At 46.0% G+C, this 288,358-nt stretch overlaps 2 protein-coding genes across 4 annotated transcripts; one reads left to right on the forward strand and one right to left on the reverse strand.

The window, feature by feature from the left end:
* Positions 1-5,469: 5,469 nt before the first annotated feature.
* On the forward strand, positions 5,470-38,342 carry ZRANB1 (zinc finger RANBP2-type containing 1). 3 transcript variants are annotated; one of them, XM_084290265.1, is made up of 11 exons: positions 5,470-5,560; positions 16,084-16,181; positions 16,952-17,802; positions 25,015-25,202; positions 26,800-26,953; positions 28,363-28,434; positions 29,008-29,206; positions 31,884-32,004; positions 32,817-32,946; positions 35,740-35,969; positions 36,887-38,342. In XM_084290265.1, exons 3-11 carry the CDS (start codon positions 16,989-16,991, stop codon positions 37,103-37,105), a joined length of 2,127 nt encoding a protein of 708 aa, XP_084146391.1. In that variant the 5' UTR covers positions 5,470-5,560; positions 16,084-16,181; positions 16,952-16,988; the 3' UTR covers positions 37,106-38,342. The 3 variants fall into 3 exon arrangements, with proteins under 3 accessions (XP_084146391.1, XP_084146390.1, XP_084146392.1); XM_084290264.1 differs by lacking the exon at positions 5,470-5,560 and adding an exon at positions 5,913-6,076; XM_084290266.1 differs by lacking the exon at positions 5,470-5,560 and adding an exon at positions 14,532-14,550.
* A 2,866-nt stretch (positions 38,343-41,208) lies between these two features.
* Positions 41,209-157,003, reverse strand: CTBP2 (C-terminal binding protein 2). Its single transcript, XM_084290484.1, has 10 exons — positions 156,807-157,003; positions 89,776-89,935; positions 49,658-49,812; positions 48,755-48,899; positions 46,623-46,829; positions 45,864-46,078; positions 45,402-45,532; positions 44,766-44,893; positions 44,043-44,160; positions 41,209-42,737 (listed from the first exon to the last, which is right to left on the reverse strand). Exons 2-10 carry the CDS (start codon positions 89,831-89,833, stop codon positions 42,557-42,559), a joined length of 1,338 nt encoding a protein of 445 aa, XP_084146610.1. The 5' UTR covers positions 89,834-89,935; positions 156,807-157,003; the 3' UTR covers positions 41,209-42,556.
* Positions 157,004-288,358: the final 131,355 nt, after the last annotated feature.

Raw genomic sequence — 288,358 nt, forward strand, 5'->3', positions numbered from 1 at the left:
TCCTCACAAATCCCTCGCTGATAGCATTACTCTACCCCTGGTGGTGCCGATATTCTCTCAGTGTGGTGCTGAACGGGTCGTGGGGCACCACCCTGCTGCTGTTAGCTGCCCCCCCAAAGCCTTTTACCTGTGTGGTTTCCCGGTGATTTTTGGACATGTGTTTAATCTGACTCTTTCTTATTAAAAAGAAGGAAAGAAAGAAACGCCTCGATGAGTATTTAAGGGAGAGGCTTTTGAATTGCAGGAGGAACATATTCAGAACCCGCAGCAAGCCTGGCAGTGGATTACGTCAACCTGAAGATGGATTTTGCTCCCTCTGTCTCATCAAATAATCTGATTAGCTGGCAGTGATTACGCCTGGCATGATACACGGCATTCTGTGAGCTGCGGCTGTTCCCGGTTGCCTTTTGCGTTGCTGCGCTGCCTTCTTTCACAACAAATCCCCTTTTCATTCTCACCAAGCGCCGGTGACTGCTCATCTTGGCTCTGTTAATGCTAACGCATTAGTGCTTCGCAGTGACAGTGGCTTGCTACACAGCGGCATGCTCACCCGGAGCAGAGAAATGCCCAGGTTCTTGCATCTAAACTTCCCAGCCAAACCTAGACCCAGTCAGCAGTGTCAGAGCCCTGCCCCACAGCCCTGTCAACGCTTTTCTTCTCCTGGCAGGAGCATTTCGTGGTGTTCTGGGTGTTTGGTAGTGGTTCCACGTGTGGTGCTTGGGGATGAGAGAGATGCTGGCCATTGCACAAGGGAATCCAGCCTCTTCGGGCCTGACATTTCCAGGCAGCAACTAGTCGGTGGATTATTTTAATCCTTTTTTTTTTTTTTTTCTCATGAATTTTTGTCTGAAGTCTTCACAAATGTCTTGCATTCCCCTACAGGGACTGGGGCCGCTGCTTCCTTTTATATCTGCATTGTTACTTCTCATTGTCTTCCCCGATGACTTTCTTCAAGAGCTCATTCAAAGAGCTTTTTTTTTTTTTTTTTCTTTTTTCTTTTTCCTTTTCTTTTCTCTTTGTTTTTAATACACTGCTCCACATTTTAATTCTCTCCCTCTTTTTCTCCTCTTCCCTTTGCCCCCCTCCACTGCATCCTCGTGCCGTGCCCAGGTGACCAGGTGGCTCAAATCCTTCATCAGGGAAGCTCTGGCACAAGAGCTTCACTCCATCACCCCCTTCCTCTACTCCCTGCAGAACCACACGGAAATCAAGAAAAAATGGTGTGTGCTGTAGCTGTCCATGCAAGCACTCCCCACTCCTAACCTCTTTTTCTTGCTGCTACTGAAGCACGTCAGAGCGACAGAGGAGCTACCAACTCAGCACACACTTCTGGCGTATTTCTGCAGAGTTGCTCCTAGATGTAAAGCTGTAATTGTTTAGTTTCTACCTTTCCAAGCTTTTTTTTGGGGGAGAGTGGCAGCCTGTCACAGCACCCAACAGCTGTAGCAAGCAAGAACGGTCAGGATATCGTGCCTCCTCTGTGTAGGGGATCCAGTGATCTAGCTGCAGCTGAATATTTTTGTGTTTCAAGCTGAAATGAGAAAAAAGAGCCACAAGCCTGAGATTTACTGGGTGTGAAGGCTGGGGCTGACTCAGAGAGAGGGTGGAAAAACGGTAACAAATCGGTCAACCACTTAAAATATCCTTTTTTAGCTTCAAAAACTGTGCTGCTTTTTCATTTTTTTTTTTTTTTTTTCTGCACTTCTATTCCTTACCCTTTAGCTAAGCGTTTCAGAGCAGTCGCAAGTCTTCCTGGATCACGGAGAGCCTGAAAGCACTGAACGAGGCAACGGCAAGAGGAGGATTCGAGGAGCTGGTGTGAGCAGGGAGTTCTGCAGACTCACAGTTCAGCTCGTGAAGAAACAACCATCTGGTGAGCATGTGCATCCCTGCTCCCAGGGACGCCCAGCAGGAATTGCCTAATGGGAGCCCGCGCTCTGCCCGGGAGCGAGGAGTTACCGGGGGAAAGAGAATTGCATAAGAGAGAGATCTGCACTTATCCATCACTAACTGGAGGTAATCTTTACACTCAGAGCGAGAAAATTCTGCTGCAGCACAAAAAGAACCCGTGCCAGCGCAAAATAATTTGGCATTTGGCTTTTTGGCTACCTGAAGCATGATTTTGCTGAACCGAATCCCCCAGCTATTGTATGCAACAGCTAGAGAAATGCTACCGTGAAATGTTTCAGTGCTTCGGTTCTAATTATAGCTTTTGCTATCATTTGCTGGGTTCTGAGCAGGGTGAATCAGAAGAGAAATGTCAGGGAGAGTTGAGGGAAGGAACCTTGCTAACAACGAGCATCAGGACAAAAGAAACGGGGCGTCTTGGAAGGCAGCGTGCTGCAGGGTGTTTAATAGGAGGCAAAGACAATTTGCAAGTCTTGGTTGTTCTGAAAAATCCTAAATTTATAAATTCTTTGCGGGAAAGGAAGGGAACTTCCAAGCCATCTGCCTAGCTGGCTGCCGGCAAGGCTCACACCTCAGAGGCACAAAGGGTTCCTGCTTTGGGGGCTGGCTGCCACACCGGTGCTGCTGCTGCAGCTCCAAAATCTGTTATCAATTCTTTTCTGAGTGGTGCCAGAGCCAAGAAGCAGCTCCTTCTCGTTCCGGAGGAGCTGGGAGGAAAGAAAGGAAATTGGAGAGCTGAGGAAGGTGGGGAGAAAGCAGCAGGCATCACAGCAACATGGATTAAGGATATTTGAACAAATCCTGGTAGAAATACATACACAAGTTACGTTTTTCCTTGTGAATGGAGGCATAGAGTTTTGCTAAGGGCTTTTTCTGAGCTAGAGGGCAGCTCCGGTTCTTATGCAGCTGGTTAATGAAGGCGCATAATCTCCAAGGTATGAGTGGATTCAATTCTGCAAAGCTCCCAAAATAACATATTTAAAAAAAAACACTCCCCAAAGTTCCCAAAATAACATATTAAGCTGTCAAGCTGGTATGAATGTTCCAAACTCACTACTAGAGAGTTAAAATCTGCCCTTAAATTGGCGGAATAAGATTAAAATTTGGGGTGGAATATAGGAAATTAGTACCTACTTACAATTTCTGCTACCTCTAACAAATATAGAATTGTCTTTCTGACATTTATAAAAGAAAAAGGTGGTCAGATACCAAACCTATTGAGCACTGGGTTATCAAGTCATGTAGATTTTGATTCTTCTCAAAATCAGAAGCCTGAAAGGTGTGATTGGATGAAATGTGCATGTAAATATCAATGTTCTAAACCACTGAGCAGTCATTCCTATTGTATTTTATTGTTCAAGTCTAGAAGAAATGGTGAATTCCTGCAAAGAAAACCTGCTGGAACATGCCAGCAATTTTTGAGATAAAGCCAGAGACCTGGTCTTAGGAATAACACTGCTGACATTAAAAATGCCCTGTGGTTTGGAGATACCACTAAGATTCACTTTGGAAATGAACCATTCTGGTAACTTTTTCAAATCCAATTCTACCACGTGTGTTTGCTTTCCTATAATACAGGGTCACCTATTTCATGACTTGGAGTGTCTCAGCTCTGCAGAGTAACTATGCAGATACAAAAATCATTTGAATTCTCTCGAATTCTTGGATATCTTTCAGTTGACCATAAGTTTTTCTTACCCACGCAACAGAAGTTTTTGAAGTGATACAAGCCTAGGTTCATGGGAGGTCTTTTCTGTGCTGTGAAAGTATATCACATGCTCCTAACGTGCTGCAATGCGCTGTGTTTTGTTTAAAGTTTCTTTTCATGATCATCCAATGCTTTCCTGACACCTCACGAAATATTCTGGAAGAATCTGAACTGACACATTCTCCAAAGCTATTTATCCTATTTTCTCATCTCTTTGCGGTCTGATCTATAACCGCTATTTCTGCAAATTTCCCATTGTTGTACTTCTGGAGCATCTTTGACAATTTACCTCACCATTTGTTGTTGCCTGAGATGACTGCTTTTCCATCGCCTTGCCTAGATGCCGAGAGCAAGGGATACATTTTCTGAATTATTTTTAAGCCCAGAGATGGCATGATTTCTGAAGCACTCCTTTTACATGACTTCTCCGAGCTCATCTGGATCTTCTATGTGGGTGTGTGAAAGAAAATAAGTTGTCCCGATCCTTTCTGTCGCTAAATATATGTAATTGTTGGTATATTTCCCAAAATGCAGACCAGGGCCCAACTTGTTCAGTGGAGACAGAAAGAGATTTTAGTAAATAACAAATCTGGGAGAGATGAATCATGTTATCCCCACCCCGCACCCCCCGACAGTTTTGTGATGTGTACAGGGAACTGATTTAATTGTAAATGGAGACAAATTTCTATTTCTGTCTCCATAAATAATTACATTTTACTCATCCTGACTCCAGCTGTAGATGTTTGTCTGCTGGACAAAGACATTTTCTCTAGCATGAGGCATCGCCGGTCTGCTAGAACACAGTGGGTGTTTTTCCTTTACGCTGCTTTTTGTTCCTTTACTTTTGTTGAACAAAAAGGAATGGATCTGGCTGGTCAGAAGGGATGAGTTTCCCCGTGAAAACTGGAGCCTGAGGGATTAGCGATTAGCTAGGTAATGGGGTCCTCTTGATTGCCTTGGCTGGGAATAGGGCATTGCACGCAACCATGGAAATAAAAGTGGTGAAAGTATGTGGAAGAGTGAAATACACAGGAGGAACTGGGGTGGAAAAGCAGTTAGGTAGCAAGTGATGCAAGACCCAAGAGCTGAGATGTGGGCAAGTAAGGCGGTTTTGTTCTGTCAGAGACATTGCAATAGCGACCCGAGGAAGACTGAGAGTGAGCAGAAAGTGAGGGAATATGAGCAGAAAGTGAGGGAATATGACAAATGGGCGGCTTGGGGCCTGACGAAGCAGCCATGGGGCGCGGGGTGCCCTTTCTTCCCCATGCTGGGGGTGAGGAGCCATTTCTCCTCAGGACGAGGCGTTGGGACGGGTTGCCCAGGGAGGTGGTGGCGGCACCGTCCCTGGGGGTGTTCAGGGAGGGGTTGGACGTGGTGCTTGGGGACACGGCTCAGTGGGGACACTGGTGTAGGGGCTGGTGACTTTGTGGGGCTTTTTTTAACACTGCGGCCGCCGCTGCCACGTCCCAGGACCCCCCCCCCCCCCCACCTCCCCCTCAGGCGCCATGAGGGGGCTGCGGAGGGGGGCGGGGCTGTGGGAGGGGGGCGGGGCTTCCCCCCCACACTGCCCGCCCGCCCTGGAGGCGGCCCCAGCGGCGGGGATGACATCACCCGTTCTCCCCAAAGAGCCGCGCGCCGATTGGCGGAGGGGCCGGGCGGCGCGGCGCGGCGCACCAATGAGCGCGGGGCTCGGCGGGCAGGCCGGGCTGACGCGCTGGGCCGCAGGGGGGGGTTATTTTGCTCCGGGCCGCCGCCATTAGAGGAGGCCCGGCGGGGGCTGCCCCCCCCCCCCCCTTTCACCCCCCCCCTTATTCGTTCCGTCCTTTTCCCACCTTTCCCCCCCCCCTCTCCCCGGAGTGGCACCGCCCGCCGCCGCGGCCGCCCGCCGCGCTGGGAGAGACCATGGCGTGAGCGGGGGGGGGGCGGCGGGGGCGGCGGGGCGAGGTGAGGCTGAGGGGCGCTGAGGCGAGGGGAAAGGGAGGGAGGGGAGGGGACGGGAGGGGGCTGCGGCCGGGCCGGCCCCGCGGAGCCCCCCCTGAGGCTCGGGGAGGGGGCCCGGGGGCTGTGCAGCCGCAGGCCGGGGCTGTTTCCATCCCCCGGGGGGGCTTTTTGCTGTTTTATTTAAAATTTTGCTGTTTTTTGGTGATTTCTAGTGGGTGGGGGGCGCCTCCCCCCCTCCCCCCCCCCCCCCCCCCCCCCGGGTGCCTGTGGCGGCGGCGCGGGCTGCCTCAGAGCGGGATTTTATTTTATTTAATTTATTCTCGCTGCGCGAGTTGCCTCAGAATATTTTATTTTTATTTTATTTTATTCTTTTCTGCTGAGCCCCAGCCGTTTTTTCCCCCTCTCTCGTTGAAGAAAGTTCAGGGAGCGAGAAGGAGGGGGGGGGGGGGGGGGGGCCTGACCCGCGCCTCAGCGCCCCGCCGCCACCGCCACGGCCTGCGCCGGGACACGGCCCCTGAGGTGAGCCCCTGAGGGGGATTTTGGGGGGATTTGGGGGGTTGTGGGGGGGGGCACACGGAGCTTCCCGGCCTCACAATGGGGAAAAGTTCCCCTGGAATGGCCGGGGGGGGGCCCAGGGGCTGGGGCAGGCTCCGTGTGCCCCGCTGGGGGGGCTGTGTGTGAGTGTGGGGTGAGGGCAGGGGGGGATCTGCAGCGTGGGTGGGGGAAATGTGTGCTGTGCGCTGCCCTCACCTCCTCTCCCAGGCTTTCAGTCTTCAAAGTGTGTGTTGTTGCCAGCAGAACGCCCTAACGGGAGTTTAGAAGGGATCTGTCTCGCTTGAGGAGCAAAACCAGAAGCAAAATCCGGTGTTTTTGTCCTTGGTGACTGCAGGATAGATTTGTGATGGCAATTGTTGTTTCCCAAAGTGGTTAACTAGGGAGGAGAACACAGGTAAGCAGCAGGAAGCGTTCAGGAAGTCTCTTATTTGCCTCCTTCCTAAGCCTGTCCCGCACTGGTGTCTCAGCACACATCCATATGTAAAGATCACCTCTGACTGCAGCCTGTCAGAGCATTGAAACTTCCTTCTGGATGCATTGCACGTTGTAGGATTTGGGAAACCCGAGCTCTGTGGTGTATTCCTCTTGAAGAAGAAAGAAGTTGTTGCCTTTATTTTTTATTTTTTTTAGGCTGCTTAAAGGAAGGCAGGCGGATGGAGATGACTGATGAGGCCGTAATCTGTTGTTGTGGAGTTGTATCCATTAGCATTTTCTCAGAAGTATAATTAAAAGTATTAATTAAATTGGAATGCTGAGCGGCATAGAAGCATCAGTGGGATTCATCGCAGAGGCATGGCTTAAATTGGAGACTAGTTAAAATTGGTCAAGGCATTTTTAGTTGTATTTAGGCTCGTGTGTGGCCATTTTAATATTACGTCATTTAACGTGTAAATTCCTGGGGGGTGGGAAATACCATCCGTGTTTGGTGTGCTTTGCAGGGTAGATCCACAAATAAGTCAGAAATGGAAGTAGAAAATACTTTGCTGATTGCATGGGAAGCTGTTTTAATGCATTTGGTCAAATAAATGTGTGTTTGGGCACCCCAGTGTGCTGCCTCCTTCACGTGGCAGTGACTTTGGTGGCGAGGTTTCCCTTTGCAGTGTCAGGGATGAGATTATGTGGGACTTGAGATCAGTGCATCCCTCACCACGACGTGCCATCTTCTGTGGAGATTGGGTTAGTTTGAGCTGGTCAACGTTTGTGTCAGTGAGTAATCCTCATTTTGACTGTAAGAATTACAATTCCAGTTTCTGTTACTAAAATGGAACTAAACTTCACTTTGGCAGCTGGAAATGGCTGGCTGGACCGTAACACAGTTCTTAATTTAATTTTTTTTTTTAAAGTAGTACTACAGATGAATAGGGGAATGAGGAAGAGTTGGAAAGAGATCTATTTATTTTTTTTAAACACAGCTCATGAAGAGCTTACTGCTTCCCCTGTCAGATGGCATAGCTCGGTAACATCAGTCCAGGAACAGGTCATTGCAGCTCCGCAGTGTCAGTTGAATGGAATTTGCTATACCGTAAGAAGAAAATGTCTCAGATCTTAATCAGAAGATAGAAGCTGTTTGTAATTCAGGTATTTTCCTGGACTGTGAGACTTGTCAACTTGGGGGGGGTTTATTTGTGTTTGGGTCATCAGCTGCTGAAGCACAGGCTCTGTACGTGTGTAAGTTGATTCTTCTGGAACTTTGTTGAAATGCGAGGTTAATAATAGGACTCACCCCTTTGGTGTCTAACAGCAAATACTTCAGAGCAACAATTAGTGTGTAATAATTTGAATTATTTCCTTTTTCCTTCTTCTGTGGCACAGGCAGGTGGAAGCTCTGTAGTCAAACTGCAATTTTAATCTACCCACCACTTTTCAACCCCCTTTTTTTGTTCTTTTGTGTGCCGCTGTCCCATTTGGCAAAAACTTGTTTTGGTGCAGACCAGAGAGGAAGAGGTCTGGAGGGAGTGGAGTAGGGGATGAGTGAAGTTTAAAGAACCCTCTTCAAGAGGGGTTGACCTTGGCTCGAGAAGGAAGAAGCAGTTGTAGGTTTTATTTATTTTTAATCAAAGAACATGGGAAGTGTAATGTGCTGGGAAGAGTGGAGGAGTTCCTGGTGTGTGCAGAGCATCTTGTCTACAAAACAGACAAGTTTGCAGCTCTCTGCTTCTTCTTCTATGCAGCAGGCATAAATAAGCTGGCTTTTTTTTTTCTTTGGTTATTTGAGTGTAAACTGACATATCTGCCCTGCTTGTTGGGACAAGGATAACAAAAGCTGGTACTTCTGAGACAAATGCTGGGGAAGGCACAGAATTTACATCTGTCTTTAGGGCTTAACTCAAAACTGAGCCGAAAACCCTTGGAAGAAATGAGGGCTGGGTACAGACTGGGTACCGGGTGTGAAACTCCAGTTTCAGGGGGCTGCAGGGCTGGGCCTGGTGTGAGCGAGAAGAGCAGTGCTTCCTGAAACCAGCACTTGGGAGTGAAGAGGCCAGAACTCCCCCTGCGATGCTAGCAGGCAGCGTGCAGTGACATTTATGTGGGTTGTGCTTGCCATTGTTTTGTCAGCGAATCCTAAGGCTTAGGAATCCTATCTTCTGGTTCTTTGGTTCGATTTAACATCTGTTCTTGAGTGGCTTTTAATGAAACAGAAAGGTCTGAGTTGATGGGGAGCTCAGAGATTTTGAGAAACCTTGAAGTCTTGTTGGTGCTTCGCCAGTTTCTTTTCAAGATCTAGAACATGAAAACTGTCCCAGCCATGGTTTACGTGACTCTGGAAAGAAAAACAAGCGTGAGTGCTCTGTTTTGTTTTCAGTAGCTTAGAACTACTGCCATCGAGTAGTCATCTAGTAGCTTTGTGAAGTTGCACGTACTTTTTTTAGGTACATTCATTTGAAAACCGTGAACCTTTTGGGCCGTGGTCGGTTGGGTTCTGGGGAGAGAAATGACTCATAGGTCTGATAAGTGTGAATAATTCTAAAAAACAAAAACCGGTGAGGGTGATTGTGGGTTTATGAGAGAATCTCTTGTGGTTAGAAGGACCGTAAGTGCGTTAATGCTGACTTCTTCCAGACGGATGGGCTTGGAAGTATTTCTCATCTCCATTCTTCTCCCTGTTTTCCAAGGGTGGAGAGTGTCTGTGCGGGGAGCTGGGGCCTGGGTGTTTTTCTGGAGCAGCTTCCACCTGCAGGTCTGGGTCGTGTGTGATTTCACGGGCTGGGGAGTATCGATGGGCTCGTTGTCATGCCAGCCCTCCAGGTTTTATTTCAGACTGCTGAGGGAATCAGGGTTGGTGTGTAGAGGTGTCTCAGCAGCATCTGGTTGTCATTTAGGTGCCTGCTGCCAGATGGGCCTGGGGGCTTTGGTTTTGGCTACGGAGGCTTCCCCTTCCCCTGTGGTCATCAAGAAGCTGACTTGTATCACGCTGAAGCACTGGGAAGGCCCCCTGGGCTGTTTACCTATTTTTGACCTCTGCAGCTTGGCAGGGATAAAAATAATTGTCACCTTGCGGGCTGTGAAGGATTTACTTGGGGAAGGCTGCTGAGAATTATCTCCGGCAGCGAGTTACTCCCACCCTCACCTCCCACTCCCCGAAAGCAGGGGGCTTTGGGGCTCTGCCTCTGAAATTTTGCAGCAGCTGAATATCTTGCTTGATTTGTTTGAGCAAAAAACAGGATTGCTAATGCTTAATAACAACATCTGACTTCCTTTTAAAGTTTGATGCGTGCTGTGATGTTAGAACTCTTTGGTCTTCCTCTGACACCTTGCAGTCTAGCCAATATCTTAAGAGGAGCTGGATAAAACAGCGAGCGTGGCTTGTGTGCTTTTTTGTGCTAGAACTTGAAGCCTTAAAAAATAGCCCAATTGCAAATGCGTGTACCAAAGACAGTCCCTAGCTGAATGTGAGAGTGGCTTGCCGTTAATTAGGAGGAAGCTACACAATGGCCGATGCTGAGAGCGCGTTTCCTTCTCTCATTTGGAGGCAGATGGTTTTTCTCCGCCAAATGGTGAATGTCTGCATCTAGCCATGATCTAATTTATGGTCAGCCACTATTAGGGAGGTCCAGAGGATAATTACTAGAACTGAATGTCAGAAGTACAAATTTTAATAGAGTATTCCTCGGTTGCTGGACAGGTTTAAGTGTCTTTGAGTTTTGATGTCTGACTCCGCAGCGTGTTTTTGTTCGGAGCGTGACATCTGCTTTTCCTCATCTTGTGCAGGGGTGGCTGAGATCTAAACAAAAAAACGAGCCTCATGTTTTAGGCGTATAGTCTAAACACAGATAAACCAGCTTTCTGTATTCGACCTCACTTTTTAGAAAGAAGCCTCTTGTTCAGCTTGTGCGTCGTCAGATGCAAGCGTTGTAAAGCAACAATTTTTAAGACTGCCTTCTTTTTTATCACGGATATTTGTTGTATTTGTACATCTTGGGTCCATATTCAGCTGCCGCCTGTTCGCGGTGATGGGATGCTTTAAATGCCGACGGCTGGATTTCTGTGAGTTTTCTGTTGGAGCTCATTATTTTGAGTCTGCTTGCTTGGTTTTGATTAGTGTGCCGGGGGAGATGCCGTGTGTTATGTAACCGTTGAGCTGCTTACTCGCCTTTCACCAAATGGTATTGGTTTCTGAGTAAGAGTTGTATTTAGTCCCTCCTAATGTGTGGCAACATCTCATTTAAAAGGTTGTTAACTGAGATTTAAAAAAAAAAGAAACCAGAAATGCACGCGTGCATTGCCCCAAACCACCACCAAAACCAAGCAAAGCAAGATGTAACTCCTGGAACGTGAGAGCGCTGAGTTGAGGCACTGCTCCTGTCTCTTAGAGCTTGTTTTCAGCAGTGAGTGCTTTCCTAGCATTTAGTCACAAATTTATCAGAGGGATGCCTGCTCTGACCCACTGGAGTTCAGTAACAAATGCAATGGGAACATTTACTCTGTAAACCCTACAGCAGGGTTAACTGCACAGCCCGGGAGCACAAAGTGCTTTGGGGGTAAACCTCGATAAAAAAGCAAGAAGAGCGAGTGCATGGCGTTGTCACACATCTGTTAGGGCTGGCACAGCGTTCCTGTGCCTGCAGAAGAGCCTGTGTGTAGCTGGGTTTACATCTGAACCTAAAGTTCCCTTTCCCCTTCTGTGTTTCAGCAGCCTCTGCAGATGGGTAATTTCCCAGCTGCCTGACTTCTTACTGCATTTGCAGGAGGAGGCGTAACCTCACGCTAAATTCTCTTGCTTACAGGGAGTTGGGCTTCAAGGTTTATTTGAAATGGCAAGAGTTGGATGGGAAGTGTGCCTAGAATACTGAAAAGATACAGCGAAGTTGGAGTGATTTTTTTCTGAATACGGTAAATGTCTAATAAAGTAGGCTTAAGATATTTTGCAATGAGACATGAATCTGACCAAACACTGCCTTTGTTTTGATGTAGCTGTAAGTGAAGCTTGTCAGCATTCACTTGGTGAACAGACCTAAACGTTTTCATGAAGTCACAGCGTTTCAGAACTTGTTTTGGTCAAAAGAGCTGCGTTTCTGGTAGCAGGTTTGTTTGCATAAGGTCGCGTCTTCTGCATTGCAACCGCGTGCTTATAGGAGCAGATGAAAAGGGGTGAGGCTGAGGTCATAGCTCAGGTCTGCAGCTCAGAATATTTGGTGACAGCATTGTCTATAAAAACTGAAGAAAAACGAGTTTTAATATGCTAAATTGTAAATAGTTACTCAGTTATAACCCAAGCATTTTCTTTTTTCCCCCCCCACTGATGTGCTTTACAGATGGCATCACTTAAGTGGCGAGGATTTGGTGTTGCTCAACAGAAGTGAGGTTTGTGCCCGTTTTGCCTCGCTGATGCCTCTGAAGACAGCAGCGTTCCTCCTCCTCCGGGGGCGACCGAGTAGCTCCAGTGCTTGGAGAGCCGGGGCTGTCCCTGCGTGCTCCCAAAGCGGTGCCCTCGTGGGGACGAGGATGGGAGCAGTCTGTAGGGTGCTGTGAGCCCCTGCCTCGTGCTTTGCGGCTGGCATCGTGCTGGGGGAGCTGCAGGCCAGGTCCTGCTGCCTGTGCCATGGATGGCCACTGCGTGTTCTGTGCAAGGCTTTTTTTTTTTCCTTGTAGCTGATCTGTTTGGGACAATGTCCTTTCTTTTTTTAAAGAGCTGCCCTAACAACCAGAACAAACCATGCTTACCTGTTGCAGTCCTTGTTCCGAGCATATCCAGCCTGATACAGAAAATGCTTCTGCATTTGTGACTTTGCAGTAATTCTTTTGTTCTTCGGTATAATATATAGTCATTGCCTTGATTGCTGAGCTTCCAGGTTCAATACTGATCTCATTTGGTTAGCCTGTTGACAAGGTCATTTTTTTTTTTTAAATGTAATTTTGCAGGGACTACAACGGCACCTGTTGTTCCTTCCTTTAAGCTATAGAAGCTCAGGCAGGTTCAAAGGTTTTTTTCTTTCTAATATAGTGATCTGTTGAGCTTCAATTTACATGTTTGAAAAAGGAACAAATTGTCTTCTTGATTGAAGCTTATGTACAGATGTGTTTAATCCTCCAGACCTTCCTCCTGGCTGCATTTTAAAAAAATTGGCAAGTTTTTTTTGTTTGAAGAGGCCTTTGGTACAGGTTGCTGCGGGCTTTGAGAAGATTCCCCTGCTGGAGCGCGCAGCGGAGCAGCAGTGTTTGTGAATGTCCTGTTGTAAGTCAGAACCACCGGGTCCTTTCCCCTTGTGAGCTTCTGGCTCAAATTCGTCGTGTGCCCCTCGGTGTGCTCTGTGGCTGTCCACGACAAAGCCAGGCACAGCTGTCGGAGTTCAGACCGACACGTTTTGTCACAACCACGTGTGATGATGGCCCAGGTATTTGGCTTTAGCATGTTTGCCCTCGACAGCTTTAACCGGATTTATACACAGATAAGATCTCAACTTCAGCTTTCTAGGAACTATGACAATTCTTTTTTTTTTACAGGTAACTGAAAAAGAACTTGAGGCAGTGACGTAGAAGGGGGAGTGTTTGTGTAAGTGTGTCAGACTGTGCGGTGTTAATCACAGGCAATTCTTCTGAGGGCTTTGTCCATCCCCTGTGAGCACATATTTATGTACAAACTTCACAGCAACATTATCCAGCTGTTAGTCAACAACGACAGCTGTCAGTGAGGCTCTTTCTCAGCAGACCTGCATTCAAACGCCACGTTTCAGAGCGCACGAAGAATCCTGTCAGCGAAAGTGCCCTTTGATCTCTTGCTTAGACTTGCAGCCCTGCTTCTGCCCGCTCCTTCTTGTGGTTGATGTGTGGAAGGTGTTACATCTGCACTCGTAAGCTGTTGAGTTACTAGATTCGGCGTTGGATTGGAGGAGTGGTGTGTGTGTGTGTGAGTGTGGTTTCCCAAACAAGTTGCTTCACGGAGCTCTGAAACCAAAATAAACGCAGGTTTGCTTTTAGGAGTGTAACGGCAGCTCCGTTGGCGTGGGGCTGCTCGGTGCGTTTTACCTGTAAGTGCAGAGCAAGGCTAGCTTTCTGTGGAAGTCATCACCAGGAGCAAAACGAGCTCAGGTGGGAGCACTGATCTGTTGGTACGGTCACACAGGGCTTCTGCCAGCAGCGCTGGGCTCTGACGAGCCCCCCAGCGAGGAGCCCGTGGTGCAGGCAGGGCTCACGGGGCCAGCTGGTGGGCAGGGGCTCTGTCATCTGTGGCACGGGGTCCTGCTTCGGTCCCTGTCTGAGCCAGAGGAGAATTTACTTCTGGATGCCATGAATAGTTGACTTATGTCATGGAGATACAGGTCCATCCTGCCTTAATGGGTTTTTAAGACTTGACATTTTTTTTTCCAGTTCCTGCATGCCACTTTGTGTTGTCCCATACACTTAAAACAGGAGTGTTCTTGAAACAAAGCAAAATTCTCCGATTGTTTCTTAAAAGTGACCTTTTCTGACTGGCCTTATTTAATAAAAAGGCAGTCTGTCAGTGCTGTGAGTTTTTTGTTTGCCATTTGATTTAATAATAATTTAATGTTGTCCTCTTTAATGTACTGAACTATTCCAGTAGTCTGTCCAGAATGTATTTAGCACGCTTCCTATATACTGATCAATTGGTACTCGCTCGGAGTTCCGCAGGTTTTAATTTCTTGCCTGCTTGTGCTTTTTGGACATCGAGGCACGCACCTGCGCCTCTCGGCCACTGCTGCACTCCCTCTCTGCCAGAGGAGGTGCTGCATGATTCGACTTCTCCTCTGTGCAGAATCCAAAGCAGCGAGTTTACTTGAAGACAGAGTGGTGAAGAAGTCATTCTGAAAAAATGTGCCAGTGTTGGAACCGCGTGGTGACTGCCGGCCATGAGTAACAGGAATAAATCCGATGGCGCTGGTGGTCTTGGCATGGGCGTGCTGCCGGGGCTCACCCAGATGGAAACCCAAAAAACTGCTGCATGGAAGTGCTGTGTCTTTCTTCAAAGTGCTCTAGTGCAGGTGCACCGACAGCATGCTGCTTCATACTCGTTTCTGAAAAGCGCCTTCAGCTGTCTTTAGAACCATAAAACATTCCTGTCTCTGAGCTTTGTTGCTCATACAGACATTAAACTTACTTAAGAAACGTTAAAGTCATTAACAAGTGTGTTCCACGAACGGTGGTGGTGGGGAAACCCTTGACCAAGTGGATTAGGTAAATCTGTCATTAAGCACGCTCACGTTTTGGAACTGCTTTGGCAAAGCCTTAATTTCTTTTCTAGAACAGAGAAACACACATTTATTTTTCCTACAAGTTTCTGAGAAGTCTTTTAAGGCATTGACCTCGTGTTCTCGTTACATGACTCTTACCCTTGTACAGATATGGGGACCCCAATATGACCTTGCTCCTCCTTTTTTTTCCATTTTTCTTTTCCCCTCTTAGAGTGGGCCTGAATTTTTCTGAGCAAGTCACGGAGGGGAAGCAGTAGGAAGCCGAGCAGCCTTCGCAGCACATTCCCTAGCCTGACACAGTTTTATAATGTATGGGTGGGAGGGGAGTGCTCTGCAGGCAGCTCAAACAAGTCATGGTAGAGCCCAAGCTTTCTGGAAAAAGCTCTGTGGGTTCCTGACTGCTCGCCTGCCTTCCTGCGCCAGAAATATGGGTTGAGAAAAGGCTCGGCCTGTCCTCTCCTGGCCACGCGACGCCACCTGATCTGGTGCACAGAGCAGGGCTGAGCTGCTGGAAAAAACTGCTGTCTGCTGGGATCCACAGAAGGGAGGCAGCGAGAAGAATAGTTGGGGGGAAAAGGGCACCCCTGTGGCTTTCCATGGCAGCCTGAGGCTGATAAATCAGAGCGGTCATTTAAGGTCAGGGTGTTGGTGAAGGCATCGCCGTGAAGACTGGGCTCACGTGTAAAGCATCTCCTAATGGGAGAAAGGTGTAAACTGGGGTTTAGTCTGTCCAGGTCAGGATTTGATCCTGATTTGCAGCTTCTGTTAAGGTTTTGTGGTACTGGATTCTGGGTGTTTTTATTAACCCAGAGAGTTTGGGTGTGATGAACGTGAGAGCTGTCAGTCAGCTGATAAGACAAGCTTTTTTTTTTTTTTTGAACACCTCTGTGTGCATCATAATAAGATATAAATGAGGGCTGTATGTCGGGAAACAATGCTATAATGAGAGGAGCTAGACCATGTACTTTTTTTCTACTTATCCTTTATCTGCCTGCCTTAGTCTTTACCCCATTTGACCTCTATACCAACTGGCAGCGATTGAGAATTTTTTCCTTCCCATCCTCAGTTTCGGTTTCCACTGAGTGCTCAGGGATGTTTTGGGGTGACTTTGATGTTGCTTGCATTGAGTTCTCAACTGATTGCTTGTGTTCTTTTCAAACATTGATTTATTTTAGCCGGTCTGTATGTTAGTATTAGCAGGCCATGGCTGAGTTTAAACACGTAAATTGTGATCAGAGTAGGTGTGGCATTTAATAATTAAGTTTCTGGTTACTCAGGTCCAGGAGGAAACCTATAATGAGTCTGTTTTCATTTTGTTTACAGGAATAGTTATCTGCTTAGTGTCATCCTTCGTCTTTGGCAATCTGAGGAAAAGGTCTGAGCCAGCATGAAGACGGACTCTCCTCTTCATTAGAGAAAAAGTGAGTTGGAATGGGATTGAAATCTGGATTGTAGAATGGGAGCACTGCGTTGGCTGCTCAGCACACACAGCTCGAGCTTGCTTGTGAGTGTTCCTTTAACCTCATATCTGCTGTGAGTGGTGTGGAATCAAGGCCTGGTCTTGGTTAAGCCTGTGTTTAAAAAAAAGTCAAGCGTGTGCCTTTTTTGTAAACTCCTACAGCTTGCTGATCCAAAAGAACTGCTTAGTGGTATAACAGCCTACCTGGTACTCTTCCTTCCAGTCCTGTGATGACTTGCTGTGAGCATCTTAGCCTTTGTGTCATTTTTTCCTGTATTGCTGCATTTATATCGAGTTTTATTTCAGTAGTTTAATGCTTGTGACCTGTTTCTGCAGCCTTACTGGCCTCTGTTCCACTATTAATATCTCTTTAATATCTAATTAATGTCCACGCTTAATATCTCTTTTCTGAATATTTCTGGAAGCCTCTGTCCAAACTTATCAAATTCCTGAAATGAGGGACTGAATTTTCTTTCCCACAGTAGGAAATCCCAAATTTGGCATCTAAGTGGCTCGAGCATTAGTCATTTAGCTCAAGTTTTGCCCTTCTCACAGCCCCTACACAGCGTCCTAATACTCTCAAGAAGATCAGGGTTGTCCCCTCGCCCGGCTTAACTTTCATGCTTTTTGGTGCAGCCCACATCAAGTGGGTTACACCTCATCTTTTGAGATTGTTTTTGGAAGCCGAGCTCGTGTGCAATTAGGTACTAACGATGCCTTCTGATCGTTTAGCTTTCTGCCTGACGCAGTTCATTTCAAGAAGTGCACGATGACAGAGCGTGGAATTAAATGGGCTTGTGAGTATTGTACGTACGAAAATTGGCCATCTGCAATCAAATGCACCATGTGTCGTGCTCAGAGACCTAGTGGAACAATTATCACGGAAGATCCATTTAAAAGTGGCTCGAGTGATATTGGTCGAGACTGGGACCCTACAAGCACCGAAGGAGGGAGTAGCCCTTTGATATGTCCAGATTCTAGTGCAAGACCGAGGGTTAAATCATCGTACAGTATGGAAAGTGCAAATAAATGGTCGTGCCACATGTGCACGTACTTGAACTGGCCCAGAGCGATCAGATGTACTCAGTGCTTGTCTCAACGTAGGACCAGGAGTCCCACGGAGTCCCCTCAGTCTTCAGGGTCTGGTTCAAGACCGGTTCCTTTTTCTGTTGACCCGTGCGAGGAGTATAATGACAGGAATAAACTGAACACAAGGGCTCAGCACTGGACTTGTTCTGTTTGTACATACGAAAACTGGGCGAAGGCCAGGAAATGCGTTGTGTGTGATCATCCCAGACCTAACAACATCGAAGCAATAGAACTGGCAGACACCGACGAGGCTTCTTCAATCATAAACGAGCAAGACAGAGCTCGGTGGAGGGGGAGCTGTAGTAGTGGGAATAGCCAAAGAAGATCTCCACCTACAACCAAACGCGAATCCGACGTGAAAATGGACTTCCAAAGAATCGAACTGGCTGGAGCTGTTGGCAGCAAGGAAGAGCTTGAAGTTGACTTCAAAAAGCTAAAGCAAATAAAAAATAGAATGAAAAAGACTGACTGGCTGTTTCTAAACGCTTGCGTGGGTAAGTTGTTCGTTGCTACCTTCTGCTGTTAGCCTAGCGGTTGGGTGTTTGGGGAGAGTGAGGATTTAAGAGTAAACTTGGCATTGGGTTTTGAAACAGTTTTGTTAATATCTGCCTTTTAATTTTTAAGAGTAAACCTGAAATAACACGGGCTGGTGGAGGGTGCAGAGTTCATCCAGAAGCTGAGCAGGGTTAGATGTTTTGCAGCTATGTGTGGGCGGTTTTGCCCTTTTGTTGGAATAAATATCCTCGTAACAAAATGCTGTTGTTCTGCTGTGTAGTCCAAAAGTAGAGAAAACTACAAAACCAATCTAGAGAACGCTGTAGTACATACAGTATTGTATTTAAAAGGGAAAAAAGCCTTTACTGGGTATTTGAAATCACTCTTCTCTTTGCAAGCTACGCTAGTAGAAGCAGCAGCTGCAGCTTGGGAGTATTTGTAAACAGTGTAGAGCTCACAACAGTACAAGATGCTCTGTCAGATGTTAAAAATAACACCAAAATATGTAGCTCCAAGAAACTGCATGTGTAATACTGACCTTGACAGTAATAATGTTGTGTTAATACAGATACTGTGGTGTAAATGTTTACAGGCTTTCTGAAAGTATTTTTCTAGGCAACTGCTTCAAAAAAATTCAAATGCAATTTTGTTTTATGTTGTAGTGCGTTCCTAAGGAGATTCTGGATAATTCTCCCAGTGCTGTTAAAGAGCAGAGAGATGTGAGAGCAGGGTTTTCTCCAGTTATTGACCTTGTGAGTTAACTTTTGTGCTGTAACTTCCCAGAAGCAGGTACCTCTTGCCCCAGCATACCCGCGGATTAAACACTTGAAATCCGCCACTATTTTTAGTGTAAAACTCTTCATTTGGAACTGCAGCATTGCTGGTATGTCTCGTGCTGTTCCGCAGGGTTTCATGAAGTCACTTCATAGCTTTTTGGTTTTTTTTTTGGTTGCGTAAGTAGCTTCAGACACTTCATTTGGGGAAAATAGCGAGGTTTCCTGGTACCTGAAGCTTCTGACATGTTAGCAGACACCCAGAGCCTTTTTCTTCTGAAATGAAGCAACTGAAATTCTGTGTGACACTTTAGAAGTTACTAAATACCCGAGATCAATTGGTGGAGGTCATTCCTGTGGCTGCCAAGCACCTCTCTTGAATTCTAATAGCAGTTGTATTACATATCAGGGCTTTTTTCCCCTCTGCTTCTTCAATAGTGATTTTTTTTGGATATTCCAGTGTTAACTGAAAATATCTTGCCTTTTCAGACTTAATGTGGCCATGGTGGTAATCCTCTATTTCAGAATGGGAACCTATCTGTGTTTAAAGTTGCTTGTGCTGATCAGTTTGCACGTGAAATTTAAAACTGTACAGATCCTGTAAGGCACTGGTGAGTTGGTTCTCCTCAAATGAAAGTAGTTTGAAGGTATCTCAGAGGTGTCCTGGTAACTTGGTGAGAAAGCTGTGGTTCAGGTGGAGCTGTGTGTGCTGAATCTCACGACTGTTCTGCTGGAAGAGTTCATGGATTCCTCTCTGTAACTTAAATTTACTCTACTTTAAGTTAGAAAAGGAAAGAAAAAGGCAACCAAAGCTGTTAATAACGAGTCCTTAATTTCAGAATTTCATTTTGCTGGCAGCAGGAGTTACCTTAGGAAGGACCACTTAAAGCTTCGCAGCATCTTGTGTGCTGGGCTCTCCGGATGCTTTGCGGAGCACATCTGTGTGGGAGGGGTGCACCAGCTCAGTAATTCGAAGAGCAGCGAGCCACAGTCGTGCTGGTTGTTTTGTTGTCTTGGTCCGATGTGTTTAAAACAACTCGAATCTTGCTTGGACAGTTTGGCCTGAAGCACATGTTCCTACCAGCCAAATCAACCGAGTTATTGTGGCTTAATAACTTATTGTTTGCCAGCCAGCTGGGGAGCTGCTGTGAATTTTGAGCTGAGCTGAATGCTTGTCAGTTTTTAGGCAAACACAGTTGCAAAATAGTATTAGGATGGTCTCAGCCCCAATACCTGTAGAGTTTGGGGTGTGGTGCTTCAGGGCTGGCCTCGCAGTGGCGCTGGCAGAGTGTGGGTGCTGCAGGGCACTTCTGGGGGTTCTCGGGGTGCGTGGTTCACTCCTGAGCTTGAACTGTAGCTCACAGGTTGAGGGTAAGCTGTATTTCTTCTCCTTTTCCATTCTCTTCTGCTCCTGCATCTGAACTGCTGCAGAAGTGCTTTGCTTTCCCAGCTGAGGTCAGTAAGGTGGCTTCCATCGTGGGCCAGGCTTTCTGCTGCAGATGGCGTCTCCAAAATCAACGCGGCGTGCATTCCTCCTCTGTGTCTGAGAGAAACAACGAGGAGTATGTTTCCTAAACAAACCCCAAATATTTGGAGCAATCCGTAATGAATCTTGTTTTGCCGTGCGTCCTTAAAAGGACTGCGTGCACATTCCTGATATTCCAGCGTGTGCCTGCTTAGCTTTGCCTTTGTCAACTTTCTTATTTTTTCCCCATCCCTCTCTCATATTTTCGGAGGCAGTGCCAGGTGTCTTACCCAAGCATCCACCAGCCTAGTGGGGAAGGAGAGAGCAGCCTGGAGGGCCCGATGTCCCTGCTCCCAGCTGGCACTGCCACCCAGGTGGTGCTCCGAGCTGCTCCTTGCTGTCCTCTTTCCATGTGTGTTTGGTGCAGGGCGCCTGGAAAGCAGTGCTGCTGATGCAAACCGAGCTTGCTAAGTTGGACTGAGGGCTGTTTCGGTGGGGGGCGGTTCTTGGGTTGCTGGTTAGCAAACCCAGAGCAGTTTCCTCGTCCCCTGAACCCTGCTGGGGGTTTGTCAGAGCCGTAATGAGGGAGTGGGAAGCGTATGGGTGGAAACAAGTGCAGGGAAGGCCGTGTGTGACTCCTTCCTGGGGTCACTTCAGGCTCTCCTGACGTGTCTGGGGGAAGTGAGCGTGAGTCAGTCACCCACAGGTGATTAGCCAGGGCCAGCGCAGCAGGGAATTTTTCCTTTGGCCTCTTGACTCTTTCTTTTAAAGGCTCAGTGATGTTTTATGCTAAAGATACCTGAGCAATGATCAAGAATAGTTATTTGCCCTGGAAACAACCAATAGCTAACTTTAAAAATCATTCATACTTCTCCGTGCTGCCTCTGTTTAGGGTACAACTGTGCAAGCAAGTGCTCGGCCGTCGGTGCAGCTGGGGGTTGGAGACATCTGACAGGCAGGAGAGGGCACAGGGAGCTCCTCCAGCAGGTCTTCACGTGTGCTGTGCTCTGCCTTGTGATAACGTGCTGGGGACACGCTGTGTGCGTAACGTGTAGGTGCAGGGGCTGCTTGCATGGAAAGGAGGACATCAGGCACTGGTTGGCATCCAGGCTGAGGTAGCTGCCTTCTTGGAAGCTGCCTATTTTTAAGTAGATGCAAGTTGCAGAGCTTGAGGAGCTAAGAAATGCAACGGGCAGGGTTCAGTGATTCAAAAAGCTCCCGTTTTCATGTTGTTGTTCAGGTATTTTATCTGACCCCAAAGCCTTGTTCACGCTTTTCCATTAATTTAGCAGCAAAGCTGTATTTATTCAAGCAGGTATGGTGGGGATTTTCCTTGTCTTTACGTTGGTTTATTTCATTTCAGCTTAATCCTGTTCAGCCTCTTCAAAGACTGAGAGTGCCTGCGCTGTTGTGCACGCATGTGTGCCTCTTATGGGGCGGTGTTTTACAGCTTTTGGGGTCAGGAGCCTGCTTCAGCCCGTTGCTGCCTGACCCACGGTGTCTGTAAGGAAACTGACAGCAAGCGTGGTTGAAGTGGGGGTTAATATTCTCTGTCCTTGCTTGCCTTCAGTCTTTCCCTGTGAATTTAAACCTGGGGGCTGTTGGAGGAGCTGGTGGCTCCCTGTCCTGACCCTGTGTTCCAGTTTTGTCCCTCTCAGCTGCCTGTGCAAGAGTGCGTGCTCCAGAAAGGGCCAAGTAAATCAAGGCTGCTGCACGGTGTTTTCTTTGGGAGCTTTACACCTGGTGGCTTTGAAATCATGGAGACTGTGCAATTAAGGCCAACGGGATTTGGCTTTGTAGGTAGCTTGTAAGCTGTCGTGTGTTTCCAGGTTTGCTTAGCTGCACTAAACCTTGCAAATATTTACATTTTCTGAAGGATAAATGTAATAGTGTCCTAGCTGCAGTAGTTGTAGTTTTTGCAACTAGCCTAATTACGGGGTTATTAAACCCGAGCAGAGATAACAGCTGCTATCTGATGGAGATGCTGTAACGGTTCTAGCAGGAGCAGCCTTGTGCAAACAGTCGTTAGCGGGTAATTAATATTTTTTAAACTGGGAGATTAAGAAGTTTTTTGAAAAAAGGCTGTTGTCTTACGGGAACACAGGTTGTGTGTCTGCAAGAGCTCGGGCTTTACTGGTGGAAGAAAAAACCTTGGGTTGTGCAAGGGAACGCGCTTCTGGAACGCACCTTAAAAGAAAAACTCCCCTCGCTGTGGCTCAGGAGCGTCCCCGGAGGGGTAAGGATCCCTCTGGAGCTGGTGTAAACAATCCGAGCTGTGCCCCAGCCGCAGCCCTGCGCACGGGGGATGCGATGTGAACAATCTGGAGGCAAATGCCACTCTTCCTCTGACATTTCCCCGGCGCGAGGAATGCGGTGGGTGTCCGCGGGGAGCCATCCAGCTGGCACGGGCTGTGTCGGGACACGATTCAAAGGCTGCTTGTTTAGCTAATCAGGCACTCGTGGTTTAGGAAACGTAGTGAATTATGGCAGCGGTAAACACTGCAGAAATGCTGCTTGTAAATAGCGTTTTGTTGAGCTGTATTGAAATAAAGCATTGAATTGGAGGCTATCATCCATCCATCCGATAGGAATCAAAGCCCCAGGAATGTGCCTCCCCTTGTCAACAAAAACACGTTTGAAGGAGCTCAAACAGGGGAGATATTTGGGTAGGAAGAGAGAGATTTGGGCCGAAGAGGCTTGTGGTGACCACAGAAGAGGCAGTGCTGTAGCGACGCTCGGAGTATTTTGGTGCAGATGAGCACCAGGCATTACAGCATGCAGCAGGTTTGCAAACTTCTTATAAGGAGACAGAGTGTGCAAAACAAGCCCAGTATGGTTTGATTCTGTGTGCCTTGTTCATCTGCTGGGACTCTGCTACAGCAGAGCTAGGGCACACCTCACGGTGCATCCAGAAGCAAGTTTGCATCAATTTGTGGTAAAAGGGAGCTGCTTGATGCATCCTTTAGGGCACCTTCACTGTTATTTAACTCTCAGCGTTGCCAGCCCCATCCCTAAAGCACATCTACAGTCTCAATTTTAAAGATAAGGTCTAGGCAGCATGTGTTGCTTGCCCGTTTGTCACGTCTGTATTGTCATTAGCTGAAATCCCACCAGTGAGATTTGGAAACGTGCTCTTCAAATGAAAACTTACATAACTTCAGTAATTAATTCTAGGAGATGGAAGGAACTTCTGGGAATGCCAAGTACTGCAAGGCAGGGGAATAGACTGCAGGAACTGGCAGTCCCACGTGCAGCACATGTCATGGATTTAGGGCCTTGTTGCAGCTTGCAGTAAGTGCTTGAAGGCATTGCAAAACCTCTGATGCCTCCCAGCATCAGTCCCTGCTGAGGCCTGATGGTAGGAAGCTGCTGTAGCAGCTCTCCCGGGGGGGTTAAGGGGAATAATGACAAATCCCAATTGCCCGGGCGTTGTCTGAGGGCTGTCAGTGTGTGCTGTGCTGCAGTGTGTACTGGGCAGCCTGGTGCACTGCAACTGCTGGGAATTTGGGGTCTGATCTGTCACCATTTGGGATCACGTGGGATGTTTGATTCTTTTAATTTTGATGTGTTCAAAATACATGGGTACAAAGTGACTGCTAAGCTTTAGCCAGATGTTGTCCCTAAATCAGTAGAACAACACAAAGGGTGTCGTGAGGCAGCAGAGAGCCTGCTCTTCCATCAGGATTCTTCTTTCCCTGTGGTTCCTTGGCTGTTTGCTAACCGGTGATCTTGAGCCGAAGTCACGGTGTAATTCCTGGTAAGGAAATAAGTCGTGAGAAGCTGTGTGACTTCGAGATCTGTGTGGAAGTGCAATGCTGCAGGTGGCATCCTTGGGATGAGTGCGGTGTGCACTGACAGACCCGAACCTTCTCCCTGAGCATGCCTCACATCCACCCAGAAGTGGAAACGTAACGGGAGCGCGGTTGTGTTGGCCATATATCCCCTGGTGTGGTCCTCTAATTGTTTTTGGGGTCTGTGTTCTTCTGCTTGTGAGCTGCTGCAGATTGGGGTTCTTAGCGGTGAGTTGGAAGTGTTCGTTTCTTGCTCGTTAAAAATGGCTTCAAGGTTCTGCTTCTTCAGCTCGTGCCCCACAAGAAAACAACATAATGCTATCTAAAACAAGATCTTAATTTCAAAATCCCTCAACTATAAAGTCTGATACCGGAGTTGATGCTGTTAGAGACGATTCCACCACACCTTGTAGATGATGGGTCCTGATAATTGCAGCCAAGGAATGCGTTCAGCATGAATGGTCTTGATATGAGTGTGGCACACGAGTTAGATTGCTGGGGCCTGTAGAAAATTTTGGGGTTTTTTCCTTATCTTGCTTTAGAAACTACCACATTGTGTGTCTGTGGGTGTGGTTTATCTTTAATTCTCTGTTGAATTACTCTTTATATCATTACTCTCAAAGGGAAGAACTGAGTGGTAACTGTGTTACCATGAGCTGAAGAGAAACGTGTTCTGTGTCCTCTTCCAAGGCTATCCTAAACCATACTTGGAAGGGGGGAAAAAACATATTTCAAAAACCACATTAAGTGTTTGACTTCTTAGATCTGTTGGTTTGTTTTTAAGATAAGTGAGCAGGGGAAGATACAATAAAGTCACCTCTGTACTAGGAATGAACGACCTTCTGTCAGTGCTGCTGATCAAATGAAACGATAGCGAGTGTGTTCTGCTAGCTGCTTCCTGGCACAAGGGTCCTTAGCACCTCTTGATAGCCATATCTCCCAACTACTTTGGGTAGTAGAAAGAGCCTAGAAGGCAAGGTAAGTTTAAATATAGATACTTTTTTTCTCATTTCCCTTTGGGAAAAAAAGATCATTTGCAAGTTTCTTGATATTCAATTGATTTTTGTGTGTTAGGTCTGCATTAGACTATGTCGAAGCAAACTATTCCATAAGGGTTTGATCCAGAGCAGCCTGTTTGCTCTCTACAACGCATTGATTTCCAATTGTTTACTCCCCCTCCAGGAGTGGTAGAAGGTGATTTAGCTGCTGTGGAAGCTTACAAGTCGTCAGGAGGAGACATTGCCCGCCAGCTTACCGCAGATGAAGTACGCCTGCTGAATCGTCCCTCGGCTTTTGACGTGGGGTACACGCTCGTGCACCTGGCGATCCGCTTCCAGAGGCAGGACATGCTCGCCATCCTGCTCACGGAGGTGAGTTACGTGGGCTGCTGCACAGAGCAAACGGGAACCTGCTGTAACGGGGCCGTTGTGTGCAGCCAGGGACCTGGAACGTGATGTGCCAGCAGATAGACGCTGCCGTTGTTCGAGGATGTGAGCTGCTGCCTTGCGCCTTTTTGCTCTTGGATGTTTCTCCCTGAGAAGCAATTTTACTTAAAAACTGTCTGGGTCTGGTGGTCTCGAGGACGCCCAGCTCGCCTATTAAAAGGTGCAGTCGTGGCACGTGTCCTGACCTCACCGGCGTGGAAGCTGCTAGCTATTGTGTGGCTTCCTGTGCCTTGGGTGGGGGAGGGGAAATGCCCCGAAGGCAGAGCTCGGAGATCAATGGCAGCTTAATTTTTTCTGAGTTTTGTTAATGAATGAGTCTACCTGGCAATGAAGTGCTCCTTTCTTTCCTCCCTGGGATTCCTGGGAGCAAATACCTTGCTTTGCAAAATTACTCCATTTTTCCACTCTTCCCTGCTGCCTAGACTAGTTGGTTCCTCTGCCTCCTTGCTCTGGCATGTTCCAGTTCCTTGTGTTTTGTTTTTTTTTCTCTGGAGCACCTTCCTTCTGGTGATCTTAGCCCATGGTCCGCCTTTCCCTCGTAGGAGGCCCACAGCTATTGTTATGTTTCTTGGTTTCTTCATTCTCTGACTTAGTTTCTCACGTGATCAAAGACAAAAACTTTATTCTGCTGTTGCCTCTCCTTTATTCTGCCTGCTGCCCTCCCTGTTTTGATGTGTAATGCAATTCTGAAGCATGTGTTCATGAGGAAAGCAGCCTGCCTCAGAAGAAGGGCATGAGGATGGTGGAATGTGTAGAGTTGAGTAATTAAACAGAGCAGATGAAGCAAGACAAATGGACCTAAAGTCTTGATGGGCACATACTTACATGTGACTAATACCAGGACTTTTTGTGCAGCTCACATAGTTTTCTGTGTGGATAAAGTTATTTTGCTGAAAAACAAAAACAGAAAAACTTCTAAGAATATCAGCTCTTAGAAATACTTAGGAGTCTGAAAATGTCTGGCACTACTTGAGCCATAGTGATACCTCCCTTTGCTAGGGTATTAATTAGAGAAAATATCTTCTAAAGATTTCTTTAAATACCCGGTGTCACCCCGATGTCACTTGCCCTGTATCACTGTATGAGTTCCTTCTGCCTCTAGGTAGAATCCAGATAAATGTGTCTTAAACTAATAACTTTTGGGAAGCTTCTCAGTAGGAAACTGTGCTATGGTAATGAATTGTAATGTTAAATGTAGTCAGGGCTCACATAAATTTTGAGGTATACTTATTATCTGTTGCTTTTCTCGCTTTCTTATTTCTACTGGAAGAAGTCATCTGTTGATTCAGTTCATTGATTTAAAGAGATTTTTAGCCAGTTCTGCTATCAGGTACGTTCTAAATGAGACATTAATTCATTGAGAGTAACTGTATTTTATCCTTCAGAGTACTAATGTTTATACCTTCACTGCGGCACTTATTAAAAAACAAATGAACAAAAACAACTTTTCCTTGATGGAGATGACTCCAAGTCTTCACGCCTAACTAGAAACAACCTGAGTGCAGTAACTGTTGTGTTCCAGGTGTCACAGCATGCAGCGAAGTGCATTCCTGCCATGGTGTGTCCAGAGGTCACAGAACAAATCCGTCGCGAAATTGCTGCGTCTCTTCATCAGCGGAAGGGAGACTTCGCTTGCTATTTTCTGACTGACCTTGTGACGTTTACGTTACCTGCAGGTAGCTGTGAAATTATTCTTGCTGCTGGGTGGTTGGGTTTTTTGGCTGTTAGATTTGTTCCTGTAAGCTAGTTGAGAGTTGTTTTGGATGTGTATTTTGATTTCTGTACATCATTCTTTTGAAGTTGTTATCCTCTTCGGACGTGAGGAAATGGAAGAAAAGTTGAGTCATGTAAGGAAAGGCTGTGTAAAGATGGGAGCTCAGATGTTTCTGAGCTCTCATAGGATTTTTCCCATAACTATGTTAGTTTTCAGTCCTTTCCTGTAAGGCCCAGAGCCACTTCTTAGATATGTACTGATTATAGCAGTAACACTTTTTGAGTACTTGGAGGTACTCTGATATCAAGGCAGTGCTTTTCAACAGCTTGCCCATTAACAAACCAAACAAAACCAATAATTATTAGTTTTTATTTTTCTTTTAAATTTTCATTAGCAGTTTTCCTTGAATAGAAGTACTACCAGAGGTAAGAAATACATAGATGTAAATTCTACTGATCACTAGATTCATCTGTCTTTTTTTTAATAAAGCAATAGCACTGAGAACTCTGTCTGGAACCTCCTGTGGCTAAGTGGTTGCAAGCCTGGCTTATTTTTATACCCTTACCTTTTCTATGCAATATAGAGTCCCTTACACATGTCCATGTGCGTGTGCAGATACGTAACATAGTTTTGCCCTATAAAAATAAATGTGTTGGAATTTGAGCAGGTGTAATAGTGATGATTGTTTGACAAGATACAGGAATCACAAAAGTTTTTCCCATTATGCAACTTCACCTTTCTTTAATGCAGATGTATAGTTGCAGGTTCTGTTTGCAAGGCTCTTGGAGCAGTTGCTAGCACTGGTACTTCCCATGCCCCAGCTCTGTAGTTTTCTCATTTTCTGCCTTCTAACCTGCAAGCTGTGGCCTGCAGACCGTTGGGGTTATCTAAACTATTTTGCTGATGCCTACATGCAATGCCTGAAAGTTGGTCTTCTGTATGAGACCAAGTCCCCTGGCAAACAGTACCGCTGGGTGAGACCAGACAGGGGAGGACTTCCAGAAAAGGTGGAAAACTGCTACTCTGAATTGAAGCGGTCCTAAATACAGTAGGGGTGAAAATGCTCTTTTTTTCCATGTCAGCGTGGTTCCCTACTTCACTTTTGCCTTCAGAGAATTCTGTTCTTACTCCACGTGTGCTGAGACGATCCTCTCTGTGTAGGAGGTGTGACGGTCACTCTGAGATCTCCATTTTAAAATAGTGTGCTCTGTGAAGCCTGTGATCGCAAAGGACAGATCTGAAAGATGAGTTTTTACAAAAAGGCATTAGGGATGGTAGGGCAAAAGCTGTTAAATTCTCCCGAGCATCAACTGGCGACATTTCTCTTTTATGGTAACACTGAGTGACTTTTTTATTTTCCAATTTTTCCAGATATTGAAGACTTACCGCCCACAGTCCAAGAGAAGTTATTTGATGAAGTACTTGATAGAGATGTTCAGAAAGGTAAATGTTCTTGAGAACGGCTGGAATTTCTCTTTGCTTGGCAGTAGAGAAATATTTCTCTTCAATAAAATGTACGTGTATAAATAAGGCATTTTTGCCTGAAGTTGTTTTCAATAGAGATTTGATGCTTTCAAGTTAATCTCCACCCTGAAATTATTTTAACGTTCACATTCTATATAAGAGGCAGAGTGAGAATGGAGTCTTAGAAATTATTTATAATGCATCTTTGGATCTCATTGTGTGTCCTTCTGTTGTTAGCTTGCTTGTTAGCTTTACAGCTTCAAGTCACGTGCTTTTTAAAGAAAATTGAACAGTTTTCTTCTTTGGTAGCAATCCTCAAGCAATTGATGTGATGTTTCTTTAAGGCTAGCATATGTGTTTTTCCTTTTCCTGACAGCACATAGCCCAGGGAAGTTCTTGTAGCTGCAGCAGTTCATCTACATTTGTAGTATGAGGGAAAATTAATTTTATTAATGTAAATGGGTAAATCGGTGAGATTATGCCATTAATGTGCTGTTTGGATTCAGAGACTTCAAAAGCAAGCGAGATTTTTAAGACGCTGTCATATTGCAGAGCTAGAAGAGGAATCTCCCATCATTAACTGGTCGCTGGAACTGGGCACCCGCTTGGACAGCAGGTTATATGCACTTTGGAATCGGACTGCAGGGGACTGCCTGCTGGATTCAGTACTACAAGCTACTTGGGGCATTTACGACAAAGATTCAGTGCTGCGGAAAGCTCTTCACGACAGTTTACACGACTGCTCACATTGGTGAGTTTTTATGCCAGCTTGGGACAGCTTTCCACGTAGCGCAGTAGCTGATTGTGGTATGCCAACAACAAAAAAAGGCAAACTTGTTCTGGGCTCTGTGGATCAAAGGTGTTGGATCAGTGTGATTCACGTCATAATCTAGTTCTAGTTTATTTTAAACACACCGCTGGAGACTTGGGCGTCCTAACATCAGTCACGGTTTGTGATCTTCAGCAAGTAGCAAGTAAAACAAAGTAAATATTTCACGCCGTGTGCTTGTCAGGAGTGCGCTAGCAGCAGTTAGAAGTGGAATTTCCGTGTACTTTAATGCAGATCATGTACATGCTGTGTGTTGTTGCTGTCAGTGGACAGTTTGCAGAAGATTGTTGGAAGTTAGCATTTAATTCCTATATAAAGTTTTCAGTGTTTTCCTTCCATCTGCTCGGTTACAGCTTTATTCAGTACTGCTCTTTTTGTTCCTGTTCTGGCTGCTCAGATAATGGCAGTAAAGCAGAGAGCGTTGGCATTTCACTAGTGCTGTCATTTGGCTGTAGAATTAATGTATCTTTCTGAATTAACTTGTGGTGTTTTACACTGGCAACCTTCTTTACTCCAATACTGTGGTTTGCCTCTGGAAGGAGAACCTTCATAGTTGGAACCCAGCTGGTCTGCACCAACACCAAGTGAGCAATGGGACTAAGGCAGGATATTGGTGAAGGCTGACGTAAGGCAGAGGAGGTCAATTTTTTTTTTTTTGTTCTTACCATTAAGGACAGAAACCATCAGCCAGCGTGCTAGAGAGAGAGCCTGTCCCCTTTCTTAGGAAGTCAAAGAAGGTTACCTGTAGGGATACGTGTAAGTAGCTTTTGTGAGTGCTGCCCCCAGCTACTTGCTGTTTCTCCAAACACTCAGAATTAGCATCCAGAGGTGGGTGCAGTGCAGAGGTGCTTTGCTCTTCTCTTGAGATCGTGTCTCCGAATGGCTCTGTCACTGCTTTACGGTTGTTTATAGCAGAATGTGCATCTTGACCACACAGGAATGTGCCTGGCCTCACAGGCAGTTCTTCTAAGGCCAGAACAGAAATTTATGACAGGTCAGATTTTGTGCTTTATGGTAACAAAAACAAGCATGGTATGCAAAAGCGTGCAGCAGACTACTGAGCTTTAAACCAATCTTCCAAAATGTTAACGTGAGCTGTTGTTGGCTTACTCTCGTGTCAAACATTACGCTCGTTATTTACAGTGTAGTAAGTCTGGGTAAGCTTTTCAGCTCATAGTCTAGGCAGAGGTTGCATTTTATTCCAAATTCAGTATTTATTCATGTTGAAAGCACAGGGGTGTGTTTCATCTGGTTCATGCACACCTTTATAGCTGTTGGAATGCAGTGGCTCACCTTCAGCCTGCATAATGCTATGTCCTAGTTTGTCATTAGGAAAAGCAGCACACGTCTGCAGAGCTGTGTCCTTGGTAGGAACTCATCTGCCTCTAGATGGAAATTCTTCAAGAATTAACTGGCACTGGGTGGTGAAAATACATCAGACTTCAGCCAGAATTCCTTTCTGGGTTCCTAAAAACCCCCCGAGCAGGGTGCCCAGCTCCAGGTCCCAGTGGGTTTGAAGCTCTCCAGGAGGAGCCCCCAGGCCCTCTCTGGGCAGCCTGGGCCAGGGCTGCGGCACCCGCCCAGCACAGACGTGCTGCTGGGGGCCAGGGGCAGCCCCCGGGGCTCTGGCTTGAGGCTGAGGCCCCATTTGAATAGAAACAGATCCAGGTAAGTCCAGAAGATGCCCTGTACATGTATTATTGTGAGGATATATTACCCTCACAATAATTGTGTTGGCTTCACAGTCTTGGCTAAACCCCTGTTCTTAATGCGAAGCTGGGGTCTTTCGGTACTACAGTGGTTGGATGGAGTTTAAAATTTAAAAAGCCAGCGTATGCTCTTTAATACAGTTGTCATTTTGCTGTGTAGTTAAGAAAGAAAACACTGGGACTGAAGTAGCATATAAAGTGCTTATTTTAATAAAACAGAAACTAAAACCTTACGACTTACAGAGTATAAGTGGGATCAGGTTGTGTTTTCTGGTATCTAATTCTTTAATTCCAATCCATGCTGCTCTATATCTCTCCCATGTAATATTACCCTCCTCTTTGCTCCAAAAGCTGACACAAAACAGATTCTGCTTCTTAACTATAGTCTTTTTGAAGTCGATCTGCTGGCACTGTGGAGTGAATTGGCACATGAGCTGGTTAAAGAAGAGAATACCTGTATTGTTTGTGTGAGAACAGTGAGTAATTCTCTTACATGAGATGGAACGTCTTGGTTTGTTTGCCATAGGTCAACACTTCAAAAATAAATAAGGCTAAATAAGACTTCAAAAAAGCTATTACAAGACTATCAAACTAGCCAGGAGCCTGTTAGGAACCTGCATCTATTACAGCATGTTTGCTGTAGGCATGACGATCCCAAGTGATTTCTTAAATGAGGATTAGCAAATGGAATCTCATGAAGATCTTAAAAAAACAAAACAAACTATCCACAAACCTATTTTCCTGATGTATGCTGTCTTTTTTATTGTTTGTTACAGATTTGGGAGAAAGGGTTACAAGGGCTGAGTGTTGCTGTCAGACATACAGCGTGTATTTTTGTACGAGTGCATATTTTTGTCTTCACCATTCTATGCCTTCCCCCCATGTTTTAGGTTCTATACACGCTGGAAAGAATGGGAATCGTGGTATTCCCAAAGCTTTGGTTTACATTTCTCGTTGCGTGAGGAACAGTGGCAGGAAGATTGGGCATTCATACTCTCTCTTGCAAGCCAGGTAAGAAAACTTCTTCATTGCTTGCCATTGGAAAGGATATTTTAATCTGTCTGAAAAGAAATTTTAAGAACTGAGAGTGCTCTTCAGGAATAAAGGTTTTCTTTTACAAAGAAAAACATTCCTCTGAAGCCAGTGATCTTAAACTCTTACTTAGTAGGCTCTTCCAGCCAAGTTGGGAAAACTTCATTTGAAAATAATTTATTTTGATCTTACTGTTAGGCAAGACCAGATCTTACTGGTCTGCTTAATAGCCTACCTCTTGCAACTTGCATCTCCTGGAACATACCTGTAAGTCTGTAAGCTTAAACTATTGAGAATTTGGCAATTTGGTATTTACACCACCCCTCCAAAATGAGAATTACATCTCAATAAGCTTCCAACTATAGGAAAAGCTTAGCTCCTCTTCTAAAGCATATGTGCGTGGCTTTTTATTGTTGCTATTTTCCTGTCATTTGTTTTGGACGTGCTCTTTTCCCATCGTCAAATGATATTTACCCTAACCTTTCCCCAAACAAGTGAATTTATTTTTAGACTAAATATTTTGCAGAGCTTCACTACTAACTGCGGGATGAGATCTTAGATTGAATCGGGGAGATGGGACAAAGAATTACTGCAGATGATTAAGTTATTTTGCAGGCTGAAATGTTTCTTTGCTTATCTGTAACTGACATGTAATAGTCTTCTACTCCAATTTTTGTCAAACCAGATCACTCTTAAAGCATTCTGTCTCAATTTGGGGAATGTTTTTCAAATTTCAAAGTAGAGAGAGTAAGTTCCTTTTCAAATGTTCTCTTTGTTTATGTTTGGTGCAGCCTGGAGCAAGTTTGGAGCAGACACACATTTTTGTACTTGCACATATTCTTAGAAGACCAATTATAGTTTATGGAGTAAAATATTTTAAGAGTTTCCGAGGAGAAACATTAGGATATACCCGTTTTCAAGGTAAGCATCTAGTTTTTTTTCAGATTTAATATTAAAAAATGTTTAGCTATAAACTGTAAACATAAAGGCAGTTGAAAGGAGAATGACACAAGCTACTAGATGGCAGGGGGTGGAGTAGTATTTGATGTAAGCTTTCTTTTACTATTAAAAAGAACAAAAACCCCCACAAAACTTTCAGCCTTCCATTCTGTGATGGACGTGCTGCCTTGAACCACAGGGTAAAAAGTCATTTGACCTCCACGCAGCCAGCTCTTAGCCTATAATTTATTAAAGGTGCTCTGGTTTGTGTGAACTTCTCAAAAGTCGTGTGGTTTGTACTGCTGTAAGACACGGGAGGCTCAACAACTGGAATCTGAAATTCTGCATCTGAAATTCTGCTTGGTGGTAGCAGCAGCAGCTGTAAATGTTCACTTCATCTTGTATTTGGCATTTCTGGAGGGATGCTCTCCGGTGTACTTCATAAACCCGGGGGGAAGGCAGGCAAAAGGTGTTTGTATTCTTTGTAGTGGTGTAATTTCTCAAGAGTAATGTGTTTGGGTGTTTTTTCAGCACGGAGGGGTGTGCCTTGTCATCCTGCAGCACGGTAGGAGGTGAATTGTGAAGCAGCCAGTGAAAAGGAGTTGCCCTCAAAGCAAGAGGCAGGGGTATACAAGGAAAGGTAGAGAGATTAAAAAAAGGTGGAAAATGATAAAGCTGAACTTCTTTAGTACTTAATTAAGGAGGTGGCCACTCACTGGCATGGATGCCCCAGAGGCTGACAAGGAAGGGGTTCTGTTCATGTGCTCTACAGCCAGCCTGTTGTGGGAGGTACCAGATCAGGCAGATCCTGGAAGCCCCTTTTGATTATCTAAGCATAAAGTAAGCTGAGAGAGGTGGCAAACCCATAATAATTAGAAGAATTCCAGGCTGTGGTGTTACAGTCAAATGTAACTGCTTACTGAAGGCTTTCTGGAGACTGCAGTCCTCAGAAGATCTGAGAAGCTGTTGGGCTTGTAAGTTTTGGGTGGCGACCAAGTGTCCTGCGTGAGGAATGGGGAAGTGAAATTCTTTGAAGAGTGTGAAATTTGGTACCCATAGTTGCATGTTATCTGTGATTTGAGATGATAGAGGTATCGTCTGGGGAGGAACAGTCATATAGATAGCACGCTTGGGGTTTTTGTTGCTTTTTTAACTTAAAGGCTGAGCGGTTTGCAAAACAGTTTTATTTTGTAATTGGGCATCGAGGCAAGGAAGTGTGCTTCAGCCTAACCGTGCTGAAACAGTTCCCTTGCTCCGTGAACCAGGAGGTAACCGGGTGCCCGGGGCAGCCTTGTGCTAGGCCCGTTTCCAGGAATTCAGTGGGACAAATATTAATGATGTGTGCCTGCCACGAGCTGCGTCCATCCGTCCAGACACACAACACCAACAGGTGAACGCAGGAGTCCTGTCTCAAGTGACCTGAAGTTGCTTCTCTCCCCGTCCAACCACATTTTTGTGGTTAATGTGTGCTAATTAAATGCTCAGCACAGCTGAAGCCCAGTAGCTGTGCGGCGCTTGCACGCAGGGTAGCACGAGCTGCTGAGACGGGTCTCCTGGGATGGTACAAGGCAACTTCTGTGCTCATGAGCTCTGCTGAGCAAGTGCCCTCTTTTCAGCAGCTTTGAGGCGTGCTCAGGGTTTTGTGAGCCTGCTGTGAATCCCCTAAGTGTCAGACTCGTTACCTGGATGGCCACTGACTGTTAATGCTTCTTTAAATATTAAGGCTTTGGCAGCGAAAGATCTGTTTACCCAGCCTGAAGCATTCTCCTGGTCTAGCTGCGTGCACTCAGTGGCGTGAACGTACAGCTTTTAAAGAGGAGAAAAGGTGACCGAAACCATCAGCTCAGGTTTGGGAAACCGAATCCTGCGTGGATGGCTGCCAGGGTAGGCGTTAGCCCCTGCTCTTAATTTTCTGTGGCGTTTCTGTCAATCTTCACCCTCCCGACTCAATTTGTCCCATTTCCTCTTATAAATGCACATCCTGACGTGAACAGATCAGTCCCACTTCTGAGCGGGACCGGGTAGGACCTGGTGACAGCTCCTTGCAGCTGGTGGGAAGAAAGGGAAGAACGGTCACCCTAAGAAGATGCTCTATGGATTTGTCCTCAAATCCAGATTTTTGTAATAAAAACTTGTGCAGCTCTGCGTCTTTCCAACTCTTTTTAGATTTCCCTTGCTCCCCGGTTAAAGAACGGGGGGAAAGGGACAAATACTGGCGTAGCCCATACTGACTTCTGTTGTAGCAAAGCAAAATTGAGTTCTAAACTTGTGGCAAGCCTCCAAAGCCTTCCCCTGCCTCAGATTTCCATTTTCCTGCTGCCCTGCCCCGTCCACGGATGCAGGAGGAGAAGCGGAGCGCCTTGCTGAGCCGCAGCGCCTGCTCCTGACTCGCTGGCAGCAGCTGTAGTACGGGAGGTTGCTATGCTACGTGTGCACTTCAGTTTGTGCACGGCTATTTTTAAACCGTCACAAGGTGAGGCATGCTTTTGCCCAAGTTGTCTCGCAGCAGTACACACCAAGAATTGTTTACGTTCCTAGAAGAAAAGAGCTCTGGGCTTGTTATGAGGTTTATTCTGGGTTTATTGCCGCACCTCGAGCGAATTGCTGGCTTTAGAGCTAAAAAGGGTAGGGAGAAAAACGGCAATTTTTCTTAAAGCCTGTAAGTAAAATAAAATAATAATAATAATAATAATAAAAAAAAATCCGTTTAGCCAAAAGCTGTGCATGAAGATGCTTCCCGTAGCTCTGAGTCCTGCCCTTTGCTCTGCCCCGCAGGTGTGTATTTGCCTTTGTTGTGGGAACAGAGTTTCTGCTGGAAGAGTCCCATCGCTCTGGGCTACACGAGGGGCCATTTCTCCGCTCTGGTTGCCATGGAGAACGACGGGTATGGCAATCGAGGTGCTGGTGCTAACCTCAACACTGACGACGATGTCACCGTTACCTTTCTGCCCTTGGTGGACAGCGAGAGGAAACTATTGCACATTCACTTCCTTTCTGCTCAGGAGGTAAGAGCTGTTCCTGCAGCTGGTGGCCTCAGCCAGCTCTGCAGCTCCAGTGGTTTTGCAGCCCAAGTACTGCAGGGGACATAGGCTGTTCTGCTCCCTTCCCATCATCCAGGCTCATTCGGGAAGATATTTTCCCTCATCCTCGATGTTTGTTGATAGTTCTGTAAGCTGGATGTAAATACACTCTGCAAGTGTACCTTGAAAGGACCCAGAAATAAGGTTTCTGACACTAATGCCAGCTGAATGCTTTCTAATGAATGCAACAGAAGCATTGGCAGGTATTTACAGCACGGGCTACCTATTTGATTGTAATGAAACACAACTCGTTTCTTCTTTAATAGCCACAGTAATGACAGGGAACCAGCTCAGTAAAGTGCTTACATGAGGGAGGGGATGGAAACACGAAGTCACTGCAAAAGGTGGGCATCTTGTAAAGGAAGGAGAGAAAGTATCAACTTCAGAGTTTAGGGAGGGAGGTTTTTATGTTTTAGTGATGTCTTACAAGAGGAAGTGCTCTGTGTCAAGTACTGCTAGGCTGCTGAAAGCTGCTCTGTAAACAGAAAGCTCTTGTAGGACCTGTCATCCTTACGCTTTGTGCCTTCTGCAAATAATTAGCTTCTCACAACTGATTGAAATGTAGGACAGCCACGTTGCAAATACCTGTTTGGAAAATTCAGCAGAAAAATAGCTGGAGAACATTACCAGAGCTTTCAAATCCTGGTTGGAAAAGCAGCGTGCGTTGGTTTGACTTGTGGAGACTGAGATGTTGTGTTTGTTGTATGCTGATACTGATAACATGGAGGAAAAAAAAGCCTTGCTTCCCTAACGGAGGTGATTCAGAACCTCCCAGGTGGCTGCTGCAGAGCTGCTGGTCGTGTGCCAGGCCTGGTTCTCAACCTGTCTCCTCTCCCCCAAAGATAGGTAACGAGGAGCAGCAGGAGAAGCTGCTGCGGGAGTGGCTGGACTGCTGCGTGACGGAAGGAGGGGTCCTGGTGGCGATGCAGAAGAGCTCTCGGCGGCGCAACCACCCTCTGGTCACCCAGATGGTGGAGAAGTGGCTGGATCGCTACCGCCAGATCCGCCCGTGCACATCCCTTTCCGACGGCGAGGAAGACGAGGATGACGACGACGAGTGAGGGTGGGACGGGGGCGGGAAGTCACCAGCGCGTAGCGTCTGACCTGGAGTTAGGGCTGTGCTGTAGCTGTTCGTGGTGGAACGACCCAATTCTAGAAGCAACATGCTGCAAAGGATTTCTCGAACCAGCATGGGGAGAGTCTAGAAGCTCATCTGCTGCGTGGAGAGCACTAAATGGGCTGGACTACAGTTTGTATAAAAACAAAGAAAAAGAAACAAAACAGCTAATTTTATTATCAAGACAGGAGAAACAAACACTTTTTCTTTCTGATTGTAAATCTGTCTATAAATGTACCGCATGTGGTTGTGTAAGAGGTTGTGTAATAGGAAAAGTATACCAGCATCTTAATTATTGCAAAGAAAACTTTTCAAATAAGGGCACTTACGAAAGCACACGTTAGATGGATTTCTCTTCCCTCTGAGATCCTCTCCCAGTAGAACTTGGGATTCTGCATCACCTTTAGATACTCTGACACACTTCTGTGAAAGGCCCTTTGATGTGAAAGCTCACTAGTGCCCAGGTCAGATGGTCAGGTTTTTTTTGTTTGCACAAAATACCCACAGCAAGTCATCAGCAGAAATACACTCGTTATTTACTAATGCTTCAGTTACTGCTGTGCCCACAAAATAAAATCTGAACACTATGAAACAAACTGGAAGAGAAGGTAAATTTTTCATTGAGTGAAATGATTTGCTTCCTGAAAAAGTTTTTTTTTTTTTTTTTTGTCTTTTTTCTTCCTTTAATAGTTAATAGATTCCCTTTGATATACTTAAGAATATTTATTCAGAGAAGTGACCTAAAATATATGGATTTTTTTTTTCCGGTGAGCATATACTAAACCAAATTGTGTGAAATCTGACGACTCAGCCCTGATTGATAATTTTGTATCGTCCAAACTTTTGTCTTGCTGTGATACAAACTATATCTCATCGCATCATTTACTCTTTCATCACCTTAAACATTGCTGCAAATGAAAAACCATCTTTTTAAAGGGTTATTCCTTGGTCATCACATCTGATTGAGAAGAAGAAACTATGCTAAAGTTGTTTTTAAAAGCACTGTTATATATTTCTCAGTATGTAAGCCTGGGAATTTCTTGCATGTTGATTGATGTGGCCATACTTATGTAAGTTCCTAAGATTGTAAGTTCAGAGTATATTCTCCAGTAGAAATTTTATTATATTTGATAACTTTAGCCATGTAACCTGTAATGGATAAAGTTTATCTAAAAATCTCACTTAAACACTAAAGGTTAATGCCAGTTTTTACATATACAGTGCAATTCAGGTTTTCTTGAAAAGCACTTTTGATGGTGTGGTGGTTGAATAAGGAATTTTTTTGCAGTAGCTGAAATTGTTTTAATTAGAATTTGGAACGAAGCCCCATAGCACATATTTTTATGTAGTTGAGAGCTATGGAAACCCGGAGGAACTTGCTGCTTTTTTTTTTTTCTTCCAAATGCTGCTTAGATTGGTGTTGAAATGTGCACAACTCCTACAGAAACTTGGTGACGACACCAAAAGCCTAGAAATAATGAAGTACTGTATTAACTTCGCAATTTTCCCATCACAGATTTCATGGAGGTTTATTATGAGATGTCTTCACGTTTTTGGCCATTTTAGCTCCTCTGGTTGGTGCATGCGCAAACTTTCAGGTAAAAGAGTGCATGTTTAGCTGCAATAGCCGTCTGGTTTACCTGAACTAAATAGGCAAGCTGCTGATACCGAAGAGGTTTTCTGACAAGCATACGGTCCCTGTTTCGAGTTCGCTTCCTAAACTGGTATCATTTCGTCCTTTTTTTTCTTAACTTGCAAGCGAAACCCTTTTATTCCTCGTCGAGCTGATGACCTAAAGCTTTGCTGTCAGGGGAGCTGAGCGCTGGGTGAGCTGGGATGGGATTTTACGTGGCCTGAGCCAGGGTGAAGGGTGAAGGACATGGGTGAAGAAGCTCGCTGTAACTCGCATCCCAGCTCGCCCAGGGCCCAGCATTTGAGATAAGCTCCTACCTTTGGCAGGCTGCTTCAAGGGGTGTGCGAAGCGTTACCCTCCACTTCTTGCAGTAATGTTCCGTTTCGGGAAGCGAGGCTTCCTTCTGACATGGGGAGAATAACCAACTAATGTGAAAAGTACCCTGAGCCACGCTGCACAGCACGCCTTCCCTCACCTCCTGCCGCTGGACGTGGGCCCAGCGTCCCCACCGCCACCTTTCCGTGGCACGGGGACGTTCCCCACGCAGTTGCAGCTGCCCTAAAAGCATGCACCGTGCTCTCTGATGTCTGTCTGGTTCTGGTATGAGAGGACAGTCCTGGTACTCCAGAGCTCTTGGCTTTCTTAATCATTATTGTTCTGTTCTGATGTGCTGTAACATGGTATGTTCAGGTTAACGAGCTTCCCAGCTCGCTTCGGATCTGGTGAAGTTTCTCTTTTTCTTTTTTTTTTTTTTTTTTTTTTTTTCCAAAATCAAAGTAATCCAAACCTCATGTACCTGTAGATTAAAGAGATGCAAACCCCGGCTTTGTGCTAGCCCGGTAGTCAGTGTACGTTAATGGGTGCTCTCCTTCACTTGCATGCTTGGAGGTTCACAAATGGGAGATTAATTTGCAAATGTCACCTTGCAGCTGGGCAGCGAGTACATGCACAGCCCTGGTTCCCGGTGTCACTTTCCCCATGCCCAGCACACAACTTGGTGTTTCATCACTGCCTCCTTCACGCCTGCTCATTTTCCTGGTTTTATTTATGAACTCCTCGGTGACAATCCCTGTATCTCTTTGGTTTTTAAGACATTAAAATTTAACAATTCTGGGTTCTTCCAGAGCTCTGCTGCACGGCTCATGCCAAATACCCCCAGCAGTTGGTTACACCGCTAACAGGAAAAGTCTCCAAACACCCACAAACCTTTCATTTGCTGCTTTTCCCCTTTCTCCTCTCACTCAGCAGTGTCCATTCACCTTTTTTTTTGTGTGTGTGTCTGTATTTAGCGTGTTTGTCACCTTCAGGCTGCTTGTTTGAAGCTCCTCTGCCGTTCCTCCAGGCTCCCTCCGTGCCCTCCTCCAGCGTGGCTGCCAGCAGCGTACCGGGCGCAGATCTTCAGCAGCAACTGTTCGTCTCCCCTTTCCTTGCCTAATCACATCCCACTTGAAACCTGCAGCCTGGGTCCTCACCTTGCTTCTCCCTGCCCTAACTGTGGTGACACTTTCCCCTTTTTGCCTTCCCCTGGTGCCCCTTGGTGTTTGCACAAGGGGCACGTGAACCCATCGGGGGGGTACCTTAATGCTGCTGGCCATCCCTAGGGAGCTTCCTTTTGACCCTCTGCACCTTTCACTTCTCCCCCTGCTCAGCTTGTGGCCGTTCAGCAGACGCTGCCCTGGCATTGAGGCCAGGTACAGACAGACCCTGCAGCCCTTGGGGTTTTGAAATCCCTCGACTTTTGGGGCCGAGCCTGCTGCTGGCAGCGGTGGGTCCGAGACCTGGCCCCCAGGAACGTCCTTGCCCCTGCGAGCTGGCTGTTCACAAACGAACAGAGGCACCAGATTATTTTAAAACAATTCCAAACCTTAACATCAATTGGACACTTCCTTCACGTGGTGTTCCCCATGACCTCTGCACCCGACCTGTTTCGCCCTCGGTTTGTTGATAATCGGCGGCGCGCTCTGCGAGCAGTCAGGCAACCTCCTTTTTAACGTGCGTGATGCTGGTAACTAGTTTTCAGCTTAATTTAAAACAACCAAAATACAGAGTTTTGGAACCGAGAGCCTTTTTGGTTTCAGCTTTTTCCTCAGTCCCTTTCCGTGCCCGCCTGCCTGCAGGCACCCTGCGAAGGACGGGGTGGACGTGGAGCCACCCGGGCACCTTGCGGCTTTGCTCTTCAGCCCTTCGTCACCGCCTCACAGCTCCAGGAGGTACAAAAAGGAGCGCGAGGTGTAGCTGCCTGTGTAGCACGGGGACACCCTCCTCTTTTCCACTAAAACCCTCCTCTTTTCCGCTGCCCACGGTCGGGGCAGCGCTTTGGGCACGCAGCAGGCACGTCCTGCGGCAGCGACAGCTCTTGCCTTCCAGAAATTATAGAAATTTTATCACTTTTTATTGAAAACTGCACTGAACGCTAAATGTCCACCTTTACAATAAACAAATACAGGAACGGTAACACACTAAAACAAAACATCTGATAGCCATTGCTTTTTTTTTTTTTTCTTTTTTTCTTCTTTTTTTTTTTTTTCTTTTTCTGTTTGGGACAGCTTAAGGTTTTCTTGTCACAGAAACAGGAATGTACCCATACAAAGGCTCAAAATAGGCCATCGCAAAAACAAAAAGGCGATGATTCACAAAGGACTATGAATATAACATGTAACTAGTTGATACAAATCTAATAGGATTTGTTAAAATCAGTCACAGCTAATAACACGTTTTGAAGTGTTCTTGTATAAAATAGCACGTGAAGAAAAGAAGACTTTTATCCATGTCTAAAAAAGTGGGTTTTGTTCATAGACAGTCTGACAAGTTACCATAAAAAGTGTTTCCTGAGACATAAGGAAATGCAACATTATTCTTGAACCCTTTCCAGCTCAAGACTTTTCCACTTGATAAAATAGCTGCAGATTTAAAACTGAGAAAATATATTTGAGTACAAATAGTGTGTGAAACGTAATAATACTTTCTTCTTTTTTTTTTTTAATATATTTTTTTATGTTTTTTTTTTATGTTTTTTTTTTTTTCCTTGCATCATTGCAGGGCGTAGGCGGATGCACAGCTACTTTATTCAGTGTAGGGGCAGAGAAGAGCCTGGCCGTTGGGGTTTTTTTTTTTCGGGATTTTGGGGCCCTCCCGGCCGAATTCTCTCTGGAGAATTTTGGGCACGCGTCGCCGGCCCCGGGGGACCCCGAAACGGATCCGAGCTGATTTTTCTTCTGCTCCTGAGCCGGTATCGCTGCCTCCTGTTAGGAGAGGTGACCGGGTGCGAGAGTAAGGAAAGGGCTGAAGCCACATAATGGTTTCCTCTTAAATTTCTATGTTAACTCGGTAAGGATTGCTCGCTGCAATTGTTTGGAGACAGGTGCAGAAGCCCTGCTCTTCCCAAGGAATCGAGGGGAGAAAAAAATCGATTTTTATTTCGTGTGATTGATGCACAGATGAAGGAAACTGAACACACAATAACAGAAGCCGATCATTAATGTCTCACGTCCTAGGTTTCAGCGCTGCAGTAAGCGGGTGACTTCTTCGGGGCTTGACTGCTGTCGCTGGGTCCTTAACACTGGAACATCAATGATGCATCTGTCCAAAATCAACATTACAAATTCCGTATCAAATTCTTTTTTTGTTTTGTTTTGTTTTGTTTTTCAGTCCGTGTATAACTTCTTTTCCAATGTCTCTTGGTCCCAAGTTTATTGAGTGGTTTGTTTTTTTTTTTTGTTTGTTTGTTTTTGTTTTTGTTTTTTTTTTGTTTTAAATTAGCTGCTATTGCTCGTTGGGATGTTCCCTGTTGTCCCCGTGTTTCGTGGGCTGGTTCGGCGACGGAGCTTGCGAGGGGTGCGCCACGGTGGGCAGGTTGTGGGTGACGGGGATGCCGCCGGGAATGATGCCCTCCATGGCTGCTGGGATGCCTCCCGGCGCGACGCTCACCATCCCGGGGGGGTACCTGGCGGGGGGACACAGAGAGGCAGGGTTTGTCACGGCCCCGATGACCCAGCGAGCCCGGCAGAGGCCACGGAGGGCAGGGGAGCAGAGAGATGCCACCTTTCTGCCAGCATTGGCAGGGGCAGCGTTGCTATTTCTCATTTCATGCACGTGACCCAGCTTCCTGATCCTTCCCTTTGTGCAAAACTATCACCGATCGTGGCAATAAACGCTGGCACTGTCACCTACACGGCGCTACCCACGGGTAGCACAGCTGGAGGCGTGGTGCCGAAGCCCAAAAGTAGGGATTTGCAAGCAGAGGCTGCAACCAAACGCTGGTTGTGTGTGCTTTGGTTTGGTTTTAACCCCTGAGCAAGCTGCAACCAAATCCCTGGCGTGTTCGAGGGCAGGCATCACTCGCTGAGCCGATGCACTTCATGCTCTGAAAGGGGAGGGAACGGGTTTTGTTTCTGTAGATCCCTGTGACAATCCCCAAATACCCCAGTGACAGAGGGGAGACGAGGACGATGCCAGCACAGGGGATATTGCCACTAATTCCCGAGGTACTTCAATGCCGTCAGGTTGTCCCAGCCCACGTGGCATTGTTTCCCTGAACTCCACAGGCTTAATCCTAAAATTACACACCCGAGCTGTGATCTCATGGGCACGGCAATAGCTTGGTGTGGTGAACTGCACCAGGAGGCAAATATTTCTGCCAGGCAGCTGAAGGGAAAGGAACCAACAGGTACAACAACCACTTGCAGTGGGCAGCCACGCATCATTTTGCAGGGTGCTGCTGCTCTTCTGTTCTGCAAGCCCTAAAAGATGCAGCCCTGATCCTACAGCGAGTGTGGCTGAGCCCACGTCCCCTGGGCCAGAGCCAGCGCTTCCTAGAAGAGCTGAATGAACTGAAATCCTAATCCCTGAAAGGGAACTTCCTCGTCTCAGTGTTATTTAAAGGCTGTTTGAACACAAACCATGTGCTTTAAGAGCACACGGAGCTGAGAGCGCTTTTCTGGAGAAGCTGTGCTTGTTCCCCCTGAGCTGGGGCAACCTCTGGTGTCCCGGCCGTAGATGGGCACAGATTTCCTTAAATTTAACCAAGCAAACCCGGACAGAGGAGCTGATCAAAGCTGCAGTTGGTTTTTTTGGCGTGTTAGGTTAAGTCTGGCTTGGTCTGGGAGCCCTGGCACTCGTGCAGGTGCCACGCATGGGGCTGCTGTCCCACCACCAGCAGCATCAGGAAAGGTTTCCCCCCCAAAAAATGTACCCCCGTAGGGGAACCCCTGCGCCGGGCAGGCTGGGGCCGTCCTTTTCTCCATCTTACCTGTATGTGGCACCATTGAGCTCCGGATGGATTGCTTGCTGATCTATTACTGACCACGGCGCCGTCGTGACAAAGAATTCCTTGTTGACGCAGTTCCGTAGGCTTTCTGGGATGCGCCCTGCAGTGGGACGAAAGGGAAGCAAGGGTCAGGAACGTCCTGGTTTTGTCACCCTACAAGAAGCTCCGATTCTTTCATTTCACTCTCTTTGTTGGTGTGAAGGAGGAGAAAAGAATGCCAGGCCAGCCAGGCGTGGAGCTATGCCACCCACATTAATGATGGGACAATTTTTAGGGCAAGAGAAATGCTGGAGTATGGCGAGCATCATCTTGGGGCAAGCTCTGTTCTGGCAGGGTTTGGACGCAGATGGTTTCACGGCTTTGGGGTTTATGGCTGGCATGTAGCCTTACAGGGCCTGCACATCTTTCGACAGCAGCTTCTCAGGGCTTTGGGGTTAGTGCCACCGAAAGGGGCAGCAACTCCTGCACCGCTGTCCTCGTCCTCCCAGTCATGGTGGCGGCCTTTGCCGTGCTGCACGTGTGCGCCACTGATCAAAAACCCCAAAACACACACAAAAAAAGGAACAGAAACATGCCCAAGCGGCAGAAAAGTAAAGTTTGCTTTCTCAGTCTCCCACTGGGAAGAAACTCAGGGGTAGGACCCCACGGTCTGCAGGAGGGCGAAGCCCCAGCTGTGCCCCTCGGGCTCCTCCCGGGGCCGGGTACCTGTGATCGCGCGCCGGATTTCGGTGGCAGCAGCTTCCCTCATCTCTAGCGACGCCTGCTCGCTGTACCAGGCGGTGTGCGGGGTGCAGATGAGGTTCGGAGCATCTTTCAAGGGGCCTTGGGCAAAACTGTGCGCAGGGGAGGGAAAGAAAAAATTAATCGGTGTATAAAAAAGGAGAACGAAGAGTGTTAAGAGCGGAAAAAAGGTTTGAGGCCCGCCCCCGGCGTGTGCTGTGGCTGCTGGGCTGGTGGGAACCCACCGGAGGGGGATGGACTTTGTGGGGTTATCTCTTTGGGGGAGCACTTTTTATTAAAAATTGTTTCGGGAGGCACAAGGACACCACCAGCACTACCCCATCCCGAGGAGCTGCACCCCCTTACAACCAACCCCTTCTTGGCTGTCGCTGAGCAGGGAGCTGCAGCCTGCGAGCAAAAACGCCCAAGGACACGGGAGCAGTAATTGTGCTCTCAGCAGCTCGCTTCTTGTTCCAAGCTCCCCGAAACCCCAAACATCCCTCACTGTGCCAGCCCACAGCCCGTGGATGCTGCGAGGAGCTGGTGCAAGGAAGGAAGGGAAGGAAGGAAGGGAAGGAAGGAAGGGAAGGAAGAAAGGCAGGAGCACCACGAGGGCCTTACCTAAACGGTTCTGACTCGTGCACGTCGAGCGCAGCCCCTCGTATCCGTCCCTCCTTCAGGGCTTGAGTTAAGGCCTTCTCGTCCACCAGCCCCCCACGCGCCGTGTTCACCAGGAACGCGCCCTGCCGCATCTGGCGGCGCCGGGAGAGAGAGCAGTGAGATCTCTGTGCCCTGGACCTGCCCTGGGGGGCACCCCGGGGCTGTGCCCTCATCCCCTGCTCCTGCAAAACCCCTGGGGCTGCAGGCAGGGCCCCACTATGGGGCACAGGGGTTTGGTGGCAAGGCCAGCGCGGGCTGGTGGCAGCAAACACCACCCGATCCCGCAGCCACGGAGCCAGGGAACGTGCTGCACCCCATAAACCCCACGGGACACGGGGACACCAGCAGTTTTTTGGGTAGCCCACGGGCTGGGGGGGCGCAGAAACCCAGCAGCAGCGCGTGTTTTGTGCCCGCCTTCGTTACCTGCTTAATCGTGAAGTCGTTGATCAGGTGGTGGTTGTGTTCGTTCAGGTTGCAGTGCAAGGAGACGCAGTCGCTCTGGTAGAGCAGGTCCTGGAGCGTGTAGACTCGCTGCACCCCCAGGGACCTCTCGATGCCATCCTGCAGGTACGGGTCGTAAAAGATCACGTTGAAGCCAAACGCCTTGGCTCGGACTGCAACCGCCTGGGCAGTGCGACCTGTGTGCGAGGGAAGGAGAGAGCTCACTGAGCCAGCCCCGGCTGCCACGGCCCTGCTTTGGGCACTGCAGGAAGAAATGCAGCCCGCTGAGGTGCTCTGTCCACCAAAACAAGCCAAAAAAAAAAGAAGAGAAGAGTTCTTTCTTTCTTTTTTTTTTAGGCAATGTTTGGGGGTGGTTTATCTTCCAGCCTCTTGCTGAAGGATGTACACGTGGCCAAGACAGCCGGCACGGCCTGGGAGCACAGGTTCAGTATGACTGCTGTGCTGGGGCAGGCAACCCAGACATCACCACGTTGTAGTGCTGCTGGAGACCCCCTGATCCCAAAAATGATGCTCTGGGGACAGGGACTCAAACCGGTCCCTCATCCAACGCCCCTCCAGGGGCTCAGCCATGGCTTACAAGGCACAGCCCTTCCCCAAATATGACCAGAAAGCATTCCCCCTGCGTTAACCAAACCCACCCCGGTGCTTCTGGTCTCCAAAACTTTAATTCCAGCCCTTCCCATGGCACTAGAGCACCGCGGAGCCGCCCTGCCCACCTACCGAAGCCGATGAGGCCGAGCGTCTCCCCCCGGATGCGGGCGGCGCCGGAGGCCACCTCGCGGATCTGCTCCACGCTCTGCACCCGCGTGCCCTCCCGCAGCGCCTGGTACAGCCACGTGTTGCGCCGGTAGAGGTTGAGGACGTGGCACACGGTGGAGTCGGCCGTCTCCTCCACGGCGGCCGAGGGGATGTTGCAGACGGCGATGCCTGCAGGGGGACACAGCGCGGGGCACAGCCGTGGCTCAGGGGCAGCCCCGCACCTTGTTTTTTTTTTTTTTCTTTTTAATCACATTTTAAACTAAATCCTTATTCTCGGTTAGTTTTATCCACCTTCAAAGCGAATTAAATCGTGCTGGCACGAGTCAGCCCTGTTCCACAAAAGGGCTGTTCAGCTATCCTGTTATTTCGGGACCAGCTACGGCAGAGGGAGAGGAGCGCTCAGGCGTGGTGGTGCGCCCTGTCGGCACTGCAGGGCCAGCTCCAGGTGCAGCGAGGCTTTCTGGCTCAACCAGAAAGAGCCAAAATAGTTGAGTAACCACGGCTGTTCGAAGCCTCTGACATCCCCAGGGTTCACAAACGAATTGGTGAAACGTGGCCATGGAGGCGCGAGGTGCCATGGTAAGGTTTGGGGTGACCGTCACCACCACGGCACCAGCACGGCCTCGACCCTGATGCCAACACTTCTGTGGCAGCACCTGATGGCTCCCGGCAAGCAGCACAGGAGCACACACTCCTCGTGGTGCTGGGGTTTTTTTGGGAGGTCCTTCCCAGGGGACGGCCGCGCCGGCACGGCTCTCCCAGCCCGGCACCGCGGCCGCCCCCGGGCGCCGCGCTCCATAAGGGGGCTTTTGTTCCCCCGCCACAAAAGGGGCATTTTCAGCCAAAAAGGAGATAAAGAGAGATAAAGAGAGCAAATGGTTCAATTCTGGCACCGAACGCCCGTTCTGGGGGCGTTTCTCCTGTCTCCCCAGCAGCAGCCACCAGAGTATGCAGGTAGGTACGGGTCATCCATCGCCTGCACAGCTCGAGGGCCACCTCACGGAAAGCAATCCCAATTAAACTTTACGCTACATTTGTGGGCAGTCATTACATTTCCTGCTCTAAACCGCATCATTTGGCCACCCAATTTGCTACGTGTAACAAGAAGGATTGTACCGCAGCATCCCATTATTTTATTCGCTGTATTTTTCGTTTCTTGATGTTCAGAGCCTCGGAACGTCGTTATAATGGATAATAACAATAAGAGTTAAAAACAGGGGGAAACCATTACACCGAGAAGACACCGTTCTCCTCCCGGAGAAGAATAATTCACTACGCTGAGAATTGCTTTTTTAGGAATGCCTATTTGAGACTCTTATCGCCATTATCCTTGTAGAGTGGCTCACGTGCAGTGCCTGTTATTCCGAACTTCCCCAGAGATCACCCTTAATACAAGATACCCTAAACACTATCGTGGGACTTCTGGATAGATGAAGCCTTTGGATCGGATGAGCAAAAAAAAGGTTGCTACAGCTGCTAGGATCACAGATATTTATCAGTAGGTGTCTGTAAGTCGGTGGCCCCAGCAATGCACCCTGCATTTTACCCGTTCCTGGGGCATCCTTGACAAGGTGGCACGGGAAGCAGCCAAGACCTAACACGCAGTCCCTGTCCCACACGAGGCCTTCCCAGCAGTAGGGGCATGACTCAAGGAACCCGATCGGATCAAGAGACTAAGCTTGCTGGATAAAATTTAATAAAAAACCTTTCTTTCACCTTTTCTAGAGCTAAATCAATTCCCCTATGTCAATACCGGTGAGTCCGAGGGGCAAGTGGAGCTACCGGCAGCGCAGGAACAGAGGCCTCACGTGGGGCAGTTTCAGCACGATACGACTCTAAACGATGCCTTCTAAAACTGCAGCATTTTGTTTAATTCATGGTCATGTTTTCTTGTCACAACACACTCCACACGCAAAATATTTAAGCTGCACCTTTCATTTCAGGGCCGAATCCACCCCGTTCGGGAGGTCCCGCCTGAACCTCCCTTTGGTTACCGCTCCCCCAGGGGGACTGGGGGCCACCGGTGCTGCTCTGAAACACTGGGAGGGATGTGGGGATGTGGGAGGGAGCCGGGGTGCAGGACCGAGACCTACCGAGCTCCCCCGCCGCTTTGATGTCGATGTTGTCGTAGCTGCTGCCTATTCGAACGATGACCCGCAGGGCCTTGAACTTCTCCAGGTCCTCTCGGGTCAGCGTGATGGTGTGGTACATCATGGCCCCCACGGCTTCGTTTAATACCTGGAACAAAGCAGGGAGATGTCAGGAGCCACCAGGACGCTCGCAGGGGACACGTGCGGCTCCTGGAAGCCAGGGACCTTGGGGATCAGGACTATTAGACAGTAAATCCCTAGGGATTTGGGAACGAACTGGATGGGCATCTGGACATAATGATGATCCATCCGGACAGGTAGGGAGAGGAAAACAAGCACGTTGCTCACCCAGATGTTTTTCCAGGCTCCTACCTATCAGAAACCTCTGGAAACCCAAGACCCAAATTCTCCAAGAGTTGCTCATCGATCGTTGGGTGCCTCATAAAGAACCGTCCTTCCCCCAAAATGTAATATCTGAATAAATGAGGTTGGTTTTCGTTTTCTCTCCCAGCTCCTGGAATTGATTTCTGATCACTTCAGACCTCCCTGGAGCTACCTCAGCGTGCACAGAGATAACTTGGACACGAGCACTTCCAGGGGCTGAGCTCCCCAGCAGCAGGGGAGGTGCAGGGCGCCGTGTGCTGCTGCGGCACCGAGCGAGCAGGCTTCAAAAACTAGGAGAAATATTAATGGTACTGAGGTCAGAAATCCCACGCTAAGAGATACGGTGACTTTTTGCTCCTAAAATAACCCCAGGCTGAGTTTTTATCTGCAGCGCCCTGCGTCGGTGCCGGCTGCTGACCCTCTCGAGGCGCAGCTTTGCGTGTTTTGTCCTCGAGAGGCACACGGGGCAGGACGAGGAGCGTGCCCGGCCCCCGCCGCCCAGCCCAAGCAGCCCCCCGGTACCTTCTCGTGGATCTCCTGAGTTGATTGTGCGTCACAGAACGCGACGGTGGCCAGGTCCTTCAGGATGGGCATCTCCACCGTGCAGTCCCTGCCGTCCAGCAGTGCCACCAGGGGCCGGGGGTGCATGGGGCCGTTCATGATCTGAGGGCGGATACCTGCAGGCAGAAGGAGCGCAGATTTTACACCTGATCTGTTTTTTTTTTAATTTTTTTTTTTTTTTACCATTTTGACCAGAAAGACAAGCCTGAACAGACTCCCACTAAGCAAAACACCATTTATTTATTTTTTTTTTCTGTGGAAAATCACAAAAAGAGCAGGGCGCCAACGACCCCATCCATCCCTGTATCCCATGGGATGCTCTGGGACGTGCAGCTGGAGCCCCACACACGGGGACAAACCCAGCGCAGACCCCACTCAATGCTTACCAAGCCTCCCCATGGGCTGCTGCCTCGAGCAAATGTATATTCAGGTGTCTGCTCAGCTGTGCTGCTTTTTTTCCTCATTTTACAGCTCCACGTTGAGGCTGGGAACCGAATGAGAATCACCGAGGGCTGCAGGAAGCCCCACCTTTGTATCCTATTAACCGCTCAGCCGGGGATTAACAAGTTCATTTTTGGACAAGTCACTTTGACATTTTTGGGCCTCCTTTTACCGCTCAGGAAGGCCATTCGTTACGTTAGGATTGTAGGAACAGCTCAACTGTTTGGTGGTCATAGTTTTGGGGAAAAGCAGTAGTTTTGGGCACAACGGGTTTTACTTCTGCAGCCACAGCGTGAGCAGACCTGGCCTCAAGGGCTTGAGATTGGAAACCCCTCGCACACAGCACCACCCTCCTTAGCAAAACACACAAGAACTTTGCAGACTACTGGAAAAAAAACTCTCTTTTTTTAAGCATAAAGGTGAAAATCCCGTGTTGTAGCTCGGCGTGCCGTCCTACACAGCGGAAGCAATAAATGACTTGAGCACATCGGGGCGAGGTTGCTCTCCCTCCATGCCACACCACCAAAGTCCCGATTTACCCCCTGTTGCAGTAAAATTGTTCATGATGTTGTTTGGGCAGGGAACCCAGGGAGTTGTTTCCCCTATAGACAACCTCGCTGCTCCTTCCGAAACCAGAGACCCGTCATTAGCCAAAGAGGGTTTCTGGTCCGGGGCTGGGGTTTCTGGGGCGGGTTGGACGTCTCACAGGGAGCACTGCAGAACAAATGCTATTGTCTGCGGCGCTACGTGGGGCTGTTGGACTGAGGGAGGACGAGGCCGGGAGCGGGAGGCTCCTCTGGGGAAGCTGCCAGGGGCTGGGGGTGCTCGGCTCCCCGCAGAGCACCGCAGCCTCCTGCCGAGCCCCGGCACAGCCCCACGTGCCCCGGGCATGACAGCAAGGGAAGGGAACTGATGAGAACAGCATGGAGCTGCTGCTTTTTTATTATTATTATTATTATTTATTTTTATTTTTAAGGGAAAGTTAAGTGTGCCTTTTTGTCCAGGATGCTGCTGGTGAAGAGAAGCCTCCGGAGCGTGCCAGCATCAAGAGCATCGCCCCGGGGCCACACGGGGTGGGAAGGAGCCACGAGGGGAAAAAACAACCCTGTAGGAACAGAGGGGTTCAGAGGGGTGAGCTTCACAGCCCCACGTTCCTCTTGTACCGAACCAGTGTAAGAATAAAGAGCAGACCCACCCGGCAGAGCCAGGGGGGAAGATTTCCAGCGTCACGCATGAGCGTTTTTGGAGCGGGTCCCTCTCTCCGCCCTCCCCAGCGAGCTCCCCATCAGCACGCACTGGGAGCGATGCGTCGTGTTTGCACGCCTTTCAGCCAGATGGGACTGCAGCCGTGTCAGCGGGCAGGGTGCAGCGCCGAGATGGTTTGGGTAACCGCGAGGAGCTCGCCGTAAGCAGATCAGCCAGAATAAAAAGCACGCAGAGGGCTTACACAACCCGAAGCGAAGCGCTGCGCCCCGGTGGATTGTTTTCTCCGTTTAACAAGGAGGTGAATTATAACCCTGGCTTCAACACCTGCTAAAGGCAACGGTCTCCAGGACGTGGAGCATCACCTATCCGCCTCACGCTGAGATTATTCCAAAAAAAAAAGGGACAAGGTGGTGCTCTGGCAAGGTGCTGTGGTGGTGCCAGCCCCCAAAATAAGGTTTTTTTTTTTGCTGCCATTGCATGAGCTCCTCTGGAAGTGGACCGACACACACAGCTTTTCTTTTTTGAAGCAGCATCTGTGCCTTGGCTGCCCTCGCTCCTCTTCCTCACCGGGGCCGCTCGCTCCAGCTCGGCGGGGAAAGTTTGGGAAGGGAATGGCTGCGAGAAGGAGCGCACCACGCACGGCAAAACCACGTTTTAATTAAGACCACCGACAGGTTTGCAGCCTGGATCCCCCAATGTGGGGCTCCCGGCCCTACCCACAGCCTTCTCCCGTGTGTGCTTCCCACAAAACCAGGCGAAACTTGCCCGCTTCTCCTCCCGCTCTGCGCCCGCTTCATTAACAACGAGGTATGCCTGGACCAGAAAGTAATTAAGCAGCCGGGCGCTCCCTCGCGATAAGGCAACGGGGCTGTTAACCCCTTGGGAGCCTGTCCATGGAGCTGCTCAGCCCCTCCTGGGGCTGGGACATACTGCCCTGGCCATGTGGCCCCAAATTCGGCTGCTTCCCTGCCACCCCTGGCTGCCCGTGAAGCCCGAGGTCGCCGCGAAGTTGCCGCCAGGGTTGCTCGATCCGCCTCTTCCCAGCGTTTTTGGCTCCCCGTGGACTCTCGCCAGCGTTTTCGGCGGAGAGCTTTTTAAGGGAGAGGAGGAAGGGTTCATGGAAAAAAAAAAAAAAAACAAAACAACAAAAAAAAAAAGAGGAGAAGGAGAAGGAGAAGAAAGCTTTTGCAGTCACACTGGGAACTCAAACTCCACCCCGGCTCGCAGGCAGCGCCGCTTGTTGCACGCAGCCCGGCGCATAAAGTGCTTTTGTTTCATTTTTAATACACAAAGCCTGCTTGTCCTCTCCTGCCGCTCCTCCCCTTTGCCACCCACTTGTATCCGATTCCAATGGCACCCCTGCCAGCAGAATTAGGGAGTGCTCCCTGCTAAATGGCAGCCTTTGTGTGGCCGCGAGCCGGCTGGTACTATCTCACCGAAACAAAAGCAGAAGCCATTTGCCTAATTCTTATTAATCTCAGTTGCCTACGCCACGCAGCATTAAGGAAAAAGGAAATAAATTAAAAAAAAAAAAGGAAAAGCGAGCGTTAAACACGTTCCCTTGCAGTATATAAAAGTGCATCGAGAAGCGATGCCGGCCATGGGCCGAACCGCTCATTCACCACCAAGCAGCTACAGTTTTACAGGCAGCTACACACTTTATTAAACAAGCAGAAAAGAAACAGGAAATTTCCCCTTGCCTGGAAAATGTTGCCTCCACATTCTTCTTCTTATTAAAAACCACACATGGCAGTGGAGGAGGAGGGAGGGAGGAGGAGGGGGGGGACCCACACACGAGAAAATACTACCACTTTGCAGTGCGTCGACTCTCCTTGCGTCTACGAGGGGGTATCTTCAAACAGGCGGTCCCACGGCCCACAGCTGCAACATCTCAAGACAAATGTCTCTTTGAACGCGGAGGGAAAAGAAAAGGCTTTTGTCCTGAGCCACAGAAGAATGGTCTGAAATTGCTAGAGGAGTTACAGTCACCTCCGTGCGGCTCCCAACTCTTCAGAGCACTCCCTCCAGACTTTGCCGAAGCTTTTAACTAATCATCGTTCTTTCCCAGCCCTTGAATAAAATCATGTGAGTGCCAGCCAAAAAATCTTATGCTATGCACACTAAAGGGTTTGTATATGTCACAGTTTCTTTTCCCCCTTCCACTCCCCTCCTCCTATTGACTTGCACATACGTCTTTTTTTTTTTTTTTTCCCCTAGTTGTCTCGAATGGATTTAATCTGTGCCATGCTGCGTTTTATGTTTGTTTGGGTTTTATTTTTTTTTTTTTTGAAACTTAAAAATGAAACATGATTTTCCACACTGAGCGCATTGAACGAGGCTCCGGGAACAGGCTGGTAGCCTTCAGCAGCAGCAAAAAAAGGAGCACAAAGCACGGGGGGAGGCGAGCCCGTGGGGATCTCACCCAGCGCCCATGAGCGAAGGGCCAAATCCTTTTGTCCTGCGTGTGCCATCCACGGGGTAACGAGGGGTGGAAGGGCATTGACAGAGGGATCCAGGCGGCCCTTCTGTGAGCTACCTTGGATCCTGCAACCCAATTTTCAGGCACAGATCCCCAAACCCAAACCAGACAGCTGCTGGCACACTGGTGGCACCGGCTGACATGTTTCACCTGGGACACACACAGTACTTGGGGAAATCCACCAGCAAAGAGCTCCACCTGCACCCAGGTATATTTTTTCCACCCAAATCCATGGAAACCCTCCCGAAGATCCCACCAGCACAGCCCCAGCTCCTTGCGTCGGCCTCCACGAGCTCAGTCCTGAAACAGGAGGCTAGGTCGGGAGCAGGAGCAGAGCTTCCCAAAGAAAGGATGCTCATTCCTTCCCTGAACTTCCCAGTGAGTCAATAAATGCTTCTCATCACAAACACGTGAGAAAACGAAGCAAGACACAGCCTTTATCTCGCAGTCAGGGGAAAAGAGATATTTACTGCTGCTCCCAGTGGCAAGTACTCTGGAGGCACTTGGTGCTCTGCAGGCACAGCCACACAAATACGCAGCGGGTACAGAAAGTGACATCAAATTGCTCTTCCATAAACCACGCTGGGCTGGGGTTTAGGCACGCTTCAGAGAAATGTGAGGGGCAGGGTCCCCGCAGGGACCACCTCGTCCCTTTTGGGTCCCTGTTGGGTCCTTCCCTACCCTCTGTCTCCTTTTGTCTTTCCCCTTTTACCCAAATGGAAACAAACTACCTCATTAAAAAATAAACAGCTTGTTCCAGGAAACGGACAGCTTTCTTTTTTTTAAAAAAAAGAAAAAGAAAAATAAAATAAAACAGAGGAGAACGATGCTGATGCTTTCCTCTAGGTTTCTCCCCGGGTCCAAACTTGTCCCAATAAAATGTGGGTTTCTTTGTGCAAGCAGGTAGGAATTGCAGGTAGGTGTCCCCACCACAACAGCCAGCACACGGCAGGGCCCCGCTGCTGTCCCCAAAATGCAGGGTGCAAGGGAGGACGGGAGGCTGCTGGGCTTCAGAGCACCCTGAGGGATTCGGGGTGCCCTGAAAAACTCCAAAAATCCAAAAACTGGAGATGCTGCTTGTTGGATGGATCACGCCAGGCCTTATTTCTTCTCCGTGTGCACAGAAAGAGAGGGGGACGTGAAACACCTCCACGCCCAATCCCCCCAAACGCTGGGGCAGCCCATCTGCTGCCTGCGGCACGATTCGGTGTCTGCAGTTTAAAAAAAGGACCGTGCCTTCAGCAAGCACTGCGGCACAGAAAATAGCCCAGCCTGCCCGTTTTGGGGAAAAATTCCCCAAAATTCGTTCAAGTTACATCATCACGAAGAGAGAGACAAAACCAAACCGGGGTGTTCATTTACCTCATGGGACAGCGCACCAGCAAGAAACTGATGCCTTGACTCAGGTCGTTTGCAGCAAAAAGAAAAGGAAAACAACCCAGCTAGGATCTAGCCCAGGCTTTTTTTTGGGGAGAGCAACATGGGGCCTTCAGTGAGGCCCCAGCTTGATGTCGAGAGCCTCCCCTGAGCATCCTTCGGCCAATTTTCAAGTGCCTCAAGGGGCTGGCAGCAGCCTCGGCTCCCCGTGCTAACGCCACAGATGGGCCGAGGTCTGAGGCAGGGCTGGGACCACCCGGGGAGCACCCAGAGCCCTGGCCTGGGGCTGAGGGCTGGTTTCAATCCCTAACTCCATCAAAACGTCTCAGCCAAGGGAGGAGGAGTCCTCGTGAGGAAAGGGGCTCGGCCCCTTCGTTAGCAGCCTGGCCCCGATGGCCTTCTGCAGGGGAGCTGCAGGAGGCCCTCGTGCCCAAGGAGGCCGTGCAGGATGCTCGGGACACCCCACTGGGAGCCCTCCTGCTGCCGAGTGAGGCTGGCTGGCTCCCAAAGGAGAGACTTCAACACCCAGGGGTCTTGCCAAGGCCTCGTCCTCCGCGAGGCCTTATTAAAATAGCTCCTGGGCCTTTGCCAGGCGCGCGAGCCAAGCCCGAGCCGTCTGTTCGGCGACCCTGCTGCAAGGTCATCCCTTCTGGAGCCCGAAAACCATCACCGTGTGGCCTGTGCAAGAGAAATGCTTCTGCCAATTGTGCTTTCTCCCCTTCCACCACCATTCCTGGTCTCTGCTCTCCCATCCCCACCTCTCCTCTGCAGTGAAGATCAGACCAAACCTCGCGGTGGAGCCGAATGTGAACCACCGCCGTGCTCCCACCCGTCCTGCAGCACATTTCCACGCCTGGTTTTGCCTTCCTATTTTCTTGCTTTGCTGTTTTTTTTTTATTCCTTTCCCATCCCGGTTTGTGCTCCCTCCCTGCCCTGCAGCCCTGGTGCTCTCCCGTCTCTCCGTGAAGAATTTGAGAAGGATTCGGCTCAGCGCAAAGCGGGATGGCAAAATGCAAATGCATGGACCAGGGAGTAACTCTGGAAGGTCCTGGGAGGTGCTGAATGCCTGCAAATCCCACTAATTTCCCCAAGATAAACACACTCACTTCCTCGCAACGCTGGATCATGACTAAATGAGGGAAAAACCTAAATACCAGCATTCAAAAGGACTTAACTACAACCTACATGCTATTAAAGTTGATTTACTTTCACAGCTAATGCTTTACAAGTGTATCTTAGGATTTTATCATAGTTACACTGAAAAAAAAAAAAAAAAAGGAGACGTGTCAAATTCCTGTTGACATTTTCAACAGCCTAGAACCACAGAAACACAGCAAGCAGAAGTTTGGGCATGGCACCAAGCCCCAAAACCCACCTGCTCCCCACGGCTTAGCGCAGAAAACCTCAAATCCCGGGTGCCAGGCTGTCCTGCCCTGAAAGCCCCAGCTCCTGGCCCTTCTCTGTATTACGACAATATTTTTAATATTGTCGTAAAGCTCTCTCCATAGATACATCAGTAAAATAAAGAAGGGTCACAGGGAGGATTTGCTGCCTTCCCATGCCATGCTTGCAGCTGCACTCCCCAAAAAGCATCCTCTAAAGGAGCTTCCAGTGGGATTGGGGCTACCAGGGCCCGACATCTTATCTCCCTGCGAGGCTGCTCGCCCAGCTGGGAAAAACAACAGCATAAAACTCCCCCTGAGAAACCTCAATCTCTTTATCCAACCACTCTGAAAAAAAAGATTTCAGAGATGCCACACAATACAGCCCTTTTTAGCTGGTTCTGCTCTCGAGCTGTGCATTAATACAGCTGAGGCTAAGCTGGATTGAGGGAATTTGAAATCGGGGCACTGGCTGACATGGAAGGCTATCAAAAAAGGAAAAATCACTCCAAAAAGAAAAAAAAATGAAAAAGTCCACACAAAAACAGACTGCGAGCTGAAAATTTCACGTGGTCAGGGTGAACGTACGAAATCTCTCACTGGAAATGCTGCTAATAATAGCATCCCGTCTCTCGTTACAGAGAGTACACTGATTAATAAAAATACACTGATTAATAACAAGCTGCCAGATCTTAGAGTATTAGGATCCCAACTCAGTTAATCAATAGCTTTTAGACTGAGGGAAAAAAGTGGCGGCTGGGGCAGGGAACTCCTCTCCTTATTTTGGAGCCATCCTTTTTTAATCCCCTGACTTTGTGCCTCTGCAGAGCCTTGCTACCTGCTGCTCACCAGCAATTCCTGGATGTTGAGAGCATCCTGAAGGTGCAGAAGGGCACTGTAAGTAGTTCAGAAAGAAGTGAGAACATGCTCATACATTTACAGAGACTTCCCAGGTGCACAAAGGAACAGACTTTTGCGGCAGCACGTAGAAAATTTGTCTTTGTCTATACAGATGTCAGGATTTTATTGGGAAGCCTCAAGCCAGAAAACTGTTTTGTAATTCGGGGGTATTAAATCTTTCTTAAAACGTTCATATCAATTCAAACCAAATGAGATATCTCTTGCGAGCTGCTTTTGAACTCGGTTCTTTCAAACATCCATTAAACCTTTTGAAACTTCAACACATTTTATTTGTAATGTAACGTGCAACCGTGGAGATCTGAAGAAAAGTCTGTGGTCCCGAAAGCACGTATGTGTGTCTAAGTGTTCGAGTTGGCCTAATAAAAGAAATTATCTCTCCCTGCAAACCCTGTCAGTCTCCCAGGCTGAAGCAGCTTTCCAGCCGGGCTGTTCTGGAGCCCTGGACGAGCAACACGCTCTAGGAACGGGTGAGAAATGTCACCTGATGTTTTTTCTCATCCCTGGCCCCCCAAAAGTTCTCTGATTAGCGATAATCCAAGGCTGTTCATTTAACATTTCAAACTAAGGCCATGGACCAAGAGATGCCTATTAAACACTGCCACTATTTGGTACCAAAAGCAGCTCTTCACCTTGAGACACCTGATGCTTTGAGACGGCTTCGTCAGCAGAAGTGATCCCTGTCCCCATCGAGGGCTTCTGCATGGAAAAACACCTCTAGTGCTCGCAGGGTGCACTCGAGGCCGTTCAGCCAAGGCTGGATTAGACCCGCAGTGTTTTGCAAATCCCCCCTTGTACTTGTGCCATCTCCCACCTCGCCCATACTCAGCCCGGTCACTGCATGCCAGCACCTTCTGGTTTATGGAAACCGCATTCACCGTCCAAATATTGTGCAGTTCCTCGAGTAACACAGCTCGCAGCCGCCCTGATTTATCAACAGTGTTTAGAATAGTATCACAAGTAACGATAGATGGAAAATATATTTTAAAGGAGAGCTATTTAAACTGCGATAATCTGGAAGAATCTTTGCTAATCTGCTACCTCTCCGAGCAGAAGAATTGCACGCTTCCTGGCTTTCAGAGTGAAACAAAAATGAGCACTGGCAGAGCAAGCAAAACCATCTACAAATACAAATCAACCTTTTCTCCTTGTGAGCCGGAGTCGCCCAAGGGATAACTGCATGATCATGCTTCTGATGTGTTTATACAGCACATTTCATCTTCATTAATCCAGATAACACACTGGCACAGCCTTATTTTTCGAGTCCAAGAGCGACGAGCTGTTCCCCTGCTCTTGCGGGTCAGTACCCACTGCTCCCCTTGACCGGGGCTCCCCTTGCTTTTGGTGGCTGGTGGCACGTGTGCCCAATGCCGGCCCTTTCCTCCCCAATCCTGCTGCAGATGTCAGGTGCTGGCACTGCACAGGACCTGCAGTGAGAAGGGCAGCGACTGAAGCACCATCGGCTCGGATGGATGCTGCTGCGCCCTGCGCACACCAGCTGGGCTCTGAGACATGGGGGGACCTCAGAAAAAAAATATTTGTTAGAGGAGGGGAGTGAGATGATGGGATAAAGCTCCCGTATCCGTATTTTCTTTCTTTTTTTTTAATGAGATGAAGTTCTGGTAAATACTCTTAAAGTTCAAGGTTTTTTGTGCTGTTGTGCATGCACAGGATGCACTGCATCTCCCGTGGCTGCCAGGAGGCATTTCTTATGGGCATCCTCAGTGCATTGAGCAAGGAATAAAACCCGAAGCTGTACAGAAACTGACTGCTCTTGAAACACCGTTAAGCTATAATGGGCTGAAAATGTCTTCATTTTTATGTCTCTTCAATATCACGGAAAAGAAGTCAACGCTGATGTAGGTAAGCGTGGGCTATGGATTTATCTAATAATGTATATGGAAGATAGTGAAAATATTTCAGATTTGCCTGCAGTTATAAACCTGTAAATCACACTGAACATCACGGTAGTAAGCCATTTTTTTTTAAGTTTTCTGTATTTTACTGCTTCAGTAAAACCCATCACCTATCAACCTAAGAGCTGTAGTTGTATAGCCTATGGCTATTCTCAATTAAAAAAAAAAATCGAATTTTTTAATTTTAAAATTGTGACACAAACCCACCAGAAGACCAAGGCATATAGCAAAACTAACCAGATCTCATTTCTTCCTTAGGAGCATGGCAGGGAAGGGGGAAGAAAGGGAAAGTCCTGCACCAAAGCCTCAGAAAGTTGCTGAAGTTCCTCTTCTGGCAGTAGGAAGCAGTTGGCAAGGCAGATGCTGATGCATTACATCTTTTCCTACGTGGTTATACACTTCCTTACATCATACACATTATGAGAGGGCTGGAAAAACTTCCCAGGACCCTGAAAAAGAAGACCCTACAGCGACAATGTGGTGCTTGCATCCTACAGGGTCCCAAAGCCCCTCACACACTCACTGCCCCTGATGTGAAACCACCCCTTGGCTGCAGTCGAGGCATGCATACTGCATGGCAAAGAGGTGAAGCAACCCCGGCTAAACCAGCATTTAACAGTTCTGCACACAAATAAATATGTCTGTGTTTTCATGGTTCATTCCACGAATACTCAAGAGGAAGCTGTACAGCACTCGGTGTAAGCCATTCCTCTAATTAATACCTTTGCCAGTACAAGGAAAAACTCAATATTGCAAAAAAATCTGTAACACGTGGGCAGCTGATCCTTTTAAGAAATATGTAAGAATACAAGCCCCTTTTCAAGCAGTGGCACTACTTTCAGCCAGTTTTCTTGAATCCCTCTCTGGTTATAAACCCAAATGGGTCATCTTCCTTAAACTGCTGTCCTCTCTCTGCGAGCAGAAAAAATCTGTGCCTGTTTGTGTCCCTGATGGCTTCTTCCTTCAGATGGAAAAAGGAAGGTGGTTCTTCCGCAGACACTTGTTCCAAGTCCTTCACAATGGAGACAGCACGCGGAGCTCAGCCAGTGTCTGGAAATCAGTTCCCGAGGTCTCTGAAGCGAGGTGTTTTGTTGCTCCTTCCAAGACGCAGACCTTGAAAGTGGAGCATTGAAGCAGATCCCTCTTCAGGCCGTGTTCGAGGTCTAGCCAGCTGACCCCGGTGGGTTTCGGGGCTGCTGGGCCATGCAGGCAGGCAGCATTAGGTGCAGAGCACACGAAGGACTCCTCCCCGGCACGTGCTCAGATGCAAGTCTTCAGCTGACTCGAGACTGCTGCGCTGCCTCTGTCCCCGTCGGGCAATTCAACAAAAAACCAGTCGCTACTTCCCTGCCATCCACATGGGGAGCGCCTGGAGTCAATGGGTTCAGTGTGGGGATCATTCAAACCAGCTGTGGCTAGTGAAAAGAATCCGTTCCTCATTCCTGTGACCAGGCTTGCTAGAAAGTAGGGAGCAAATGTTCCACCCAAAATAGTTTTGGTCTGAGCGCAAGAGAAGCTATTGGCAACAACAGCGTTGGAAGAAGGAATGCCGTAGCATCAGGCTCAGATGCCTCGCAAATGTATCTTGTATCCTCTATCCCAAATCGTATTTCTTTCTGTCTGTAGCAGGCAAGATCCTGTAAGCGGCTCTGGCAGACAGCTCAGCGCCTTTATTTTGGCTAGCAGAGAGCTCCTTTCCACGTGGGGCTGATCTGGGACGGGAAGCAGATCCACCACGGGGCAGCTCCTCGCCTCTCTGCCCCGCACCCTGCAGGGCTGTGGGTGTCCTCCTGCACCCGGACACGGTGCACGGTCCCTGCACGATGTCCGTGTGTTACCTGCTGGCTGTGTCCTCCCGCCTGAGCTGCTCTGGGCAATTTTTGTTGCACGCTCCCATCGCTGCTCCTGGGTTTATGGTGAGGATGCTCCGGGGTTGTTGCAGCAAGCGGCGCTTTTCTAACGGGGCCGAGAGCTGCTGAAGCGCCCCGTTGGGAAGGGCTGGGTGTCTGCGGGTGATTTGTAGCCTGCCAGGAACACAAATAGCAGAAGGTGCTGGTGGAGCAGCAGACGTGATGAGCTCCCACGGGGTGAGCGCCCAGGCCTCATTCTCTGTGCTGGCGGGCACGGCGTACTCCTGACGCAGCGCATGTGTTCTGAATTTGGTGTACTTCGGGAACGAAAACGGGAAAAGAAGCCTATGTGCTTCGCGGGGAAGTATCAGAGGCGCTGAACTGTGACGCATTGCCATGGCTTTGTCTTCAGGACTTGCAGCAAACTCCAGTCCGAGCAGAGCTGCTGGCAGGCACGGGAAGAGGCGCACGGGTTCCTCCTCGCACACCCTGGTGTGGCACAGCAACGCCTGGCACCACATCCCCATCCCATCCACGCGACCATCAGTGCTCCACGAATGAAGGACAAGGCCCAGCAAGGCCAGATAACAACAAGAATTAAAAAAAAAAAGACCGACATGTTCATGTCACGATGTAAAGGAAGTGACAAACCCCTGCAAAATGAGCTTCCCATTTTGCCTAATCTCTCTGGGTGTAGCCACGCCAGCGCTGGCTGCTCCTCCGTCTCCAGCCTCTTCTCTGGGCAGGGCGAGCGATTCCCAAACCCCAGCAGCTGGCTGGAGCAACCTCCACCTCCTCCTCCTCGCTGCAGCTTTCCCTCAGAGCGTGATGACTTTTAAATCCTTCCAGGCTCGAAGCCCAGTGAGCAGTAAAGCCCGGCACAAAGTGCTATTTATTTCTCGTAACTGCTTTTTTTTTTTATTTTTTTTTTTTGTAAGAATCCAATAAAAGAATAACCTCAGCAGTATTTGCCATGGCCGGAGGTGGATTTGAGGCTGGTGGGCAGTGGGTGTGCTGCGTGGTGGAGCTAAAGGAGAGCCCTCACCATGCCCAGGCTCCTACCTCCCTTCAGTACGAGGGGACTCGAACAAAATCTTCTGGGGAGCTGGAGGCACCGGTATGGACAGAGGGCACCTGGCAACAGCCACAGTGGCTGCACAGAGGTTTAGTTAATTAGGAAGTTGGCCGTGCTCGTAAGGAGGAGGAAAACAATGCTACACAGTCAAGGCAAAGAGCAAGTGAAAACCATAGTGCACGAAGCTACAGGGGAAACAGAACTGGCTCTATCAGCTCCGAAACCACCTGAAATTACCGGGCTGAGCATCGGCACAATCCTGCTGCTGAAGTAGAGCAGCACGAGCTCGTGAATCGGCCTTGGCCTTCATTAATACATCCTGACAGGCTCCAAACATTCCCCCGGTGGTTTAAGACATTGTAAAAAAAATTGAAGGAGCTGCCGTTTTTTGACCTCAGCGTGTCAGGTAAGGAACTGCTGCCGAGCCCTGACAAGCTGTCACTCCATCCCAAGAAATCCCCCGTGAACCCGAGTGCTTCCCATCACGGGCTGCTCCATGCTCTTGGCCAACTCCATGCCCTGCCGGCACGGTGGCACCGGGGCTCTCATACCCTTCTGCCCTGCTCTGGTGGCTTGCAAACCACGGAGCCAACAGAGGAGGGCTAACAAAGAAGGATTCATTTATTTAATCAGCAGAACAAACAGTGAGATCCCGTCTTGAAAGCAGAATGAGCTCTGACAGGAGATGCTTCAGACTGTGCCCGTCTCTTCAGCCGGCGCAGGGAACATCCCGACACGAGATGGGAAACTCCAAGAGTGGTGGAAATTCAGAGGGCTGGTGCCAAACCAGCGCTCCCAGGGAGGAGGCAGCTGCGCTGTGTCCGCAGAGACACGACCCAGGGAAAGCAGGAGGAGAAAACACTTGGCTGTAGAGGAAAACCAACACGTTGATCCCTCCCCTCAGCACAAGGCTCCGGCCAAGGAGAAGCACGGGCCATGGATGGTTTCCAGGGGTGGGATGGGCTGCTACCTTGTGCGACCGAGCACACTCCGTGATGAGGAGTTAAATCTCAGATCTGGGAATCAATTTTCTTAAGAAACGCTTTTAAATGACTGTTTTTCCAAATTTGAACAGAAAAACTCCTTGCTCAGACCCCAAAGCCTCGGGGCTCACTCACCAAGCACCGCGCTGCTGCCTGTTGTGTCTGCCAGCCCTGCTGCAGAGGGCTTTGGGTGGACTGGAGTCGGAGATTTCCCGAAACTGTTCAGGCTAGGAGCTAGATGCCAACAAACAAAGCATGTAAATACATGAACTTGCGAGGAGGAGCTCACCAAAAACTCCAAACACAAACATTTTGTGAATGTTACCCACAGTGGTGCTCGCAAGCATGGAATACTTTCTTAGAAACCCTCTACCTTGAGGGCACCATCTGTCCAGCTGCAGTATTTTGGTTGGCTTGTTGTTGCTAATTCTGGTATTTGCCCTTTTCTCCTGCTCTCCTCCCTCCCTCCTTCCTCTCCCCACTTCTCCAGATGTGCTTGCAGTGGAGGAGAGCTGCTCCCTGTGCTGCTGCAGGGCAGTTTCCAGCCTGGCCTGTGCTCAGCGGTGCTCGCAGCCCGGCGGGGCCGTCCAGCATTTCTTAGCACGGACTTTGTGTGCAGCGCCGCGGTGCTTTGGCTTGGTGCCTTGTAAACAGATTAGACAAATAAATAGGTAAGAGGCATGTTAGCGTCGTGTGCCCAATAATTTCCCGGAGTGGGATTAAATGAAATCGGAGATTCCCCAGGAAGCTGCCCCGCTATGCAGAGCGCTCTCCCCGTTACAGGGGCATCGCGGTGGGAATTACACACTCCTGGCATCGGATGCAGGCAGCCCAGGACCAAACCACAACCTACGGACAGCAAGACAGCAATCGCACTGCTGCTTATCTTCCCGAGTCCAGCTGCTGCTCCGGAGCCCGAGGTCTCTGGGAGGAGCACGGGAGGCTTTTCGGAAGGAGTCCCAGCCGCGCTCTTCCTTGCTGGCACCCGACGCCTCTTCCTTCCTGCAGCAAAAGCAGCTCGTTCCCCGGGGAGGACGGGGGAGCATCTCCTCTGGCTCTGCAGCTTCCCGTGCCGTAACCGGCTGCGTAACACCAAGCTGCTCTGAGCAGCAACCTCCCGAGCACCGAGCCTCGCCGGAGCCAATGTTGTCTCTCCCAGTCCTTCTGTGAGATCTGCTTCCCATATGGCCCCGCCGCCTCGCCTGCCTCCCCGACTGCGAAAGACCAGTCTCCTCGCTGCTGATCCTACCCCTCTCTCCTGCCTGCTGGCATCACGGGCTGACACCAAGGACAGGAGAGCAGCTCCACCTCTGCACCGGTGGCACGTGGTGGGACTTCTTTTTGCAGTTCCCAGGACAGAGCCCATCTACTAACACGAAATGACTGCCAAGAGAGAAAAGCCCTTCTTCAGAACAAGCACAAGCTCAAGTCGTATTTATCCCAGACTTCCCAAATTCCCTCTTTTCCTTGTACTGCCTCAGGACAACAAGGCAGTCAAATGGATCTGCTCCGGATTCATCTCCTGCACCTCCCACAGCTGCAAATCCTTCCGAAGAAGCTTTTTGCTCCACGAGGCACCACCCGCTTGTGACCCTGAGCACCACCTTCCCTCTGACAAATACCTCTGTTTACAGCCTGGAATTTTGTAATATTGAGCCACGGGAAATTCATCATCTCCACACACTCTTGCCATGCCAATATTGTATGAATGCCATTTCTCTTTCTCCTCCTCAGCTGCTACCATGATTCATGCTGCCGTTAGCTTTCCGCAAGCGACCTGCTTTGGTTTATCGTAGCTCACGTTGTCATTCTTCTTAAAATCAACCCAAAACATAGCCAGGCAGATAAGCCTCTTCTGATGTCTTCTGCCACTTCTGGGGAAGCATGCACGGCAACCCAGTCACTCTTAATGGTTAAGAAGCCCCATTAGATTACCCATTATTTTTGTACAGCACAATCTAGAGCAGAGCATGGTGGGCACACATCTAAGAATCATTTTCACCTTGTAAGTTAATTAATTTATTTTTTTTTTCCTTGAGAGCAGCGCAGTGAACTGGGCAGGCTGGCTTGGCACTTCATTCACAGGAGCGGAGGCCAGTCTGGCACACCTGGGTTTGAGGTCGAGTAAAAACCAAAACGTGGTAAGCAGGGCAAGCGGCCTGACCGTAACGAGAACAGGAACAGCAGGATTTCATGCAAAACTGAAATATCAGAAGCCAAGAAGGGGGAAACATCCTATCACGTGCACCACGAGCGCACCTCCCAGTGGCAAGCAGCCCAACCTGAACAATAGCTCTCGGCACACCGCCAGCACCACCCGGCCCAGCCAGGCTGACCACGCAAAGGGAGATGAAAGGTGAGCAGAACAGTCCCTGGGCTTCAATAATTCAAATGCATTTAATTTTCTAGTGGTAAGAAGGGTGGAGGGTTTTTTTTTCCAAAGCACGGCCTGCATGGAGCTAGCATCTCTGTAAGGGATGGGCTAGCGGGTGGTGGGAGCACCAGGGCAAGTGGGGCCAGGAGCTGGCCGTGCGTGTCTGCAGGAGGTGGTGGGGTGGTAGAGGGAAGCTGGGGACGTGCTGCCACGCTGCAGGAGTTGTTTTAAGCTTGTGGAACCACACAACCCTGGGGGAAGCTGCGTGTCACCCCACCAAACCATGGGCATCGTGCTGGGCAAACCCGCTGGCACCAAACTCAACACTCAATCGTTAGAAATCGAGATGGAGACAGGAATCCTCCAGCCAGGACCACGTTCAGCCATTGATATTGCTGGTGTTTATTTCACACGTCGGCCCTGCTGCGGAAATTTTCAGTCGCAAACTTCCCAGGGTTAGGTGGAACTCCTTATCATGTGCTGCTTCAGCCCGTAACAGTGCCCGTGCTAATAACCCAACTCCTTAATGTACAGAGGGAAAGCAGCACTTCATGAAATATTGATACGCACTTGGAAATTTGACAATTATCTCCAGAGCTCCTCGGTAAAATCTGAAAGCAAATAAATAGCAAACATTTCCTGTACTCATTAAAATACTGAAAAACAGAGAAAGAAACCTACTCATTATCCATTTGACAAATATAACCTATTATTTTTAATAATGCACGGGCATTCAATGCACAAAATTTACAGCTTCTCTTGCTTAAAGAAACCATTGGTTTTGTAGACCTAATTTTAAGAAATGCAATAAAAGTAACTTATGTGGAGCTGATTGCTTTTGTAGGAGAGGGCAAAATCTTTCTTCTGTGGCAATCAATGGCAAAACTGCCATTTGTTCCGATGGAAGTACAACTTCACTCCCTGCCCTGTTTTGGAAAATGCTTTTCTGGAAAAAAACTCTCTCAAAAAAAATAGGGAAATGTTAGAACAAGCTCCATTGCTGCTCTCTGAGTGACATTTTCATTCCTGCTTTTTTTTTCTCACTCTGTTGCTGATAGCCAGGAACCCCAAAAAGAGCTCAGACTGTCACGAGAACAGGCTGATAATCCACACCGTCAGCAAGAGCAGTGTGTAGGAGGCAGCTCGAAACTGCCCAGGGATTTGCAGCCTTAGAACGAGCGTCAGCAAAGGTGCTGGGCTTAAGAAGACCAGCAAGGATGTCAAGGGTGCACCAGCAGGCGTCTGCAGCCCACAGTCCTGCAGCCCCTGGGCACCACCTCCACGCCATCCCAAATATTTCAATGGCACCTGTTTTTATTTTCTTCTCTCTGACTTTTTTTCCTTTGTAAGCACATCCTGAATTATTACTGATGATAGCGTGTGCTGTCTGAGCAAAGTCCCTTCTGTTTATTTACTCGCCGAGCCAGCACGTCAACCTCGGAAATAACAAACTGCTCGATAACCAAACCAAAGCACGCCTGGCGCACGCTTCTGTCTGCACACAAGTGCTGACCCAAATGGATAGTGACTAATATATTGATTATGTTTTTGACAGTTTTTCCTCCCATCTTCATTTGTGTATGTATCTGCATACATAAATAAAGCATAGAATGAGTTCTTGGCTGTTTCTGTCAGTATTTACTGAGGATCTTCACCAGCTCCAAGCATTCAGGTAAGCCCTACTGGTTTCCTTCTAACAGCGACAACAACCTGCTTATCTCTCAGGTTATAGAGCCTAAACCACCCTCCTTTGGGGGAACTATGGCACTTTTGGGAGCTGTGAGAAGACCTTTTAGTCACACACTTCTCCCAGCTGCTCCTTGACTGCCTCTGCCCTCCTATTTTCCCTTGGCCACCCCACGTTTGGGGTTGGGTCGAGGTCTTCCAGCCACCTGCAGCCTGGACCCAACGCCCTGGGGAATTGGGGTGCAGCAGCCCCATGCAGGCAGGGCTTTGGACGTGCCATGAGAGCCGCGTTTAAGCCGATTGTTGGCCTCGACACCCCTCGTGTTGGGGGAGAGGGCGGAGGGAGGCAAGCCGGGCCCTAATCCGCTCCATCTGCTCTGCAGCAGCTAATTGGATTGGGAGTGCAGAAGGCAAGGCCCCCGGACACAGCCCTGGCGGTCGTGCTGGCCATGCAGAGCCGCTCACAAACCTCCTGTTTGGTTGGATAAAGCTGCTCCAGTGCAAGGGGAGAGGGTCCTGCCTCGCTTCCAGGGCACCCCTCTTTCCAAGCCCTTCCTGGGGATGCACGTGGCTGTCGTGATGTTTGGCTGCCCAGTTTCACCCAAGAGGTGAAACTGATGCTGCATTGGGAAAACAACACGGGGAAGGGGCAGCAAGCAGCATTTCACCTCCACAAAGCACTGGGAACAGCAGGCAAGAGATTATAAACTAGCTTTCTTTACCAAAAGCCACTGGAACGCTGCTAACGTCAGGTTTTATTTAGGTGCAGGAGTCAAAGGCTCGTCTGCCAGATGCTATATATAAAGCTCACTAATCTATGTTCTACGTCTGCAACATTTATTCTAAATCAGTGACTTAATGATTTTGGTCTTCTGCTTTTTAAGGATCCAGCTCCGCACCCACTTTCGCTTTTAAAAATATCAGAGAGCTCAGCTCTGCAGCATTTTCATTAAGCTGGTCCTCAGCGTAATGCTGCGAGGAGGACAAGCAGAAGGAATATAAAAAAAAAATGTTTAATACAATAATGATCAGAAACCTTTAAATTTTTTTTTTTCCCTCTGTGAACACTAAGTTTGTAGCTATGGAAACTACTTATGAGAAAGCTAAAAAAAAAAAAGCCAGCAAATATAGTCCAAGAATGATTGGATGTATGAAAGTCCTAACGGTGACAGAGAACTCCAGGCACAGGGTGAAAGGGAAGTGTAAATTGAAGATGACAACACTTGTGTGTCTGACAACATGTTCTCCTCTGTCAGGCCAAATTCATTGTTATTGCCACGGAGCCAAAGTCAACGAATTGTACCTGGAACGAGTTTGACGCTTTTATATCGCTTTTGATAAAACCATTACAAAAAGCACATTTCAGCCTTTGGAAAAAATATTTTAAAAGTGCGTTTTCTGCAATCAGTGAATCGTGTGTGCAGGTTGGCCAAGACAGCCAATGTTTTATCAAGGTGGTTTCCAGCACCTCTCTCGCACACTGCTCTTCAGCTCTTCGCCCTTCTAACGAGAGCAGCTCTGGTAATTTGGATGCGAAGACCCACACATGACACACATCTACAGGCTCATCTGCCAGAAGGAGGCTGGTGAGGGTCTGTGCACGCACATTACACCGAGCCAGGTCTGTGTGAGCCTTTCTAAGGCTGTCCCAAACTCAGTGCGAGTTATTTCCACCTAGTGCCCGTATCACGCTGCAGATCAATGTCTCTCAAACGACGCGGTGACTGTCAGGACGGCAGACACTAGCAAGACACGTCTGCTTACTTCAATTCAATATTTTCACATGGAAGTTACAACCCCAGTTAAAACAATTAGCCCGGGGTTTTGCCAGTGCACGGCATCCAGACACACTTCACCTGGAGTAAGGCGCTAGCTGGGAATGGCTCCAAGGACTTGCTATGGTCTGTCAGGTCAATGTGCAAATTAAATCAGATTTATTCAGTACATGGAGCTCGCTTTGGTGCTGTTTCAGCCTGCATTGTTAATTGAGCTGCTTTACATGTATACATTGTGATTACATGCTACAGTCTGTATGAAAGACGTAGAGAAGAAAACCTGCAGCTGATTTCTGAACTGTCCGCTGTACGGTACATTGGGCAGGGAATAAACCAACATCAACAAATGCTCATGGAATTTACATTGTGTATGAAATATTGCTGCTATACTCTGCCCATAAAAAGCTATTACAATTTCAACATGTTACTCGAAAGAATGGGCAAATTTAACTCTTTTAACCTCCCTTGAACAACTGTCAGGACTCCTGCCCCTGCCTGTGCCCTCTCTGCTTTGGGGGTTGCCCAAAAGAAAGCTTCAGCCTGCAACTGATGCGTGGTTAACCCAATTTTTGTCTGTCACAGGGTGGAAAATGCCAATAAAAGAATCACCGTCAAGTGTTAAACAGTAGAAGCAGAGCTAAGCTAATCACGGCGAGAGGCATTTCTCGCTGGGCTCTAAGCTGATAAAACAGGAGATGAGTCCCCTTCACACCGGGGAGAATTACTTGTGCAGGGAAGGCGGCCACCCTCAGCCTGACTTTCCCTGTGCAGGAAAAGGGCAGGATTTTAACCAAATCTTACCTGGCTTGGCAGCCAAGCAGCCTTGCTTGGCTACTCCCTGACTTGATGGGGCAGCCCCGCTCCTCGCCCCTGTGCAGACACAGGCAGCATCCCTGCTCCATGATCATTTGCCTTTGTGACTTATGTAAACCAGAGGTTGAACAGCCATCCAAGACACACGTTTGCAGTAAATGATGGTTCCTTGCTGGAGCTCCCTAGCTCCAAAATCAGAAACACAAATCGGACAGGCTCCTCCTGAGGGAGAAGTGCAGGCTAGCTACAAAAGTACAGGACTTCTCATCAGCTAACTGCTTTAAGACTGAAAAATTGGGCACAAAAATACAAATTGAGTAATACAGTCAGAACACTAGCAAACATACTAGGTGGAAAATGCAACATTTTGGAGACGTGGCTCAAGCAGTCTGAGCAGTGACCATTTAACAGTTTGCACTCACCATCTCTGCTGGCCTGCACGATTTATGGCCCTGCATTACCACCTACTCCAGCAGGAGACTGGCCACGAGCCCGCCCTGGCAGCAGCCCGCCGGCTGACACGGTTTTGTCACTCCGGCTTGGCAGCAGGGTCTTTTCCTGCTCGCCCCCGAGCTGACTTGGTGTGATCGCTCCCTGCATGGCACGGCTGCAGGAGCAGCGGGCTGCGAGGGCGTTTCTCCCCCCAGGAGCCATTCCACACGGCTCCACACACAAAATCTGGACGAAGCGAGGAGCAGCAGGTATTTCAGCACTAGGTCCCCGTGGCTGATTTTCTCCTTACCTCCCCAAAACCAGCACGAGGGGCCTGTGCCCAGGCCTCGGTCCCTGCCCTTGGATGCTCGGGGCAGCAGGAGCCGTGTCCTCTGCCCAGCCCCAAGGTAAGCAGCAGCTGTGCAGAATCCACACCGAGCGCCTCGGCACAAAAAATCACAAATTGGGTGTCTAGAAACACTCATTTTTAAAAACTACAATACATAGCCCAACAAGACTTTAAAAACAAAAAAACAAAACCCCACAAAATGGTCTATTTTAATCTCCTGTTCATATACCAAGCTTCAAAGCATCGGTGGACTACAACAGACATTTTACAAGCCTCTGCTGACCGAGCAGACATCAACCTACACCGACAGAAAATATCTGCAGCCATTTAGAGACAGAGTTTAACACTGAGCTTGCTTTCACCTCGTGACTCACGTATCCACCGCAAAGGGCACAGCCTGGCTCCTAAAAATGCATCTTTTCTCCTCCCGCTGGTAAACGCGATTTTCCTGGATTGAGTCAAGTTCCTGCCATCCGCTCAATGTTTTACAAACACGCTGGCGTATTTGGAGTGCTGGTTTATCACCTCGCGTGTGAGTGTGAACACTCCTTAGCAGTGGTGTTCCTTAAAGAGTAATTCCTCAACACAGCTCCAACACCTAGAAACCGCCACGCCTTCCGCTCCTGAGCACAGCCCTTCGTCTGCAGCGGGTCTTACCTTGGCTTCTACTTCTAAAATACACTTTAACGGGAAGAAAACCTCTCGGGCTTATTTGGAAAATAAAAAGGGGAAATAAATAAAAATGAAGACAATTTTACAGGTCCTACTTCAGCTAAACCTTTCAGGGACTTCAATGAGAAGATAATCTTTCTGTGATTATGGCCAAACCCTCTCGTTGCTTAGCAACACATAATTAAGGAATATGTTTTCAGATCCGCTTTGCAAGCTGGCCATTATCAGATGAAATTACTGGAGCAACAAATGTCATCCTCATGCAAATGAGTTGGTTGTAGGGGGAAAAAAAAAAAAAAGAGGCTGGAGTAGTGAGAAAGAGCTCGGCAGCACAGAAACGCTGCCGGCTTCCTCTTGTTGCGCACCGGCAATTCTTTCCCAGAAAAATGCCCAATATCGAGGTTTTTAAGACAATAAGGTTTGCGTTTCCCTACGAGGCAAACGGCAGAGGGGTCTGGTTGCCCGACCCGAGGAGGCTGCTCCCCAGCCGTGCCTTGTGCCAGGGCGGCACCGACCGCAAACACAACCAGCTCCGTGCTCCCCACGTTACGCCACGCCGTCCTTTTTTTATTTATTTTCAGGCTTTGGGAAATTGTTTGTTTAAAAATACTGCCTGGCTGTGGATCACTTCTGCCCGTGATCCACGTCAACACAAAGCGTGCTGCCTAATATTTTTTTTTTAATTTTTTTTTTTATAAATCAGCGCGCTGCGCCAGCTGCATAAGGGATGCATAAGCATGAAAGGAACGGCACCCACCTTCTAGCTGCGTAATTATGGCGAGCCAGGGAAAGGGGTGCGCCAAACGTCTGCATTTTGACAACTTTATCATTTCCACTCACAAAATCGTTCTTTATTTAGATTCCTGTGGAATGTCATCACCGGCTTGGCACCACAGCTATGCCTATAAATGGTATACTTTTATTGAGGCTTTGTGCCTGCGCTCGTAGGTTACATTGTTTGAGGCTTGTTTGCTCGCGGGCTCGCTCCCGGGAAAAAACATTTTGAGGGCTTCTCTGCGCACTGCTCCAGCAAGGCGAGCCACAAACCATCGGATTTTCCGAATTTCCTCTTACGGAGCAGCGTGTTTGTGGCGGTTTCTGCCAGGTTTGGGGTGTTATCAGCAGGGCACATCGCCCACGAGGATGAGCTACGCCTGCCCAGGCCATCCGGCCCCGCAGCTCGGCGGCGAACGCTTCGGGAAAGGGAAGGGGAGGAGAGGAGCCACCACTCATTTTTATTGTTCCTGGGCTTAATGACAGGCTTTTAGTTTTAAGCACGGTCCTATTACTTTAACAGCTATATCGCTTCCCTTATAGGCATCTCTAGGAGGAAATCAGGGGTTTTATTTTATATGCCTGATAAAACAGCAAATTAATAATAAGAAGAAAAAGACTTAGGTAATGGCCAAAGGTAAGTCGATTCTCGAATAACACCATTAGCTATCTGATGAATTTAGTCAAAACAATGCTAACCATTTCCTCCGAGGAACACATTTGTGCCTGATAACAGTGGTAAAAAGTCAATCTGCAGCAAACCCTGTAGTCCTAATTGCTCAGCGAGCGCAGTATCTAATCTCCCGTTCTCCACAAACAACAGGAACGCCAAGATTAACGGTGGAAGCATTATCTGACATACCGCTCACTTTTAACCGAAGTTAGCTAAGCAAATAAAATACTCAGAATTTAACTGCAGAGGGAGAACCAGCATCTTTAGCTCTGCGTAGCCCTACACGAGGAGGGCTCCCCTCTCCTTGTCTAAACAGGAGAGCGCCTACTATTTTAGCACAAAACCTGAATATATTTGCCTGCGTTTCTTTTTTTTTAGGGGTTTAAGCAACAATGGGGTGGTTCTAAACTACCGTAGGGACAAAGACCCTTAGGAAATTACTTGGTTCGGGCGATGCCATCGTGGAGACGATGACGGGCGGCCCCGTGCGCCGGCTGAGCTTCGGGTACGGGGAGAGCTGAGCGGGGAACGTGGGGCCGGTGGGGGCCAGCCCGTCCCCGGGTGCTCCCGGCCGGCGGAGGAGCTGCGGGCTGCCGTGCGGGCTGGGGGCCGGTGAGGCCACCGTCCTCTCCCTCTTCATCAGCTCCATGGGCACGGTGTACGTGGTCGGGTACGCCGTTTTGGGGCTGGCGTGCGGGTTGGCCGTGGTCATCGGCGTGCCGGCAGGAGCGCTGTAGGTGGAGGCCGGCCGCGGGTGCACGTTGCAAGGCAGGGGGGTGTTGTATCCAGAACCGGGGAGGAATTGTGGCCCTTGTGGAGCACCAGCGGAGGCCGGGTAGGTGGTGGTCTCCAGCAGGTGCTGGGTCGGGGCGCTGGACGGCCTCCGGTGCATCTCCCCTGCCCTCGGGGAGGGTGGTTGAAGAGGAGGCTGTGGGGCTGTAGGGCCGTCAGCGGCCGGCCCCGAGGCGAGGGGCACCCCATAGTCACCCGCCAGCTCTCCACGGTGGCTGAAGCTGTTGGAGCGGGTCCTGGGGCGCAGCGCCCCGCTCCTGCGCTCCTGCCGCTGCAGCTGCATCTCCGCCTTGTAGTTGTGGGCGATGCGGGACAGCACGCGGGCCTGCCCCAGGTTGGGGGCCACCGACTTGATGTCGTTCTCCTCCATCATGGCGAGCAGGTTGGGCGAGTCGAAGCCCTGCTGCAGCAGGGCGGCGAAGGTGCTCTCCGAGACGCCCTCCGCACGCAGCAGCGCCACGAACTCGGGGTCGAAGCTCCTCTTCCCCTCCTGCCCGGGGAACGCGGGCGGCACCGCCGGGTGGGACGGAGCTGCCGCCACCGCCTCGTAGCTGTCGTAGGGTCCCTTGGTGCCCGTGCCCTCCCGTCCTGGTCCATAACCACTGCTGGGGTCCACCACCAGGCAGGTGGGGGCTGCCTGCCTGCCCCCCGATGTCTCAGGCGGCCGCTCTGCCCCGTCACCGTATGCCGGCCGTCCAGGGAAGGCTGGGGGCTCTGCTGCATACCGCATGCCGGGGGTCTCCACGCCATACCGCGCCGGGGAGACATCCCTGCCACGCAACCGCTGCCCGTCCAGTGCTTTGGGGTCCCTGTAGAGGCGGGCGGCTTCTGGGGGCACGGGTGGGCGACCCGAGGCCGGGTCCCAGGACAGCCGGCTGCCCGGCACCCCGTAGCCCGCCGGTGGCCGGCTCAGCGGCTGGTAGCAGCGGGGGTCTTTGGGCGATCTAGCCGCCAAGGAGGGGTCGCTGTAGTAATCCTGGGCGCCCCGGCCCGCCATGGCTGCCTGCCGGTCGCAGTAGGCGAAGTCGGGGACCGAGCCCTTCCTGAGGGGCCCCGGGGCGAAGGCGGCATCCTGGTAGGGGTACGCCTCTTGCTTCAGCTCCGCGCCGCCCTGCAAGATGATATCGTTGGCGCGGAGGCCCAGGGGCTCGTACCAGCCGCCCTCGCTGCCCACGTAGGTCAGGGAGCTCCTGCGGCCCGGCGGCCTCTGGTACTCGAAGGCGTTCTCGCCCTCCCAGGCGCCCTCGTACCAGCCGGCGGCGTCCCAGCTCTGCGAGCGGCCGATGTTGGGGTGCTTGCTGGGGATGGGCATCGCCACCGCACCGCTTGGTCCCGCTGGGATGGATGGAGAAGAGGAGGCGCCTTCCTTCTCACCGCTTCCCCGGCCAGCATCAAAACCAGACCGTGCCCGGCGGCGTGAGCCCTCCCTTCGTGGTTTTATCTTTCCGAGCGCCGCCTGAATTATTAATTCTTTGAAACTTTAGCAGGCAAAGCATACAGCAGCGCTGTAACCCGGCCTCGCTCCGGGCTGGTGGGAGGAAGGGCTCTCCGTGCAGAAGGGGGCCGCCGCGCTCAGCCCAGATGCTTTATCCTCTGCTGCCCGGGACGGCGTGCTCACATGGACAACTGGCCGAGCAGTGCCGGGGATTAGGAGCTAAATAAAACTGCTAAAGCCCCCGCTCCATGTGACATCATTTCAGACCGATGAAATCTCCTGCACCAACCCAGCCAGCAACCTCAAAGCAATTTCTCCCCGGGGAATCATTATATATATATATATATATTTATATATATTTTTTTACATGTTGTTTTTTTACACGTTTTTCATCAGTTTTGGTTGTCGCCTTCCTCCTGAGGTCACTGCTCCCATCCGCACCAGCAGCCGGCAGGAATCAGCAGTGAGATAACGAAACGTGCACGCACCCGCACGGCCCCACGCACACATACAAAAATAAAAAAGCAAGCTCCAGTGTCAGCTCAATCTTAATCCACCCTGATGAAACGCTAATCCACTGCACACAGCTAAGGACAAATTAAATGGGAGCAAGCAGGCAGGACGAAAAAAAAAAAAAAGGCCAGTGCTAGATACTGAGGAATACAAGAGCGATTAGAAATTAGTTAGGTATCTGTTTAACACTTTATGAATATTGTAATTTGCTTTGGAAATTACATTTTTTTTGTTGTAGTTTGAAATTAGCTACACTAACTGGGCTCCAAAAGGATCCTTTACATTATTATCATAATACGCAAATCCTTTCATCATCCCAGGACAGAAAATTGTGGAGGTGTAATCTGGAATGTATAATTTTAAGACCCTACCAGAGGTCACGGAAAAGGAGGGGAGGATCAAAGGATCTAAACTCTAGTCCTACAAAGGAAAAAGGAGTAGCAGACTTTTGCCTATTATCTCTGGTTTCCTTCAAAAAAAAAACAAAACATGTTTATGAGATGGAAAAACACTCAGAGACATCAGACAAAACTCAATTTGTTTCTAGCAGTCTTTCAATATTCATATGGATTAAGTTTTTTTTTTTTTTACAGTTAGAGTAGGCAAAAGGATTTAGATGGAATCACAACACAGAAAATCATTATTTGGAAACATAATAAAAATTTCCATATATAGTTACCATTTGCAGAGGAGCGATTAAAATGGCTCCCCAAAACACCTATCTAAATTATCATGAGCCGCTTACGCTCAAAGATTCCTTTTCCTAGAAGAATAGGTCAATCATTACTTATTTTGTTAATCACGGCGAGTGAAGCAACATTTTCCTTTCCCAATTAAAAAATTTAGAGGGAAACGATTTTGCCTTTCCCCGCTGTGATAATAGATTTCTGCACCTCAGACGTGCACCTTCCAGGACAGACCCAGTAAAAGGGATAACAGCCACCTCTGGTCTGTTTGCAAGACAGCTTGTGCGTTTTTCACTGCTAATCCACAATAAATGTTTAGTGCGCTAGCCATCACATGATAGACTATTGTGCTATTATGATAGCTAAATCACTAATACAGCCTAATGCTTCTACTTGCCTATCATACTAATACCTCGGGGCTATATTTCTGACCCAAATACTGACAGGATCTTTGAGTAATCCCTAAATTTCTTTATTGCAGTAAATATTATAAATCCTCTTCAAACATTTTCTCCTCCAATTCCATCCCCAAGCACCACAGTCTTTAAAATTATGTTGGATATTAGGCAGACATGCAAAACACGGGCCCCCCAAAGATTATTTATGCAATTCTCGGAGAATATCTGATTGGCATCATATTGAATTAACTAACGAACTTAAGGCGCATTGGAAAATTTCTTCTTTTGTGAGAGTCAAAATGGGAAGACACATTTGTGGCTTACAAATAAAGCAGAGAACATTTTAACAAACAAAAACATTTTATTACCACAACATTTTGGTAAAGGCTGAAATGTATTCCCAAATGGATACAGAGAGATCCGTGCCATTTGTTTGTTCTGAAGCAGCAGAAGAAAGCTACCAAAAATGTATACTCAAAAATAATAAAACGCTCGTCTATAGATCAGGGGCATCTTCCATCATTGTTTTCACAGAAATCAGTCCATGTTCAGCCCTGGTAGACAATGGGAAAAAAACATGTCAGAGAGCAATTAAACTCTGTAAGTGCTGGTCCTGAACAACTGCACGGGAAGCCAGAAGGGATCTCTGAGTATTTACTGCCTCTTAAAAAGACAAAGGCTTTGATAAACTCTTGGGTCCCTTGATGGACACGCAGAAGAGACCTCGCTCAACCCAACCCCGGTGGCCATGCCCTGCCTGGCTCAGCTCACGTGGGGCTGAGAAGGGGCAGAAGACCCATCCTGGTCTCCCTTCATCCTGGGCACGGAGCAGCTCACACACCCACTGGGACTTGGGCTTTTCCCCAAGCTATGTGGTACGGGTCCTCGTGGGAGGATGCTGCACTCCCCCTGAATCAAGAAACACTTACAAAATGACCAGAATGAAATATTTATGGATGGGCAGCCAGGATTTTTTCTTTTTCTTCCTTTCGCATTCTTAGCAGCAGCTCCTGTGCAAATGCCAGTAACTCCGCAGCTATTTCTGAATTCAGAGCCAGGCAGCGATCACCAGGAGAGGACGCGGAGGTGCAGGAGCACAACCCAACCCAACTGAGCTCATCTGCACTTCTGGGGAGAGGAGGAAAGGCGCTGGCACCAGCATTCCCAACGTGAGGGGGAGATGAAGGACCAAGGGACAGGCAGAAGATTTATTTTCCCTTTTAATTCTCGAGGTATTTAGGGGAAAAAAAAAAAAAAAGACATATGAAAGCAAAAAAAAAAAAAAAAAGCAAAAAAAAAAAAGCTGATCAAGAGATTAAGTGCTCTGGTATTTCAGATCACGTGAAAAATGCACAGTTGTGACTTAATACGCTGGGTTTCAATCTAGTGTTGGTATAATGTATGGTAAATTTTGCTATGATACAGCAGCTACAGAGATCTGCTCTGAAAACAAGTAATGACAGAGGAGCAGAAAGGTGGGCCCAGCATTTCGACACCACAGTCAAAATGCAGGGAATGAGATCTGGCTCGGGAAACCGTTCCCAGTGGATCCAAAACACTCATCTCCCCCAGTGCCAGGAAGCTCAGTTTTCTTTCAGTGAGGAGCAAACCTGTTATGTATGTAAAAACCGTGATAAGAAATCAGGATGCTAAATCTGCAACACAAATTTGTAAACAACATTTTTTGGTGTCTGCAGCACTGACTCGGGGGAGGTTGGATGTGAAATGTAATTCACATCGATGTAAAACATTTCATTTCAAATTCTGCAAGCAAGTTGCTGGAGAGATTACCCTGTGCAACAAAACAGTACACTTTTTCTTAGTTTTGCTTTTTACTATTTTAAAATACTTTCCAAGTACAAGTTTAAATATTGTTTTTTTACAAGAAACGTGATTTTTTTTTTTTTCTTGCATGCAGCAAACTGTTGACGTTTTCTCCCATATTGTTTTCTTCTGGGAGAAAGCAGAACTTAAAACAACAGAGTGAATATGCCAAATCTCATTTTGGGCAAAAACTGTAAGGTGAATCAGTATTAAAGAAAGGCTCTTTCCCTCTCCAAGGCAAAGGATTCCTACCTGTTGTAGTGACGAATCCTCCAGAGGGTAAGTACATCTCGTGTTAATGGAGAGAGCAGGTATCAGGATACCCAGGCTTTATACTTCGTTCTACCACTGCCAGCAAGCAAATTGATTAATTTCTTAGTCACAGATTCCCCTTCCATCAAGAGGGATAAGATAATATACACCTATCACAGTCAGACGGCGTTAAGATTAATCCGTGTTTGTACTGTGATTTCAGGTGACAAGGTACAGAGCACCGGAAAGCCAACGGTGGGATAAATGCCTCAGTGTCTGGGCTTTCCAGGACCGTGTGTGATTGTACCTAATGACCCCTGGTGGCTGGGGAGCCTTTTCTGGGTGTCTGCTCCTTGCAGGGTGCTGGGAGGCAGGACGGAGCTGGTGCTCAACTACACGGTGGGATGCGATGGCTGCTACGGAGCAGAGAAGGAATAGCATGAGAGTGCTGTAAATGTTGCTCACACGTGCGCGCAAACGTTAAAGAAAAAAAAAATCAGGGGAAGAAATGCAGGAGGACAATGTTCCAAATCCTTGGAAATTACTGCATTTGCTCAAATTTGGCTCTGCAAAAAATCTCTCTCGCCGCGGCAATAAGCACTCTGCATAGATGGACTTTCTAACAGTCTCCTGAAATTGGAGGCGTACAAAAGAGAAAATTAGCAGGATTGTGCAGGAATCATTTTCAATAATCAAAGGAACAGAACAGCATCTGAAAGCACTCAGTGCTTGAAGCCCTGCCACATGCTTTTACCAATTTCCAAACCAAAAGCGTGGATGCTTTGTAACTTCAACAAAACCCTCTCAAATACCAACTTGGTGCGGTACAACAAAACACTCTTAAGATCAGCCGATTATTAAACAATCACTGCCCTATGGAACTCCGTATTTTGATGACTTTGAAGCGCAAAACAAAAGCTGACATTCGCGTGCAGCTCGCCCTGGGGCTGGATGGAAGCTCAGCGTAACCACTGGCTTGCATGCGCAATGCGCTCCAGGAACGCACCGCCGCGTGCCTCGCCGTGCTGCGGGCAAAATGGGGTTTGGAAATGGGTTTGGCTGCAAACCCCACTGACTACACTCAAACAGGGCTGCTCACAGCAGCCAGTGATGTGCAGGCAACAAACGTGGGAATTTTGAGCGACGAGGCCACCTCTTCCTTTCCACTGCCAGCCAGCACCGCATCTCACATCGCCATGTGCCGATGAGTCTCCAAGCACAGGCACTTCACCCGTCTTTCGTTGAGGGGTGCACTACCTGGATTTACCTCGTAATTACTGCAGAATGAGGGTCCGAGCAGAAGCACCCCAAGGAGCACACAGGATTCATCACCTCATGCTGTCCGGCTCCCCCGGCAAAGCCCTGGTGATTTGCGGCCAGGGATCAAAATCAAGTTGTGGCTAACAAATGCAGGAGGCTAGCAGTCATCTAAAAAAAATCATGTTTAAAAACAAGAAGCCCAGCTGAAAAACATCCTTTCGGCCTTTGGAATGAGCCCTACAGGCTCTTGAAACTTCAGTGAGAAACAATTTTGCCTTCAAGTATTGGGAGAGTCCAGTAAAAGTCAGCAGAAAAAAGTATTGTGACATTCCTGGTTCAACAAAGGGATAATAAAAATATCAGATGTCTCCCTGTGCCATGAAACTACACACTGTCAAGGGCTACAGAATAAAAATCAATCTGGATGCTGAACGGCAGTCGAAAAGCCAGCAGACAAGGTTCATTGGGCACATCCCTCAACTATTTGCAAAGATCTAATCTATGAATGCTCTTAAAAATAATCCTCTGGAAATCACATCAAGCACCTTGTCTCCAAAACTGGGTATTAGACCTTGAGGTCAAAATTCATCATTTTTAATAAGAATTCAGGATCAAGATTTAAATAGCATGTGTAATGAAAAGCATGGGAATTATATCTGTCCCAGAAAGCAGTAGAGAAATCCATTGTTAAATGAATATATATTGTAATTCTGAACTCTGCCATGCATGTCTGGGCTTTGCATAAAAAATAATTAATTACTAGGTTGTAACATGGTCTTGAGGAGATAAACAGGCTGGAGTTCAGGGTGTCTTGCTGCTTTACTTTCCCTGATGATGCCAAGAGCTTGAAACATGCACGTCCCTTGCAGACTCAACACAGATTTAAGAAAAAAACAAACCAAAAGAAAACACACACAAAAACCAGGAAGGAATGTTATTTTGGCTAAAAGCCATTTGTTATTTGCTTTTCTAGAAGATTGATATATTTTATTATTGTATGGCAATAGCCAAAGTATCTGGTGGGGAGGGATCCCATTTGCTGGTACATTTTATCATGGTCCCCAAGCATCCTTGGGGACGGCTCCTCCCTGGTAGGGTGACCCCAAGGCCAAAGGTGCCAGCCCCATGACCCTTGTTTAGGTCCACTGGCTGATTCATATCCCCAAACTGCTATTACCGGCAGGCAGTGACACTATTTTCTCTCAAAAGTGGGTGCCAAGCTCTGACTCTAGGCTTTTTTTGTGAACTGAAGCTGTTTATCAATAAGTTTTGAAGTGCTAGATGGCAGTAGAGAGTGTTTAAAAAAAAAACACACTACGAAGACTATCTAAAATAAAAGACAAAACAAGTTAATAGAGTTAAGCTAATGGGCTATATAAAAGTGTCAGTAAGAAATTAGCAACGCCATTGAAGTTTAAGGCAACAAAAATGCACGACCAACTCTAGAAAACTCACTCTTTGAAGAAAGCTCTCGGATATAACACACATAATGAAAACCTTCACTGTTTTGGCACCGAGATCCCTTACATCTGTTCGTGGATACAGAAAAATATAAAAGAAAAGTTGTGTAATGCATTTCTCTGCAGCTTTATTTTAGTATAGCCAGATGTCCCGCTCCTGTCAAAATATTTACTAGTAAATATTCAGCAGAGTCGGAATCAAACCTAAAAACCTGGTCCAGATCCAGACGTTGTCAGTCCAGGAGGGATTCTAACTTAGGAGGCAGATAGGAGTTTTTGCTCATGTTTGGGAGGAAAATCCATCCCGTTCTCATCCGTCCTTGAGGACTGAGCATTTCCCATCACGTATCTGGAAGAGGCGAAGCAGCCAACTTCCAACTTCCACCCCCTGCCTTCGGCCGCGTTCCCAAACACCAGAGCTCGGGAATACGTCGACAGGGCTGCCCCGAGGCTGCTGCTCAGACAGTGCTCAGCTCCCTGTCTCCTTGCGTATTCTGGGGGTATTGTCATTTTTCTGAGTAATCTTTAAATGCGGAGGAGGATTTAGAGTAAGGAGAAAAAAAAAATAATAACAAGACACCAGACATGACAACGTGTTAATCCATAAACCAGTTAATTTAAATGGGAAATGTGGTGAGGATGAAAAATTAAGTTGATGGTATAGAAGTCATCAGCTGTAATTGTTTCTTAATTAATGACTTGAAGTTAGAAAGCTTGTTATATGGAACCTTGTCTTAAGGCTGGAGAAAATGGAAAAATACAAGGCGGAATTAAGAGTTAGATGCGTATTAAGTTACCATAAACGTGGGCTTAAATGCAAGGAGAACACAACAGAAGTATTTTTTCCTACCTCTGCGCATGTAGCACCCACGTCTCAGGAAACAGGAGCTCTACTTCTTGCAATAGCTCGAGTCACATATCTATTACAACGCGATTGCATACCAAATTCATGATTTTTTTTTATTTTCCTTTCTGTAACCTTATCTAAATGTGTCTTACTCTTTACCGGATGCCTGGGGGATTTTGTCAGGCTGGCTTCATATCTGGCTCAAGTCCTACATCTTGTCATGCATATCCCCCTGTGGCATGTCACAGGAGATACACTGCGCATAAGTGAATGTATATAAAAAAATAAATAAATCTAAACAGAACCGGAAAATTACTCGAGCACCTCTGCCTCCCTGCTGCAAGGACAACAGCGTACCTGTAGATAGGAGATACACCACACCTCTGTCCCAAAGCAGAAAATTTCTGCTTCCAAACAGAGCGAATTCTTGATTCAGCACAGCAAAAGGGTTGAAAATAAATCAGGGAATAAGGTCAGTAAGCTTGAATAATGCCTGTGAACCCACTGAGGTTGCTGGAACTCTCTTCATCCATAGGATCGTGTCCAATATTAAAAACATCTTAAAATTTTAACAAAACCTGTGAATGACTAAGAGGTAATTAAAAACAGTGCTGTGTGGCACACTTGCCACTGGCCAGATTGGTAAAACGAGGTGTAATCCAGCTTTCGTGTGAATTTGAAATGATTTCTGAAGCCTCTGTAAGTGAAATAAGATGAATCTTGGGAGCAGCCAGACAGATCTTCAGAGAAATTAAATCAGCACAGGGAGTAATGGCAGAGCATCTGACAGACTAACTTTTCCTTTTGTCTAGGCCAAGTGTGGTAAGCAACCCTTCCTTAAAAGCCTGATGGTTTATGTGCTTTGAGGTGGAAACTTAAAAAATATATGAAAAGCTTTATTGTGTGGGGGAAATCCTTGTACTGTGTTTCGTAATCACGGAACAAAGAAGCTCAAATCCACTAGGAAAAAAAAAAAAAAAAAAAGAAAAAGAAAAAAGCTCTATATTTGTTCTAAATAAGTCAGTTTTACCCAGGACAAGCAGTTTCTTCCACACTTGATATCATCTTTAACTCATTGTTTCTCATCAAATGACTAGTGGTGATAAGAATTTCCTGAGATAATAGGATTCTATTTCTAAGCAGCAAAAATAAGTATTATCAGATGCTACTTGGCATTCAAATTTGCAAGAATAGAAGAAAATTCCTCCACCCAAATATCAAACATACTAATTTTGGCCAGCATTGCATTACAGGAAGGAGCCAGCAGCAGAGGCAGCAGCTTTGCAGAGTTGCCCAGTCAGTGCCAAGCCCCTCACGCAGGCAGGGCTCCGGACACGGGGATGCTGAGCACTGGAACAATTCGTGTCATGGCATTACGTGCATGGCAGTGCCTCATAACCAGCTATTTCCTACACACTACCATGCTGACAGAACACTAGGGCCTGGAAAACCAGGCTGCCAGGATTCAGTTTGCTTGTACAACTTGCATTTTGACTGCCTGGTAGCTTTAAAATGCTTTTCCCAAACTGCTTCCACGGGCAAGGTTCCTCTATTTTTCAGCCTGAATGGACTGTGCGAGCTGAATGGGAGCCTATTCTGTTTTCTGTTGTTATTGGTGTGCGAGCCCAAACCTCAAGCACACACTGTTCAAATAGTGCTGAAAAGCCAGAACCATTACAATTCTTCAGGGGCACTTTTATGGAGGGTTGTGTTTTTTTTTTTTTTATGATAAGAAAGTGCACCACACGCAATAATTGACTGCGTGAATATTAAGCCCACTTTTACACATGAGAAACTGAAATAAAGAGCAAACAAAATGTACCCCTGACATAGATCCAAGTTTGCATTTTCCACAGGACCTGCCTTTACGTGGTATATTTATTCAGGCGTTGCTCTATATGGTCTGCAATGACTTCCACCACTGGCAGAGACGTGGAATGCAGAATTCTTGTCCAGCTTTAAAATGAATTAACCAGGACCAAGGTAACTCCGGTGATGATAAAACCATCATCAACATTTTGGGACAAATTGTTGCAGCCGAGGGCTCGGGGCCAGCTCAGAGCCACCCGTACGCAGGCTGGTGCCTCGCTCCCACTGATAAATGAGTGGCTGGGGAGGGTCAAGGCCACTTGCAGCAACCATAGTGACTGGGAGGCAAACACTTGAGGAATTCCTACAGCAAATATGGATTACGGGTAGAATCAGAGACTCCTCAGCCAAACAGGACACTAAGGTGCCGCTCAGAATATAAATCAGTGACTCAAAAAGCCAAGGGACTCGCGCATTGAGCTCTGAAAAGTCTTACGTGACCGTGCTGGCATTTATCAGCCACCAGACACACCAAAGGACCAAAGGACCTGAAAGAAAACAAAGGGCTTGTGTGGCACTTTGAACGGCTCTGCTATTTTGCAAGGTACAGACAGCTCTGGTGGCACAAACTGATGGGTAAGGACACTATTTCCCACTGGAAAATGACAAATCCCAAAGCGAGAACTCCATCAGGAAACGTCTGAGCTCACTTGGCCTTGCAATTATTTTTTCTCTTCACTTCTTGTTCATCTCAGGGCTGCCACTTTCTGGGCGTGTGTTGAAAGCTTAACTGACTCATAAATGTCAGTGCAAACTTTAACCTATAAAGCCAGGCATTAAAATTTCATGGCACTGGAGCTGCAGACAGCAGGGTAGCGCAGTTGCGAAGGTGCTGAGCAGGGGCAGTGCTTGGGATCATCAGGGAGGAATTCAGCAGGGCTGGGAAACCTGTGATTTACACAGACACAAGACATGCCACTACACATCCTGGATGTGCCACCACTACTGCCTCGTCCCTGTTAAGTGTCTACATCTGATGAGGAAAAGACAGCACAACCTTGCATGCTGCCACTGCAGCTCCTCCTCCGGCTTCCCAGCCAGGCTGTTCCCAAAAGCACCACCAGCAACGTTTGAGGGCTGCTCCTCACCACCTGTCTAGCTCCTGGTATTACTTTATATTTTTTTAACCATATTTTCAGAAGCACAGGATAAAGGACAGCTGAGCAGGCAGCAGGCTGGGCAGCAGAAGTGATGCTTTGAGTGCCTGCAGGAGCGATGGATGCCACACACCAGGGGTGCCACCGTGTGCCATCAGAGCTGGGCACTGCTGGGCACCTTCTTCTACCACAGGTCACAGAGAAAAAATGACACTTAATATCACCCTGCAGTTGATTCCTAAATGAAAATGTGAGGCAGGTGAGCTTCTGCCCTGAGGGTTATTGCTGCTGATGGTTTGCAGTCACTGTGGTGATGATGCAGAGCGAAGGCTGACCCCGGAGAGCCCAGGAAGAGCAGGAGGAAACTGCCAGGCTTACAGGACAGGCAGGAATAACACACACCTGTAGCATCATGCACCTTGAGACCACCATAAATTAAAATTAAAATCCAGGTGGTCATGAAGGAGAACAGCAAGGCCAGCTGATTTCTGGCTGTGCCTGTTTGAGGGCCAGGCGTGTGAGCTCTGCTCTCGCCTCCTGGCAAAGGCTCTGTCCTGCCCCTGTGCTCTGATTTACCCTGCTCCCACCTGTACTCACCCTGAGCCTCCAGAAGAGCTCCCCACCTCGTGCCCACCAGCCTGCAGCACGGGGAGGTGTTGCACAGCAAGCGCAGCCCTCAGCACGAGTGGCCAACGGGGTCACGCGCCAACTTCATTCCTTCAAAAGCTAAGAAATTGCCCCAAATTCAGGAACAATAACAGGCACACTCCTGACACCGCAGCAACTCAGATGCAAAATTATTTAGACCCTTTTTTTTTTTTTTTTTTTCCCCAAAGCAGAGCAGGAGGATACTGCGGCTGCCAGGCTGCAGGCTCGGGGCTCTGCTTTGTTTCAGGCACAGCAAAAACAACATTCTTCAGCATCTCCCGCTTAGACATGGCTCAACAGTTTTTGCTGGAACTTTTTTATTTATTTATTTATTTATTTTTAAATTCACCCCGAGGTAAAAACCCATCATGAAATGGAAAATTTCAGCTCAAACAGATTTAAAATGTAGCAAAATTACAAGCAAATGGGAACAGACTTGAACTAGGGGGTGCTGGACAACTCTAACTAAACACAGCACCAGCAGCTCCACCTCCAAAGCATATTTTGACTCGCTACGTAATTAGCCACGATTCCACACACAGGAATTATGTAAACCACTCCACACATGCTGTTTCCAAAAGCCCCAGCCATTCACTGGATACGTCTTTCCACCCGCAGGGATCCAATTACAGAATCGGCACCCAAACTCTCTGGGACAACCAGAAGAGAAAGAAAAGGGCAAGCCAAGACTTCGTTCTGATGGGCCTCACAAACTCATTTAATTCTTAACAGATGACTCTAAATGGCTTTATTGCAGGCTGTTGCCCTAATATTTATTTATCCCTTAAGTGTGCACCATTGTCTCACTTGTAGTGAAGTCTGTGAGTTGATGCAAAGAGCTCGCCCCTTCAAAACAGCCTCCTCAGCAGGAAAGGTAGCTCTGTCATACAAAGATATCATACCTATGTATAAAAAAAACACAGTAATGCAATGAGACTGACCTCCCTCTCCTCCTGGAAGACTCATAAACCCGTACATAAAGGCTACGGACAGGTGTTTTTAGAAGTACTACCCCCGTGTGTGGCTCGGATTCTTTTCCTGTGCCAGATGCACATTTAACACGGCAACACAAACACTACAGCTTCCTAAAACGCTCTTTTAGTACCGTGGTAGTTTGTGGCAGCTTGTAAAGCACGATGAAGACCCAGCAAGTCAGTGGTTGCAACACGTAGCGGGAAGCCTGAGGGTATCTCGTCTGCCACCACCCTGCTGCGATGAGTGGCGTCCGTTCCTAGAGAGCCCTGCCAGGGGTTGTGTAGAGGAAAAGGGATGGGACAGCACACCGACTTCGTTAAGAGCACAGAAACCCACTTACGTACTGCAGAACATCAAGCTTTCCATCAGTTAAATGTAGGCTCGCATCCTGTCCACTTGTTTAAAGAGAAGAGCAGAAGCGATTCTCAGCAAACAGCACGCTGTCAGAAGGCTTCTCCCATCAGTCTACGGAAATAGCTCCCTAATTTCCCACCGTATTTCACCAATTTCTCCATGGACCTTTCCAGACAACGCCAAGGGAAAAGCTTGTTTTTTCAACGTGTGTTTTCCCAGCAGCTGGAACACCCCTCTTCAGTGCTTCACTGTGCTATAATCCAAGAATGGGAGCCTCTAATAAAAAATAGCCATCAGAGGTGCCAGTGCCATACACTGCAGTCTTATAAGCCTAGTATTTTGCAAAATCCTATGTTCTTTGCATTTTTAAGGTAGGTTTAGCACTGTTGCTTACAGCCAGTCATAATCTGTTGCTTATAAAAACAGCACAAGTGTCTTACAACCGTGAATCCCATCCCTTCAATCAAATCACAAAACAGGTGACGACGACAAAGTATACTTTAAAAAGTTATGTCTTCTGCACATTTACAGATTAGGAAAGAATATCTTTCGACCAAGGAAGAAGAAAAAAAGCCCATATATCAGAGGAAAGTAATCTAAACTTCAATCACATCTAAAGCTCTGTCAGCAGGTTTGTCGTACGATCCTTTTGAATTTCTTGTACACTAAGCAAGTAGATCTGATAGTAAACATCAAACCAGGAAGGCAGCTTTTGAACATCCAGGCTCAGCTGACACAACTCTTTTAAGTTGAGTTCAAAGTAAATTTTGAAGATGAGATAGTGTACTACACCTGAGTGTTTATGACATTCAAAAGGAGAAATATGCAGCCCCATGCCGCAGCAGCACACTCTGGATGCCCCTTCCTAGCTCCTCGCCTTTGCTTTGCCCCCAAAAAAATCAGCTCCCCCAAAAAAATCAGTGGGGCTGCACCCCCCGCCCCAGGGACGCCACACCACTAACGTCAGTCCAGTGCGGGTTAATAAACAGAGAGGTAGAGCTGCTTCCACATCTTTTTGTGTTACGTGATTAAGCGAAGAGCTGGTTTCTCTGGTCCTGTTGGCTTTTCTTTGAGCCTGGCACCCAGTCCCCCAGAACTGCTGCCACTTTCTGAGGAATATTCGGAGTTTTCGCAGGGGCTCTGAACGCGCAGGAGAGCACGAGGATCACCCCGATGGCTCTGAAGCTGGGTAACTCATGAGAAGTGTAAAGCAATAGCAAAGGAGTTCTGCTTTGGCATGCTAGAGTAAGAAATGTATAACAAGTATTTGTGCAACACTCGCCCTGTCCTACTGTTCAGCATTTCCCTGGAAACCCCACAAACCCCACATATTTTGCTAGAGCGGACGCAGTACAACTCCCACGAGAACTCTGCATTTTCATCCAAGAGCAAAACCGATTTCACTTGGTTGGCATTCAGGTAACACAGTGAATTGTTACCCTGCAGGCCACTATTCATCTCCTTAAGAGCAGATAAAAACCCGAGCTCCTTAAAAGACACGACTGAAGACATCCTTCCTAAAATAACAATCTGCTCCGCTTTTGCTACTGATGGGAAAACTTCCCTGAGTGTCAGTTTGCATAAGAGAAGGACACCAAGAAGTCTGAGTTTTTTTGCCATCACTTAACTTCCATCATAAGCAGCTTAAACTACGTGAGCTGCAATAGGCGAAGGTTACCTACAGACTTCTGCTGCTGGAAAATGGAATAAATAGAAAGTAAGAGTCCCCTGTGCTGTGCTACTGTAACGTGAAATTAGTAAAGAACGATTTACAGCAAATCTGCCCCAAACAGTTTGCCCCAAAACTTGTGAAATACTTCAAGAGCTACTTTCAAATTTTCATGTTTTTTCTATTGTGATAGTCAATATTAAGGGAAATGGTCAAATTTTGTGTCCACTGAGTGAAGCAGCAGCTCTGAGACAGCCGAATCTCTGAGCTTCCCTGGCCACAGCCCTGGGGAAGGACAGGGGTGGCTGCATCGAGGTGGAGGACTCTGAGCTTTACCCAAATGTCCTGCATCATTCTCCCCAGCCCCACAAGCAGCCTGAAGCAGCAGCAGGGGCTCGTGCCCACAGCCTGGGATGCTGGAGCACTGAGACGGAGAGTGGCAGCAGCCTTGGCCACCCGCGTCCTGGCCCGAGGAGATCCCCAGGAAGCAGCACATTGAACAGAGCACGACCTTTTTCTCAATGCAGCACAAATTTAAGCTGTGCCTCAAACTGGGAGTGACTACAGCATTTCAGTAGAAACCAGGATGAAAGGAGAGCTGGTAATGAAGCAGTCCTGCCCGTAGGACTGCGAGGAGGAACCAGCGTATCCCTTTCTAACATTTCAACACCAATATGACCGTATTTCATGTCAACACAGAAGATGGAGAACCTGGTCATGGATCTGGATCTCATTATCTCCAAGTGCTGTACAAAACAAGGAAAAATGAGGTATTCTACCTGAATAGTCCGTCAGCTTTCACAGAACAGTGGAGCATCCTCTTACCTTCACAAATTCTGTCCAGTCGCTGTCGCTTGACTTTGTGTTTATCCACAAGTGCCATTCTTGATGGTATTTTGCAACTTTCTGATTCAAAAAGCAAGGCAGTCCCCCAGGAACTCAGGAAAACTCACGGGAGTCGGCATGCATAACGCCACTGTCGGTCCTGTTGAGACGAGAGGAGCTGGTGAGTGGGACTTCCACCACGGGAGGTGACACCCGCCCACCCCAAAAAGCCCAGCACCCTTGCTGAATCCACGCCTGGGACTTTAGCACTTCCAGCCTCAGCATCCCACCAGCTCTCACACCGCAAACCAAGCACACAGCCCCTTCATCTTCCCTGCGATCAGAAAAAAAAAAAAACAACAACCAGCATCCTACAAGAGAACTGCCGAAGCGCTGTCTGGCCTTCCGAGTTTTATTTCTGCCTTAAAAATCTATTCCTAGCAGACAAAATCCATTAAGCGATTTTGTAGGCTCACAGATACTGAAACATTATGAGTATATAAAAACGGGGAAGCAGCTTTTGCTCCTCCAGTGCTTTCACACGCACGCACGCACACAAAACCACTTCCATGTCTTAGTTAAACCTTGCCCTGTAAAAGTCATCACTGGACTTGAATTTGCAGCAAGACCTCGATACACATCCCAGCTGCCACCAGAGCCTGTCCCTTGATACTTTCTAATGTGCACATCTTTTAAATGCTGATAAAATAAAGCAATCCATATAGTGGCGTGCGTGGCGTTTGTGAGAAATGCCCTGCAGGCTCTCCATGGGACAGTAGGGAAGGACAATAGGCACGAGCAAGACGTCCTCTCCAAGGTGGCCATCTGCACCAAGCGGCGAAGTCTCGGCCCCTCTGCCTACAGTTAAGTAGAAGTCCTCAAAGAGGTGAAAAAAAATAATTCTGAAGAGCCAGGAGCCGCCACAAACCCAGCATCACTCGCTCAAACCACTCCTATCATGCCCGAACCACAAAAGCATCCACAGCAGGTGAATTTTCACACTGCATTGCCCCCAAATTTTTCACTTCAATATAAAAAAAAGCCAGGTTGATGTAACATAACGTAGGAAACAGAAGAACAAGCCACCAGGAATGGGAAAAATCCGGGCTGATGTCCACAAGCTGACGCTGGGCGACGTCGGTGACCTCGGCTGCTGCTCCCCCTGGGGTCGGGCAGCACCGGCACTGCACAGCTCATCCTCACCATACATCGGGGTCTTCATTTCACATAGTCCTGCCCGAGGATTTTATTCCTCCCCAGCAGCTTACAGCTCCTAAAAGCAGCTTCCCAGCAAGCTCCAGCCTCTCACTTAACAAATGCGAGGGGCCGGGCTGAGCACGCGAGGGGTAAAGGCTGTAACAAAGCCGCTGCGCACCAAGATGACAATTTCATGGAGATTATTGTTATTATTACAAATGGTTATCAATTATGCATCGCATTGATAGTTAATTTATAAAAGGGAGAGGGCTGTGTTGGTACAACTGAATTCTGACTCAGGGAAGATGGGCGATTTCCTGGTAGTTAATGGCCAATTTCCCAGCAGCACAACTGCAGCATAATCTCCGAGATTTATAGCAATAATTAATTGATTTTTTTTTTTAAACACAGGGATGCTAAAGAGCATGATTCCCACTCCCATTAATAATTAATGCAACATTTTAAAAGAAGCAGAAAACCTCCATTCCAGAGACAGAAGCTGGCTACAGTCAAAATATTTCTTGCAACAAAAATTATGCTGTTAGCGGAGCTAACCCAGGAGCAGCTAACAGCATTTCCATGGGCAGCGTTCAACAGCAGACACATGACTTTTCAGCTCTATTAAATCCCAGCCCACATTCAGGGAGAAATACCGGGTTATGAAAAGTCACTTCAGGAGAAAAAAGTTAGCACTTTGTTCTGAAAATGCTCGCATGGTTCATGATGCTGTGACTGCAACTCCTTTTTCCCCCAGCAAAATCAATATGCAAAGTGTATTTAATTTTGACAGAGTGCATTTTCTGATGGACAAATGCTTCCATTAAAGTCCTTTCCTCCTGCCATCTCAATTCGCTGTATTACTCCCTGGAGGAAAACTTTCTACAAACGAAACTCATAACAATCACAGAAATTACTGCTCATATTAGCAGCATCCCGCACGGCTTAACATAATGCCCACGAACCAACTCCTTCCTCATGATTTTACCCGCTCCATCCTGGTGTGACAGGTGCCTTTGACAGTGCCAACCAGCAATAAAAGCACAACTCTGAAGACTTAACTAAAAACGTGGCAGGAGCTCGTGAGAAGGACTTGGCAGGGAGGGATGACATGGAGAAAAGCAGCTGTGCAGGGCACAGAAACGAGCGGGTGCTCCCCAGCCTCGGTACGAAGCTGTAATTAAGAGAACGGCTCCTCCATTCGTGGCAGGGAGGACGCAATTAGCGGCACACCCAACTCCAATCTTCCCTCGGTGATTTCTCCATCCAGCCCAGCCTGGAAACAATCGCGAGGCTAAATGTCCCCCAAAATAAAGCAAACACAATCAGGCGAGGCAGAACAAAAATCGTGGCCAGCAATTAAAATACAAGAAAACCTCATTGTATAAGGGAATTTGAGAGAGAGAGGCGCACGCACAAAAACTGCACTTCATCTTCAGCAAGATTAGGAAACAAGTGAAGCGATTTACATACAGTAATTGCATGTCCGTGTTAGCCTCCAACAGTGTCTTTCAAAATGTAAATTTTTCCTGAAAACCCTTGGACATGATGATAGCCCGTCAGTTATTTATTTATTTAAAGAAGGAATGTGCTGAAACACGATGTTTTAGGAAGAAAAAAAAAATAACACATCCCAAAGTAATAATTTGAATAGCTTCTTAACACTGCCTGTTCAACAGCACAGCCCGTGAGCCAGAAAGTGGGAGAAGAGAGAGCTGTGCAGGGCTTATTTTTCCGGATTTCAATGGAAAACGAAAAGAAAGAAGAGGTGATTTTCCAAAACGAAAGGCACTGTTGGACAAAAGCACCAGAAAGGTGACTTTACACATTATGGACTCTCTTCTAAGCTCATGGAGCGCTGTGTTGTCATCCTCCCACAGCACAAACACGAGCAACATCTATTTCTACGTGCCCACCACCAGCATCGCCATCCAACCATCCTGGCACCCAGCAGGTGACCGAAGCTCCCCCAGCCCCACCACCCTTCGTGATGAGCATCCCCCAAGCTCCCACTGCTCCCAGGCCCTTGCTGGAGTCAGAAACCTGTCGCTCACAATTTCTGTCTGTGGTTTTTTGGTGTTTTTTTTTCACCCTCTATGACACACGGCACCAACAAGATGGGGATTCCCTGCCCCGGCACACACGTGGCCCCGCAACCCGCCGAGTCCCGTCGTCCTTCCACACATCCACGTGGGGTTTCTGAAGCCTTACTTAAAACGAGGGGCATGGAAAATGCAGTCCAAACACTCTGATGGCACCACAGCACGTTTCCTGTGCTCTCGGGGAAGGAGAGGACCCCGGAGCCGCGGCTGGAAGCACACCAGGGTTGCCAACAGTCCGTAGCAGTGAAGTTAGCATCTGCCGGTGCCACCGCTAGCTCTCCCTGCCTCCCTCACGTTAAGGTCCAGTTTTTGGAAGCTCAACCCCATTTATTTGTGCTGTCGTGAGCCCTACGGGGTCGGATGTCCTCGTGTTGGATGTCGGCAGCCGGCGCGGGGAGGGCGGCGGGGGCTGAGCAGCCGAGTTCGGTGCAGGAAAGGAAGCGCGGAGCAAAGCGAGCAGGAGACACGCAGAGATAATGGCAGGGGAGGGAGGCGGACAAAGGAGACGGTACAATGCAGGAGGAACACTTTGAGTCATCCTTCCTTCCCTGCGCAGCCTTCAGCGGGATGCTGCCCAGCTCAGCCCCGTCGCCGGCTCTCTCCAAAGCCCTGGAAGGGCTGCGGGGAGGAGGGAGCCGCACGGGAGGGCAGGGGCTGGCCACTCGCCCCGTGCCAAAATTCCCCCGTTGGGATGCTTTCATTTAGCAAACAACAACAAAACAACATGTGCACAATAGCTCAGCGGGAAGCAAAAAGGGATTGAAGATTTATATGGGCGAGGAGAACAAGCACAGATTTTCCTTAGGTGGGAGACGAAAAAATCTTTCATTTTTCATTTTTATTTCAGTGCCCAAGGGATGTAAATCCCTCGCGCTTGGGAGGAGGGATCACACAGTTTCTGTGTGGCCAGGGTTCAGCCTTCTCCCGCTCCATTAACCGCCCGCAGACACCGCGTGGGAAACAGGACACCAGGAAAAAGGGTTTTCCTGGCTCGTGGGAAAGCAGCCTCGGCCGGGAACTGCAAATCTCGGCCAGGATCCCAGCAGCCTGCACCCCCCGGTGGACCCTCAGCACCCTCAGAACAGCCACGGCAGGTCCCTCGCTACGAAATGACTGCTAATTGGCTTCAGTGCCTTTATTAGTTATTAGGATGCCTTTATTAGTTATTAGGATGATTGTGCTGCCGCGGAGCGTTCGGTGATGTTTTGCATTAAGGCCCCTCCGTGGGAATGACTGGATGGCTCCGTGGGTGGCAGTAAGAGCTTTCCGTCTAGGTGACTCGCTTGTTTTTCTGCCCAAAAAACCTAAAAGATGAAGTCTTGTCCTCTGCTGCCTGCCTGGAGCCTTTCCCCAAAAACCTCTGGGTAAAAAACACGCTCGTGGGGATCCTGCAGCCCGGCGCAGAGAGCGGTAGTGCGGCAGGTTGGGCATGCTGCACGAAGACACTCCCACGTTAGCACCTGCTGATGGAAAAATAAAGAGCTCTTCTGCTCTTCGCCATGCAGGGAAGGAGAATAACAGGCTGTAGGAGTCTTGTGCTGAAGAACTGGTAACAATTTTGAGCAACTCGCTATTATATGAGTGAACAAAATGTACCATAACGGCATATGAGCCTGCACATCTGTTGCTAAATTAAACACGCTACATAACGATTTAGACCACATCTTAAAACATTATGCAACAAGATACAGACTGTGCTAAAATAATGAGGCTTCAAAGGCAACACAGAGGGGCTGATCCTGCATTCCTTTCAGCCCTGAAGTCACGGCGAGTACCCCTTGTCAGTTCTACTCCATCACAGCTACTTGACTCACTAGATGTATCACGGTTCTCCATGTCCTTCAAGGGAAAAAATGCACGCATGGGTTGTAACAGCCTCTCTCCTTTCCATCCTGACAACGCATAAAACATGGGAGAGGTTTTTGGTTGGATCTGGACTTTTTTTAAGTTTCTTTAAGGACTGTGTTGCAGGTTATGAACTGTGTTCCAGGTTGGGTTCTCGCTGGCAAGGCAGATGCTAGGAAGACCTGCTGAAATGGCAATATTCGAGTTGCCACAGCAGCCACTGTGTGAAAAGGGATTGAGATCCCTGGATTTTAGCTATTTTATTTCCAGCATTAGTGACTGGATTAGAGACTAGAGAAGTCTCCCCGGGAGATCCAGGTTTGCTCCCCTGGCAGGCAGCGACAGCCCTCTGGAGCTCCTCGGTGGCTTCTCAAGTTCAGCTAAGAAATACCAGAAGTGGCACTCCTTTCACTCCTACGGCGAAACACAAACAGGCAGCCCGAACAGGCAGCGAGAAAATTGCTTTAAAGAAAATAAATGTCATCTCTCTTTCTGCCATCGGGAGTGAGGCAGGTCGATGCTCTGCTCATCCTGCACCGATGGTTTGCAAGAACCTGATGGTGGGCAAAAAAATAACCAGGAGCTGGACCCAAATCACCCACTTAGCTTCAAGAGCACCTAATCCATCTGCTAATTAATCACGAGCCTCCTTTAACCTCTCTTATCTTGTTTTTCTAAGTATCTGACACTGATAACGTGCCCTACAGCACGTTAACTGGCTGGGAAACTACCTTTAACTTTTCAAATAAACAAGAGGAAACGATACAGGAATAATCTTACAGTCTCCTAAGGCCTCTGCCACACTGAAAAATAAAACCTCATTCCACATTCTACCAGCATTCCTCAATTATTTGTATTTATTTCCACTAATCATGAAGGCTAACGCTGGACCGAGGTGAACCTTCGCTGGTTTTACATCCATTTTTACAACCAAAAGCTCTCCCCTCCTCAAGCAGAAATCCAGCACCATGCCAAAATCTGCACGGCCAGATTAGAAGCCCCTAGAAAAAAAAAAAATGAGTGTTTGCGGGTCTGTTGGGTGAGTTATGTGGTTATTTGGCCGTTAGAGGGCATTTCATACTGCGGAGTGAAGAGCAGGCAAACAGCTTGAGAACAGCATCGCTAACCCCCATCTGGAGCTGCTGGAGAACCGTTTCTGTCTGCTCTCATTTAGTAATTGCCACTTTTCAACCTTTCCATATGCTGTATATAGATGAGCAAGCACGAGCAAGGACAAGAGGAAAATAAGATGAAATAGCTATGATAAAAAGTCCTGGTTATATAAACACTTGGGCGCGCAGCTATTGTTGCTTCCAAGGTTTGGTTTTGTTCAGTTCACTTCTTCCCCCTCCCTAACTCCGGCACAGCAGATTTCATCCTTTTTGCCCTCTCAAGCAGCAGTGTATGTTTTAAGTTTGCAAACGATTAACTGAGAAAAAAAATATCAAGTTGTGTCTCAACGCAGCTATCCATCTCTGGGGCTAGAGGGGAGAGCCCATCTGTCTGCAGAGCGGAACAAAGGCAAATTCAACTTCCTCCCTGCCAGGAGGTCGGGCACGGCCACTTACCTTCTGATGGCTCCTTTGAGTTACTACCCTGCCCCTGAATGTGAGCTGTAATCCGTTTTCAGCTTCTGCTGGCTAGGAAACCACACAAAGCCGCCCACTTCCCTGCCCGGGTGTTTTTCCTCCTTCCATCTAAATACAAATCAAATTAGGAAAGAGGCAAATATCTCGCCATCCATCTCCAAACACACGCATGTTTGTAATCAGGGTGGCCAAACTTCCTGAGTGCGAGCTGCATACCAAAACCTCCACGTGGCCGGGAGCCACATCCTCCCACCCCCGTCAAGCTGCCCGTCTCTCCCACCAGCGTGCTCCAAGCCCACGACATCGCTGCCCTCCGGCTGGAGGCATGGCCAGGGCTGGCCGGGTGCTGGCCGGGTATTTTGGGGATCCCCCTAGCACCATCACTCCTGTCTTGCATGGTTTGCTGAGCCCTGGGGTGGAGAACTTGGTTAAATATCTGTTTGTAGTATATTCTTCCAATATACTCTCAAGTTCGTAATAGCGAGTGCATCAATGGTGAAACAACCCAAAGGAGATGGATATTAAGACTTCTAGCACTCCGGGTGCCCGTGATGTCCCACCTGTCTAATTTACACCCTTGAGGATCCTGAAACCTGGATCATCTGTCTTTGCAACTCCTTCAAGACCTTGGTTCTGCATCGCTCCTAAATGAAAGAAATGATAAAATAATAACCCCTGCTTCTCAGCCTGTCCCACTGCAGCTCCCACCTCCTGCCCTGGGTTTTTAGGTTTTGAACTGCTGGGTGAAAGCTGCTGTGGGTTGGTGTCGGACTGCCCCGCATGGCACAAACTCCCCGTGTTCCTCGGTGTCTCACAGGTTATCTCGAGCTCTTTTCCATCAGAGCTTGCCCTGGGCTGGGAGCAGCAGGAAGGAGCAGTAACACCCTCCTGTCTCCAGATCTTCGGAGCTGTAATTTGCTCTTATCTGAGCACTTATATTTACAAGGCACTCTTACATAAAAAGCCCTCATCTGCATTGACTTAGTTAGCAACATGAAATAAAATAGCCTGAAGCTATTCGTGTTGCTTAACATACTTTTTTTTTTTTTTTTTTTTTTTTTTTTATGTAGATGATGCTCTGTGTAAAGAAATATTCAAAGGGGAAAACTGTGTTTTGTTTGTAACACTTACTACTACCACCGAAGAAAATATGTTCTAGCAAGTCTCTGGAGGGGGGAGCAGATGTAATACCTTCAACAGCTCGGCTAATTCATCTTTGGCTGCCCAACTGCTGGTGAAATCTCAAATGGAAAATCTCAGGATGGAAACATGGAAAACCCTGCTCCTTGCAGTCTGAGATCTGCTCCCTCTTCACTACCTCTTTCCATCGGACTAAGTCCTGTTTTCAGGTACGCAGTAGTTTTACTCCACAGACACAAAAAAAAAAAAGAGTTCAAGAGTTCAAGGCCACGTCCCCATTCAGGCATGCTCCTGCGAGGCAAAGCCGTCTCCTTCCTGTGCTGGAGGCATTCCTCTCCCCACCACCCACGTACAAAAATGTCTAAGGGAAGGGATGGACGGAGGCAGGAGCAGGATGCTACCAGTGGCACAGAGGAGGAGAGCCCAGCTGGGTGCTGGGGCATCAGGGACCAGGGTTTGGATTGGGAACGGCTCAGGGATGAGGCCAGAGGGTGGCTTTTGGGGAAGGCAAAAAGCATTTTTGGGGGGGTTTGGGCTCCCCAGCCATCCCACTGCACCTCACCTTCGCTGCTCTTGCAGCGTCGCTCAGGGAGTTTAATTTCCAGAGGGATGAAGGAAGAGGGAAGGAGGGAACAAAGTGAGCGGAGAGAGGTTTAGATAACAGCCATAAATAAAATGAAATAATTCTCCCACCACTAACCTTTAGCCGTAAGTCAGAGCATCCTCTGCGGCCACCACAGGTTTGCATAACCTGCACATCTTTCTTGTAAGCCTCGCCAGTTTGCTGTACCCAAGCTATTTTGGGATTTAACAACACTCAGGTTATTGACCTAAATTTACACAGGCTCATCTGGAGCCGTAACGGTCCATTGTGTGCCAAGGCCTGCTCGGGACTCCTTAATACACAGATTATTGATGCAATGAACTGTGACAGCTCCTATAGAGCTGTTAGGGTTTATTGTCGCAACACCTACTCGGGGCCCCTTTCATGGGCGGATCGGTGACAGGACAGACAGCAGCGGCCACTGCCAGGGGATGCACGGCTCCACGGATCACCACCAAGAGAGACCACGGCAGCTCCGTTTGCAGAAAGCGATTTGCTACCGAAAATCGGGGTTTGGAAATGCAAGCCCCGGCGGGAGCAAAGTTTTATCAAGAACAGCCACGGGCCTGCATTACAGATCAAGGCTAAAAACCTGTGTGAGAAATACATGGGAATTAGCCAGAAAAGATCAGGGTCTAATTTTCAAGAAAAAAAATAAAAAAAATAAAAAAAAGGAAAGGAAAACATTTTATGTTCCAAGAGAATGAAAAGAGAGCGAGCGCAATGGGAACGTGCACAAATATCTACATTTCTCCCTTCCTTTCCTCTTGAAGAGCAAAAATAATCTTAAAAGGCTGAAAGCTAAGCATGGTTTAAAGGAATTCCCTTGTGTAGGGAGACCTCAGGCCAAGAAAAGAAAAATTAAAACATTAACACTTAACCAAGTGCTCACAGCCTCTTCCCAAACAGCAGCGACCGGCTCAAAAAGCTGCAGCTGGCTTTCCACTATCGTGTGCATCTTCCCCACTATTTACCAGGAGCTTTTTTTAACACCAGTGACACTTCACATTCAAAACTGCTGTTAAAAATAGGCTGTTGGTCCTCCTGCTTTAACCCTCCAAATCCCCTCCTCCCGCCTCCCTGCACGCCCGCCGGCTCTGCCGCCTGCTCCTGCTGCCATCAGGGGTGATATGGGGGAAAGGGGGGACCCCAGGGACCCCCACTGCTGCCCCCACACCTCGTCCCGCACCAGAGCATCCCTCTCGTTCCTTCCCAGAGCTGGCAGCAGGAATTATTTGCAAAAGGCAAATTGATGCAGGCAATAGGCGTGTTCCGCACCTCTATCTCCCTTCCCACCTGCTTTTGCAGATGACAAGAGTTGAAGGCTTAAAAAACCACCACCCAACACGAATGTTTTCTCTTCCCTGCAATCAGCAGCTCAGACAGGATAGGAGAGAAATTCCTTTGTTATCCTGCAACTCCTTAACTGCTGAACCTTCAAAACCTCCTCGGGAAACAGGCCTGGCGAACGGCTGCTGCAAGGAGCCCTGCACGGGAGAGACTCGAAAATCAATATCCTTCACCCAACTTATCAAATTTACCGAGGACATTTATACAGTATAATTAAATAGAAAAGAGATACAAATACAGAAGAGTATTTGCACGGCACTGCATAGCAATTGCATTATCTCTGGAGCAGAGGACACTTTGACAAAAAGGAGGGAAAACACCATACATCAACCAAAGGAGCTGCAAGGTCTCGGCTCTCATCGCTCACGGGGAATGTTCAACACGTAGGTAAAAACAGCCACAGCATGCACACCAGCACGTGCACCTAAGGCATTTCGGCAGGTCCTGCTCAGTCGGCCAAAATGATGCCATCAGAATTAAGTCGGTGATGAACGTGCTCCAAAATATGCTGGTGCCTCTCGGACTCGCAGAGGGTCTCCAGCATGTGTTGGGGCTCTTCCCCCTCGCTGGTGTGGAAGCAAGGCAGACACTATTATGTTGCCTTTCAGCCTCTGAATGTACCAAATAAAATCGATTTTGCTCAGTAATCCACTCGCTAGGTTCGTGATGTTTTCCACCATCGGCAGCCGTCTCCGCAGGATTGCGAGATAAAATCTTCCGTGCAAGGTTAAACCTGGGAAAGGCCGACTGCCAGCGCAGGGCAAAGTAAAACACCGCAGAAAAGGCAAACTAGATTATCTGGCTATTTGTTAAACAATTCTTCTCACAGGGGTTGTATTACAAGCGTGCTTTGTGAATGCCCCTTGTGTTCAGGTAGAGACAAAAAGGCTGGCTCCTCTTTTGAAGCCCCTACAAGCAGCACACTGTTGTAGATGGGACATGTCTCTTGCCACGCTGACCTCAAAATTTAGAGCAGCCCAGCACGGTGCTGGTCACAAGGTGTGAACAACGGTGGGTGAAAGCCTGGCGTCTTTGTGAGAGGCACCCAACTACAGACTTCACAATCTTCAACTTGAGACTCAAAGGGTTGATCTTCATAAGTGTCTACAATAATTAGGCATTGCCTAATTACACTGACTGATAAAAATAAATACATAAAGGTGGCAGGATTCCTACCATTAAGGCAGGGATGTAATCACAGGATCGTTTTGTCCAATCTGCCCAGGAAGCCTTCAGCAGATAACCTGCAAGACAGACCGAACTGGGACTGACAGAGGATGTGCTCCATTGCAGGAGGAGGTCTCACCATGCACAGCTCATGCCCCAGCTGCCCCAAAAACAGCCAGGTGACAGCTCAGGAGCATCCACAGCTGCCACATGCCCCACACGCTGCTCCCCTCGCTGCCAGTCGTCAGAGGCAGAGGGGAAATCTCAGCCATCCCCTTAACAATGCACCCATCCGGAAGGGCAAGTGTCAAGTTGAAGGCTTTTTTTCTTGCTTCTGTTGTGTCTTGATTTGCTAATATGAATCATACTTGACTCTATTTTGAGCAATCCTTTACTAAAAATGCCTGTGAGTCATTTTCTCTAAACTTGAAACTATAAAGATGGTCATGTTTGGGTAATGCTAGGGAATTTTTAAGGCTCTGAATACTTCTCTTTTTAATTGAACAGGAAAAGCAGTGGAACCTGAGCCACAGAAAAGTTTTTCTTTTCTTCTTATTTGTCCTGCATAGACCCACTGCTCTGGATAGAAATCACAACTCATGGAGTAAAACTTCTGAAATAAATACATACAGAAACTACTAAAATAAGGATTAAATGCATAACAAAAAACAAATCTCTATCTCTGGGAATCTCTATCAACCTACATTCAACATGTTTTTTTTTTAAAAAAAAAAACAGTCTATAAAGCTAATTTCATGACCTTTAAATTTATACACATCCCTTTCCAGATGGAATAACTCAATAACTGAAAATCACACTAGTATTTTTTCCTATCTCCAGTGCTCCCCACCTGAAGCCAAAAGAAGACTGAAGGCTTTGCTCTCCGAACTGAATGCCACTTACTCAGGAACACAAGCAGTGCGCCATGCATAATAAATGGGTCTCCAGGTACTGAAGTTGGGCTTTTTTTCATCCCAGATACCTCACCCTGCTTCATGCTGCCAGACAAGACACTACTGCAACACCAACTCTGGAAAGTGGCTCTTCACCAATGTATGAACATCTGAACCAAATGCATTCCAGGTCCACCAGCCTGCCACCACATCTCTCTCCTGCATTAGCTCACTCTAGAGATTGTCCCCACACCCTCCATGAAGGACTGGCTGATGAAAGCAGGCTCTGGCCAGGACAGCCAGCAGAGAAACTTCCTTGAGGTGTCTCCTGGATGAACTTGGTATCTCTGGTATTCTGAAACACACAAGTCATGCTCAGACTTGAACATCCCTTGGCCAAAAGCAAATTAAAAGGTGGCAGGAATGAGCAAGCTTCACCGCTCATTCCTACCATGTTTGCTTCCCAAACAGCTTCAAGTCCTGCACAGATTTCCACCCAGCACCATCTGCAGCAGCAGATCTAGGGATGCAGTAGGGAAGACCGCATGACAAAAAAGCAAGGCCAGGAGATCTCCAAGCCAGGACAACAGGACAAAGAACTTTTTGACTCCTTGGGCAGGACCAAGATCCACGGGGCTGCAGAGGAGGTTGCAGAGTAGGCTCCAGCAGATGCCAGGGAGGTCACAACGGTGCAATAAGTGCTGAAGGGATATCCCACCGATGAAAGCCTCAGCTTTGGCACTGCGACCTGATCATTTTTTGATCCTTGAGGTGACTCCAAGACCTTTTCGTTCTCATCAAAAAACATAAACAAGGATAAGGGTGACGGACTTACTGCTCCAGCTGTGGGGCTGCAAGTCCAACCCACGAGAGGACGGCTAGGGAAAACAGTTTAAAGGGAAACTCATTTCCCCCGGGCAGCCTGATAGGGCCCATCAGAGGAAACATCTGCCATCCTCCGTGGAGGACAAAAACGAGGAGGAAGTTATTGGTTCATCCAGAGAGAAGAAAGTTAAAAATGTTAAAGGCACATGGGTTGTGACCAAGGAGGGAGACCCATTTCTGCAGGCAGGGCTCAGCAAAATGGGTTAAAGAGGCAGTTTTAGAGGCTGCAGAGTATGAAAATGGCAGGAGCCCACTTGATGAGGTCAGTGACTGAAGTGGCCTATGGTACTTGTAAGAGAAAACATCTGTTCATGTTAAAAGGTCAGCAGGAAATGAACGCTATTTACTTTGTCCTTACTGGTTAGGCCAACGCTCCTCGAAAGAGAACCACACATGGCTTAACTTAGTGTTAATGAAAGTACGAAAACATCGCTGTGGTCTTCTGACTGGCTGCCTACCTCCAGCGGGACCCCTCGCTGCACCCAAAAACCCCCAAAATAACCCCGGCGACCAGGCCATGTTGCCAAGCCCCAACGTCCTCCTGCTGCCCTCTTCCTTTCTCATGGGCCACCAACCTGCACGCTTCAAGAGAACCAGGAAAAAAACACAACAAAACAAAACAAAACAACAACAACAACACAAAAAAAACCAACCCCGCAACTCCTTTCTTCAGGAACAAGCCGTTAAAATAAATCCGTCAACATAAAAGCAAAGAAAACAAGAAGTTTCTCCCGAAAAACAGGAAGTGTTAGGTACAGAGCGGCTTAAAATAGCGCCGGCTTAATTTGTTGACACAGCTCGGGTCTCCCGGGGCCCTGCCTCGTCTCCTGTGCTCTGGCCGGGGGCCGGGCGGCCTCCCCGTGGCAGCCATGTGGCGGCACGCGGGCATGGCCGTGAGGCACCGCCTCGATGGAGGGGCTGCAGGAGAAGGTCCATGGCCGCCGGCCCAGCCGCGCTTCCTGAGAGGCACGCGGGGGATCCCACAGGAAACCCTGCTCCGAAACAAGCCCTGGTGTGATTCAGGGCGTGCACTAGTCAACAGAGGGGATATTTAAGGCTGGTCGCCTCTCGCTTGTGCTCAAAGCTCGGTCTGAAGTTTTGAGGGTGGAGGGAGGTGGTTTCAAACCTTCCCTTGCTGCTCTCTATCAGGCTCCCCGTGGTGAAGAAAGCCAGGCAGGACGGATTACTGGTGCCTAATGGGAAGCTCAAAATAATGCGGCTTTGAGCCCTGGCCCTGCTTGGACAAACTGTCACAGCCAAGTGACCGTGGGGCAGGTGAGGGAGGTGATATGCACAGGTTGAGTGGCGTTGTCCTACCGCACGATAACCCCACTCATTTCTGCTCTGCCCCTCGCGGACACCCAGGCCCCACCATGCAGAGGTGGGAAGTTGTAGCTTTTTTCCCCCCAAAATTTAAAAAACGCTGTAAAACTACACTCTCAAATGAGCTATCGCAGACAAAAAATGATGATATTGAAAAGCAAATGGTGAAACCGTCCCCCTCCACAAAGTGTGCTCTCCAGACCAGGCCGACCTGGCTGCCTGCTCCTGCAGAAGGCACCACGCCACACAACGCACCACACCAGACACCAAGGGGCCCCTATCATGAGCGGCTAATTATCGGGCCACATTACACTATTACTCAGATTAAGATTTGTGGGTTTTCCCCTCGCCTAACAATACGCCTTTGACAGCGGCACTGCAGATACGCTAGAGCAAGAGCAGCAGTCTAGCTCCATGTGCAATTAGGCCAGCATGTGGATCTTATTGCTCCTAAGGACTCTTATTTGATTTCCCGCACCACCAACTGGTGAGAAGTTTTCAAGTCTAAATACAGAAGAATTAGATCACTCTTTGGGGTGGTCGCATCTGGGGTTGGAAAACCAGATGGAGTGCGTTTTTCGAGGCCTTTGTAATTGAACCAACACACAAAGTTGCTAGGAAGCATGCAAATACAATCACTGCTCTGGGGCAGCCTGCAGTAGGGCCGGTGCCGTGTCTGCCAACACTCATAGACACCATCTTAAGTGCTAGCAGGGAGGAACGGTCTCACGGGCTGTGGGCTTTAAAATATTGCTGTGAACATGGACCTACGGCAGGAATGCAGCAGCTCTGTGACTTGTGAATATAAACACATGCACCCCGCGTCTTCGCACAGTGCCACCCAAGGAACCGTTGCTTCGGTTCCCTAAAAATGCGAAGCTTTTATGCAAAACTGGGGAATTAAGGGGAGAGAGAGAAGGAGGGGGCAGTAAGGAAGCTTCAGCATTTCAAACCAAGTGCAGAGATGGCAACCACGAGTGCCATCATGTGTGGCAGGCTGAGCGTGCCATGGAGTAAGCTGTCTCTGGAGCTGCCAGCCGTCAGCACCACAGCCAGCTTTGGCGACCGCTGAAGAGATTTGCTTCTGGCAAGGCAGTGTCACAGGGCTTTGGGTACATTTACAGCAGAATGTGTTTTTAAAAGATGCAGGCACAACTGTGGTTGAAGCAGCATGCAAACTACCACCAGAACCCGTTCTGCTCCATGGGGGACACAAAACGTAGCAGGTTATCTATGAACGTCCCGACATTCGCACACACCTAAGCGGAGGGCATCTCTCCCTGCAGCCAAACAGCATTGGCAGGGACTGCTCCGAAAAGGCACAGGCTTTGTCAGGGAACGGCTGTTTCTGGGACAGAAAAAAGCATATATCTTCCCTGGTGTTCAACCATGTGCTGGGTTTAAAAACCTGTGGGTTTAAAGACCTCCTTATCAGCAGCTAACACAGAGCACGGTTGCTCACGGCGCAGGAAGTGGACCCAAACCCCACTTTCCTCTCTTGGTTTTTCTTTTTCTCCTCGGAACCAGAACACACAAGAACAAAGTCACAAGTCAAATGTTAAGAATGAGGTGAAGGGAGCTTTCTCCACCAAACGCTGAGTTTGCAGCTCGAGCAGCATTAGCCAGTGGAGGCTGCCCACGCGGCACCCTTCAGGCGTAGGCATCGGGAGGGATGCTCCTGCTGCGCCCTCCCACAGGGCCACCATGCAGCTCCCCGCCTGCTCTTCCGATTCAATATTCCCGAAATGCAGAGACTTGGAAATTAATTAGCAACTCAAGCCTAAGCAGAACACCTTTAAATATTTGTCCGGGGCTTTTTCAAAAGGAAGCAACAAGTAGAAAAACAAATAAATGTCCAGAGTCAGCACTTCACAACTCAAAAGAATACATACTCAGTTTTATGAACATGCCTTGCACATAAACATGCACTTCAAAAACAACCCTCCATACGTACCAAACCAGAGCAGCCAAGAGGATGGCGAGGAGATCAGAGAGTTTATCAGCAGAGAGAAGAGGCAACGGGTGGTGAGAGAGCTATCAGGGAAGGAGGCCCTATGGAGAAATCCCTGTGAAAAGCACAGGCAAATGCCTGGCACCAGTCTTTTATCGGGGTTTGTTTTCCAGACAACCCGTAGGTTTTGTGCACAAAAACATAGTAATTTTGCTGTAGATTTTTTTCTTTAAATTAAGAATCGTTGGCATTTCAAGTTGGTGTTTGAGGAGTATATTGCTTTTTAGTTTTCAATGGTGTTATTTTGTAGGCATTCTGTTCTTAGAAAAATTAAGAGAATATTTTCTTTTGATGCCACAAAACTGACACTTTGATATTGCTTTTTTCACATCCAAATCCACACCAGCTGGGCTTTTTCTTCTTTTAAATGCACTCGAGCTCATTTTCGCCAGGCCAGCCTTCCTTTCTGCATCAGCGTTTCTGCTGCCTGAGTATCTGTGGCCATAACGCGAGCTACACAGCTAAACCAGACCAACTTTTCCAAATGTTGCTACTACAATGAGCTTCTCCCCAGCCCTGCGGCATCGAGCCGCTGGGATTTCTGAAATAACATGATGAAATATCTGGGTGGCTACACGGCCAATTTTAAGCAGCCAATTTGAAATTTCTGGTTGGTAGCGCACCAAGGGAGTGCAAGGTTCAAAAGCTGGCCATCACACAACGTATTTCACAATGAATTCAGACTGTTTTTCTAACCCAGCTGTCTTGTTTAAAAACCAGTGCAACCCTCCAAGGTATACAAATAATTAATTTCAACCCCGGCTCTGAAGCAGCAGCTCCCAAACTTTCTTTCCTGGCTGCGACCTCATTTTACAGACCGGTAACTCTGCGCAACCCCAAACAGCAGAATAAATATCGGACAAAATGAAATTTCCGTCAGGCTCACGACCTTGCTCATAACTTCCACGAACCTCATTTCGGGGCCATCGCTCTCATTTGGGGACTGACAAAGTCGTAACACAGATGATTGCCAAAGCACACCGACGGACACGGGCCACGGTGTCTCTAAGGTCACTTATGCCAAAATCCTCCCCATGGCTGAGCTCGCTTTTCATGAAGGGCAAAAACCAGAACGTGGATGTTACTTAACCACATCATAAATAAATCTCCTTAAAATTACCTCCCTTGATATTTTTTATTGCTACAAGATGAATTTCAGCTTTAGAGGAACTACGCTGGTTTCTGCACGCTGCTGGGAACGCCGTCGGGGTTACACGCGTGAACGATGAGCTACGGTGACCTGCTAACACCACGCAAATCTGGTAGCAGGAGCTAACATAGAAGGAGGCATTTTTGGTGCCCAGATTGGATCCTACACAACTAGAGGCTTGCAGCCCATCGTACAACTGAGACCTTTCCAGTGTTTGTATCAGAGACCAGAAGGGGAAAACAAGCACCGAAATGCTTCAGCAGCTCTCATCTCCCAACCCCTGCTCTGAGTTCATGCTTTTGGCACCCCTGATGGTGGTGATGCACCCAGCTGAAAACAAGAACCAGCAAGTTCGTGCAGGCGCATCCTGGGGACAGACGTTCTGGGCCACCCCACCTTGTTCTGACATGTCTTGCAGACCTGAAACCCGCAGCGTGGTTTAGCCAGCAGACTGCACAGCTCATTTGGGCAGCCTGGAGAGCGGCGCTTCACCCGCGCACAGATTGCTTCCCAGTTCCGCCACCTGAATGTTAAACACGGGAATATTCCCATAAAAGCGCAGAAAAGAAAGGGTAAAAAAACGTAGTCCTTTGGCTCCCTGTTGCTGTTAAAATTAATTGCCACATAAAATTGCTGATTCCTACCAAATGAAGCCGTAGAATTTATCAACTCCAGGATAGAGCAAACTCACTAGTGGCTTAAATACATTACCTGAGTTATTACTAAATTTTGTTCCAATGACAGCTTTATGGATAATGTAGGTTTTATAAATTCATTAGCATGGGACTAACTTTCAAAGTAAACAAAGACATTGAATAAACATCGCAGGACTGTGTTTACACACAAAACAGATTTCCCTTTGCTCTCCAAAGCCACGCTGGGATACTCGGAGGAAAAAATATGAAAGCAGCTCCGCTGAAGCACTTCGTGAAGGGAAAACGTGGTCCCGCGACCTGGGCACCGGGGACGAGCAGCACAATGGCATCTACAGCACCCGCTGCCAAACAAAAGCAGAGACTGAAAAGAAAGAGGGAAAACCTTTTTCGCCCCTTCTCATAGCTTACAACGAGAAACGGTAAAAGCCATCCCAGATGGAAGCCCAAATCTGAAGCTGGTACTGCTGCTTCTGCAGTAAATCTTATTATGATGGAAGTTGTTTTAACCTATGTTTGCTGGAAGAAATGACTAACATCGCTCTAAAAAAAAAAAGAGATTGTTGGAAAAAAAGCTGTTTTTCTCCACTTTTCCATTCTGTTTACTCTGTGCATTTATCACCAGCATGTGCAGAGCCAGTCTCACTCTTTCCCCCGTGCAGGCAGCGAGTTAGTCACACTTTCCCCCGTTGTGCAGCTCCTTTAGTCAGCAGCAGGGAGGTGAGAAAGATGAAGAAACTAAACAAAAACAGGAAAACGCAATTGTGAAAAACACAGAAATTAGCGGGGGGTCCTTGTAGGGGAAATGGAATATTCAAATCCATTTTGCTTGCTGTAATTGAGGAGACCTCAGTCCGGGAAGGAGCTCCGGGCCCCTCCAGGCAGCGGCTCCTCTGCAGGCTGAGCACACCAGGTACCAGCAAGGGAGGACACAGGGCAGGGCAGGGGCAGGATGGATGCTGGAGCTGAGCCCTAGGAGCTGCTTACAGCGATGCTCAGGTGGAAAAGGCTACAAAACCGCAGTGCCAAGGCAGACATGAAGGCACAGAGAAGAGCTGACTGTCCTTGCTGGGAGAGAAGCTGCCGTCAGAGAACAGATTTCGTACAACTCGGAGCAAGCTGCAGCTCCCAGCCCCAGCAGCGCGTTCACTTATGCTCACCAGGTGTTAAATAAAGAGCTGGCAGCAGGCACAGCCTGAGTTTTGTGACCAGTGCAATGTAATTATGCACCACTGCTTCATTCTTGGGGGTCTACTTATTTAAAATGCATTAAAGAAATAAATCACTGCTGATTGTCCTGTCCCCTTCCTTTTTAAGCTAGGCCGGGGCAATAAATCTATAAAAAGAGCGATTCCTCTGTTAAATAAAAACAACAAAAGGGGTAAAATGGGAGGCACAGCAACTTATTTCCAGAGTCTTGTCCTCCCTTATTTTCTCCAGATCCTTCCCGTTGAATTATTTGATAAAACAGATATGTGAAATGGCAAGGATGCCAAACGAGCCGAATACACCTTTTCGACATTATCACCCCAAACCGTCTGGAACTGCAGTGTCCCAGGCGCTGACCGGTTTTAGGTCTTTGGGGTCAGCTGTGTGCGCTGCAAGCCACAGTCCTACGTGCAGCATCCACGTGAGCGTAGCCAAAACTGGGGGAAGGAAGGACTCATTGCCACACGCAGGGAGCCAAACCTGCCTGCAGTCACACACACAGTCGTTCCTCTAAAAATGGGGTTTGATGCTTCCACGTGTCCATGTGATGGTGGTGGAATGAGGGGATGAGGCTGTTTTTGCCTCTGTTTTTGGGGAGCAGCACAGGGCACAAGTCCCGTGGCAGAGACCCAGGACCACATCCTCTTGGACCACATCACTGGCTTCTCAGATACATTTTTCTCCTGCCCTGGTGTTAGTTACCAACACCAACAAGGTTAGTGCATGAAGTGCAGCCTGCCCAGGCACTTCTGTTGGGTATTTAAGGACGAAAAGGCCAGTGAGAGGCTGAGCAGGCTCACGCGAGCATATCTGTTGCTGACACGAATCTTAATTCTGTAAGGATAGCCTCATCTGCCAATGGGAAGCTCAATAAGGGATCAGATTTTTAATCCAATCTGCTTTCAAAATAATCTTGTTGGCATTGATTGTGCTGAATTTCATCTATGGGAAAGAATTGAAAGTAAGAACGAATACGTCCGTGTATGACCAGGAAAGTAAATGGCTCCCAGCATTACAGCCAGCTGCTAATTACAGGGAACAACCACCTCGATATTAACATTTACCTGGTCTCAGGGACAGCCACACAGCTGTATTTTTTAAAATTATTCCCACATAATATTAAACAAAATCCTCCAAAGTGGCCTGGCTTTAAAATTCTGCTGCTCACCTCTACCCCTGCTCCCCCAGAAAACCAACCCTAAAATCTCAGCTGTCTGTAAGCCCAGCTGTTTCCTGGCTTTTCTATGCAAATTGTTCTCCCTGGATTTTATTGTACGCATGCCTATGTCTCTTAAAACACACTCAAGTTTGAATTAGGGGCCCTACTTCCATCAAAGGGAATTCTTGTAAAATAAGCTCCATTCTCACGGTACCTGACAAGGAATTATTATCCCATAACTCACAGGCCTCCCAGAGGTTCTGTATCAAACAGCCCAAAAAACGTCCTGGAAGGGAAAGTAGATGAAGGGACACGAAGAGCCACTCAGATTTAAACCTGCAAGGTCAGGAACTTCTTGCCAAGCCACGAAGCGTTGCCACATCTGTCTGCCTGTGATTTTTAACTATCAGGACTAATGAAACACTGATTATGAGGTTCAATTCCTGCGTAGTTTAAAGCAGGGAACAGGGTTTTGTTACCTTTCCCTCTTGGTTCCAGCCAAAACCATTTAGTTATTCCTGCGCTACTGGCATCTCCCTCCAGCACGACAACTTTGATGTCCTTACTGGGTGGCAGCAGGGAAACCAGAAAGCAGAGGCGAGTGCAGGAGCTGGGCAGGGATCTCAAAAATAATGACCAGAAAAAGTTGAGGTTTCTGCTGTCATCTTTTCACATGTTCCCCCTCCCCATTTCCCCATTGCCTCTCTGGCTTCCCCGCACGTCAAACACACAAAAAAAGAAATGCAATAGTAAAACATTGTGAAACTTTTTTTTTTTTTTCCTTTTTTCCTCCACTAAATCATCTACTAAACTGCTTCAGGGGAGGCTGTCCCATTCACAGCACTGCGGGCTCCCAGCCGCGGGTCCTCGCTGACCTTTTGCTCAGAATTTGCTAGCTTGGGTTTTGTTTCCAACAGAAATGCATGCATGCTGCAGAGCAAACATCTGCAAAAACTCTTGAAATCTATAAATAACTGTGATTCATGAATATTCTGCTAAAAGACCAGCGATTATTTAACCAGTTGTGTATGCTACAGCTCAGCCTACAAAGCAGCACTATCCCCCATTCATCTGGGCAGCTGAGGCTGCACCGTGTTTTAAAACACACGTATCATCACGATCCCGCATCATCAGCAGCAACGAAATAACCCAATTCATCTTATTTACCAAATTCCAGCCTTAGGCCAGAGTGTTTTTATGGTGAAACCCCAAATACTGCTGAGTCCTAGCAGTTGCTGCAGGAACACACTGCTACGGCGACGACCTGGAGAGTTTCCTCTCGTGGTGCTCGAACATTTTGTGTGCAGACTTCGCAGCATCCAAACCAGAGACTGTCCTCATGTTCAGGGATGAACGCGTGTGGTAGGCAGCATGGTTGCAAATGTGCACACAGCATCCGAGAGCAGAATCTGCCCCGCGCTGTTTATTAAGCCCGTAGTAATCAAATATTTATTATGCACCATACAATACTGCGATTGAAGGGATGTGCTTCCTCCCCTACCCATCAGGGCACACTGAGAGAGAGCCCTCTGTAACTTCTGCTCGAGAAGTCTCGAGTTACACATCTTTGTTTTCCTTGCAGATTTTCCTCCAGGACTGTGAATTAGCGAGGAACAATTTGGCAGTTAGGGCAGTTTGCCTACAAATGCAGAGTTGTTGGTTGTTGTTTTCTTTTTTAAAATTATTTATTTTTTTTCCCTGTTGCCTGTGTTTCTCCAGAAAGATGTCCCTGGCAGAGCAGGCAACAAAGAGCTGTTCTCCCTTCAGCATCGATTTCCTAAATACAAACGTAAACCCACGAAATGCACCGAGTAGAGCACAAAGCCACATGGTGCCGAGTCAGCCCGTGTTTCTCCGAAGGAACTCGTCATGCAGGAGAGGGAAATGCTAAAAGCCCTGTCTGTTCTGCTTGCTTAATCCCGCTACCCAGCGCAGACAACCGATGCTGGCACCTCCTCTCCCCTGCTCCCCTCTGTGGTGCCGTGGCAATATTCCCATCTCGGCGCTCTCAGATGCGACTGAAACAGCCCAGCAAGCTGGGAACCCGCTTTAGGTGGCCGTAATTTCTGCTGCCACTGATAAGGGAAGGGTGGGCAACACAGAGGCAGCACCAGCAGCATCCTCGTGCCAGTCCCCGCGAGCTGGCAGGGGCTGAGCGTGGCCGGGGGCACCGGCACCGAGGGACCCGCGGGGGAACCGAGGGCCTGAAATGGAAGAACCAGGAAATAAAATGTAAAAAATGTTTTGTGAGCAAGTGATTGAAGGAAGTAGCAGAGCCCTTAACAAATTGGTTATTTGTCTGGTTAGCTGATGCAGAAGTGGAACAGGAAATTAATTCAATATGCCGCAGACTTACATTCCACTATTATTTTCTTTCTTTTTTTTTTTTTTTTTTTTCTTTTCCCTTCCCCTTTTTATATATGTACATATAAGCCAAGAAACCCAAAGTATTTCTGGGCAAGCTGGTAATTGAAGCTTATGAGACTCCAATTAAAAAGATCTAATCATTATTAGAGCTCGACTACAGACAGGCTTTGAAATGAAACAATAAAATAAGACCGGTTAAGGATAAAAGACCCTCTCCAGAAACCATTCGGTTGCCAGCCGCTCTTGATTTGTTGAAAAATATCCCAAACCAATAGGTAAAACCATTACAACTCGCGTAAACCTTTACGAACAAGTTACCGCTCCCTGTGCCTTCCAGGATATGGCGGCCTGCCAGTAATTTTGCTTTAAATATGAAAATGGATATCAAATCCAACTTTCTACGGAGAATAATGGCACGGGAGATTGATGGCGTTGCTGTGCTGCACAATGACTATTTAAAACACTTTTGGCTGCACTTACAAAGCTCCAGTGACCTCCAGAACTATAGAAACTGTACATAGTGGTAGGAGGAAATAAAATTAGCCACTCACAATAAAGAACTACAGCAATTCAGCGTTTCTCAAAGAGGCACTGACTGCGGTTACCACTTCTGCAGTGACACCAGCACTCGGCTTTGTGTTTAGAGCTGGGAAGAAGAATCACTCCGAATTTCCATAAATAACACGTAAGCTGACAAGAGGGCACTAATGGTACCGAGGGTACCAGGGAATTTCTGTGCAGAAGGCAAATGGAAAGAGGTCGCGAGTTACCAGAGCAGCCAAGTTCCTCCAGCCAGCGCTCTCCCGCCGTGTGGTCACATCACCTGGTACGAAGGTGGCAGAAGGAAGGCGAGAAAGACAACGGGAATGGGGCTGGAGGGACCAAAAGAGGGAGAGGAGGAAGGAGAAGCTGAAAGCAGCGCGGAGGCAGTACGAAAAGCCAGAGAGAGAAAGGCAAAGGCGAAGCGGCGCCCCCATCACACCTATTGCTGACTCACACGTTTTGGGTTACTTTCATTATTTCTTTGTATTCCGGCAGCATCTGGCATCTGCCGCTGAGATCAGAGCCGTGTTGTGCCAAGCGTGAATCAAGATCTTTCTGCTCATGAGCTGAAAAATCTAAACAAATAGGAAAAGAGAGCAAGGGACTATCCCTAACCCTGCCCGGCATGGCCAGGAAGTGCAGCAGCAACAAAGCCACCCGCTTTGCTCCAGCCACGGGGGGAAGACATGGAGCACATCTATTTGTTCCATAGCAAGACTCCAAGCAGGTTTTAAAAGCTCTCAGGATTCACCCGCCCCTCCCAGTAAGGATGGATCTGGGGTTTGGGCTGCCAGACACCTCTGCATGTGCTGCTGGAGGAAGCCAGGATGGTTTCTCCTCTGGTCCCTGTCCCTGAGAGCTGTTATCACTGCATAGAGAGGAGCACAAAAACTGTTCGTCTTCACGAAAAGGGTATTTGGCTTTCTTGCCCTTCCTCTACCATTCCTGGGAGCAGCTCTCCTGTGCATCTAGAGGAAAGTGGCACCAAGCAGCAACGATGGGCACAGCCCCGCTTCAGCAGGCGGCAGCTACAACCCACCAGGGCTGTCATCAGGAACCAAGCAGGTTCTCCCCAGCATCCACGTGTCAAAGCCTGCATCCATGGCCGATATTTGAACTCCTTTCATGCCCACCAGGCTACGTTAATCCCGGGGCTGAGACCCCAGGGCTCGCCCTCACACTGCCTTGCACCCTCCGGGCTTGGTATTTCCAATTAACTTGTGGCTACACGAAGTGAGGAGAGCGTTCCTCTTGCATTGTGCCATGGAGCTCTGCAGAACTAATTATTTTGCAAATGGAGCTGTAAATCATTAACAAAAATGTTGATTATAGCATCTGCGATCATTATTTGGCCCATTACTTAAAAAGCTGGTTGCAATAAATAGGCTGGGGAATAGCTGATATTACGCTTCCAGAGCTCAAGAATATGGGATGGCAGAAAACGAGCAGTGCCTGTGACTATTACGTGTGGGCTCTACGGGTACTCTGTCATCAGACCAATGCAGAAAGTCCTTCATCCCCAAGCAAAAATGCCAGATAGCCTTAAAAGAATGAAAATACTGGAATATTTTCTCCCATGCTTTTTTTTTTTTTTTTAAATTTTCTTCCTATTCTTTGGAACATTCATAAATGTATTATTACTTTTTTTTTTTTTTTTTTTTTACATTTCTCCGTTAAGATTCCTTAGATACCTATTTTAACTCAGCTAAATGATGGGAACTCAGAACTGGGATGATTGCTGTGTTTATTTTCTGCCCCACTGGCTGCCCTGCTGCTCCCACTGCTTTCCTCCCCTGCCTTGTGGGCGCAGGGACGAGTCTCACCACATCTCCAGGAGGACCCCATACAGTGGGGTACCACTAAGATGTGACCTCCTCCTCCTTGCCATCTCCAGTGGGACCAGGCTCCGGGTGCAAAGCCAGGCTTGGGTGGCACCTTCCAAAGGGGGAGATGTTGCTTTGCCTTCCCAACAGCGTCCTTGCTGAAATTTCGCTGCCGTTCCAGCAAAGCGCCCAGATGCTCCTCCAGCATCCTGGAAAAAAAAAACGCGTGCGTCTCTCCGGCTTTGGCAGCAACTTTGATCTAAAGCCTATCTGGAGTGGCCATGTGCTGCAAGAAGCGATTGTCGGGAGCGGCGAGAAGCTGCCACCCTCGCTGGCAGGCGATGACACAGACAATTTATCCCTGGCTACTCGCTGCATGGCTACAGGCTAGCTGCCGCAACACACGCAGATGTGCTCCACCACATCCAAAAGGATAATCCAGAGTTTCAGAATAAAGACACCGAGTTTACAGCAGAAATTTTAGGAAGGTCACGGTCCCCAGGGCAAGCGCCAGGCAGGACCAGAGGGTGTTGTGGGTGGAGGGGACCCCACTCACCAGCTCTTTGTGCTGCAAAGTTCAAGAAGCTTCGCTCCTCCGCTGAATATAAGCTGCCTTTCAAATTCCAGCCTAAATTTATCAACGGCTGGCTTAGTCTCAATCTTTTCCACACACCAATATTAGTCTTTAGCTGAAGCAGCTGTCCTCCTTCTCCGATGTTTATCTGCACGGATTCACTTTTGGAAGGCAACCTCGTCGTCCCTGGCCTTCTGGTCCTAGCTAAGCAAGCAGCCCTGGCAGCCCCTCGTCCACAGCAGCGCTCCCTGATCATCCTCACCGATCCTCCCTGCACCTGGCCCAAGGCAAGCCAACCTTTTATCAAACCTTTCTCATTTACCCCCAACTCAATTATTTTTTTCCCTCTCCGAATTGTTCTGCAGCCTCACATCCTCACCGTGGCCATGTCAGCCCTTCCCTTGCCTAATTGGGGTTCAGTGCTGGCTCCTCTCCAGCTCCACTCTTCAATACAATCAATTCACTTAAGAGCCTGGCAAGCTTGGTTTTTTATTATTATCTTTTAAATATATATATACATATATATTTTTTATTTTTTTCTATGTCTGTTTTACGCAGTTTCAAAGTGACGAGAAGAAACAAAAGTAATAGATTTTTTTTTCCAGGGTGAAGAATAAAACTCGCACACTGCTGCAGCCCATAAACAGGGCACTTTCATTTGAACTCATGAATATAATCACTGGTGTGATAAAACAGGGTGTGATGGAGGTGCATGGAAAGGAGGGAGTGGAAGTGCAACTTGCTCACCTGCCTCTAACAAAAGACGCTAAATGAGCCCAAATGAGGTAGGAAGAGTGGACTTCTCTGACCTCACTCAATTTAGACAGAGAATTGCAAATCAATTAGATCTCTCTCTGTTCTTACACCTTTTAATTTATCTTCACTATGAAAAAAAGGCAAAAAATGAAGGAAAATGGAGTAGAGCACAGAAACACGAGCAGGCAGTGCACAACTGAACTCATACGCGATGCTGGATACACCGTTCGTTACCAGAGCTGTGCACCCAAAATAAAAGACCCACCCCTGTGCTAGGTAGATAATTTTCCAGAAAACAGCCAAAATTCCTTGCAGCCACCAAGCCTGCAGCTCCGGTGCCTTGCTGGGATGAGTGGCAGTGCTCATGGACATCCCCACGGCCAGCTGGCCACGGTGACCCCCTGCCTGTGCCATCCGTCCCGAGCCGTGCTCGGCCTCCCCCAGCAGCACCACTCTTTCTGCTGCTGGTGTAGCCATTAGGAGGGTTTTTTTCCTGTGGTTAGTTTATATGCTCCAGCTCATTAACATCTCCTAATACCAGAACTTGAGGCTAATTAGGCATGGCAATCCTGAGGAACATATTCTCCGTTCGTCTTCCCAAAGCAGGGTGCTCCTTGGCGGCCCAGCTGTAGCTCCACATGCTACCATGAGGTTATCACCCTGGAAATAAAAATACTACAGGATCCCACACATTACACAGCGGGGATCCCATACTTGTTAGCTGATGGCACAGTTTACAGGCTGTTTTGCTTAAAAATTGGACGCATCTCTGTCATCAAGGCAGATTCCTGCTCAGCAGCCTCAGGGAGTTTCCCCAATAGTTATCGATACACCAGAGCTTTCACAATAAAAGATAGCTGGTTGAGAACGAGGGTGCAAAGTGGTTAGAAAACTTCAAAGACTTAAATATAAAGCATTTCCCAGGCTGATGCTGGTGGGAATTTTCTCCCCCTGGCAAGCACAGGAGCTGATGGCACCAGGTCTCCCAAACCACACAAACGTTGACCAAAACTTGTCGGGGAGATTTTACAGCTACCTCTCCCACTGAACGTGTCACAGTGCAGGCTTTCCTTCAATGCAAACACTTCTGTGGTTGTTTTCTTCTGCCTGCTCTCACAGACCACCACCTCTAACGCCTTCACCCTGGGCCTGCTTAAAACTGGCCCGAGGTTCACCAGTTTTGGAGGAAGATGACACAGGCTGAATTTCCCTGGCCTTCAGTTTAAATTCCCATAGCCTTCATTTCGACATCTGCTTTTTATGCCTCAGTGCAGCAACACTTCACAGGTATCTTTAAAACAACTACAACAAAAGGTCCGCTCACACACAACACTGTCATCCGATAGCACCCCACGCACAATATTTCTTTATGCCCATCACTGGAAAAAGGAACCACCGAGGAATCAAAAAGCAATACAGACAGCACGAAGGAGGACTTGGTGCCTTCCTCCTCTTCAAAAAGCATCGTAGCATCTTTACTGCTGTTAAGAAGAGCAATTTTTTAATTTTTTTTTTTAATTTCCTCTTTTGCAAATCCTTCCTCCAAGAACTGAGTGAACCTCAGTGTTGGCAACGTGAGCCAAAATCACTGCCCATGGTAGTAGAGACCTGCCTTCAGCTGCACGCTGCTCTCATTTTTGGAAATTACTCATTTCCAAAAACCTGGCTGTATCAGACTACAGGTTATAAGATGGGAACAAACAAATATCCAGGACAAAGATGAAGCCTCCACCAAAACCCTACCAGAAGAGAGTCCAGCTGCAAACATCTCCATGACAGACACCTTGACATCGACACGTTTGCCCGCTCCTCACCTGGAGCTCTCTCACATCCAGCCAACCGTGAAACTTCACGAAACGTGCCCAGAAGCTCCAGGAGGAAAAACAAACCAAGACATTTCATTTTGGGCCAGCTCAGCGCAAACTGGAATTTTGTTTGTTTTGAACTGACCGAGCCATTTACGCCTCAGGGTCCAGCGAGGCATTAACCTGCTTTAGCAGGCAAGCACAGCATTCAGCTCCCGGGCTTGGCACTGAAATTCAGGCTGGGGCTCTGGCGCTTGGCTCTCTGCGCACGTACGCCGAGCTGCAGCATGGGTCCCCGCATGGCCACAGCCTTGCCAGCCCGTTCCCAAGGATAACCAGTGCTTTCGAAGGAGCAGCAAACAAAGCTGTCAGCTGAAGAGGTGCCAGGCTTCTGTTTACCTCTGAGCGAACCCGGCGGTGCTGGCCAAGCGTTGTACTTCTGTGCTCGCGGTTTTGGTGCATGATCCTTGGCAGAGCGGCGCGCTTAGCACATAAGCTATGAAAAATATACTGTGAATTATGCAGCGATACGGGGTTAATATTAATTAGAGTGTGCTCGAGGAGGAGCCGCGCGAGTGGCACCGTTTTGTTCCCGTGCTCTCGCAGGGGATTAGCTGCTGGCAGCGCGGCGGTGCCGGCAGGAGCCTCCACCACCCGAGCTGCTTCCTGGCAGCGTGCTGCTTCAGCTGGAGCCGCTCCTGACTTTTCAGAGAACTTGTTTTTTGTTTTTTGTTTTGTTTTGTTTTGTTTTGTTTTTTTTTAACATTTCTGAATTCCTGCGCTGGCCGTGGAGCTGCTGGAGGATGCTCGCTTGGCCCTGCTGGACATGGGCAGCCCTCACCCACCGAGAGCCCTCCACGTCTCAGCTGCTGCACACCAAGTGTGGAGCAGTGGGGAGGGCTAACGAACAAGCAATTAGTACCAAATGGGATGAGAATGCTTCTCTGAGTCTTCTGGCCAGATGTGCACTCACCAGACCAGACCATGGTGAAGAGGTGAAGACGTCCCCAGGCCATGTGGCACGACCCGCCTGGGATAACTCTAAGCCCAAGACCTTGCTCCATCACCAGTTCCCCAGGCAAAGCCCTTCACTCTACCAGAAAACTCTGTTTCTACAGGTTTCACATGTATTAGATGACTTAAAGGAATCTTTTACTGATTAAGGCCCAGATGCAATCATATAGTCAGTGTATCAACATCTGCCCTCTCTTCGACAACTCTCAGCCCACATCTCCCCCTCGCTGTACTGAGCGTCTTCTTAAATCCCTGCAATTATTAAAAATAAAAGCAAACAAATTTTTAAAATGCATAAGCAGAACACAGCTACCAAAGGTGTCTCTGCAGAAGAAGTCACCGCGGATCAAGCACTCCCCAAGGCTGTGCAGGACTGAGCTCTGCAGTGGCTGTGCTCAGATTTGGGGCAGCTATACAGGTCTCCAAACCCAGCAGGCATTTCTCTCCACCTTCATGTTAAACAGCATTATGCAGGCTCAGTATTGTACCAGTGAACTCACAGCAACCCTGTCAAATAAATATTTTTTCCAAGGTAACGCTGTTTTAAATATATCCATTTAGCGTCTTTATTTGAAACACACCGGACATATTAAATGCCTGCACGATTTGACTCTTTCCAGTATTTTGTATTCAGATAAACTCCCACAGTACCCTCTTGCATGGCAGCCAGCCCGTATTTCCAAGTAACTAAAAATTTTAAAAAGCCAACAACACTTCTCGGTCTCTATGCATTAATCATCTCTCCCGGTTCAAGAACTCTTTCGGAGCGAAACAGAAGACGTGTGAGGATGAGGAATGCGTGTGCGATGCTCTCCCCTCCAAGCAGGGTGCAGCCGAAGCGCCCCGCGCTGCCTGGCATGCTCCCCGCACGCAGCCAGGGACTTAATGACGATTCCCATCATTTGCATCAAGGCTGCACTGTCCCAAGCCCTTCTACAGGTGAATTTGGTGAAAACAAGACTGAGTGGGGTCCCGTGCTGCAGAAGAAGTGAGGCAAATTGAATGCGACTTAAAAATATTCCAGTTCCTCAGCGAGATGCTGGTAGCAGAGGAGAACATGCTGTGACGGAGCACATTCCTGAAACGGTGTAAGAAGTGGTTTTGGTACATGCTGTCAGGAAGTGTCAAAAGGACCCAAACAGGCTCGTCAACAGGCAGATAACCCAATGCAGGTCCGATGGCATCAGCGGGGTCAACTCCAGCCAAGGCTGGCGACGCCTCGAGTGTTTCGGCAAGGGCTGCGCTGGAAACGCGACCTTGCGGAGGGCTAAATGCACGCTTCTGCTTTTATTGGATTTTCCTCTACTCTCGTATTTTGGGAAAGGTTAAATATGTCAAGCATTAGTTTGTAAAACCTCTCCGATGAATCCTCTTACTCACATGATCTCTCTAAACGCTCCCAATCTTTTCAATTCTCCTTAAACAGAAGTTGCTCTATTCGCCTTGCCATTTCAGCCGCCTGCCTCTCAAAGCTCGGGGGGTTTCCCATGCCAGACTTAGCACAATATCCAGATCAGGACACTGTGGACATTCACATAAGAGCATTATAACATTTTCGGCATTTTCTCACCCATTCTTCTTACGGCCTAACATCCTGTTTGATCTTTTGTGACTGCGACTGCACACTGAGCAGATGTCTTCATTGAGCTGTCCGCAGTGACCCTCAGGTCTTTTTCCCAAGTGGTTACAGTTCATTTAAAGCACAGCAATGTGTACGAGGAGCCCGGGCCGCTCCTTCCCATGCGCGTAACCTTGCATTTGTCAGTGCTGACTTTCATCTGCCCCTGTGGTCCTCGCCTGCTTCACTGCAGCTCTGCCGCCTTCTTCGCCGTGCCGCCCGCTCGCCCTCCATCTCTGCCCAGGTTATTAAGGAAAACATTAAGGCAGGCAGCCATGATGCAGATACTTAGAGCAGTCCATCTTTTTAAACTTTTTTCCATTAAAAAATCTGATGCTTTATTTGTTTTCTGTTTCTAATCCAGAGCAAACTTTTCCCCCCTTGGTATTTGCTTTAACAGGGGCTCTTTGAAAACCACAGGTTGCGCGTGCAGGCTGCCTTAGCTCCTCCACATTGCTGATGTACTATTAAAAAAAAAACACAGATTTGTGAATTTTCTTCTCTTCTCCTATCAAGTCCTTGTCTTGGACCCATCCTTAACTGTGGGTTTGCTTAGGAAGAGCTGGTCCTCAGCTGAGACACATGACTGCCCACCTTTCTCATTTTTCAGTACAAAGCCCCAAGCAGTTAAACATTGCACCAACCCTGGCAGTCAAGACGCCTGTTGGCCACGTGTATTGACAGCAGAAAACCCAACAGAAAATGTGGACATGACCCCAAAGCAGCAGGGTGAGGGGTTTTTCCAACAGAGCTTTGCACCAGCACACTGTGGGGCACCCAGCACCGCTGTGCCTGGAGGAGCAGCGAGGGTGGGGATGGACGGGGCCATCTGGGAGCTGCCCTGGGGACCCTTCCCACGGGTGCCAGGAGGATGACTGCCTGCTTCGGCCTCTCCAACACCCTGCTCCTCCTCACCTGCCCGGCCCTGACACCGCTGTGCCCGCAGGGAGCCGCTGGGGGCTGGCGGCGAGCCGTGCAGGCTGTGCGGTGCCGAGGCAGGACTGCCAGCTTCTCCCCCGCACCTCCAGCCTCGCCGACGGCTGCTGCCAACCCACAGAAGTCCAGCAGAGCAGACAACCTCTCCCTGCTGTTCCCCCCCACTTTGTATTTCCTTCTTCCACCTTGTTCTGAGCCCCTTTCCCCAATTTTCCCATTTTTTTTCCCAGCCACCTTTTCATTCCCACCTCCCAGCAGGACATTTTCCATTTTCTGGAGGCTAAGCAGCTTGGGATCGGCGGCTTCCAGCTCCCGTTACCTCCTGCTCCTCCCCGCTACCTCCAGCCCAGCCCAATTTTGGCCAGCAAAGGGACAAGGATCGGGAGCCAGAAAGGCACTGCCGCGAGATCTGCTTGCAAAGTTGTCAGCTGGGTCCCATGCATCCATCCCCGGGGCCATGAGGACCTCTGCCAGTGGTCGAAACGTGGGCTCAGGCTTCCAGCAGAATTCCTAGCGGCGTCGAAAGATTTTTTTAACTACCATCCCTTTGTCCCGGGGAGTTAAGCGCTGATCGAATGTCACGACGTGACACATGAATGCACAACACGACGGAGGTTTGACAGGCAGCAACGTTGTAATATGATAATTCCTCTTTGTCCCTTAATCGCCTCTGTTTTTTGCAGACTTGATTCACTTACCAACATGTGATCAATCACTGCCTTTTTCAGTGAGATAATTTTTTGCCCTCTATCTAAATGGCTCCTGTCAAAGGAAATCCAGTACTAAATTAAAGCTGATATGCTTGTCTCTGCCCTTTTGTTTGTTGACTTCTTCTCGCATACAATTGATTTTAAATAGATTTTTTTTTATGGGTTCCATCACCATTTAAGTGTATGTGTTTTTAAAAATCGGGCTCTTTGAAATTACCATTGGATACTCGCACATTTAAAAATAGTCTTCAGCATATAATTTAATGGAGGCGAATAAAACATGAGAGTACATGGTGGCAAGTGCATCGAGACCCCAGTAGATGCCGAGCAAGCAAGTTGCCTGCTCTGATCTTCCCGTGTGCTCTAATTAGGACGTAAAGCTGGAAGATGACGATCAAGCCTCACGATTTGTGAACATAACAAAAGGAGGATGGTAGAAATTAAAGCTGCATTTTACTGTACTAAAGACACTCAACTCAACTCAGCCAACACCTGCAAATGCTGGGACTAGCCGGGGTTTGGGGGAGGAAGATAATGGCAGGTGAGTGAGATGGGACTTGGGGAAAATGGAAAAAATCAACAGTATTTTCATCAAAAACAGAGAAAGTTAAGAGAAGCATCAAGCAGAAAAGGAAGAAGCAGCAGGAAGGAAGAAGGGTCCAACCTACCCCCAAAAACATATTTCTAACAGCTTTTAACCCGAATAGAAGGCACAGAAAGCAACTCCCTCTTCCCAGCCTGCACAAAAGCAGGATTTAGCAGGGGACCAGCACAGACTGTCCCTGCCGTGCTCTGCACCGGGCAGCTCCGTGCTGCCTGTGCCCTGATACTCTGCCACCACATCTCCCCAAGTACACACACAACGCCTTGAAAACCTCAAAATTTCACATTTTTCCCCTTTTATCCAGCTCCTCTAGCCTCAATCAGATTGCTGTGTGTCATTTTGGGATAACAAAACAGGGTGATTTCCAAGCTAGGTAGGGTGACACTTATTTAATTCTCTGATTGAATAACAACAGATTTTTGGCTGGGCTGTGCATTATAAATTATTCTAAATGGCTGCAGCACTTGTCCTGGCTAGGCACATAAGGCACTTAAGACTTTGCCAAGATCATCTAATAGACATCAGCCCTAGGATATAAAGAAACATCTCTTTTTATATACATGCGGTTTTTTTTTCTCTTCGGAGGAAAACACATCAGCAAAGCGCTGGACAGCCACCTCTTTCTAAGGTTGGACAGAAAAATAAACAAATGCTTTCATCTCGTGCTTCCAGCAGGTTTCCTTTTCTGCACAGAGGGAGAAGGGAATGCAAACAGCTTTGCAAGGGAGCATCGCCCCTGGGCGAGCAGCGGTCCAGGCAGGACGCGTCCATCCACAAAGGGCAGCGGGAGCGAACGCACTGAAAACATGGGCATGGGGGAGGACTGCCTCAACAACAACAGAAAAGCAAAAAAGGTCATTTTTCAGAAGACGTTATATTGCACAAAAATGTATTTTAATGCATTTTCTGAAAGGCATCAAGCAGCCCCGCATATCTGCTTTGTGTCTCTTGGCAGTTCAAGAATGCCAGCTCACCCTGTCCTCGGGGTGCCAGAACCAATCTGTTGCCAAGAGACACAAAACTGATATCACGGATGTCTGAAGCAGTCGCTGGAAACGCACGGCATAGTGAGCGGCCCCGTGGTTGGGGTTTGACTTAGTCAGCAAGACGTCAGGGGAGAAAAATTAACCTTTTGTTACGAGGCTTAAGGTTGACCGCTTGTGTCCTTTCGAGGGAGAGTCAGCCTTCCTGAGTGTTGGGTTTGGAGCCAACATCCCTGTTTTTTTTTTTAAATGTTTACTTTTGTTTGGGAAAAAAAAAATCCTTCTGGGACTGAATCACCGGGTCAGCATGAGTCCCTGCGCTGCAGGGAACAGGGAGCTCTGTGACTTACCACGCTGACACCTTCTGAATGACATTTCTGAGCACGTGTCTTTAGAGGAAACTGAAATGTCACCGCTGGATGTTCACGATAGGTGCGTGCAGGGCAATTGGTTTGGATGAAAACGATTTCGAGGCTCCAACTGTAAACATCTGAAAGGTTTTCACATGACAAATCTGGTCGCTGGCAAGTTTTCCAAATACGAAATGTTATTACTCAACCTGGTGAGTAACCTACAGGAGATGTCGCAGGTTCACCATCTGCGAATGTTTCCCTGCTTTGCGGTTCTGGGCGCCTCTCCTCCTCCGCTGACCTGCAAACCCCATGCAGATCCTCTCCACTTGTTGTGAAAAAGGATTTTTTTTTCCCCCAGAATTTTCTCACTGCAATTATGGCTAAAGCTTTCTGTCCTTTCCTGTTACAGAAATGAAATTAAATGCATTCAGAATTCCCTCAAAATATAAAAACAGGAGAACGGCACGATTGCTTCTTGTAGACAGGTTCTCTGTGGACTGCCTCTCTTCAGTTTGTTTCATTGAAGTTAAATAGTTGAACATTAAGACTCTAATTAAGAAATACAGTAATTAACTGTAATTAAGAATTACAACGAGGTTTGGGTTCTTTTTCATAATCTGGGGCACAAGTTTTTACATTTTACATCAAGACGTTCACCGAGGAACTGAAATGGTAGAAAGTGGCTGTGAAGCAATTAGACACCAGTTTAATACTATCCAGGAAATTACAATTATGAATTACAGGGAATGTTTTATACATTAAGCTATTAGAATATCACATAGTTTTCACATTTCCGACCAATCTATATGGATAAGTATAGACATATATGTTACATGTGTCCACCGGTGAATTACCTTTGGAGACACAAAACAGAGCATCTCACATGAAATAATTAGGGTTTCCAGGTGTCTTTGTAAAAATGAAAGCACAAGCACAACAACCCTTCACTGGGAAAGAAAAGCAAAAAATTTTGAGAGATGGAGAAAAATAATGCAAATAACCAAAAGTCCTTGCTAGAAAGTGGCTGGTTTTTTTTTTTGTTTGTTTGTTTTGTTTTTTAATAATAATAATTATTATACTACAAATAAAAGGTCTTGCCACTACCATAAGAGAAAAATACCCTTTTGCCTTATGGACCCCCAGTTGCGAGAAGGAAGACAACTGGTGTGCTACCAGCACACAGGCACTGAGACGGGGAGTGGAAGGGGGGAGGAGAGTTAATAAAATTCCTACCAGAAAACGGAAAATGAGATTAAAGGAGACATTTTGGCCATGAGGCCTTCTTTCGGCTGGAGAAGGCCTCAAAGCCAAAGTGTCTCTTCTAATCCTATTTTCTATTTCTAGAGTGCATTTTAATAACCCCTTTGTATATGGTACAATGACTTTAGCAAGTCCTATTTCAAGCAGATTTTCCACACTAGAAAGCAAAATGGGTTAAAATAATTGTACCGTACACCTCGCGCACGCGACACTTTGTTTAATCCAATGTCAAATACCGGAGCCACACAATACAGCACAATGTCCATTTACAAAAGCGCCTTTCACGATAAACAACCCAAGGCACTGTACGATAACGCACCCGGCTCCCTGACACCAACGGAGGGGCTCGAGAGCGGCCGCCTTGGCTTTTAGACGTGGAATTTGCTGATCCGATGTCACTGGGCAGAAAATTCCTCTGCCTTCAGGCAAAACTGTCAAAAGCTCTGGCACCTGCCATTTGCCATCAATGACCGTATTGCTAAAAATTGTAAAAAAAAACCAAAAACACAAGGATCTCCCTGGCTTGAGGAGCAAGAAGGAGGTCCTCAGCACACAGTATGTGTTCAGGTCATGCCAGCAAAAGACAATGGGATAATAAGAGGTGGACCTGTTCGAGTGGGTCCTGAGGAGGTCATGAGGATGATCAGAGGGCTGGAGCACCTCTGCTATGAAAGTAGGCTGAGAGAGCTGGGGTAATTTGGCCTAGAGAAGCGAAGGCTCTGGGGAGACCTTCTAGAGACCTTCTAGTACCTAAAAGGGGCCTCCAGGAAAGCTGGGGGAGGACTCTCTCAGGGGGTGTATTGAGAGGATAAGGGATAAAGGTTAGATTAGACGTTAGGAAGAAATTCTTTACTCTGAGGGCAGTGAGACACTGGCACAAGCTCCCAGAGAAGTTATGGATTCCCCATCCCTTCAAGTGCTCAAGGCCAGGCTGGATGGGGCTTTAAGCAACCCGGTCTGGTGGGAGGTGTCCCTCCCATGGCAGGGGGTTGGAATTATATGGTCTTTAAGGTCCCTTCCAAGCCAAACCATCCTACGATGACTCTGTCAGAACAGCCACTTTAACACAGAAATGTGTTAAAAGAGCAGCCAGCTGCACCGTGCTCACCAGGCTCCCAATACTATACCATCCTCTGACAATACCCTACGTCAAAAGGGTCTTCACCCCTCACTGGAAGGTGAGAAATTCCTCATGTACACAGATTCATCTGAATATAAAAGGCAAAAACTGCTGTAAAGAAGTGCATGTTAACAACCAGAGTGTAGTAATAACCAAAGCAAGTGACACAAAGCAATTGACACAGCCATATCTCTACTTTGGGGTAGGCATCCAGCACAGAATCAGAATATCCTGAATTGGAAGCGACCCACAAGGATCATCGAGTCCAACTCCTGGCTCTACACAGGACCACCCAAAAACCAAACCAGACGTCTGAGAGCATTGCCCAAACACCTCTTGAACTCCAGTGGGCTCGGTGCTGTGCCCACGTCCCTGGGCAGCCTGTCCCAGTGCCCAGCCACCCTCTGGGTGAAGAACCTTTTCCTAACACCCTTGCTGTAGGGACAGTTACCGCGTTGGGAAAGATGAGCTCCAGTCACTGTGTGGGTCGTTCTTAGCAGAAAGCTTCTCACAGCAGACACTGGAAGGAAAAGGGTGCTCCCATGAGCAGGAAGGTGGTGGGTCAGCTCATGGGTGGGTCTTTTGGGGGCCAAAGGGAAATGGTGGGCAGGGACATGGGAGCAGAACCACTGGTAGCATTGACCCACTGAGACCAGCAGGGACCCAGAGGCCCTGCGTGCACCCATGCTCAGCCCAAGGCACGAGTCCTTTGGTACTTGGGGTGAAGCCAGGGACACATTTTTAGCCAAGCTGAAATGTCGAAATGGCGTCACGTGGAGTTTCTTGAGAAGGCTGCTACAGGCCCTGCAGCGACAAGCCCAGAGCAGCGGGGCCCTTCTGTGACAGCCTGCATCTGCCCTGAAGCTCAAGGGGGAAGTTCTTCAATAGCCAAAGCTACACAGGAAGAAAAGCCCAACAGCTTTGCATTGAGCTAAGTACAAAGAAATAAAAAGCAAAAAACAGAGTGTTTGGTTGTTACCTCGATATATTGATAACAAGTGTTTGACCTCAGACCAGGTCAGTGGTTTCGCAGATCAAGGCTTTGGTTTCCAGCAAATCTAAAGCAAGCAATGAAAAAAGCACTACTGAACAATAACGAAGAGGTGTTGAGTGCATCAGCTGAGCACCGCAGGAGAGACCTGGCTGCAGTAACACATAAAAATGAAGAAAAATCCCCAGGGAAGCTGAGCTGGAAGCACCAAGTGTCAGGGTACCTCAAGCAAGACACGAGCCCTGCAACCCCATGCAAAAGGCAAGACCAAGCTGGTTTATACCAAGTGAGTTGATAGGATGCTGGTCTAGCCATTCCCACATGATGTTGCAGAATATCACGATATAAAACCACAGCTATAATACTGCAAAGCATCAGAGTCAATGGTGTTCTACCCATAGACAGCATCTACAAGAACACCATTTGAAAAGAATTAGGATGTGGTCCAAGCAAGGCAGACAGACATCACCAACCACCCAACTGCATACCGTGTCCCTGCCGTAGATGTACTCTGCACATGAAGACCACCAGCTACATCTTGCTGGCACAGGCAGCAAAGCCAAAGTGGATCTGAGCAGTTTTTGGCAAATTTGATGGGGCTAAGGCAGAGGCAGTATCAGCCGCAGCTCTTCCACACCCATCTGAAAATAGCACAGTGAGCACCTGTACCTAAAACACTCACTAGTATCAACCTGTAGATTCCAGAAAAGACACCAAAAGGCCCAACCACCTCTGTGGATACTGTAGAAAAAAAATATATATTTTAATTATTATAATAGCAGGATAAGTAAAACAGAAATGTTTCTACATCTCAGTGGAGCTCTGCTGTAGCCAATGCTCATGGGCAATGAAATAAAATAAAGCAGGTGAGAAACACCAAAAATCTATGTAGCATGAAATATCTAAGAGACTTGTTTAGTGAAATTAACTAGTAGTTTAATAGAAAAAAAGCTTGATGTATGAGAGTGCTCCAATTTCTTCATAGAAATTAACATTTCAATCCTGTTTTTATCTAGAAGTCATTAAACTGTGCAACATGAATTATTGGAACTGTAGCAGAGAATTAACTCTATTCATCAAGTAAGTCCAAACAGTTTAGAGTGCATCTGTAATGAAAAAATAGCTCCACATTTCTATCTCTTCTCATTAAAGTAAACCAGTTTTCCCTCTCTCAGTATATAAAACTGTCTTCTCCTCATGTAATTTATATTACCATAAGCCAGCTCACATTCTAAACTATTACACGCCTCCAATTAATTTTTGCAGCTTTTGCCTGAAAATTTAATGAGATAGTAGTGTATGAACCTGCTGACTCCAGATTACGTGTGTGCTTCCAATATTAATGTTGGCATAATAAAATAATCTGATACATACTTGATGAGAGCTTTTCACTATTGTGAGAGTAGTTAACGCAATATGTAAACCAATTCCACTGATTTTTCTTCCTCCCCCTCCATGTTTTGGAGAAAAAAAGAAAAAAAATACAGCCAAACTGATCAGTCTGAAATTGAGGAGTCCCACATTAAGCACTCAAGGTGATGTCACGAACACTTTCCTGGATGCTTTAAATCAGCTGTTTACTACTCACCTATTAACATTTACGTTAAGGCTACAACCATTTCTAACCACATTAATTTTTGAATGCCAAAGTCCCTATTAAATAGATGTCATTTCTTTACCCTGCAGAAGGCGTATGTCCACACTGCACAGCCCACCTCCATCACCACTCGTGTGCAAGCTAATGGTGGTCTAGACCCTGGACCCGCCGCTTGCCCCACAGCTCATGTTTGGCAAGTGTGAGGAAGAGACGTGCAAGCTAGAACAACTTCCACGGAGCTTCAAGATGCTCCAAGTAGTACTTGCATGCCCCAATTGCCTTGTAATAAATCTCACCAGCTGTCTACACACTCACAATGATCAAGAAATTAAGAGTTTGCATTTGTACCGGGAAACTAAGATGGGTTCAGAGTCCCAAGTGTTTCCATGGCTTTTCTTTCTCTTTGCAGCTCATTTTATGGGGATAACTCTTATCTAATTTTGCAAACTGTTCTCCAGCATATTAGACAAATAACCTTTTCTTCAGAAGGACACATTCTTTGAGACTAAAATTAAAGGAAAAAAAATATAATATTGCTTTCCACTGTGACTTCAATTTTACTACCGCATATTGTGCATAATATAATTTTAATATCTATGTGCCTGAGAGAAAAATTGCCAAACACGATGCTCTCAGAGATCAAATAATTTTATACATAGGCTTAAAAATATGCATTTGGCATTATTTGGTACAGTCCTGAATTTATATTTACAGGAAACTGTAAACTGTTGATGGTGAATCATAGTCCCTGAAAACACTTATTTTGCACCAAAGTGATGGGTGGCAGAGCAGAGCCCAGGGAGCTGGCGCAGTCCAGAGATGGGCATGACACTCAATGGCAACACACCGAGATGTGCCGATCCCTGAAACTCACTTCTCTTCAACAAAAAGATGAACAAAGCAGTCTGACAAAAGGATGGAAGAAGGGACTGGTGGAGGTGGACACCAGGAGAGAGAACACGCTGCAAGTGCGGAGGCCAACTGCTGCACGATTTAACAGCTCCCAGTGGTTTCAAATCAATTTACATTTAAAATAAATGAATTAAATCTGATAATCTCTGATACCACTCAACCTATTTGCTCCAGGGCACTTAAATTCAAATATTCTTTGAGTTCTGAAAATAGGCTTTAACTAGGGTGACATACAGATGAAGATAAAGAGTACTGAAAATGACTGCAACTTCCCTGGTTTTTAGAAAAATCAAATGGCAAAAGCACTTCAGTGTTGTTCAAAGCATTTTGCTGCTGTAACTTTTGCCCTTTGAAGTCAATCTCTAAGGTAGGTATAAACAAACTATTTTGGTTTTCATGACAGAAATCCACAGCTCATCTACCCTGATGCCACCAAGTGAACCCCTCCATCCTCACCCCAACCCCCTCGCAGCCCTCCCAGCACCACAGTAGGCAGATCCACACCAAGACTAGATCATTGGACTGATCTTGGCCAAAAAATAACCTTCCTGGACAGAGCAGGTGGTTATGGCAGGAAGCCTACCCTCACACCACCCCACACCACTGCGGGCAGATGAGGAGGAGATGCCATCGGCACCTAACCTGGGCTCTGGCCATTTGCCACCAACCTCTGTAAAACTGGGACCCATCCAAAGCACTCTGCGTATTAATATATACATGCCAAATACATATATATATATATATGTATCAAATATTTGTGGTTTGCAACGTGCATGTTCCACATATACATACGCACATCTCCCTGCATATAAACATGTCTACATCCGTAAGACCTTAAAAGACTCTTTCCAACATTTTCTTTTACAGATTTTAGAAAACTGACCTCACGCTTTTTAAAATTTTATTTAAACATGCATGCCCTTACACCTAACAACTCCTGCTGGCACCTTTGCACGTCAAAAGAAACAGGTAATTAAATTAAGAGACATGGACATTGTTCCTTTTCTCCTGTCTGTTCTCCTTGAATGCCATGCCAGATAGCAAATCAAAATCTGCATTTAAATAGAATATTTTTAATGTATGAAAGTGGGCGGCCTGAGGGTAAAGAGGTATTGCATTCACTCACCATATGCACAAAATTGCATTTAAAATGTGATACTACATTTTAAAAATTTATTGAGTATTTTCGTCATTCTAGTTCTTCTGTTTTATTGTAACGAAATCTTCAGCTCCACAGAGATTTTTGTATCCAAGCACGCTAATAAAAATAACGTGATATTACATCATTTTATCAATTTAATCTCGAGAAAAAGGATGATATTCAATCACATCTCATAAGTCACCATCGCTGATAATTCCGGCCATTATTCAGTGCGAAACTCAAGCAGTCGGAATTCATTAACATAGGTTGCTGCAAATCTGCATTTTTAGACTTTGTCAGAAAACGCGGCCACCCCAAACTCAGTGACCTGAATCTAACAGCCTTTCAGCCCAAACGGCCCCGCTCAGCAGAGCTCCCTTACCCCTGCATCTTTTCGGAGCCGGGATAAAGCTTTGCCACCCCTGACCAGGTCACGGTGGGGACACCCGGGGGGGATCGGCCGACCGGTGCTTGCTCCGGCTCCTGTCCCCACCGAGGTCCTGTGGGGTGGTGGGGGCATGCTGTGTCCCCGTGGTGGCACCTGAGAAGGGCTGGGTGACACAGCAGGACCCACGGACAGGAGCTGCTCGCTCCCCATGACACGAGGCAGCCTCCAGCAAGGAGGGGAAGAGTGAGAACGCGCTAGCGCAGAATGACATATGTTAGAGACGGGGTGTCACATCGCATCGGACGGGCGGCGGGATGACGAGGACAAAGCGGTTTTGACGCTGCATTATCAGGTCAGCACCTTCTGAAGGGGAAAAAAAAAATGAAAATAATGCTTGCTTGTGAAAGAACCGCACAGAGAGGCTGCCAAGGCCATGGGGAGGCTGACGGGCACGGTGGAGTCCCAGCCCTGTGCCACCACAGCCAACTGCACAATCCTACCGAATTCACCCAAATCAAGCTGTAGTTCAGCAAAACTGGCTTAACAGACCACACATGGGTGGATTTGTCCTCCAGCCCTGGAGAGGCTCGATGTCTCATTCTGCCACAGGCCCACAGCTCAGCCAGGAGCTGCTGCTCACCTAAAAACTTCCAAGTCCACAACCAGGAGACATTTCCTGCCTCTCTTCTGAGTGTTCTCCATTGATCTGGGAAAAATGGGACAAAAATAGCACTTTATTTCTAAACAGAAGATATTTTGCTGGCTGATGATCCAACTTCTCCATCGTACAGGCAACCTGAGGAAAGTTCATCTCACAGGGTCCCTTCTCATCACTGTACAAAGCGTTTGGTCATGGTACAAAAAGGCACTGCTTCCTACTGCCACGGTCAGGTCTGAGCACCCACAATGCTCCCAGATGGAAAAGAGAACTTGGTGGCTGGCGCTGTACCAGGCAAATATAAAATACATCCATTTTGTGCCCTGGCTGACTGCTGCCTGGTCACGGCAGGGCACGGCCTCAGCTGGTGGCCGCATCGCTTGTGACTACGCCCTGAGATCTGCTGCAGCCTTCCCTACAGAAGACCCACCTATATTTATCTACGGCTCAACACACCCTTGCAAACACAGATATTTCTCCAAGAGTACTTAGCAAGTTACAAAAAAAAAAAAGAAAAAAGAAAAAAAAAAAGCCTGACACATGGAATTAATGGAAACAAAGAGGTTACAAGAAACTCAAACACAGGAGAAGACCGCCTGTGCCCCACAGCCAGCAGCAAGGAGTGCAGGAGCCAGGGCAGGAAGGGACCAGCACTAGGGACATGCAAACCCCCAAACACAACACAGAGATGCACTCCCCAACACCCTGCCCATCAGAAACACATCTCCTGAGCGAGCAGCTGGAGCCCACAGCCCAGTAAAACCCCACCAGCGTGATTCACCACTGACAAACGCTTGAGTTTTTTCAGAAAAGTCCTTTCGTCCATTTATAATCACTGACACAAACCTACAGCGAAACTCCGAGTGCGGCAAGGTGCAAGCTAATATAAGACGGCAGACGAGGCTGTTCCATTTCCAGAATAAAATGGTAATGTGCTGTTGGTAGCGAGCGGTACATTGTTTTAACGTGTTATGATATTTATAAATATATGAAGTTTAAATAATCAGATGACAGAGAGTTCCTTTTCATCTACTGAATGTTTATTATTCTTCACACATTAGCACTTTTTCCCCCAAATGTTATATCTTCTGCCATTTATAATTAATTTTAACAGCTTCTGCAACTTATCCCACAGGTTGTTGCTGTTTCTTTTAAACAGCGTGCTGCTGAGAAATTGATTTGTTTGCTCCGTATGCCTACAGAAATCACATTATGAAATATGCATAAATGTCATTTCTTGGGCTGCTTCTGAGGACTAGCTGAGAAGAAAAGCTTGCTTAGAAAAAGAAAGAGACAAACAAACAACAAAGAGAAACTTAACACTTAAACTCCGCTGCACCGCTGGCCAAAAGCAGGCTCCCGCACCCGCCCTGCCGTGCCCTCTGCTCCGTGAGCCCAGCACGAAGATGTAGCGAGATGCTTGTGGCTACCCAGGGCAAATTCTGTGCCAGGACGCCTGTTCCAGCCCCGCCACAGCCCTGTGAGTTGGCAGGTAATTCCTCCTGTTGTTGCAGAAGCCCCAAATGGAGGTGCCCCCACCCCAAAGATGGGAGCGACCTGGGGGCAGCCAGCACCCCGACGTGCTCCATCAGGCTGGGAAGAGCCGGCAGGAGGCTCCCACTCAGCAGGAACAACCTCCTCTCTCCGTAAACAAGTCCCTGCAAACATGCCGAGGAGTTAATGGAACTAATTAACGTGCATCCAAATGCTCTGGCACCTGGAGGCAACGAGAAGCCCCGAGGCGAGCTGCGGGGCAGGCCGCACGTGCTCCACCACCACCACCTGGAGGTCTCCATGCTGGGCCAGCAGCACAGGAGGACCGTGTGGTGGTGCTATGGGATGGGAGGGCTGGTCACTTCCCTCAGCTTTCAGCCCTCTGACATCTCTGCCTTTCCTAAGTGGTCTCAGAGAAGGGGCAGGAGCTGCCTCTAGCAGTCCCCAGATGCCCTCCTTCCCTTCTGACTGCTCCACCTCCATGGATGCGGACATCCCAATCAACTGCACTGCATTTACAGTTTTGGCTGCACTGTTTCTGTACATATACATAACCTAGCAGTATTTCCAACAGCTATTATTCCATGCACGTGTATGGATCGTTTGTTCTACCAGAGCACCTTCTGTGGTATCTATACCAAACATCTCAGTGATATGGTTTAGCGGAGGACTTGTTAGTGTTAGGTCAGAGGTTGGACTCGGTGATCTTGGAGGTCTCTTCCAACCTAGATCATTCTGTGATTCTCTGATCTCACCAGCCCTCTCCCAAGCACAGCTGCTGAGGGGCCCTGCAGATGTTTCCCTTCCAAGGCTCAAAACCCCCTCAGGCCGCGGGGACACCACAGAGCTCATAGGTGACACCCAAAATGGCCAGGATTGCAAGAATGGTGTTATTACTAAAAGTACGGAACACAACATGTGCTCCCATACACCCTGTTATCCCAGACCAGGAAAACACAGCATTCGTCCCACCAAAAATGAAGTTCTCATGAACGTGCTCACTGGGACCAGAGCGGGACCGTGCTGCGATGTGAGCCCCGTGGGGGCGGCAGCCGCACGCATGTTTAATGGATGTGATGGCAGACTGAGAGGGAAGGCATCTTTCCCATGCTATCTCCTACCGCTAAACATACCGAATGACAAGTTCTGAAATGCAAACCAGATATTTTTCTCGGAGACTTCGTTAGACACATCACTCTCCTATATTATTATAGAGAGCTGTCAAAACAGCCGGGTGGCAAAGCTCTCCCATAGACACGCAGAAGTATAAATTGTCACCATATAAAGTAAATTCCATTAACAGCTACATAGTCATTATTTTGCATAATAAAAGTAAAGGCTCTTTACTTGTGATCTGCGTATTTATGACCATCTAACCAACAAGCACTTTCTCTTTTCTGACGCCTTTGTTAAAATTACAAGATAATTGGTTGCTGTTGCAGATATTAATGTCTGATAACAAAGTGCCTAAGGCAGGAAATTTGAAGTGGTGGTGAAACAGCACTACTGACAAAGCAGGAACTCCTGCTCTCAAAGGATCAAGCAGTCCAACTCAAATAAAACAATAATTTTTAATTTCTATCATCATATCCCATTATTTGAATTAATCATATTGGAAGCTCTGTTTAACATTTTTAAAAAATATATTTCTGTTTATCCTGGCTATCAAAAAATAACAAGAGGCAATTCAAGCACTTTTATGTGTGAGGTGCTGAGAGTTATCAGAGGATCAGTGACAGGTCCTGAGATAACCTAGGTAACTTCTCTGCTCCAGAAACAAATGTATTCCTAGCCGTAGGGTTTAACCAAAAAATGAATGATTTTAAAATAGTATGAGTTCCTTAATAATTACTGTCAATGCATCACAAAAATGCCTACATTTACAGAATATGTCCATTTCAGTTGGAAGCATGAATGATTCTGTACACAAATACTCTGTGCTCCCCTCGTTTACACACAGTTGTGTTTATGAATAAAATTGCAGCTTGAAGTCTCAGCCACGATGAGCAATTCGGAAACTCACTGCTCATAAATATCATGCCAATTGAAGCAAGCTGGTTTAGGGATATTGTATATTATTTATCACAATTCAGCCTGTCATGGAATTAAGCACATTGAGCCAATTTCAACATGAACGTCAGGGGAAGGAGAGATTACATTCGAATTAATAAAGTGGCTTTTAAAGCAAAACAATGTCATCTAGTATATTCTGCTCATAAACTGACCACCGATGTAAACATGAAATCTTCATTTACCCATTCTGCACCCTTCTGGTCCTCCTTTCCCACCTGGCAAGAACTATGGGGCATTTCTTGCAACAACTCAGAGACCTGTTTGGCAATTGTTAAAAAACTCAAAGGGCAAGTCCCCAGGATGGAAATAAGAAATCTCACACAAACATCTGTATCTGCCATTACAAAGGATTCCCTCTACCATCATTCACTTTTAGTTTTTTAATTATTATTCTGTGATGGACACTATACCATTAATTTAATTTCAACTTACATTTCCTATTAGTACAATCTACCAAGCTATCCCTACAGCAGTAGCAAAATCACTTTTCAGTGTGCTATATCACTTCAGAGTTAATTACGTGTATTTTGGTTTTGATAAATGAAAATACGGGACATGATTAATTGAAGGACAATCAATATGATCCACCTATTAGACAGCTTGATGAGGTATCCAATGTACGCATATAATCTATAGTAATCAGCTAATTGAAGACTGTGTGCTAAAAAGATTTTAGGAAATTCCTGCTTCACATTGAAAAATATCCCAATAAAATGGATGAAGAATAATGGTCACAAGACCCATGACGGTTTAAGTCCTGTTTCTGTTTCGGTTGTTTCTGCACAAAAAATTTGCTTCACTGGCTTAAAACCACTTACTGAGATAAAATACTGAAAGCAAAATGAATTTGGTAGGGGAATCCTGAAGTGTGTTTCTTATTTACATCCACCCAAACTCCTTTAATTGTATTTTTCTAATGCTTCCTGATTTCTGGAGCTGCCAGAGATTGTTAAAACAGTTTCATTAAAAACACTCCATTTGTCTTGGTTTCGTCGCATACCAGATCAAATTAAACAGTCAAGTAGTAGAACAAACGAACCCTTTCCATCTCTTTTGACGTGAAACCGAGTGTGCAAAAAAGCCATACACGATGCCGGGTCACCGCTGTGAGCATGTCGGCCACATTTGTACCTCCAAAGAAGAGCACAGGGATGGAGAAAATAATCAGTAAGCGCAAAGTTGCACATGTTTAGAAAAATATGGAAGTGGGGAACGCAATCTGTAAATCCGCGGTATGTAAGTACTATTAGCATAAATGCTGACAACTGTTAATCTACTGTAACCCTGATTAATGGTTGCAGTTGTCCATTAATACCAGGCATTTTAACTTACTACTAAAATTGATTAGTCAGTTAAGAATTCAATCCTAACGTTCAATAAAGCTGCACTTTCTCTGCAAATGCAGGATGAAACGAGGTGATGCATTTAAGAGCGCTCCCGCGTGTTGCGTGGGGTGCGCTCCGTGCTGTGCCCAGCTCCACGGCCGTTCTCCTGGCTCCATCCTTGTAACACGAGGATGTTACACGGGGTGTGCTCTGCATCCACATCTTCAGAAAGGACAGGGACACTACGGGAGAAATGGGGCAGAAAAGGCCATGCACCGAGTCCGCTTTCCACAGATGCCATCCCACAAACGACCTCCTCGGTGCCAGCCTGCGTTTCTCCCCCTCTTCCAATCCCTAATTTCTATTACTGTCATTTTCCTCCCCCGCCTTCCTTCGTGGCACTAACCGTGGCCCATCATGCACTGGCCGAGCACCGAGGGGGAAGTGTCAGCTTGCTGCAAGGCTGTTGTCCTTAGCACATAATCGGAGCGTACAGTATTTCGCCCGGCATTACCGTGGCACTGCGCAGTTTGCAGCACCATAGTTACAGATCTCCGAGCTTCTGCTGCAAACCTTTCCTTCCAGGGGGTCCTTTGCCATGGAGACTTCAAATACTTGAAGCTCGCATTTTGCATCCAAGTATCGGGCCGTGGGCTGCCCCTGCAGCCTGGCGGCTACCGGGGATGCCAGGAAGGAAAGCCAGGAGGCAGCAGCCGGGCGGAAGAGATGAACACTTGCTGCCAAAAGCTGGGGCGAACGCAGGCCCTCGGCCGGGCACGAGTTCGGCTCTGCAAATCCACCCAGGGCTGTTTAGCCAGAATTAAAATACAGGACAGAATTTTTTAAAAAGCAGCTGTCATCAGAGAAATACTTTTTAAAAGCCATCTTAAATTAATCTTAGACAAAGGAGCTATTTTCTAAACAGGTAAAGCCGGGCGAGTATTTTCTAGGCATCCTGTGCCAAGGGTCGGGCTGTTTAGAGACAAATGCATCAGACTCTTTCTTGGAGTGACGGGTAACCCTGAAAATGCCAGCTAAAAAAATAATACCGAAAGCAAGGAAAGAGCATGCTACTGTCAGTGACTGAACTCCCAACCTATGGGTCCTGGTCCAACCTCTGCATGTTCCTGGAGCCACGGTACCCAAAAGGTGCTCCGCAAACATCTTCCTCCAGCTTCCCAACCACTAGAAGCCCCAGGAGGCTGAACAGTGATTTGGAGCATGCAGGGCATGCAGGAGCGGAGCCTGGGATGAGATGCACACTTACGCTGTTTTCAATTAACATTTTTTAAGTGCTGTTGAAAGCAGACTGAAGGGATGTGGGACCGGGCTGACCACGCGATGGTCCTGTTCCAGCAGCATCCAGCCAAAGCCTTCTGAAGTTAACTCCAGGGAGGTGGGAGCAGCGTAAAGACTGCGTTTAGGTGAATTCAGGATTTCTGCCCACGTGGCTTTCACCACAGGCTGACCCAAAAGCAGGTTCGGAGCCAGGCAGGCAGCAGCCCAGCTCTCTCACAGACCCACCACCGAAGGTTGCAGGTGAACCCTTCAACAACATCAGTGTCTGTCAGGCTACCCTTTAAGTATTAACATATGGGGGAAATGCCTAATAGCTTAATATTATTGTGTGTGCGTCTGAAATATCACTCCATAAGGCCTCTTATAGAAAACATTAAACCTGGTTAATAGGAGACATTTGAGCAGAGTCAATTATTTTGCAGTAATGCTTCATATCAAAAGAGGTATTTTAAATTTGAAAAGTATGTGTTGTCACAGCAGAGCTATTTACATATGCAAAAGCACATTTGCTTTGAAAATAAGTTACAGAAACAATAAGTACAAATGCAAAATTAGCTTTTATTCAGCAAAATGCTTGAGAGCTAATCCTTACCATGGTTGTAGATAGACATACTCACAACACTACGCTGAAGGTCCTTTCAACACTTCATTATAAACTTCTCCCCTTATATTCAGGGAATTAGAAAAATCTTTGCCCGGAGGGGATTGTTTTCATAAACTCGGTGCACAGGGGTCTCGGTACAGGAAGGAATGTTTATGGAAAATCTGAGATTAGAACATTTCAAACTGGCTGGTTTCAAGTTGCACACATGTAAAGCTATAAATAGCAAGCAAAAGACGTGTATGAAAACTGAAGAAAACAACACTATGCAAAAAAAACCAAATTTGTCAGTTGTGATGGAAAAATGAACAATTTTCCCATTTGACTAAAAATCTAATTTACTGTCAAGCCATTCCATTTTGCTGTCGGATTGCTACAGCTGTTATCTCCCGGATCTTTTAATAACAACTCACATCTCCAGCACCACGTGGGGTTCTCTGGGCTGGATTTTTGGGCTGAGCCTCCCAACAACTTCCCTGGGAGCTGTGACCCATCTCTGCTCTTTGGGAGCGCATTTTGACATGCGAGCTGGAATTCAAATACAACCCCAAAATTTCAAAGCCCTTAAGAAACAGTAATTTCTTAGTAAATTCAGCTGCCACCGCAAGGCTATGTTGTGTCGTGGTGCAGAGGATCCGTCCATACACGCTCAGCAGACACAATTTGTGCCCCAACAACTACAGGCTGAGACAGCACTGTGAGCTACCTAGCTCCTCCCCGAGTACTAGCTGTTAAATAATAACATTATAAACCTTTGTAATGAGAGGAGAAAGCCTGGCTTGGAGAAAAGGCGAGGATAGTGGGATGGATCAGGTCAGTGGGATGGATCAGGTCATTGTGGGTGTTCTCCCTGCCCAGCTCTCCAAGACATTTCCCATGGCTGCTGGATGGTAAATGACCTGCAAAACCAACCCCCATGCCTCCATGGGCTGCTGGCTCCAGGAGATGCTCACAGCTAATGATTTCACCTCCCCGAGCTCCATGCAGCTCATGCAGGGAAGGTGCCCTGGTCTGGTGCCGTGTCTCCATGGAAAAACTTCTGCCTCCTCTAGATGTGTGCTGCAGGTCAGGCGTGGAGCCCAGAGGAACCATTGAGCTCTGAAATGCATCAAACTGCCATGAAAACCTGTGCTGGTTTTGCTCGTTTTTGTCTGCTCTGCCTTCAGCTATTTCCTACTCTACAGGTTGCTTGCAAAATTCTTGCATGGCAGTGGCTGGATTTACTGTTCGCACTAGACTTCAGTTTTGTTGTTACAGCATGCAAAATATTCGGCACGAGCAAAAATGTGTATTTTTGCACATACTTGGCTGTTCTGTATCGAGTATGGCAATTGTAGAATGCAATCCTGATACGGAAAAGACCATGGATAGTAGACAGTGAGTCAGTACGAGCTTAAAAGAAAGACAGCAATTAGGACTAATGGGTGAATTATATAATACAACAGTTAAAATAATTCTGGCTGACTCAATTGAGACTGTCCTACACCCCACAACATTAAGGTTTTGGCCAGTGTACAGTGTGGAACTGCAATCTACCGAAATCTCGTTAGCTCAGCTAACTAACTGCAGTTTGCCTCCACTTATAATTTTAGATTGAAACCCTCTGCAGCAGAGCACATGCGGGGTGAAAACAAATTTTAAACATTACGCTTTGCTGAAATGCACTGCGAGTATGTTTTCTTTAGGAAGGAAGGAGCAGGGCGGCTTATTTTACTTAGAGAATGAAGTTCTCAGGATGTTAATATCTCAGGGCAACCTCTGCTTTTGCAGTTCAGAGCAAAGGGTGCGGGGACCTCGCGCTGACGTCTGGATGTCGGTATTGCAGGGCTCCTCAGAAAATCCTGCTGACACAGCTTCCTCTTCATCTTTGTCTCATATCAAGTTAGTAGTCAATGTGTTATTTTAACTGCATGACAACAACTATACAGAATGTCAAATAGTTACCTTTTATCTGGAATTTTATTCCTGCCATATATTTCAACGGAAATATACAACTTAACGCTGCGACATATTTCATGCTGAAATGGATAATAATAAAAAAAATCTATTGACTGTGCATTTCCCCTAAACCATAAAGGGGCAATACATTGAAAATCTGTACTGTTTACTACTTGCTGTCTTTCAGAATCTCTACACCAATCTACTGTGCTCGTACTGTAAATATGGCTGGGAATATTTTCAAGGTTTTTTTCCTTTTCAGAAAAAAAATAAAATATAAATATAAAATATACCCCTACCTAATCCAGAATGTTCCGCCCAGCTCAAGTTACAGGTCAAGCATGGCAAAAAGATGGAGATGGAGGACAAAGCCTTCTGACCCCATTTTGACCCCACCACATGGGTCCATCAGCCTACAGAAAGGTGCTTTCAAGTCCTAGGGCAGGGGCAAGTCAGGATCAGGATGGGAGATTTTACACTGGCAGGAAGAAAAACCACCAAAACCTTTCTTGTCTCTGGTATTATTTCAATGTTGGGCCAACACTGGACGTACAGTGACTGAGGAAGGCTGAGAAAAGATTCAGGACCCCCCCCTTTGGGGTCTCAGAAAACGCATACCCCTCACCTGCCCAATGCGATGTGATCCCGAGTTCCCGTGTGCCTTCAGGCAGACGCCCTCTCCCTTCTAAGGCAACTGCAAACCAGGAAAGAAATATTCCCTGTCCTTTTCAGTACACACGTCAGCTGGATAATTGCCTAAATTACAGCTTTGTCAATATTAGTTCGTTCACTCAACCTTTCTTCTTCGTAAGGGAAAAAACAACCTAAAGCCGAAGGGCCCAAACTCTTCCAGAGCCTTGGGTCTACCCAACGATGACTCTTCTTCAAGGGAGGGCTGGTGGCCAGAGCTGCCACATTCACCGTGCCTACATGGAGCAGTCTCCAGGACTGTTTTATTTTATTTATTTATTTTTATGTATATGATCCTTGTTTAAATTGGCTTGGCTTGGGCATCTCCTACATGAATAAATACATATGAACATATCCGTTGGGAACATGGAGAGGATGGAGAAGTTTTAGGAGATTGTCAGAACCTGACCTACCCTACATGAAGGTCTTCTGACCCTTTTTCCAGGTAGAGGATGGATTTAGCTGAGGACAGTCAGTGTTTCTGAGTTTTGCTCTCCAAAATTCATTCCAACTCTGCTTGCTCCATCCTTGCTGTGCACATCTCTCTTCTCGGGAAGACTGGAGGTATCTCCACCTACCAAATAGATGATGGATCAGTGCCTTCTGAGGCATCCTGAGACATTACTTCCCTCCTGGATAGGAAAGTTCCAGCAACGTCACCATGCTCTTTGCTGCTCCTTGGATTTTAGAACCTGGACAATGCCCTGCAACCTGCCAGAGCTAATCAACACAAGCCTGGCCATCCTGAAACATCCAGATACAAGAGGGCAGGGCATGCTCACAGGTTCACCAAGCCCCTTCGTCCTCACACCCAGGAGGTACAACTCAACAGTTCCAGCCTTTTTGGGGACAAGTATGAGCTTCACATCTGTATTTGCTTAGCAAATACACAAAGCTTGCAGGCATTGAAATAGAAATGAGGTGAAATAGCTGAATTCCCCAACGGTGCTTTTTGGATGTTGATTCCCTTCCTGTTGCTTCCTCTCTTAGCAAGAAGCCCAAGCCCCAAGACACCCGTCTACCCCATGAGTGTGGCACCACCAGATGACACATGCTTACGGCCAGCTCTTGCTCTTGGGACTAACCTGGGATTACTGCAAAATTTCCTTCCCGAAAAGCAGCCCATCCTCGCAGGCAGCTGGAGCACGGCCCTCACCCTCCTCACAGCAACGTAGCAGAGGACAAGCGAGGAGCTCATCCCCAGCTGTCCTGCACCGCCACCCGGCTCCTCCACAGCATCTACACCTCCTGCTCCACCACCATCCTACCGACCCGAGGGCAGCTCAGTGCAGGGCACAAATACCTTGTGGTAAGGAGATCCAACCAGCAGCCCAGGGCTAATTCTGAAAGGAGCTGCAAAACGGTTGTGCAATGATTTATTCAAGAGATTCTGCAGTTCACCAACTTTGCTAAGCTTTGGAGATGGGAAAAATGTAACAAGTGAGTCTCTTGCATGAATAAAAAATTACATTTTACATAAATTAAATATATAATTTGATTAAACATGTTTATGCCTTTGCAGTGACATTTAGAATAGGAAGTATTCATTTTCTGTTTTGAAAGGAAAAAACTCTTTCAAATGTAATTTGAAGCTGTCAAACCAATCTTCTTTACAGATCTTTTAAATGTCACATACCTTCGAAAGGGGATGGCAGATTCCTTTTAAATATGCAATTGCAAACAGTCCAAGCAAAATCAAGAATTTATTAAAATATGCTACTGACATTTATACTGATTAAGTATAGCCCTTTCCTCACTCCCTTTCGATAGACTCCCTTACAAAAGATGTGTCACAACAGCTCACATTAACGCCGTCCTCGCTCTAATTCCACCACACACAACCAGCAAAATCCAGCCGCAGGAAAGAACCTGCCTCCTGTTCTGCAGGGGAACTAGTATGAACTTTGTTGCTTTACACGAAGTACTGTGCTTTTTGATGATTTCTTACCAACATGCCTGAAATTTATAACCAAAAATATTAACTGCACTTACCTTAAATCAAGTGCAGCACTATACCTAATGGCTTTAAATGGAGGAGTGTATTAATCATAAGCATAAAAAACCTACTGTGACTCCTTTCAGACAACTTCACATTAGCAACCCGTATGTTTTGTTTTATAATCACAGCATCTATCCCTAGGTTACTTATTATTCTTCCCAATTAGAAAGCATTTCTCTCTCTTTTTTTTTTTTTTTTTTTTTTTCCCTCTTCTTTTAAGGAACAGAGAAGAGGAAGAGTGGAAAAGCCTCTCAGCTACTGGTTGATGTTGAAGCGCAGCAACTACAGCATCTCCTGTTCTCAGTCACTTCCCACTGACATACTGGACATTTTAGGGTCGTTTTATTTTTTTAGATGGCAAAGAATTTAATTATTATTTCTCCTCCCCTGTCACTAGGCCAGTGAACTGCATGGGCATAACTCTCATTAGCATTAATGGAAATCCCCACTGTAAATTCTCCCCCGTGAAGCAACATTAAGAGCAAGGCCATCCTGAGCAAGCACACTCAAATTGGAAAATAAAATATACCTCCCATTTCTCGCTACCACCACAGGGAAAACGTAATGAAGTGCAAGAGATTAAGCCACAACTCCTATATCAAATCTTCTTTGTACTCTATAATTACTCAACAGAACGTACACAACGGTTGCTCCTTGATGATGAGAATTTGTTGCACGTTATTGAAAGACTTTATCCTAATGCTCTCAACTTTCTGGTGCATAACACCACAAATTATAGCACAGCCATCGTAACATAAATCACGGTCGCCACCAGCGCTGGCTTACTTAAAGCTTACGCTCTGTATTTAAAAGCAGAGAAGTATTAGTACTGCAGAAGGCATGTCAGCGCCAGGCAACGGGGACACAAAACAACCCTCGGTGCTGAGCACGCCGCAAAAGGAGTCCAAAGCAAGCTGGCCTGAAAATAGCCAGGATAACAGTCTAGTGCTTTTCTCTGGGAGCTTCCAAAGACCCCCTGGCTGACGCAGTAACCTCGAGGCATGGCTATCCTGCCAAAGGCACTGCAAGCAGTGCTCCTCATACCTCTTGGTGCAGCTCGGTCCTGCAGCATCTCCCTGCAGTCGGCAGCACACACGGGGCTCTCACAATACAACACGCTGGAAAGGGTGGCTGGTACTTTACAAGACAACTCCACGCGCACTGGAGTGGAGACAAAATCATCTCTCAGTCTGAAGGAACTATAAATACCAGGGCGTAATCTCTCCGCCAACAGCTCCTCTTCGCTTTATGGATCTTCTGTGGGTCGAGCTCTTCCAACGCGTTCTGCTGATACAACGCTGATGATCAGTGTAATAAATGTAGTTTAAATAAAAGCTCTGGAAGCTTAATATAGCTGTAGTCAAGCACATCACTTCTTATGGTTTTCTCAAGGATGCAAAATAAGTCACGGCTACACCCATCAGAGCTCCTTCTATCGCTCCCCCCTGTTATTATCTTCTGTATGACTCATGTCACTGGAGAAGATGCTGACACCCGCCACACTGCTCTCACCTAGACACATTCAGCACCAAATACACAAAGCGCACTCCAAACAGGCCACTCGGCTTTGGTCATTGACTGGTGGACCCCAGTCCCACAGTCTACAGAGCTGAAAAACTCAAGAGTTAGGCTTTCCTAACATTTAAAATAACTTCAGTCAGTCCCTGGTACCTCCCAAACCTCTCACAGGTTTTGTCTATGGAAGTGGGTGGTCTGGGCCTCCTCTCCCCTGCTGCCTTTCTGAAGCGAGGCTGGAGGAACTATACATCAAATAATTTTTACACCTTCCAACCCAGAAATTACACTTGCACAGGCTTATGCAAGCGTAGCATTACAGAGTCGTTTAGGATGGAAAACACCTGCAAGATCACCGAGTCCAGCCATATCATCAGCCACAACGTCATGAAGTCCAGCCATAAACGTCGCTGTAAGCGTGGCGATGTGCTGGGCTGCTTTCTGGTCCGTAATTTTTTCCAGCCACTGTCAACACCAGCACAGCGCAGCTCGGAAAAGGTACAAAATCCATCTTAAGCGTGTCCAGAAACCAAAGTGAAGGAACATGCTGCCCCCGGCTATGCTGAGGGCTTGGAGCTGTGCATGGAGGAGCTGGGTCCTTTGCTCATCCATTTGCGTCATCTCACGTAAGCAGGATCTCAGCTTCTACCTTACAAAAACGTCAACCAAGGGATGATCAGAAAGCTTGGGTGGGTTGGGTGGATGCTGGCTGGCACCACGAGCAAAGCAGGGGGGTCTCCTTGCCGCACCAACTGAGCATCCAGAAGTGCAAGGAAGAGGAACCAGGCTGAGTAGCAGGTGCTCTGTGAGCCTGCTCTGTCCAACTGTGCCAAAATTTGGCATTTTGGCAGCTCAGTTGGATCAAGGAGTCTGGTCCTTGGCTGCCTGGTCAAACACTCTTACACCTGAGGTCCCCAGGAGGGCCGCAACACAGAAGACTGCTCTCTTCATGACACTTCTGAAAAACCCAGGTACCAATGCTGACAATAAACCTGCCTGCTTATCTCCAATCACAAGCACACTGCTAATTTCATTTCAAGATCATCTGAAGAGCCCAGGGTGTTCAAACACGGATGAGATGAGACCCGAATCAAGGCCCTACAGCTGCGCACAGCGCACTCCTGCTCTCCCACCGCCTTCACACTCCGCACCTTTGTACAGCTCTGTACGGGAACAAGGTGAAAAAACACGAGTTCAAATGATGCTAGAGCTGAACGGGGACCAGTAAGAAATGCAGTTTGGGGCCAAGCCACCACAGTGCTGTTGTGGCTGTGAGGTGAAGCCTTGAAGGCCTCTGACCATCAGCGCAGCCACCACCAGTGTCCCCGACCTGGTCCAACAGCGTGGGCACTGCTCCCAGCTCCGTGTACCCCACAGGACTTCGCCGAGAGGGAACACTACAGGAAGGCACAGCAAAAATGGGGTGGTATAAAAGCACAATGCAAGTGCCTGTGTGTCGCATCATTAGTACAAACACACGGGGACCGCGCTCCTGGTCCTGAGCGCAGTGTGCCCAGTGCTGAGGATCCGCTTGCTTGGGCCTGGCAAAGCGATCGCTTCCTGCACTCCACAGCGCTCGCAAACCTGGTACCCTTTCCTTTTATTCTTCCTGTCTTTATTCTATTTATTTATTTAGCTATCCAACGTGAAAGGCCATAAATCGCGCTGCTACTTAAGTCACAGGGGGAATTCCTTTAAACATAAGGAAAATCTCATAAATAACTTCCTGCAGTCAACAATGCATTCATTTCCTTCTCTGCTTTTAGCCTAATCTCCCAGCTAACAAATCAAATCAAGAACCAAAATGTAATTACTCCATTGTGATAACCATCTCCTTATACTCAGAGCATACCTTTGTTTATTTCTTCTCGAATTAAAATCACCACCGAGGCGTGGGCAGGGGAGGAAGGGCGCGGAGGCACCGACAATGGGGCATGGTGGGCACGGGCTCGCTTCTGCTCGACCAAAGCCCCGTGTCTTGGACAGCAGTCACACCGGTGGCTGAGGTGGTGGAAAAACCCACGCCACACCCTGCATAGACTCATTGTATATTAGCAGCATGCATGACACGGTTTTCAGGGCAATGAAGTGCAGGAGATTTAAACAATATCTGATTGTCACCCCGGGACAACTCCCCCAAACTTACCAGCAGCGATGAGACTGCAAATAAGGTCAGCAATTACCCTTACGCTGATGTCAGGGGTTAAGAAACTCTTTGCAAAATGCATGTGTATAGGGCACACAGGGCCAGCAGGTATTTCACCCTCCACGAGGTTTGCTGCTGAGGGGAAAAGAGAACTGCAGCCATCCACGTGCATCTGGTGCTGGGGAGGATGGGCACAGGAAGAGGTGCTGCGGGCACCCATCTGTACACATCTGCCTGACTGGAAGGGGTGCAGAGCATGGATGTGGGTCACTGGGGGCCAGGCAGCATGGCTTGGCTGTGGACAGCCACCGAAATTACAGGCAGGCATCCATTTGTCAGCAAAATGCTGACATTTCGCATTCCCCCGCTGCTGGGAGCTCCTGGGTAGGGCCCTTGTGCAGCAGGAGGAGTGCCCCAGCTTCTCCGTTCACATGGCACATGGCTATCCCAGAAAGAAATTTATTTTTTCATGCCTTTTCACCTGTCTGCCCCTTTCCAGTCCCAGAAAGAGCTGCAGGACATGCAGCATCATTACACCACCAAGGAGTTACTTGAACGCAGCAGGAAAATTTAAAATTTCAGCTGCATACACATGAAATAAATGTATATTTTATTTGATTTACTCTGATACTTTTCTTCTATCTCTTGAAAGTAATTTTTCTCTAAAGCATAACTGCTTAATTGGCAAGTGTACAAAATATAATTACACTGCATACAAGTTACAATATTGCTTATGGGAATATCGCTGTTGATGCATTCTGCTTTATTTTGTGTTTAATCTCTATTAAGAGATGTGTATGAAACAGCTAGGTACTCTCGAGTTTATAAAGACATTCTTCAGTCACTTCTCCTCCTAACCAAGGAACAAATACAAGGGAAAGACAACAGAAAACTCTTTGGCTACTTCAGTGCCTCGAAATTACTAACAGCGTGTTGGACACGTGCTGTGCCGAGCCGCCCGCAATCGTGGCATCTCGCCGGTGTCACCACCCAACTCACGCCGGCGTGTTTTAAGTGCCTTAAAGGTTTACTTCATTTGTTCAAGTAATGAGATTAACGCTGTGTTGGTTTGTTTAAGCTAAATCATACCAAGCCAAATGTCTAGATGTCCTTAACTCCCAGCATTAGCCCAAAGCGGCGTGACCGTATGAGCCTGCGAGCCTGTCTTAACCACTGGGCTTTTACTTGCACCAACAAGCTCATGTTTTGCTCCATCCAGAGGTCAGGCAGCCTACAGAGACTTCGAGTGGGCATACCCTGCAGAAGCACTAGCGGAGTAAGTGCTGAAACATCACGCTCACATTCCTGCTTGAAAATCAAACTGAAGTCTCCCCTCGATAACACACACTTCATTCTTCACGAGCAATGCTCAGCAGCATGATGCACAGGGAGAAGGGGCACCGCGGGGAGCAGCACAGCACGTACAAAATGTGGGGTAAGCCCCAAATTCTCCCACCCTCGCCTGCAGCGTGTCTCGACAGCAATAACCATGCATCCAATTGCTGCTTGCAACCCTTTGCCCCTAGTTTCACTTGCTGCTTCCTTGTGCTCACTCTCATAAAACTGCCTGCAAACACGTTGTTTGTGCTCAAACCACAGCAGAGACAACGTACAATTACATGTTAAATCTGGGTTTGACTTGTTTTGATCAGTTGTTTGCATTCTTGTTTGTGCTCTTCTGCTCTGAAGGCTCCCACCAGGGCTGGGGTTATTTCTGAAGTACCACGGCTGCCCAGAGGCGATTCGGAGTTTGAATAAATTCCGCACAAGCAGATAAAGCACACGACTAAAGTAAGAAACCCTCCTGCGTTTTCTTCCTCCACCTAAATTCACCCACACCCGATGCAAGTATCAGCCATAACTGGGGCTGATGTGGCCCCGGCTCGTTTCCCACCTAGTGCTAAGTACCTGGTGGTCTCCTCTCTGCAAGCCATCCTCTTAAAGGGAAATCTACAGTGCTGGGGCCTGGGATCCATAAACACCTGGGTGCTCTCGTTCAAATGATGGGCTTTTGTGGGTTTCATAGATTTTGCGGTCAGAAGAGACTACTGAGATTTTCCAGCCCGACACACGGCACGGAGACTTACCTAAATTAATCCCTGCTCAATGCACCGCATGGTAACTCGCTAAATTAATCCCTGCTTGAGCATCATTTACTTCAATAAGCAGATATTCCTGAATTTAGCATTTCCAAAGGAGGAAAAACTGCCAGCACCTTCAGCAGGCTCTCCCAGCACCAGTCACCTTCAGTGGTAAACCGGGGACCTTAATCCCAGCCCTCCTCTCGCTTCATCCTCCAGCTATTGGATCTTGTTAAAACTCTGCCTGCTAGACCCAAGAGCTCTTTATTATTCAATTTATTTTCCCCATGACAACGCTAATTGCCTTAATCAATTTACCTTCCAACGCTCTCCGTAAGTGAAGCAGATCGAGCTCCTGGACTCCGCTGGAAACTCCCCGCTCACCCGGCACTCCTGCAGCTCTCCGTGGAGCCTCCTTGGTGTCCCTGGCGTGCTGGGGACAGGGACAGGGACATTGCCACCTCCTCCAGCCCGGGAGCCAGCTGGCAGCCCGAGCAAGGAGCACACAAGACCTTTGGCCGTGCTCTCACGCTAGCAGCTCTCGTCCTGCCTCTTCTGCTCCCCACAAGGACACGGTTTCTCCAGACAGCATCCTGGAGGCACGGCCTGTATTGTTTGCTTCTAGATAGAGAAATTTACAGTTGGCCATCTGAGAGCTGCTACCTGCCTGCATCCGAGCAATACAAATTGCTTTTATCAGCAGTCCCTCCTTTTCATTATTTACCGCTCTCCCAATCTTAGTGACATTTCAAGCTTTAGCAACAGTGATTCTGCGCCTTATCACGGGCTGCTCACAAACATGCTAAGCGGCAGAAGGACAAAAACGAATGCTCGGAGAAGCTCCTAGAAATAGACGTTTGGACATGATTTCTGATTTTACAACTGTGTTTGGAGGGCTGGCGCTCTGCTGGGTTTCAGCCAGTTGCTCCTTTGCACATCCCCAGCCGAAGCAATGGTGCTGCACCAAAGACAAATTTCTTGCAGAATTTTGATTGAACAAAATTCACTCGGTTACCTTTATCAATGACGTATGCAAGCTATTTAAATGAAAAAGAAAAAAAAAAAAAGTTAATTGTAGAGGCTCTGATGTCCCTAAACTTAATCGGATCGTTTGCCCAGGACTTACATCAAGCTGACAGGTCGGCATTACTCAGCCCATCCTGTTTACCCTTTTATGTACAAATACACCATAAGCACGGCCACAGCCTGCTGGGAATCCTCCCCCCTTTCAAGACTCAGTGAAAAACAAGTGCTTCTGCCCTGCCGAGCTCAGGGCCAGCTCCCGAACAGAGGCAAAGGTCTGGATGCAGCATCCCCTTGCACCAGAGGCGTAACAGGATCTAAACATAACATCCCTCCCCCCAGTAAAAGGCAATATTCTGGTCTTTCCTATTAACTTCACCTAGTAACCTAGTCCGGATATTTTAGAGAAACTGCTTGTCGGTCTCATCGCTACTGGCAACAGCTTCCCTTTGCTTCCCTTCGTGAGCTTTGGTTTCTGTTGGTCACCACTGATCCTCCTCCAGCTCCCCCAGGGCTGTGCAGCTCCAGCAACCCAAGTGTAGGCTGCTGTCCCACCAGAAAGCAGGTGAAGAGGACCCACCTGGCCAGGTTCTTGCTTCCGATGCATTGCTCAGCCAAAATTTGTCCAGAAACAACCACAGCAACACCGCTGGCCACCAGCTCCCTGCTCGGGGCTAAGCATGAGCAGGACCTCATGGGCCAGGCAAGGTGCTCAATGAAGATGGGCCACCTCCAAGAAAGCACAAATCACATTAATACCCTGATCTGGGCAAAACTAAAAGTGCACTTTATCTCCCCAAAACTGTCTGTGCTGCTTCTTTCTAATACTCACAATGTTTGTTGTCTAGATAGATGGACACGGGCATGTGCTTTCTGCTCTTCAGACACCACGGATGGGAAAAACACACCCGAACATCACAACTCCACTCCCCCGACAGAGCCAAGGACGCTGCCACGCCGTGATGTGGCTGGGCTCATGGCATGCCACGGCCCTTCTGGCCACTGCCATTGGGCTGTCAGGGACCTGGACCTCACATAGAAATAACGTTACAGCAACATGATGACGTACAAAAAGCTCCTGTTTCCTTCCAGGAACTGAAAATAGGTGGGATAGATATTTCATCTGAGAAATGCCGTTATTGTTATTGCAAAGGGGAAAAGCTGAAGTTAGGGTAGGTACTCTGCTATGAAACTTCTGGATCCCTTAACTCCAGGCTTGAATGTTGCACGAAACCATTTATTGTACGAGAACAGGCACTAACCTTGACAAATGATAAAACTCGCATGAGCTTGTGCTGCGGGACCATGAAACTTCAGATAACTTCAGAGTGAAAGCTGACAAAAAGTGTTGTTTTTTTTTTTTCCCAACTGAAAATAATTTCATCCTTAACGAATCACAGAGAAGCTCAGATCTCCCAACTTTTAAGTGTAACTTCTGATATTTAGCCTATTTATTTTTTTTTTAACTTTTCTCAAATTGCCGATTCCCTCCACCAGAACCTGGTTCTCAGCATAAAAATAATAAAAAGGTAGGCACTTTATGAGAGCTCTACAGGCACCACTATCATACATACCGGCCCCGCGTGCTTCCAAGGAGGGATTTACAAGGATTTTACAGGGAACCAAGGGATTCCCATCTCCTCCTCCTGCCTCTTTCGGGGCCGATCCCATGCTCCTCAGACACACAGCTCTGCCCTAAAGCCCCTGCGCAGCGTTGGGGCTCCTCAGGCAGCCACTGTGCAGGGCCAGCAGCCAGGACCAGAGGCACAGCCACAAACCAGCCTCTCCGGGAGCATCCTGGTGTCCTGAGCCAACCTCTCCTGCACTGCAGGTGCTCTTTTTCCAGTGCGAACGGGTCTCTCAAAAAATAACAGACAGCACCCATTGCATACCAGTTATATTTAGCTACAGAGAATCCGCCTGCATTATTCCTGGTCTCACTAAAGACCTGGCTCCTTGTAAATATATCACGTCTCTGATCCACACGTTCTCCCTCCACGCTGTGCTTCAGGGGTCTGTTTAAGCAAAAATTGGTATGCGTCGTTGCAAGGAAATAGTGGCTGGTTGTTTGACAACATTGCCCCAGCTCACCTACACAGCGGCTGTCTTCATGTGAAAAACCACGGCACGTGGGTTCACACCAGTGCCCTCAGAGAAACCCCGCAGCCAACACACCCCGTGGTGTGAAGTGGTGTGAGGAGGAAGGCAGAAGCACCCTGCACAGGCAGCAACCCCTCGGTGCCTCCGTGGAGCTGGGGGACCAGGGGAGGTGACCGCATCGTGGGGCTGTCTGGAAGGGCTGGAATCAAAAAAAAACAAAACAAAACCCCTAAAAATTGCTGAAGTTGGCAACCCTGTGCTCCTAACGGGGCCCAGGAAAGCTGATGCTAACAAAGCAGAGCCCTGCCCCTGCCCACAGCTGCTGGAGCTCCGTGCCCCCATCCATCACCCGCACAACTCCACCAGCACCACTTACACCCCGACCAACAGCATCCCCTACAGAACAAAATGATACTCTTGCTTTTTTTTTTTTTTTTTTAATAATCCCAGTTAGAATTTACAAATAATATAACCCAGGCACTAAGGAATCACTACAGATAAAAAAATAAAAAAAAATCGATTTTTTCCAGCAGGTCCACATGAGCCTTCCCAAACACCACTGGTGTTTCCCCCTCACCAGCACCTCTGAAAAATCTTAATCTTTCCTTTTGCAACCTCACCATGCTTCCCAAACATGACGTCCTGCCACAATTACCTTCTCAGAGAGGAGAAACCAAAAATAATTAACAACCAGGCGTTTAATCCTGCGGGAACAGCTCCTGGCTCTCAAGTCATCGGTGCGCAGGGTGCAAGCAAAGGGCGTGCGCTCGCGAGGCAGCACCGGTGGCTGTAGAGCTGAGTCAGTAACAACAAATTCCGTGCTCTAGCACCAAAAACTTCTGCTGACGTCACAGCAAACGTTATCTGGGGCCTTCCCAGCACCGTCTGTAGGATGCCGAAGGTCACGGCCCCCTCACCGAGATGGGGCTGGGCCCGAGCAGCAAAGAGGCGCGACAGAAAGCGGCGGCTCAGCAGCCCTGCCCTCCGCAGGGCAAAGCGCGGTCACGCCGTTTTTCATCCTTTCACCTAAAACTTATCTTTATTTCATTTCCTCTGGCAATGGAGAAGGAACAAAAACCAGCGACGGGAACAAGGGAGGAGGGCTGGGAGCAGGCCGGGAGCCCGTGGGCATGGAGGTGACAAAGTGCGTGTGGGAACCGACCCCCACGGCGCCCCTCATCCAGCTCCCGGCTGGAAGAGGAGCCAAATGTGAGCGGCCAAAACCTCTCCGGCCAAGCCCCCGCGCTCCCTGTGAGTGGCAGCAGGGGGGCACCGTGCCCCCGACCACCACTGCTGCCCCCCATCGCTGTGCCCCCCAGATGATGGCAATTCAGGGACCCCGCCACGTCTCCTTGGCCTGCCAGAAACCTGGGAGCTACGAGCACAGCCCTGAGGGGTCACCCAGTGCCCCTCGGCCAAGCGTGTGACTTCAGCACCCTGAGGAGCCACAAACAGGCCAAGAACATGGGGGCGAGGGCCCTGTGCCCTGAAAACCCCAGATTTCCCAGGGAAGGTGCAGTCTCTCTCTGGCTGAGGAGCTCCTCGCTGGCAGCTCCGCTCTGCACTTCTCTGACTCACTGCAACCAGAACGCGAAGCAGAGGAAGGAGTACTGGCTAGATCTCATGTGAAGAGTAAATGTGACACCTATCAGATTTTACATGACAGCGTGCAGCAGATTTTAACAAAACACTTGCAAATTGTCGGTAGTGTTGTGTTTCGAGGAGCTTTCCCACTTCTCCTGCTTAAACACGAAGCCCCTTTCCGCTCTCACAGCTGGCAAACAGCGCCCAGAAAACAATCCTGCATTTCCCGTGGCAGCCAACCTAACCTCTTCCAAAACTCTGGGCAAACCCAGAGGCCACTTTCTGTTTTCGCTGCAGCACACCCTCCGCGGCCACGAGCCAGCTGAGCTCAAGGAGTTCAGTCTGGAGCACAGCCAGCCCGGCCGATAAATGGCCGCGACCGGACAAAGGTTTGGGCGCGCTGCTCCCAGCCTGTCCCTGGGACACCGCACTCAGAGGCTGATGTTTTTCCTGATAGGAAGATTATTAACAGGGGAACCCGGCGACACGGCTCCGTGTTGAGGTGGCAGCCTTAAAGACGTCAGCCTGTGCTCTGCTTTTCACCACGGGGAAACTCCTTCGAATATTCTCCTTTTAGGAAAAGCGCAAAAAGGTGCAGCTTCGCCCCAAAACACGAGGTTAGGAGTGGAAAGGGCTGTTGGGAAGTGGCTTGGCTCCATGGGGCGTCATGGGACGGGGTGGCCATGCCCAGCCCGGCCTCCCAGCAGACAGATGGGGCTGGACGGACAGACAGGGACGGACAGACAGACAGCTTGCCTCACACCCGGCCATGCGACCACCACGAAGCATCGCCCGCAGCCGGTGAGCCACAAGGCACTGGAGAACACGCTCCGGATTGCCCAGGTGTCTCGTTCTGAACTTCCAGCGGAACAAAAAACGAAAATTCAAACACTCCTACAATAACAACCAGCGCTCCTACGTCAGAAATAATTCGTTATGACTTTTAAAGGGGAAGGCTCTTTCGCTGCGAGGGCTGCGGAGCAGAGGGAGCGTGCCCACAGCCCGGCGGCCAGCCCGCCTGCGTGGATGCTGAAAGCAAAACCCCTGCCCCGCTCCCCGCTAATGACTAACAGGTGTGCTCCGCGAAGGCTTCCAAAAATAAAAGCTCCTTTCTAAAAATACAGCCCAGCATTTACAATGCCAGATTTCCCAGAAAAACACCGACAATGCCTGACGTTTCGCAAACCGCTGCTCTCAGAGCGACTTCAGGCTGCCCCCGCAGCACAAAGTTTTGCGAGGCGAAGGGCACAAATCCTGCTTTCAGATTCGAGCCCCGCGGACAAACCCATTCCCTCGGCCAGCTCTGAAGCCTGCGAACGAACGGACCAGCCTCGTAGCTGCAGATTACAGAGCCCATCGCCACAAATAATTTCTTTTTTTTTTTTTTTTTTTTTTTTTTACTACAGGATGCGTAATTGAAATGTCTGCGACTCAACAATCACCTTTGAATTCATAAATACCTCATAGTATTCCGAACACACTCTCCTATAATGAGACCGTCTTCAATTTTCCTTGGTAAAGAGACCTTTAAAGAATGCTAAAGCAGGTCGGCGCCCTTATGCACTGATGAAAACAGGAACAAAAGCATTTTGTCACCAGGCATCTCGTCTATCATTATTTCATTCACTCGGCTTAAACAAACTAAAAAGTATGTGCCTTTTCCTCCTCGATGTCGGCGCTAAGTGGGCTTTGAGCCCCGTCGGTGAGCCACCATCTGTAGGAAAACAACAGTTCGCTGCACCTCGCCGTCCCCGGCTGGCGTTTTCCCTGCTTCGGGGACGGTTTTGAAAACACGGGATTAAAATGTCATGCCATCCCTCGTGCTCCAGCGGGCTGGGGGTGTTTCTGTCCTCTGGTCACGGCCGACTTAATCAAGTGTGAATGATGAAAGTGCTTCAATTAGGGCTCCGGCCGTTCCGGGCGGCCGCTTTGCGGGAGCTGCGGGTGCCCCCCATGAGCCGCCGGGACCCCGCACCCATGGGTGCCCCCCTGCGCTCCCCATCGGCCCGACCGCTCCGGGACCCCCCCGTAGGGATGGGGGGGGTCACAAAAGCACCCCCACTCTCCATCTGCCCCCGTTTCGCAGCTCCCCGGCCCCACGGGGCGCCACGCGTGGGGGTGCGCTGCCCACGGGGGGGCCCCGCTCGGCGCGTCCCAGCGGGGGCATCACGGAGCGGGGCCGGGCAGGGAGGAGCGAGGCGAGGCGCGGCCCCTGCGCTGCCCGCGGGGCCAAGGGAAATAAATTTAAAAAATAAAAATAATAATACAAATTAAAATATTAAAAAATAATAATAATAATAAACGATGACGATGATTGGAACGGAATAAAGAGCTAAAGCGCACACGCCGCGAGGTCGGGTAAAATAATAAAATAACAAACAGCAGAGCGGCGGAGGCTAAGGAAATAAAGCCCGAGAGATGACAGGAGGGCAGAATAAAAAGGGAAAGTCGGCCCCGGGCTCCCCCCGCTCCCCGCGCCCAAACTTTGCGGGGCCGCCCGGCCGCGGGGAACAATGCGGGCCGGCACAACAAAGCCGCCCCCGGCCCCTCGCCGCCCAAATTGCGGGGCCGCCCCCCGCCGGGGTCCGGGGGTGGCGCAGGGCCACCGGGCCGGGGGGCGACGGTGCCGGAGGAAGGGGGACCGCGGAGAAGCTCCGGGACCCCCCCGGGCTCTCCGGGGAGCTCGGAGGGAGATGGAGGGGAGGATGCCCCCCCCCCCTAAAGGGCCGCCCTTACCTGCTGCTGGCCGCCCGGCACGGCTCGGCTCGGCTCGGCTCGGCCCGGCCGGCCTCCCCGCACCGCTTCAGCGCCGCATCCCTGCCTGCCACCGCCGGGCTGTGCCTGCCGGAGATCCACCTTCCAGTGCCAGCCGCTCGCCCCGCACAAAAACTTAAGCCTCCCCCCGCTCCGTGCCGTGCCGCTCCGTGCCGAGCCGAGCCGAGCCGAGCCGCTCCTGCTCCGCCCGCCGCCGCCGCGCCGGGAGCGGACGGGGGCAGCGGAGCCCCGCCGCGGCGCCCAGCAGCAGCGGGGAGGATGCTAATTGCAACTCGGGGGGAGGGTCGGAGGCGCTGTGTGTGTGTGTGTTTTTTTTTTTTTTCCTCTTTTTTTTTTTTTTTCTTCCTTTTTTTTTTTTTTTTTGAAGCGAGAAAGTGCCCGGGCGGCGCTGGGCGGAGCGCTCCCCCTCGCCGCGCCGGCTGAGCGCAGCAGAGGTAGGGGCTCTCGCTGCTTTTTTTTTTTTTTTTCTTCTTTTTTTTCTCTTTTTTTTTTTTTTTTTTTTTTTTTTTTTTTTTTTTTGGGCAATAGGCGGGGTCTCTCCTCGCAAACCAATGACACAAACCCACATGGACCGGCCTCGCCCCCTATAGATACTCTTCACTACAAATAGGCTCTCCCGGGGGATTAGCGGAGCAGCCAAAGTACAAACAGCCGGGGCTGGCGAGGGGGGGGCACCGGGAGGCTCCGGGGGTGGAGGGGGGGGGAAAAAAACACAGACACAGCCGGGCACACACCGCCCCCGCAGGGCTCAGCACCCTCGGAGGGGCTGCACGGAGCCTGTTGCTCCCGGCGGCCGCCGCCTTTGTTCGGCTCCGCACCCCCCACCCCGAGCTCTGCGCCCCCTCCCCAGGGCTCTGCGCCCCCCCCAGGGCTCTGCTCGCCCGCAGGATCCGTCCCCGGCAGCGTCCAGCTCCCTTTGTACCGCGGGTGCGGTTATCGCACATCTCCCGGCCTGAAAACGCTGCTGAGGCCGGGGGATAAAAGGGGCACCGGGGCGCTGAGCCCCTCGCTGCCGGCATCCTAAAAGCGGAGGGGCTGCCCCGCGCTCCCCCGCCGAGCGCCCGGTTTTGATACGACCATCAGATAATCGCACCGTGGCGCTGGGCTGAATGCGAGATAACAAGAGCGCGCTCCGACGTGCATTTATTTGTATTTGTATGCCGCGTTACCCCCCGAGATTGGGGAATTAATGTTTTGACAGACATTCTTCGTCTGCTTATCACAAGAATGTGGGCAGGTGGTGATCCGATCTTTTTGTTGTATAATCATCGAGCCTTCTGCATTATATATGTTCCATGCTTCTCAATCAGCCTGTGGAAAAAAAAAAAAAAAAGAAAAAAGAAAAAAAAAGCACATTCCTTTTCGAGTCAAATAAAAACCCTCGAACCAGATCAATTGTCCATCAAAATTAATAAGCGAGCTTCAGTTTTTGTCTGCGAAATTACATGGTGAGGAGCCGACGGATCTCGATTCTCACAAGCCCGTTTGCCGTCCTTGCTGGCTCTTACACCACGTCCATCATTTGTCCCCCAGCACCTGCTGCCCAATGCCGCTCCGAAGCCGAAACCTGGCAGATCCCAGCTTGCAGGAGGTGCACAGCTGGGTGCTGAGCAGGCCCATGCTCTGGGGAAATGCACCCACCCTGTGCAGACACCGCAGCGGCACCCCGCAGATCGGGGACTGGTGTGAGCACAGCGTTCATCTGATTCTCAATCTTCTGTAAGATTTCTTACATTTCATGGGCAGTGCTGCTAATTTGCATTGTGCTCTGGCCTGGCACCTCCACGCTGAGTTTTTGAAGCCCAGCCACCGCCTCTGCTTCTCCCAGTTCGGATCTGTTGGTTGAGACACGCCAAGGATGGCTGTGCAGGACTGAGAAATAGGGATTGCTCCTAAGGAGTAACGTTGAGTTCATCATACAAACCCGGAGCAATCAGGCCGTGGGTTGTAAAAGGGAAATCTCCAAACCAAACACATCTTCAAGTTGAGTGGGGGGTCACTGGGCACGTGGAGTTTTCTTCAGACTATTTGGATGGTGACCAAGCATTCGTAATGTATGAAATAACCTTCCCGACCAGATACCAGGGAAGGAGACGTGGTAGGTTCAGCAGGGGGCCTGAAGCAGCAGGCATCAAACTTCCCATCTCAGCTTTTAGCACTTCCACTCAGCTGCTGCCCAGCCTCGAAGGTGTTTAAACCCCTCGAGCATCTCATTTGCCCCTGCAGAAGTCCAGCACCCGCTTAGAGTTCGTGCATCGGCCTCCACGTGTTCTGGCCAAATTTCCCCAAGTTATGCCTGAATTTGGGGCTTTTTCAAAATAGGTGTTGCCATTGCAAGGCCGTCATCTACAAGGAGGATTCCCCTCTTGTGCTTGAAAAGACTGAAGCTCCTGTCCTTAGGGTGTTGGTGCAGACAACCCATGCAGCAGGAGAATTGTCCCAAACCGTTCTTTATCAGGGATGCTCACAAAGCACAGCAAAATCAACCTGTTTCCCCTTCTCTCTCTCTTCTATCCACTTCTAACCTATCGGTAGCTGCAATGTACTCACTGTCTAGCAAACACACCCTCTCAGCATCATTTTTTGTGAAGCCGGATGAACTTTCACAGCACATTTTTTGCCAGTCCCTTGGGCAGAGGGAACTGTTTGGGGTGCCAGGATTGCGAGGCATCTGTCCCACACCTGTAAGTCCCGTGCCCTCCGTCTGTAATAATTTGATGAACTGTAATTATTTTTAGTAAGTGAATGCATGTTTCTCTTGCACATAACTTGCTTTCTCTCACCAGTGTCTTCAGGAAAGCCGTGGTGTTCAAATATTGCTTCCTGACCCATATGCTGGCTTCCAGGCAGCGGGACGCACGCCACGCGAGGCACTCCATCAGCTGGGAGCACAATCACACTTTCCCTCTACACTTTGCTGACACGTCAGCCTGAGTGCAGCACCTCCTGCCGCGCTCGTGCTTCTCAAGACCTTGCAAATAAAATAAAAAATAAAATAAAATAAAATGACGATCTGGCTATCTTAAAGGGGTAGCTTTGCAGATGCAAATGTGGGCCTCGGTCCTGCAAAGATGCTGCTCGTGCACAGGTTTTTTGGAGAGTGAGGAGTCAGATTGACTTCAGCTGGATGACTCTGTGCATAAATTTAAGCACACGCATCGCTCTCTGCAGATTTAGAGCGAGTATCTGTTGACTAGAATAGACGAGTTATTTTACTGCTCCAAGTGTTTGTGCGACTTGGTTACTCAGTGCTGTGTGGGAACAGGCAGACACAAATCTCGCCTGGATCCTTCTGAGCCAGCGACCACGCTCGATCATTAGACAGGAAATGTGTATGTTGAGTAATGCCACGTATTCAGCGCCAATTTCAATACCCCCCCTTATTATTTTTATTTTTTTTTTACATTTTTTAAAACATAGCCGCTTTTGAACAGATATGCTAGCTATTTTGCATTAGGTATTCATTAAAATAATCAGCTATGCGTAAGAAGGTGCTCACTTTTCTTTTACAGATGGGCAGTAATAAAAAACAAATGTTTGTTTTCTACCAGTTCTGTTGATCTAGAAACTCAAGCCTATAGTTTGGGCTTAACTGTCTGTAATATAGGTAGAATAAACAGGAACGTGGACACACTAAGGGATTTTTCTTGAAGAATTTTGTGCACGTACATTCGGAGCCTTGAGAAACGAATTAGTTTATTTTACTGCATAATCCCCTTTTAATATTAGTATACTCTAGTTTAACTTTAAAATGCATCGGGAGAAATGTGCTTTCCATTTCATTGCTGTAATTGATGTAAACCAAGGCTGAATTTGTTCAAAAACATATCTGGTAGACTCTTCTGTAACTGAACATCTAGAAGACGGGTTGTTTTTCCCATAGTTTTGATCTCCCACCAGACAGGCACTGGGATACAAGCACCATCAAGCCCCGTTACTTCTGATTTAACCCAGTGTGAAGTCAAAAATCCAACATTTGGTATCAATCCTGTAAAAGCACCACTTGATGCAGTAAGTTCATTAAGAGGGTGGTTCGGATCACTTTTCGTATAATTTACCATAAATATGTCATCATCAGAAAGACAGCACTGGCAGAAGAAAATTGCTCCTGAAGGCAGCTATGGCGAGCTTTGAGCATGCTGCTCAGAAGGTGCAGGTTATTTGCGGTCAGTGCAGAGGCTCTTTCTCTATTTATTTTTTATTTTATTTTATTATTTTTTTTTTAATTTTGAAACAAAACCAACCCTATTAAAACATAGCGGGTGCTCTGGAGCTGGGTCTGCTGCGAGTGCATCAAGAAGCGGTTGCCTCCTCCGGGCCTGCGTGGCCGCTCCTTCTGCCAGCACCAGCATTTGTGCAGCTGCAAGGTGAAGTGGATCGGGGAATGGATCCAGCTGAACACTAATCCCGGGGGGGAAAAGAAAAAAAAAGAAAAAAAAAAAAAGAGCTTATTTTCTGCTGGATCTGTTCCCCAGCCTGGCCGTGCTGCATTCGGAGCAGAGGACACGTGCTTGTGCGCGTGGGCAGGATCAACGGGGTCAGTGATGCCAGGGCTGGTTTTATGGCACTGTTGGCTTGCTCCACCTTCAAAGCATTTGTCTGGCCTTGTGTTAATATATCACCATTTCAACGTGTGGTGCCACCGGGGTTACCATGCTGGATTTCACCCTCAGAACCACGGTGTTGCATTTTGCCGGGTCTGCTGGGGGTGCTCAAGATTCCCCCGTTAAACACCAGGCACGCTCCGAGCACATCCGTCCTCCTTCACCACCAGCCACAGCCTCAAGGCTGTTGTGAGACCCACAAAACGCGCGGGATGCTCCAATACAATATATAAAACCATTTAATTCAGTCACGCATTGATCGTAACAGTGACAGTGGTTTTCGAGAGTAGCTATGCTCTCCGTATTGTATTTCCCTCACATTAGATTAAATATAGATTTTGACTTATTTTCACCAAGTTGCACAAATTTTGGGGCTGGCTGATATGCTTCATAATATGTTGGTGTTATCCCTTCTTGGCAAATTTATTCCCATTAAGAAAGAAAAGGAGTTACATGCTGAGAACTCTTGAATTGAATCAATGATTAGAAAGAGGGGATACGTATTACCTCTGCCCTACTACAGATGCTGAATTCAGCTTCGTAGGAAATTCTCAAATCCATTTCCCTTTGCAAACATGAGCAAAAGGATGCAAACATACAATAAAATTCTCTTTTGATAATGCGGGTGTTTTGTTTTGTTTTGTTTTGTTTTGTTCTTCTCCCTGCATGTGTGTGAAATCATTATGCAGAACTGCTGGGGTATTTTTTTTCCATTTTATTCGCTTTTTATTCTTAAGCAAGGAATTACAAGGCTGGAGAAAAGCCTTGCTGAACACGTGCACATTTGTATACCCCTTCTATAAAACATCTTAATGTCATCGCTGCGTGAGCAGAATTGTGCTGCTGATATAACACATGGCTGATGTTTAATCTTTCCTGGAAAGTTTAATGAAAGGTTCTTGAATCAATCTGTCTGGTTTAAAGTTTGAAGGGCATTTGGATGCACTAATTTGATGTATGTGCCAGGTGTTTCTAAACAAATAGTTATTAGATAAAGATACATGGAGCCCTTCCTGCTCCCTCCCCTTTATCTACCGTTCTTCCTCAAAGTTCACCTTCCATAAATGCCGCCCTACTTCAATTGCCCATGCTTTCAGCACGCTTTAATATCTTAATGGGGAATACTACAGCACACAAGCTCTAGTTCTGCATTTTTTGTTGTCTTGTAAGCCAGTTATTGAGAGATTTAACATTATAATGTCAATAGGAAAGAGTTTTTCAAGAAAATAAAAGGATGAGCCAAGGCTCCCAAGCCGTTTGACGTTTAATGGGACACCAGTAATAGCCATTTCGGACAGATAAAGTGCAACGTGTACACTCGTACTCCTTGTACTCCTTGGGCTGTATTGCCATGTTATTTGAGCTGTATTGCCATGCTGGACCTCACCCACGGCTACCTGATTCTGGCTGTCACTCGCTCTTTGAATTGCCACCGTGCCTCGGGCATCATCTGAGATCTGGCTGGAAAAGAGCTGGCCAAAGAGGGTATGACAGATGTCTATAAAGTCCTGAAGGCTGTGGGAAAAGGAACAGGGAGCAAGCACTTCCTAATTCTTATCACACAGAAATGTATTGAATCATGATTAGGCAGCAGGTTTTCAAACCAAGAGACTTTTCTTGTAGTACAAAATTAAATCGTGCAGCATACTGCTGCCAAAATTCTGTAGAGCCAAATTATATTGTGGGTTAAGCAGGGCTGCAATACATCCATGGACCACAGGTCTGTTAGCAATGACTGCATGTGAGCATCTAGGTACGGTCTGGGGTCAGAGCATCCTGCTCCTGCTGGGCATTGGAAGCAAGGAGCATATTTGTGGTTGCTCAGTTTGTCCTGAAATGCCCATTTGACCTTCTGAAGACAAGAGGTTGGGTGAGGTGGACCAGATCTGGCCCTGACAGCAATTCCAGGCTCATCTTTAGGTTGCCCTCAGGGAGAGCACCTCAGAGTCAAAAGCAATGGGGCAGAGGGAGAGGAGGGGCTCACGTGCAGTCACACCGTGCACCATGGAGGAGCTGGGTCCCACCAGCATCCCATCCACCAGAGCACAGGTCTTTTCTTTTATGCTAATTAGGAAGCTACCGACAGCTAGAGAGAGGATTTTTTTAATTTCTTTTTTTAAACCAAAACAGTTACACACTCAAAGTCCTACTGTGATATAATTATACCGGTGTAAACACGCCCCGTACCATCTTGCTTATTTTACTTTCCGAATTGGAACAAGCTGCACTGGTGTATGCATTTCTTTCAGCAGTTGAACTGTGTCCTCACACAAATTTTTGCTGCTTTAGGAAAGATGGCTTGAAAGCACCAGCCCTTTCCAGGGATGACTGGGCCTTGGTTTCTAAGTAAGTGTTTTTACTTTTTTGTCTGCAATAAATAAGCTGCAGGAATCCAGTCCTTTAAAGAGAAAGATAAAAGGCACAGAAATCTGCTCTCTTCTGTTCCTATTTCCTGATTAGACTTCAGAAAAGGGCAGGCAGAGAAATGTCTTCAGCCTCTGCCGCTGAATCCCCAGGAAATCCTGGCGCCCAGGACCTCAGGTCTCGGGAAGCTCTCCGCACCCCCCGGCCCGGAGCCGATCGGGTGTTCCTGTTCATTTTGGCACATTTCAGCACATGATGCCACTGGCCTGCCGGTCCCTGAATTTTTATGCATATGCTCTTCTGCCACAGTTTCTGGGAGGCTCAGTGAGAAACATTTCTGATCCTTGTTCTCAGTGGTGGCAGGCAAACGGAGCCAGCTCAGCCCCACTGCTGCCCCAGCAGCCAGCGGCTTGCTCGCCCTTCTGCTCTCCTAAGTGGTGCTGCTCCCTTGGATGCGCACCTTGGAAAGGTTTTTGGGGGAGCCATGGTACACTTCTAAATCTCAGTGAGCACACAATGTTAGGGAAGAAAGAGCAAGCTTCTCCCCCTGCTCATGTCCAGCATCCCACCCCTGGTGAGCCAAAACTTCAGCAGGGTGGCAAGGAGCACGGAGGGGCTGCCACAACGGAGAGAGCAGCTACGGGAGGTTGGGTGCCAATCAACTGCTCCTCCCTTGCTGTTCTTTTTTTTGCCTGCTCCATTCTTTTTGGTCAACAAGGTGTTTGTTTTTGTTGTTGTTGTTGCTTGTTTGTTTTTGTTGGTGGTGTTTGTTCGTTTGTTTGTTTTTCTTTCTCAGGAAAGCATTCTGAAATATTGGTTCACCAGGCTCAAGATCTAAAATACTTTGACGTGCAAAGAGGATTTTTTGATTGTTACCATTTTCTGCTGTTTTCTCAGTAGCACTTTTTTAACAATCAGGTGCCCAAAGCTATATGGGCTACGTCAGAAGTGAGTCTTGTCGGGGGAGCTACTGAGCATCAGTCCTGTTGGATCCCTCACCAGTGGCAACCCAGCACTGGTGGCTCCGGCACCCCACCTCTTCCTCTCCTTGCACATCCAGTCCTGGTGTTTCACAGCAATGAAAAAACAAAACAAAAAAACAAACAAACAAAAACCAACCAAACAAACAACAACAAAACAAAAACAAAAACAAACAAACGAAAAAAAACATGGGTGGCACCTGGGTCTGCTGATACCTGGGGCCGGAGCAGCATGAGGACACATTTCCAGGCACAATTTTTCTCTAAGCATCAATATATTGGATGCTGATACTGGGCTGAGCAGAACTTACTGCTAGGATTAACCCCTCCTCCCTCTATTTCTGTGCCTTATGGAGCAGGAGGCATGTGAACAACTCAGGCCACAGACTAAACTAAAATAGAGGGTTATTGTTTCTGATAGGGCCGAGGTTTTGTTTAAACAAATAAACAAAGAGCACACAAAGGAAAGAACTGTTCTGGGCCAGCCCAGAAGGTTTTGTGTTGTGCAGAGCAGCATTTGTGTTCATTCTCAGCAGGTTTTTGTTTAATTTAGATGAATGTCTAAATCAAATTTCATTTCCAAACCAAAAAGAGACATTTAATCTAAAAACTACCAAGCTGCAAACCTCTGAAACTTTTTCATTTTGAATTTTTTTTTTCCCTACACGAGACTACTTCCTGAAATCATGATGAATTTGCAAATAGTTTCAGCTGTCCCCAAATTACACTTTTCAGCGAGCAGCTCCTTGTCTGATGAAAATCACTCAGCTGTTACCGAGGCCTTGGCTAGCTCTGGCTGTTACATTTCCAGCAGAGTTTCTCCGCAGCAGCTAAGCAGGGGCAGCCTAGGGGTTTGAGCACGGGGAAGTGCCTCCAGCAGCTTCTGCAGGCATGGGTGGGAGCGAGGCAGCCGCAGGTTGCTGCTGCATCACTCGGGGGAAGGAAGGAAAACAAGTGCAGGACGTGGGATAAAGAACAAATGAGACCCGAGGTGTAGTTGGGGAGGTGGATGGAGGGCTGCTGGTGCTGTGAGCAGCATCCTGGCAGCTCCTTTCCGTGAGATATTGAAGTCTTTTGAGCAAATAGAAATGTTATCTATTGTGGGGGGCTGAGAGAAAGGAGAGGCTTTAAAATCCAGTGTTACACACATTGTGTTTTGAGTAAATATTATTTTAGCTATCTAAAGTATTCACACTAATCACGGCAGTTTCCTTTAATGCCTGCCATTCCAGACACAAGGTTTATTTACTGTAATGTAATACATCTTGAGGGAACATCGTATGCAGATATTAGCAATTAACTCATTAATCTAAAAATCACAATTCTTGCAATTAATAGAGCACTGCGCAGTCACTCTAATTACAAACTCTGCACAAAAGGCCAGTCTCACAGGGAACATGTAGCCTCCTAATTAGCCAAGATTTCAAAGGCAGACAGAAAATTGAGATGTTGAGGGTCAGGCAGGGAAAAATGTGAATATGCTACCCTGCGAGCACATCTGACAGCGGGAGTGACGAGCAATACATAAGGAGTTTACTTCGGTGAAGCCTGGGGGGCAGCAATCATGTGCCTGGGGCATGTGTGTGCTGGACACATGCGGCTCACCTGGGGACAGGCTCACGGGGTGAGGGAGACCCACAGGGGGGAGCCCCACAGCTCCTCCAGCCAGGGCACAGGGCCCCAAAATTCTGCGAGGCTCCCACATGCTCAGGGCTGGCACTGCTGGGGAGTGCAGCCAGCCTCCCGACCAAATCCTCTCTTTCATAAACCCCAAAACCTGTACTTGGGGCCAAGCATTGCTGGCGGGGCCCCGGGTGCCCTCCTGGGAGATGCAGGGGAAGCGTTTAATTCCACCCAGGTGCCAGCTCAATCCTTATCTGCAAGCGAGAGGCAGGGAGCCTGCCGGCACGCGGCCCGTGTTGGTGGAAACCGTCGTCATAAGCAGGCTCGCAGTGGAAAAAGGCTGTGTAAGACGAGGGCTGTTTGCCTTACAGAGCAGAAATATGACTGCAGCACTGATTTCTCTTCCCGTCGACTCTGTCACTGGGCTACAGCCTGCTGGGGATGTTAGAAGCTGATGGATTTAGTTCTGAAGAGAGTCTCTTTTCATCACTGTTTACTGGTCGTGTCCCAGAGATGAATTCCTGTATTGATAACACTTTTTAGGGGACACCTCCTATTACCCTTGCTTACTAAAAACCCTTTCAGCTCAGAGCAAGCAATCGCCAGGAGCAGCCCCTTGCTCAGGAGCCCTGGAGGACATCACCAGTGGCCCGAAGGCTTATAGGACTGTGCAGTCACAGTTGCTAAAAGCCTTGGCAAACAATATTGAGAATTAATGAGAAAAAGCACTAAAAATAAAAATGAAGAACTAACAGCTCCATTAGTTCCCTTGAATCATGTATTGCCAAACCTGAGCTCTGTGTCATTTACTGGGCAATAGCCAGTAGCTGCTGCTGCAGGATGGGGACCGGACAGTATCTTTGCACCTGGCATGCATGTGCAAAGTGTTTTGAAAAGTGGTTAATGTGAGAAGGAAAACATTCCTCTGGAGAGGTGGAGGAAACGCTCCAGAAAAAAAAAAAAAAAAAGTTTTGTTGAAGTTATTACCACGTTACAGTGTCTCAGCGTTATTGTTTGCCGGGCACAGAGCATGCAATTCTGATGTAGTTGTTTAATAACAAAAGATTGCCGGACGTGGGAACAAACAGGAGTTATTAATATCCTCCGTGTGGCGATGACCCGGCCGTGAGCCGTGTGCTGGGTGAGGCTCCTGAGCTCAGCACCGCTCCCCGGGGTGCTGGGCTCCTCCTTGCCCTTTCCTTTGCTGTCCCGACCCCGCTGCCGTGCCCGGCCGGCCCCAGCTGCAGCCAGGGCGCTCAGCCCCGACCTACTGTTGAGAAACTTTGATTAATTAATGATTGTAAAGCATTGCTGGGGCTGTGCATGAAGGGCACGATTGATAAATAAAGTGTTGGGAAAGAGGGGGGAAAGATGGGATGTTTACGCACAGATAAGCTAAAAAGTCAAGAATTCCTGCTCACAAATATTTATTGTTTCTCCCGCACATGAAATTGTTATTGTACAGTGTTTTGTTGCTGCCTGGGGGCAGTTATTCAAGGGGAGGGAATTTGGTGTAAATCTTAAACCATCTCCATTGCTGTCACATAATTAACTTGCTGCGCATGCTATGTTTTACCAAGATTATCTCTGCAAATGAATTATGAGAATAATATGGTTTTGATACCATTCATTCAGTAATTAATCTTCGCAGGAAAGAAACTTCATTTCAAGTGCTGGTAAAGTATACGTAAAATATTAATCAGAGTGTTGAACTAATAACAGACCACTGGATGCCATCCAGGACAGATGAAATACGAATGCTTTGCTTGCGCTTCTCAAAAGCAGGGATTTTATCCAGACATTTCAGAACTCCTAGAAAAGCCAGTCAGTTACAGATGAGGGAAATCATACTCAGATTTAAGAATACAGTATTGCACTGCACATTACAGAAAAGAAATGAAGAAGAATAAAACATAAAATATTGCTTAAAGTTCAAATGGAGCAGTCTGTCTTGGGAGACAAAAAAGATGATAAAAAAAGAATTGATAAGTCCAAGCTGGCAGTTATTAGAATAGCAAAAACATAGTGTTTACGTACATAATGGTTTAACTTAGATTAAAAACCATAACTTATCCGAAAACACTCCGTTTAGTACTTTGGAGGTTAAATATGGTTCATAGCAGCTCTCACAATTAAATTGTTTTTCCCTCGCTTCAATAAAGTATATTAAAAATCATTTCCTGAAAAGTAACAAAAGATCATTATTTTGTTTGCAAACTGATACCGTGTTCTTCCTTTAAAGGGAAAATGTGCAGCAGCGCTCGCGCAGCCCTGGGCTTTGCATGCAGGGATCACAAGGTGCCCTACACTGCCCCGGGACCTCGGGTGGCCAGTGCAAAGGGCTCCACGGGCACCACAGGTTTGCCACAGTTTGCACCCAAGAAGATGATTCCTGGAGGAAATCCCAGCTCAGGGAGCTCATCTGGCCCCAATCCCCTTTGCTGTGGGGGCCACCTGGGAGGGCTGGGGCAGGGAGGATGCAGGACCGTGCTTACATGCAGGCGTGGAGCAGGTCACTGCTCTCTGCTACGTGTTTCACTGAAGTGGTGAAACAGCCTCTGTGCTGTACCGGAGACAAATCCTCTGGCCTCGACTCTCTGAACAAGCCTGGCTGCTTGGAGGCACTGATCCGCCCGTGTGTTTCCTGTTGTGGGGCAATTCTCCAGGTTTTGCAGCGTTGCTTTGCTGATACAGTAGATTTTGTTTGTTCCAAGCTAATGGGAAGGCCTGAGATTTACAACCATCTCCTTCTTCTGGCTATTTTCATTTGTTATGGGATATTATTAAAAAAATATCCCAGGATAAGAGTAACTACAATACGCAATTCCGAAATGAATAACAGACTCATCTGCCTGCCACGAGAGCGGCTATAAATGTGCAATTAGATACGGGGCTCGTGGTTAAAAGTAGGAAATGGCAGGGGCTTGTCTGCAGCAACAAGCTGAGCAACCCCAGCTGCGTTCTCCCACTCATCCCATTGCTCTTCCCCTCACCACCACCAAACTGCTCTGCTGCCGGGATTTCTATCCCGAGCTGCCCAGGAATTTACACCAACATGGCAGTTTTTATGGTCATAGTTCCTCTCCTGGAGGAAAATGTTCCTCCCACCTGCCCCCCTTCTTTTTTCAGGGCCCCTCGTGTTGGTGATGCGGTGCTGGGTGGCCAGCTTCAGGAGCAAGCAAAGAGTCAGGGGTGAACCAAAATCCCCCAAATCCAAACCAACGGTAGTTTAGAAAATCAGATTTTTGAGAGCCTGATAGGGAGCAGAGAAAGGGAACTTGCAAAATGACTGATATTTTCCCCACACAAACCCTCTAAGGGTGCCTTGAAGCACCTCTGATGGGTCACACCGGTGCAAGCTGCTGTGCACCACTCAATTTCTTTCTCTCCTAGTGGGAGAAACACAGCAATTCAGCAGCATTAAAAATCAAGCTCACACAGACAAATGCCTTCTGCTGTCCCAGGATGGGGGGAGAGATCTCCCTGGCTTCTAGCTGTGGGATGTCCCATGTCCCCAGCTCCCCCAGGCTTTTTTGGGGAATTGCTCCCTGTGTTTGGCAGAAGCCATCTGCGTCTCCGTGCCCTGCCTCTGGTGAGGTTAAACAAGATGGGGAGAAATGGGAAAGTTCCTCAAGGCTTCGTTATGGATGTTAAGGGCCCTCGAGGGATTAAAATATGAAGATGGAAACTGTCATCTATTTTTGGAAATGTTTTCCTCTCAGGGACTAACTCCAAGGCTATTAATCAGCATAACAAGAAGAGGAAGAGACTCTCAAAGATCAATTGCTCCTTGCTGGAGAAGTAGTTCAAAATAATTGTATATGTGTTGGGGCTCTTTTTGGTGTAATTGAATGGTACCAAAAGAGTCAAGTATATTTAAGGGATAATCTCTCCTGCGCTGCAGTGAACAAAGCAATAAATGCCTATTGAGATTGATTAATCACCGAGGAGGTGCCAAGGAGTTTAATCCATCCCAGAAGTCTTTTACGACAAGTATCCTGCAAAGCGGCGGGGATTATTACTATGCAAAAAAGTGTTAGAAAAACAAAACCTTCCCCTCTTTGAGATAGGAAATGTCGTGCCCTGGGGGCTCGGAGCAGGGCAGGGAGGCAGGAGGGCCTTTAGCCCATCTCTGCTGTGGGTGGCTAGGCCAGGACAGTGGGAAACACCAAGAGAGACCCTGATGGGAAAACCTTCACCATGCTGTGTGACCTGCCACACGTGGGTCCGTGCCTCCACCTTCATCTAAAGAGAGCACACACAGGGTAGCTCAAGTGTGGAAGAGAGCAAGGGGTGTACATAAATACATGTGCCAGCAGAGATATTGCCCTTAGAGCCATGGGCAAAGCCCGGGGCTGGCTACAAACCACACTCGTGCACCCTTTGGAGGGGTTTTGAGCCAGATCGTTCCTGCACTGCATGTGTCCTACAGCCAGGGAGGTCTGATTCCAGCCCCGGATAGGAAAATGACATTTTTTTGCTGTGAGGCCCTGAGCTGTTTCTGGAAGCACTGAATCCATGGGGAACAGCTGGTGGAAAGGCGTCGGGAAGCACTTCTTCACCCGGCAGCTGCGAGCAGCAGCGATGCTGTGCACACCTTCCCGCAGGGAGGACATAAAGTCGGGACATAAAACTGGCCTGAATTTGAATAGTAACCGCACTGGGAGGATTAATAAAGGCGCCGTGGTCACCAAGGAGATCTTCATCTTATTCTTATGCAAAAAAAAAAAAAAAAAAAAAAAAAGTGCAGACATGATAGAGCCATATAAAACGTGGCTAATACTTCACAGGCTGGGCAAAAAAACTTCCAAAACCTGTAAGTCCAGGCTCAGTACAGGAGTATTTCATAGCAGCTTCCACACATTTTTCTCCTTTTGCCTCTAAGCAATGCCGAGTACAGAGAAGAAAAATATTTTAAATATCCCAGCCGACAAACCAAATGCAAACTTGAGAATATCAATTGCTTCATCTTCCTAATTGAAAGATTGGATTCCTACCATGAAAGTGCATGGAACAATAAACACCTGATTTGCTTGCAAGGCCCCTCTGCAAGAAAGGGAATGCGTCCTTTCATCTTGGGCTCTGATGTACTAATTCCTATTTCTCTGAGCACAAAGCAATTTCCAGGGCAAAGCCTGCTTTGGTTTGTGATTAAAAAACACAACTGAACCGGTACCAGAGAGATTTCAAAACCAGGAACCCCCTCTTCAATGAGGTTCTGGGTTTGACATTTCCAACCATTTACACCGGTGGACATTCACCACACTGGCGGTGCCCTGGGACCGACATGGGCTGCTTCCCCCGGTGCTGCCTGCAGGATCTGGAGGCATTTTGGTGCCCACATTTCCATTGGGCTGGTGGTTTCCAGCCTTTCTGGACCCAATTTTCTCACCTCTGCAGCCCCGTGCTTCTGGAACAAGCTGCAGGCTCGGGGCTGAGGGTTGGGGTCAGGCAGGCAGGATGAGCATGGAAAGAAAAGGTCAAAGGGAACCAATTCAGCCCGTTCTGAGCTATACGTGTAAATGAAAGGCTAACCTTATGGCCCCAGTTCAGGAAAGTGTCCACCGTCAGGAAAGCCCTTTAGGATGTGGGGTTGCCTTTCCTGATCCAGGGTTTAACATTGCTCTAAAGGGATGATGAGCTGGACACTTCTACAGTGCATGTAAACAAAATCTTCTTTATACAGTATGCTCACTCTTTTCAGGAGACTTTCTTCTCACTGCTCATAGTATTTTATCATTTGATGGTCTTTCCTTAAATCAGACTTTGGAAACAAACAAACAAAAATCAATCCTGTTAACTTTTTCAGACTCTTTTACAAAGTCCTGGTAGTTTTTGAGTGTGTCTGGCTCCACGGTGAAATGGCCACTTGCTCACCATCTCTTGCTCACAATGACATTTTTTAAACCATGGGATGGTCGTATTAAGTTTTCCAATGCTACTTCCATTGTTCTCTTGGATATGAAATTATGAATGCAATTACCTACAAACTGCAGCAAAAGCATTCAGCCTGTGGATTACGTATATCTGACCACATTCAAAAGTAAAAACGTGTGGTCTACCACCAAACTAATTACCAAATATGAATTGTAAATGCATTACCTCTAGCATTTGTGGCTGTAATACAGCAAGCACAAGCTCCTTGATGTGCACTGAGTGGGAAGAGTTTCCCAGCACTCCCAGCAGCATTTCCATCACACACCTCCCAGTGGCCTAGCCACAAACCCCAGTTCCCATTTATTTGGGAATTCCTTGTGGATGCAGTAACATCCCTAAACCGTGGTTGGGACAGGGCTGGATAGCTCTGAGCTGCACATCATCAGGCGTGAGCAGTCCCCACCTCTTATAAGAACATTTCCAACCCCATTAATCTATTATGAACAATAAATGTTAGTATGAAAAAAATCTGAAAATTGCTCCTTATCATTACTTGTACATAATAGATGGGCTTAAAATAAAATTCATATTCTCTTCACCTTCTCCTGAACAGTAGCTGGTATTCGATATCAAGAGATTTTTCCTATTAAATTAATCAGAAGTCGTCAAGTTCTAGGTAACGTCTAGGGTTTTTTTTTTTTTGGGCTAACTTCAGAATTAATACCAGGGAGTTTGAAAAGGGTATACATTTTTCATTATGTCAGATGAAAAGAACATCCTTCCTATTTGTATGATAGCACAATAAAAGACATCAGCAGTGACTTCAGCTCCTGGGTAATTTTTTACTTGTCTATCTGGTTCATTTTCCTTTGATCAAACAAAGACTAAAAATACTGTGGCATTTTACTACTTCAAAACTCAGACATACATGGGCTTTCTTTTTCAGAGGGAATATTGGACACCGCTGTATACTTGAATTGCCTGAATGCTTCGTTTCTTGGCTAAGGTACCAATTGCAGGCAGTGTCACTGCAGCATTGCCCCAGTGTTTGCTGCAGCCCCAGCCAGGTTGGTGCTGTTCCCAGGCAAGGCAAAGGGGTTCAACCAGGTGGCGAAGGGATGGGGGCAGTTGCAACTCGTTGGTTTTATCACCCTGCTATTTTCAAGCACTCTTTTTTTCCCACCTGTGGAGAAATATTACCACTTCAGAATCAGGTCGGGTTACTTGCTTGCATCACTGTCCCCTCCGGTTACCCGACCTCCTTCATTAATTCTTCCGTACCGCCTGCCCTTCTTTGTCTTTTGCTTTCTACCTTCTTGCCTTGCTTATCTTCAAGCACTTCCCCTTAATCCCACTCATTTCTCTATCATTCTTACTTATTTTTCTCCTTGGTCTCCAAAATCAATGGCAAAGTTCTTAACTCTCGCTGCCTGAACTTCCTTTCCTTTATCTGGCTTCCTCTTGGTTCTGACGCCTTGCCTTCCCACTTCTCCTCTCTCGACCGCGCATTCATTCACCCTTTGCTGCAGTGACTCCTCGCCTTTTCTTTTCACTTTCTTCACTTTTCTTTTTTTTTCTTCACTCTTTTTGTTCTTCACTTTTGCCTTAATCTTCATCTTTTTTTCCATCCTTGTCTTAGAGAAACCCAGGTTTCCGCTGTGGCACTTCCACATCTCACAAAGCCCCCACTGCAGCCCATCCCCATCCTCCTCATTAATAATCCCTGCGCTCTCCCTCATCCAAACCACTCTCTGTCTCTTGCCTTTTTTAGGCTCTAAGTGCTTTGGGACAGGGAACATGGATCATCTGTGTTTATAAAGTGACGGGTAAATTTTGTGACGCTGTATAAATAGTTCCCTTATTAATTACAGTCTCCGGCGTAAGGCTTTTCTTCAAAAAAGGTTTGTAGAAAGGAAATACATATTTTGGCAGCATCTCGCTGAGCATGTTGACCTCCCCGTGCAATCCCCTCCCATCCCGTACAGCCTCCTTGTCTTGTGGGTGCCTCCTCACCTGGCTGACAGTGCCCTTGTCCTTACTCATAGGATGCACAATGGTGCTACCTGGTCTGAGAAAATTAACTATGGGGGCAAAAAATGGTTTTGAACCACCCCAGTGCTGCCCCAGCCCAGCTAGCGTGGGGCAATAACAGCATGGGTTGGCCACGCATGGCATGAAGAACAGAGAGCATAAGGGAGAAGTGGGGAGGAAACGAACACCCTCACCAAAAATACTGCATGTAAAAACCCTGCCACAAACTGCAGGCTTCATCTTGCCCAGTTTCTTTCAAACTTTCCCACTTTGCCTGTACACCCATGCAGATATATTAGTAGCAATGTCTTCACGCTCACATATTTGCATGCATATTTTTACTGGGAAGTAGAATAAATTTTGTTCATAAAAGATATCTTTTTATTATTATAACTCTTCCTTCATTAGGGATTGTAATAGTTAAAACTATGCATATACCTAAGTATATTTAAAAAAAAAAAACACACCAAGGTGTCTCACTCAAAGGCATGCCTATAAAAAGTGTAGAGACCTTACTGTAGGACTTGGGCTGCTCTCTCATAAATGAGTCTTAATGAAATATTGACTTAGTGCTGGCACTGTTTCAAGAGATTGCTTGCACCTTCCCCTAACCAATGTAATATCAAATGCCTAATCACAGCATAAATCATCACAAACAAACAAACAAACAAACAAACAAACGCGTTTGATTGCTTTGCAATATGAGAGTTTAACAAGGCTTTCCCAACTGGGATCCTACAGGCGAGGTAAGCCCAAAATGACAGCTGCTCAGCTGGAAGCTTTAATGATCGGCACCCAGCATGAGAAAAGGACGCAGGAACTGCAATTTTACAGAGCTGCCGATGCCTCTGTAAGAACCCTTCTGGTGGAGTGATTGTTCATTCTGAATAGCTGCTGAACCATCAATACCTGTGCGCTGGTTCAGAAGAAGGGCATATACTAATTTGACCCCTGCGCTTTATTCACCCCTTTTTACAGATCTCCTCTGGAAAACAGATAAATAGTGAAAATGCGATATAAAATGACGCAAGAGTCAAATGCAAAGCCGTCTGCGGAGGGTCCCACAATGTGCAATGACTCCGCGGTAAAACAGCAGATCAAATTCAGTTCTGATCTGCTCAAAGGGAAAAAAAAAAAAAAACAGCCTTCACTCTGTGTACTCACTGATGAGCTCTTCTTCAGCTATTACCACTTAGAAGAGAGATCTGAGAGCCACTGCTGATAGTTTGAAGGAACATCAGTCAGAACTCATAGGCAGCCAAAAAGGCAATAAGAATATTATAGGCATGTGTGCCTGAAAGCTCATTTAATTTTTCCAGCTATGCAAGTTGGTGTAATAAAAGGCATTCTGCCTGTCTCTGAACTTTGTTCCATTGGTATCCTTAGACTGCCACAAAATACCACCAAAGCATACAACATCGTTTCACCGCTGTATAACGTCGTGGTGCTCTCCTCTCGAATACTGCTTGCAGTTCTGCTCCATCCCCTTCAGCTCAGAAAATGAGGTGACTGAAGGGGGAATACAATAAAGATCTGTAATAGCCTGAGTGGCATGGAGGAGGTGTAATGGGAATGATTATGTGTTGCTCAATTTAAGAATAAGAGAATGCCAAATGAACCTTTTGAGCAGTAGGTGAAGCAAACAACAGGAACCACTTTTTCACATAAAGCCTACTTACACTGTGGAACTCATTTGCCTTGGATGTGCCAATGTTAAAAAAAGTAATGGATTTTAAAGGATTTATACAGATTTACATAGGAAAGGCCCCAAAGGATGGATTCTGCCTTTCTTCACCTTTTAGATCAGTTTCTTGGTGGTTTTCACCCACTTGTGACTCCCATCTGGGTATTCCACATTGAGCTGTAATGACTCGAACCTCCTGTAGCGGAGGGGCTCTTTCTTCCTTCAACATCCACACATGCTGATTACTCCATGTTCTTTAATTTCTGTGCTCTTCTACTCTATGTATCTTCCTACTGGTCACATGAAAAATACAATCAAATATGAAGAATATATCATCTTTTTCCCTTAGCATGCATTGGGATATTTATAGGGAGCAGACATCATGACTGAAAAGTATCTGTGATGGCACATTTGGTGTCACAATGTTTTATTTAAGCCATCTTCTGCCAGGTGATCCTGGTGTCACAGGACCAGCAGACATATGCTTCCTCGCTGTCCTCATCTTCCTTACAAAAACCTCGCCTGTCTGTAATCACCAAGAGTAAGCTACCACCTGGAACCATCCCTACCCGCAAACCAATATTTATCTATTTGTATTTATTAACTACCTCCTCAGCAAAGCTTTGCCCTGTTTGTCAGTCTCATCCATCTGTTAGGCTTTGACTGATTGGGAACAGTTTGTGGTGCTGGAGACGGGGACAGCCTCGCCGTGTAAGTGCTCGCTGGTTAGCGGCCCCGTTAGTTAAAGCAAATCTCTGCCTGTGCAGCTGTTGTAATTTTAGACGGGGAAGAGCCACCAGCGAACATGGGAAGCACAGTCCTTGTGTTCAGCCTCTCCACAGCTGCTGCCCTTATCAGTACAATTATGTTTAAGGTTTTACACGGTGCGGGATAAGCAGCTTTAAGTCATCTGCATGCAACCACAAGCAGGCGGTGTTAAAATCAGGATTAGGACTGGGGTCTTCTTGGCTTCACTCCTGTGCTTACTTAGTCCATGGTTCATTAGTACAGACAAGCAGGAATACCAGCTTTGACCCAGGATTTGGTCCAGTGTCCTGGAGCACGAGATTAGAAATCTCTTCCAGAATTGTTTCTCATTAGCCACCAAAGTTGTCCTGAATACGGTTATATCCAGCAGTCCTTCGTGACCCTCAGCTCAGAGGGCAGACACAGCACACACTGATCAGCCCATCTTCCCTCCCCGGGACAGATTTTCTTCATGTGGGGCTACCCTGCACGATTCCTGTTCCTGCCAGTGGGAGTTATGTATGCGTCTAAGAAGCAAATTTGGCTGCAGAACAGTATTTTAACTACTATATTTAACATATTGTATTATGACATTTACAATATTTCCCCAAAAGCTCTTCTCAGATTGAAGGGAAGCTCGTATCTGCGTTATGCTGGCCCTTTTTCCTTGCTGATTGACAGCAAAATGAAATCAGCTCATTGCTTGTATGTTGTGTGCAACTAATTGTGCTCAGCATGGTTGAGCAGTAGCTTATTCTACCAGACACCCGGCTGACTTCCCCAGAGCCTCTCGCCGCTTGGGGCTGGGGGATCTGCCTCCACATCTGGGCAGTGATCTTTGCCATCAGAGAAAGCCACGGGACGGGGGTTTTGTTGCATTTTGGGGGAGGTTGCCTGGGTTTCCCAGGGTGCGTTAATTCATTGAAGTGTGGTTCTGCAATGCTGGGTTGGAATTACATTTACAGCAAAATCTGTTTCATTTGATGTTAATTATTTAATACAAATTCAGTTATTACACCATGCCCCAGTAGCACACAAACTGTTCAGCCATAAACAGATGAAAGACTACTTCAGGGGCAAACCACTAACGTTTGGGGACATGAGTCAGATGGAGTCTCAGAGAGGAGAAGGAGAAATCTATCTCCAAGAGTAGCTGAACACACCCCTTTTAATCTAGAAATAGGACTACACATTTCAGGATAAAATTAGCCTCCTGAAATTTTTGGTTGTGTGGGCCTCGGAAGAATAAAGCAGCATGCACAATTTTGTAGGGAGGAAATAGTTCAGCGAGACAAAAAAAAAAAATTAAACTTCAAAAACAAAAGCACAGGAGTGCATTAATTTCCCCCGAGTCCTTTGGAACAGTTTGGATTGTTCCTCGTGTTATTCATATCGCCTTTTAGAGCAAACTATTACAACAGGAAACTTCCCTGAATCAAAAGCCCAAGCTATGTCTTAAGAGTACAACTAGAGGCAGATCAAAATTTTGCAAATAGCTCTCCAGCGTCTCCATAATGGACCCATAATGGTCAGAAGTGCTGTATTTGAATGCCTGAAAGCTTCTTCTATTGAAAAAATGGATTCCAAATCTGTATCACTCTTCCTGATCTAGTCAGGATTTGGCTGGATTTGAGGGTTGCATCTGCTTTATCTCAGCATTATTCCCTTGGACCTGGAGCACGCAACTTCCCGTGTCTCTGCTGCGAAGGCTCTGCAGAAAAATCGGGTTCAGTGCAACGTCCAGCAGTGGTATGATCCCTTGATATGCTAATGTATAAAGATCTGGTCTCAAGGGTCCCTACGTTCCTTTAAGCATCCATCCTCTGCTGAAGCTGGGCCTGGGTCTCCTCGAGCACACCTGCACAGCACGAGGCTTCGAGTGCTGCAGCTGAGCAGAGCGGTGTCGAGACATGCTCAGAATCGATTTTCCCAAAGTAGCTCAGTGATTTAGAAAACTAAGTGTCATTCTAGAAGGTAATTTAAGCACTTCAGAGTGTAAACCTGATTGAAAGTCAGTGACATTTAAGGTGCAATTCATCTTATCTCCCTTGGCTGTCCGAAAGCTGCATGAGGCTTCCCGAGACTCCTCCCCAGGTGGTGCAGAGCCGTGCTCTCCAGCCTGGCACTTCTGGTGGCACGGTTTGCTCTTGTGGGCTTTGGGCTTTCCCCACTGGCACACAGAGAGCCTGGATATCCAGCCAAGGGCAAATAACTAACATTTAGATTGTTAGAGATACACAATATGGGTTTTTAGTATTCTGCAGTTTGCGGGGTATACCGTAATAAATGTTAGATGGAACGTATTCCCTCACCATGTGATTTTGGAGTTTTCAAGGTTCACAGAAAACTTATTTATAGGTCACCTTTATGCCTAAAACTCAGGTTTCAGTCATATTTAGGTAGCACTGTTATGCTAATGACAGGATGTAAATGTACTCTGGCACATCCTTCATGGAAGTGAGAACCCAAGCAACTCTAGGGACTGAGCTCCCGAGTCACATCTGGAAATGGGACACAAGCGATGGATTTGTGAAGAGTTTCCCCTCTGTGCTTTGATTTCCCACCTGCAGAATGGCTTATCCTCCAGATCTGTTTTAAGGACAACGCAGCCTATTTTAAAGACAATAATGACTGGAAAGGTGCTCCAGGTAGATCCAGCCCTCAGCCTGGCCAGCTCCTGTGCCCCTGGGACTGCCAACCCCAAAGCCCAGCCGACACCTCCGGTGCCCAGCAGGCTTTGGGAACTCTCTCAGTGCCTGTCCCTGCAGTTGTAAAGTCTGTCACAGCAGCTCAGGAGAGACAACTAATCAATAAGAGTGGAACCAAACAGGCAAATAAAAATAAAATCCATTAAGATGGCAGAGGTATTTACTTGTTGTATTTACACCACGGAGAGCTGCACTGTCAGTCAGTGCTTCCCCTTTGCAAGATAGAAGCAATTTGTGCAGACTGATCCCAGTTTTCTCATTAATATGTAAATGAGGCATGCCAGTTGTTAGGTTAGAAGAAAGCTGTCATGTTTATTGTGACAGATTTAATGGATGTGTTTGGATTGTGCATTCAATGTGTTTTCAAGAGCATGTCTTATCTTTGTTTAGGCAGTAAATCAAACATGTAAACAACAATTCATTAGCATCTGTCAGAAGCTCAAAGCTACATTGTTATAGTTGAAAATCTCCCCAGAGGTGAAAAAAAGTATATCTGACTTATTCCAGATTAGTTTGAATATTTTCCTTCTGTTTACCAACTTGTAAGTAATAATTGCCGTGCAGGATAGGTGCGCACGGATAGCACTAGGGGTCAGCCAGAAACCGGCAAAGTGCAGGGAATGCAATGCCCAGCCAGAAGCTCCTGGCCAGGATTGGGGCTGAATCCACTCACCTCACCACCAGCACGGTCCTTGGCCTGCTGCAATGCCCAGGTTTTGAGTGGCTGCCATAATAATGCCATTCAATGCTTTGGAGGCAGCAAACTCCCCTTGGGCTGCCACAGCTGCACCCCTTGACTCACCACCAGAGGCTCTAACCAAGTGCCTGTAATGGGATATTGTGGTGTGAGCATGGGGTGCATGGGGAAAAAATCTCAGGTTTAGGGATCTGCCTACAAGTGGCCTCTTAGAGGGTCAGGACTGGGTTTGCTGGAGCTCAGGAGCCAGGATCCCCAGACTCCCAGGTGGCTCGTCCCTTGGTGGCATCTCTGGAGGCTCAGCTTGGGGGCAATGTGTCCCTGTCCTGCTGGACTGAGCATCTCCTGCTCTTTTTGTAGCTTTCAGATGAATCTGCTTCATAGGATGTGTCCTAACAGAGATTCTAGTGTGGTTTGCAAGCATTAGCCACGTCCTAGCACAGCCCCGTGAAATAGGAATTACCGAATCCATTTAGCTGATGGCTCTGATGAAAGAGAAAGGTTGCACATTTTGTCCAAAGACAGTGATGACGCGTCTGGGAGGAGTAAAGGTGAGCATAAAACCCTAGCAGGTCTTCCAGCCCTTACTCACATGGGCCTATGGTACTTTTGTTTTTAGCTTCTATTAGCTGATGACTAATGCTATTTTTAAAAGCCCTTCGTGCCTAGATGAGTTTGGTTCTCTACAGACTGGAAATATCAGCCAGAGCTGGGCACTAGGCAGGCAGAAGCTGGCCACATTGCCTTACCCAGCCCACGGTGTCCGTCCCGCTTAGTCTGGGAGCACTGGGTCCCCTTTTTGCAGTGGTCTGAGATACAAGTAGGTGGAAAGAAATAAAAGGCAGTTCCACTTATGACCTTGTACAAACCCAGATCTTCAGTGATGAAGTGTTACTGCATTAACTCGCTCTTCCATCCCAAGTTTCTGTGCATTTAATAGAAATAATAATAATTTAGAAAATGATACCTAAGAACCAGTAATTACAGTACATAAAATATTTATGATTTGCAATCAACCTGAAAACGTTCCCTTAGCTACAGAGCAAAGTGTGATTTCTTCCAGTGAAGCCATCGAGTACCTTTTTTTACATTTTCAGTGGGCTTCATATTGTCACGGGTTCCTTGAATGGCCCAATCCATCCTCAGCTGGGGCTGGCTGAGACAGCTCCCTGGGCACAATGCTCCCTGGGCACGAGCTCTGAGTCCCACTGGTGGTGGCAGCAGTGATGGACCTGCACGGGGAGGTGGGTGAGCTGGTGGTTTTCATTCCCATGTACTGGAGGAGGAGGAGAAGACCTCCTGCAGGGTGGAGGCAGCATGAAGAGGAGGTGTGAGCAAGCTCCCCACAGCAAAGGCTGTGCCTGCTGGTGGGCACACAGTGTAAGGAGGTCTCAGCGTGGGCACGTAGCACTCTGTGGTGCACTCTCTTCAGCTGTACAGGTGATTACAGCTCCTCTTAAAACCCACCACCAAGAGACTATTAAGTGCAAATATCTTCCTGACCTTCTGCCCTCTCCCATCACATCCCTGACCTTCAGAGACCTTGGGTCGAGGGGCAGCAGGGACTGGGAGCTGCCACTAAGCCCTCACCCTCTGAGCGCCCATCCAAGCCCACTGGGCCAACGCCAGCCTTTCATTTATCCCACTTCCTTCCTTTGAAGGAACTTACAATTTAATCAGAACTTCTTAATAGTACATGAATTCTAAATTGCAGTCATTTGTTGCAACTAGCCGCAGGCTTTCCTGTCTGTTAGAAATATCTATGTTATTTCTTTCTTTTAGAGTTTACGTAAATAAAATAAAATAAACTTTTACAAATAATGTTTGCCACTTAATGTTCTCAGCCAAAGTATCTATCTGAGGAAATAGAAATCCTTCCTTACAATTCATCTTAAGGATGTAGTTTCAGTTTCTTATAAAGTAATAATGAATGTACCACAGATAATGTTCCAATAGTGCAAATGAGAGGAGCATATAATCAAAATGATAATGGTGGGTATTGTACGGCTGGTATAATAAAATCTATCCCACTATGAAAATCATATCTCAAGGCAACACTCTGTCTGATTTTTGTAATAATTGTACAAGTGAGAACAGGGCACCAGGCAGCCAGAGAAACAAAGGTGTTGCGGTGCTTCATTAACCAGGCACTGCCCCCACGGCCCCTTCTGCCTGGTCAAGGGTCTCTGCTGGATGGTAGGAGAGGAATTGGCCTCTGAAGAGGGAAGGAAAAGCAGTACAAGAGCCAGCCCAGGCGTCCTGCACAGCCAGCAGTCACACCAGGCCGGAGGAGCAGCGTGCATATTCTTGCCTGTCAGTCCAGCACCCTCAGCACCTTTCAGAGGGGGACACATTCAGGAGAAGGCTGCAGACCCATGAAAGTTGGGGAACTTCCAGCCAATGTGAGCAAATATGCTTCTGGAAGACGGGCTTGAGTGCTTTTGTTGTGTACAGGCCATGAAACCAGACTTGCAAAGCCCCTGCTTGCCCTTCCATTGCCCTCAGACGTCTCAAGGTGGCCTTCGTCATGACCGGGAAACCCGTGGCTGTTGCTGGTCCTGTGGTTTCTCTCCCAGAGCTTTCTCTCCACTCAGGTGGACCTCACTTTCCATGCCAGGAAACCACGGACCTCACTTTATTTCATTTGAATCTTTCCCGCGCCTCCTGCGCAGCTCTCAGGGATGGCGGCCTGTGCTGCTAACTGTTTGGGGCCCATTAGAAACATTTGTGTACATACATAATTACTGAATTTTAAAACACAAACGACTGCCTTTGGGGCCAACAGGCACAGCAGATACAATCTGTCATGTCAACTCTCATTCCCTTCACGGCGTTTTTTTTCTTGAAGGAAATTACCATGCACAAGCTACGCTCGGAGTGCTCGCAGCATCCAAGCCGTCTCTGCAGCCAGCCAAACCAACTCAACAGCAGAGGCGATGCTCTGGGTTAAGTGTCCTGAGCCAGGCTTCTTTTCCTCCTGGGCTGCTTGCTTGTTGCTATCTGTCATCTCTGGTGCTTGGTGTGTTTTCCTCGGGCTCTGCAGCCCAGGCTCAGGGTGCTTCCACCTTCCCAATGGATTTGGGGTGCAGAGCAGAGCCCCGGGACAGGTGGCATCACATCCCCAGCAGGACGTGGGTATCAGCTCAGAGGGCACCACGTGGCTGCAGGATTTCAGCAGCCTGGGGTTATTTGCAAGATCAGGCTCTTAATCTGGAAAGTGGATCCAATCTCATCGGCTGTGTTGCTGTCACTCTGCGGCGGCCGTGCTGCAGCGATGGGGTTTGTGTATGGGTTTAAGTGGCACGGAGCAGTCAAGTGACACGTACGTGTATTTACACGTGCGCGCCCTTAAGTGAAGAATCATTTTCATTCTGTTCTATATATGCTTTTATAGTCTGGTAAACACGTATCCCTGTTTTCATTACACTCCAGTGTTTGATTGCTGAGCTGTGTTAAAGCATCATTACAATACTTCACAGCCCTCAGACGGGAAGTATCATTAGCATCTGCTTAGCTTAGCACGCCGCACTGCACGTCCACCTTTGGCAAGCCCTGGGGCTGGGCTGAAGACATTCCCCTAGGAGGCTGAACAGGGGGCTCGGGGCCGTGCACCTGCCCCAGGACCCCCAGGACCATGTCTGGGGCACTGGGGAACAGCGAGAGATGAGCTCCAGCTGCCCACAGCCCCGGAGCTGGGCGCACGAGGAGGCCCCTGGTGATGTTACTTCAAGCACGTGAGCAGAAAACGAAGTGCCATCTTCAGAAACGAGGATGCCACTTAACTGCAAACGAAGTGCCACTTGGTAGCAATGACAGCGACGCGGGGTAATGTCTTGACAGGAAGAAAAACAGACTGGGGAGCTAAACCAAGCATGGAAACACGGTGTTATAGCTCAAACCCCATACAAACCTTGTTACGTTTGTTCTGTACGTAGGGGAAAAACAACTCATCCACATCCAGGGGCTGTACTGGGACAACGGAAAGCATCTGGGCTCACCCATTTGTCTCATACAAAGACAGAGGGAAAAGAAAAGAAAGAACCATTAGGGGAGTTGGAAAGTTGTACGGCACAGTGGCTGATGCCAACACTTGAACATTGTATTTGTAGATGTTGTGCACTGCATTTATAGATTAGGTCCATTAGGAAGACTGGTTTCAGAGTCCAGAAAAAAATCAGGATAAATCTGGTGGGAGTAGGAGCTTTGTCAGAAAAATAAATAAATAAATAAATAAAATAAAATGAAATGAAATAAAATAAAATAAAATAAAATAAAATAAAATAAAATAAAATAAAATAAAATAAAATAAAATAAAATCTTACAGTGGGGGTTGCACTAGTGTGTTTTCCTATATGCTGGGAAAGCCTAATCTGATCACTGGAGGAGAGGGCCTGTCTTAGAGGCATAACCCCAGACTGATCTGAAAGAAAATGTGTAACACAATACACAAGCACATAAATACTACAAAGTTGAGTAACAAGTACATATCAGAGACCAAAGCTAGAAACTAAGTAAAGCAAAATGGCACAAAGAGAAAACCACGGCCAGCAGAGTAAAGATAATAGCATTACATTTAAAGTATATTAGCAGTAAACAAAATAAGCTCCTACCTTGCTCACGGCAAACATTCACCTGTTTGGAGGTAAATGTCAGATTGCAATGCGTGTTATTACCTGTAGAATAACCAGTGACCGTGCAGACAGCATGAGGCTTTGCAGAGATGCTCCACGTCCGTACTCGGAGCAGCACCCAGATGACGTGGTCATAAGACAGCATCCTGATGAAACTTTTCTTTCCAACAGCACTCCAGACGCATATTAAGCAGCACCAGCAGACAGTTTGGAAACGGTGGGTTAAATAAGCTGCGTTTTAGTGTTTTGAAAGAGCCAGGCAAGGTGTACCCTAAGCCATCATTTTTTTCCTTGCAGCTCTTGGCTCATTCGCCCTCTGCTCTCCCTGCCTGCCTGGACAGGGCTTTTCCCAGTTGCCTGGGTGCTCTCTGCCTCCAGCAGCCCCAGCACACGCTGAGCCTCCCACCTTCTCCCTGCCAGCCGTGGCAGCGTGTTTGCACTCACACACCTTCCAGCTTGTCTGGCTTCTTGACTTCAGACTAATTCAGAAACAAAAGCTAAATCAGGCTGGGGAAAAAAAAAGATGACAAGCAAAGGCTTGCAGTGAAAGCCACAAAATCAGAAATATAAAAGAAGAATTAAGTTGTTAATCAGGTTGAATCATTTCAGAAAGAGGAGAGAGAATTTCCCAATGAAAAAGATGACTCCAGCATATAAATTAATCTTTTGTATAGGAAGAAATGAAAGTCATTAAATGTCATTGTCTTATTTTAAAAGCAGCAATATCCTGTCTGATTGCAAGTACTTAAAGTGGGATGATTAAACAGAAACCTTATCTTCAATGTTCCAAGGAGAAAATTGGAGAGAAGTTATCCAATTATGGATAATAAAGAACAGGGAAAAATCTGAGCACGGGGGAACTTGGTTAGGTAAGTTATAGGGAAACGCTCTGCAGTCAATCCCATCCGATGTACCAGGCGCAAACAAAAGGCCATCTAGCCCACGTTGCACAAAATTTCACAGCTTGGAGCAGCCTTTGAACTGCATACTTGCTTGTGATTTCACATTTTTGTAAGCCCTCTTCAGACCTTTATAAAACAACAGCCTAAGGCACTTGTAGATACTAATATTCTGTTAAACATCTGGTTACTGTAAAATGGGATTGTCTTTATTTTCAAACAGGAGTTTACAAGCAGATTATCAGCTGCCGGCTGGCTGTTATGTTACACTCTCCAGCAATCCGTGCTGCACAGGCACGTTGCTGTGCCCGAGTGGCACTTCCCTGTATTATCAGTGAAACTGCAAGCAGAAACAGGGGCTCGCATGGCAGAGGGAAATATATGATTGGGGTCTTCTCCTTCTGCTGTGGATATCCACATGCCCATAAGAGCTGAGTGCCTCATGCCCTTAATGCAATTATTCTGATTCATCCCTGTGAGCTGGCACCGTTTGCTGTCCCCATTTTCTGCACAGAGGGATGGTGAATGGGGGAAATATCAAACACCCTCTCTTAATGCAGCACAAACACTTGGTTTAGACCTTTGGCCGGGAGCAGAGCTTTGCATACCTAATATAAGAGAAAGGTTTCCTTCAGTCTACCCCAGTAAGAGCCTTTTTTTCTGGACAGGACCTCCTAGCTGCTCTTGGGAGACATGGGAAGGAAGAAAGGAAGACACCTTGTGGCTCTGGGCTCAGCTCTGACAGGTTTCCAAGCAGTGTGTAGAAAGCTATCAGGAGTTCAAGCTCACCTTGCTGCATCACCAGGTGCTCTTGGTGCTCTTGGGAACATCACCTGGGTGGAAGGACAGGTTGCAGATGCCCACAGAGGGGCTGGTACCACTCTTATGGACAGCAAGCACGAAACCTTTCACCTTCACACCGCTGCTTATTTAACCTCTACGTGGTGTAATTTCATGGAAGTGCTTCCTCGGGGAGGGAGGGCAGCCCCAGCACATATCCACCACATGTCCCAGTCTCCGTCTGCAAGCTGCCACCACACAGCACAGGCTGGGAAGAAGAGGAGGGTTAAGTTGTGTGGTCCTACATCTGTGCAGCTGCTCTGGGGCTCTGCAGTGGTGCAGTCAGCAAGTAAATAACTAGACCTGGAAGCAGAACAATGTACCTGTCGGGGGGTGAGCTTCTATGGGAAACTTACTCTCTTGTTTGTAAAGAGAAAATTAACCTTAGTGAATTCAAAAATTCTTCAAAACAACCCCCTAAAAAAAGAGAAATCAGCTTGTAAAGTGCACTTAGTTAAGTATAATTGATATATTTTGCAGAATTGTTATTTATGTAAAGAAATTACCAGGCCTAGGACTCTCTACCTTTTGAACCAGTGACTGGGTGAAAAGTTCCTCCAAAATTTAAACTTGCAGTCAGAGAAAACCTGAGGCTTAGAGCTGGAAGTCTGCCTGTCTGGAGACACTCTGGCTGAGCAGAGAGGATAACGCTTCCTAATCTGGTATGACTTAAACCTCCCCCATGCCAGATAAGATAGCAAAAGGAGAAAATCAAATCAGGTTTCAGGGAGAGTTATCACACTTCTTTGGAAAAAAATCTGTATCTAAATCTGCAAACTGAGGAGCACGTTCAAAACCTCTTAAGAGGTGTGCATGACACCGAAACGAGGACACCAAAATCACACACCAATCCCTGGTTGCATCCCGACCCCTCCTGCAGTTTGCTGCCCACGATCTCTGCTTTTATGGTCCAGTCCTTTCCACATCTGCATGCTCCACTTGGTGGGATGCAGGCTGCCAGAGCTGGAGCACTAGATGAGAGCTTCTTCCATCCTTGTATTTCCTACAGCCCCTTTCATCCTCGGAAACTCCTTTTTGTTTTCTAGACTAAAAGACATCCATAATGGATAAGATACACTCACAGATCTTGGGACATCTGTTCCTTAGCCCTCCTTTTAGGTTTGTTGGATGTGATTTGATGACGGAAATGTTTCCAGTTTTGTTTGCTGGCTGTCATGCTGCAGTGGTGCCGGGGTATTTGCTGGAATAGCCACTGCCTTGATTTTTATGATCAAGCGGAAATATTCTGCAGGAGCATGGGTGCATTCCTTCCCCAAACAGCTGAAGTGCAAGCTTTCATCTTGAGCAGTTCTCCTCTTCCGGACCCTCATCTGAGACAGTCTCTGCTCAGCTCAAGAACAAACAGATGTTTCTCTTGCTGCACAGTATGTTGTTTAATCCCACGTCGGGGAACAGTCTGGTGCGTTCCCATGCAACTGTCAGCTTTGGAAGGTATTTCCCCCTGGGTGTGTAAGGAAATGCAGCTGAGAACAACGTTAGGTTTTGCAGCAGCTCTGACCTACTGGTCTTTAGGGTCGGAGTCTCAGATGTGAAATAGAAGAAATGCAAAATGTAGTGCCCCGTTGTTAGACACGCAGTTTGAAAGTCTAGGTTCTTTTAACAGATTATGGTTTCAGATGTGTGAATCTCCCAGTATATTTCTTATGGTGACCTGTGCATGGGAATGCTACCATCTAAATATTCAGGATCAACTCAGAAGCTTCAAGGTCCACATGGCCTTAATGAAATCTGGGGATAATTGGTGGTGCAAAAGCCAGTTCTTGGTTCAGACCAGGCTGAATGCCGAGCCCTTCATGTTCTACACAGTGTGCATGTATCAGAAGAGGCAAGCTGTCACGCAAACATATCCGTGCTCTGTCTGGAGCTGTCATGCACACACGGGACACAACTGCACCAGACAAGTCCCTGCTTCACCTGAGGATGGCTCTGCTGCTCCCCATCTTGCCCAAGGAGAAGGTGCTGCCCAGGGCTGGCTGCAGGCACAGCAGCCTTGGTGGCCACCAGGGCCCTTATCAGCTGAGGGCTTTGCAATCACACAACATGGGGAAGGACTGTCATTGTTCCCCACTCTGACCCAGAGGAGACGTTGAGGGTTTGGCTAAATACAGGATCAGCACAATAGTTTGCTTTGCCATGAATTTTCCAAAGCAAAACTACAAACATAGCAAATACAGAGTTATATCTTGCTAGGAAATGAAACCAAGCTTCGTTTTGAAAACAAACCCTGCAGTGCAGGGCAGAATGATCTTCCAACATGGTTTGTAGTTCCTCTGCTGAATTAAGAAAGAACACATTATGTGAGTCCTGAAAGAACAGGAGGATCCTTGCAAAGCTTCCAGGGTTCTGCCCATGGGCTGGTGATGCAGCTCACGGCCTCAGCCCCTGCAGGTAACTTCCCTGCATGGGGTTTGCCACCATGGCCATGCTTTCTCTGGTCAACGTTCTTCTGGTGTGGTCCCTTCCAGCCTTCCCCTTTCATTGAACTGGATCATTCCAAACGAAGCTCTTCTCACTGCTGTTGGTTGCCCGCCTCCTGCTCGGGACAGGAGGTAGGAGCCAGCGATGCACGGCTGCCTCTTCTCTCTCCCCATCCCTCGATGTTGCTCTGGGGCCACCCTCAGTCCCTGCCAACACCAAAGGACAGCCCACAACCAGTAACTCCCCTCTCCTCACAGCAGTGCCATTATCATCACACCAACTATTAACAGTAGCCCTACACACTGGTCCCACTAAAATCAATTTATCGCCTGAAGTATTTGGCTCATAAAAGGATAGTTTCCTCTTTTTCTCCTACCTTCATAACCAAGGTTATCTGCTCAAGAATGTACAGAGTAAATGAGGTTGTTTGGCTTATGGATACAAATAGATCTTGCTTTTTTGACTTGCAAAATGAATTCCACTGTGACTTCGATAAAACTTAAGTATGCTAATGTTCAGTCAACCAGTTGTCTATTTATTTCTGTTTATGCCAGCATACCCATTAGCAACTTTTTCTTGTTTTCTTTTAGAATATTAAATGGTTCAAACATATTCTAAAAATTAGTTGATTAGCTTGTTAGGGCACATTTCCACTGCTAGTTCCTTCTGTAGCAAAAGAGAAAATGAAGGTAATTTTGTTTGCAAGGAACGTATGATTGGAAGCTGACTGTTGAAAGATGTGCCATGTCAATGTAATGAGGGAGTGTAATATCTTAGTTTGCATCAATATGGAAATAACTGTGCAGTTTGACAGACCTGATGCTAAAGGCAGCACCAGAGCACTCATTATGCATTCAGCCTCTGATTATGAAAAATAGTGTGTTTTCTTTTAAAGAGGAATACACATTATCAATCAAAACTGCACCAATTATTTCCAAAAGGGATCACAGCTAAACAGGCGTGGGGTCTCTTCAAATATAACTGCACCTGAGAAAACAGACAGATATCAAAGTACATGATAGTCTAATTTCATGACAGTTGAATTAATTAGGCAATATAAACCCTGCCTTCTGATTGGCCCGGGGCCCCAAAGCCTTGCTCGGCTGGCACCGTGACTTGCAGCAACTTTTCCTCACGAAGTGGTGTCACTAGCTAGGAGTTTGGGGCCACCTGGGTTCCTGCCCCACTCTGGTGGCCCCATAACACAGGAACCAAGCATCCGAAGTCATCCCATGCCCAAAGGCTGGCCACCATGGTGGGTGCCCCAACCGTCCCGCCAAGGGTCAGGGACAGGCAAAGGAATTGCTGTGCCCTCTCTCAAGGCACACAGCATCCTCTCGAGCTGTTTGGTTTTATTCCTACCAAGGTATGGGGTCACTCTGTTTGCAGGCAGCAAGCAGGAGCAGGCTGAGCTAAACAAAGCAAACTGTAGGGAATCTAAAATGGTCCTGCATTTTTGATTTGGTCTTCATTTGCCAGTAGGAATTGAGGTCATGGAGCCATTGTTTGGGGCAAGAGCACATGCTATTTGTTCTGGCACGTATTTTTTCTTATTAACCCCTTTTCTTCTGAGCTGTTGAATGTGATGTTTGAACAATCTCTTGATTTCCATGAGATTCAGCTGGGAGTAAGTCATCACAGCCTCACTTTTCAGGCAGTTAAAGCCTTTGCTGCAGTCCTTTTGCCATTCACCCAAGTCTCAACAATGTCTTGGCACAACACGCACACAGAAACCTGTATTAATCTCTTTAATTTGTCTATAGGGCCCTAACTATTATTTTTCTCCTTGGCCTGTAGTAGCTCCTGGACAAAAAAAGATCTCTCTTGTCTTATTTTCAGCAAACGACCTCTTTAAAATGCAGAATCAAGCTGCCTTCTACCATCTCAACAGAACGGTCACCAGGCTTTTATCACATGTAAAAATACAGATAAGAGGATAACTGCAAAGTCACCAGACGGCATACATGAACTCAGGCAATTATCTGAAATAAACAACACGAACAAGGACTGGAAATGCTGCCGAGATCTTTTCTTATTTGAATGGTTTGACCCTCTGTGCTTAATGCAGGGGGATTCAGAGAGTAAAGGCCAAACATCAGGGCTCTCAGAAAGTGCCGGTAATGTTTCCATGCATCATCCTGCGAGGGAGAATCGCAGCCATATTTCAGAGGTTTCAGCGTGGAGCAGGCAGTACCATGAGAATCAGAAACTTCCCTGGCCTGCTCCCCATTCCCTTTCCATTTCATCAATTTGTCCCTGAAGAGATGTATAAATGAAAACTGTGTTTTTGTAAATAGGGGAAGTCAGTTGATCATGTAGGATTTCAGTCTGCTTTTGCATTCTAAGGTCTCTAATGTCAAGTTGTCTGTAATTTGTACTGAACCAGAAGCAAAATACTGCTGTGCTGTCACTGGAGTGTCAATGACTTCTCTGCAAAACTGAATCTCTGTGACATTTACACATCCTAAGGACCTGTCTGAGCTTTGCATTCCACTGAGATGATGCAGGAATAACAGTTTCTTCAGGCTTCAAATTGAAGCTCTTCTGGCATTTTGCAGCTATAGCAAGGAAAAAAAAAAAAACACGGTAACTTGTAACTGACCTTCTGTTCTGCTTCTTGGGAACAGTACATGCTTCAGAGAGACGTATGGGACTTAAAGGACTGCAGATTTGCTGGAAGTGTGTAAGCTGCTGCAGCATCAGAACATAACAGGTTTTGGTGAATATAGGTCCACAAGTTTGAAGATAATATTTGTGTATTATTGCTAAAGAGGCAATGAGTGGTGCTAGCCTTCTCCATCAGGAGTAACCAACCTTTTGAATTATTTATTTGTTAGTAAGGTGTAAATAAACATAAACTTAAGAAATAAGGGCTGTAAAACCCACCTTTCCCTTAGAAATTCCACCAAGAAATCCCTACAGAACTGCTTCAGGATTGGACTACACACTTTTGTTTGAAGAAAACAAGGGGCCTCGTAGCTTTCATATCTCATCGCAAAGAGTGCACCAAATAAACAAAAGGTTCAATAAATACATTTCTATTATTTTGTTAGCATAAAAATGAATGTTGTACATGCTGCATTGTTGAGAGACTGAATACTTCTTCTCGCCATCAATTGTGGTCGATTGATATACCTGTTTAAAGTGTTCCCCCATCACAGTCCATCTTGATCCCTTGCCATTCAATGAAGTTGCAGTCATTTAGAGTACTTATGTATTGCAATAGTTTCTATGACAACAGATGATGATGTTAAGAGTAAAGAATTTTGAGTTGGGTCTATGAATAGGGAGATAAAGGCACTGAGCTGCAGAGGGAAAGCCTTTCTTCCAAACATTTAGCTTAAATATCTCAGCTACTAAAATTTCCCGGCAAATAATGACAATTGGATGAAAAACAAACACACTTGCACTTTAAGTTTATAGAAGCACATTTTCTAAAAGTCATCCCTGGGCCAGTCTGATCAGCACATGTGCTCCCCGTCTGAGCAGACCAGGCCCTTCTGCCTCAATCCCCGACATCTGCAGGCCCACGTTTAAGAAAGCTGGAGGTTCCTGCCAACACCAACTGCTCAGCAGCTGCTTGGAGAGGATGGTGGCTTCATGGCCAAATTTTCTGTCACCTGTAAGCAGCAATGCTGCACAGTGCCAGACCTTAGGGACAGCCTTGAGGTGCTCAGCTCACACCAGCCGTGTGAGCTCGAATCCTGCTGGGATCAGAGATCATCCAGCAAAAATGCACTGGCTTGGGCAAGATGGCAAGAAAGCAGCTCAGCTTCAGGATGGTGGGGGTAGAGGACAGCGGGGACAACAGCAGGGGCCACACTTGGTCCCTGAGAGGGGACAGTGCCTGGCTGCCAGCATCAGGTCCCGCACAAAGCACCTCGGTGCAAAAATGTGAACCCGCGGCAGATTCAGCCACTGAGCTTGTGCGTGCAGCCAGCCCTGGCCTGCGTTGTCAGTTCTGGGGTGGATGTGACAGAATAAATCCCAAACCCGCATTTTCTGCAGCTGTCGAGTAACAGCGCTGCTCTGGCCTCCCGCTCTGCTTGCAAGCAGGACAAAATTTCCTGACAGAAGGATTTTTTTGGAAGTAAAACTAGACGAGTCTAGCTCTGTTACGGGCTAATCTGGGCTAAAGCATGTGCCAGTTCTCGTAACCTTCTCATGCCTCTGCTTTGTTTTCCACTAAATGTCAGCTCTGATAGACCAGCCGGCTCATCTGAAAGGGCAGGTTTTTGCTTCAATAAAAACAAACCTAGTTAAAAAGATAGACAGTACCTCAATAAAAAAATACCGCGGATGCATGAAATGTTCGGTCTTAATTGGTATGGCCACACAGCACAGTTTTCTTGCTGGCATATGCTAGTAAAAAATATTTGTTGTCAGGGGATTTTCAGGGTTATAAAGCATCTTAAAGGTGTTAGGGAGCACATAAATTAAGCTGCTACAGGTAGGTAATGATCCGGTGGTGTCAGGACTAAAGATGCCGGTGCTTCCAGGTAGGAATTTACTCATGGAGTGCATGCTGGGGGCCTGATCCTTGGTGAGTGCAAATCCAGTTGGCTCCAGTGCCTTTGTTACTGGAGGTCTGGGGATGCCTGGTGGGATGGTGGGGACACCCACTGCTCCTCCACAGCCATGCTGGGAAGCAGTGCAGCCGAAGCACTGCAGGAACTCATCGTCAAGGGCATCGCACACATTTAAGTGGCACGTTACTTACAGGGCTGGGGGAACGAGGAAGCCAGAGGGAAGATGAGCCCTGTTCATACTCTCAGTTTGAAAGGGGTGGATGAAATGGCTGGAGCCTTCAGTTTTTTCACTGGAGATATAAAGGAAAGTGAAGTGCATGAAGCACAGCCCTTCAAGTCCTTCTTCCCTGGCAGGCTGGCACGTGCCCGAGCTCTTCCCTTGGTGGCAAAATCTCAGGCACTTGCCTCTCTGTCTCTTCCTCGAGACGTGCTAGGTCTGATGAGCAGATCCGTCACTGTCCCTTCGCATCAGCCCAGTGTCACCGCTGCAGCCAGGACGGTGTCACCGCTGCGTCAGCCCCCTCGTTCCCTCTGGACTCTCTCCATAAGCAGAGCTGCCGGAAAAGTATTTAGGGAAATCTTGCAAGCATTAGCAGCATGATGGAGCTCTGCAGCCTTCGTGTAAATGTTATTCTGGGTTAAAAGCTTTTGATGGCTATGTTATAAACATAAGTATGTCTATGGGGACTGTTAACTCTTCCCTCGCCAAAATAAAATGTCCACCGCTACTGAGTGAGGGAAACTTGCAAAATGCATCACCACGTCAGTATATCGGTGCTTGCTGCACTTTGGGCACTGATTCAAATCACAGGTGAATATACATATGTGCTCCAGCCCTAATTAGCAAGCTACAGTGCTATATTTCTCCAAGGAGCAACCCCACTGAATGCTTGCCTTGACCCAGATGAGTCCAGAGGGCCACAGGCAGCCCCTCCGAGCCCTCCTGCTGCCCACACCACACGTAGCACGCTGTGTTGGAGAGGCTCAGCCTGGACCAGGGACTGAGCCTTGGCCTCTCTGTGGGGTGAGGGCTGTTTTGTGTCCATTACCAGGACTTAGCCTATGAGAAAGTTGGCTCTGGAAGTCATCCAGAGTGGATCCTAAACATTTGTCCATGGTAGACACCATGCAAGCTGCACCTCCACCCCCTGAACATAGGAATTTGACCAATGCCAGGCAGGAAGGACACAGCCACCTACATTTCTTTGGGACACAGGAGTGGCTCACGTGCTCATGTGGGAGATTTGGGAGTGTGGAGAAGCATGGGCACGAGCCCCTCTGGGGGCTGGGGACTGCAGGGCAGAGGGAAGGTCACCGCATGTGCCTTAAGACATGGGTCCGATGTTTAAAAGCAGCTCTGGGGGCACAGAAAAAGCATGGGGGCAGCAAAACTGACATGAGCCCCATTCCTTGCCCTCACACACACTTCACCCAGCCCTGGCATCACGCAAGCCGAGGGCAGGGGGATGGAGCCGAGGCGGGGGGACCGGCCTCAGGGGGATGCGACAGCTCACATGCCGCTGCCGCGTCTTCTTCCCGCTCAGGGATGAAATTACCCTCCTACTTCTAACATTAGCAGCCATTTCCATAACCAATTAACCTCTGCGTTACACCATCAAGCATCTGAAAGAGGTGTTGTGACACAGTTATTAAAGGATAGAAGGGACTTGTTGGATGGCATACATAATAAACACTGGCCTTGCTTTCTGACTGGAATATCTGAACGAGGGGGAGAGAAATCCTTGCTAGACAGAAATATTTCACACTGTTTGGGGAAGGATTTGTTCTAGGTTTGCAAAAGCTTCCCAGAGGTTTAAATTTTTTGTTTTATCCATTTGCTTTTAAAGGAAGATTTATTTTCTAGCAAAGCAAAGGACTACAGAAATTGTTCGCCACAACCCTTGTTTCTTTTAAATAAATTACTTGATTTCTTGGCTTTTTACCCCAGCAAATGGAGGAGCCTTGGTTCAGCACCTGGCTCAAACCATCCACCTTGCCAAAACCTTCCTTTGCTCTTCTGCTGCAATGGGACCATGCAGTGGTGGTGCAGTTTTAGGGATGTTCAGGAGAAGCCTAGAGGCTGACTGCTCTCCAGGTAGTACCAGCAAGATGTGATGGTTCAGCCAGAAAACAATAAAAAAAAAAACAACAAACAGCTGTCTTTGTCAAGGACCCTGCAGCTTTCCCCTGCGTGCCACTCCTGTTCTCTGCCCAAGACCCGTCAGCCCTGCTAGCCTGGGGATGCCAGAGAAACCCCGAACCTGTGAGAGCTTGCTTCAGCATGGAAAAAGTTCCACAGTTGTATGTTTCTATTAATGCTTACATGTCTTACGGATTCCACACACGTTTGTGTGCCTGCTCAGTAGCCATCGGGGGAATTTATTCTTTTTTGCACTATTTGCTTTCTTAAACCTCGCCACCTTATGCACGCGTGCATGCACACACATATGCACACACGTCTACTACAGAGCCTTCTCTATCTGCCCCTGTTAACCAGAAAGCATTAAAGCCACACGGGAGTCAAAATATTTCACCAATATCTGATTGTATGGGAAAAAAAAAGAAAAAGAAATATTCATTCAGAGTGAATGATAGAAGAGAGAATATTTTCCAAATAGCTCTACTTTTTTTTTTTTCTTTCTAATTTTCTTCTTTTTATACCTGGATGAAAGTCTGTACTATTTATTATTATTATTACTATTATTTTGCAGGGAGAGGGGGACTTGACAAGGAAGGCTTATGCCAACAACAGCCATACCCTTTTTTATTTAGGAAACTACATTGACACTTTTATTTAAAGATCAAAGCAAAGCAAACACCATGACTCCAAGCTTCTTGACTTTTTTTTTTTTTTTTTTTTTTTTTTTTTTCCATAAAAGACTGCTATGGAGTTTACTTTTGGCACTACTAATGAGGTAACTTCAGCACCGATTTCACGTTATTAGCACTCTATCTAGTAGAAGCTGATGATCTTTGGCCACTGTAAAACATTATTCCCAGGCCAGGTGTTGGGCTTTCAGCCAAAATGTTGTGTTTTTCCCAACACTGCACTACAAAGGGCCTCAATGATGATAGGAAAGATATACTTCCTTTAGGGATCAGAGATAATTAACTCTTTATAGTTGCTCTTTTATTATTACTGAACCCATGCCAAACTTTTGCATTGCTTTTACCTAATAAAAGTACCTCCTGCACTGCTGGTAGTGCACAAATTACTTTTTTCATTCATTAACAGTCAGGTCTTTCACTGGATTTTGAACTTCTTTGTTGTAAAAAACTCTCAAAATTAGTCATTCCTGAGTATTTACACTGCAGGCTTCTCTTTAGTTTCCAAACTTTACAGCATAATTGTTCTTACCAAAAGGGAGGAATTTAGAAAGCAATATGCAGGAAAGTCAAAATAACTACAGCACAAGCTTCGCACGGCCACCTAAGAACCATATTTAAGGGACCATATGCTGCTATGCTGCCACAACACTGAATTAATAGATCCACAGATTCATTAATAACAGCAAAAACCTTACTTTTCACTTGCAGATGCCCCAGAATGCTACGAAGCAGGGTGGCACCACTGCCCCAGCTTTAAAGATGGGGAAGAGGAGAGGACATGGTGCTGAGGAGCTGTCCTGTCCTTGTCCCAGACCTCCTCCTGCTGCACGCACTAAGCTCGGTGCTGCTGTATGGGGCCTCATCTCTTCTCACCACCCCAAATGCCCCACCGTGAGCCAGCTTGCCAAGGCAAGCACTGTTTCCTCTATGGCCATTTTTAATATTTGCCTTTTGAAGGCTGGTGTCAAGCTCGGTAACAGCCTACAGGAAATAACGGATGGAAAAAGCAGCACAGGAGCAAGCCCATAAAAGGTTTATCAGCCTCAGTCTCCCCCCTGAGGCTCCGAGGGCAACCCCAGGACCATGGCTCCTTGTCTGGGGGTTGTGGAGAGACACTGACATCCCCTGGCACTGAATTTGCTCATCCCCATGAGCAGGGCCATTGTCAAAGCCAAACCTATTGCCAAGAGCTCCTGCTCCATGGGCACAAGGTCTGGAGATGCTCAGATGGCTGCCACTTCTCTCCCCACCCCAGGATGGGATACATAAGGAGAAAGGTGCCCAAAATATAACCCCAGGAGCCTATGAAAGTTCCCCCAGGGCAGCCCTGCTGCTCACTGGAAGATGTGCTCTCCTAAGGAATAACCACATAATGTGCTCTGACAAACACCACGTGTTGGATCAATATCTGTTCTGCTCCTCAACTTGGTATTGCCAGGGTTTTATTTATCTAAAGCCTCAGAGTTTTCAGCTGAAGAGCGGATTACTCAGTTTACACTATGCAGCCAGGTAGAATAAAGATTTGCAGATTTGCCACTCAATCTAAATACACAAGGAAATGGAAAAAAAAAACAAAACCAACAAGCACACACACAAAAAAAAACCCCCACACCACTATCAACAACGAAATCCAGATCAGTAATATTCTCAGCATTTGGGATTTGCTTTTCTTTTGAAGCTGCATCTGAACGCAGACTAAAAACGTAATCTTCCCAGATCCAGGCTACAGGATTTTAATCTGGATTTCTGGCTGATTACAATTAAAATCTGACTGCACACGAGTATTTTATTTAAAAGAATGATTGGCCTAATGATATTCAACTGCAGCATGGCCTCCAGATTGGAGCTGGTCACACGTGTAAAGTACGGGGAAGAGCTTAGTTACCCAAGATCACAAAGGGAGTTAATAGAGCTGGGATACACATTCAACATCTTTTTCATTCTCCATCCTTTGTTCTACCCATTAGTATACACCGACTCCCTTTGGTAAGATCCTTTGTATTTCCAACTTATCAGGGTCTCATAAATGAAAGTCATGTGCTTTTATCTACTCATTCCCTTTAATAAGTGTCACAAACATTCTGTGTGATTGATTAACTGGTAACAAGAAAGAGACAAAGTAGGAATATGCATATTAGCATATTTTTCTTTGCTCAAAGAAACACATATTATATGTACACAGCACTTATAATATATTAAACTGCCAAAAGTGTTAAACAAAGAGGAACTGAATTACAGTACAAAACACGGTGACAAGGCCAAATTCATCCTTGGTGTAACTCACTGATATCAGCGGAGGTAAAGCAGAGCTGAAATAGGCTCACTACGTGTACACGAAACACACCAGTAAGCACAAAGGGATATTCATAGGTTCTGCAGCCAGAAGGGACCGTTGTGATCGTATCTTCTGACTTCCTGCATAAACATGGGCTAGAAAATGTTACCCATTTCCCCATTACGCACACAGGTGATCGACCGAAAGATTTCGTCCCTTTCATGCTGGCAGGGGAGCTGCTTTGGTGCTGCTCTGGGAGGATGCTGAGCACCACCCGGAGGAGCTGAGCACCCTCCATGCCCCCCTGATGGCAGTGGGAATTTTTGCTCAGTCAGTTTATGCTGCATTTGTCCCTGCAGAGTCTGGAGGTAGAAGAGGAAAAGCCTTGCTGAGACCAGTTTGTGAGAATTTCCACTTTGAGGTTTCTTGCCTGAAACACAAATGTGCTGTTCCTCCCTAGAGTGGTGGTAGAGGTTAACTGAGGCTGAGACTGAGTCTCCTGCTGGGTAGCTCCGAGGATGCATTCACATGTTCAGGCAGGAAGGACTCCTTCATGAAGAGCTAGATAATGAACCTGGCAGTGTGAACTCCACATTGCCATAGGAAGAAACACTTTGATCCCAAGGAATAATTGATATATGGCAGTCAGGGAAAAGGCGTGTGCTACCTAATAATGCAGAGGGCAGAGCAGCCACAACACAGAGGTCTCTGGGACAAGCACAGCTCATGGCAACCTCTGTCCAGGGAAAAACTTCACACTCAGCAGAGACACAAGCCCCCTCCCCTTCTCTCTTTAGGTAGAAAACTCATACTATCAGTTTTTCTTTACCCAAAGAAAAGACCTGCAACCAGGAAGGTGCAGAGGGAGGGGAAGAGATGGAGCCCACAGTTCCTGCTTCTCCTGGCATTCTCTGAGCACCGTTTCACCCCGAGCATCGAGGCCATGGCTCGGCTCTGCTGGGGGTTCATTGCTCCACTGTCCCACCAGCCAGCCCCATGGAAGGAAATAGGTGAAATGCACTTGTTTGGTGTGTGTACGAAGGAGCAGATTCTGCTCAACTGCATTTACTGGTATGCTACCTTCATAGGTGTGTCTGTCTCATGAGGAACCTGTGCATTTCTTTAACACGTTTCTGTTTGTGTAACTCACCTAACATGTTAGGTGTTTCATCAGCTGCTAACAGAGCTCCTTGCTCTCTGTTAGACAACCCCCTCCATCATATCAAGGATGTGATTGCTTCCTGGGATTTGCAGTGATGCCCAGGTCGTGCATTCCTACAGCCCCTACCATACAAGGACCTCACACGTTTCATGTTATTGATGAATTAAGTTCTGTAGAGCCCTGAGAGGTGAGTATTACAATGGGAAGTTGAGTCACAGATCAGATTTAGTGATGTTTTTATGCTTTGCAAAGCTAGAGCAAGAGCTAGAACCTCATCGTGCATCTCTGAAGACTTTGCTTGAATCAGATGATCAATCTTTGTCACGTACAGCACTACCCTGGGTAATCCCCACTCTACTGTTTTAAGCAGCTGAAGAGCAAGGCAGTCTTTCCCCTTACACTGCAGTTTATAATTACTAAGTACTGCACAAGCACAAGTAGATTCATAAAATCTATGTGCTTCCTGACACATCCTACTCCTTCTGTCTCCTGAACCCTGACGCTGAGCCCCTGACTGTGCCAAGCCTGAGAAGATCTCCAGAATAACTGTGCTGTACTGTCCCAGGTCTGGTGTTTTCACTCAAAGCCAGTCTTTCAGAGGGACACGCACATTTGCAAGATTATCTTTTGGCTTCTGGTGGCAGAAATCAGAAGCAGATTATTTGAATTGAGGAGCATCTACCATTTTAGCTCCAGGCCAGGTGGACGATGATGACCTAAAAGGATATATTTAGCAGTGAACACTTCAGACTGCAGTGCATATGCGTATCCAGTTACTAACTGTTAATCATGTCTCCTTCCCCCAGATTGGCCAACCAAAAGGACACCTGGCAATTCTGGAACATTCCTATTAGATTACTAATATCAATATTAAGTGAAAGAGCTTGAAGAATGTCACATTAGTTTCTGATGGCTCCCTTCCGCCATACTTCTGGCCAGCAAGCCTTGGCAGATGTGACTCCGTTCTGTCCAAATGCAATTCAGTGTTTAAGAATGTGCTCACTTTCCTGGGACCATCTGTTTACTTTTCTGCTGAAGGAACTCCAGCCTCTTTGGCAACCTCATTGTATTGTACTCAATAAATCCTGACGTGCAGCAAATTTTTTTGGCAGATCTTGAATCTGAATGCCATCCAAATTGTTCATTATTGATATTAAAACCGATTTGTGCATCACCAACCATTAAAGGAATGTACTAAATATCTCCATGAATGAGAAACCACGTAGTCCATCAGAATACATTTATCAACAGTAATGCTAAAATGAAAGAACAGTTTTATGGCTTTTCCTGATATTGCAAAACCACACCTCTAAGAGTTGTTACTTCTTTCCTTTCCAGCAGGACCCAAAATGTACAAAGAGCTCATGTACAAATTAAGTCAGAAGAGAGGTTTCTGCCCCAAAGGGCCGAGGTGCTTCTTGATACATTCCAACATAGGCAGCGTGGATAGGGAAGGCAGGACCTTGCATCCTCTCCCAGCTCAGCCACAAATCCACTGTCTAATTTCCTCTTCAGGTCATCTAGACTGTAGGATCTTCAAGGCATCCTTAGCCTTGTTAACACTTTGTGTGAAAGTCCAGTGCTCCAACGTCTGTACTCTGATGTCCAGAATGGATACCCTTAACATGACAAAGTACAATGAGGTTTTCCACATATCTGTGAATATCTACAAAAATAATGATGTGTGTTTTCTGTATTTCTAGATTGTATACCCACATCATCTTTAATTAAAATTGAATAATTCTATAGATAAGGAAATTGGTGTAAAATTAAGCTCACCAGATTCATTTCTAAAGACCCATTTCTGTGGAGTTTTGCATAAATAGTGTAGGATTATTGGGCTCCAGTTGTTGGAGGGTGTGTTGATTGTCAGCAGAGTCTTTCACATGAACTTGCAGAAGCTTTGGAAAAATCCAGTCACTGGAGCTCCCATAAAGAAACAGAGTTCATATTTTATTAAAAAAGCAATACAGCCAATACTCAGCCAAAGTAGCAATTTATCCTGATACACCACACAAAGAATGAAATTTTGCTATCTTTCCTTTCTATTTTCTGCTCTAGTAACTATTAAAAATTCTGACCTGAAGTATTTGCTACGTGGTATGTCGGACATCAGTGATAAAAAGCAGATATCTGACTACTTTTGCATTAGCACTTACATTGTTCATTCCTCCATCAGTAGTTGAATTAAAAAAAAAAAAAAAAAAAAAAGTTGGCTTTCAGAAAGAGCATCATCATTTTGCTATCATTTTGCTTCCTTTTTAAAACTTCTTTGAAACAGGTGGCTCTCAAAGGTCTTGTTCCTAAACAAGAGATTGTCCTTCCCAACAGTGTGAGCATGCAGGCTCAACAGCATGCTAAACTTTTGAACTTTTCCTATATATTCTCCAGACGCGCTTGCAGATTCCTCCCCAGTTAATTTAATGCTGGTGAAAGACTGCAGACTGATAGCTCTGGAGACTGAAGTCTGTTGTTACACGCAGGTAATTATTCAGGAGGATAAATGCTTCCTCCCACCTCCCCGTCGCTGTGACTCCAGCACCAAGAGCAGCCAGCTGCAGGCTGGGACAGGAGCTCTGCCCCTGCACCCGCTCTCAAATCGGCCTCATTGCACATTTTAGTGCCAGCCAGGGGACTATGGGGAAGTTTAGGATGTGGACATCTCTCCACTAGAAATTGGAAGGAGGCTGCAAACATGCATAGATCTCTCTGTTAGCAAATTCCTCTTACAGGAGGCACGCTGCAGTTTCAGCAAGCAGCCTTCCAGTCCCAAGTCAGAGCACAAGGGCTTTAGGGAAACGTGTTAACACCACCACGATGTGTGACCAGGGAGCTATACTTTCACTCCTTCCCTCTGCTGCTTTGCTCCTTCTGTCAGGAGCCCCGACACAGGGCAGGCTGTGTGGCGGCGTATGGGAAAGTGCTCAGCTGGCTTTGAGCTCCGCGCTTTTCCTTATCAACACCAGTGGTTTTTATCCTCGCCGTTCCTCTGGTTTGTCTCACTTTCATCCAGCTGCTCGCCCTGTTAAATGAACAGATGATCGCTCCAGATATTTCAGTTGGGATTAAAAAAAAACCATTGATATCCTGTTCTTTGCTGCTAAATCCTCTCCTCTCTGCACGGCCAGTTCACCCCTGTAGAGGCTGGCACAACACTCAGTCAATGGTTTCTTCTTTCCTCTGCACATGCGTGTGAGAACATCTTGGGCCTTCTCATGCTCATTGCAAGCATGAATCTCTACAAATCAGTGCAGTGGGAACATAGCTGAAAATTAGAATTGATCAATTAATAACTAGGTAAATTAATCAATTAATCAATTAATCCCTAAGTGATCAATTAATCAATTAATACTTCGGTAAATGTACATCTTTAAGGTGAGGTTTGGCTGCTGTTCATTCATTGCTGCGTGCAGTCTCCTGGTGTTACACAAAGAGCTTGGTACTCCTTTGCATATTATGGGAATCTACTACATGAACTGGCAACTTTCCTATCCATCCTGTTCTGTCACTGTCTTCATTAGTATGCTCATATAACCCAGGGCTGTTTAATTGGCTGAGAGGACAACCTTGTGGGTGTCAGGAAATCAGTATTTTATTTCACATGTGATGCTGGATAATGGATTCTCCACAGCTTTGGATTTCCATATGTAAATCTGAGATACTAATTCCTAACCTGTTCCTGGAATTTGTGAAGCCTGATGGATGGGGAGTTACACCTAATTACACAGAAGTGTATGGATGAAGATAAGGGGCTTGCTCTGATTCGCACTATTTCAACATGATCTTCTCCCAAACTGCTTCTGCTAAAAGGCCAGCATGGTTGGTAACATCCACAGTCCCAGGTATAGTATCTTTGCAAGTCACTACATAATGCTGTGATAGATAATTCTGACAGCCAGCTCCCACAGGAAATAACAGCGATCACAAATCCGAGCACCTTCCGCTAAAAGTACAAGATGTACTTCTGAACTTGCCTCCTCAGTCATAAAGGCTCAGCAGCATGTACACTAGAAACAGAAACAAAGCCTTTCCAAATAAAACACACCACGCTGCTTACACAGGGGAGGACAGCACAAAGAAAGCATCCGAGAGATGTTAGTCATCTCTTTTAATACACTGCTCTTTAGTACATCAATACTCCGAGATGTGAATGGTACAAGAAATGACACAGCCTTACAAGAGCATGCAAGGCTCGGGGCACATGCTGATGACTAGCTGTGCTGCATTTCTTTGTAAAAATGGAGTCAATAAACACTTGATGCCTCGCAAAGACTGCAGTGCTCATTTCTCTGGAGCAAAGCTGCGGCTGCAACATGCACCAGGTGGTCTGAACAGCACTGCAGTTCAATAGCACCTTCTATCTGCAAGATCCTGTTAGTTAGCTGCTCTACTCTCTCTAGTGAAACATAATAATGGAATAGAAAACAGATGACTTTTTGCCTGTAGGACATGAAAATAATTGATTTAGGACTATAATTTCTAACGGCAGAGCTGTGCAAGTCCCTCAAACGCCCTCGAAGCTGGCAGTGTATTCCAGTGGAAGGATGACTGTGACAGTGCTTGCCCTTATGCTGCCTTTCTTCACCAAATGTCCTCTGCTGGCTGGTGTTACAGAGACAATACTGGGGTACACGAACCTTTGGTACGCAGGGCCATGACAAGTATTACTATTTGACAGGTGTAACACATTTCCTTCACTGGGAGACCTAAAGCTTAGGAGTAGAGTATGCAGTGTAAATGCCCACTAACAAAGGAACTAAATACAAGGAATAGCTGGAGGCATTTTCAGGATGGTCTCTCTTTCCTGTGAGAAGTGTTTCCAATGTACCAGTTGAAAACATTTACAAGGTAAGAATACCATCAGGGACAGGACTGACCTCCTGCTCTTTTATTTCAAAAGGTTTGGATTTATTTTTTTTCTCAAACTGTACTTAATTTACAAATATTTGTAGTGATTCAGATGCTGATGTGGAATAAGACGATCTTACTTTAGAAACATTTAATATATTTCCTCAGAAAATAATTGTCACTAGATGAAAACAACATCTGAGTTTGTGATGGCTGCAAGAACTATCTGGGCCCTGTAAAGCAGAAGTCTTGTCTGCACCTGCTGAAATCTTTGGCTGAAGGTGCCTCTTAAAATACTTACCTACTTCAACGACAGCTTTAGGCAAACAAGTTTTATAAGGTTGGATTTTGACCCTAAAGCACCGTGACTATTTTCACTACAGATCTACTGCAACTGGAAGATTATTTGATCAGACCTAAAATGGGATTTAATTAATTCAGCAAATATTGAGTCCAAGAATTACTGTTGCTCAGAAAGTAAATTCCATGGGGTAGGGATTTCATTCCTTCGTGTTAGATACTACACAAAACACATCGAGTACATCAACAGCAAATGGGAATCCAGGCTGTCAGTTACCGAGCAGTGACAGAAATGTTTTATCTGACTATCTGGTCCAATTACATAGTGTGAATACATAGGTAAATATAATTAAGCCTCAATTTTATTGTTAAAAAACAACATAAAATCCATCAAAGAGCATAAAGTGCTCCCAGGTCCCTGTTTTTATTATTCACCCATCACGTTGTGCAAGAGTTTACAAGACCCACTGGCCTTTTAGAAGGGCTTAGTATGGCTTAGACACAGTAGCTTTCACTGCCAATGAGGGAATGATAAGCCCAGCCTTTACAGGCAAACGTGTCTGATTCCCCCATACGAGCAGTCAGATGCCCATTTATAAGTGGGCTGGGTAGGGTGGCCTTTGGCACACGTCAAGAGCAAGAGTTTGTTTTTTCTTGAGCCACACTTCTTCCTCTTATGCGTGCTGCAGTGGCATGCAAAGGCGCACTCACGTGTCAAAAAATGGTCAGCAGATAGCAAGGTATGTGCAGATAAGGCTCTGAGCACACACAATGAGACCAAGAGATGGTTGTAGCTGATGGCAACCTCCATGCGGGGCCTCCAGCATGGGCTGACTGTCCTCCCTTGTCCCTAATCCATGTCCCCAGACCTGCTGGCAGCAGTTCCTCGTGGATACTGCCTTATCTAGGAGCACCAGTCCTTGACTGGGCAGGATGCTGACCCCTCCTGGTCCCAAGCAGTGGGGTGGTGTTTCCACGTCCTGATATTTCCACTGCCTCCACTGCCATGCCACCGTTTAGCAAGGCTCAACCCTGAGCCCAACTTCCACCATGCCAGCTGATTTCAGCAAAACCACTCGCCTGCAAAATCATGTACCAGAGCAGTGCTTTTGGAAATAAATTCTGCAAGTGCTACCAGAGGGGTCCAGGAGTTGTGCTGCAGTGGAGCGATCCCACGCATATGGTCTGAATTGGTGAAATTCTGATTTCTGTAATAATTTAACAGCTGACAAGGTGGAGCTCTCCCATGTTGGTGGGATGGAAACCTGGGTCTGCTGAGCTGGGAATGGCCTGTGGAAGGTTTATGTAAATTCAAGATATTAATAATATTGTTATGTGTCAACTTTATCCCTGGAATAGTTTCAAACTGGATATAAAAGTAAACTAAACTGGGAGTAATTCCTTATGTAGGCTTAAAATACGGAGCTAGTCTCCCATTGTTTCTTCCTTTTACTTTTATTAGCCTGGAAAATTAATTACTGCATTTTCTTTCTTTCTTTCTTTCCTCTCTCTCTCTATCTCTCTCTCTGTGTTTTTTTTCTTTTGATTGGGCAAAATACAGGAATCAGATTATCAGTATTTTTTCTTGTGTGTCTTTATTTTAACAAGTTACATAAAATCATGGTACAAAAGTTCACGGTAATTAGTCTCTTAATAACAGCTAAGGAGAAATTATAGTAAGCATGCTTTGGTTCTTTCCCTTTTATCAAAAATGATATAATGCTCAGATTTTTATCACAGCGAAATGGTGTGCCATATGTATAATGCTATCAAAAAATAAAACATCACAAAATATTGACATTTTGGGAGCAGAAACGGAATAAGGATTTCAACATTTCAACATGAATCACAGTCTTCACTTTTGAGAAGAAAGTCCAATTCTTATTAATAATTGAAAACCAGGCTGGCTGAGGAAGGCTCTTCTGCTGCAAGCAGAGCATGCTGTGTGCAGGTGTAGCTGCACCGGGAGTTTTGTCCTGCACGGCCGCAGCAATACCACTGCCTACCCACCCGTGTCCAAATGTTCATGGACAGAGCCATGCCCACAGCTTTTATCGGCACAGCTGCCTTGGTTAGGGACAGCACCTCTGCACAGTCCCAACATGCAGATGCATCCCTCTCATCAGAAAGAAATTTCATCTTCCTTTAAAAAGGTTGGGGGAAATAATGCTGGGGTCTGGAAACACTGACAAGAGAATTTTTGTTATAAATCCAGCCATTTCCTATGTGCCTAAGAGTTTGTACAACACAGGAAATCTACAAAATTCTTTAAAAATTAAAGTATCCATTTCTGTTTTACATGTACACTTTGCTGATGGACTGACACCAGCAGTGAGATGCTACAAAATATTCTGGATTAATGGGTGAAGTGGTTGGCAAGACAGAGGAGGCTTTTACCTGACACCAAACCCATGACATGATTGCTACGTTCCCTTTCTGCTATCCTTACCCTTCCCGTTGAGCAAAGTGCTATCACAGAGTTGGCTAAGGCACCTTTCCCTATCCTAAAATCTTAAGGAGCATCCAAAACCCCACAGGCATCCCTGCGGGCTGCTCTCCCACCAGGGGAACCCAGACCAGGGTACCCCTGAACTCAATGAAACTAAAATAAGCTGAAATATCAAGTGCCAAGCTCCTAGCAGCACCATTTTTTTTTAACAACACTCCACTTGGCAGGTTAAAGAGGGAATAGCATCCTCTGTGAGCTCTGCTTTATGGGGAACAAACGCATTAGCCTGGAGAAGTGCTCCTGACAGGGCTGCAGCGCTATCGCTCTGCGCAGGAAATAGCTTAATCCTATCATAATCTCCCTGCAATTTTCTTCTGTATTTTGAAGTATATTGTTCCAAAGATACAATTTTATTTGAAATAGAGTTTATTTCAGACTCAAATGTGTCAAATTTAATTTCAAGAGTTTTTATTGTAGGGGAAAATCTTTTTTTAGTGAGAGATTAGAATTGTAGTAAATAACCAGTGCCGAGATTCTGCTCTGCAAATTTAACTGTTTCCAAGGCAGATACAGATCAAGAATTGACATTTATTCCCTCACCACCACCTACACTTAGATTTTCAAATGTTTTTATTCACTATCACCCCTGGACAAACAGCATCAAAACATTGTGTTTGGACAGACCAGTCCCGTGGGGGCCCTGCACTGCGGGAGTGCAGCTTTTCAGAGCGCCTGGGTCAGTTTGGATGGAAATCTCTGCACTGTCATTTCAGAGGGCTCACTCCAGCAGGTGGTTTATGATGCTGAGAAAGTTGTGCTGGAAAAAAAAAAAAAAAAAAAAAGTGAAGGATTTTGTTAGCAGAAAGAAAGTTTTATGTGGATCTGTGCCAACAGAGATGAGGTTTATGAGTGCAATACTCTAGTGCACATGAGACATTGTATCAGTGGTGAAAAATTTATTGCAATCATCTCCCTATTTCCATTTCTGCCTTCTTTTTGGTGACATAATAGTGTAAAGAGGAAAGGTCACACCTTAATGCCAAGATGATTCATAACTTTAATACCAGAAGGAACAATTGACCCAAACAATCTTTGGCTAAAGTGTATTTCCAGCAGCACTTTCAACCTCAATCTGAAGTCAAACAAATAGAGAAATATCCACCACCAGGTTATTGTGATGTATTCAGAATCACCTGCCTGAGGAAGCAGGTTGATATCTAGTTGAATGATTCTGAGAAGCCAAAACAGAGCTATCTGAGACCTAAACACAGCTGTCATGCAGCTGCTGCCCACGGACATGGCTCAGTGGCACAGCGGCTTCTCTGCAAACAAGCCTGATAACAGCTTTTGTTGCATGCATGGGAACTAATCTGGGAATAAAGTGAAGATATAATGGTTTTCCCAGTTTGCAATACTGACAAAACCACAGATTCACAAAAGGGATGAAACCCAGATCAAGGACAACACAATGGCATTTGCTGCTTTGGAAAAACTGCTATTCTGCAGCCTTCTTGGTGAGCAAAGTGAACCTTACCAACCCACTGCTTTGCCCGCTCTTTCTTGTTGTCCCCAAAAATTGAGAGAGAAGGAACAATGTGGGACTGAGAAATCTGGGCCACCGTTTGAGTCTGAAGTGCAGAATGGGCTCAGACAAGAGGCATGAGGGCAAGAATATGCCACAGACCTACCAGTGGTGGACGGCCTTGGTCCACATGTGGGTGGCTTCAAAGCATTTGTGAGCCAGGACAAAGGTCTGCCTACAGCAAATGGATACTGTCTGGAGGACACTGAGCCAAGCTGTCGCAGAAACTACTGCTTTAAAAAGACAGTAAGTGTCACAGCACGATAAGCACATGCACAGATTGATTTTGGCCAAGAATCAAGAAATATGTACAAACAATGAGCCCAGCTTTTAGTTGTATGGAACACAGAGTTAAAATAGAAGCCCCTGTTTCAATGCTCAGGATAGCAAGGGAAAGCTAATGGCTCTTGAAGTACTTCTGATTGAAGAAAATTTTGGTACAGGGTATGAAAAGAAAAATGAAAAAGGAGAGCAAATGCAAGCAAATGGAGACGTGAGTTGTTCTGGTGTGTGCTCTGTGAAAAAAATACGTAGCAATAAATCAGGGTAAGATATCCAAAAGAAAGCCAGGAAACTTGAAACAGGCAGGACGATTAACAAAAGGATGGACCAAGGCTCAGGAGTTTTTACTGATCGCATTTTAAGAGGCAGATTGTCTCATACTCTTGTGTCACCACTTAAATCCAATTACATCTGGTAGCAGTAAAAGCTGACAGACACAGCAGGTGTTATCGATGCAGTTTTGGTAAGCAGCCATCCACACATAGACCATCACCGGTACCCAAATGGGCACCTTTGGCAATCTCAACAAAGAACCTGGACGTTGCCTGGATATTGAATTTGAAAGTGTTTTTCCAGCACAGAACGGAGAGGCTTGCTGGAGCCATGGCTGCTCCCCAAGTGCCCAGCTATAGCACCCTAGGCCAATCTACATCTTTTCCCTGAGCGCTCCTTCAGCTTGTTTTTACTCTCACAGAACCAAGCCAGTTCCTCTCTTCCTCCCTTTTTCTTCTCATACGGGAGCTAAATAAAATCCTGTGTGAGTTTTGTAATAAAGATAACATCCTGTGTTTATGTTAGGGTGAAAAAAGGGATGGAGGGGATGGACATTCATCCTTCAGGACGTAAACTGCCAAAATAGACTTGGACTTGAGAAGAAAATCTAGTTTGGATAGAGCTTGCTATAAATTGACCCTTGTGAAGGTTCTTGTACATTCCTTGGAAATGTTTGGTTTTAACCTTTACTCAAAGTGAAATACGGCTCTTTGGTGCCTTGTGGCAGCTTGTCTGCATGGTTTGCATACAGCAACGTTTTCTGGTTTGCAGTGGAAATATGGATATGCCACAGTCTGGAGTGACACGTCACCAGTCACAGACCACATTGTGGTTTTCCTCTTTCATTGAAGGACTTATTTATTTATTTATTTTTAATTTATAGTCTAAATGTTGCCTCCCAACTTTGTATAGACAATAGCTGAACTAATACACACGTCTCCCAGCCCTTCTGTTCATTCTTTTCATTGTGTTACAAACAAAAAATATTTCAAATTATTTTATGACAGCACCATCCTCTCTGTATGACTTGCAGTAACATCCACCTGAGGAATCCTGAGAACACGGTTCTCCTACCTGTGTCTAGGAAAAAGCAATAATTTTTAATGTCTCTTTTTTTTTTCACTCTACCCACTGCTCTGCCGAGCACCCATTGCACAAAGTGTCCGGCTCCCAGCCAGGGAAATGACGCATGCAGAAATGAGCAACTCAGCCCAGGTCCCGTGGGAAGCCTGCAGCAGAGCGAGGAATCGGACCTCTAAAACCAAGTCTTAACTACAAAACTGGCCCCTTTTCCTCTCGGTGAGTTATTAAGCCCCTCCAACGTCTTGAACCTCTATCACAACGGCATTTGCAAAAGAGGATTTTAATGTTTAAACAGTGCTTGAGTTAAAAATATATTGAACATTCCGTTTACATTTCGGACAAAGTATATTGAATTTACCATGAAAATATTCCTATAGAGGCAAGATAAAATAAATGAAAAGACAGCTCTCCTTGTATTTCATATTTTTTTTCTGTAGAACTAATATAGGATTAAAGAGGAAAACCTGGTAGCTGCAGGAACAAGTTTGAGCAATCACTTGTCACTTGCAGTTAGCACAAAAATGTATTATAACAAGATATTACTTGTAAAATTTCCGCTATAAATCTTTTATTCATTCCAAGGAATCCCAGTCCAGGCATTTGCCATTCTGCATTGTCAAAAATAATGCCCAGCATAAATGGTGTTCGAGAGACCATGAACATCAGAGATAACAAGGGTACTAACACCTTATGGGCCTTAAAAACCCAGTAGTGGTATTTCTGGCCTCTCATTAAAAGTGAAATAAAAATATTGTTTAAGAATGACTTTTATGCTTAACTATTAAATGCAAGCATCGATTCTTTGCTTATGTTTTTTCCCACTTTTCTTCTTAAAAATTGCTGAGTGGATGTAAACAAGAAAGTAAATTTTTACAGCCCCATTCTGTTGCTGGGCATGAGAATAAACGAATGGTGAAGCAAGCTGGCATCCTAAATGAGAACCAGAAACAAGGAAACACCTTTAAAATACCAACCAGCCTCCAGAGAAGGAAGAAGAAAACTGGGGATGAGTGCTGTGGGGCAAACCGGAGTTTGTCCAGCATGTCCACAGGGGCTGGCAGACCTTTGGCAGTATCTGTGGGTGGAGGAGATGCGCAGGGCTGACCTGTGTATCTGATGGACACAGGATCATTCCTCATGCAAAGCAGTCATCACAGCATCTTCACACGGTTGTGCTGGCCAAACACCGACCCCTTCACCATCACGTGGCACCCCCTTGTCTTTTTCTGAACATCGCCCAGAAAACGCGTCCTGACAGCTTCTGCTTGCAACTGAGGAAACTCTGCTGAGCCTTGCCATTTTCAGATTTCCATATTCAAATCTCAGTAATTTTTTATCAGGGCTTTCCCTTGCTCTCTCTCTGCCTTGTCTTTGCAGCGTGTCTGTCCTTCTGCTGAGCTCTTTTCCTTTTTCTATTCTGTCAGTGAGTGACGTGCCCACAGTGCACCTAGCTCAGCAGAGCTCCTAACAAAGGCAAGGTCACAAAGTGAATCCTGCCAAAACTCCTGGTACTTATACCCCAACAGGTAAGCAAACCATGCACTCACCTCTTTCCTTGTGAGGTTCTCTTCCCGTCCTTCCACCCTGTTTTAATTGTTCCACCAATTCTTTCTTTTCTTCTTAACTCATTCCTCAGCTTTTTGTTTCTTCCATTTCTCTCTTTCCTTGAGCTCCTGAAGCCACATGGGTAAGAAATGTATTTTCTCCCAGCTCACTTACCAGAAGTAGATAAAAACAAAGACAGGTTTCCCAAGCAGAGGAAGACAGGTTTCAGTTTTCTCTTACATCTCCTTGCTTTCATATCAGAAGCACAGGAGATGTTTCCTTCATCTGTAGAAAACAGAGAGCACACTGTGGGGTGGGGAAGGAGACCCTCATGCTTTGGTCTCTGCCAGAGCTACAAGGCATAGACTGAACCAGACTTTCAGCAGACAGCTAAAAAAAGAGCCTCACAGAGGCGTAAGGTAGGAGAGCTGAGAATAGTAACATGCACTTGAATTTTATCAGACCTGGAAGATGGCATCAACATTTTCTCAGCACCAAATCTGGAACTGCTGCATTAACTTACACAAGTTCAGATCCTTGTGAGCCTCATCACATCACCATATGTCCTATGTGTAGCAACAACAACAACAACAAATATATATATATATATATTGCAAATGTTTGAATGAGTATTTTTAATCAGCAGCATGATACCTACCCTCCACTTAGAAAGTGTGTTGCCATGTTCCCAAGAATTATTGTATTAGCTACAGAGCTCACATGAAAGGGAAAATTATAACTGATCAAATTTTAAAGAAACCTCTAAAAATAGCTTGTCTAGAGCCCAAAATGTCACAATGATAAAGTCTAAGATCTCAAGTCCTCCAAGAGCTTAGAGCAAGATTGTGTCCCATTAGGAAGTTTGGGCTCTTCCATTAATATCCCTGTGGGAAAACTGCTTCTGACTGCAAAGGCTTGAAAGGTAACAGAGCTGACGCACCTCTCTGATCCAAAGAGAAATATTCCTAAACTCCAGTGCAACAGTGCCTGGGAAGCAAGATTTAGCACTAAGCAGATGTTTGTCTACCACAAGATTTCGGTGTGTGCTTGCTTTTCGTTACAGATGACTAGGAATTTGGAGCTGCTCTGAACAGTGGGTGGGCTGCAGATAGCCCTGGCAAAGATGGATTTGCAGACAACAGAGGGGATTTGGTTAGAAGTGCACGATAATTATGGTTTATTATCCTGCACTTCAGTTTATCACATCAGCACTATACCATCCATTCGGTGGCCTATTTCGGATGTAAGATGACCTCTAATGTTAAGCAGACACCACTAACATCCACTTTCTTTGCAGTTAGTATAATAAACCACTGGTGATAAACAGTGACCTCATCTTTTGGAGTTAAGTCCTGCAGTGTTCACTAAAACAACAACGAAAAATTACCTCTTGGTAGTCAGTACAAGTTTTGCTTGAGTACAGTTTCTTCTAGTTACAGGGTATTTATCAGCAGCAGAAACACAATTTATATTATACAGCCTGTCCTCACTGTTAAAATTTATATCAATCAGCAGAGCCATTAAATCCTACATTTTCCTTCCCCTAATCCACTGTTAGATTAAACGGTTCAATTAATAATAAATATTAGCAGTTTATTAGATTAATAGTTATACCACTACATTAGTGTATGTGGTTGCACGGAGACAGAAATGAGGCAATAGTTTCCCACTAAATTATTTTCAGCCAAGCAGCGTACCATATGTTGTTCTGCTGTACTCGTCTCTTCCTTAGGAAAAACAAAGCCAAAACCTTCGGCTTCACCTGCCACTTCTAGTTATTCAGCCGCGGCCCCGGGACTGAGATGGAAACAAGGAACCAGGCTGTGCTCTGAGCAAAGCCATTGAACTCAGCGGGGCTGCAGGAGGAGAGCCAGCACAGGCTTTGACCCATTTATTTGAGAAAATTACCCCTGGACAACGGGATAATCCTCCCCAATAAGCCTGGCTATGGGCAGGAGGAAGCACCAGATTAGTGAATTTGGTTCTCCTGAAGGGGCTGATGCTTAGCAGCTGGAGAGGCTCTGCTGTCCCACGCTGAAAACACGGGTGCAGTAACATGCCAAAGTGTTGCATCTGTACAAGATCTGTTTTCATCTATAAAACGGATTGCAAAATGTTCTAATTTTATAAGGCAGGGGAAGAATCAGCTAAGGGGAGAGTCAGCTACATTGTCCAGGAAACTACTGCTAATGCTAATCTGCTATTTGTCAAGTATCCATATGTGTTATAAATGTATGTACCATTTTGTAAGCACATGGCCCGGCTGGTAGGGGAGTGAGGAAATGACAGTCAGAAGACTGGACTCTGTTCCAGCTTCGTCTGTAGCTGGACACTTTTTTATTTCTTCCAGCTCTCTCAGCCATGTCCTGTGAAGTGTCTTCTCATCGCTGCAGGTTTGTTCTTTCCAGACCTGGCCTTTCCTTCTAATTCCCTGCTTCTTTTGTCTCCTACCTTGGTCAATCCCATCCTGCCTTGTGCCTCAGTTTCCCTCATCTGTAAAAATAGGATAATGATATCTTTCATACTGTGTCTTTGGATGAAAAGTATCTGTAAAGGACATCACCAGGGAGTGACATTTACTTCAGACCATATTCACCTCAAGGACATTTGTGGAGGGGCTGAGGATATGGTTTTGTGGTCTTTCCTGCTCTCAGCTGATGGATAACAGGAAATCTGTCAGGCAACAGAGGAGGTCTGCAAAACTCCATGAAAACCCAATTCAAATCAACCAGCTTTCCTTAAACTGAAAATTCCCATGGGGAAAAGCTGCCACCCTCTCCTGCAGTTTGAAACGCATTTGATTCACAAGAAGGAGTAGAGCAGAAGGCCTCACCACCCTGGCTCAGTTGTGATTTCCCTGCTCTCTGGAATCCAGAGACAGTAAAACTGATTTAACCGAGGCTATGTACACTGATGGGTATATTCTGAACTCCCATGGATGTGAATAGCTGGGGGCGCGTGACTATAGTCCCACGCACTGAGATGAGATAATTACAGTTGCACAGTAGTGAAGGCATTGCCAATATCCCATAATTAATTTACAGACAGAGTATTTCCTCCTCCTTTCCCCCCCATTAAGTGTAGAGAAAATAAATGTTCTTAGGAGTTGGCAATTTCTCTTTAGTTTGCATATTCCTCCTAAATATGAACATTATGTTGTTTACTCATCTGTTAATGACAGCTGATTATCAAACCATAAATATACATGTATCTAATGGTTTGTGAACATTAAACATCAGAACGTAATAGATGTGGGTGTATGCAGGAACCCAGCACCAACAATTGCCATTTAGCATGCCAGAGTCCGTAGGGTGCCTGAATCCGGGCACTGTCACTTCCCGTGTATAAGAAGAGGAGAACTGATTTTCCCAGCTGCTGTTAAGATTTATTTTATTTTTTAAAGATTTTTTAAGTTTGTTTATTGCCACATGTAAACAGATTGGTTTTTTATTTTGTTTGATCTGCCTCTTCCGCACAGTCTAGTGCTCTTACTGCTCCTGGGTGTCTGAGAGTGTAACTTGATGAACAGAAGAGCTTTCCTTGTCATTGCAAACCTCTTCTCTCATCCTGTCTTTGCTCTTGGTCACCAAATAAAATGAAATAAAATAAAAGGATGCAGTCACTGCTTCAACGTGAACTCTCCCAAGAAGTCAGGGTTTAACGCCAGCAATCCCAAGGCATTATCTGTGTTGCCCAATTTACTCCTTTTCTCTCTCATCTCCAGTTCTCTCCCTCAGCTCTCTTTTCCTGCTAAATGTCCTGCTGTTATCTCAGATCTGTTTTCTCTGGAACAAGGCTGTTTTCCTTCCTCCTAACAGACTTTCTTTGTCAGAGCTGGTAACTCTACGACCCTTCCCACTTAAAGACATGTAACTTCAATGTCACCTTAATCCCAACTCTTCTACTTCCCCTGCACTTTGGCTCTCCCACTTGGTTCTTTTATTTCCTCTTTCCAGTGCTAAATTCACTCTTTTTCTTTCCTTTGGAAACCATGAGCTGTTTTTCTCTTCCTTGCTTTCCTTCCATCCCTCTTCTGCAATCTTGTTTAATTCTTTCTTTATTAATTTTTTTTAAGTCAGCATCTCCTGACTGTGCTTGTTACTCATACCAACTTCCACTTCCTTGAAGTCCCTCCTGATTTCTTGCCTCTTGCTGCAGAGGTAACTTCATTTTCTTTGGTGTCTTCTGTCGCCTCTCTTCCAGACACATATTCACTCTTCTTTCCTAACTTTCCTAATTGTTTCTCTTGCTCTGTGTGCAATAATTAACTCCATGCTCTCTCCTTGCAGTGCAACCTTAGAAACTAGAGCTGGGCCAGATACAGAGTTTTGGATCTGAATTATTGACAAAGGTAAGGGAACTATGTGGAGATCCTGTTTTTGAGCTTGGAGAAGAACCCAGGACATAGGGAACTCATCCCTTGGAGCCAGCCTCAGCAATATGTGGTGTACACCCACGCTCAGCTTCAGCAGCCTTCAGTTAGAGGTAGGACTGATGGCACCTTCCCATGCCAAAGACCCTGTGAACAGCAGGATTTATGATATTGTGGATCTGATAGGTCCATGCTCTGCCTAGTTAATATGTTCAAATGGTCTCCTTGTGCAGGAGCGTTTAAATGGGCAAGTCTGAGCTAAGGAGAATTTTACTTTCAAGTCCATACTGCTACCACATTGCAGTGCTGTGTCCCCAATGGTACTGAGGATGTTGCCGCTATTTTTGATGGAAACAGAATAGTTTGGTCCACTCTTTTTGAACAACCTGCAAGGAATATGGTGAATATGGCGTGTCTCACAAGTAGCTTTTGGAATTAATCAAGTTAGGATGAGGCATATGTGTAATTTGCAAGTCTGTAATTTTTATGCTGTTCCAAGCTACGGAAAACATTTAGCAATATTGATCAAACAAAAGCACTGCTGTGATATAGTTCCAGAATCAACGTATGAAAAATATCACTTGTCTTTTTAGCAATTATTGATGAAGGGAATAAAACTCCAGGTGAACACAAAGGGCTGGCTGTTTGCATTCCTGCACTGCCAGCACGCCAGATTGGATGGCGAGCAAGTCATTTTGCCTGGAACTAAACCAGCCAAATGCTGACAGATAGGTGTTTGTGCAGTGCAGGCTCGGCAAGGAAAATAAGCTGTCACGGCTTACGCTGACCTGTGCTGTTTGATTACAATATGATGCCTTTCTTCTCCGGAGGAATCAAGGGGGCTTATTCAGGTGCTGCTGGCTCCATGCGTAGGGATGCTGAGCACCAGGGAGCGCAGCATCCTGCATCTGTGGAGCTGATTCCTGGGGAAGGGCTTGACACCCTTCCCAATCTCATTTTTATTGTACAAATCAAGAGAGTTAAATACCTGTAGCTGGATGTTTTAAAAGGGCCGTATAGCTTTATGAACAGCTAATAGCACCAGTGTATATAGACGTTAAGACCAGCCATATCTCACGATTCACGAGCAAGAGACATCTCTCCCACATTCAGTAGGGGCAGGGGCTGAGTCCATGGCACCGTGGCACCATGGTGGCTCCCCAGCAGCCGTTTTATTGCCCTCTCCTTCCCAGTCACTCAGCCCCAAGGGACATCATTCACAGCACACTAGTGTAGCATCAGAGGGCAGATCTGGTGTGGTTTTTGAGGAGTTCATCTTCTCATCCACCATCAAAAGCTGCATCTGAATACAGTGCCATTAAGTCCATACCACCTCAAGCCAGGGGAAATAATGAAGAGCTGCTGCTGTTTTGCTTTGAAATGGCTTCCTTTTGATTGGTTCACTTCTACATTTAAAATATAAATAGACCCAACAAGTTTCGACAGATCCAAAGTATTTTGTTTTCAGAATTCTCTCTCTGAAATAAAGTGAACAAAGTGAGAAGTTTTCTGATTTTGTCCCCAAATGAGCAAAGACAAATGTTGAAACCTTCCAGACGTGGATTTTCCACCTTGCATGCAGGTCGGCGAGAGATTACATTTCATTTGGCTTCAGGTAGAGGCCAATCTACTAATTAAATGGCAGACCTGCTTTACTGGAGATAAAAATAAAGCAAGCACTAGTGAGAAAAGGGGAATGGGTACCAAACAAAAGGGAAGGCTAGGAAAGGGATGAAGTCAATAACAGATAAATCCCAGTCCCAACACAAGTACAAGGAAGACAATACTCTGTTGTGCACAGAGAAGCTGAGGTTTATTAGCTGTTGATTAAGTCTTGTAAGGAGCAGAAAGATAGTTGAGGAGAATGAAGCAAAATACAAACAATCTCTTCTATTTTCTTGGCAAATTTGATCTTCTCTATTAGGATTATCAGAGAGCTTATTCCCTGGATGTGGGCAGTGAGGCAGATTTCCAATGCCTTTCAATTGCTTTTCTGGCTGAAGCTGGCTATTCTAATGCAACGTGACGGGTAGCCACAAACATAATCCTTACGACCCAGTGGTGCTCGAATGCAGATGCTACTTGCAGACTCGAAAAAGAAGAGCGATACTCCAAGTTTGTTCAAACTGGGACACTCGCAGTGATGGTTTTTAGGTGGCCTGCAGCTGAAAGCTCCACGTTGCTGCATTCTGAACCTCGGTTACAGGCAGGCTATTCAGACATTTTAAAAACAATTTGTTTCCAAATTATAAAAGATTGCGTATTCTTTTTCTTCAGCTGATTTTACTTTCCAGTATGGGGATTTAGGAATACCCATATTGGATCAGACTGCCGGTTAATCTAATCTGGTATACCTATTCCGGCTGCAGCTAATAGATGATGCTTCAGAGGAAGAAAACAGAAAGAAAACAAAACCACCACAATACATCTAGTTAATTGAACAGTTCTGTACATGGGGAGAAAAATTCCTTCCTGATGTCCACAGGTGATGAGCGTATGCCCTGAAGCATGAGATACGATTACTCTTATCATTATCTTAGCTTGCATAGCAACAAATGTAATTAGTGGTCATAAAATTATCCTGCTGTTTGGGATTATCTGTTTTTTTTAAAGCAACAGAGCCAAGCATGTCTCTGAGGTAACTTCATTTGAATAGGATGAATTTGGCCCATAAAGTCTATAATGTATCCTTAAGTACAAACAATAGAAAATAGAAAAGGCAAGAATTGAAAGTACTTGGTTGTGGCCTCCTAAGGCTGCTATTTATCACGTACTCGGGCTGCTTCTTAAGAGGCTTTATTCAAACTTCGTATTAGCAAGATAAGAGGTGAAACAAACTGCTGGGAGCAGTGACAACAAGCAAAGAATAAGATTTCAAGCCAAAACTAAGCAAATACCCCTAAGAGCGTGTTTCGGCAACGGGAAGGCAAGCTCCCTCTCACCTCTCCCCACATCTCAGGAGCACCCAGAGGATGATCAGTCACAGAAAGGGCATTAGCAGGACGGATGTGCAGCCCGAGAACTGTTAGACTGCTGTTTCAAGCCAAAATGCATTGGACAAAAACTAATCCAACAACGAAAGTCACTCTCTGTGTCCATTCAACACAGCAGAGGCCAGACCTCAGAGGCAAGAAGAGCAGAATTGTGCGCCCAGCTCTGGAGGAGTCTCTGTGTTAGCCAGGCTGGGGTCTAAGCTGGCATAGGTAGGTAAATCAGAAACATCTCCTACAGCACTGGGGCCACGCTAAATAAACCTGAAGAGAGGAGACTCTCTGCTGCTTAACAGTGCTGGAAAGAATGAAGAGGACATTTCAGGGACACTGCAGCTTTGGCTTTGATGAATTCAGTCGCAGCTTGAAAGAGCGTAATTAGGCTGGTTCTGCCAGCTGCCTCCTTCAGTAGACTTGCAGCCACAGAGACTGTCGAGTTCAGGCCTGGTTTGGCCCAAAGCTTTTAGCAGGGTTTGAACTGCACTTCTTTTGTAAATGCAGAGAAGTGGGGACACCAGGAAGCGAACTTGCAGGCTTGTGAGACCTTTAAACAGTTGTGCTAGCAGGAGCTGAAATCAGTGTACACAAATCCCTTCCTGCACCCTGGTGAATGGCAATGGACGTGGGGTCTCTGCTCTTGGTCTTCTCTTGTATCTTATCTGCCCCAGTCCTGCCTCTTGGTGCAATCTGGATGTCCCCTGTTATTGCCACTTACGTGTGCTTTCTCCTAGTCCCCTGTAGGTGGGGGTGATAGTTCCTCTCAGCTGTAGGTGGGATAAGGAGTTCATAGATGAAATAACTGGTAGAGATCCAATGGTGTTCCCCAATGGGGAATAAGCAGAGGATGCTCCTGGTACCAGTTGCTAAACCGTGTTTCAGTAATGCTGTTCTTGCTGGGCAGCCTGGTGTCTGCGTGGGTCCCTGTGCTTTGCCAGCAACCACTGGGGACACTGCTCCTGCTGCAGGAGAGGTGCCACAGCTGTAATTCTATCCACACCCAGGCAGCATGTAAAACTTTATAAACCACTTGGCCTCGCCACTGGAAATATTGTAAGAATTGATGGAGCATGCACCAGCACCAGCATCTAAATGACAGACCGACAGACATAAAATAGGTGAGCACTTTTATTGCTCCTTAGAGGATTCACACTTATTTGTCAAGGTTAACTGCATCTTTGATGCAAGACGTTTTTTGTTGTCATTAAATATCTTTCACTACTGTGTCCTTCTGCTTAACGAAGATGCCCTCAAAAGATTGCAGGTAATTTATGCTGTGAGTTGCCTGCTCTCACAGTTTTACCATGAGTCTCTTAGTAGGCTCTTTAGAGACCCAACTCCTAGCCAGGTAAGTATGTGAGAACCTCAGCATTTGTTTTAACAGCAGCCATAAAGTAAGTGGCAAGTCATCAAGGCTCTGGATAAAAACATGAAGATGTGACCCAGGTGCGTACTAAACAGCTTGGAAACTGGAAGGCAAAGAAAGCTGAGTGTGTGTATTTACTCACATATCATTATTTCTAGACCAGGTTTGGGAGCCACAACATAAGATCTGGGAGCATGTAGGGTATGCAGATCAGGATGTGAGGTGCTTGCTGCTCTTGCTGGACTGAACTAGCTGGTGAGAAGATGCTCTGCACCCTAGGGAGCCCTCGAACCTGTTCAGGGTGCCAAAGCCACCTGGGTTTGGATGGGCTCTTCTGCTTGGCATGGGTTAGAGCTGGTCACTCACCCTCCTTCCCCTCCTGGAGGTGAGGACGGCCACTGTGGCACTTGGCCGGCCTCTCTGGATCTCGCCCAGAGGCGATGTGCAAGGACTTGGACGGCGACTCGTATGCCCTCCCACTCCTCCTCATGTGCCCAAGCAGGCGTCCTCGCCGTTGGCTATCACCAGGCAACAAAATGTGCATTTCGTGCCACCTGCTTTGCACGTGATGAGCGCCTTACACGCTGGTGGAGACGGCTGCCTTTCAGTGTCAGAGCCTCCTAATTGAGCAACAAATGCTTGTTGCACAAACTATGCCGACAATTTTTGATGGGTAGAAAATACAATATTTAGTCAGGCTGCTGTAAGTTAAAACACAGCAGACAGTAAAAGGATGAAATTATACCCCAACAGACTTTTAAATGAGAAAATAGTCTGTGTTAGGGAACATTATTCATTTAAATAGCAGAAAGCTTATAATTTCAACGAGGCCACAATTTCCATAAAAAGCCTGCATTTGGGATTTTTTTTTTTCCCTTTTCCCTCTTGCAGATTGCAGTTAAAATGAATGAACCTTCCTGCTTACAGGGAAATTCATTTTTATTTTACTTTGCCTTTTTCATGTCAATTACAGAACACTTTGTTAAAATGATTACATAATTTTCACAGAAGCTTGGTATTGCAGGCTGGAGGAGATAAACCCACTTAAATGTGACTAATGTACTCTCAAATTCCTGCCCAGAGCAGTTTCTCATCTAGACATCACTCACACCATCTTCCAAAACCCCTGCACAGAATCAGCGCAAATGTCAGAAACAAAAAAGCAGCTTTTCTGCTGAGGGAGGTACCATGTGAACTCTGTTTTTAGGCAGCGAGTCAGAGGTCGCTCACTGCTAAAAACTCTGTATCCTCAGTCCTCATCTCATCACTCGGTCCCTGTCTCGTGATAAGGTTACACTGAATGGTGCTGGCATCCTTCAAGGTTACTGTTCCAGAAAATATTTGCAAATAATTTGACGTGCTGTCAGCTAGCAGGCAGCAGTGAACTCATATAATTCAACATACTAATGTGGGTTTTCACGCCTAAAGCTATAAATAAGCTTGATATTCGAAAGTTTCTGTAATGTTTATTTAATAGCAATATTTTATAAATAAATCTTGATTATTCCATTGCACTCCAGTGAAGATCTTCCAATATAACAGTTGTTTCTAACCCCAGGCCTCTTTTTCTGACCCCTCCTTGCCACCCACGTCTGCGTTAAAGAAATAAAACACTTCCTTCGCAAAACCATTTTCAGGCACAAGGGAATTGTGGCCATGGCAGCTCTCACCTACCTCCTCCCCTGCAACCTCCTCCTACCTTTCCCTTTGCTCTGCCCAGATTGCTTTGCTCTCTGCTGGAGACTTTACCTGACTGATGGTTTCACAAGGATACCTGCATAAACTGTTGGAAACTCACCTGGAGGAAGCTCCGTTAGGCTGTGCAGATCCCAAAAAGAGTTGAATCAGCTCCAGCTGGATGCTGCTGGCCAGGTCTCAGGAGTGCCCCTCACTCCTCAGCTGCTTTTTAGGATGCCCTCCCTCTTCCCATGTCATAGGAGCAATGCAAAGCAGATGATGCGGGAGCTCAGCTGTTCCTCACAGGCTCCAATCCTGCATGGTTTTGCACATTACTTCACTGTCTTCCACCCTTGTAGCTACAGAAGCAAGGCAAAACCCCATGAAGCCCAACTGAGGGGCATTCAAAGTGTGACACTAGGCATCAGTCGAGCCTTTCAGGAACTTGGAAAAGCCAACCCTTTTCTGTAAAACAGCTGCTGGCAATTTTTTCCTCTTTCCATCAGAAAACATAATCAGAAGCTTTCCAATTCAAATGAAGCCTTTAATTGAAGAAGTGCTCACATGGAGCTGCATATGGGTTAGATCACTGCACTACGATGACATTTTGTGTGCTTTTTAAAAAAAAAATGACTATGACTTCCAGCATGCTGCCCACAACTCAGTAAAATAATCCTCTACTTGGGAAAAATAGCAATGCTTGGTAACAAATCATTGTAATCTAGCAGGAGCCAATACATACATGCATTATATGTGCTTCACATATGTAAGTACAATTGGAAGGTTTGTAAGTAAGTTCTTGAACATCTGGTTCCCTACACAAATGGTACATTGCCACGGTGAGTGATGCAGGAAGAATTTCTCTGCTCCATGTTGCTAAACGGAAACTCAAGGCCAAGAATGCGGTATCTAATACACAAGGATCTACGCACATCTTCACATCTGGGCTTGGATTTTGGAACAGAAGCAGAAGTGTCTGTAGCTAATGGCTGTTCTATGGCTCGGCACCGGATCACGGACCTACCCACAAGATTCCGCTTGCCAGACGAGTTTAGAGAGAAAAGTTCACTGTAATTCAAGTGCCAAGGAAATCAATAGCAAAAAAAAAATCTGCATGACATAAATATTTAATAGCAGCACTACCACTGGTATTCAGAGCCTTCTGTAACATGAAGAACTGGACCCAAAATGAGCAAACCCCATTTGTTTCCAACAGGGAAAAGGGAAGTGAGGAGTCTCATCAATGAAACAACTTCTTTGTGCTGCATTCTGTGCAAATATTTGGATTACTAAAACGAATTTATGAAGCAATTACTTTTAATGCTATATGAGGAAATTAAGTACTCATTGATTCGTGATTTATAATCTAAAGCTAAAAGATCATGAAAAAGCAAATATAACTTAATTAAATGTCCTTTGGCTTTGCTACTATAGCAGACCTAACTCATAAAATAAGTAAAACAAACCATTTTTAGAACATAAATGAGTATTGGTTCTTCTAGTTCAGAAGGCAAATAATTTACTGGTTAAATATATTCAGAAAAGTGTAGCCATGTGAAAGATTTTTCCAGTGGCCTCTGGGTCTTGAAGGAAGGATAAAAACTGACTGGTGCAGATTCAAGGAATTCATTGTGCTGGGAATGACAGGAGCATTTGCTGTGAAAAGGGGAAAACAAAAGGCTATTTCCGTTCTTTTTATACAGGGAAAATATTTTAATATATTCATGGAGTAGAATATATTGTGAAAAGAACATGCCTTTATGGTCTCTCCATTGGCAACACACTTGTGATTATTCATTCCTGACACAGAGCCCATTAACCTGGGGAAATTTAATCTAATGCTATAGTAATGTTGCTATTTTTCCAGTCTGAAGTGTAAATAATTTGAAAAAAAAACTCACCCAGGTTTTTAGAATGAAACATCCCAAGCGATGTATTCAATCTGTTAAGTAGTCAGTTTGACTCCTCCTTTATACTGCAGAAGCGAGAAGGTTGAGTTTTAAAGAACAGTGAAGAACAAAGCACTACTAGATAAATCATGGGAGACCATTTATTGTAACTACACATTTCAGTATTGGAAACTCTTCCTAGATATGCTAGGTTGCCATCTTGTCCTTTCGATCCATGAACGGATGTTACATGTGTATACTGAAGGAGTGAGTACGTTTCAGACAACTTTGGTGTCCTTCAATCTTCATGTGGTTTGAGCTAACAAGGAGGATGAGGTCTTTGGATGTCTCTGTCTTCCTTGGAGAGTCCTCTGGCCCCAGGTACAGCACAACAGATTCTGGGGATGTGATTGCTCTCATGAAGTGGTGGCAGCAGTGACGGCAAATTGTCCTGGATAACAACATCTCATGTATCTCCATGTGGAATTACATGGGCTCATTTGTTGAGAAAATCAATTGAGGTGGTTGCCACCTCGGACCCCCAAACCTGAAGGATGTGCCTCTTTCAGACCCTGGGGTAGGGAAGCTGCCAAATATTGTGATGTACATACAATACGTGAACACAAGGCTGATGGTTGGCATCACAAAGGTCCAAAGGATAAACCATACAAGACAAAATGATAGGTGCAGGCCTGTCACACTGTGAGGACAGCCAACAGCTATCTGCCTGTTGATAGCAGTACACTTTGTGTCAAATAAACATGCAAAGCCTGGCGTATATAAAAGCATTACAATGCTTAGATTCCTAAGATTTGGATTTCTCCCCCAAATCGCATCAAAGAAGTCATTCATGAATAAAAGGGTGACTGCTATACATGGGCCAAATGCAACCAAGTGTATCAGAGACCTAGAGAGCAGTGATGATGACTTTCTGGAAAACACAGCCTCTGCTATGAAAAGAGACATCAGAAATAAATACACAACATTTCCAAGAGACCTTGGAGCTGAAGAAGCATCCGTCTTTTTAAAACCTCATTACGGTAGACTACAAGGGCTCAGGCACACAAACAACAAATTACATCAGGTGAGTAAGTTACCATACATCAGCTGGTCTGTGTGCGCACTCTGAGTGTACAGAAAATACACCATAATTTGAGTTAACTTAGCCCTCGTTGCTTTTACTCTAACCTACAGCAACACACTGCCTTGCAAAGGATATAGATCAAGAGTGCCTACACAGACAGTTACCCCAGGCTAGCCGACGCGCAGTAATGTGCTAGGAAAAAGTCACTTTCCTGTTATTTGGAGCCATCCTCTGCCTGGGGACTACAGTCTCGTTCTACTCAAGTGCAGATACTTTATTGAGGTACCTTAGCTAAGGAGCCTACATCATCTCAGGTTCTCTTTGTCTTTGATGGAGAAGGATTAGGGCCTCCAGAGAATTCACAATTTAGGCACTTCTAGAAGAAATATAAAGGGTATTCCACTGCATTATAGAAAATATTTCAGTTGGTGTCTTCTCCTAATATTTAGGGAACCTGAAAAGCTAAATTTTTTGAGCAATTCGATATTTAAACATCTATGGTTTTAAATGAGTAGATTGATTTCCTACCAAAAAAAGCAAAATTGCAGTATACCCCGGATAGCAGTTTTCATTTGAGCTTAATGTATCAAACCCCCAAGACAGGAAAATGAACTAGCTGCAATGGTAACTGTAAAGCCAATGTGAAACAGCTCCGGTAGCAGTGCCTGCATTGAAGTGACACGTAGCACAGGTATGAAGAGCTTTTTTGCTCCTCTTCAATGTCCTTAGCAGCAAATAAACTCACACCTCATCCAAAGGGCACAGACCTCAGAAGTGGAATACATGAATACTGTTACTAGAGCTTCAGAAAGACAAAGGATGCTGGTGCTTAAGTTTAGGAAAATGCTTATGGTTTCTTACAAACTGTATGCACAAAAGCAAAAAATGCTGCTTGCAGGTCTTGCAGGCTTGCAGGCCAGACACCATCTGTCTCCTTGGGCAAACTTTTCTGCCCCAGCCTTCTTTTACCATAGGTTCTGTACATGTAAGTTTAACCATGGAGTGTGTGATGTGGTTTGCATTAGGGCTCATAGCTCGTATGCTTTCTCTGTGAGAATTCTTACTGCAGGTATTAGTATTTTGTGGCAATTCTCCAACAATTAGATCAAAAGGAAGTGGAAGGTAATAAGAGTCTTCTCATGGACTTTAGTGTCTGTAAGTGCTCCCAGGAGCAATCTCAAAAAGGAACCTTTTCCTTCTCCTGCCTGGAAGGAAGTGTTGGTTGCCATGTAAGTCTACACACTATATTCAGTACCTTGACCTACATGTACCTTTCTTGACCTCAGTGACTTTGTATTTTCTTTACAAATTCTCTTCCTAAGAGATTGGCACTCTGTCTGGCACAGTGGGAAGGGATTCAAAACTGCGTTTGTGTTAAATCTGGAAAATATATGACCTCTTCCCCGTAACTTGACCAAAACTTTGGGTTGATCTGAACAATATCTTTCTTTTTGTTCCCATTTTGACAAAAATCTGATATTAAATTGTTTTGTAATGACTTAAAGTAATATAGTGTTTCCTGCATCTTGGCCACCAAACCAGGAAAATCCAATATTCAAAGTCTCTGTTCACTGCTTGTTTTCCACATGCCAGCCGTCCTACATCAGTCATTCTTCTACCTTGGTGTACAATACCTCTCACCTATCAAACCCTGGCACCCTCTCCTTTCCTATTGTCTCTACCTCACACCTTCTTATTGCAACATTTCCATTACAGCAGCTACTTAACTTTGGGCGAGTGGTATGGGGACGATGCAGTACAACATTCATTTGCATTATGTTGTATGAAAAGTGGTTGCTATGAAAATTATCGTGTCGTAAATGGGAAGAGCATGACTCAAGGTGAACAATATGCAGCAGAAGTGGATGTGTTCTCGAAACCTCTCTCTTTATTACTGTTGAAAGGTCACACACAAAAGCCTGTAATGTGCAGAACATGAAGGTGAAGTGCACTGTATCTTAAAATGACCCTAAACAACAAGAAGATAATGCTATATGTATAATAAAACAATAAGAGTATCTTAAAGGACTCCAGAGATAAATGTTACCTATTTTCCTTTATCTGACAGTTACACACACAAAAAGTAATAACAAAGATGTATGATAAAACAGATGGACAACCTATTGCTATGTGTATTGAAAGATAACCACAAGTGGGCTTGAGCAAAGGCATCTACGATGAAGAGAAACAAATCACAGCAAATTAGCAGAGGGGTGGGAGGAGAACTCACAATAGGGGGATACCCCAATTTGCTACCAATTTCCTTGGGCATGCAAGCAGCTGTCCAGACCTTGCTTGCTCTGTGCATGAGGTCTGCTTGAGCTAAGGGCCTGCTAGCTATGTCACTACTGGATACTGGAAAGGAACACACAAAAAGTCCAGGGCTTTACTTCATCTGTATGAAGTTCATTGACAAATCTGCACCTTGAACTTTTAACCCACAGGGACCTGTAAGAAGTCTAAATGCTTCTCATTTTAAAACTCTAGTAATTTCCCCAAAGAAAGACATGTTCTCCAGAAATGAATTGATCCAAAGATATTCAAAAGCCACAAACAGAAGCAGTTCAGCATTAGCTGACAGGTTACATTCACACCAGCAGCTTATGTGGACAGATGGGCTGACTCCTAGAGATAGAAATGCCATTCTGATATCTCAGACAGCACAATTTTGGAAGGAAGTTGCACTTTTTGCCTCTTGTTGCAAGGGCTGCAGCTTGGCCAGAGTTGCTGTGAGTCCCTCAGGACCCCAACTGGGACATTTTACTCCACAAATTCCCCCCTCACCCTCTGTGCACACACTGCTGCCTTGTGCAGGGTGGACATCTCCTCACCATCACTGATGGCACAGGAGCAGCAGCCTGTGTGTTGTTCCTAAACAAGGCCCACAGGGCCTGGTGCAATTAGCAACCATGATTACCTATTCGCAATTGAACCAAAACCACCTGTAGTTAGGCAGAAAAGGGAAATGCAGAGGATTCATTACTGCCTGCAGCAGTGAGAGGGATCAAACAGACAGCTCAGTAGAGGAAATGCTTACTTCTATGCTGCATTGATAAAAACAACGTAATTTGTTTGCTTTTTTTTTTGAGATTGAGATAGGTGCCTGGCTTCAGAAGTTTTCCTGATGTCAGAACTTACCCCCTGTAGGGAAGCAACCGAGCTCCAGAGAAACCAGCAGACAAATCTTTTACAAGCTACCGTCTGTCTTGCTGCAACATCTTTTGCTGAAGGACTGGTGCTAAAACTGAGTGAGCTTTAATTCCACAGCGAGATCGGGTTGAAAGCAAATTTGTGAGAGAGCGTGCAGCCATCCCAAGGAAACTATTAGGACCTGCGACCTTGAGATCAATCTAGAGAGTTCTTTGTGGGACCGCTTTGCCTGCGGGCAGTACAATAAAAGTGTTCAGCAGCACTACTGCAGAGGGGAATCTGACATACCAATCAGTGCTGGAGAGATTGATTTCAAGGGAGATAGCAGCGAAGGACAGGCGTGCTAATAAAGCATGGCTGGAAGGATAGGAAGACGTCATGTGCAGCAAAGGATGGACCGATTGTCTCCAAAACTTGCAAGCAGTCCTTCATCTACACCGAAACCACAAAAGTGGGCAAAGCTGTGTGTAGAGCTATACGTAAACCCAGTGTCATGACTAGGAGCGAGGGAGGGAAGCCAGCAGAAGAGGTGCTGCTGGAATATCTGGGAGGTGTACTCCATCGTCAGGGTTTTTTTTAGGAGCAGAAGTGAGAGCATCATCTGCGCAGGGCTATGTGAGAATGGCTGCTCCATGGACAGGTTGTCTGTGGCATTGGGTATGGCACCTCCAGTAGTCCTCCCACCTCTTTTCTCTGTGATATTGCAGGTTTCAGGTTCTGCTTAGCACCCAGCCTGCTCAGCCTGGCTTCCCAGCACACACACCTGGGCTGCAACAGGAGTGCACACATAGGCAGGTTTCTGCAGAAGTAGCCAAAGTAGGTGCTATGAAGTTCATGTTGCTTTTATGCTTTTTTATGCCCACTTTATTGCAGCAGTGGGAGTACAGATAATACCTGACTCAGCAAAAAAAGCCCTTATGCTGTAATCTATCAAAAAATTTCAAATAAATTTGAACAATAAGAGTCAGTTTGTATTGAATCAGCACTTTGCATCATTTGCCTGTGGCATTTTGGATCCAATATCTAGAGTTTCCATGCCAGATTTATGGTATCGATGAACCACAACCTCAGCTTCTGTCAAACAGGACAAAAGCAGGAGAGGAAGCCTTTATTTCAAGCTTCCATGGTATATTTAGAGACAAGAAAATAACATTTGGATGAGAAGGAAGGAAAAAAAAAAAAGCAAAAAAAAAAAAAAAAAAAAAAGCAAAAAAAGAAAAAAGAAAAGATTTCATTACACCCCAATAATGTATAGTCTTTAGGCTGCAATGTGCATCAGATCAATACTTTTATTTCTATCAGGACATTGTACATTTATTTTGTTACCCCTCTAGTATCTCCAGAGAGTCTCTTGTTTTACACAAATAGAGTCAGCCCAGTTACTCTGTTATTATAATGAATTTTCCTGAAAGAGACATAAAGCACTCAGAAAATTGCAAACTCCACTTTTAGCCAGCATGGCTTCTCGCAGTTTTAATAAATGTTTAAAAAAAGCAAACCATCCTGGCAGCAAAGAATTGTGTTTATCCCCTGACTGTAAGGATCTGCCTGCTCTTCAGATAATCAATTTCTTTGAATTACTAATAACGCTTTAAAGAGCAAGCAAGGCTCTCAGTCCCTGCAATTCAACAGTTGGAAATAAGCTATAATTTGCATTAAAAATAAAGCCAGTCAATCCCTACACCTTGGACATTGCAAGCTGCAAAATAAGATACACTAACTACCTAGGCTTATGCCACGCTGCTCCTGTGGCATCCTACACTCCAATTAAAAGTGTGTCGGTACTTTTACAAAACTCGATTTCTGAGGGCTTTCTAACAGCTGCTTAACTGTACAGAGCATAAATGTTCGCAGTCCAGCAGCAAAGATATTACGTGCAAATTGCCCCTGCTGTGTAGAAAATAAGCCTGGAGAACGCAAAGTACAAAATATAGTAAAATGTCAAATACTTCTGTTATTTATTTGTCCCCACTCACATCTATATGCCTCACAGTAAGTTTTTGGCGATGAGGACGTTTCTAGGGAGGGCTACCAAAAGCCCCAGTCATCAATTTTAGGGAGGGAATGCAAGGAAATTCCTGCTTTTTCTTTCCCTGCAGTAGCACACAGAGGAAAACTCCATTCCAGGAGCCAGGTAACCACTTTGGGACATGACACAGCTCCCGAGGCTTTGATTTATGGCACACTGGTCCACTCAGGAGGTGGCTGAAGAATGTTTTTGTCTTTGTGTTTTTCTATGAAATCAGAAGAATTTGACCTGATGTATTCAATCAGTAAAAATAGATTACAATACTTGAAAAGAAAAAAAGAAATTGCATTTTAAAACAAAACAAGACTTGAACAACCAATTTATGTTTAAACCGTAGCCTACTGTACAAGTCTTTATATTTAATATGATGGGCAGTTCACTCATTATTCAAATATCTTTCCCTTTTCATCTTTCTGTTCTCTTTGTGTCTGATGAAATTTTATCAAAAGGAGAACACTGCCTGCTGGTTCCAAGAGAAGATATGATTTAAACACTTTTTCTTTGCTCTGTCACAGCAGTGATTCAACCAGCAAAACACTGGCGGGATCACATATGGTACAGATGCTCTGCAAAGTAAAAATACTATCAGGATCATTAATCTGAGCAGCTCCAACACTCTGAGTTACGTTTCGTCAGTAATCAACAGCAAGATGTGAAAACCCCTCTGCCTCTCACGCTACATGCTGTTGGCTGCACATCAGCTGGTGCAGAGCTTGGCCAAGACAAGCTGAAGGCAAAGCACATCCCCAGAAGACAGCTGACACATGCAAGAGAGAGGCATGGTGTGTGCCATGACCACGGTGTGGACAGCAGTATCCTTTCCAGTAGTTAAGGGTGGAAGGAATTCCACCTTTAACTCTAAGAATGGAATTCTTACCAGGAGCAGGAGAGAATCTCACTATTTTAACCATATTTTCTCACTCAAGGGAATGAAATGCAATCTCCAAGCAAACTGGAGAACATGTGGCAGTACCAACCAAGCCCTACACCACCTAAGTCTCTCCTCTGAAAGCAGTTTCAGACACTTTGAGGAATAATACTCCACTCCTTTTCCAGAAAAATGTTATTCATACTACACATTAACCGTGGTCTGTGGCTGTCCCTCTGAATACAGGAAGCACCAAATTATTCATAATGATGGGTTTAATATGGTCATCATTGCACTATGGCAGGCAAGCTCATGGGAGACACCACAAGCCGTTATTTGCATCTAGGTGACCCATCTGATGCTCTTTACAGTCTTACTGTTTTAAGCGATTATGTCTGACAGCTGCCATTTCTAATTTTTCCCTGAACTTACCAAATTCTACTAAAATAAGAGCCAGTGTGAGCTGTCCAAGCTGGGTAGGGAATGGGTAGGGAACCCATTTTTCGCTCATACCCTTCAGTGCCCTGCCCTTCCCTCCACCCATCACCTTCCTGCACCAGGTTTCGGAGGATGCAGTTCTCCTGTGAAGGGACTGGGAGGATGAACATGCAGGAGGCTTTGGGCACATCATTAATGTTATTCTGCCAATCAACTGCAATTAGGAGTGATTAGTGCTGCCTAGCGCAAACAACTCTGGAACTGGAGAGTGCTGATGTAAATCAAACAGCCTGGTTCAGGGCCTTGATTATCAACAGGAATCTTTTCACTGACATCAAAGGACCTAGGACATGCCCAGGAACATTCAGGCTTCCCATCTTTGTGCAGATGAGAATATATATATATGTTATTATTTAGAACAAGGAACCTTTAAATGTTTATTTAAGTAACAAAAGGCAATGTCATTACCACTTGATTTTATAACTCAGTATCTATTACTCTTCCTTCATGGCTCACTCCCTGGAATGAACTGGTTTTCCAGTGAGAAACAAGAATTCAGGGTTGTGTGGCACAAATGGCGATCCTGGCTCATTTATCCTTTACAGGGCACAAGACTTTTCTGTGTGCATTTTGTATAGATGTGCAGGACTGGATTAAAACCTTTCTGCTAGAAAAAGTGATGTTTACCATCACTTTGACTTAAACTGTCAAAGTGTCACTGTGGCATTCAGTTATTTAAAAATACTCCATTATGTATAAAACCAGATCCTTTTCATAGGTGCAGTACAGCACAGAAGTGCAGTCCTTGTTATACTCATAGAGGACATTGCTCCTGATTTTCATTATTTCATTTTAAATTGCAAACCCTGTTGCAAAAAAAAAGTGGGCTTCAGCACCTTTACCTTTTTGCAAGCTGTTGACATTGTTATTTAATAAATCTGACACTTTTGTGCTACTGAAACCTATTGTTTTCAGTTTAAATGTAAAAACTCCTAAATCTTATGTATGCTAATTTATTTATACGGGATGTGTATGCATTAGATTTGCAATGAGACTATTAGTAACACACGAACTAGGCTATCTCTATTTTGAATGCTTAAATATTCAACTCTAAATGATGCTCAAAGATTTAAAGCTCAAAACATATACAGTCCTTTTCATCATAAAACTCTTTTGCACTGATGATTTTACAGAGCTTTGCTTGTGTGCAGGCACTTAGTGGAAGACCAATTGCATAACCTTTTTCCCCTTACAAGCATTCCTGAGGCTAAATAAGACTTTACCAGCAACAACAACACCCATCAGTTATCTATGCTGTAGTGTAAACAATGAAATTCTTATTATGTACTCAGAATTCACAGAGCCATTTCCATGGTAACTCTGTTTTCATGTCATATCTTTAATGAATAGGTAATGAAAGAAATGCTGCATTTACAACTTCATTACTAGTAAAAAAAATACAGCAGTAAATTTGAATTATAGTAGCTGTCATTTTTAGAACATGCTGAAGATCATGCAGGAATTTCAAGGCTGTCATTCTGAAGTGACAAAGTAAATACAAGCAGAAAAATATACCAGGCACTCTTGTTTTTAATTCCACTCTTCAGTTTGTTCTGCTATTCATAATTTTCTGATAAGGAGTAAAAGCTTAAGTAATAAAACAAGGTCATCGTGGGATGATGGGGCAGGCACAGTTTGAGACAAGTTGTGTACTTGTGAACATGTGTACCAGCGCTAGTGAATTCTAATGACTTGATTCGTCTTATTTTAATTACATAAATCACCGAAGTGCTGACTTCTATAGGTATTACTTTCTGGGGAGATATAAAATGCGTCACGGACCGGAGATGATGTTTACCTGCGGTAAAGGACTGGAAAGAGACTTTGAGTGGTACGGTACATGGAGAACAGATCATCAGAGGCAGCCAGATGAGGCAGGCAGAGGAAGATTGTGGCGTGAAACCTGCAGATATTGTAAGCACTCCATCGAATTACAACCCAAAGTAAATCAATGAGGCAGTCCAACAGGAGCTGCCAGCCTGACAGGCTCGCAATGGGAACATGCAGGTATTTGAATGCAAGGCATGGAGTGAAATAACTTTCCTTATTTAAAATCTCCTTGGGTTATAGACTCGATCTCTCCATTTCCCCTCCTCATCAAGAGCAGGGCTGCAGCCTGCTGGAGGAAGGTGCCACACTCCTCCTCCTCGTGGGCACATGGCTCCCTGGTATAGGGCTTTCTAAACCTCCTATTACTTATATTGCATGTGAACACATGGGAATCTCTTTCCGCTAAAAGAAATGCCTTCTCTCAACCTCAACAGGGTGTGCTTGGAGGGTCAGAGCTCATGGAGCAAAGAGGAACCTCCAGAAAACACCCAAATTTACTCCTTAAATGCCTCTTGGATGTGCATGCTATTCCTGTGGGGCAGGCTCAGGACCAGGTGAGCTTTTGGGACCCGTGGAGGAATCAGTGCTCAGCCACTGCAACTTTCCATTTGTTCTAATTCATATTATTTTGAATGAAATTCTTCCAACTGGGATGGAAAAAACAAGTGTATTAAATGGGGTTGCTGTTTGGGAGCTGCTGGGAATGGGGTGTTTGTGTTTGGGATGTGTGTTTGCCTGCAGAGGAAAATTTGTTAGCTCCTGAAAGCGGTGATTTGGGAGAAACTAGCAACGGTGCAAAGTCATTATAGATGGAGGCCGGAGATGTTGCAGAGATTGAACTTGTTACAGGAATATTTTATAGCCCACCTGACCAAAACTGAACAACTGGACTGTGAAATGATTGAGCAAATAAAAAAAAGCAGTAAAAATGCTGGAGTGATAGTAATGGAAGATTTTTAACTACCAGAGCATAGGCTGGAGTCCATTAAGTGAGTGAAATAAAGCCTGAGGTATGCAAGAATGTGTGGCTCACAGTGGATTTTTTTTAAAGAACTCATTAAATGCCCCAGCAGTAGTTACCTGGGTATTAAATAACACAGAGAATAAATATATCTGCCCCCACCATACTAAACTGGCCATTATTAAAAGCTGCACATAAACTGTACACAAGAACTGCATGGAAACAACCCCCTGTGGTGGTCCCACAGCCCCTTGGAGCACTGCAGCATCCTTCTGGGCACCATCTCCCCGTCCCTCCTCTGAGACTCGTGGTGTCCAAGCACCAGCATCTCCCCTGGCAGCACCTCCCCTGACAGCACCTTCCCACAAGCCTGCACTGAACAAGTGCCTGGGAGGTGCCGTAGCACAGACAGAGGCCAAGGACATCAGCGATAGCTAGAGGGGCACCTAAAATGTGAAGGAAACTTTTAAATTAATTTTTGAATCCTTGTCACTAGCTATATAAAATATTCCAGACCAGAAAATGAGAGGAAGAAGTACACCAATACACTGACTCCTGTTTTAAGGCAACAGAGCAGTAACAAGGGACTTGGGATGGACTCGGGGTCTGTCCCAGCAAGACTGGTGCTGACAAACTGCTTTCAGGTCATGACCCCTCAGCACCTTTAATGCCCTGGGAAATCTTTCTCACCTAAACCCTCAGTTCTGCCTAGAGAACAGCTGCTTTCAAACATTTAATTCCCAGTGACTCACCATTCCAGGTTTGTGAAATTTGGGCAAACCGATGATGCTTCACCTTTAGAGAACTATTCCACTTTTTTTTTGGTCTTTCTGTAACTTAAAATTTAATTCATGTAAAATGTCAATCTTATTTCAGCCCCTAATCCCTGCTGAGGTCTAGGGAATAGAGCTATTTTCACCTGGAAGGTAGGGAAACCTTCTGAGTTCCTGGAGGTGGGATTATTTTAAACATCTGCGAGATATACAAGGCTCTCAGCATGTGTTACCGCTTCCATGCAACGTCTGGCAAATGTCACGGGCACCACTCCTCCAAATATATGCTCTCATTAAAAATAAATAAATAAATAAAAGGATCAAGAAGGGAAAGAGAGAGGTTTTGAGGGCAGCTGCGGGATGCGGTACCTGCCCGGCCTGCGGATGCTGCAGGCATGGCTGCAGCTCCAGCAGCTGAGCCCCAGAATTAGTCTGGGAGCATTTTTGTGCACTGAGGATGAAGACTGGAAGGTGTGTATTCTCCGTGACATCCTACTATAGCTAGTCTTGTCACCACCCCTATGTTTTCAGGACAGTCCTGTCGCCAGTTGCCCTGTGACAGTCACCTCGGAGCGATGCCGCAGAGCCCCTGGGAGCGCACCCGTTTATTTCCCTGCACTGACAGCAGGTCAGGTGCTTCCCCAGGGGAGGAAGATTTTGACAGAGGTCAGAAACCACCAGCAAGGCATAGAAGGGACGTTGGGATGGGATGAGACAACTCAGTCTCTGCTCCTTGGATACGACACCAAATAATCTGATAAAGCAACATCTTATAAACAGCTACATCTCTCCTTCTGCTTCTTCTGCCGAAAGGCACGTCGTGTCTCTGAAGGCTGGGAATCCAATTTCGATCAGAAAGCTTATTAATGATCACTTTATATCCATTTGTTTTTCTGTCAACATTGTTAGCTCCTTTTCCCTCACTTGTTTTTGTTCCCTTGGCAGTTAGCAGTGAGCAATCATATCCTATCTCAGCATTTATTTTGCTGGCCTAAATGACCCGGGCTCTTTTATTGTCTCCTTGTAATTGTGGCTCCCCTGCAGACAGGAATACCTTCCTAGCACTGCTCCAGCTACCTTCCTGGCATTGTGGGGGGCTCAAAGTCCCCCCCCAGGGACTCCCTGCTATGGCCAGTTTGTTTTTCCACCCGTCTCCCTAACCCAGAAGAAATTGTCACTGTTTGTCCCTAAGCACGCACATTTAACCTCTCCTTTTTCTGTTATTCCAGCCCCAAATTCCCTGCATACAACCTAGCAAGCTCCTGTGCTGCTGCTGATTTCAATATTGTGCTATCTGCAAACTCGGTTAGCATGGGCCTCTTCCCCAAGGTCATTCATGGAAATATGAAACAAGGTAGTGTCAAGACCAGTCTTGGGGGAATTCTGGGGGTGACCTCCTTCTGACTTGATGCCTTCCCTTTTAGTGCTATCTGTTTCCATTTCCACCTGTTCCTCCTTCCTTATCAACCTTTCTGTTTTTTTACTAATCTCCACTGCCTCCAGTCCCACTGATAATTTCCCATGTGGTACTATATCAAATGCTTCGCTGAAGTCCATAAAGATGAGACCTATTGCATTTTCTTTGTCAAGAAAATCAGTCACCCTATCAGAGAAAGATATCAGGTTAGCATGGCATGTGGTGCCAAAGGACAAGAAAATGTATTTCATTCTATTTTCCATTTACATCCTCTTTTACAAATGATTTAATTCATTTAATTAAAGCTTTTAATTATGGCATCCCTACAAATAGCATGCAAAGCCTTGCCTACCGGTGAGATCCTACAGCCAAGCTCTGGCTGCCGGGAGCTGTGTTCATCCCCTTGTGCCCCGACCCCAAGTGCAGGTACTGCATGTGCTGGTCTCCAAACATACAGCATGGTCTGGTCTCCAGATAGACACACGTGCTCATCATCTGAGCACACCGAGCAACTGGAGTATTGCTTCTGCTTCAGGACAGACCAGCTTTTACAGCTTGATTTCTGCAGCTATTCAGCTCCTGTGCCCCTGTCCCATACCATCATCATGCATGAAAACCAAGACAGAGACACTGATTTTGGGGGCCATACATAGATTATTTTTACCTTACCCCCACTATATAGTCATCATTTCTTATTTTGTCTTTTTACCCAAAAAGTTTTGGGATGTATCTCATTTTTCCTTGCAACATCTACTTTGGTTTTGTCAGATTATTTTATCCTTACATTTCCTGCATCCCTTCAAGCACTAAACTATGTCTTTAGGGCCTAATAGTTTATAAAAACAAATTATGCATCCTCTGCCTGTGCATCTGTTCCCATCTATAAAGCAGCTCCCTTCATTTCTAATACCCTCCACCCCATTTGAGAAGCTCCTGTCTCAGCCCCGTGCCTGCAGTCCCACAGCTGAGCAGGAACAAGAGGTGCTCAGGACCTCACCCCAGCACACAAATAAATGCACACAGGTGTTGCTACCTGCCCAGGTACCTTCCCTGCCACGTCAGGGTGGTTTCAGTACTATTTCTGAGGTGGACTCACAAGATGAACCAGCACTCTACTTGGGTTTTGTGCCAGTTTCTAACCGTTCCCTCTGAAATCCATCATATCGATGCGACTCCCATTACTGATCAGTAATAAAGCAATATCTGCACTCCAAGTTCCCCTAATGGGATGAAGTAGCATCAGTAAAAGAAAAGCAGAAAAAAACAACAACAGCTCATCCACCCAAACTACAGTAATACTATAACAAACACTGATCCTTAATTGCTGGGAACAGAATAATGAACGGTAGCCAGGACTGCACAAGTACAAAAGATTTCATTCTCTAATTGTCAAAAAGCATTAAACATCAACTATTTATTGTGTAGGAGAGGAAGGGGGAACAGCCCTCAGTGCATCCCTTCACCAGAGGTTGTCCCTAATTGTCATGCATAGATTGCAACCAGAGGTTACTGAGCGAAATTTGTTTGCATTTATTAATCAAAAGGAGTCAAAGGCACACAAAGATATCATCAAGGCTCCCTTGTGCTTGGGGAGGCTGACAACTAAAATTCTTGATGAAGTGTTTGCAGAATGTTTGCAATCTGTTCACAGCCTTTTTACTTTGCAGGTGCAAACCTTTCTATCTGTTACATCAAAGAAACAATTGAAAATTAAACATAGTAAACATCGCTGTACAGGTTTTAATCTCCCATTTCTACAGGACAAAGGGAGTGGTATAATTAATTTCAAAGCAATGTTTGAGTTCTTTCAATATTCATTTGTGCACATTAGCATGTCATTAGCTATGTTTTAAACACTGATCCTTATTTCCTTCTCCCACACACCTTTATTTTAGCCCTTTTGTTTAAAAGAAATAAATAAATGGGAAAGTTGTACTTCCTGGGAGATGTCTTTCATGCTAAAGCATCCATGCATAGATAATTATCTTGCTCAATGAAATAGATTGGGGGAATAATGTATGGCTTTTGAGGTAAAGCCATGCAGCAGAAAATAGATGAAGAGAGATAATTCTTTTCAGTGATGTTAAGAACTTACAGGGGCAAAGACACTCTCACTGAGTTTTGCTATCATGCCTCGTGAATAATGCATTTTATTATATCCATTGTGGTTATCTTTTAATATGTTAATAACACTTCTAACGCTCTTCCCCCCTTGTTCTTTTATGTAGTTTTAAAACCCTTTCTTTTATTAAGATGTAACAAATGGAGATACAATCAATAGATACTTATTTTGTTGGTGACTAACTAGTAAAAGGATTTTCTTGTAAGTTTAATTTTAAACACAGATCTGTTTGAACAATGTCTACAGGGTAATTTCAGCCATCTATCCGCAGCATTTCCTGTAGCATTTCCGAGCTAACTCCTAATAACATCCTCCCCCTTAGGTATATTAATTTTATACATCCTGAACAGGAGATTGAACAGTTCTCCAACAGCCACGCAAGGTCACTGACACTAACAAAAATAGAGCCTTTCATTGTGCTTTTATCAAGTCACGCTGCCATTTATATTAGCCTGTGTGGGCCTGAACAGCGTGTATGTTTGCTGGAGTTTAATACACAATTGTTTTCAAGAACCATTCAGCTCAATTTGTATTGAAAATATTACTTGGGAAACAATGAGCCTTTCAGATGTTTTGGCTGTCTTTCAGCTAAAGCATGTAATTTTGGTGTTTGCAGTGAGGTATGAAACATGCCATAAATGCAGGCGGGCTGTCAGTCCACATGGACGGGTAGCACAACCAAGGCTGCCTGCTCCCGGGGTGCTCCTGCTGCCCCTCAAATCCTTGGCAGCCCCTTCCCAAAGGGCCACGGAGCAATCCATGCACAGCCAGCTCCGCACCCCGTGGCCTCCTGCGAGCTGTGGGCTCCTCTCCAGGCTTCTCCATGGACACCCAGCATGAACTGGGCAATGCTTCACCCACAGGGGTGTGTGGAGGGAGCCCTTTGCACGGGGACCTCTTACAAAGTCTCCAGAAATGGGACTGATCTGCTGCTCTCCTGCCTGCTGCGGGCACGCGCCTTCTCTCCGCCGTTTCCAGACGTGCCAGGAGATGGGAACCGGGAATGATCTTAATGGAGCAGAAAGGATGATTCATTAGTTCTTGCTTTGCAAATCGGTTCCTCGCATTTACATGAAAATAAGGTGCGTGCACCATTGGGAGGGGGGGGCTTTCAGCAGCAGGTACACGAGGGACAACCGCGAGAAGAGTGCCACATGGCGCTGGCTCCTCCGCCCGCCCGCAGCAGGTGACGGCGCAGGCGGTGGCAGAACGGTGTCACGCCTTGGCAAATTTCCCCCGGGCAGCCAGAGAAAGAGGTGGGTACTTCATAATTACTTAATTACCTGAACATCTTCACTCTCATCTCAGGCTTTTCAGCAAGAACGACACGAAAATGCTAATTAAGTCTGGGTGGAAGAAGAGGAGGCATTCAATTGTTACAGGAACCTGTTCACAGGGAGGAAGGGGGGAATAAGCATTTAACAAGACAAAAATATCTCGCTGAGGATCTCTGAGAGTGGTTAAATACTGAGTTTTGTTAAATAAAGTATTCCCGTCCTTACCGACACACATATAGGCTAATTAAATGAGTGAGCAGTGCCCTCAGAGTCATCTTCCTGTGTCACGAACAAGAGCAAGAACCCTACTTCAAAGGTGTCTATTCATAAGTTTGATGAATAGCCTCTGGCTGAATAGCAGGGACATACCCATACACAGGTTGATCTGAGGTCTCACTAGAGTGAATTCTCCAGTCTTTTTCTCTGCTTCTACCCCTAACCTTGCTGAGTTTGCTCATCCTCAGGAATGCACAAAATTGAGGACAATAGACTATGTGTGCAAAGCCTTAAGTCGGTTCTTATTTTTACCTGGCTCATTCTGCCCAGCCCTCGAATCAGGATCACACCCCTCACTCAGAGAACCAACAGGAGCCCAAAGACATGTTTTCCCTCACAGCAACCCAATCACAGCTGTATACAAAAGAACACAGAGCCTGCCTGGGCTCCCTCTTCCCTCTCTGGCAGCCTCATCTCCTGCAGGTGACCCTCATGGTGCTGCAGGCTCCAAGTCATCAAATACCTTGCTCCAAACACAGCTCCTGGTGGCAATGCAGGAACCAAGGCACTTCTTCTCCATGTGATTATGGTCTCCCAGATCCGTGCACGGGGCTGTTCTGCAGCGGGACGAGGGAAGGCATGTTTACAATGGGCAGTCCTCGCTGGGAAGCACAAGAAGTGTGCGTGGGCATGCCCATGTGAAGATGCACAAATAGCTATACCTGTATATACATGGTATCTAAAGCAACTGACTGTTTCCACTGAGGGTCAGCACATGTTTCACAGACATATTTGTTTCTCCTGATGTTATAGAACTTAATTACAAAAACTCAATTTTCTTACGTTCAATTCATTTTCATACAGAGCGGAAGCAAATGAAATTGCCTTTTTCCTTTTTTTTTTTTTTTTTTTTTCTTCTTTTTTTTTTCTTACACTCAACAGGGTGTTGCTGTGATGAAATGAAATGAAATATGACATAGTTCTTGGGGAAACTGTGCTTTCAAAACGTAAGGACTGCATTAGGTCAGAGATTTAATTGTGTGTGAGTATACTCAAAGCCTTGTGAAGACGTATTTCACCTGGCCATGCTGTCCTACATGTTCAAGCTATGAAGTTGTGATAAGAATCTTCCACTTCAATTTACAGCACAAGAAGGAACAAAAAAGCAAAAAAGCCTGATCTCTTGCTGTGGACCAAACCACTGAGCACAAGTCACATCTGGATGAGGTGCTGTGCTGACTGATCGTGGCTGCCTTCTTGTAATGCCAAAGAAATATGCCGCTCGGGACACCTGTCTGAAATAATCTACATAACCTTCCTCCCTACATCCCTCCTTTCCTTTCTCCCTCCCTTTTTCTTTTCCCCTGGTTCCCCACTAAACACATGGTGGGAAGCCACATGGTGGCTTCCCCACCACCCTCACTACATACCCACAGCATCTCCTACAGCAGCCACAGGATGAATTTGGGTAGTGCTGCCAGCTCCCCACGGCTTTGGTCCCTCCAAAAGCTCTCTGGTTTGCTATGTTATTTCATTATCTTTCACCTAGCAGTCTCAGGTGACTTTGGCTACTCAGCTGAAGAATAATAAAATAGCTTCTTATCAAGGCTTTAAAAAATAATATACCTTGACACTGTTATTTAAGATTGGAAAATCAAGGGGGAAATAATTATTTGTGAAAGGAACAGAGCAGAGTCTCTTACTACACAGACACAAGAGAAACATGAGCTATTCCAGAAAAAAAATATCACTGAGACTGTGTTTATAGGAGCCTCAGGTTTGTAACTAAAATTAAAATACACAGAGAAACATTTGATAATAAATAGATTTAGAGACACTGCACAGCAATTAAACCCAATCTACTGAGAGGTGAATCTATGGAAGTGCAATAAGATGCTACAAAAGTTTAGAAGATGGGAAATAAATCTAATTAAGCTAATTGGTGGAGACAAGCCTGTCTGAATGCAAAGCATTCCCGCTTGCTAGTTCTTCTGTCCCAGTCACGTTCCCAGAGCTCAGAAACACTGGAGAAGGAAGGGAAATGCTGGAGATCTTGAAGCCAATTTGCTTCTCATGTTAGTATGAAGCAGGTACAACTTCTCTGAAGGCACCAAGGTGTAAAACAATTGAGCAGTGAGTTTGGACACCGGCTTTCAAGCTGTGTGCAGACCATGAAGTGCCCCTGCAGCCATTTCCAGAATGATTCTGTGCCCTCAAGTCATACCAAGAGGACACGGTGTGCAGTAAAGGATGTGGAACACACTCTCTTTTACGGGGGTGCAAGCTTACTATTAAAGGTGATGCTATGCTAGCTTTATACCAGCAAGATCACAGACAAGCTCCTTCCTGAACCAGGGCTGACGCAAAGCCAACTGAGAATACAACCTAGGACAGTCTGGGGAATAAGCTGAAACCAGCAAAGATTTGGAAATTATACCTATCATTCAGATTAATTTTTAAAAGACACAAAAATGCTCTCACCTAACATTTCTAAGCAGAGCAGCCCCTGCTGCTTGGCTGAGTGCTCTGATATCCAGTGTGAGGAAGGACATGAATAAGTGACAATACAGTGCGTATGGAAAGGGAGCACAACAGGAGTTGTTCACAGTTTATTTCTGGAACTCAATAACTATTCTTTTAACTGTAATTTTTAGCTCTTATTATTACAAAATACTGTAATTTGTAAGTGGGTGAACAAGGAAGGGCTTCACGTACTGGAACATAGTGATGCTGTCACATCATAACGGTATTAATCAGGGGATCTAATTTTATGTGCAGTCCAAACATCAACAAATCTTTTTTAAAGGTATCGATTTTATTGATTTCAAGACATAGTGCTGCTCTTGGGACAAAGACAGAGGAAAGTTCTCCACAGCCATTGTGCAGCAAACAAACAGATGTAATTACTACCACCTTGTGTTTATGATGCACTTTGGCTGTGTTTGTGCTCCAAATGAAGTCAGGAAGGAGTTAGGCCACTGATTTCCAAAGGAACAGGTTAAAGGCAGTGTTAGAGCTGGTTAAAGCTCTCTCTCAAAAAAAAAAAAAAAAAAAAAAAAAAAAAGCTGGTTAAAGGCAGTGATAGAGAAATACTGAAAAATGTTTTTGTTTTCAGATGTAAGCTTTTCCAGACAAGGACTTTCTCTTACTGCTTGATTGTAGGATATTTCACATTGAGACTTCAGCCTCATTTGGTGTGTCCAGGGATTACTGCTAACAACAGCTAAAAAATAAGGAATTGATCTTCCCTTAAGGCTTAATTTTAAAAGCCCTTCTTAAAATCATGCCAAAATTAACTCTGTCTCAAAATGGATAGGTTAGGATAAAGAGTATCCTCCTAGTTTTCTACAGAAGGTAAAGTGAAGCTCAATAAGAGAATTGTTCCATAAAGTTCATATGTGGAAGGACACAGTAATAAACCTGAAAGTCTGCCTGCTTCAGCAGATGTTTCTATCTGAGCTCAAACACCTCACCCAAAGTGCAGTTTTACACACATATCAAGAATATAATGCACTAACTTCAGAAAAAAACAACACTGAGAAAGGTGGTTCTGGTCTTCACTGGGAGGGCTGGTGGTAAAGGGATGTTGGTAGAGCACACTACAGACTTTCTGAGGTTCTACAGACTTCCAGATTTTCTCAGTTTGTTAACGTTTAACTGATCTTTATGCATGTGGACAGAGCCAAGCCTTCAGGTTTCTCCTAGGGTAATGCCCTCCCTTCAGGCCACGAAGCCACACACACTTTCTCCACCTATTTTCTACACTTGTGGAACTCCACAGGGCAGACTCTCTGCCCAGAAGTGCTCCACAGCTTCCTAATGAGGACATTTACCTAAGCGTGGGTGGTTCAAATCGACTTCACAAGGCTGATCTGAGCTAGTGACTGATTTCTTAAGAACATGTCCTAACTGAGAGGCCTTTGGATGATCGAATTCCTGTGCTGTGGGAATTTCCTGTCAAAGACTACTAGGAAAAAAGGAAACCACTACCACCATTCCCTGAAATTTCCTCTCTGATTTTGGCAGTTGCCCTACATCAAATTCAGACATTTTAGTTAATAGTGAAGTGCTTCCATTTTTGACCTGAATAAGTATTTCATATTTTGCTTGGAATTTGTTTTTAGTGAGAAAACCATTCAGTTTGGAAAGGACTATTAAAATAAGTTACCTATTTTTACCTATTACCCATTTTTCACTCTCTTCCCCCGTGGCCCTACCAGCAGGATACACCAGTGTTCTGCCATGCCCTGTGACTGCCTCCCCAGAAAAGCTGTATTTCCTCCCTAAATGCTCTCCTATGTATCTGAGGCTAAAGCTCTCTATCCACCCCATAAATATTAGGAAGACATTGTGGAAATACTAGTGAGGACAATAATAGAATGAACTTCAGGAGGAACATGATGAGTATTAAGGAGAGAAATCTCCTTAACTTTATTAAAGGAAATCACTTGCAATAGATTTTAAACATAATCCTTCTGGCTGATTTCTAATACTGGTAGGAACCACTGAATATGTCTCTCGGGTTTCTGAGAAGACTGTCATGGGTCTCCCTTGGCTGAGGGAACATTGACACATTTCAATGTCCTGAAAGAGTTCCTGCTGTAGTTCCCCTTAGTGATGTCTCCAAATAGACTGCTCTGTTTCTGTGCTGCTGCAAGGTACGAGCTGGTACATCACATTAACGATTGCTTTATTGCTTACAAGTGTCTTTTAATTAAAAATGACATAGTTGTAAATGCAACCACAGCTCTGGGAAATACTTTAACAACTGCTCCCAACCACATTTCCCGTTGACTTAGGGCAAATACCACCTTTTCCATCTTGTACCTTCTCATAGACCACCAAGCTTTCAAGACTCATTCCACTTTCACCCCTACCTATGCTAAACTCATTCCCCTAACACACCGTGTTCTTCTCCTTGTTGTCTCTTATCTCCTACTGCTGGGGACAGAATGTGTGAGTGCAGGAGGGGGACAAAGTTTACCATTCCCTCTCTTTGAAAGCACAGCTTCCACGAAGACTTTCTTTATGTTTTATGCAGGTGCCCAGTCTAGCTGCTCCACAGAGGGTTTATTCGGAGGTCTGTGATGTATGTGAACACACTGCCAGGACCATTCTGCACTTCTTCATGTGGCAGAGGAGCTTCTCCCGCAGCACCTATGGTGTTTTGAAGCTCATGCATGGAGCTGGCTGGGAGCTGTACACTGAGCAAGGCGAGCGGCAGCCACGGGACCACGACGGCAGGCCTTGTGTGCAACCTGGCCGGCGGAAAAGCAGAACAACTGGGGTCTAATGGGATTATTACAGTGCAAAGTTATTCTGTCAAGATAAGGAAGAATTTTAATGACTTTTGTAAAAGGCATCAAGCAATCGTCAGCCAATCGGCCCGACTTTCTGAGAGGGCTGGTTTTGCATATGTGGGATTGCCTTGCTTAGAGGCTTCCAGACAGCTCCATGATACTGTATGACTGAAAGGGGAGATAAATCTCTCAATCTCTATTTTAATTTCAATACAATTGCCTTATTACAGCGTCATGTTAGGAATATGCATGGTGCTTCCCAAGGGTTTTGCTTTTCCCAATAGCAAATGTCTCACTCACAGTTTGGGCAGAACGGTTCTCTTGCTAAATTGCTCACAATGCAAGCTATTATAGAACAGAGGTACCCTGTGGGTATGATTGAAATTTATATTCAAGGAACAATCAAGAATGCCAAGTGCACTGGATAAACTGTAGGTAGGTGGCAGAAGGCAGATAAGCAGCCTAGGAGGTTTAAGTTACGGGATCTTAAGCCGCAGAAAGATTCATTCTATAATTTACATTACAACCAGTTTCATTTGTAGAATGAATAATGGAAAGCTCACACAGATAAGTATTTGAGGTCCAATCCTGGGAAGTGTTGAGCACTCAGCTCCCACAGAAGTCAGTGTTCAAGCCAGGCTTTTTAAAATGTATGTCTCTGCAGCACAGGGGACCTAACTTGTTGGTTAGCAGCCACTGCAGATAATCAAGCACGAGGAGCGGGGCTTTCACCGTGCTGCTCCTGCGCTCCCACTCTAACACATTTGCTTGCTTTGAATAACGCTGCATTGTAAAGATATAAATCATCTCGCTAAAAAGTATAGAGTGAATGATTTATTTATTTTAAAAACACCGATAAAAACATGTAAGTGTTGCTCCGGGAAACTCTATCCATTTTCCTTTTGCTGAGTAGAGGCAGGCAAAGATTTATGCATATTCTTATTCATACACACATATCTCTGTTCAAGTCTGACTGCAAACTAGTAAATCTCCAGCCTTCCTTTCCCTGATCTCAGGCCTTCACAGGTAGAGGGACAACAGCACTAAAAAAGCGATGTACCCCAGGCAACATCAGAGTGGTTTCTGCCTGTCAGCCTCTGCTGGTATCTCTCTGCTTCCTTGGACTCATGGGCAGCTCTTGTCCAAGAGTCCATGGGCTAGGAACATTGTGTCAGGTCTTATCTGCATCAAAAAGTTATTTGCCTTTGTTTTTTGGCAGGTTAAACTGATAAATCCCTATCCTGATATAGCTTAAATATTTTCCCAGTGACTGGATTTCACTGTCCCCAAAGTGTCTGCAACTAAAAGAAAGTATCCAAAATAGTGTAAGCTACTAAAGGGGGAGGGAGGTGAGCAGAGAGCTGTAAGAATCTCCCCAGGGTCACAGCAACATTACTTGGAGTCGAGTCCTGCTTTACATGAACCACCAAAGCTTTGAGAACATGCAGATAAAGGTTTGGTTGTGGCCCATGCCCTTATGTTATTAAATAAAAGAGGAAAACGCTCCTAAGCTGGTTATTAGAAATTGAACACGTTCTTACTAAATAATTATTAATTTAACTGTCATTTGAATGAAACCCTGCAGTTCCCTCCAATTTTCCATTAGCACAAGACAAAGAACCTGACAAATCTCGAAACTCCCAAAGCCCAGTGCAGCTTCTCCTGGAAAACCATCTCATATTGAGATAGAGATATTTGGGAAGAGCTCGTGGCCCGGAGACGTCCAGCTCCCACCCGTAGTGCTCCGGCAGCTCCCGGGGCAGGGGGCAGTGGGGTCTTAGGGGGCAGTGGGGGCAGCCGGGTGTGGGGGCTGCCACGAAATCTCCGCGGTCGGCACGGCCCCAGCACGGCAGGGAGGGAGCCGGCGGCAGTGGGAGGGAGCGCGTGAGCAGCGAGCACAGTCCATAAAGCCACAATGAATGGTAATGACAGGCAATAAAATACCCTGTTAAAAATCCAGTAAAGGATAAAGCCTGCAGACTGCAGCACCGACTGGCAATGCTGTAGCTGCAAAACATCAGCAGATTAGCATAAAGCATGGCACGAAAGTACAACTAAAAATTATTCAGTCGTACCAAATGCTTGCGGAGAATCTAGGCCAAGCAAGCAATCAAAATCAAATAGAAACAAGGTATATATAATCCCACAGTAAAAAGATTGAGAAACAGTACATTGCCAAGACATTTTAATACTCCTTTAGCCCACAATTTCTGAAAAATCATTAATAGAGCTATAAAAAGTGAGGAAAGCTGCACAGCGCAGTTTAGACCAACACGGGGGTGTAATCCTACACCAACTTAGCACTGGTGTTAATAATATTTCTCTCATGTTACACAAGAAGCCCAGCAAGAGCATCATAAAATGCAGTATGTGTTTCCTCTACTGGCTCAAGTGTCTTTTAGCGTAATTATTCCTGATGCTTCAGCCATGGGAAGGAGCGCTACCAATCTAAGCAGCAAGAAGGTATTTATTTGCCCTTAAGGTGCAATTACATCCCGGGAACTGGCTCTTTTTTAATTCAATGATCTGCTTCTTTTGCATGTTAGGGGCCATACTTTGCTAAGATCACAGCCCTTCCGATGATGTGTGCACTCCTTAAAAAGCTCGAGTTCTGCACACCTACGTGCCGGTTGGTCGTTCCAGCCTCCTGTTTTTGTTCTGTTTTGTTGCACTCGTGCAGCTCTAGGGGAGTGAACAATATCTGTTGCGGCACGTGGAAAATCATAATTTATGATTCCAAATGCAAAATCTTTGTGCGTTTTCTGAGGATGCTCTTTGAGGATGCTCAGGGCAAAAAGGCCACAGAGTGGCTTCCTTTGTCGAATACTGCAAGCTATCAGTTACAGAAAAAACCAAACCCACCCCAACATATTATTTAATTTTAGGTTTCATCAGGCGTGAAGCTCAGCCACCGATCATGTTTCACCACGGGAAATGTCTCAGAGGAGAGCCAAAGCTCACCATGAGGGCTTGGTGGCGAGGCCAGCTCACACAACTACGATGAAAATCAGAGGTGGAAACTGAAATCTGTGTGCATGTGTCTGTGGATGCAGATATGAAACAGAAGCAACAGTGCTCAGTACCAGATGCAAATGTAAAGTTATTGGATGAAGGATACCCCCAGAAAAAAAAAGAAAAGAAAAAAAAAGAAAAAAAAAGACAATTTGTGGTCGTTATTTTATATTTCTGACTCAGATGTGTTTCTGTAAATCACATCTTCCAGACAAGCATGGTTTCTATCAAAACACAGTCAGGGGAGAATTCCTTCTCTGGGGAACTGAGGAGTCCTGAGCCCTGTGGATGAAGGAAAACAGCTCCAAGGAATGAAGGTGTGTTTGGTGTAGCTGGAAAGAGGGAGCATTTTTTCTTCTGGACCACATTTTCTGTGTACCACAAAGATCTCTCGGTGTGAAAAATCCATGGAGATAACAAATCCATGGCAAGAGCTGCTTTTACGGAATGATTAAATGTTTCAGCTCCCCTCTGCAACTGCATGCTTCAGCAAGAGGATTTTGGAGGAACACATGCAAATGAAAACCATATTCAAATAGTTCCCTAGTCTCCTGCAACCATATGTTGTCACTACTAAATAACCCAAACTTTTAAATTTCAATATTTATCTTCAGTTTTCCTCAGTGAGAAAATAAAAATAAAAAAGAGCTGATTGCATTTGATGCTTTGGTTTTATACAATGGGGTAAAAAACAGCGTGTACTAAGCAAAGAAACATGTATTACCCATCTCGGGCAAAAACCTCTGTGGAAGAGATGGGAAAAGCCTGAGGAGCAATGGGCAGGGAAGATGAAGGCAGGATCACCTTGGTGAGCTTGATGAAGGGGAAAACAGAGAAGATGAAGGCAGGGTTATCTTGGCTTGGCCCTGAGGAAGAGGCATGGGGGGACACCGTGAGCTGGGGGGCACTCAGCTGCTCCCACTGCCCCGTTGCCCAGCGGCTGATGACCTGCAGAGAGCAGGGCAAAGCTGGCCATGGAGAGGAGCAAGGGGTGAGCCCAGCACCGGAGGCAGTGCTGTGGATCCCGCCAGCCAGGACAGCTCCAGGAGGCCTCTGCAGGGGCACGCAAACATAAGTGGGCAGAGCAGAAAGCCCCCGCGCTCCTTAACCCAGTTTCTCGGAGTTATTCAGCGCCGCTTCAAAGGCACTGCCTTGGCAGCCGCATCTGTTCCCAAACCCTGGGTAATGGGCAGGGGCTTGGCCCTTGTTAGAAAGGGTTTTTCACAGCAAACCAAGGGGCAGCAGTGCTCAAAGGAAGGAGCCCAGGCTGCCAGCTCTGAATGGCGTGGGGATAATGGCAGGAGCGCGAGCAGGGAGCACGGCTCCTCCCCGGACACTGCTCGCACTCGTGCAGCACTTGAGCGAAGCACTTCGTTCCTGCTTTACCCTAAAGTGCTGTATTTTAACCACATAGAGGAAATGTGCAGTGGCTTTCATGCTCCTGCTGTGTAACTGTGGGCAAGTGCAGTCTTTTAAATGGCAGTCACTGCAAGCGAGAAATGTTATTTTTGTATGGAAAGGCTTTCTGGCACGGTACCGAGCACTAGTGGGGAATAACAGAGAATTAAAGCAGAGAACTAAGCCTCTCATGTCAGGCATCTTCCTACTCTTACGTCTCGCAATCTGGACACATAGCTGTGTCTAGAAATGAAATCTGGGATGGGGACTGGTAGCAAAATGAAGTTTTAAGTGATATGAATCCCGGACAGGAATTAAAAACTTGTAACTTGGATGGATTTTGCATGCATGCGGAGTTGCGGCCATGGTTATGAACACATTTACACAATTTCCAAGAAAACAAAGAAGTTGGGAACTGAAAAAAGAGCCCACTCCTTTTTACCATTCAAGGTCTATGAATGAAGTTGGGAATTTGCACTCTACCTTATTCATTAAAATAGAAACTGCCATCACTTTAATGAGCAGCCTGAGGGTGGACAAAGTGCCTTGAATAGCTACGTACCAGAGAGAACTTGGCATCCTCACTGAAACATAATGTGGGATTGCAATTGTGGGATTTTTCCAGTGAATGTGAAGTGATCAAAGATAACACTGCCCCGAAAAGAATTAAAACAGTGCAACATTGCATCAAGTTACAGCCAATGTCAATCATTACATGCCTGAGTGCACAGGACCTTTTAAATAATGTTATAGACATGCTGTGGCATTCAAAATATTCACTGAATTTCAAATTAAAATGCAAAAGCATGTTCCCCACTCATCCGACCAGAATAGTGAACTCCAGGCACATCTTTCCAAATATTGCTCTAATGCCACATCATTTACTGGCAGCTGCAGGACAGGCTAATTTTATGCAGAGCTGGACGATGGGAGGACAGTCATATTAAATGGATCCCAAAAAGTTACCTTTGGGTTTGGTCCTGAGAGATGAGAAACTGGCAAAGACAGAGTTACAAAGGGCTGGGGAAGGAGGGAAGGAGAGGGCTAATTGCAGACTGATCACCTTTCCTACTGCGAAAGAAAAAACCCTTCACACAATGCAGAACTTGAACTCATCATTGTGTAGATGAGAGTTTCTGGCACATAATGCCAGCCTGAGCTGCTTACTGGAAGAAGTGTTGCTTTATTTACATGCTAAAGGGAACCACCTCCTCGCTTCGGTCTGCTGATAAGGAGCCGTGGGGTGGAAGAAAAAGAAAGGGAACAGTTCTGGAGAAGGAAAGGCTGGGAGGGGGGGTGGGAATGGAGTAAAGGTACACACCAAAGAAAATTTGTGCAATATGCCACCAAAGTGAGGCAAAATGTACAAGTCTCTTGCAAGCATAACAGGGAGCCCCAAGTCATTTCTATTTTTGAAAAGATCAATGAGGAAATAGCAGAGGAAAACTTCACTACAAGGCCAGAAATAGCAGTAGGAATATTGGAGCATTTAACCTTAAAACCTTTATGAAAACAGCATGCAATTCAATCTTAATGTGGAAAGAAAAAAATACCTTCAGCAAAGTCTATAGAAACTAACCGGGAGCAAGATGGTATACATAGTGTACAATTGTAATTAAGTGAAGGGTGCAGAAAGCAAATTTGGATCCAAAGAAAACATGATCAATAGGACTGAAAGGAAAAATGTGCGTCACTCACCACCATGTTAAATTTTGCAAAACTGATCCAATTTAAAAAAAAAAAAAAAAGAACAGATTAGCCCAGGATCTGGCTCAGAAGCTGACACAAATTATCAAAATCTCAGGGAAGTTCAATGCAGGTTCTCATGTCAGAGCCCTCTGCCAACCCCGAGGGGCAGCAGCCGTGTTCAGGATGCCCCAGCCAAACCCCGACAACCTTCCACCATCTACTGAGAGTGGGGATCATTGTCTGCGCTCTTCAAACGCCCATACCGCTTTTAAATCCATGAGTAATATGCAGCCTAATTTTCCTAAATGAATTGTAATTACAGTAATTCATGCCTATAGCTCGAGCCCCGTTGTGGGAGGTTTTCGCTGTGAGAGGCATTGTATCATCCACTCAGTAGGCCTGCGGTTTGAGAACTGATCTCATGGATTTCTTGCGTATCAGCTCTTATGTGAAGGCCCTGTGTTGGGGTAAGGTTTTTTAATTACCTAATTTCATCATTTATTTCTCTAGGCATACGATTGCATTTGGTTGCGTACGTTGAGCATTCGATGTCTAGAATACTCCTGAATTTCCTTTTTAATTGTTTACATGACAGGGTTTATTTAATAATATTTGCTGAAGTGAAAAGTATACCACAGAGTTGCATGATTTAATTTAAGGCAAATGCTTAATTTAATGTTCTTATAAATAAGAAATAGAAGAAGAGGAACAAAAGGGTTTTAAATGAGCAAGCTGTAGAACTGCTGATTTGAAGTGGCAAGGCAGCATGGTCTAATGAGAGGAGCACAGGACGGGGAACCAGAAACCTTCAAGATCTATTCCAGATTAAACATGGCTCAAGCAAACCGCCAAGCTCATCCAAGGTTATCCGGTTCTCTGGTTGACAATACTTAAAAGACCAAAATTTGCGATGTGTTTTGATCATTTTGGCTTATGCCACATTTCACATCAATGTTATTTTCAGCCTCAGGAGAACAGAAAGTAGAACGGGTTGGATCTTCAGCTCCAACATCCAGGCAGCCTTTGTGTTAGGCAGGCCTTCTGCTCTGAGGGCTGAGAGCATCCTTTTTGTACAGTCACCAGGGAAAACCAAGCCTGTGCAGGGCAATGGCACGCTGGCTTTAGAGCCAAACTGCGCCAGGACTAGGTTTTACACTAAGACTTGCCAGTCACAGACATGGTAATTCAGAGGCAGGGCTCCTGAGCAGACCGACTCATTCATTTGAATGAGTGCACGTAGCTGTCTTCCCAGTCACCACTGGAAAATTCAGCTTGACAGTGAATGATATATACTAAGGACCATGGAGAAAAAACAAAATACAGAGAGGAGGAACGTGGAGAGTAGAGCTGAAAATGTAGGCAGCATGAGAAAGAACAAAATAAAACCAAAGATTAGGTCATCGACGCAAAAATCGGCAGGCTTTTAGGAGTGGTGTGCCAGACTGCCTCTCTCTCCTTTCAATTAGAAGTTGCATGTGATGGCAGGGATTTGGTGGGACCAGGGAAATAGGGCCTCTCAAAGAGATGATGTGATGCCAATTAGATGCCTGGCAGTCCTGCTGCTGTGGGAGATGAGGGTTCCCCGACCCACGTCAGCCTCAAATCGGGTGGGACATGGGGCTGGGGTCTGCAGCCTGCCCCGAACACTGCAGCTCCCACCCCGCAGCCTACCCAGACCTGCTGCCCATTGCTCCATCCCTCCTGCCCCTACAGACCTGCTCCACAAGCTGCCAGCCCTCCTGACGAGGGGCCAGAAAGCACGCTTGATGGTCAAGTCATCAAAGCAATGATAAAAACAAACAAAACCAACCCCTCCAAAACAAAGAAAACTATCATTCCCCTAAACATACAGACAGAATGAGTCAAATTCAGCTTCTAGGATCCACAAAATTGAGGATAACCTGCTGTGCACAGGGTTATTACTAATGAACTTCCCCGATCACTACCTGGGGACAGAGGAGAGTGTTGCAGAAGCAGCTGGAGGGGCATGGGAAAGCCTTCTGAACCCTAAAGCTCTTCCATCTACTGTATCTTTGAGAAAGTAAACACAAACCATACATATTCATAAGTTATTTTTAAATTTTCTAAATCTGTCTTTAAAAGAATAAATGGAATTCTACAAACAAAGCAACATGAATTCTTATTTTTATTCTCCATAAACAACAGGTTTTATATTTAAGTGCTTAGTGTGACTTTACTACACCTCAGGTCACAATTTAATCTCTCTTGAACCTTAATTTAATGCCCAATTTAGTCTCAATATGACAGCTAAGAATTAAGAGAATGCATGTGGAGCCACTTACTGCTTGATTGTGTTGGTCGCATACAGGCGTCAGATACAGTACTGCTTTCCTGTAGATCATAAAACTTCAGAGCAAAAGATTGCTTCACTCACAGAAATGTCTACTGTTCTCAGCAGCTTCCAGGAGCAGGACTTTAATGAGCCATAACTGGTGGTACATGCCTGCATGTGCTGCAAAACCCCTACGGTTTTAATTACTTCACAAAAAGCTCTGTAGCGGACATTGGCAAAGTGTGTGCTCTGCTTCAGGTGTGATGTGCTCCTTTCTGCATCCAAATCTGTGTGCAAGAAGCTGAGTCTGTAGGACCACCTGTAGGCTCACCCCTTCAAGGCAGTGTCTTTCAACCAGCTCCAGCAGCATGGACTTGTGTGGACAGACTCCTCACATGCCATCCTGTGGGGCTCAGACCTCAGCCCCAGCATTTCTGTGGTCTCCTTCTTCTCCCAGCTGGAAAAAAAGCACCTTTTCCTACAGCATAAAAGAGTAGAAGAATCTCACACACGTTACAGATTGTAAAGGTGGGAAAGCCATGCATTGTATAAAAGCAAACATGGGCTCTGCTCTGTGTCAACCATGTCTGCAAACTTCCATCAGTTTACGTGCTTCATGGATTTAAACTTGTGCATGTGCCTTACACAACCCAACTGCAGCAGGATTATTTCTAACGCGTGAGTGTGCCTAGGCCTTATGTGTGATGTGCCAGCATTTCTCGGTACAAACCTTAAGACGAAAATAAAATTACACTGTGCTTTAAAAATCACACCCTGAGTGATTTTATATAGTAAACTATTTATTTTAAAACAAGATTAAATATTGCACCACGCTGAAATATTTTCTCTTAGCAGAGAGCACTGGGATGGAAAATTTCATACATTTCAACTGATTTTTTGCCTGAATGGTTTTCACATATTTTTCTAAAACCTAGTTGTGTCAAATGATTTATTCTCCTCTAACAATATGGTACAAGTAGCTAGGAAGATGCAAGTGCTGAAATGGTTGACGGCAGTTGGCCAATTAAGTGCTCTACAGTATTCTGATTTTTTTTGTGCTTGCACATACTAATCCTTTTTTTAATGTATTGAGGTTCCATCCAGCAGAAAGAATGAGCTAACTGCAAGGCATGCCACATGAGGAGTTTGAAAACGTACAGCTACGTGCTCGTATCCAGGGGAGGGGTAGCCAAGTGTGAAGTATAAAACATACCTAGGATGGAGCAAATGCTGAGGGCAAGGAAGGAAGTCCTGCTTGCAGCAGGGCGTTGTGTGGCCTCGCAGGAGGGCAGCGGGCAGGACAGGGGGTGCACAGCCAGCAGAGGTGCATGGCTCGGCCACCAGCTCATGCTGATGATACTGGGATCAGCTAACGAGGGGTGAGCCATGGAAGCCTCCTCACTCGCCCACAGCATAAATCAAGGAGGTGGGTTGTATTCCTGCCACGTCTCCATGCTCTGGCCTGAGCACAATTTCTTGTCTGCAAGAAAAAAACAGACAATATAGAATGTGGTGAAATATTCATATGTGCCAAGGAGGGCCCTTTTTTATTAAAAAGAAGTGGTAAGAAAGGTGACGCTTGGTTTCAAATGTTGTATAAAAGCAGCAAAGTAGCACATGCGTGACACAAGAGCAGTGAGAGCATCAGTAAACTCTTACTGATTGTAAATTTTATTGTAAACTTTTTAAAAAATAAAATAATATTCATATTATATTTCAATATATTTACATTTTCAATATTATTTCAATAATATTTCATAGAAAGCTTTTTATTGAATCATACTGGGCTTCTTCTGCAACCATTCCTTCAGTCTTAGTTAGTTACTGTTTAGCAAGTAACCCCCAAGACATTTGGTAGGCTTCTGGGAAGCAAAATAAAAACTAAAATTTCATATATAAAATCCCAAACTCGAGTTTCAGAACCTTTCTGTCTGCCCTCCTACCTCAACTGCTGATGAGGGAAGAGGCACAACCATGTGTCAAGCACAGCAGAGACAGCTGAACCTCCGAAGGCCAGTGAGGAAGACAAAATGCTGCAAAGAATGCTGCAGTGATTTACAACCCTGAGCAAATTTATTTATTACAGATTACTTTATCTAATTCCTCTCCTGGTGAAGTTATCACTGCCTTCACCACTGGATGCCAATGACAGAAGTATTACCGCTCGTGCTACATATCAAAACATTGCTATAATTTCTCTCACAAATCCATACAAGTCACAACAGGTTGCTGTGATTTTTCCAGATAAAAACCTGCAAGTAAACTGCTTTTTTCTTGTTAGCCAGCTGGAGTAAAAACAAGTGACAGCCAGAATGAACAGACACTCCTGCCAATTTCAATGAGAGGCTCTTAATTACAAGTCACAAGAGTCGGGGTCACCTCCTCTGAGGCCAGTACATTTACATGCCTCCCTCTGGGTCACACCATTTCAAGAAAATGTATTTGCTTATTTTATTTAGGACTTTAAACAAGATAGAATCAGCAAACAGCATCCCCAGATTTTTGAAGGTATAAATTTTTGCAAGTTAAAACTGCAGCTTTGACTCACTATAGCTGTTTATATATAGATACAGTCTGAATTCTAGCTAGTATGTGTAAAAACGAAGGGATATTTGCTAGCAGTTAAGGACTCAGTCTTGAAGAGCTATGCAGAAAATAATGCCATCTCATCACCCTGTTGTTGAGATGAGTGCTGATGCTCTGAAAGGCAAATGGTTTTCTGGTGTTGGCACATGCTCCCTCGCTGAGACCCAGCAGGATCCCATCTCCACCACCAGGACCCAGAGGCTGGGCCCAGTCTTTGTCAGGGGAGGGAGCTTCATGACGATGATCTCCCACACCCACTCATCTCCCACCGTAAGCCAAGAGGCATCAGAAGGTGAACCGAAAGAGATTTACGACGTGATGCTTCCTTGAGGCTGACCAAGCTGGAGAACAGCTCATCATGCTTTCTGTCCCCACCCAAGCCGCAGACATATTCATTACTTGAATGATAACTGGCTTGCTAGATCAAGATGTGATTCTCTTCTTCTGGTTACAGATTTATTAGGACTACAACCTTGTCAGAGTGGCATGATATATGCCACTAAATAAAGGAGAGATTAGAAATAAAGGCTTTGTATATCAAGCATACTAAAAATATATTCAGTTAGTACAATAGCTGTACCTCCCTTTTTTGAACATCATTCAGCCAAAATTACATATATGGGAGAAATGGAGTTGCTGAAGGTGATTTATTAATTGTGTGTAACGTGCCTGAAGGCAGAGAGGGAATGGAATTCAGATGGATGGACACCGAGGAGGATTAAGCTGATAGTGGTAAAGTGCGGTGTAACGTCGTCTTAGGCACAGACACTCTCATCACATGAAGTTATTTTCACAGCTGATATTGATATAATAGTAGGAACTGTCCTACAGTGTCTCTCTTTAGCATTACAGAACTGAAACGCTGGTGTGATTAAATTTTTATGCTTAACAGAGGCTTCCAGCAAAATTCTTTCATATCAAAATTTGACAACTAAATGCCCTATTCCTGAATCTTGTATGCTCAAGCAATTTTATTGGGAAACTTGCTCTTTGTGCAAGTTATGGAACATCAGGGACCTAGATCAGCCCCTTTCCATTAAAAAAAAAAAAAAAAAAAAAAGTAATATTTAAAAAAAAATATGCAGGAGGTAAAAATAAAGTAAGGAAAATTCCAAGAGATCATTCTTTTTTTGTTTTGTTTTGTTTTGTTTTGGTTGGTTGATTTGGTTTTCTTAAGAGGTTTACAACCTTCTGCCATACGGCTTAATTTCACTTATGATTTAGAAGTACTGGGAAGAAGTGCTAGGAATCAGCCTGGCTCATCCATTAACTGGCCATGCTGACATTTCTTTCATTTTCCCTGTGCTGGCCATTACTAGAGATAGGAAACAAGCCACTCTCTGGCCTACCACAGCAACTCTTGCATTTATCCAGGGACAAGAACCTCTCACTCCAAGTTGGAAGCAAGATCACCAATTTCAGGGATCGGATCTATTTGCAAAAAAAAAAAAAAAAAAAAAACGAACAACAAACCTAAGCAGGTAGATTTGGGGTAAGAGGAAGACTTTGGATGTACACACACCAACCTGGCTGGCACATTGTGCAGCCCTACAGAGCCACCTGGAACGTCCCACATGCAACCAATGCGATGGATTGACCGACACTGCAGGTCCTCAGCCAGGGCTCATGCAGGTGGCTCTGCCATCACTTCTGAAGAGAAGCAAGGACTGATATGAGAGCTACACGTGGCTTGCAATGCACTTTTAATTCATATGTAGCCAGAAATCCCAGTTTCATCAACAAATGCACAAGCAACCCTGGCAGTGCTGCGTTAAAGTACCTCCCATCTCCCGCTTGGGGCACACAAAAACCTGAGTGGCTCGGCAGTGGTCTGTCCCACTGGCCCCCACCCCAGGCTTAGTTGCTAAACAATTTTTCTTCCAGTAGGAACAAGGAAAGACCAAAGAGAAGTTTCATATTCATAATTAAAGCTGAAAGGAAATTCACACTCCTTGATCCTTCCAGGTCTACAAGCCAGACTGCTTCCCCAGAATTATATTTTGGTGAGACGGAGGTGGACCAAATGCTACAGATGCTATTGCACAAAGAGCTGGTCCCAGTTACTGTTGCAGATGGTTGAAGCAGAATCCTCTTTCTTTCTACACTATCAATTAAGCAATGTTGCCAAACCCACATCAGCTTCTCAGTCAAACATTTCATTTCTCAGCAGTCTGTGCAAAGTTTGAAAGCTACAGTATGTTCTGCCAGCGTCCTCCAGCAAGCTGCTTTGCATTGTTTTGCTTAAATGGCTACAAAAGTGCTGTCAGAGACACTGTCAACTGCAGCTTTTGTGTTTATTTCTTTTTACTTTTTAAAAAATAAAAAAAAAAATAATAAAAAAAAGGAACAAAACCTCTCGGAGTTGAAAGAACTGATTTTTACTTGTTTTATCAGTCCTTTTTGTATTCTTTTGGCAGACATTGGATTTTCCTCTCTGCTATTGAACGTGCAAGCATATTCAATATTGAATAGACCTTTTTGACAGTTTTGAACTTGTTCCATAAGATTCCAAATACACTGATTCATGGGGACTCACAAAGTTCCTACAACATAAAAAAGTCCATCTTGCCTTGCGAATTGTTTTGCATCAGGATAATTTAAAACTTCTGCTCCTTCACCTACATATAACTCATGTGAATGGTTTCTCAGAGCCAGAAAAAAGCACTTTCATAAATGATTTTCTAGGTTACTCACAGAGATGGATACAAAAACGAACAGTCACTGTCTAAAAGTCAAAATAAAACTAACTACGTGCAATATTATACAGGTTCTTCTGCTGTTCAGCACCAAAATGGGGGCAAAATGTTGGTCTCTGAAAAAATACCTACCAATTCTGATGTTATAATGAATATCAATAAAAATCCACCACTGAGCACACAGTCAAATGTGCAAACTGCATTTTAGTACAACAGATGCAGATTTTTTTATTAGTTAGACACTCTGTCATATTTTGAGTTTCCCAGCAGCCTGGGGATATTTTGTTTCTGGAGTATCCTCTCCACTCCCCTAATGCTCTTTCTCTGAAAACTAACACCATGGCAGTAAGATTACTTATGGTTTAACGCTGCTCCCGTTTTCATACTTCAGGGGATAATTCCAGCCTGATCTTCACTTTGGAAAAGCAGATGTGAAACTGTGTAAATTAATAAATGACAGTGGTGTTGATTACGGTAATGTGTTAGAAGTCTAAACGTGGTGGCAACTACACTCAGGCACTTACGAGCACAGTGAGTGGTGGTTACATTTTCTATTCCCCGGGCAGTGTAAAGGAAAGAAATAAAGCAGTGGTTCTCTATGTGTTGTCCAGAGATCCATTGGAGTTTGCCGACTCCCAGTTCCTGCATAAAGCAGCTAAGTCCATGGTCACCGAGCTTATAATTATAATACCCAAGGGCCCACATGTTCTAGTGGAAAATTTTTAGGTAGCCCGCAAACAAACAAACAAAAAAGATGAAAACTGCTGGAAACTAAAGCACATACAAACAGAACATTAGATCTCTCACACATGTCCTCCCAGACGAAAAATCCCATAGAAACCCCTAGGAATTAAATCTATAGAAATGTAATACAGCTCTATGGAATTTCCTCTAAAGGCCTATAGAATTTAGTACAGCAGGGAGCCCTTTTCATAGCACTTTTTTTTCTTCTTTTTTTTTTTCCTTTTTTTTTTTTTTCAGCCAGCTTGCAGAAGGATATAATTCTAATGAATGGCTTTTTTTAAAAAAAGTCATAGAATGACAATAATATTCTATTAAATTATTTTCCATAGGAGTATTGATGGCAATAGCTATTAACATTATTTTATGAAACTAGAGAGATATATTGATCAGTGGATCTATTCTGCCCTTCCGACACAGAGAACTCAGACAATTTATGTTGCTATTCATTGTCAGGCAACGGTTTTTTTTTTTCTTTCTTTCTTTTTTAAAAACATCTGGAGTCCCATGAATAATTGCTCTAATTAAAATAAGAGACCCATTTTATATGGCCTTTTTGGCAAGAACTTTGCCGTCATGCTATCTGGCAAGTTCGCTGTTGCTGCTGCATAAACACAGCAACACTTACTGGTCATTTGATATTTTCCACTGATGTGTTGTGAATTAAGATGCCATCTCCCCTGGGGATTCCCAGCTCCTGGAACTTGTCCGAGCCTCCCCAGGCCGTACCAAAAGACACAGGCAGCCTAGCAGGGCTGGGCTGGCTCAGTGATGTACGAGTGATGGCTCCAACCATGAGCCTGGGTAAAGCACAGCTTCTTGAGTGGAAGTAGAGGCACACAAACTGAGAAAGAAAAGCTAACACAGAGAGGGAACATCCACTTTGTTCAGAAATGGCAGAGAGAAATGGCATGGCTGAGGAAAACCTTCTGCATCCAAGCAAGGGTTTATATTACTGTCAGACTGGGTCTGCAGGGAAATTGCCCTAACGATAAGCATTCATGGACATCCAGAGACCAGTCCATTCCCCCAGCACCAAAATGGAGGAGATGGAGGGATTTCAAACCAGGAACAACACGGGGAAAGTGAAGCTGTGGGAAGGCTACATGGGAGTGAAGAAAATTAAAGCCAAGTGCTCTGCTCTGGAAGCTGGCCACTCTGCAGCAGCACAGTGCCAGAAAACATGTACCCACCCTGAGGCAGACCCTCTGCTTTGGTTAATTAAGTAACCCTTAAGCTTTCTTCAAAGAACTTTTTTTTTTTTTTTTTTTTTTTTTAATACATTCCACCTCCATCTGCTTGTCTGCCCTTTGCAATGATGTGATTTATATAATTTGTTCTACCTTTTCCTTTACTTTCGGGGATACGATGCAACCTGTAATTTTCCAAAGGACCGTGTGCTTGTGTTGGGGACAAGATCCTTGCTCTGGGGGGTGGGTGGTGAGGGAAAGGGGGTGGGAGAAGAGGGGAGAATAGAGGCTCCAAACTGCCTCAAGGCAAACAGAGGACCTCAAGGGGGGATCAGAAGGAAGAGCCTTAAACCAAACCATGTTGGGAAAGGTTACACATGCTTAAGAAGAATATGCATGCCATTGTTGCAGCCAGGGATACTTGATGTATTTGTTTCTCTTTTCTATCTACCAGAAACAAAAACATTTTAAAGAGTTCCTGCATAAATTCAAGGAACAACAAGCCAATAGTTCACTTATTCTGGCCTCAGTTAAGATAACTGAGGGACATGACAAACTGAAAAATTGGAACATCATTTTGTAAGAGCGTGCTTTTGTTTCTGAGGACTTATTGCTGCAGGGTTAGATCAAAAGGGATTGATGACGACTGCAGCAGGAAAGGTAAGAGTGGTCTGCAGGAGCATCCTCTGAAAGAGGCATGCCACATAATAGAGGCACAAGGATCAGCTCCAAAGCACCAGGCACTGATGACAAGGTTATTTGCCAAAATGGATAGCCCTGAGATCAAAAGACACTGATTTGTTAAAAAATTGCTTTGACAGAGGGGGAAGGAGGAACACGCACAGCTGGTGCAGGCTTACCCAGGGCTTTACTAATGGAGTAGTCTGGCATAGCTGTTGAGGAATAGCTGCTGTGCCCTCACTCCCCTTGTGGACTTGCTTATTCTGCTCTCAAGGCACCTGCTCGTAGTTGAGTGTAAGGGTTTCCAGGTGCAGGTTCAGCAGGCAATAAGAATATCCATGAAGGGAGTCAGCAAAAAGAGTTATTCCACTAGAAAGCCAGGTTTGTTGTGATTTTCTCAGGTAGATGAGCTCAAAGTGACTAAAAATGAGAAGCAGGCTGTCACTTGGTTCCCAAGGGATAAGACTGTAAGGCTGAGCCTCCCTCTGAACACCAAGACCAAGAAAGGCAACCTCTGCTGGACTGAAGATGAAAGAGAGGAACATGTGGGGAGATGCTTCCATCCCAGGAACTCCACCTGCCCAGCCTGCTCCCCTTCCAGCTGAGAAGTGCTGTGGAAATATTGTGTTTTTTTTTTTTTTTTGTTTTGTTTTGTTTTGTTTTGTTTTTTAAAAAAAAAAAAAGAAGCTGCCTAGCATGGATGTATTTTGAACAGATTAAATAAAGTACAAAAAATCATGAGTCAGTTTGGTTTAGACTGATTTCTGTAGGTCCTCATTAGTTTTATCCCTGCCATCATCTCTAAGGCTTTGCCATAAAGAGGTGGCAGAGTCAGTCGTGTCAGGATCTATGAGACAAAAACAAAGGGGGAAGGAAAAGGTGTCTCTGATTATGTAAATATGTCAGGAAATAATTATTTCTCTTCTATTTCTTATTGTCTCCTCAGGTATTCTTCATTTTGTCTTATCATCCCTCACTTACCTCAACATTGGCTTACTGCAGGGAAGAAAAATGCTAAATTCCACAAAATTCGTGGAGTCAACAACTTTGAGCACATGGGAGCCTGACTTTTTTGTTCTTTCTTTTTTCTTTTTTTTTTTTTTTTTTTCCTTAAATTAAAAATGTCTGCGCTGCATGCTAAATCCCAGCCCCACTGAAGCCAGTGGCAAAGTTCCCAATGCCTTACTTCCCTGGGAGCAGGATTTGGCCCGGCAGGAACGGACAGTAGCTAAGCCTGCCACCTCCCATCCCTGGAGATCTTCCCAGGGCAGCAGTAATCAAAATAATTCATTTGCAGTTCTAAGCCTTTGATGCATGACTGCTGAGAAAGAAGATTTGTGAAAGCTGTGACAAACTTACACCTCAGCTTTCAGAAAAGAAGAAAAAAAATCTGTTACTGGAAAATTTGCCAATTTTTTTCCCTCTAGTCCTTAATGCACAGCAATCCATTTGACCATAAAATTATTACTTAAAGAAAAAGAGTTGGTAAAAGAACTGTAATTTATGGGGATGAACAAGGAGAGAGATGAGAAACCCAGCAGAAATATTAGAAGGAAAATACAAAAACAACATAGCTATATGCTGCTGTCAAACCTAAATCAAAGTCATAAAGGAAAAATGAGATGTTCGCGTACACAGATTATGCCACCATCCGTTTTAGTTGGAGCAGGAAGAGTCTTGGCAATCAAGATTATCTGATAATTACCTTTCTTAATGCATTAAATTCACTCAGCTTCACCTTCAGGCATTTAGCTGAAGAAAATAATGACATACATCCTCATGTTTAATGGTTAAACTCTATTTCCAAGAAATCTATTACATGTGGTGTCAACTAGAAACCCACACAATAAAGCATCTTTAAAAGATGTACTGATAGAAAAGAATGGTGTTTTGGAGCATAAATAGCAGTTGTTTGCATCAAAACATTTTCACTTGCAGGCTTTATTAATACTAATGAAAGTTTGATTGTCTTTGTTAATTACCTCCCCGCCCTCCTTTGTCAGGATCAGCTGCAGAACAAACCTTCTCCTGCCAGCATCTCAGGATGCATTAGAGCTCATTAAACATCATTTTTAAATGAACATTTCATTTAAAAGAGATTAATTTTTAAAGTATGTTACTGCTTGAAAATGAATCTGTAAAATTATGCAGTTGCTGAGGAATACATTTACCTCCTAACTCACTAGTATTTATATACAGATAACTCCAAGTGATGTTACTAACGAGGTTTTGATAGTCATTGTCTCATTGATAGTCTACTGGCTCACCAAGGGACTTGGCCAAGATGCTGACACCTTTCCCATGAGATGTGCAAGTGGATCAAGGCTAGCCTTGGGCCAATAGAGAGACAAACAAACAGTTGCACAAGTTCTGCAAAGAGTACGTTCAACCTGAATCTGATTTTAACCCCTTTTTACACAAGGGGATGAGCTCTTGTGTGCAGTATCTCCAAGATAAAGTCACCGCAGCACAACAAGGAGCACAGTGGGCAGATGCTCAAACCAGCATGTTAGCTGCTGGAGACCTCCTCCACAGCATGGTCCTTCTCCAGCCTCTAGCCACTGCTGTTTCCCAAAGGAGTGTCACCTTAAAATATCCCCAGGTAGCTGCTGGGGTATTCTGAGCGTCTGAATTAATCAAAATGGACTTGAGCCTGGTTTCTCCTATGACTGATTACTATCATTATTGAGTTAGTGTGAGAGGAGAAAAATGGACCACTGTTTTTATGTAAACACAGAGTGAATAGCAATTTTTACATAAAGCTTTGGTTGACTTTGTAGAAAATTATGAAGTGACTTTTTTTTAGTGAACAAATAATTTGTTCCCAGAAAAACTGTTGTTGCTACTTGAGAGCAAGTGATGTTCTTGTTTTTAGCATGCACAAATTCATGTGCTTCGAGAAGGACTTGAGAAGACGTTTTTTTTTCCCACCTGTATGCCTGTTATCCGATGCAGGGTTTCCTCTACAATGTAAACTGGATATCTCTGAGAACCAAAGGACCAAGAAATCCCAGGCCATTGTTCTTGAATGAATGGGCCATGGAGTCTGCTGAGTCCCCAGCTGAACCCAGTGAAACACGGAGACTGAAGACTGGCAGTCACATCTGTCCGATTACCTGCTTTAACAAGACATCATGAAATGGAATTTCTTTATGGATTTGAGAAAGGAAATTACAGATTACTAGGACAACTTCTTTTCTCCTGTGCTACTATAACTCTGCTCACTCCCATAGGGCTACTCTGTCATGGACCTTAATTTAAGTCCATGCTTCAGCACGGTCCTGGATTACGCACTGACATTTTGTACCTTTGCTGAAGTCTCGTTGAAGTCGATGAGATTTACTCGTTATCTTTGGGCACAACAAATACTAAAATGTACACTGAACTGGAATTCACTCATTATCATTTTAGAGTGTTCTTGTTTGTTTGCTCTTTTCAGTGTGGACTGCTTAATTAGAAACACAGGTGCGTTCTCTGTGCTATATTTTGCTTCTCAATTTAAAAAGCCAATTTAAAATTACTGATACAAAGTAAAACAATTACTTGTTGTTTAATTGGTTTTACTAAGAGTCATTTTAAATTAATACATGGTTTTTGGGAATCCATTAATTCATTTTAATTACACAATACAAATATTTATATATTAAGCAAGGACCCATAATATGAATATAGGAAATGAATGATGGTATTATCGGTTATTAAACATCACTACAAGTTACTTAAGGAATGGACAGCTTCTGTCACTATTCTAACTGTGTCAATGACTAAAAAGAGGTGATTATAAATAAGATTTCTCCTTTTGTTTTAAGATGTTATCTCAGATATCTGTTGTATAGATTAACAATTAAAATACTGTATCTGTGACTCAGAGCATAATTCTGCCAGACACAGGAGTCTGTCAAGACTCCTATGCATTTTTTGTGGTCACCACCTACACAGTTACAAATTACCCGTGCAGCAGAGGTGAGCAGTCCTGACAGGCATGTGTCAGAAACATTTTGTGCTCTACTTGGAAAAAACAAAACTTGGCCCAAGAGAGACAGTTTATCGGTGATGGTATGCAGCGCTTTGGCTACAGAAATGCCCCAGTAGCTTTCCTGGAGCTCTTACGGGTAGTGCTGGCAACCAAAAGCCATTTTTATCACATAGTTACTTGCAGTTTATGATCACGTATTATCTGCATATGTAGCGGCATTATCTCTCTCTTGTGCAGGATTCATGGCGAGTGCCATTAAGTAAGTCCTTTGGCTCTCTCAGGTAAAACAGCCACATTTAAAGCCTGATTCTGTGCACACTAGTTACTTAAGCAGATTCCCTTGAGTTTACTACAGCAGAAAAGCAACCCAGATTTGGCCATTAAATTTAGATTCTTTTCGCTCATCTTATTCACACAGTCAAAAAAAGGTATTTATTTCACTTTACTTTTCAATGGATGAAATAAAATTAGCTGCATATCAAGTGCCCTCAGTCATGAACTATATAAAGCAATGCATTTATTTTGAATTCTAAATACACAAAAGAAATAAGATGGTGAATGAGAAAATAAACCTGCCAAAAAAAAAAAAAAAAAAAAAAGGGTCCAGTTTGCCATGCATAGCACAGATCACATTCCTAAAATGGCTGGAGTGCTCTGAAATTATTATTCTAAAGGGGATATCCTGACAGTCTCTCTGACGTACCCATCTTAATCACTGTCTGACGGAGATTTTAGATCCCTGCACCGAGGGGCAGTGAGCAGGGCAGAGAGGTTCATCTCATGTAACTGCTTAATCTTTAACGCAGTTAATGGAAAACCTGAAGAATCACAGAGAGCAATCCAATCCATTTAATGCTTCCATTTCCTTCTTCCCAATGGCTATATACAAAATTTAAGTGCCTCTAGACAGCAATCCAGTCTGCTGAATTTTAACGTTGGAATGGCCATGCCTGAGACAAGACCACAGGTCCATCGTGGGCAGTGTCCTCTCTGCTAGAGTAGCCAAACCAGTATTCCTATTCCCTGACTATTTACAAATGAAGGATTTATTTGAGGAAGAGGTGTTTTTTGTATTTACTAATTCCTCAGTGGGTTTTATTTCTGTGAGAAGATGCATGTTTGCATATTTGGCTGAGGTTGTAGGGAAGCAATAGGAAAAATCAGGTGCCATTCCCCACCATGGATCTGAGCCTTCAAGGTCTTCTCACCTCTGTGTGTGCTCATCAAACAGACCAGCAGCAGTGGGGCTCTGCTTTTGCATGCTAGTCTCAGAACAAAAGGGCACAAGAAAAAGTAGGTGACCCTATCTTCTAGGCATTGAGTGCAATTGAATTGACCTCTCCAGAAAATACTCCCTCCAGGAGATAATCAGATTGAGAGCGCTCTGTCTTTCTTCTAACACTGCAGGTGGGCGTACATGGCTCACGAGGCAGCCAAAGGAGCTCAGACAAAATCTCACTCCTACCCAATGCCCTGTGCCAGCTGGGCAGGCAAAAACCCTTGAATTTTGGTCTACATGTTCTACGATACGTGCTCATTGCATATGGCACCATCAATGGCTACAAAAATGTCCAAATGCAAAACAAAGAATCCGGTCCTGGCTATCAGGTTAAGGGCCCAGAGCAATTTGAAATAATGTAGGGAATTATCGAATGAATTTAGGTGTCTACCAGGTCAGACAGTTCTGGGAAGCTGACTGGACTGGATTGCTGTCTGAGACCCTGGGCAGAATGGATTCTAGCCAATACTAATAATTGCTTTACTAGTGGTTAATTGAGGTTCTTTGTTTAGTATCTACAAATTATAATTTAGGGTCTGAGGCATCTGTCATTTCCTTTCACAGTGAAATTAAAGCACCTGGATGACAGCATTGCTATTTTTCAGCTCTTGTTGAAACACACCAGTTTTGAGCTCTTAGGGTCTGTAACATGCTTATTCTATATAGTTCAGAGTCTTCCTTTTCTTTGTCCTTTTGAAATGATCAGAACCATGAATATTCTCTAGGCCATCCCCTGTCACCAGGGGGAATTGTTTGCCAGGGATGCAACTGATTTTGTGTATCTCAAGAAGGAGACTGAGAACTACACCCTACCATTTTTCTACTTTACTTGTGCAATAATGAAAATGACAAAACCAACTTGAACTTATTCAAAGTACTAGCACAAAAAGCATCTAATTACATTCTGACTTTACCACATTCCAACAACCTAAGTCAAAACAGGTTAACTATGAAGAATGTGAAATAATTCCAATCATTATCACATAAAATGCATTGTGCATTATTTTAGAGAGTTTGGGGGCTGAGTTTGTCTTTAGCTTACACCCATGGTATGAAGTCCCATTTACACTAATAAAACAAAACCCCACTTCAGACAAGTGCACTAGAGAGTGAGGTGAAAGCCCCAAATGGGGGGTGGCTGCAGTATTTCATGCCTATGGTATTTGGGAAACTCCTCTGCCCAAGCAATAATGGGCCTTATTCCATCACCCTTACCTTCATCAGAGCCTGGGAGGTGGTGTAAAAGTCACCCACCTGGGCCCTGCTTTGCTGAATGTTAATGACTGTACATCCAGATAAGGGAACTTTAATTACCTATACCTGTGCAACCTTTTATGAGGTCTACTGTAAGCCTCAAGTTCAATCTATTTGCTCTTAAAATAGGCTACTTAAATAAATTTTTAAAAATACCCTCATCATCTCAGCTGTGCTCTTTTATCCTTTATTTATGCTTTGTTTAAATTACCAGCGTTGATAAAGCTGAGCGCGGCTGGCTTGCACCTTTCAGAAGATGTGTGTGCATTAAACACGTCGGCAATATTTATTTATGCTGCCATCTGTCTTGCTCTCCCTGCAGTTTCAACAGTTTGGCCTAGAGAGGGCCAAAAATCACCTGAGCGCCATAAAAACGCGTCCGCGGCTGTCAGCGTAACACATTGAGCCCGCAGCTGGTGTCCTGCAGCCTGACTTAATGAGGATCCCAAAGTGTGGGGACAGGGTCTGGGGGCTCAGGGTTGCTATGGTGCCCATGTGAATGGGCAATGTGAATCCTCTCGCAGGCCGCGGCCTGGCCGGGTGGTCATAGGCACGCACCAGGCCCTGCCCCGTGGCCCTGTGGCTCTACATGTGTGTGCATGTGTCCTGTTGGGTTGTGGCTTCACGTGTGTGTGACCCATTTTGTTGATGTTCCACATTTGTGTAACCCACTGGGTTGCAGCTCCAGGTGTGTCACCCACTGGGCTGCACCTCCACGCGTGACCCATTCAAGCAGCACAACTCTGCACCAAGATACAGACCCTGGTTTTTGTTCCGATACCTTTTTGTTTTGCAAACCTAGTGTTTCTGATTCCCTCTCTGAACTTGATCACTTCCCTCAGGTGCCAGAAGAAACTTACTCAAAATCACATTCCCTAAAGAAAAAGGGTTGACTCAATCATCTCTGAATTTCCCACCACTTTTCACAGCCCATTATTATAATACTGCAGCAACATTTAGCATCTACATTTCTGAGGCCAAACACTTTTTTACTGAGTCAATGCACTTGCTTCCCCATGGCAAACATTCGTGCAATCTGCCTTCCATGCACATATTTTCCTGCCCAAAGAACTGAAAACCAGACTGGCAATCTGGTGACAGAGAACCATGCCATTCCACATAACTCAGGTAGGATTCCCTCATGGTTATACAAGAGCAGAGAGGGTGCATTTTTATTTTATTTTATTTTTTTTTTTTCTGTATTCTGAAAGCTAAAATATTTAAGTGTATTTTTTCTCCTGCTCAGAATCACAAAATGAGCATTTTGGCTGCTTACATATACTCAGAGCACTCAAACCTTAATGCAAGGTTGACTGAGACAGTCACTGCCCCAAAACCAAAGTTAAACATATTTTAATGTGTGGCTCACATTAAAGCTTATCATCTGATAGTCTTTCAGCATCAGTCTTCATGCCCAAAGGAAACTGCTTCCTGCCCCCTTCCCCACCCTTTTTCTGCCAGGCGCACTCAGACGTTATCTTTCAGCCCAGAATATTAAAGACAAGCCAGTACCATATCAGACGGATTAGTCACACGTGTTTACACTGCATCAGCTATTCACCCCAGCTTGTCCTCAGATGGGTCTTAACAATAAAGCAAACAGTTACGCTGTGTAATGACCAGAGTGCGTAATCTAGACCCCTGAACAAAGACAGAGAGGAAATTAAAGTGTTCAGAGCGTAAGCAGCACAGAAAGCAGCAAAAGATGTCATCCAAGTTGGCATCACCTGACAGTTAAGAAACTATCACATTAGATCTCAAAAACCAGCCTAAACATTTTGTAAGGGTAGGTGGAAAAGCACAACACTATAATGACAAATCCAGGAATTGGCTTTGCAAATAGAATCCATATTTCAAGCAAGAAAAAAATCCCCAAATAGCCCACTCCTCTCCTTATGAAAAAGCATCAATAGTCAGACCTGTTCTTGATGTGATATTTTATCACTCATTCAATCCTCTGCATCCAGAGAGGGAAAATAAATTCCGAAGAAATTCACGGGGTGGTAGGAATTTCTTTCTGTACAAACTAATAACATCACTTTTTGCTACAGTTCTCGGCAGCTGTTACAGCTTGCTCACCAAAATGAAGCTTTCAGTGCTAAGCCCTTAGGAAAATGTTGCACAAGTGATGCACTGCAGACAGCATGGTGCATGTCACTTTGTGATATGTCACTCATTTAAGTTGGGTAATAGTGCAAACGTGGCAAACAAAGCCTATACACTTTCATTTACTGCTGGTGATTTATTTTATGCAATTTACCATAGCAATAGGCATCATTAAGGGGTTCTTACAAAGCGGATTTTCAAAATGTTAATGTCTTCAGTGACAGACCATTGTTTTGTCAACTTTCATGTCAAATTTTCCTGTGTCAGCTAGGATAGCCAGCAGATGTCCAAAACTTGTCATGTTGTTTCAGTTAAAGACATTTGTGACTTGATGTCAAACCGAAACCTGTTGGTCTACAGAACAAAACCCACTGCCTGGCTGGTACAAACTGCCAGTCCTGGTTAGTGATATCAGCTATAGCAAGAGGTGACAAAAGGCAAAGGCACACCAAAAGTCCCTTCCATGAGGAGCGGAGCATCCAAGCAGTGTACCACACGATGCATCCCATATTGGCAACCCTGTTCCTTGGCAAGGAGTTTTTTCAGGCATGGCGTTTCAGCTAGTACTTTTCAGTCAAATTGGGCTTCATGGCATCTTTGTGACATCCTTGGCTTCTTTTGAGTCTTTCACATGGATTAAGCTAGAGAAAAGAACCTTCAACTCACTTGGAAATGGAGCTGAGGTCTGGTGACACCTTATGCTGCATGCCAACAGGCTTCAGCGGATAGGCGTAAAATGCTGCGTGGTACAAGACATTGTTCCATTGTGCCCACGCCTACCTGCAAGCCATGCACAGGGCTGGGCCCCACCAGGAACAGTCAGGACGACAAGATCCCATAACATGAGCTGCCCACTCAACAGCCTGCTCTTACTTCTTGGATTGCCCATCTTACCAAAATTGGGTTAGCCCTACCTGACAACCTGTGGAGTGTTTTCATGATGACCAATCCTCATTTAAATGAGAAATAAGACCAATAAAGCTGACCATTTTGTTACTGCAGAGGAAAAATAAGTTATTTCTATTAAACTCTGGGGAATTTGGTTCAAGGTTCAGAGCAACCCCGAAGGAAAAGTAGCATATTCCTAATAACTACCTCAGTTGCCCAAGGGCAGTGAAATGAGCAAGAGCAATCTTGTAGGAGACATTTGGCTTACTACAGGGGCAGACAGACAGGTGGAAAGTGCAACCAGCTGGCCTGCTCATGGCATTTCACGTTGCAGTACAAGTCTGTCCTTCCACCAGGAATCAATCACCTGGGTTATAATTCTCTGATCAGGCAGACCAGAGCATCCACCCAGGCAGCAGCAGCAACTCCATCTAATAGCACACTGGGATCAAAGTATCAAAGCCACCTCTGAAAATCTGCTCTCTCCATTGACACCACTGGATAACCCCACTCAGTTAGTTCTACAGGAGGCGTTTCCACACAAAATAGTTCCCTGAAGTGGAATGGCTCAGAAAAATTTTTGTTTGTTTGTTTGCTTGTTTGTTTCCTATTTCATGCAATATTCAGAAACTTTTTAAAAAGTTGTAAAATGTTTCAGATTGAGGTTATTCTTACAAGATACAGACTAGATTTGTTACAGTAAATGAGAGCTCTGTTTCATCTGCTGCACAAAGACACAATTCTGACTTATCTCCCAGCTTGGATATTAAAAGTTAACTTCAAATCCCTTCATGAAATGGATGTTTATTCCTGTTTTCTTTATTTGCAATTTTTGGCATAGTGTGATTTGTTTTATATTTACTTTTCCCCACCATAGCTATAATCTCCTTTTTCGGGATAGTAAAGCGCTCTCTAATTTGCTTTTATTCTGCTTCATACACTCATTGCACCTCATAACAAAGCTTCAAAGAGCTCCCATTCTTCTGAGAAAGTTCCTACGGAGGCTGTACTTGCTATAAAATATGATGAAATTAGTTAAGCGATACGATTCCCCAAGCACACATCACTGACATCAGTCTCCATGACTCTGTATTAAAGGGAAGCATCAGTCCATAATAAGACCATATACAACAGGGAGTGATGTGATCAGAGCATGTCCTACTGAAATACTCGTTCTTATGAAGTCCATGAATATTGCTTTTAAGTGTAAAAAAAGTAATCTATTCTAGAAAGAGACTTATGAACAGAAAGGGGGAAAGAATGCTCTCTGATCTCTTGAGCCGAGCTCTCAAGACATCAATGACTATGCACTCATTTATAATCTCCACTAATTTGCTGGCTGCCCTAGAGACACACTTTGATCTCTGGGAAGATCTACTGAATCTAGCTGCTTTGCAACAGGCAATAAAAATTGTAACCCCTTATAATAAAGTGGTCCAAATAACACAGCCAGAGCATCTAGCCCCCAGTTCATCCAGGAAGATGCCACCTTCCAGTCTACAGTCATGGCGTGAATATTCATCACTGGCACGGGAAGGCTTGGCTATGTACAACGGGTTCTGCAGCAGAGGTTCTTTACCTACAAGTGTGTGTGATATCTAACTGTGCATTTATCATCCAGGATGCCCGAGCTCCTGGTGGGAAGAAAATGTAGATCACTGCCTGCAGCTGGCTGTTTGGTTGGCCAAGTTGCTGTAGTTATCGGAGATGAGCGCTGTTCGGGCTTGTTGGCTCATGGTGCTGGGTGTGGATGGAAGCCCTGATGGCTGTGCACAGAGGCAAGGGGCAGGGGGACCCCACAGAGCTGGCCTGACCCCCACTGCTGTCCTGCTCCTGTGTTCCTTCATTCCCTTTGCCCTCCGCTCGCGGCGTAAGCTCTGCAGAGGGAGCTGGCTGCCGCTCGGTGTTTGTGCAAGGGCCAAGCCACAGGCATCGCCAGGAAACAGGTGAATAAAATAAACACAGGGAAAAAATAGGGCTTCAACAGCTTTACTCAATGCTGAAAAGTAGCTGTTGAGGGATGGAGGAGAGTAGTTTTTTCAAGAGCTGACAACTAGAAGGCAACAGTCTCGGAAGGAGGTTTTGCTGAATTTCTTAAGGGCAGAGTTTGGCCAGGCCAATGCAACTAACTTTTGATTAAAACTATTTTCTCACTGCAGTGCAGCCCAGTGTCTCTCCCAATCATAAGAGGTCACTTCATGCCTCTTACAAAAGAGACCCATCATGCAGCCTGGTACACTCTCTGCTTTACAAGACAGGAACAATTCTCCGAAGCTTCTGCTGTCTGCAGTGGAAGTAAAGTGCTCTGCACTGCTGCAGAGAACAAGTCCAGAACCCCCAAGTGAAACTCACAAAAAGCAAAGTCCCCAAACTGACAGACATCTTTTTTAATATTTTGGCCTAAATAATGAATAAAACTCCCAAACAAACACTCTTTGGATTAGCCAAGATTATGAATTTTACAAGACTGTAAAATAATAAGATCAAAGCCAAATTTAACAGCATTATTTAGCATATGGCACAGATAGAGGAAGGATGATAAAGTAATTCAAAGTGCTAAAAGTCCCCCCTTAAACCTTCTGAATCTGTAGATCCTTCCTAGAATTTCAGCATCCCACCGGTAAAGTATAGCAGGAAAGAAATTCATCTATAAGGGCTGCAAGAAATCCCATGGGGGGCATTTTTCTTAATCGTGTATCTAAATTTTATTTCACTCAAATAAAATGCATTAAATGTTTTTGCAGTTTTAGGGATGTGGCATAAAGCACGGCTGAGAATCTCAGACCTTCCCAGTAACCCCAGGCCACTTGGGAAGAGCAATCCAGCATGGAGCAGGGGTACTGACAGCACACTGATGTAAACTTGGGTTTGCCATGTCGAGGTTGGCTTCCTATCCCGGCATACCTGTCTGGGAACCATTTGCTTATCCAACAGCACAGTGCCTGCACACAGGCTCTTGGCAGGATGCTTTCAGCCATACCTGTGGCTGAAATGGATAGCAAATTGCCCATCTGCAAGCCCGGCGATGCTGAAGCAAGGAACAGCATTGCCGCTGACCTTACAGAGGTCTTCTCTGTAACGCTGCAGGAGGAGCTGAGCTGGGTTCCCTCTCGCTGGAAAGCCCCTGTTCAGTGCCAGCACCCAGCCAGCATCACCATCTGCCTCTCTGCCTGCCTGCACGCCTTGATGCATGGCTGTGAGACGGCTCATGAACAGCAAGGGAGAGGAACGAGCGCACATCTGGATGCCAAAAAGCATTTATTGCAGCAGTTGCTCTGGGAACTGTCTTTCCCACTGCGTAGCCAGATACACAAAGCTGGAAATACGACCATCGTGTCGGCAGCTCCAATAGCAGATTCAAAGCTAAGGGGAGGAATACAAAGATGGTAGCATTTGGGTAGGGAGAACTGGAAGCAAAAAGTCTGTCCTAGAAGAGGCATGTGCCCTTGAAGGGGTGAAATAGGAAGAGGTGAGCTCTCACTCAAAGAAAGTGGGGAAAAGCAGTGGGAAAAGAAAGACCACAGGCTTCAAACCAAATGGACCCAACCTTTTCCCCTGCAGACCCACTTTGGGCCCCAGCCCACTCATCTCATGAGGGTCCCACACCTTGCAGATCCTGCTGCAGTATGACAGATGAGATTTCCCCCTCTGCAGCAGCCTCTCCCTGGTCATAGCTGCATGGGTTTTACAGGGAATTGCTTGACCTGGTTGCAATACTTCTGAAGGGCTAAGAAGCTGCTTCTCCCAGGGAAGCAGCAGAGGAAGAAGCTGAGATCCATACGTGCTTTATACATGTATATAAATAGACAAATAGCAGGCACAAATGGTCATTTAACTAGAACCTATCCACAAGGAAGCTCGCTGCAAGTACGGGGAGTGAGGAAAACCAGAGCTGTCATAGCCCCAGGGCAGAGGAAGCAGGAATGTCTTTCCTGGTGGAAAGGGAAGATGCAAAGGCCTGGCATGATTTCCCTGCAGGCTTTCTGCTTTCTTGTAAGTGTCTGTGACCAAAATTAATGACCAGAGTGCCAAAGCTAATCACTCACACCATTTTCAATAAGTGAGCCATTCATACCCATTACAGATGATACCTCGCATTTATTCTGAACCTTTCAGGCTAATATAAGTGTTTGCAAACCTGCAACTCAGAAATGGCACCCAAACCACTAACAGCATTAGAATTAATGATTAATATTACCCAGAAGTCATCCCTAGACCAAACTGCAATGCATACAGTCCTTTTCTCGTACAGAAACAGATATCCTCTAATACCTGCCCAGAGCAGCAGACAAGAGGGAAGGAGACCGGTGAGACCAACCAAGCAGGGAACATTTAGGCAGGCAACACTCAGTGTTAGCCACAAGAAGTACAGACATCAGCTTCAGGAGAGACATTTGAGATATTCCTTTTGGCAGGTGAGTTTATTGAGATACATGTATTACTGCCACAAAATGGCATCTATGGCCATAGTGTAGGCAGCCCAGCCAGCCCAGGTGCCTGGCGGCCTGAGCCGAGTGGGGAGCCTGGATCAAGCATACTTTCAAGACGTCATAAAAATAATTTATTCAACACCAAAATACTACTCGGTCTGATCAGTCTGACAGGCATTAGAGCATGGTATACTCCACTGCTTAAGTTGCCCTGGTAGAAAGCCAGAGAAATGATGCTCAAATAACTGAAGCACTCTGGATTGCACTAATGAAACAGAGTAGAACTTGATCCTGTAATTTGTCATGGATAAGTTAACTATTTTTTCCATTCATACTTCATCTTTGTCAACTGCCCATTTTGGGAGGGCTGAGTTTCCATGGCTGAGGGTGAAGGAGATGAGTTTAACTCACAGTATATAACATTTGCAAAAATGTATGTAACAGTGTGCTTATTCAGTAAGATGCTCAGACTCAAACGTGTTGATATTTTGATTCTTCTAATTGTCATTGTTTTAGGGAGAAAAACAGAAAAATAGAGCAAAGGCCAACTTGTTTGTGCCCTGGAGTGAGCACACATGTGGGGGCACACAGCTCCTCCATCCTGTGGCTCCAGGGCCACCCTGCTCTCATTTTTCTGCCCCAGGACTTCTTCCCCCAGATTAAGCATTTCAATGCTGTCGCAATTTCTTCCTCAGCTTTGCAACACCGATTTTCTGGAACACAAAAACTAGAACTATGACTCCTTCCACCCCTAAGAAACCATCCTTTTTGTGCCTCGCCTCTTCCAGATCCCAGGATATCTGCAGTTAGCAGGATGAAGAGTCAACTCTGCCACAGCCTCTGCATCAGCCATTGAAACAAGGAGGCTGTCCCTAAAGTGCTTGCACAGCCTCAGATCTCAATGAAGCTATGTTCAGTGGAGAAACCAGACACTCTTTGGAGTGTTTTCTAAAGAGTTTCAGATTTGCTTTTCATTGTATTAAATATTCATATTTTCTATGTTAAAAGTTTTCTATTTCTGCCTTGCTGCACTACACCCTTATTTTGGATTTTCAAACACCTCCGGTGTGAAAATTAAATCTCCACTTTAAAGTTAGGAAAGAGGAATTACATGCCATTTGCTGAAACAGGTTTCACACCAAAATGGGAGCGTGGAGCATGCTTCTTCCTCATAATTACCATGAAATTTGTACAGAAGGAATCTGACACAATCAACAAAAATACGAACGAGAAGAAATGTGTGTTAATGAAATATCACGTACTTGGAAATGATACAAATTTCAAGACAACTCAAAGGAAGCACAAACATTACTGGGAGTAAGAAATTCCAGCTGCAATCATGCTGTAAGTTTAGCAGAAATGGCACTACCACTGAGCAAAATGTCATCGCATAAAGTGATAATATATTGAATTAAGTAAACTTTTGGAAACTGATACTAAGGGTTCTTTTCCTAAATGGATAGTCATGTTTAATTAGGTTTAAGAGAAAATATGGCAAGGGATCCTCACAAAACAGAGCAGAGTGCTGTTAACTTCGGCTGCTTCCTGAATTGTCAATGAGATATCTACAATAAAAACCATTTTGCTATCGAAAATGTTAAGGAAAAATTGCCTTACTGATCATAGAATGACCCCTTTTGGGGCATCTCTACTGCACAGACTGTGGGCACATCATCGAGGCAGCTCTGGACACCACTTTCATGGATCATGCATTTTTTTACCTGCTTGGAAGACAATTCTGTGTGCGTTAAAATTGGAGTTCACTTTATGTCCCTAACTTATGAACGTATTATACACATAGACTAATGTTAACTAGTATTATTTAGCATCTGCCACCCTAACATCAGCGCACGAAGCCACTTGCTTGGGTCATTTGCTTTTCCCAACCAATTTCATAATTCATTTCTAACTATACTGACTTCCCAGCATGGCACTGAGCTTCATTTCAAAAGCTGAAGCTAGTAAAAGTTAATGATCCAAGCACGTTACTATTTTAAGTTTGCGTTGCACCAACTGATCATTTCTAACCATGAAGTCAAGGGTTTTACTTTACAGTCCAGCAAGAAACTACTGCAGCAGCACGTCCCAACATTTCCATCTCTGTCACCGCCAAGTACTTGGGCAGCAGGAGCTGGAAGAACTCAGTTATTGACAAATCGCCACTCACATTTGAAATGCAAGCCCTTTGCCCTCCCCGCTAACGCCTGCCCTTCTTCAACGGCTATTGCAAGAAATTTACCCAGAATCAGTAAACAAAATCCAACAGATTTTTGCAGCCTGACACTTGGAGGTAAATGCATACATTCTTCATAACTGGGTGAAAGCTGAAGAAGACCCTTCCACCTCCTCCTAGAAGCCCTGCAGCCACCCTGCCATCCCTGCAAGCCCTGGACTCAGGAGGAGAAGAGTGGGGAGAGCAGGAAAAGCCCCATTTGGGATCTCTGTAGGTAAGTGTGCCTTCCCTGTCCCCTGCTCCCCTTCCAGAAGAGATGCAGGCTTCCTCCTGCCACTCTTGCAGGCCGTGTGTCTCAGTAGAGCAACTGCTCACTAAAAAATGAGCACGGCAAGGAGGCTCTGGCAATTGCCTCTGGCCTTTAAGAGACTGAGAATGACTGACAGACAAGCCAGGACTAAGCCTCTGAAGACAAATCTTGGTGCTTTGACCTTTAAACAATATAAAAACCCTCTGAAAAACTGTAATTCAGGTCTTTAACTTCTAAGGAGCTCCTTAGACCATTTCTAGTCTTGGGGTACAATTTTACATCATTTTTTGTCAGCATTATTTTGCTTCTGCTGGGAAAAAAAAATAAAAATCAAGGTATTTCTTTGAGACAGAGAGTTAAGAATAGGCAGCAATATGGGCACATTTTAGCAGCTGGAAAAATTATACCTAAAATTAAATAATATAAGCAGACAACGTAAAGCATGGGCTGTTCTTTCTCATTGGCTTTTTACTTTTTTTTTTTTTTTTCTTTCTGAAAGACCATAGACAGAGCCTTTATTCCAACACTGCACTCCCCCTCACGCAACGGATGTCTTTTTACATCTTTTAAGAAATATTGCAGAAACACATTAGTGCTGGAATTAAGTAACTGGCACTATTTACTGCCCTTGATCGTTGAATTCTCATTGGCTTTTATTATTTTCTCTCCCTCCCCTCAACATAACAAGATAATTAGACAGAAGCAAATAAGATGTACAGAGCTAGAAAACAGAAGAAGCTGACATGTGTAGTACATGCTGTCAGCCATATGGCATTCTATATATATTGTTACAGATGAAAATTGTACCACACACTGCGCTGTACATTAACACTGGAATGGTATACAGTAATTCATGGGCATAAACTGGTACTATCTGCTGTGTTGGCTAATAGATTTTTGAAGTTTTCTCCATGGTGTTTTATTTTAAATGACAGTGTTTTCTATTAATGGGTGGGCACTGTCAGTTTGTTGACCCCGGTCGGGAAGGATGTCTTTTTGTTCAAATGGCAGCCATCATTTCTGTGAAGTGATGCATGTAAAAAAGCCAGTAAATGCAATTCACCTCACACGCGGCTGTCAGTCAATTTGACATCTACATGTTGGAGTATTTTCTCAAAGTTTTCTCCATGTGACCTGCAAGTTAAAGATCAGGGAGGTTACCTTCATCCAGCCCATCCATGTGTCAATCATCCCCACCTAAAAATGAAAGTTACAAATAAACTGCAGCTACTATTTATACTCTGCTGCCTGTCCCATCTTTTACATGTCAATCTTGCTGTTTCTCATTACAGCTACATCATGCCTCCCCCCAGCACTTCTTCTTTGTCTATCCCAGATTAAGTTTCTTTGTTTTTCTGCTGCTCTCCTTTTGAGCATGTAAAGTCCTTAACGCCTTAGCTCTCTATTTTTTTTCCCCCATGATAACTTTGAAAGGAAACTTAGGAAGATATCAGCAGTGGTCTTTAAAAAAAAAATGCACAGCTACAAATCAGATGCAAACTCCTTCCTTTGAAAGGACCCACGAGGTGCTGGGGAAGGAAATAGGGAACACTCTGCTGCCACCTGAACCACCTTTTCTGTGCAAAGATGCAAAGCCTGTGGACAGAGCAAGCTGAGAGCCCTGCCAAAATAAGGAGCCAGGACCTGTCTATTGTCACCATCCAGGACACCCATGGGTGACCTGACGAGTTGTGGAGACGGGGTGGCCAACTGCATGTCATGAGGTACTTCTCCCACTGCCCTGTGGGTCCTGACGGTAATATCCACTCATGAAGGCTTCATCTGCAAGGGACTTGAGAAGTAAAGGGCTTACTTCTGGAATTTGGGGGGATGAGATTGAACTTGACCTTATGTGGGAAAACAGATGGCTCAATACTTTGAGATCCTTGAGGCTTAAATTTCCTGCCTTTTGAGGTGCTAAGGCAAAAAAGGTGTTTGTCCACACCATTGGTGCATTATTGTCGCTGCCCATTAGAAATGAGGCCTTTCATACGTGCAAAAAGTTACAACTCCAATAGAATTACACCAAGGAAACAAAAATATTACTGAAAATCTGCTCCCTGGGGGATATTTTATACAGCTTTGTCCAGTCTGATGCTAAGCGGCTTGCTGTCAGTGAAGCTTCTTTCCCTTCCCTTAGAAGGCTGCTCCAGTTTATTCCTCAACACTGCTAGAAAACGTTGCCCAACATTCAAATCATTTCTTGTACTTTAAAAATAAATAAATAAAAACATGACCTCTTCTTAATTAATGTAGTCAACTCTGTCCCCAACTCCTGATTACTGAACTCAAGAATACCCTAGGACCTCCACAAGGAATCCTCAAAACCTTCAGCTAGACTAAAACCTGATAGGAGGGTAAGGGGTCACTCCTTTACTCCCAATGGCTAGGGATCAAATTCCTTGTACTACCCAAGATCTACTCATCTGAAATGTCCCCTAAACTGCAATCTAGATGAGAAAGGCTTTAGAGCTAGGACACAGCTCCCTGTTAATTATAGAGTGGGACCGTATGATTATTTTACTTAGTGTTACCAAACATCTCACTTGAGTGGAGTCCCCATCCCTGGAGGTGTCTAGGAGATGGGTGGACATGGTCCTTAGGGACCTGGCTTGGCGGAGGACTCAGTAGGTCAGGCTGAGTATTGAGTATTGTGCTGAGTATTGAGTATGGAGTATTGTGTCCAGTTCTGGGCTCCCTGGTACAAGAGGGACATAGAATTACTACTACAGTAGTTGGGGTAGTTTCTTTAATGGTGGGAATTGCAAACTCCTTTTTCTCAAGCAGAGAAGGGTGTTGAAACTGGCTGTGCTGCTTTCTCTACAAGCATTTCATGAGAAACCTCAGTAAGCAGGCTGGAACCATCACTTCCCCAGATTCTTTGCTTTCAAAGATTTCATTTGAAAAGGGGGAAAAAAAAACCGCCAAAGAAAAAAAGGGGCAGAAGGGGGCTGATCAAACCTTTTATTCCCCTCCACCGTTTTAGTCTGGCTGCCAAACTGGGGGCGGGGAGGAGGTCACCCAGGCAGAAGCACAATATGTTCACTCTGCAGAGCTGTGCTGCAGCTCCCAGGGGATAAGCGTCTTTGGGCCTGCCAGATGGAGCTCCACACCCTGCGCTGAAGACCCTCAGGCCATATGCCAGGGCTGACCCCGTAGCTGTGCACAGCCCCAGTTCTGCTCTTCATCATAATCAATGGAAACATTTTTGTCTTTTATTTTGGGGCACCCATAGGGAGGTTCTTCTAATTTGTCCCTTACCCCAGAGCACGAAACTGTTGCAGACATCCTCTGTCCTCTCACAGGCCGTGCTCTGCATGAAGCTGAAATGTGTCTATTCCACTCTTACTGACCTCACAAGGACAGGTTGCAAGGAGCACAGCCTGACTAACCCTTAAATTTCATGTTCACATAGCCACACCATGTAGCAATAAACTGCACAGATAAGTTGTCATTCTTTCTTCAGTCATTCCCACCTAGGTCAATGGCCTATGGCTTGCAAAGCCATCCCAAGAGCCAGGTGTCCTGAACCCACTCCCAAGCTTTAGGAGACATCTTTCTAGAATATGTGCACACAGGAGGCACCTAATGCCTGCCGAGCTATGGCTCTTGCAGTGGCTCCTCACTGCTTCAATCTGCTCCCAGAAATGCAGAGGGAGGTGAAATGCCCTCCCTGCTCCAGCTTGCCTTTGTTGAGGGCAAATTTTTTGGGATCAAATTCCTTGTACTACCCAAGATCTACTCATCTGAAGTGCCCCCTAAACTGCAACCGCTAGACGAGAAAGACTTCAGAGCTACAGAACCTGAGGAATTCCTTCTCTTTTCTGATACAGCTATCCACCAAGGATGGTATTTTCGTATGTTGGTTTGTAGAAACTGTGGCTGTATGAAATGACATATTTTACAGATACTTTCACTGCCTTGCTGTTTACACGTCAGACTTTCAAACCTACATGCAACTACTAAAACCTAAGTTTTTCATTCAGATAAAGAATGGCTCCTAGAAATCTTGATTTAGGAGACCCAGAATTGGCGCTTACCTTTGCAGCCCAGGCTCACTGAGACTGACTGACTGCCCCCTGTTCCCAGGAAGGTTCAGGCCCAGTGCTCCCTGACACGCCGACTGCCTCCCTCCTTTGCTTGTGCCTCAGATGAAGCACAGAGGAATGCACCAAGAAACAGGAGGAGTAAAATATTGCAGTGAACTTTTAAACTAAAATAGCAATGGCGAGCTAGATAATTAAATGGGAAACCAGACCCAAATGTCAAATAAGGAGGGAGACATCAAAGAGAAACAGCAATCTCTGATAAAGATCAAGAGAGAAAACTAAAATTTTTATGGCATATGCTGACAAATGGCTGAAATAAAATATAACAAAGTAACTTGGTTTAGCAATATTCCTACAGATTGTCTGAACTACACTGCTGCAGAGATCAAAGGATAGAGCTGGAAACAAAATACCAAAAGAAATGACACACTCCCATTCTACCTTCCCCCCCTTTTTAAATTCATATTTCAAACCTAAGACTCAGAAGTTGGAAATTTGTAAAAGTTTCTGGAAAGGTCACTCCATCAGCTGAATAAGTGGGAACATTTTATTTGAAATTTTTTTATTTTATTTATTTTTTCCATTAGAAAGGAGTTCAGGAGGCAGGTCCAGCCTGTCACTAGCTCAGATCTTCTCTCAGCTGAATACCAGATTGCTCTACAGGATGCACAGTTCTCTTTTGGATTTTTGTGTATGACTCAGCCACACGTCCTCAGCAGATGGGTTTTCTGCATTTTTCCCAACAATACTGCCATTGTTGTTACTGAAACTTTTCCTCCTGCATTGAGCATAGTCCTCGTTAGGTGCAGATTAATCTGCTGGTTCCAATGACCAAGTGCCTCTATCAACAGTTGCAATTTGTGTGCATCCCATGCAAAAGGAGTAATCTCTTATTTTTTGTTTGCTTTGTTGACTTGTTCTCTTTATCATGTACTCTAGCTAAATATATTTGCCAATTGAGGCATTTTGTACATTTTGATAATACAAAAGCTACCTGTAATACATTTAAAGATTATTTTCAGTGGTTATAAGTGCATGACCTCCTCCAATTAATTTTTGTCTGCATTTTCTAATTAGCTGAAAATTAGAAGTTAGATTACATGAAGAAAATAACACTTTTTTCTTTCTTTTTTTTTTTTTTTTTTTTCATTCTAGTTGAAAGCAAGTCTTCATGATAGCTGCTCTTCCGTAATATCAAGAGAATGAGAGATAAAGATTATCTGTGACCATATATCCTCCTCCTACATGAGAACAAGGGCTGTTTTAATAAATAGAACTCGGTTTCTTCCCCCTAAATGAAAAAGAAAAATTCATGCACTCAAAAATAAGATAGCCAGGTGAAATCCTGCAGTGTTTGTTGCATGCAAGACTAAACTAGCAGGGTCTAATGACCCTTTCTGGCTTAAATGAAGCAACAGCTTTGTTGGAAGTAGCATATGGGCCATCTACTTTCCACAAACGCCTGATAGTTAAAAGGAAATTGCAAATACATTGGAGGGCAAGGTTTAGCCATTTGACAGGAGGCACAAATGTTGACAGATAAAGTGGTTTAGCCAGTTTAAAATGTCTACTTAGTTTAAATACAAAATTACTCTTCAGTCAGTACTTGAAAGCTGGAATAGAGTAAAACACCATTCTGCACCATAAATGTGTACAAAATGCTTCAATGTCTGCTGTGGAGCTTTTGTCATTTTCTGTTGGATCTCTGTGTTTCACCTTGTCTGCAGAGTTAGTAAATACCAATTCCCATCACAAGCTACACGAGAGTAAGACAGCTACAAGCTGAAGACAGATCACAGGGCCAAACTCTTGATAGCAGGAAGAGGATGTTTATTGCTATCAAAGCACCTCCGTTGGCAAGAGATGTATTATGTGTAACTCAGTTTAAGATTAAAAAAACCCACAACCTTATTCACATTAAGGGGGCTGTTCTGAACCACAAGTGTTAATTGCTGTGGTTTAGAAAATGCATGCATGTGAAAGAAGAGGTAACTAATTGCGTTGATGGAAACACACCATAATATTCACCAATTCAATCTTTATTATTGTATGCTAACAGAGATGAAGTGCATCCTAACTCTTTCTGATCCTTTAACTTACATGCCAGCGGTGAACAAAGTTCAGCAAAATAAACTATTAATTTTAAAAAGCTATTTGTCTCTATGTACAATATATGCTGACATTTTATTCCCATTCTTTTGCCATTCATTATACTCATCCATGTTGTCTTTGCTCTGGTATTTTTATATTCATAGTTCCATGTCTTCTATTTTTTTCATAGTCTCTTAAGACTGAGGAGTCAAAAATCAAACACGGGCATGGAAGAGACAACTGCAATTAGATTTTTCTAGGCCTTCCTAGTTTGCTTTTCAATTCTTTTCACTACTTGTCTAAACAGCCCCTCATTCCTTGAGAGGCATAATTCCAAAACACAGCACAATCTACATGTCTTATGTGAATTTGCAAGGACTTCCTAACCGGTTCCTGTAACTGCTTGCAATACCTCCTTGCCTCACCTATGTTACTTCATCTTCCCACAAGGAAGCTGCCTGGTGCACACCTCTTTTGCTTTCAAGAGAAGTTCACTTCTCTCTAATTTAGTGTTTCTATAAGATCAGTTGTAATTAAATATTGCTGCTGAGCCTACTCAGGATGATGAAACATCCTGGTACAAACCCTTATCTTATTTGAGAGGAATGAGCTTGAGTTTATACAAGATATGCATGAGATCAGACTTTGATGAGTTACTGCTTAATCACAAAATAACAGAATTCTGAGGGACCCTTCAGGGTCATTTAGTTCATCCCAAACTGCAGACAGAATCATGATACCTAATAATTTCTGAAGCCAACCAGTTCCACGGATGGATACACCACAACCTCTTCATAAAATCAATTCCAATGCCTTGAGTCCTTTATAAAGTCCTTTATATTTAAAATGATTTATAGTGAAGCTTCATGTGAAACTATGCATTCCAAAATAGACAAAACTCCCACTAATTAAAAAAAAAAAAAGAAAAAAAAAAGAAAAAAAAAAAAAGAAAATGCTTTGGTCTGTGAAGAAACTCTTCAGTCATGGTTGTCTAGTGGAAGAGATTATCAAAACTCTAAAAGCGAGAATCTATTGTTACTAATGTAAAGTAACGAGCATGCTTTGCTAGACAGTACTGATTTTTATTTTAATTCCCTGTGACTTCAAGACACACTGTATCAAGTGTTTTTGGTTTCATAATTTGCTATCATAGCTTATTTGGAAATAGAAGAACCTGCATATAAAAATATATAGTATTTCAGGATGTTCTTCATGAACAGGCAAATCCAAAATCCCTGTCTGGAACTCCATAGGAAGTTTCCTACTTAATTTCTACACTGAACATGGAGTTTACTACCTGTGTTGTGTTAGAGAAGGAAGTGGTAGCAATTAATGGTAGTAATTAAATTTCCAGATTATAAGGCAAATGATTATAAAGTGTGAATTGTTGCAGGTGAAAGAATGAGCGTGGCACTGTATCCAATGGAGAGTTTTGTACCTGAAGCTCTAACACGCACAAAAAGTCATAGATTGTTTTTTTTTTTCCTGTACTTCTTTTCCACTTAAAGCAACTCAAAGAGAAACAAGATTGAAACAGATACTGATCTCAGTTCCATCAGCATTGAATAACTTTAATACATAATTAAATCATTTTAAACCAGTTTTAGTCATTTTCTTCAGTTTAAATCAGTATGAGTAAATTGAAGACTGGTCATTAATCTTGTTTTCTGATCAAATTAATCACCGATGAGTGCCCATCTACAAAGTTACTCATTCAATTCATCATTGACCAACACTGTATTCTTCCTTCGGCTTTACCCATTTTATATTTCAGGCAGAACAAAGGTTTTAGAGCAGTTCTGTTTCACATGCTGGCTACTCTTTGCCTAGGCAGGGATTTGTGATTCCACTCACAAGATAATATTTGCAAGAATTATATGACATTTCAGAAAGGAAAAATACCCCAAAATGAGCAACTCTAAAAAGTGTATGGGAAGTAACAGAAGTGGGAAGTAACAGAAGCGGGAGAATGGAAGAGAGAAGAGAAAAACAATAAATTGATTCTAGGGAATTTTAGAAGGCCTGATTTAGGGTTTTAAATGCCATCTACAGCTATAGTCATCTGTCCTTACCATGCCCAGACTTCATCTGGGCTGCCCCTTACTCAAACCTGTTATGCCAAGTGGCCCTGCCTCTCCACTTCTTGCACACAGGAGAAAACTACACCGTACCCCAACACACTGGTGTAACCACAACGGCAGCCCGCTGGCAGAACCTAACCCTGCACACAGCTGCTTTCCCTGGGGTGAGCCCCAGGAGCTCTGGGCATGGAGTGCGCACCCAGCTTTGGAGCCCAACCTCTGGAAGCTGCCTTTAGGGGCAGGGGAGAAGAGATCTAACGGGTGAACCATACCATGCACACATGGGCACAGGAGCAACCTGCCACCTTGGCTGCTGCGTGACACCTCTGGGGCTTAAATCGCCACCACCTCAGGACTGGGTTTCTAGTACGAACTGGATCAGTCCGTCAAAGATGTGCAGAGAGCAGAAAGGAAGAAGAAAAAATTGCATGGAAAATGTTCTGCTGGAGTTTAAGCAATGCTTTAGCTGGCTAACTCTCCTTTTTATCTCTGCAGTCGACGATACAGCAGTCCCTGTCTGATATCGAAGCACAAGGAGACCTGCTTATCCAAGCAGGCAGACCGCCTCTGCAGAGGGCCCTCTTGCCACAGGTCACCAGCGAGGGAGGCTGGGGAACTTCTCCACCTTTTGTGACGCTTGTGTCTATTCAAAGCCAGATAATGAGAAGGTTGAGTCTCATGCTCCAGGCCGTAAGGTGATCGCCTGCAGGTCTCACAGAGGAATTTTCCCACACAGTGATACATGAGCAGTGCTGGTGAACAGTCTGAGCACTGCGGTCTGCTTGCTCTCAATTTCAGATGTTGAATGGTAGCCCCTGCCAGGGACTGGTTTGCAAACTGGAGGGATCTCCAGTCCCTTCCATCGTAGCCACTGAAGACCTACAGTGACTACACCATGCACTGCAGTCGGGGATCACAGCCGATGTCAGTTATTCCTAAAAATAACTCTGTGAAGAAGCCACAGAACAGCTGTTACATATTAATTACTGATTTGATAAACTCGGTACATCAGGAAATCAGCATATACATGCACTAAGGAGTTATAATTAATCTCCAGCAACTGTTACCAGAACCACTAACCAAGGGGCTGTTTAGGGCAGAGGACCTGTATATACTTGCTCAAAGATGGTGAAAGAGGAAAAGCCTTTGCAAGAGCCTATGTGTGCTCCTACACATGTGCAATGTCCCTTTTAACCATTACCTGCCATAAACTGAATGTCCATATACTTAGCTGTATGTATTCAAAACTTCTGAAACAGCTCTGCACAAATACATGATTGAATCTGAAGTTCTTTTTTTTCCTCCTCTGTTTTATAGACCTTCATAGTAGACTTTTCTCCATAGCTGCAAAGACCTTATTTCCTCTTACTTTATTAAATAGAAGCTGAGACTCTCAGAAATAAAGCAGGAATTTAAAAACCTGGAATGTGAGCAATGCAGTAAATAGAGCGAGGCTTGCAATGAGAAGTGTTAGCACTGCCAGTAGCGTGATT

The sequence above is a fragment of the Netta rufina genome, assembly GCF_964035555.1.
Source record: "Netta rufina genome assembly, chromosome: 7".
NCBI classification, from domain to species: domain Eukaryota; kingdom Metazoa; phylum Chordata; class Aves; order Anseriformes; family Anatidae; genus Netta; species Netta rufina.

Bases quoted from the DNA above. Each gene is read 5' to 3' on its own strand.
- CTBP2 (XM_084290484.1), bottom strand. From the start codon at position 89,833: ATGGCACTTGTGGATAAACACAAAGTCAAGCGACAGCGACTGGACAGA. The intron at 45,533-45,863 runs GTAACGAAGGCG...CGGCGCCGCCAG, and splicing joins ACGACTTCACGATTAAGCAG to ATGCGGCAGGGCGCGTTCCT. The intron at 44,161-44,765 runs GTACCCGGCCCC...GTCCCACTGCAG, and splicing joins AATCCGGCGCGCGATCACAG to GGCGCATCCCAGAAAGCCTA.
- ZRANB1 (XM_084290265.1), top strand. From the start codon at position 16,989: ATGACAGAGCGTGGAATTAAATGGGCTTGTGAGTATTGTACGTACGAA. The intron at 25,203-26,799 runs GTGAGTTACGTG...GTTGTGTTCCAG, and splicing joins TCGCCATCCTGCTCACGGAG to GTGTCACAGCATGCAGCGAA. The intron at 29,207-31,883 runs GTGAGTTTTTAT...CCCATGTTTTAG, and splicing joins TTACACGACTGCTCACATTG to GTTCTATACACGCTGGAAAG.